The sequence below is a fragment of the Blennius ocellaris genome (assembly GCF_963422515.1).
Source record: "Blennius ocellaris genome assembly, chromosome: 12".
Lineage (NCBI taxonomy): Eukaryota > Metazoa > Chordata > Actinopteri > Blenniiformes > Blenniidae > Blennius > Blennius ocellaris.
In genome coordinates, this window is record NC_137661.1 from 16879461 (window position 1) to 17103747 (window position 224287).

Below are 224287 nucleotides of genomic sequence, written 5' to 3' on the forward strand. Positions count from 1 at the left end.
TGGCTATTTTATCGTGGATCTTCTTTAAAGTTGTTTTTTTTTTAATCTATTATATGATGAACACTTTTTTTCACCTTCAAATTTTTTTTGATAGCTTATATGAACAAAATCCCACAAGAGGTGTGTCAGTCACTGTTTACCCAGTTTGGAGAGGACAGTTCTGTGAGTGAAGTGGTAGGATTAGCTGTGTGTTATCTTTGAAACACACAGAGTCATAGACCATGATGCCAGAATAAATACAGACAGTAATCCTGTCTTTGATCTCGCCGTTAACCGTGTTGAAATTTCCGTCTTCTCGATAAATCTGCAAACATCTCCCACTTATGCAGGTTGAGCCTTGTTTGAACTTCATTATTGAAAGTAAGAAATGAAGGTACTTCGCGGTAGAAAACTACTATGCACTGTGCATTTATCATTTTAAGTACCGGTAGTAGGAACTTGCCAAGGGTTGGGAAAACTATTACATTTGAAAAGAAAAAAGGAAAGAAAATAGAAACCTGAATGATCAAGCTGAAACATGACACCATGTGCACTTCATAACATGGAATAAAAAAAAAAAAAGCCTGAAAATATATCCAATTAAATTATATCGAAATCTAATTATTTTCTAAAAGCAAATGTAATTTTGAAAACCTACGAGTAGCGTAAAGCCTCAAAACTCCCCTGTAATTGTAAATGGAATAACTTGTGCACGACATGAGTCGGACGCTCACTCTGTGCTCTGCAGCCAAGTTCGTCTCGGCCCAACACGGCTCCAGGGAAGATGCAGAGGCCGGTGCGTTTGAAGCCGATCCACAGCAACAGCACCACAGCGACGGTCAGACGCAGCTCGCCTTACAGACGCCTTGAGTCTTCCCATAAGAACGAGCAGCCATTCAACTGCACCGTGAGTCTCAGACATGCAGCAGCGTTCACACACACACACACACACACACACACACACACACACACACACACACACACACACACACACACACACACGCTCACCCACTTACACTCCCTTCAGGAAGACGTAATCAAGTTGTTTATTCTAAAATGACACTTCAGAAACTGCAATTTAAAGATGGAGATGAAGGAAAGTAAAAAAAAAAAAAAAAAAAAAAAAAAATCAAACAACAACAACTCGTCTTTATCAAACGTCAATGTGATGTAGTTTCACATTTCACGTCCCTCATTTGCAAAATCGACATTCCTCCTCGAAGCCTCTCATCTGCACTTGAAAGTAGCTGTTTCCAAAACACAGCCTTTGCTCGTTTCTCTTCCAGATGGACAAAGACTCCCGGAGACGCTTGACACCAATGGAGGCCTCGCATGGCATCTCGCCCTACTGCCTCCCCGTCATCAACAACTTCGTCACCCCGGTGCCTCCAGCCACCAAGAGGAAAGACAGGGGGGTGAAGCTCAATCGGAGCAACACCATCAGAGGCCGCAGACTGCGTCCGACCACCGCTTCCAGCGGCGCCGACGTCAGCGAGGTCTGTATCGCTCAAAGGAAAGAAAACTTTCCACAAGCATGGATGTGAACTGTTGCCCCTTTGGACTAACTAAAGACAACACATTCCCAAGGGACAACTTTGATTATGAGAAAAGAAAATACTACACTTCTAATGATACTTGATCTGTCGGAATGGATCAGTGTTCAGCACATTGTGTCAAAGCTGTGGGTGTCAAAAGGCAAAGACAGAGATCAGGTTCCAATTAACGACACATACATGATTGTTGGATTGTTGGACTAAACCTGGTGGATATCCAACACGCACAGGGACAACATGCAAACTCCACCCAGGAAGTACCACAGCTGAGACTTGAGATAATCTCACTGTCAAGGAGGACTTCCAATCTCTACACTTAGCTGGGAACGTCATGAATATATTCACAGTTGATGCACTTTTCACAAAAGCTAAAGAATCAACAAATCCTTTCCAACTCAAATGTGGAGGAAAAGCCTCTTGCTTCTTACAACATTGGATTTCACCAGATTCTTTCATACATGCTTTCACAAACTTTATCATCATAGTGTGGCTTTAATGCTAATGCAAGAAATACGGTCAAAAGGTGTCATTGTAGCATCGCTGATCTCTAACCTTTTATAACATTACAGGTACTGTATGTACATATAACATTGTTTGACACGGGTGCTTCGGTTTTTTGGGTTCTGTGCAGCTTCATGGCCTCTACTGTTTATGAAACGGTGCAAAACGCAGTTGACACATTAGGAAAAGCATTTACTTTCATTCAAAATTTCAGTTAATCTTTTCTTTATTATTTTCACACATTGCAAGGCCTCTTATGAATTGTTTTTTGGGTTCTGGGCTGTATGTTTCAAACCATATCTGATACAGATATAATCACTAAGGCAGTGACTACCTGCATGTGTTTATTGCTCAGGTCATTTATGTATATATATATTTCTTTCTTTCTTTTTTTTAAAGAATGAATAAAATGCCATTAAAGTTTTCTTTATTCTTTTCTCCAGGAACCCCCAATGCGGAGGAGCTCCGTTCACCAGAGCAAAGTGACTGTAAACATGATTTACTTTGGCAAAACGGTGCATCTCTCGCTCGACCTGACAGACATGAGGGACGATGTCAAGGTGTTTCAGCAGCACTGCGGAGGAGAAAACCTGTGTGTGTTCAAAGGAAAGCTCCGTGAGGGAGGTCAGTGTGTGGAACCCGGTCCCGTTTCATATAAATGACGGTACAATAGCACACAGGGGGGCCATTTGGAGAACTCTCACAGCATTTGACATAACTTCTTTTTTTAATTGTCTCTGCTCATTCTCAGATATGTTCCAGTTTATTTCAAGGCGACACAGGGGTTTTCCCTTCAGCCTGACTTTCTTCCTGAACGGGCTGCAGGTGGAGCGGCTGAGCTCCTGCTGCGAGTTCAAACACAGGAAAGGCCCGCGACTCGGCGGCAGGCACGGACACTTTGGTTTCTGTGGTGTGGAGGGGGCCTCACCCTGTTACAAGTAAGCTCTGAAGGTGTCTTTATCTTTGAAGGGAGGCGAGAACAGATGGAAATATCTTAAGGGATGATAATAAAAATCAAAAATACAGTAATTACTTTTGGGACAGCATTTGCAAATATAAAAATAACTACATTTTATATTCTAAAGCAGACCTGGGCAGCATACTGCCTGCAGACGTCATGATAAGTCTTTGCGGCTTTTTTGTCTAGTAGCTTCAAAACTAGTAGTGTACTTCTTTTTAATCATAGATACATTCATAGTTACCTGAATTGAGTAAAACCCGTAAATCTAACCATGTAGTTTCTCACATTGACCCATTGGAAAAAAGTAATTGCCGAGTTCATGTCTCATCACTGCTCTGGTTTTTACTCTACCTTCAATTTGACAAGTCAGTTGCATCTAAATGTTATTGCAAGTTGTTACACTAAATGACCCCTGTGTTATCAAGTGATTGTCTTTTTTTCAGGTGCATTATTGCAATGGGCCTGGACAAGAAACCAACTCCTCCACCAAAAAGAGTGAAAGAGAACGCAGGAAGAGACGAATCAGTGAGCAGCCTCAAAGATTCACCTGAGGTGGAGAGGACGGGAGGAGACGCTCTCTCCCACTCGGACTGTGAAACCAGTCATCCTCGGGACATGGAGACGGAGGTCGAAGAAAAAACAGCAGGAGGGGTGGAAAAAGTCAGAGAGGGTAAAACAATCACAAATGCCTTTTTTAACATTCGACTTTGCTTTGTTATTCTTATTTTCTTTCTCGTATAAAGTCAACTGAAGCAAATCTTTTGTGTTCCACACACACAAAAAGTGGCTTTATGGTGTGCATGCGGGCGTGTGCTAATGTCCTCTTTAGACTATGAAGAAGACTTTGAAGCCGATGACGAAGGACCTGCAGAGAATGAAGAGGCAGGAGAGAAGAAGTCTCCACCCCTACCGAGAGACACTGAGAGGCAGCTAAAAGAGAAAGACGTCACTGACACTGAGGACGATGAGAAGGAGGGTGAGTGAAGTGCCTGCCCACTGAAAAACGAAATGTTAAATAAAACCTCTTGTGTCGATTTCAATTTCATTAGACCGGCATCTTATTTTAGAAAGTCTCAATCATGTACCTGAATATGCAAGGACAGTCAATCATGTATTTTTCACCCACTAAAAAGAACGTTTCCTATATTTGATTTAATTTAAATCTTCTGGTCAAGAATCTAATATTTTCCAATTTCTTGCACAGAAGACATAAAGTCTCGTTCCGGTTCCTCAGGCAGCGATCAGGAGGAGAGCGATGATGAAGCTGCAAAAGACCCCGAAGAAGATGAGAAAGCAGAGCAACCAGAAGAGGTCAATCAAGAGGAAAGTGTTTCTGTATCGAACGAAAAAGATGGACAAAATCACGAAGAAGCTGCTGCCACTGAGGGTGAATCTGCCGTCGTCAAAGATTCAAACATGCAGACGAGTGCAGGGGACAGCACCGAGATAGAGATCTCGAACACCAGCTGCCTCTCAGGGAATGAGAAGAGACAGAGCGATGACGTCTCAGGAGGTAAAGAAGCAGAAACCACAGTAGAAGAGAGCAAACGGGAGGAGGAACAGGAAAGAGGTGAGTATGAACCAACAGATGCAGCTGTGGATGTTTCGCTCAAGTGAGAAACGTGGATGAAACCATCTTGTATTTGTGTTGTTGTTTTGTTTTGTTTTGTTTTTTCCACTATTATCAGCAACACCGCTGCACTCAAGATGTTTCATGTATTGAATCAGTCAGAAACACGCTGTGTATGTAATTTGATACCCAACAATCACACCAGTGCTGTCAGTGGAACATAATATTATAGATTCTAATATTTGAAATTAAAATACAGTTTAATAGTGGAAAAACTGCATGTGTGTAACTTTTTTCTTGTTTTTGCATGTGTGGTGATTTTCTACCTGATTCACTGTCAGTTTTTTTTTCATATCTATTCATATCATTTTGATTTTATATATATATTTAATTGTATCTAATTGAATATGTCAAACAAAGGTACTCAAAGGGTAAAACTGTAATCAGGAAAAAAGGAGGAAGCAATCACAAAGGAATAATACATATATTTGCATAGAGTACATCATTTCAAAAATCTGTAAACATGCAACAGTGAAGAGCTGCTTCATATTAATGTGAAATGTGTCCATGAGTGTACTTTCGCAGGCCAAGCAACTTTGCTCCATTTGTTAATCTTTATTAATATTTAACTTTTACCTGTCTTAAAATCTCTCATAAATATGATCCGATCAGTAGAACATTTATTAACTCAAACTTGCTTCTACAGTCATACAGGCCAGTTTCCTATTATTCTATGCCTGTTCTTATTTTGCTACAAAACTTTTAAGTAGGGTTGACATACAATGTTATTAAAGTTTCTGTTGTGTTTACATTCCGGTTGTACACTCTTCTTCCTGTGTATGTTTATTTTTGCATGTTGTGATGCTTTTCATATGTTTGCACCCTGAAATATTAAAGGATTTTTTTTGTTTGTTTGCGGTTGTTTGCATCTTCATTGGCTGTGATATCTGTCATTGCTTCAAATGTCACATTTTGGCTCCATGTAGCCTGTGGAAAAACATGCAAATATTGACCCTTTTGACGTTAAATGCAAAGTTGCATATATAACTTCATGTGCTGTGTGTCTTTTTCTTTTCTTTTTTAAGCCAAATCTGTACAGGAGAAGCTGGCAGAAGCCATACTGAAGGAGTCCCAGTGCAACTCTGAGCCTGAGCTGAGTGACACCAGTACTGAGGAGTCTGTAGATGAAGCCCCTAAACAAGACAGCAAAGGTGTCAGGTTTACATTGTATGGTAATGTGTTAATCAAACAACATGTAAAAAATGTTGCACTAAATCAAATGTTTTATTTCCACATGCTATCACAGAGAAACTCCGCGCATTAGCAGAACATCAGCAAACCATCGTAGGAGAAATACCAAGTGAGGAAAGTGTCAGTGGTGACGCCAAAGCTGCTCAGAAACAGGAGGAAGAGACTGAATCTAAAGAACAGGATGAAGGTGAGAAGAAACCCATTGAAATCATAGACATTACTAAAGGTGAGAAGGTAAACGACGTGGTGGAGGACGAAAAGACTGCAGGAGACGAGGCCACGGCAGAGAAGGATGAATCGGCGAGCGTGGCGAATACGAACGACGCCCCTCAATCTGTACATGAAGAAACTATAGCTCCAGATGAGACAACTGCAGACTCTCTTGAACAAGCAGCAACTCAATCCATGGACATTGAGGCTGTTGCAAAAGATGATGCAAAGGAGGAGGGAGTTGCAAAAGAAAACCACAATCGGCATGAGGAGAAGGGGCAAGGGCTGGAAAGTGAAGAAGAGGATGAGTCATCGGTATCAGAGGCAAATAAAAAGACTGATGAAACAGCAGCGCCAGATAATGCAGAGGCAGAGGCGATGACAGCAAGTGAGACAATGGAGATAAAAGCAGAGTCCTCTGAGGAGCGAGAGGCCCTCAGCTGTGAAGAGGCACCTGTGACTGACGCAGAGGAAGCGCAGCAGGCAGAGAGCGAGGACAGGACTGCAGCATCAGGGACACAAGTCACTGCAGAGACTTTGAGCAGCTTGGCAGAGGAGAGCAGAGGTGCCACTGTTGCAAAAACAGCTGACAGCAATGCAGAGAATATAAACGATGCAATTGAGGAAAATGCAATGGATGAGGAGGAAAGTAAAGATGAGGTTAAGGAAGAGTCAGAAGCAGCAGTTAATACTGATGACAGTCGAGGACAGAGTGAGGAGGGAGAAGAGAAGACTGCAATGCCTGGGGAAATAAATGAAAAGTTGGAGGAGCATCATAAAGACCAGGAAAAACAAAGTAATATAAATTTTGATGAAATAGCTGAAAATGAAAATACGGTGGAAGGAGAAAACGGTGGCCAGGAGAAAACTGAAGAGGGTGAGAGTAATGCAGATGAAAAGATTGGCAAGGAAGAAAACCTCACAGAGGAGATGGGAAATGTGAAGACCGACACAAAAGAGTTTGAAGAAGCAGAGGAAACCATCAATGAACATCATCCAATCCTGAAAGAAGAAGTTGAAAAAACTGAAGAAGACCTGGAGACTGAACACGTTGAGACAAAGGATGAAAACAACGAATTTGGAGTCGACGAAAACAATGAGGACAAAGACAAAAGTGCAGCTGTTGACGTAAAAGATGATGCGGAAAAATCCGTTAGAGATGACGAGGAGACGAAACTGGAGCAAGAAGTTTCAGACAATAAAAATACTGAAAGCTGTGAGGACAAAACAGATTCAACAGATAAGATTGCGGTAGAAACGCTTGAACTTACAAAAGATACAGATGAAGAAAATGTGAAAAACTCCCAGGAAAATATTCAGTCGGAAAATGTCGGCGAGAGTGACACAGCAGAGACGAATAAATCTAATGAAAAAACATTAGATACCAACAAAGAGGATGAAGATATTGGCATAAAAGATGAGAAAGTGAGTAACAGCAATGGAAATGGAGAGATCGATGTTGAAAATGGTGAAATCTCTGATGGAGCTGAGAGCAACGCTCCTTTACTGGAAGGAGAAGCTCCACTCACAGATAGACAGGATTTAAAAGCAGCAGCACAGCAAGGTGAGGAAGAACTAAAAACAGAGGAGCCTACTGAAGGTCAGATTGCTCATGTGAACAAATCACCGGCAAAGTCTGAAGAAGGTGCTGAGAAACACGCAGACAATGAAGGCGACCATGCTGCTGCAGGTGATGTGGTAGACAATGAGGAAGAGGATGCTGAAAAACATGACGAATCAAGTGAAGACGTCTCAGAGCCCGAGACAACGGATCCTGGAATTAAAAGTAAGCTGGATGACAAGAAAGGAAGTGAGGTAAACGAACAGGATGAAAATAGCAAGAGGTCCGATCGTGACAGTGAGAACGGGGAGTCGGATTTGACCGAAAAGAACAATAACATCAGTGAGGTGACGACTGTGTCTTCAGGAGCTCAGGAACAATCTGCGGCACCGGCATCTGTTCTTTTAGATAATACCTCTCGTCTGTTAGAGCACGACAAGGAGGAGTCTTGTGAGAAATGTGAATCCCCAAGAGAAGAACTCGTACATGTGGGTGAACATGTGGTCAGCGCTGATGCCTCTGCTACGGAGGGAGAGAACGGAGCAGACACGGAGGAGGCGAGCAAGGCCTCGGAGGAAGGAGCGAGTGTGCTGCTCAAACCTCACGCACAGAGCAATGAGGTCGAAGATTCAGGGCAAGGCGTCACGGTCGCTAAAGGACCTCCAGAAGCCCTGGCAGTGGCCGACAACACAGATCTGGTGACAAACTGGATAAACATGCACCAGTCCTCAAAGTATTTTGAGACTTTTGTTGAACCCTTGGAAGAGCTGAGGAAGATTTCAAATGATCAACTATCCAACTCTAATAAAGAGGGGACACCACCTGTAGTGCATTCCAAGCCAGAGAGCTCACCTGAGGTAGCAAAGATGTTGGTCTTAGAAGCAAAAGCTTCCGAACTAAAGGATGAAAACAAGTCAGGAGACCAAATGAAAGTGGAAGCTGTGGAGTCAGACCTCGACAGCATTCAGGCTGAAGATAAACCATGTGAGAGTTACACTGCCAAACATACACAGCAGGTGGAAGAGACCACTGAGGTAAACGACTCATCACCAAAATCAGAGACTGAACAAAGTAACAGAGAGTCTGCAAACAATCAGGACACAACGTCTGAAGCACGCAATGAGAGCAGGGCATCTCTTGAAGAAGACAAGGTACAAGATGGACCAACACAACTAGACAGTGAAGTAAATGCTTTTTCAAAAACTGAAGTGGAAAGCATCACAGCTCCTCTTCAGTCAGAGGCCAGTTACAAACCTGGGAGTGTTTCTGAGAACCAACCACATGAGAAAACCACCAATAATGATCTTGATTTCAATGTAGCTGAAACAGCAACCAAAGAGATGAAAGATCCTTCTTTAGAGGACTGTCTCGACCCAAAGAGCCTGGACGGACTGAGGGATGCAGATGAAACGTGGGAGAGAACTGAAGTTCAAAGTCAAGAAATGACAGAAATAAGTGATCTGACAGCATCAATTTCCAATGACAGAAGTCAAGAAGAATCCCACGGGGGAGAGATAGAAGCCAAAGTGTCAGATGAAAGCGACAGCAAGGACAGAAACGAGCTGATCAAAGACATCAAACACACCCTCAGCAAAGACCGACTCAACACTTTCTTAGTGGACGAAACCATGTTCGGTTGTAGTTCCTATTCTTTATTGACCACTACAAGGACTGAGAGTGGACATTAGAGCTGCCACACGATATAAAGTGAAACATGAATTGATTTTATATATCCAGCACTCCACTGGCATCTTTGGCCTGCAGTGCTAATAACAAAACATCTATTTAGCTCCAGTACAAAGTCTCTAAGTACTATTGTCGGGTGAAAATTTTAATTGGCAGTCCCAAAATGTGTTTTTCATGCTGCCTTCCTTCAAAAAACTTTCAAAATGTTTACCGAGAAGAATGTTTTGAGTGTGACTAAATACTCTATTCACCTCTGTTCATTCACTTTCAATTTTGTTGAGTTCGTAAATAAATACTAATATCACCAGTACTTTTTAGCATTTGCATAAATACTGTGAGGATATATATATATAAATCTGACTTGCATAGACAATCAGGTGGCAGTCACTTGTAGTTATCATAATCTATTATGAAATGTCTTTAAGTATTAATAATTAAAAACAAACTATAACTTTAGCACTTAATGGAGTCCCGGGTGGTTAGTTGGCTTTACATTACAGCTTCTACTTCAAACATCTTCACAGAAAAAGAAGCCGCCTGATGGGTTTTGACAGCTGCAAACAAAAGTTTACAATAGACCATCTCTTCTTATTGTTGGTAACAAAGAGGCAATAGTTTGAGGTATCGAATGCAGCTGCGATCACCTCTTACCTGTAAACGGATACTTGTCCACTCACGCTCACAAATGACTGAATAATTTATAGTTCTTGGACTCCTACAGCTGCAGTTTGCTGTTCGTCCTCTTTACATTCTCACTGAAGGGATACAAACACTTTGGCTTTGCGAAGAGATCTGTAATTGAACTGTGCCTGCGTTAATAAAAACTTTGATCAAATTGCGTCGGCGGAAAATGCGGCAGAACAACATGTAGGCTGAGCCCACTGTCCACCCTTGTAGAGAGTTAGTTTAGCTGCAGTTGCAGTTGTAATCTTGTTAATAACAAAAGTTGTGTGCAGATTTTCCATCACCGCTGCTCCTGCTGCTCTTCAAATATTACAAACCTTTGAATGTTTTTGCCTTTCAATCTCACTTCCATGGCTACTTTGGGTTTGTGAGGTTTTATCTTCCAATTTCCTGTGACTGAGAACTTGTGTGATGCAAACAGTCGACAAAAAGAATAAAAATGAAACCAGAGTTTAACCAGTGACTCAGATTTTTATTGTTATTTTTTGTTTTTTTTGTTTGAACAAATAACGATGATGATGCTTTTATGTTGATATAAATTCTTATATTTTAAAGCAATGCAAGCCGGGTAACACAGAAACAAAACTAGTAACAAGGGATATAAAATAATAAATGAAACACACCCCTTTTTACAAACAGTATATAATCATTTTCTAAATGTACAATATGATACATTTAATGTTGATATTGGAGCATAAAGGTGAACAATTCACAAACCGTTAATCCCTGTATGCAACACAAATGTTAATAATGAGAATATTAAATAAACTCTACTATTACTTAGTTTTACCTAACACAATTTCACAAAATGAGTCAAATATGTGGGTTAATACAGACATGGAGGCAAGAGGTGGCTCAGTTACTGTCCTCGAAGCTGCCACTGCTGCTGAGGGAAGAGCAGAATCTCATTGTGCTCATGGGATCAGAGACGTATCCTGAGAAAGAGACAAACGGCATCAATGCTCACAACCAGTAGAATGACACTTTTACTGTTGTTAACATTTAATGGATGCTATAGGTTATAGTCTACAAAAGTAGAATTTTAAAGAGAGAAAATTGCCAAAATCAAATAATGTCTGTTTATCCTAGAAAGGAAATGCAAAGGACTCAGGTCAAACCTCTGAATGTGTCCAGTGATTAACAGGGGTTCAAAATAGACACTTGGTACTACTTACAAAACTAAAACTAAACAAGCGCCACGAAATGAGACAGTTAAAAACATTGTTGAATGTTATTAATTTTGAATGTTTATTAATAAAAAAGAAAAATCAAAATATAGATTTATGCTCACATTTTGAATCGTCTTTCTCTAAGTGTTAGTAACTGCTGCATGAACAGTCAAACTCAGTTGCACGGCGTCATTGGACAGATTCTCTAAACACGAACCGTTTCGATCGATGGGCGACAACTGCATGTTTCTCCTCAGTTCCTCCAGTGAAAGGCCGCCAGACGCTCGACGCCGTTCACTGAAAATAAGAGCAGATTCGATAGGTCGGGGGCCTGTTCTCATGCAAAACAATACGAGGCTACGTGAACATACACATGCCACATTTACATGGAGCAAGACAGATGAGATGGAGCCTGATACAAGCAGGAGAAATCCAATATGTAATGCCTGATCCAGTGCCAGCCCACTTTCCCTTTCTTTGCAGGAGTACTATATACAAAATTGATGATGACAGGTTTCAAAGAGGCGGCGACACACAAACATCTGGGGTGAAAAAAATAAAACATGAGTAGGATTTCACATAGATGGACTTTCTTGCTCTGCACACCAGAACCATATATCTATGATTTATGAAGGTGAAAATGCTTTCAATTTGCATATTTTAGCAACTAAAGTCACCTTCGCCTGTGTGTCCTATTTTTTGGGGGGGCGGGGGGGGGGGGGGGGGGCAACTCCACTGCACACTGTTGCATTAAGCATCTGTTTGGATTCTGTTTGGTTTTTTTTGCAGGAGTTTATAAAAGAACAAGCATAATTTTTCTCTCAAATTGTTTTCAAAACTTTGAACTTACAGTGATGCAAAAAAAAAAAGAAAAAGACATTGATCCCAGTTAGTTATCTATAAGGAATTAGACCATTTGAACATAATATACAGTGTGTAGGAAAAAATAAAATGCAATTGATTGTGTGAAATTTTCATGTGGCCCCATGATTATATCTAAATATTGTTTTCTTGTTGTTTTAGACCCCCCCCCAAAAAAAAAAAAAAAAAAATACACACAAAAAAGTCTCCCTGATTGATTTGGAAATTGTTGCTAAGTGTTTTGTAAAACTCAAAATACATGTTTTAAAGAACAAATTGGAAAACGAGTTCATTGTTAGAGACAGATAATCTTCTGAACAAAGTTGGCCTTTACATACAATTAATAATGGCTTTAAAACTAACAATACACAGTGTCAAAGCTGCTGTTTGACCATGTGTATACAAGCGTATTGCTTCATCATTGGTTGATAAAAACAACTTCAGCTGATTAAGATCTTAACCAGTGACAACTGTGCCGGGAGTCGAGGACTAGCTGAAGACGAGTGCAGCCATTGTTCAGTAAATCATTCTCACCCTCTTGACCTTTGCCTGACTCAGAAGACACTTGAATGGCTGCTGCTCTCTTACCTCTGACTCCAGATGGCGTAGGCCCGAGTGTTGAGGGCGTACTCGAGCTCGAAACGGGAGCGTAGGGCGGCCACGTGGCTCCGGCCAGGTCCTCCACGCCCGAGGAGGCAGTCAGAGGAAGAGGAGGGCGACAGGGAGCCACTGCTGTTACTCGAGGCTGGAGACATCAGCTGCGACACCAAGCCAGCAGATAATCCATAAAGAGACTAATTAGTTCAACTTGGATGTGATGCGCTCTTGGGAACAGCTGGTGTATCCTATACCTCGACATTGCACAGGCATTCCTCCAGGTTGGACACAACTTCAGAGAATTCAGGTCTGTCCTAAACTTGGGAGGAAAAAAAAAAAAATAGGCGAACAACCGTGATCTTTGTTTCTCCATCAAACACATGCATCAAATACACAGAGGGGTATTCGCTCCAACACTGGCCTGTATACTCTGCTTATTTCTGTCCACCCACGCTTGAAGCAAAGGTGAACTCTGCTTTAGAAAAGCAGTCCTCAGATCTCTCTGCTTGCTGTGAAAGAACAAACAGTGTCCCCCCCAGAGGTCCTCAATTATACATCACATCCTCAGACAGTCGTCCCAGTCTGAATGCATTCAGCGTCCAATGGAGTGAACCAATAAGAAAAACACTTGAATATAAATGAAAACAAAACCCGAAAAGCTTTCAATACAGCCAACTGTGGAAAGACCTTTTTATTTTGGAGTTAGTATAAGTGTTTTGTCTGTTTTGGTTCTTGTCGTTCAAAAGCAAAACTACTTCAAAGCAGTTATGGCTTTGTGCCCATATTAACCCAGTATTGTGAAGGTTTGTGTTATTTCTGCTTTTTACGTGTCATAGTCACATGACTGTATGTCAATTTATACATCTATTACATCTGGTAGGTTATAACTACAGTGCTTTTTTTTTTTACCTTCAGACAGAATATAACACAGGACAATAGTGCTAAAAGATGCATATCACTGATTTTCAGTGTTGAACAACAGACTCCTGTGACAGAGATTAAACCACAACGTGCCACGTTGGCCCCCCTAACTCTCTCCAAACACATCTGTTGTCTCACACCAAGTAGTAATTTATGTTTCGATGATGTGGTCCCAATGTTTTTCACAATGAAAGATAATATTGTCAATGGCTATTGAAAGAGGCAAAAAAATAAAAAGGTGTACCCCCCTCCTGCTGTTGATAGGTTTTTCTGAATAATCTACAACTATTGTAGCTGTTACAATAAAGCTTATTTTGGCATTTCACTTTAACTAATTCACCCTGTACTAAACGTGTACCATTGAATAAAATGATTTCTAACTTTGCCATTTACTCATTTCCTTTAAAAAAAAAAATTTACAATAAAGTCTTGAATTATCCATTCAATAATTTTCAGTTTTGTGTACTTCACTGTAGCATTCATGATAGTCTCCAGTACATCTTGTGCAGCACATCCCAGTTCAAAAGCCACAGGAGAGCCACTGTGATGTACATCGGGAGCCATGAGACATGCGTGCGAGTGAGATCCTGTCGCAGCCCGTCATCGCTCGGGGCGAAGCAAAGTGCCTACACAAAATTGCACAGGGACGAGGCGACCATATGGGGAGACACGTCCATAAACAGGTGACTGTTCCGGAAAGTTTAACCGGCAAACAGGAAGCAGATGCATCACAGAGGGATAAACGTGCCAGCATGCTCGACCATGTAATAATGCATCCTAATGAGGGCGCGAAAAAAACATCCCTGGCTAATTATGAAGATCAGAGCACAGAGGGATGCATCATCCCGTGTCTGTGTGCTCCTAAATGTGAACAGCCATGCAATAATGTATCATCTGGGGATTGGCCTCTCTCGTTCATTACTGCTGCATGTGCACTGACTCAGCATCATTTACCGCACTGTGCCTATAGCTCTAATGACATGGATGAGATTATGGTACCTTACAGTTTAATACAGTGAGGCACTCTGGTTTAGTTTATGCTGACAAGTGCAGCACAGGGTGCAGAGAGGCTGAACTGTTCACCACTGGATAAAATCGAAAGTGTCCTTTTAAAGTCTTGACGAGTATTCAGCTGGCGTAACCTGGGGGGCGCCAGAGAGCTTCAGGAGGTGTGCAGCAAGCAGGAAAAAATCTCAAGGTCAGGGGGATGCCATTTCTAGATTTTTTATTTTAATTTTATTTTTTGTAGAAAAAGCCATGAAAAATGTAGAGTGCAAAACTATTTCATTTATAGCATTTTTAGAAATTATTTTATTAGGATTATTATAATGCAAAGCATGGTTGAGACAAATGACAATGTTGAATTAAGTAACATAATACTTGAAATAGTTGCAATTTCTATATAAATACTGACCAGTTGTTTCTTAAGCATCTAACAAGTACAGGAACAGTTGTGCATTTTCCCATCGTTATCGATCCAACAGTCATGAACGATACTATTCTATAATATAAAAGATATACAGCCAAACAATTCTATTTGGCATGAGACAAAGCTTGTGTGGTTGGTTATGCTCTGTGAAGGGATGCAGCCCCTTTATTTATAATATTCAAAGACACGGTGCAGCGTTATAAAAGAAGAACTCTAGTGGATTACCTCTGGGCAAGAGTTCCAGCCTCTCATCAGAAGTGCAGAGATGGGTTTGGGGATGGAGTAGCCAATAGGAGGCCGGACGTGATGATAAGCCATGTCTGCCGCTGCAGCAGCTGAGGACAGGAGGGTATTTTTAGTTCAGCTGTAAAACCTTTCCATGTTATTTGACAGCCTCTTTAATCTGTTTGTTTTCCATGTCAGATGGTGCACTGTGAACATTATACCTGCTGTATTTCAGGAAAATTGACAATGACTTGATTACAATGCTGAGACGTACAAATGAGTCACTTGTAGCAGCTGCATTATTTCAATATAAATTTTCGTGACAGTTTTTATTCAATATGTTTTGACAGATATACTCAACTTATTAGACTTCTTTGATAAAGTATTCGTTGTGGTGCACATTACCGGGTTTCAGGTGGGCAAAGGGGATTTCTCCTGTGAGCAGCTCCCACAGACAGAGGGCGTAGCTGAACATGTCTGCCTTCACAGAGTAGCGGGTGCACTGGGTGAACACCTCTGGGGCCATCCAGCGAAGGTTCTGCACAAGCACATGCGAGGACTTGTGAAGACTGCCACGGGACGGATTTCAGTACAGTTGAGTTTTAAGAGGCAAAACACACACACACACACACACACACACACACACACACACACACACACACACACACACACACACACACACACACACACACACACACACACACACACACACACACACACACACACACACACACACACACACACACACACACACACACACACACACACAGACACAGACACACACACATAAAACAAATAAAGACCAATTACTGACATAAACACTGCGTCCCAGTAAGGGCAAGTAGTTCATCACAACAGGCAGCTCCCAGGAGATGTAACACACTTAACACCAAACTGCAGGCCAAGCACTCTGTGTCGGTCTGAGTCAGCACATTCAGACAAAATCTGCATGAAAGCAGTTTTCCTTTTTTAGCAGGCGGGTAATTGATGGCAGGTGGCAGAAGAAGCACTGCCTTGAACTCTTACAGCATAACAATAATCTGTTTTTATTTTATTTTTACATGTTTTTTTTTTTTTTTACATGGTTGCTGCACAAGTTGTGAACATGCTTGTATACTGTGAGGTTTTGCTGTCAGTATATAAAAGCTTCAAAAGAGTACAGCACTGACCCCTGGCTGTTTGGTCATGTTATCTTCATCCACGGATTGTAGAAACCTGGATTCTGCAGAAGAAAAGATAGAAATTTGATGGTCATTGGATGAGTGACAGTGGAAAAATGTCACAAAATCATATTTTTGTACATATTTTTGTACATAGTGTGTATGATATTCTTTCCTCACATATTCCTATAGTTCCTACATATTTTATTTTATTTTATTTCATTTAAAATGTAATTGAATTGAATAGAATAGAATAGAACAGGCCAGGTGGGCTTGTTACTTGAGGGTAGAAGCTGTCATTTGTTGAGGCTTTTAAAATCCCGTCTCGGCCAGCAGGCAGAAAGGGCGAGAACAGGTCATGTTCAGGGTGGGTGACTTCTTTTAAAATACTGCCTGCCTTCTTTTGTAGTCGGTGAGTGTAAATGTCACTGAGGGGGAGGCAGCCGTTGGTTTATTATGCCCTCTGCCGCCCTCGCCACCCATTTCTGGAGCAGTATTTCTACGCTGTGCAGTCACAGTAGGTCAGGACACTTTATATTACTGATCGAGAGAAAGTAACCAGCAGGGGATTATGGAGGTGAGCTTGTATCGGCTTCTTGATAAAATGCAGTCTTTGCTCGGCCTTCGTCACCGAATAGAGCACGTTTGTAGCCCAAGAAAAGTCAGTTGAGATGTAGATGCAGAGAAACTTTGAAGCTGTTCATCCTCTACCTGGCCATGTATGCAAAGGGGCAAATTGTTCAGCTTGTCCAGCATCAATTCCTTCATTGTTTTAAGGTCAAGGTCAGGACAGCATTTTGTGAAATGCTGACATTCATCTATGCTGACTGTTTGTATCAATCAAATATCTACACAAATGTTACTAATGAAGCAGGAACATTTGTCTCCTCTCTTGTGACACGTGATATTAATTGCTGACGTCACAAAAGTCTGTTAAACCATTGTTTGTCCCGTGTAGAAAACAATGCGAAGAGTATCTTTGCTCACCTCCGAAATCTGCCACCACTGCGTGTCCGTCCTCATAGAGCAGAATATTGTGACTGGGAGGAAGATGTGTGTTATTTGCAAGGACAACAGTTATTTCACACCTCCAATACCAGCACACCACATGTGTTATTACTGCTGCACCTACCTGTTGAGGTCCCTGTGGATGATAGGCTGAGTGAGGTTGTGCAGGTACTCCATGCCCTTGGCCACATCGATGGCAATGATGAGCTTGGACTGCAGGTCGATGAGCCTGTCCATTGACACATCATTAAAGCAGCAACCACTTAGTGCCCCAATCAATGGCCCCTGCCAATCACACACAGCACTTTACACAGATCAATAGGACAGTTTATAAAGACAACACCTGGCCACACAGTTAGCGGAACTCTTCATCTGGATCAATGGTGATCCCTGCTGAGGGGTGAGGCGGGTGAGAGGATGAGCACCACGAGGGTAATGAGACCTGAAACAGTCAGCCTCTGCTGTGAAAACATTCCCTTTTAAGACACCAGGGATGTTGTCCAACCTCCATTTTCTCATTGTGAGACATCTATCTATCTATCTATCTATCTATCTATCTATCTATCTATCTATCTATCTATAATAATAAGAATTATTATTATTATTATCATTATTAGTAGTAGTAGTAGTAGTAGTAGTAGTAGTAGTAGTAGTAGTAGTAGTGTTGATTGATTTATTTATTTATTTATTCACAGAAATATTTGTTTTTATAAGAGGGAATTCCCAGTTTATATTTACAATTTGATTACTGTTGTGTTGCTCCCAAATACTTTATTATTTGTGTGAGAAATGTGCTTGACTGTAAAAGTGGCTATTTCTTATCAGGTGAAGTGAAATCCACAATTGCTGGTGACAATTTGGGACATTTGTGGGATTAGCAGCAGAGTTAAGAGTTAATATTTGGAATTTACCCTTGAACAGGAATGTCCAAAAATGCTGAAAATGGCTCATGTCTTGTAAAGATTCTCTGGACAGACTACATACAGGTTTTTCAGCAGGATAAAGTGCATAGATAGGAATCATTGTTACAAAAATAAATAAATTATAAGAGCAATATTCTTCTTCATTTCCCATCTCAGTCTTCTATACACCAACCATCTCTATGTGCTTGTTCACTACATCCACAAAACTCACTTCACTATATCTCCTCAGCACATGTCCAAACAATCACAGTCTGGCCTGTCAAGGTTTATCCCTGCAGTGCTCAACATGAGCTATCCTTCTGATCCATTCATTCTTAACCTTGACCTTCCTGCTCACTCCTGATGGGAACCTCAAAGTCTTCAGCTCTAATTCCCTTAATTATTGTGGATCAGGCACAGGAGAAAAAAAATCAGGGTGGGCTACAAGTTAAACCAATACAAGTGACACTGAAGGGTGGGCTAAGTGTCCAATAAGTGTGTAGAAATGTAAACAAATGAGATATCCACTTTCTCACCTCTTCTGCTCGTGCAGCAGCGAGAACAGCGAGCCTCCTGAAATGTACTGGGTGACTATAGCAAACTGACTGGGGTCATCCAGACATGCTCCCACAAACTGGATGATGCATGGGTGATTGAGTCTGCAGAGGATGGAAACCTCTCTGCAGAACATATCCACATCCGACTTTGAGCAGTACGTGTTGGCTCGATAGCTGTGAAGGACAGAGGGGATTGAATGATTGATTCTCTGCTTCTCCTCGCATGAAAAGGAAACACAATTCACATAAATTACTACCGTTTGATGGCAACAGTTTTGTTCCTGCATTTGCCTTTGTAAACTCTTCCGAAGGAGCCTGTGTGAAAAGCACAGATAACAAAATTAATATTCATGAAAAACACGTTAAAGCAGGTAGTCCAGAAAGAGCAGGAAAGGGAGTGGACTCACCTGATCCAATAATTTCATTAAACTCCAGCTCAGACAGCTGCAGATGAAACTGAGACGGGAGGCTTGCCCTGAGCACGAGGACCTCTGCTTTCTCTAAAAACAAAGTCATGCTCGATAACAACTTAATATCTGATGTTGTGATCATTTATGAGAGCAGACAAACATAACATTTGTGAGTTCCCTACTCAGTTTGATTGAGTAAAATTTGAGATCTTAACCAACATTGTGCAGGCAGAATAAGGCATCTCTTTATTTGATTCCTTTGGGTTGTTGTTATTAGCATAATCTTTTCTAATACTCATAAAAGCATTGCATTAAAAGTGGGATGTTTTAAAATCTGTGTCATCTTAAATTCTTATTCAAATCTCTTTGAAGAGAGCAGTTTGAGTGGCATGTATGTTTCAGCACTACATAAAGCTTACAAATTGAAGACATCCATTAAACTCTTGAATTCATAAGTTGTAGATATGTAAATGATTCATATTTCGGACTGGCTCACACTATACACGTAAATGAGAAACAAAAGGGTTTTCAGGTATTACACCAGAGGCTGATCTGCAGTTCACACCACCTCCAGTTTCACAAGGAAGACAGTAGCCAAGTGTTATTATCAGCACCCAGGAACCTTCCCCTGGCAACAAACCCAGTGTGCTGTCATGTCAGTTGACAGTGATGTGAGAAATCTGCTGTGCTTCTCTCCACCTCACTACCTTTCGTCATGCTTTTGATCTTTCCGAGAGGAGACGGCACCGAGACATAGGACCCATCTGTAAGAGATACACAACTGACTAGTTAATCTGAGATTACGTGGATTTGTATGCCGCATTTCTGGGGTGTTGACTCACCCCCTCCTGGCTGGGAGTATTCATTGCAAGGAGAGTCGTCTGGACGCTTGTAGTGTTTCAGTAAGGTGACAATGGCATCATGACCTGGAAAACACAATGATAGGTTGTTATAAAGTCTTTTATTTGAATATCCCGAAAAAAGAAAAAAGAAAATCTAGGCTCATGTCTATTCAAAATAAATGAATTGACCTTTTTCATACGCCCACATCAGGCACGTCTGCTCGTCTTTCTCCCCACTGGACCTGCTCGGGTCGCAGGCGACAAGGTTCATGTCAGCCCCGCTGTCCAGCAAGAACTGCACCAGGCGGATGTGACCGTGAAAGCAGGCGCTGTGCAAGGCTAAACAGTCACAGCATACAATCACATTTGGAGTCACCTTCAGAGCAGGTTGCAAACTCAGTTCTGAAAGTAGCTGCACAGATAAACTGAGCTGGAGAGCTTGATTGAAAGATGTGGACGGTCACCTGTGTGTCCGTCTCTGCCCTGATGGTTGATGTTCATGGCATTCTGGCCCAGTAAGTATTTAACCATTTCCAAGTCTTTGCCGTAGGTGCACGCACTGCGACATGAGATATGAATTCATTACCACCGCTAAGGAACATGTATTACAGAGGAAGAGCAGCATGTGTAAAGATGCCAGACTATACCTGTGAAGGACTGTTTCACTAAATATATTCTCCTTCGAAAGACTGTCTGTGCCAGAAAACTGGATTAACTGCTTCACTGCTGCAAACTTGCCATTGTAACAGGCCCTGAAGAAGCACAAGCATTAACACCAACACTTTGTGCCACTTTAAAAGATTGTTGTCACTGTGAACCACTCACAGGTGTAATGGTGTGTCCCCATAGATGTTGACAGAGTGTGGCTGTAAGTCAAAGTTTCCCTGCAGAAGGAAACGAACAATCTCTTGGTGACCGAAACGGGCGCAGAAGTGGAGAGGAACATGATCTTCATTGTCTTGAGCATTTGCTGTTAAGAGTACAAAAGTTAAACACACTCAGTCATTCCAACAATTACAGTACTCACGTATGGCATTTCACTTCCCTGTGGCTTTTCAGAGGGGAAAATCAGCAGGTTTAGACAGCTGATGGAGTGAAGTATCTTAAATTATGTTTAACAGCCACGGGTTCAGCTAAGTATGGATTAGCCTTTGCTATTAAGTTTAATTTAAGAGCAAATAAACTCAAGTGAAACTTTACTGACTGCAGAAGAGCACTCCTCCAGTCTGGGGTCTCACCATTAGCTTTGCTCCCCTCGTCCATCAGCAGCTTGATTATACTTAGAAACCCCTTGGCTGCAGCGAGGTGCAGAGGCCGGTCACCCACCTCACCACTAATATTCACATCCGCCCCAAACTTGAGCAGCAGCTTTGCCACCTGAAATGCAGAAAAGGAGAAAAAAAAAAAAAAGTATTTGGTTGAAAAACATAAGAGAGTTAATCGGCTCTCAAGGAGGATTATGAGGGGAGCACTGGAATTACCAATAATTAACTATTTAAATACATTCTCTCTGTTCACCCTGCATTTGTTCACTAATCTACGTCAATCTCTTTATGAAAAAGGTGTAAAAGGTGTAATTTTCCACTTAACATTCAGTATAGTTTGTAACAAAACAGATCTGCATCAGCTCAGGTACGGCGCAGCAAGAACTCCACTTCAATATTGTCATGAGTGTAACAGTTATTTCAGTTGTTTTAGTGAAAACACACAGAAATATGGCCGACGTGAGATCTGGGACGTGTCAGGTCCTAAAGGTCCAGTCAACAATATTTTAAATTTTGTAATTTAAATACATTTGACTGTGAAATGGCAGATGGTAAATCCACATAATAATTAACATCATATAGAAGAAAATATATTTAGGCAAAAGGTGTTGCCAATCAAACTACTGAGGTGCAGATACCCCCTCTGTGCCACCATTAAAGCTCTGCACGTGTCAGGTCAAGCCACTTACCTGCTCATGACCGTTGTAGGCAGCAATATGCAGCGGGGTGAAAAACACAGCGTCCTGAATATTGATATTAGCTCCATGCTGTAAGAGGATGTCTGCAGTCTGGAAAGAAAAATGACAAGGCGACGATGCGCAAAGTCCATCGGGTCCATACTGGAGATGTTGTGTTATCTCACCTCATGATGCCCGGCCAATGTGGCAACATGCAGGGCCGTGAGGGCCCCGTATCCCACCTGCTGTACATCCGACCCCCCATGGAGGAGTGTTGTCACCAACTCAGCATTGTCCTGTAGCATGTAAAAAAAAAAAAAAGAAGAAAAAGAACAAATTCACATTTGCACATGATAGGTTTTTAATATGAGACCATGTTAGCTTTACATATACTGCCAGTATCTCACTGCCATAACATCACAACATGCAGTTTACCATACTGGCTTTGTGTGTACTTGCACTCCACCATGTGGTAAAACTTTAGAAAGCTCTCCAACAGACGAGTAATAACTCAAGCAAATGAAAACACAGATTCCACCTGAGACATTCATGGAAGTCTGCATTTTATCGCCGTCAGGCTTGATTCACCTTGTAAGCAGCCAGGTGGAGGGCAGTGAATCCATTCCTCGTCAGTCTCGATGGCCGTAGGCCTTTTAGCATCAAAGTACTCAAATGGCCTTTGTTTCCTACAAACAAATACATAGCAATTAAAATATCATAAGGCCTGCTCAGAACAAAATAATCAAGAAGGATTATCAATCTGAAACAAGGTGAAAAGGGAACCACGAAGAACCTTCTATTTAAATTTTCATTCAACATTAAAAACATTGAACCTTATTTATTTTATAGCATCCAAATGCCTTTACTATCACAAAGGTCATCGACAGACAGCACTGTCAGTCAATTCACAGTAATCCTTCCCTGCTCTGCCACATTTTGTTGAGGAGTTAATAATAGACTCTTGGAGTCATGCATACCTCCACACACACAGCAGAGATGCAGCAGCGACAGCCCCTTTTCTGTGCGGTAGCACAAGTTCACCTTCTGAAAAGCCTCATCTGAGCTGAGCCAGAGAAAATCAACATCCAGAGCTGGTGAAAACCCACTGACACAGGAATGTAATCAAACTGAGCCCAGTACAGGCACAGGGACAAATTCTGTCAGATTACATGTAGCTTGTGTAGTGAGTCATGCAAATTGTATTTCATTGCATAAAGACTGTAAAATAAATAATTAAATAATACTGTCACCTGAAAGCCAGTTTGAGATCCACCAGCTCGCTGTCTTTAAGCTGGAAGTCATCATCCAGTTTCTCAATGATCACAGAGTACGACTCCCCCACCTTCTTCTTCCACTCATCTTCACATCATCATCGGGGCACACATAATGAGAGTTTAGTTATTTCATCTCCAGTGGTTGTTATAGTCAAACACACTGAACCATCAGTTTACCGAAAACACAAGCCGTTTTGAGCTTATACAATTCATAAGACAGACTGATGACAGCAAAAATGAAAACCCATCCACAATAGTTCCTTCCTTGAGTTCATCTCAGTTAGAAGATGTTGGATAAAAACACAATCATTGACATTACCTGTACACGTCTGAGATGGTCTTGACTTGTAATTTCCCATCGAAGGGCTCCTTCTGGTTTTATATGCACTGAAGAGTTTGTTGAAGTAGAGTGAGAAGGGAATACTATCTCTCTGTCTGCTACAATTGCACAGGTCCAGATAAAGGGGGATCATAGCAGTGGGCTAAAAATAAAAACCCCTGAGTGGAATGCCTCAACAACTACGACAACTGATCTCCTTCCCCCGAGTGTAAATACAGCATAAAACAAAGCGGGCGATCTCTGTCTTGATTTTGATGACAACAACACAATATTCAAAAAACCAAGTCCTTTTGACACTTTTAAGAGGTTTAAATTATTGTCATTAAGGCTTAAGCTCGAGGCAAATTAATAATATGGTATTAAATGGTGACTATGGGGCCCTTTAAATCAGCAATTCACATTAATATATATTATGTATTCATATCAACTAAGTAGTAAAACATTTTAGAACGATCAAAAATAAACATATTCTGTTTTATTATTTTGGGGTTAAGCCTTTTAATTTTTCCTAATTGAATCCTCACTTATATCAGCTCAGTTTGAACTTTTTGCTTTTCTCATGCTGATGCTGCTCTTTTAAGCGGTGAGGACTTGGGGATCTGTTGTGACTCCTGTTTCTTCACTGGTCTTTTTTTTTTCTCCATTTTTCCTATGCTCTACCTGTTGCAACTCTTTGTGACGCTCTTTGGTGTGTTTCACAACTTCAGCAAGCCCGCTTTGAATATTGCCCGTGCATGGTTACTTTGAAATTTGGGTCTGTGGCTTTCGAAATGTAGAGCTTCAGTTTGAACAGCAGCAGGAAAAACGTGGGGGTCAAGTAGTGGTGGGTGGATCGATCCAAATATCGATACTATAGATTCCTACCTATTGATATTGAACAAAACCAATGCAATGAGATTGATACTGACTCTCAGTTTTTCTCCCGTATGCATGCATGCAGCTCCAGCCTGAAATTCACCTGCAAAAATGTTTTGTTCCAGTTTGTCCTGGAGTGAGTCTTGTACACTTTGTTGAAGAAAAAGATCCACATATGACAATGTAAGAGAGAAAATTGTTTTGTTCTTGTCTGAACAAAAACATTTATTATAATGCATTAACCTTGAATATGAAAAAGTATTGGTATAACAAATCTTGCAGTATCGCAGACCACTCTGGTCAAGAAGATGAGTTTTATTCAAAATCGATAAAGTTCATTCTAATATTGAGAGCCCATTACATTTTAAAAGAAATCCCAAATTAAACATTTTTGAGACTGGATTCATTCAAAGAATTCAAGCCAAGGATTTCTTGAGACACTGGGGTAAAAACAAACCACATTTATTTCTGGGAATCAAACCCCCTTTTTAGTTCATGATTGGAAGGAAGTTAACATTTGCACCAAATTTCTAAACATTGTCCAGACAACCATGATAACAGCAACTCTGTCCTCCAGTATGGAGGCATAACAATTGTAGAAAACCACAGAAGACCTCTCCCACAATTAATAAAAAGTTTTTCAAAAGTAGTGTATACTTTTTAAATACCAAAAAACCTTCCAATTATACATTTTATGGAATGTATTACCACATTACAATTGGATTCCATAGAGAAAGTATATATAATGATTAAAAAAAAAAACATCCACGCAAACCTTTGATTGTCTGATGACATTATGAACTTCACCCCATAATCTAAATACCATGTAAAACATGACATTTTAATTGTTGAATCTCTTTTGTGTTATGTCATCATAAAGTCTCCTCCTGAGCTTCAGCATTTCCTCCAAGTTCTTGAGCTGTAAACACTCCTGCATTGACAGTAGCTGTGTGCCTTTGGGGAGGGGGCTGGTGGAGCCACTCAGCACAGCCTGCAGCATCTTGACAGACAGTAAAAAAGAGCTTTGCTGGTCGGAGGAAATGGGAAACAGACGAGCATTCCACAGACTGCAGCTGGATGTATCGCCGGAGAATCTCAGGGTCTCGCTCTCCATCTCCCAGTGTGACAGACACTCTGTCAGGCTGAAGCCCAAAAACTTCAGCTCCTCCAGACATGGAGGGGAAGCCACACTGTGCTTCAGATTGTCGTTAATCCCGAAGAAGACGGTGACAAACCTGGTTTGGTTTTGATGGCTCACGCACAGCGAGTGCATAAAGGATTTGTCCGGCACCGAGACCCCCGGACTGACGAGGCAGCCGCTCACGATGGAGTCCCCGCCCACCGACACGCCGTCTCCCAGCGTCGAGTACTCCACCACTGATCCAGCCCCCACAGAGCATCTGGGTTCTATGATGCTGTACATGACGCAGCAGCGCGAGGAGAGGTTTTTGTTTGTTTCGCACACACTGAAAGCAGATGACAGCAGGCCCAGCTGACTCCTCAGCGCCTCATCCTCATTGAGGTGAAAGAGGTATTCTGAAGTGGTCCCAATATGATAAAACCTTGAGGTATTCAGGAGAATGACATTCAGGGGAGTCCCTTTGAGAAGGTGGAAGATTTTTTGACGAACGCGCACCAGACTGCTCCCTTGTTTGGTGACATTAGCAGTGTTGTTGGTGTAGTCTATCGTGGCCTGAGGGCCCAGTGCTTGCAGAAAGTCCCCGTACGCATCTATTTCACAGTCCAATGGCCCCAACTCTTTCAGCAAGTTCAGAAGACTGATTGCCGTATCAAAGTCGACATAATATGTACTGTCTGTGTAGACAAATTCAGGGTCAGAAAGGGCTACATTCTCCCTTTTACAAACGGCACCAGCATCTTGCATTTCATCAACGCTTGGCTTGTGCAGGAAGCGCAGACAGGATGTGTTCTCCATTTCCAAGCATGAAGAGTTTTCATGCCGATCCAACACAAACACCCCATGGGTCGTTCCTACAGTGAGTGGTGAGGGGTGGGCTAAAGCTGTAAAGCCAGGTTTGTCAAATTGAACACTCTCTCCCTCTCCGGTACTATAGAGCTCAATGTCATCGGCACAGGTGACGAGGACGCCAGGCTTCATTTGCGACGGGAAATCCACATACATGGCCAGCTTGAGCTCAAGCATCTGGTAGATCGGGTCGCCCAGCGGAAAGGCCATGAAGATCTTTCCCAGAGCGCTGGCGCTGGGTAATCGCTGACTAAACCCTCCTAAAAACAGACAGGATAATACACATAGCACAGTGGATTAAAAGAGTACCCAAACACACAAAATTCAGTATGAAAAATATTCTTGATAGAAACATTTAGTGAAGTCTTACTTGCAATTAAGAACAAATAAAGGATCTATTGTTTGTGCTGTGGTGTGCACCTGAGGGGGAGGTTCTCCCAAACAGAATGGAATGGGTGTGTCGGTGACGTGGTGTGGTGTGTTGGTAGTGGGGAGGGGTTATAAGGGGAAGTGCGGTGACACAGGTTGGTTGGTTTTGACAGGTGAACTGTATTGCTGTTGGGAGGAAATAAAGAAAAGCGACTCGACTCCTTCGTCCGTCTCGTCTTTCTCCGCCTCCACAGTGCACACTATACTTGCCAAGCAGCACAAATACATTCAAGATATGCGTTTACTTCAAAAGCAGAAGCTTCCTCGGTGGTGATCCATGTTTGTTCAGTGTTTTGTGCAATGTCAGAGAGAGACAGCGTATCTACTCAAACTATATTCGCAAAAGCTTTACAACTGTTGACAGAACATTCAGAGAATGGATTTCAGCCGTACGGCAGAATCGCTGAAAAATATATCTTTGAGGAGTAATTATACTGGGTTCACTTTATTATTCCTGCAATCATGTGAAAGTTTTGGTTCAATGAAAGGATACGATATTATCAGTTTTATACTGTTAAGCATGCCTGTGTGTAATAGCAGACCAGAACACATGTATAAAACTAAATACTTTTTTTTCCCCCAGCCATCATAGAATAATATACCTGCATGGATCAGGATGACTCTCAGTTTACTCAGCATCTTTCCAAAGGTGTCACTCAGATGCTGCAGGGCGTAAAGAGTAGATCCCCCATTTCCTTAAAGAACATAAAGCCACAAAATTATAATAAATGTCCGTGTGCTTGTGACACTTTGTCTCTAACCGCAAAAACAGTGACTTTTCACCTATTTTGGGTCCAGGAGGGTCAGAGAGGACAGTGTAGTGCACACCGAGGGGAAGCTCCTTCCTGTGCAGCTTCTCTCTGATCTGCAGCTCGTAAGATTCTCTCTGGCAGACATCCACAGCAGTCACAACCACCACATCCCAAAACTCCCCGGTCTGCACCTCTCGACCTGCAGGAGCAGTAAACAGTTAGTCCAGGTTCATTCAGTCACACCAGTCAGTGAATCACAAGCATTAACTAATAAACTCACCACGCAGAGAGTTCAGTTTCCTCAGCCTCTCTCTTGTAGCAGTTTCTAGCTTTCTGGCACCGTCATGTTCCATGTTGACAAGACGAAAGTGAATAATAGTCTCAACATGCGCCCTGTTAAACGTCTTTACTTTACCGAAATAGCAACACTGTCACAATGTGCACTGCTTCCGGGTGTAGTCACGTGGCGTGGTTAGTCACCGCGTGAGCGGGGAATAAGGAAGTTGATGTCGCTCTCTCTCTCTCTCTCTCTCTGTGTCACACCCACACGCACAATTTCTCTTGCTGAAAAATTCTAATATATTGTGGTATTCAACTGTCGTGATTACATAATAAGAAATACCAACTTAATTACAGCGCAGTGCTGAAACTATGTTCACAAGTACAAATGTTTTTTTTCTTAAATTGCATTCAATAACAAGTAAATGTACAGTTGGTAGTCATGTAAAATAGAGTAATCTCTTGGTCGAGTCAAAGTGTATACTGAGGATTTCTTACAACAGGTCACCAGTCCATCACAAAACAAACACAGACAGGCAACCACACACGCATGTTCACATCTTGGGTCAATTCTAAGGTCGCCAATTAACCTGTTATGGTTTTTGTGGAGGACCATAAAAGTAATAGGCTGATTATAGAACCAACACAATACCTGGAAAAACCTTCTGTGTTTGTTGCAACACTAACATCACAAAATACAGTAGAGGACAACTGCAGACTGTGTTTCCCTCATCATAAAACAAAGTGGTTGGAGAATGGAAAGAATGCAGAAGGGGAGGGGGCACCTACCCAACAACTCAAATCAGCATAATCCACCAGTCTATTGTGTTTATTGTTTCAGTAAAATCAAAACGGCTCATTTGCAATTCCTGGCCGTTCATTGTCAACATACAACACATTCTGTACAGTCCTGTAAAAACTATGCCCCGACATTTAAAAAGCAGCATCATTCAACATTAAAAATATGTAATAAATGTTTCCTATGTAAAGTTGAATAACTTTTAGACTTTCTAAAAAGTTATTTTGAAAAAAAAGAAAAAACCCAACAACCTCAGTTTAATAACTTTCATTCCTGTTTTAAACTGGCTGGCAGTACCATTGAAATGTCTATCAAGACAAAAGCATTGATTAATTTAAAAGGTGAAATCTACATACCGAAATATAATGCATATATATATAAGTATTACATAAAATGTGTACTTTTAATATACTGGCCCTAACACATACACACAGACAAAATAAGAGGCTTACAATTCAAGAGCATGTCTTATACGTCTTGCTTCAATACCGTCAATCTTTCTGCAGACATGCAGGTTGAAATTTTTTTTAATTTTTAATAATTTCATTCTTTATCTTGCAGTATCTTGCACAACATCCCCAACTACAAAAGTCAAATAAGACAATAATATGATGATGCTATTTCTCCTTGTGTGACTTTTCAGGAGTGAAACCCTGGAAGTACTGTTGTGAAGAGATGGAGTATCCGTACTATCCGTACTTGTTGGCCTCCAGGAATTGGCTGCAGGCAGAGAAAGAGCTGGAGAAGGCGGAAGAGAGGCCGACGATGTCTGTGGAAATATAGGGGAGCACTCCTGGTGTGGCTTGGTTGTAGTAGGTGATCTGACACAAAACAAATGAAGTAATAGAAAATGAATCCCGGAATGCTTTGCTTAAGTTGTGCATTTTAAGTAAGATGACATCTGAGAGTAACGATGGCAAGAAGATTTTGGACAACCTTGGTGATGGTACTGGACTCTTCCCAGATTGTGAAACCAGCGCAGAGCACCTCTCCCCTGGAGTAGTCGTCGGTGGGTGGGTGGGTTGGCAAAGTGACAGACCTCAGAGCGATCAGATATGGGTCCCTGAGAGAACCAAGAGAAGATAACGTCATAATACTCCCAAGAAAAGAAGTTGGCAAAAAATACAACATGAGGCCAGTGAAGAGCTTAACCAGTACAGATATTGCTAAAATGGACACAACACACCTTGAGTCACACGGCTTCCTTCTGGATGCCAGCAAGATAAAGTCCTGTCCTTTGCCCCCTTTAGTGACCGAGGGTGTAGCTATGCGATAAAGAGTGTCATCCTCATCGGCTTGGTTGATCACCTCACACTCCCTGCAGGTATGACATGATAACACACAGGTGAAACACATACCAGCAACAAACTGCTTTTTACAAAAAGTGATAATGTCAAGTGTTCAGAAAGAGGTGTTGATTAGCTATATAGTTATTTGTAAAGTGAGGTTTGCAGCATTGTTGAGCTGGTGTATTATGTTTTCCATATTCTGGTCCCTTTTGTAGCTTTAAGAGCTATTTATAATGGAAGAATTAATGCAGAATTGCAGAAAAATTTATGTAAAAGATGTAGTTAACTTGCTAACGGCTTCTCTTCTCGGGGGGCCGTTATAAAACCCAGTAAGAATTCAAGCTTATCTTCAACGGGGCCGACTGGAAGGTGAAGTGATTCAGCGCATGCTAAATGCCAAACGTGTATTTGTTACTGACTCATAATGCCGGTCCCACTCTTTTCTCCTTCTCAGGTCTGACAGTAGGTGGAAGGTCTGCTCAGCTGGGACGCTGACGTTCATTTCCACCTTGAAAAACAGCATGTGATCTTCCTCCAGAGTGTATAATCTGACCTAAGAACACATCCACAAGAGGAGGTAAGATCTGGTTCTATAAATAGAACTTGTCCTACATCCTAAACACAGGTTAAGTCGAGTCAACATCAAAACTGTCACATAAATGTGTGAATAAATGGAAGTGGAGGATACGGCGCATCTGGAAACTACTCACAGCACTTCACTTTTTATGTTACACCCTTATTCCAAAATGGATTTGATTAAACATTTCCCTCTCCAGTTTCTACACACGATAATACCCCATAATGACTTTTTTTTTTTAAATGTTTGCGAATTAATCAAAAAAATAGAAACTAAGAAATCTCATGTACATAAGTATTCTGAGCCTTGCTCTCAGTGCTTTGTTGATGCACCTTCAGCAGCACTTACAGCCTCAAGTCTTCTTTTGAATATGATGCCACAAGCTCAGCCTGAGGGTTCACAAATGTAAAACATTGCAGATGCATGGGGGAAACCCCTGCAGGTCAAACCACTTAACAAGTCATATGCTGGATCGCCATCTGAGCAACACTGACCTTATTTTTCTCAGAGGTGAGTACCCAGTTGTTCCTCGTATCCATTAGTTTCAGGGCAGATACATTATTGTAGCTCAGGTACATCTAATAGAAACAACAACAAATAAATTAGTCAAAAGTACTAGTCAAGGGTTCAATCAGCTTCAGAAAGTTTATTTGCCTCATTTGCAAAAAAAATTAAATACCTGATTACTTGGATCCCATGGTACAGAGACGGGCACTTCAGTTTGCTTGCAGGAGGTAATGTATTTCCTGTAAACACAAGGCCCCACAGTCATGTGAAGTGCCTTCAGGCCATGAGAAAGACCACAAATCTGACAAATGTGAGCATTTCAAATCCAGTTCTGAACTTACACATGAAAGTATTTTCACAGAAGCGGCACATTTCACAGTTGAACAATGAACCTATTATGCTCGGCATATGTTGCTCTGCCAAGTCATTTGCTGTGGCTATCGAATGCAAATCAATGATTCTGTCACATGCCATGTCAACAACGTGAGGACAGCTTTTTATTATTATGACCAGTTCTTTATACAGCACCATGTTTGATAATTATCTTTTGTAAATGTTTAACATATTTTTGAGACAGGCCAGCATGACTTCAAACATAATGGTGTGTGTGGTATAACTGATTCAACACTTCACACACACTCGATGGAGTGTGTAAGTGTTTTCAATTTCAAGATGTTGACGCTGCTCTTCCTTGTGGATTTTACCAATGTGGGATCATTGGAGTGCCTTATCTTAATAGTATGATCTTTTTGAGAAGAGTGACAATGTCCATTTGTGCTATGCTTTGAGTTAAAAACATTTTTGACAGAGCAAATGTGTTCCTCGTCTTTTGTAAAACTGTCTTTTCTCAGTGGAGAGACCATTAAAGTGTGAAAAATTGAGATATGTGGGGGGAAAAAAACAACAACAACGTGAGGACCTGGAATATACCACAATATAAGCAAGGTTTGATAGCTTAACGGGACATACTGACCGATCAAGTCGAATCTTCTTCCTGGCAATAGCTTCCTGATAACGCCTTTTCCCATCCTGTGAAATATAAAGCCTGATTCGGGATACTTTTGGTAGGACTTTTGTAAATTGAATTGTTATTCAAGCACAACTCTTTACACTTGACCTCCAAGCGACAAAAATATCACACGTACCACAGGCTCGGGTCGTAACCGCGGCAGTGTGCGGGGCTTCCTGTCACTGTCCAGCACCTCAAAGGTCATAAAAGCACTATTTATATGGCGCAAAGGTTCTCCACCCTGGTAGGCCTCGGCACATACGCCCACCTCCATGCTGGAAAACACGATTCATGGAGGCTTTGTAAGCACACGCGTATCCCGAACACGAAAGTGATAACTTGCTGAGCATCACCTACTGTAATAACAGACATAATGCGAGGCTCACCTGTGCTTGAAGGCATTGTTGACGATGGCTTTCAGCACCAGCCGGTCACCAATGTGAGACGGGCCACGAAAATGGAACATTTCTATTGTCCTCAGTGTTGGGTGAGCATTACACAAGCGGCTAGATCAGATTATGGTGAGAAGAAAGGGGGATGTTGATTTGAAGCTCAATGATTTCCAACATGTGAGGGGAAACAATGCAAGTAAATGTGAATGTTAATGCATACCTTGCGGCAATTGTAGCCACATTCTCCATCCAGGCCATAATCTGGCCTCCAAAAGTGCTGACTTGATGGTTGGCATGGGGCGGCAGTACCAGCTCCACACTCTCAACTCGTGTTCGTTCAGCACGCACAGCGTCTTCGTACTCCTGACATTCTCCTGATGAGAGTCCCCCCCCCAAAAACGAACAACAACAAAAAAATAATGAGGAACGTTAACCAATCAGATTTTCAAGTGCTGTGTCTTAAACCCTTATGTCTGTACCCAGCTGAGCGGTGCTGCTGCTCAGTATGTCTGTGATAATCTCAGCATGGATGAGCCTCATCCTCCTCCGCTCTGCAGCCAGACTGTATTCCATCTGCTCCATTTGTGTATGAGGAATCACCTGCTTCAGCTGTACCTGAAGACAAATAACACGCACGAGGAGGTGATGACGCGTTTTCAGTCAAGTGTCTTCATTTCCATCGCTTCGCCCCTTGCCTCTTACCTTACCAGCTCCAGTCCGTCTGGCAACAAACGTGGCGCACGCGTGACAAACCTTCCACTGCCGAGCAGTGTAAAGGTCTTCACATGTCACCAATATGCCCACCTGAGAATGAACAAAATCTCCATAATTTTGAAGTTACATAATGCAATAATATTGTAAAGCCAGGAAAAAAAAAAGACACCCACTGACCTCCATGCTGGATGTGAAGGCTCTGTTGACCTTTGCTGTAATGTTCACAACTTTCCCTACCCTAGAGGACACACACATATACATTTCTATTTACTATCAACACGACGCACTGATTATACTCAACACAGTGTACCACTCTCTCTGCGAGGAGACAGAATGTTCAGTCATCAACAAAGCAAGTTCAGACAACAATAATTTTTTTTGTCAATTGTTGAGAAGAGATTCTGTTTTATTGGAAATTATTATTAGCAATAATTTCACAAAAGAAAATGCTTTTTAGAAAGAAGTTATTCAAACCCAAATTGTGCCTTATAGAGCAATGTCGAGGTTAGAATATTACCCTATTGTGTGTTCAAAGTGGATGTCGTCCACGGACGCAGTGACGCAGGAAACACCTGAATGTCGTTCAGCTGGGAGAAAGAAGAATATACAGAAAATACAGGTTGAAATGTGTCAAAACATATGCAGTACAAAAGAAAAACAATCAGTTGAAAAGATGCATGATCTGACTTTAATGTTTACAGAAATTATTCAATGTTGAGGATCATTTTTTCACATATATTACCACATTTGAAGCTTTGTGGATTTTTTTTTTTTGCAAATGTATATAACCAATACAAGAAAATTCCAGAGGAATTTTTTTTTTCCGGAAAGGGTTGAACTGAACTGTTAACAGCACTCGGAGAAACCTATTCCCAAGCGATCCGCATGTTTTTATGGGCTTTTTGTGTCCTTGCTCCCAACGGTGCGGGACTAGTTATGCGGCAAAAAAACAACAGAAAAAAAGTAATAACATTTAACGGCTGCCGAGGATAGTGATCGTGCCACTAAGGTAGGCATAAGAATAATTCAGACACATAATTCATGAACACTGGCTTTATATTGCAAATTTCTATCAGCAACTCAAAAATATATTACGAAAGTTAGTTTGAAACAAAATGGGAACATCTAAAGCAACTTAAAGAAGTTTGCTTTCGATGTTCAAGCTAAAATTCACTGGATGTAGATAGACTTTTTCGAACAGCACGTCCAGCCACTGGGTCAAGGATAACTCTAGGACAAATCAATACCTAAACTAATACATGTTAACAGTCTAATTATGTTGATATAACAAAATTAATGTTAAATCTCTTAATTTGTTCCCTTCAAATTTATTTAAAGGACACTTTTACCACAGGAAACGTGCATTTGAAAGCTCACCCAGCAAGACCCAGGTGGTGCTGCACTAAAATTCAAACTGCAAATAATACACTCCTCTGCATTCCAACCTGTTTGAGCCGGAAAGGGACATGATATGTAGTAATTATACTAAACATTACGTACATTCAGAAAGTGTTGTCTGAGTGATCTAGCCGCACAACACTAATGCCTAAGTACAAATGATCCATCGTCTCCACACTGGGTCAAAGATGCACAAGGTGTGTTTCCTACCAGATAAACAGGCAGTAGAATCCATCCACTTCAGCAGCTGCCCAGCACTCAGCTCCCCACAGTGGTTGGCATGGCAAGGGAGCACGATTTGACTCATTTGCACTTGAGTGGGATTTCTATAAACTTCCCCACTTTCCTGGATGATTAGAGGGTCGAGCATGGTGTCCAAGTCTTTCACGTTGGAAGTCATCGTTGAAAGCTGAAAGGGAATATGGCAAAAAAAAAAAATCAGGACAAGTTAGAGCATTTCCTGCACCAATTGTGAGTCAGATGTGAAGCAAATGCAATTTCTGAAATCAACGTGATTCACTTTTTCTTCCCCAACTTAAGCTGGAAAGTGCATTTGTGTTTGGTCCTGCACTGCAACACAAGGCTGTAAATAAGCTTAATATAATCTGCGGCTGGGCTCCCTCCCCTCCCTCAGTAAAATTACTCAACATTTTCCTCTCACTTCAACTCAAGGATCAGGATTAGAAATACCTCATAATTACAAGGTATTGTGCAACTACGCATATTCACCTTTTTTTCTTTTTTTAATTGCAAGTTGGGGCTTGTCTTTCTTTCCTAACAGTTGCAGACACACAAGTGTGTTGCTGTGCCTCCTGCAGCAGCAGCACGTGCAGCTCCTCCTGACATCAGTGACAGGAACGGCAGTGACCTTTAAAGTGATTTTACAGAGAAATCGCACAGTTTCCTTCAACTTCTGACGCCAGGCGAGTCAATAAAACAGCTCCAACTTGTACTGCTGCAGCTTTTAGGTTTGTTGTGAAATACGTGCATTCAACCGCACAGACACGCAAATGTCATGATTAAGTAACACAAAAGAGCTTACTCGGTTTCAAACGTTCTGCTGGAGCTGAAGTCGAGTCAAAGTACTGGAATAATCAAAAAACCAAAAAAACAAGTGAGCGTCCTCTACAGCACAGGAACAACAGATGGGAAAGAGCTGACAGGCACCAGATCCGGGCTTCCTCTGAATTTAGCCATTCCACCACCCAACTATGAAAACATTCACACAACTCGGCTTCAGAGAAAAGTTTCACCGCTGGAGGGAGAGAGAGGAGGAGAGACCTTCCTGCTGCGGCCACGGCTTTTAAGGTGGAGCCGCAGAGAAACTCGTTTTAAGGGCGATTAAAGACGCAAATCGAGAGTTCAGTTCTGCAATGAGAGGGAGAACTACTAGTCATTCTCCCTCATTCATTTCTACACAAATAAATAAGGCATGTCAGAGCCCGGTATGGAACAACGATCCAAATGGTTATTAAATATAATGTAATATATCCAGAAATGTAATAACTGGTCAATAATGTAAAAAAGATTTAACAACAATTTACATGTGATCTTAATATGTGTAATGCTTGTAACATTATTTTTGTTCTGATGGTTTGACAAATAGATGACAGATTATAGAGAGCAGAAGACTGTAAATGATCATACACAAATCAATACTATAAACTGTATATAGACATATGTAAAAAAAAAATTAAAAGAAAAAGAAATAGTCCAACTTCTTTCTCATTCTCTCAGTGTTATTCACATTGAAGCAGGTTAAGGTCAAGTTCAATCCATGAAAACATTGACTCACTTTATAATGTAATAAAATTATTACACTATTAGGGTAAACATATTTTTTGTCTGCCCTATAATGTAATATTAAAGATTTTTTTATATATAGTTTGGGCTAAGCATCTTGTTACATCATTAACCTGGTATTACATATGGGATTTTATTACTTCTTTTTTAATTACCTTTTGAGGTCAGCACCTTTGTTACATTATCGATCAGTTATTACATTTTGGGGTTTTATTACGTTAAAGTAAACTGAAAAACCTAATGTTTCACATGTAATAACGCATGTTTCAACAATGTTGCTGGTAGTATCTCTGTCGGAGTACTGCATGTGGAATGTTTGTTTAAAGCCTAATTTATACTATAATTCTTGTCTGTCCTTAAAACATTGTCTATGGTAAATTGTAAATTTTCAAATGTAGGATTCACCAAGAAAATCCTGGTGGGATTTGTTAAAGTAGAATGTAAAATATGAAATTCGTACATTGTGAATGAATGTCAAAACACAACTTTCTACATGCTGATGACGTTTCTAATTACATTTTAGAATAAGTAAATTATGTATGTATCCCTGGCTTGATTGGCTGGAAACATGGACCACTCTTTGTCCTATGTATCACTACTTCTTCTAGATTATTCTCACTTTAGACCAATGTCAAACGTACTGATGGACGCCTGCTGGGGTGCACTCAAGTAAACTAAGACCAAATTTGTGAGGTAACAATTGTTAGCTCTGCTAGCTAAGGTGCAAGACATAATGTGGCATTGAATAGCGCCTCAATGACCATTTGCATTAAAAAATTTTTTTTATTTAAATATAAAATGTACTGCATGCATCACTAACTTTCATTTGATTCACAATTTCCTGGTGACACACTGAGGACTGGTCAAACAAATACAAAGGGCCACCTTTGGCTTTATGAGGCCCAGGTTTGCTATAGTAGAGCCTACTGTAATTTTGTAATGCAATACTGCCACTCACACATTTTACATTATGTATGTGTGTATATATGTACGTATGTATATATGTATGTATGTATGTGCTTATCAATAACTTTGCACAAATATTCATATCTTTTTACCGTGTATGCTTCATGTAACACGTGAAAATGGATGAGCTGTGACTGTAAACTACAGCTTTTGTTATAATATCGGTTAAATATAAAACCATGACTCCAGCCTTGTTGATTTCTTAGGCACGACGCAAAACCAGTAAAACTGAAAGCGCGAGGAGGCCGAGCTTCAGTGGCCTGGCGTGTTGTGATTGGCCGAGAGGGGCGTCAGTCACATAAGACCCCGCCCTTTCCCCCAGGACCAGGCTCGGTTGAGTCGTCGGGTTGAGGAGGAGTGCGGTTGGAGAGACAGAGAGAGAGGGTCGTGGCCGCGATGATCTGACAGATGAAATAACGAAATAAAGAAAGAGACGGCGGGCGTCCTCCCACACACGACCATGTTCCCCAAAGGAAAAGGCACCCCGGTGCCGTCGGACGGCCAAGCGAGAGAAAAGTAAGCCAGGAAGCCTTCGATCTTGTGCGTTTTGTAGCTCGTAAGTTGCTCCCTCTTGCTCTCTGTTGTTCGCTGGACAGGCTAGCAGAAGGCGATTTCCTCCTGCCGAGAAAGGAATTGAATGAACCGCCTTGTCTGCTCGCCATTCCTTCCCTCGGCTCCGCGTCTCCTGCCTTTTTTTTCTTCTTCTTCTTCTTCTTCTTCTTTATACGCATTCCCGACCGATTCCGCTCGCACTTTGGCTGTGTCTCAACCGGCGACCGTCGCACGGTTTAGCGGTTATTCGCTCGACGGCACGGCGGAGGAGAAAACAATAACAGCTCGGCGCTACAGTACATTGTTTTCTCTGTTGCGCTCCGTGCTTATTTCCCTCAGCCCCATCAGTGGCACCGTACCGAGCTAATACACAACAGGCTGCTGTGTTGAACGCGTTTCCCCGTCACGACGTCCGCACACTTTGCTTCGGCACTTTTTTCTTTTTTTTATTACGTCTCTCTCAATTGCAGTGGGTCTTCTTCAGGCTTGGCTTGGTTACCAGTTCCCATTTATTTTTTATTTAATTTTATTTTTTTGTTGGTGGTTGGGGGGGTTTGCACCGGCTGTTTGGCAGCCATTGTTCAAAAGGGCCTGTACGCGACTCTCGTCACTCACTGTGTTCATGCAGGAAGATTTCAGCAGATGTTTATTGAGCGTGTTTTCCCCCCTTCTTGTCAATTCAAGCTGATTTCGTGCTTTTGTTTCACACAGGTTGGCTCTATACGTCTACGAGTATTTGTTACACATTGGAGCACAGAAGTCTGCACAGACCTTTTTGTCAGAGGTATGTGGGATTTGGAGTGAAAACTTAAACCCAAAATGAACGGGCTGTAATATTTTGTCAAATCTTCATCAATTGGATCTTTAACTGACCGCAATGTTGAAATGCCTTCGCCTTAACCCAAATCCCACTTTCCCTAGATCCGATGGGAGAAAAACATAACACTTGGAGAGCCCCCTGGATTCCTACATTCCTGGTGGTGGTGAGTCTCATCTCCTTGTCATGTACCTTTCCAGGGCTTGTTTGTGTGGTTTTGTTTGCCTCACGACTTGTCTCGTCCACAGTGTATTCTGGGACTTGTATTGTGCTGCTCCGGAGAGGAGAGAGACATGTGACCACTCCAGCGAAGCGAAAGCCTTCCATGATTATGTGAGTCGTTCTTCTGGGAATTGTTGCACACATTGGCCCCTCTTCTGCCTAAAAAAGACAATCTTGTTCTTACGGCTAAGAAGGGTTCTTAAAAAACATGACTTTGGCTCGGGTTCTGAAGGGACTGATTTTTCTTTGTTGGAAGTACCAGAGTAAACTGTTCATAATCTCAACTGGTCAACAGTAAAGACCTGACGGAATTTCCCACATTCCTTCTCAACGGCAATATAGATGCTTTAGTCGATGATGGTTCAATTAAAAATGAGTCATGATTCAGTTTCAAGTGATAGCTGTGTGAATTATGCCTTTTTGTGCCGTTTGTAAAACATATTTTGGAGATGGGACTCCTACTGTCCCTGTGTTTTCGTCAGTGAATGCATTTCTCTTTACTTTTCTTCACGAATAGCCATCATGATCCTGGTCAGTGGCTTGACTGATGTGCCCAACAATGAGCTTCATAGACTTCTGGGAAAATGAAGCTGATGTCAGCACGTCCTGAGTCAGACCTGTCCAGGGCCTCTCCCCCCTTTTACCCAAGCTCACTGCCTGCATTGAGAAAATGCCAACAAATCCACCGTGGGTTTCGTTGCACATTTGTGAATTTTTTTTACAAATTGTTCTGTTGTCATTTCGCAAAAATCCAGGTGGCCTGAAAGTGTGGTTGCTCAAATACCCACATGATCAAACACTGAATCTGCAATGATATAATCTCAATGGATTTGAAATTAAAGTAGATTTTCGTGCTGAAATGATGAGATTTATGATCCCCAGAGCACGGGCACCATGCAGTAGTACCTCTCAAGATAGCACACTCGCCTCTGTATGTTGTAGATGTTCGGTATCATGAGAATTGGTTTCACTTTAAAATGACCTTGCGTTAATCAAAGAAAATAAAGAGTGCTTTGAGTGGAATCGTCCGGTCTTTTGGCCTCACCTGAAGGTGGTATTCCTCTGTTTATGTGTCTGATGTGAATCAAACGTAAAGATGAGTTGTAGCTAATGTTGGCACTGCAAAGACATTGGAGGAAGAAAAAAAAAAAGTTGTGTACACCACAGTTGGTTGGTTGGTCGTTGGTGTATCAGGCAGGAAGAGGATAAAATGGAGATGTTGGCCCTGTTCTTGGCTGATAGGGTTGTCAGGGTAACCGGCCTCCTGATCTCGCAGGTGACCTGGGAGCCAGAGGAGGGAACTGCGTTTGGTGCTCTGCCCTTTCGCCACCCACATTTCTTATTGTTGCAACTCAACATGGGTGCATTGTGTTTGGCTGCTATTTCACAAATTCTACGTCTTGGCACTCCTGAAGATTATTACCAAGATGGGTATTTGTGTTCCTGTTTGTATGGCGATTGTGTGAAAGTATCACAGATATAAACATCATTTTTTTTGATAGAAACATGTTTAATTCTATAAAATGATTAAAAAAAAAATTGTAAACAAAAATTCCAGATGTTAATTGTTTCTGTTCTGTTGGAATGGAAAACATCGCCAGGCTCTCTTGGAAGATTAAAAGCCCGAGAAGAAGCAGTTAGGTTGTGTGTTCTCGTTTGACTGAGGCAATTCTCTTAACATGGAAAGTACTTGGCAAATGAGGGAGCAGTTGAAATGTCAGTTTGGGCAGTGTCCTGCTGAGGTGCCGAGCCTTGAGGCTTCGGGTGCCGTTGGTTGTCTCTTAACATTTTGTGGTTGCTCTTCGTTCTGATGTTGGCTCCCTTTTGTGTTTATTAGGGGGTCAGGCAAGTGTGTGCGGACAGTACTAGTCATTGGACCCCAGCCTTTGTCTGGGTGTGGGGGAGGTGAGTGCCAGCAGTGCTCGTAAAGCCCCCAGTGTATTAATGCCGGGTCTGACGAACGCTCCCCGTGGGCCCTGTCTCCATGGCGTCGGCGGCTGATTGATGGCTGTCACGGAACTGAGGGGCAGATTGGGGGAGTGGGGTGGGGGGGGAGAAAAGGGGAGTGGCACTGTGGCATATGCCCAGCATCCACCACTGCGGAAGGAGCCGAGGGAATAAAAAGAGGAGGAGGGGGTTGGGGAGGACGACAAGGAGGGTGATGTGTAGTGTAGGGAACCTGCTCGAAGTAACGAGAGAGAGAGGGAGAGAGAGAGAGAGAAGATCCAGTCAGGATCCAGACTGGGTTTTATAGTGTTGATTGATGGTTAAACATTTACAAGCTAAACATAGGGGCTGGTTTCTTTTGAGCATTGGTTCCAGTGGAAGAAGTCGGGCTGTTTTCAAAAAAAGCGCACGAGTTCTCCAGCCTGCTGTTGGGTGGTCTGTGCTGTGGCTAAAACATCTACATCTTTTCTCCATCATCCACTCGGAGTTGTTGAATGTTTTTTGTCCTTTCAGTCTGTGTCTCGTTCTCAGCGAGTGTCCTTTCCCTTCGACAGTTACCCGACTCAACCTCTTGGTCATCCTTGTCCTCTTCTCTCTCTCTCTCTTTCTCTCTCTCTCTCTCATCCTGTACTCTTCATTCCCCTCTCCCCTCCTCTTTGTTTTTCTAAAAGGAGCACAAGCACATCCACCGCCACTCTGGCCTTTTGTAACTTCCCTCGGTAATTCAAGGTTTCAAGGGAAAATTTGTTTGAGATTACTTGTGTGTGTGAGTTTTTTTTTTTGAGTGCACACGTGTACATGTGCTGAATCATTATGGGTTGGGGGGGGGGGTTGCCGTCTGTCATAAGGAAGGTCCCCTGGGAAGTTGTAAGAAAGGCCCCAGACAGGACCCTCATAGCCCGGGGCAAGTCTGAGACATCTGCCCTTTTCCTGTATCAGGCAGTCTGTGGAGAGACGTGGCTCATTTCGACCAGCGTCAGGCTGTTGGAGACAAACCTCCTAACATAGCTGTGGGCTTTACGCAGGCATGATAAAGATCTAGCATAACATGCTGGGGAGCTCACACTGGACGATAGGAAAGTTGAGCAAAACATATTGAAAACTACTGTCTCTCAAAGAAAGGAAGTGATCGTCGTTCCCAAAATATGCTCTCAAATGGGGGATTTGCATGTTCTGAGATTGACAAAATGAGATTTACAGGTCAAAACAAGCATCATTTGACACTTTAAAGGCCTCGCAGATATTATAGTATAGACTTTGGACACTGCCCACTGCTTTCATTTTAAAGGCTTCTGTTGTTATGTTTGTGAGAGTGGGTGTGTCCGTCATTGTTTGAGCGTCTATTTACCAAAACCTCACAGTGGAGCCAAAGGGAGGGTCTGTAATCTCAAATGCAGTCTTGGGGAGTTCCTTGGAAAAAAAATGATGGGAATTTTGATTCCCACAAAGCACTGAAATTGTGAATAAACAGCATTTGGTCGCAATTGACAAAAAAATAAGATGTGCAATGAAGTTGAGAGGAAACGTCTATTTAAAAAAATAAATGAATAAATTGAGCATTTATGTGCTCATATTTAAATGCAATTGGAATGAATGGTAATACCATAAATTGAATAAAAGCAACTATTTATATAATGTAACCAATGCTATCTCTGTCACAGTATCATTAATGCCTCCTGTATGACAGATTTTCTAAAACTTATTTCCTCAAAAGTCATTCCAGTTAATCAAAATGAAACTAAAGCTTTGTGTGTGTGTGTGTGTGTGTGTGTGTGTGTGTGTGTGTGTGTGTGTGTGTGTGTGTGTGTGTGTGTGTGTGTGTGTGTGTGTGTGTGTGTGTGTGTGTGTGTGTGTGTGTGTGTGTGTGTGTGTGTGTGTGTGTGTGTGTGTGTGTGTGTGTGTGTGTGTGTGTGTGTGTGTGTGTGTGTGTGTGTGTGTGTTTCAAATAAAAGTGTTTCAGGTGGCTTTTATGTATCTATAGGATGAGCTTAATTTGTTACAAGCTCTTAAATGGTCCTTGCAGCATTATTTACAAGATCAGTGATGTAACAATCATTCATGTGTCAATCTTTGGCATGATTAAACCCATACTACAGATGTTCCAAGCCATGGTTTGCTAAATGACATAGCTGGAGACCTCGCGAGATAATTAAAAAGTTGCATTTCCTGGGTTTAGAAGTATGTCTGGGAAAGTTCTACACATGCTACCATTAAGGACTGTACATTACAAATCTTGGCATGTTAACAGACCTTTGTGCCATTTCAATCTGATGAGATCCCACCCACACACACACACTTTAAGCACAAGACATGAATAAGACTCTCATTCATGAATCCTTACTTTGTTAAACAAAATGTGATTATTATGAGCCAAGTTTGCTTTTGATGAAAATGCTAAATGTCATTTCTCTTGACGATGGAACGCGGGCCATGTCAATTGGGCTGTTTTAAATATAAGAGACTTTAATGAAACCTTTGTTGTTATTTAACAGGGTGCATGGAACAGAGTTTACTGTAGGTAGTGGTGACTTGATTGAGAGTACAAGGAATATTTTAAGGCACTGAGAACTTGTCGTGGTACTTGAATCTAAATGCAGCAACCAAAAGCCTCTATAAGCCTATTTTACTGGCTCTTCACTTCATAGTATTGTCCCCTGTCTCTTGTAAGAGATGTTAGTTCCTGTCGTAAACAACAAAGCATTGGGAGCTGACATAAAACAATAAAAAAAAAAAAAAAAAAGTACCAACAACAAAGAGTACATATCTCTCAGATGACAGTGCTCTAATCTTGAAACAAGCAGACATGATGCAGATGAGGATTAATTAGTACAATTAAAAGAACCATCTGTTGTTATCAAAGGCTTGCAGTCACTGTTTGCGTCACCATGCAGATGAAATGCGCTCCCTGAAACTTTTGCATTGTTTTTTTTGTTTGTTTGTTTTTAAATCGAAGATTTCATGTGGATACTCTCCTTGAATCCCCCGTCACTTGTTACATCTTAACAGTGTGTGCAGGTTGGATGGACAAAAGCCCGGATGACTTGTTCGAACTGATTGTCAGTCAGCCTGGGTAGGAGCCTAACATTAGTCTCGTTTCGCTCGCATGTGTACGACTTGTCTGGGCGGTTCAGATCCTGCTAAACAGGTTGTGTTTTACGTATTCGGTGATTCTGTTATGTGCTCTCCATATAGCAACCCCTTTCCCCCTGTATATGTTCTTAGTATGAGGCTGACATTAGCCCCAGCTCAAGTGCTAAAAGGGCATTTAACAGCCTGGTGTATAGGCAATAATTGCATGTTTTTCATAACAGGAAGTGATTTGACTGTCAATGTGGCCGGTTGCAGAAATGTTACTATCAATATATATCTGATGTTGTGCAATATGGTTTGTATATGAAGCTTGTGGTGTAAAATTGTGTAAGCCTGTAAACTAAGAAACGTATAACCACGAGTCATTTCATTGCCAGTTTAGTGATCAGCAGGATTACTGGCTCCACATGTCAGGCATAGATAAGGAGCACAGTGAATACATTTACATCCTCCAGATTGATTTGTTTAAGGGGACCGCGATTGCTCGCCGTATGTGAGAACTTTTCAGCCAGACATGCGCCTCATTGAATTTTGTACGGCACTCGGTAAAGACGCAGGATTTATTCTGCTGGTGAGCCGGCGTTGGAGGGGCCGGATGAGACGTGACTTTTCACTGTGGCCTCGCTTCTCTCCTCGCTGAGGTATTTCACAGTGTCCCTGCAGTGGCAGGCTGAGCAGATATAATTAGGGAAGGTGCAGTCGATAAAGGGGGAGTGTGTTGGCCGTTGACCAGTGATGTCTGTAGAGCTGTGGGGGCCCCCCCCCCCCCCCGAGCTGTATATATGAGCGTGAATGCTCACACATCCACTCCTATGGTGTTCATGGCTTGTTTACCTTCATCAGTCGACGCCACAATCCCAGCAAGCTGTGCATTAACAATTGGGACTGAAGGCGCTTTTCTCAATTGGTAGCTGTTCATTGGGGGCTAAACCCCACAGCTCTGAAGACATTAGTATCATCTCGGATTGCTTCAGCTACAAGGAAGAAAAACTCGGTCAATTAGGAGCGTGTGACCGACGCAAATGGCACATTAGTGAATAAGGGCTGCGGTTTGAGCAGGAAATCGGCCCGGCGAGCCCCTGCTGTGCAGCAGCACTTTGGAGCCTCTGACTCAGTGCATCCCACTGATGCTTATCTGATCCACTGGATCCTGGATCAGCAGGGCTTAGACGCAATAAGGACCCCATTAATACCCGACTGAGGTCTGAGGGAGTGTAGGTCAGTCAGTTAAGTGATGTTTAAACAGGGAATACGTAGAATCGTATTCACAGGTCTGGACCAGGGTCATGAAACCGGATCACATACCACACACATTAGCCTATTCAAATTGATGGGCTGGACATGCATCACAATAGCTTTGCAGAGTAGAACCGGATTCTTTACATGCACTTTTCTTGTTTGTCAAGATGTCACCAAGTCTGACTGGACCGTCTTCCTGCTCTGGTGCACGAAGTCGCACGATCAGTTTGTGACGCAGCACATTGAGAGATTGTAATGCCGCTCTTTCACTTCTTCTTTCTCAGAGTGCGGCAGCAGCTCCCAGCCCTGTGATGGGAGGGATGCCCCCCGGTGAGGGCATGCCAGGAGGACCGATGCCACCTGGCCTGTTCCAGGTCAGTCCATGCAGATAATGAAATGACCTGCTCCTGTTAAGAGCACTTTGACTCCCGTCTAAGATTTTCACTTGGTAAATCATTTCGACACCAATTTGAGATAATTATAGCAAATTGTACCATCAAGTCCCGGTTAGTGGCTAAACTGGTTAATCTGAACATTTTACGACGTGCTTTGCTGGCGGCATTAGTTCTGGATGTTGGCTCACTGGGCTTTTTCGCATGTTCCACAGCTGTAAGCCTTCACACTGGTGTCTGTATTGTCTTTGCCTGCGTCGTGCTCCGCTCTGCTCAGCAAACTTGTCGTAAACACCATAGACGTTCTGTCTGCTCCGGCCCCTCCTGTGCTGTAAACGGGCAGGCGTGGCTCGGCCATTTTCCCCTAATGGAGAAATCGAAAGGTGCAGCACCTACTGTAAATCAATATTTCATGAAAATAGACTCTTCGCAGGCAACTGTGAAGAACTCCCTCGTTGTAGGTGACATAACATTGGGATTCATGGGATTATTACTCGAACGACGTCACCACTGATTCGTCATCAAGTGTCCTCTTATTAGCGAATCATTTTGTAATTAAATTAAAAAGCAAAAAAAACACAAAGCTGGAACGCATGTTCTTGTTAATATCGGAGAAGATGTATTGACATTTATACACTTGCATACACACTTGTACATTTCATGCAAGAAATCATCATCAGAGGATCAATTAGACCCCTCACTCTCTGTCAGATCAGCAACATTAGCAACACTGTGTCGGTGTTTAGTGTTGTTATAAAGCTAATTGCATAGAGCTTAATTGACGCCGTTAATTCGGGGGAAATTGGCACTGATAACATGCTGCATGCAGCAGGCTTCTTAATGTCTTGACTGACAGGCAAAAGAGCACACATCGTCTCCATCTTGCCGTCGCCTTTCTCTCACGAAATTCTGTCATTCGCTTGTTCCCCTCTGCTCCGTCTCGTCTTCTTCTGTTCCTCGCATTCGACGGAGCATCGTGTTTTTGTACGTCTCGGCATTGTTTTTCCGCCTCTGCCCTGCAATAATCCTGCTTCTTTCCCCCCCGCGTTCTCTCTTGCCACTATTTTTTTTTTCTCTCTTTTGCTCTTTGAGTCTCTCTCTTGGTCTCATCTCCCCCCTCTGTTCCTTCTCTCCTCCTCATCCTCGCCTCTTCATTTTGTGTGATGCCACAGGGTCTTCCTGGTCCCCAGGGCTCTCCTCACCCTCAGCCTCCTCCTCCTAACAGTATGATGGGACCTCACAGTCAGGTAATTCTGTCTGTCAGTCTTTTTCTCCACTTTCCCCGCCTGTGGTCATTTGGAATCACCGGTTCTCATTGCTGATGCTTCATGCTTTGGCATTTGTCTCGGCTTAATTTTTGCTGCTTGCAGTATTCGCATAGCTTGAGACCCCCCCCAATAATAAAATAATAAATAAATCTTACTGGGACAATTCAAGAGATGCGTATATGTTGCATATTTATCAAAGTTTCAAAGAACAACTTTGTTCATATTGCAGTCTTTTATGTCGCCTCGCTTCGCCGGAGGCCCAAGAGGTCCCCCCATCAGGATGAGCAACCAGGTAGCACGCGTTCCAATTCCCATTCATATATACGTACCACAAACACACACCACTCGGCACATGTTTAAAAACTAATTTCACTCATTCCAGTATCTGTTTAATCCCTGTTAGCCCCCTGGCGGAGGACCAGGTCCGCATCCTATGCTGCCCAATATGGATCCCACCCGACCACAAGGTGTGATTTTGCACGCAATCCACTTTATCCTGTCACGAATCTGCGAATCATTCAGATTTATATTTTTCTTTTCTTTTTAACTCGCCCGTCTCTATCCCTGCAGGTCATCCTAACTTGGGGCCAATGCAGAGAATGACTGGCCCTCGAGGCATGGGACCCATGGGGCCTGGCCCACAGGTACAATAGAATTATCAGTCAGCGAACCTTTGTCGGTTGGTTATAGTGAGTTAGGGTGTTTATTGGCAAATACCTGTGCCTAAATAATAATAATAGTAATGCTACTGTTCATCTGGTTGTTTTTATTGCTGTTTAAATAGTTTTGAAGTTAAATGTTTGTGGTCATCTTGCCAGAACTTTGGTGGAGGGATGAGGCCTCCACACAACGCTATGGGCCCCGCGATGCCAGGAGTGAACATGTGAGCCGTCACTTCCTTTCTAAGTATTGCTTTGGTGGTTTTCGTCCAAATAGGTCTAATTTTTGAACTCATTTTCCACATTGGTTTCACCGTCTAGGGGCCCGGGGACAGGTCGACCATGGCCCAATCCCAATAATGCCAACTCTGTGAGTACGAACTCATTCACACAAAACGCACCCAGTGAAATGCTCGTTTCTGTCAGATCTCCTCACAACCAAGAGTTCCTCTGTGTCTCGGCTATAATTGTAATATTATGCGTCATGGTTTCCATAGACAGACAGCCATAATGGTATTAGGATTATCAAATGATGAATGATGACAGGTCGAGGTATTGAAAGGGTTTTACGCTCCCATTTCTGGCCCGTAATGGTTATATCTTTGGTTTCAGATGCCTTACTCATCACCGTCTCCTGGCGCATACGGGGTGAGAATCCTTCCTAAAGTCCTAAATCAAGCATGCATTTCAGCCAAGGAAAATATTACCGAGGAGTTTTGCAGTGCACATCTATAATCTTTTTTTCTTCTTCAAAGGGGGCATCTGGAGGTGGAGGTCCACCAGGAACTCCCATCATGCCCAGCCCTGCAGGTCAGTGTCTTCCTGACCCAAACGTTCAAAAATCAGCTCTTGCATGCACAATCTAATCATATATATATATATATATATATACAACTGTTTCCAGACTCGAACAACTCTGGTGACAATTTGTACACAATGATAAACACTGGACCTGGAAACCGAAATAATGTGAGTATAGTTTTTTTTTTCCTTTGTTCTCTCATTAACCAACCAAGACTATATAAGGATTGAGGCTATTGGATCAACTGATCAGACCCGTTTCTCTGTAGAGATCTTTAGTTTAGTGGCTGGGGAGGGGGGGGGGGGGGGGGGGGGGTTCCTGCCATCAAGATTCAGCTTCTGTGTATTTCTACTTTTCTAGCGTCAGCTTCATGACAAAGTTACTTATCCTGGTGTGGACTGAAACAAAATTCAACATGGCGTACAATCAAAAATACCTGCTCCTTCTCAGTTGCAGGATATAATATATATGCACGCTGTGCCTCATCTGTGTGCACGTGAGCCTCCATGGCCCTTCCAACTGCTTCTGAGGAACGGAAAACATCTACCGACCACAGTAGATGTGAAAAAGACAATTTCATTTGGGCTCGTTTCACTTTTAATGCCTGGGATTTTCACTTCGTGGTGGCAGGTTTTGTTCTTTTAAAACATTCGATCAGGGTGATTCACTATTTCACTACTCCTGCATGGCACTCGTCACCTGTGACTTTCACATGTTCAAATTTTATAGACTGGGATGTTAAACACTCGGTGGTTGAGCTCATGTGTTTTTTGATCGTCGCAAATGACCAAAATGAGGTTTTGCAATGGAACAAGGGGTTTTGTTTCATCACAACAAAAGCTAATTCAGTGACTGAGCTTCAGAGAATCTGTGCTTAATTCACTTAATTTTGAACTTTGTAGAATATTCGTGCTGTGATGCAAGTTCTCATTAATGCCTTTTCTCTCTCTCTTTTTTTTTTTACATATTTTTTTGTACCCTCCAGTTCCCCATGGGTCCCGGCTCTGATGGGCCCCTGGGAGCCATGGCTGGGATGGAACCGCACCACATGAATGGATCACTAGGTAACGCAATACACTAAATCAACAGAGAAATGTTGACGCTGCATTATCATCCACGAAGAGCTTGACATCATAATTCAGACGAGGCCGCCGTGTCGAAATGTTTCTTTCCTATTGAGGAGTACAAGCGTTGCTTTATTGATTTTCTGATTGTTGCATCTACAGGCTCTGGTGATATGGATGGAATGAACAAGGTAAATAACACAGCGGTGCCTTTATAGCTTTATTCCATGAAGTGAAACGTTATACTTGGGGGGGGGGTAAAAAAAACAACAACAATGTGCGCTCTTTGTTTCTAGAATTCCCCAAACAATTTAAGTGGCATTAGCAATCCTCCTGGGACCCCGAGGGATGACGGGGAGCTAAGTGGAAACTTCCTCCACTCTTTTCAGAGCGAGAACGTAAGTCTTCCCTCTCCTCGGTGAACATCAGTGAATCTGGTTGTGACTGTGATGAAGATGGAGGCGGAGCGCCGTTTGACCTCACAGTGTATTAGTATCACTGAATGCAGCGTGTGTGTGTGTGTGTGTGTGTGTTTTAATCGTATTTCTCTGTGCTTCCACAGTACTCTCCAACCATGACAATGAGCGTGTGACCTCCCCGGCCCCCCCTCTCCACCCGACATTATTTGCCATCATTCCGAGGATCTGAACTCTCTATAGGACATGGCCAAAACACATCAGCACCGAATCAGGGACAGGCGCCATTTTGGTTCCACACTAATGCCAGAATGCTGATTGGAGAAAAAAAGTAAACGGCTGGCGACTATTGCTCCTTGCTCAAAAATGAAGGACAATTTATCCATTTATCACATCCCCAACCCCCTCCCAACCCAGCCACCCACCCACCCACCCCTTAAAAGTGTGACAAAAACCAGCTACTGAAATGCATACATGACACGTTTTTATGTTCTCTGCAGAACCTCCCGATCCCTCTCAGTTCTATCAACCTCTTTAGAGGCAAAAAAAAACAAAACAAAAAAAAAACATGGTTGAAGTTTACCTCTTGTACTTTTTATTGAATTGCTTTGTGGTGCAAGATGTGCAGGAAATATCCGCTTTTTGTCACTTAAAAACACTGGAGAGTGTGCATATGCATTGTGAGCTTGGAAAGTTTTTGTCTTGTCATTTTATTTATCGCCATGCATACTCTTTGTCACAATCGACGGCTGACATAGGACTCAGAATTTGCCTTTTAACTTATGGCCACCTTTCTGAACATTGTACTATTCTTCTGGACCCCGCCCTCTTGTTGAATGAGATTTTTTTTTTGGAGGAGAAAATATGTGAAAGGATATGGCTTGTGTCGTAACCGCCTTTTAGTAGCATGCAAGTGCTCAGGGGGTTCTTACGATGTCATATTGATCCAATTTGATCGGTCTCTTATTGCTGACGGCTGTGCTCCTCCGCACTCTCGGCTGTTTTCGGCCAAACAGCTGGATTGCTGCTGTGCACTGTCAAGGGAATCCAGACTTCGGCATAAGAAGTGAGTGCATGAGTGCTGAGAATCTGTGTACAACATACTACCTAGTGCTGCTCTTCTCTATGTGGACACCTGCTTTAAGATGTGGTGTATATCTCTTTACCTGCCTGTGCTTAACACTCTGTGCTCTTCATTGCCGTAGCCCTCTGTGTTATTTCCACTTTTTTTATTTTTTTTTTTTAATGAGATGGCTATGGATGACTCGTCCATTTTACCCAACATACATATTGGTTGGTCATACTTCCCTTCTGTATCATTGATCCCCCCCCCCCCTCCTTTATTGCCCACCCACATATTTTTTTATATTTTGATACAAACTTTGACTACATATATTGCCCCAGTTACTCAGTTAGTCAAAGCTTTCTAAACTGATTCTAGTAGTCATCATTATAAACTTTAGCAGCAGTCTTGTAAATGTGATGAGAATTCTTTTTTTTTTTTTTGGGGGGGTTTCAATTTTCCTGTGAACCTTACACATTATACACATCTGTCCTATGTTGCCTTTATTTGCTATTTTTTTATTTCAAATTGAGGAAAGATTGCTTGTTAATATAATTTTACAATAACTTACCATGCCGTTTGTGGTCGTCTTTTTTGTTTCGTTTTTCTACTGTTGAAATTAGAATAGCGGCCTGCCATGGCAATTATATGTGCCGATTTTTACTTGTGTGCACTGGTTCGTCCTACTGAAGTGACACGACACACAAGTACATTTCAAAAAAACTATTTTTGCTTGGAGATTTAGCCTTTCTGAAGTATTGATTGAAAATGATCGCCTTTGGATTTACGAAAAGATTCAATATTTTTTTGAATTTTGAAATAATACTCTGGCATAAATACTTATTTTATCTTAATACAGAAAGTCTGAAAAAGGGTAACCCTCACAGAATCTCAGCTCCTCCCTTAAGCTCTCTGGCACCACCTAGAGGTCATCGATCCATTTTCTATACCGCTTTATCCAATCCCTGGGGTACAAGTGTGCTCAGGTCAGTCCCAGCTCAAGTGTGGGTGAAGGCAGGGTACCAATGGTAAACATGCTCACTCACGAAAATCCATTTTTCTTCCACCTGCTAAAAGAACTGATGCAAGTCCAGAAAGAGGCCCCACTCTGGAACCAAAGGCAAGTCTTCTTTCTGTGAGGCAGTTCTCAGTGTAGGAGGATTGGCTTTGAACAAGTCCTTATATTTGCAGTTAATCTCATCAGTTTGTTCTTTGATAAAATGCTGCTGCTCTCAGGAAGCAAACGGTGAGGCCACGCCATCCAGCTCAGTGTCGATTCAAAATAAAGGCCTCTGAATCAATTCACAACTCAAAACCTTCCGTTTCATGAAAATAAGGTGCCGCTTTTCATTTGAGCAATGTTTGTTGCACATTCGGATCTGTTGCAGTATCGAGCTTTTTAATCTTAAAACAACTCAAGCAATAGAGGTACTTCCCCCAAACAGTTGGGGAAATTCTGTTTTTTTTTTTTTTTTTTTTTTAAGGCTCCAACAAATTATGGTACTGTAAAGGATTTTTTGAAAGGCATCTTATGATTGTGTTCATAGAAATCTCATCAGGAAAGTCCATTTCATGGAATGCGTAGTGCAGATTTGGTTTTATTTCAAAAGCAAGCCACAGAACTAATGGGTGTGTTAAAAGTGACTTTGTAGTCAGTCTTTAATTAAAAAGGGTATTTCCTCTCCAAAGTTCACCAAAATAAATTACTTCACACTGCCCCCTGCTGGCCTCCAGTGGACTCTGACTTGGTTGGCTCTTGGTGGCCTTCATATATATTCCCTGAAAGCGCCTAAGCATGTGATACACCGGAGTTTGGCTTTACTTTAAGACTTCGATGTGAATCTTTACTACAGTCCAGAGTTTGGAAGCCCTGAATGTGTTCTGGTTCCTGTTTAACAATAGGAAACAGCTAAGCAGCTACTGGCGCCTCTCCACGGGAAGTGGCTTGGCAGGAGCCAAATCTACAGAGCCAAACAGCTAATGTTACGAAACCTGTCGTAATACAAAAGTGCCCTGTTTGCTCCCTCAACCATGTTGTGCAAATTTAAAACCGATTATGTAATCTTATCTAAATCACTTTGTGATGTTTTTTTTAATTTTGTTTACCATCTGTCCTGTGAATGTTGTGTAGAGATAATTTACTTAATGCAGATCTTGACATGTCTGATATGAATAGAATTTATCACCAAAGGCACTGTTGTATTTCCTACTTAATGTTTAATAACAAATTGAAAGCTAAATGAGTTGCAGCTAAAAGGAGAATGTAAACTATTGAACTGACAACTGACAATTATTTGTGCGTTGAGGGAAATTAAGACTTCTTACACCAGCATATTCTATTTTCCTCATAATTCAAGGTATTGCTGATTCACCACATTTACTTCCAGCAAATAAACAACCTTGATAAAACTGCAAAAACTCACATTTGATTAAACTGTTATGCAACATTACAGATACGCCTGTTGCCAAAAAAAAAGGGTTGATATCGCCAGATAAGGCGGTTAGACATTAACTCACATCAGGGCCTGAACGAGGCTTTCCACAATTCACGTGTGTATATATATGTTCGCAAATGATGTCTGAACTTACGTAATCGCATAGCGTACAGCACATTTATCAATTCCAGACAAGACAGCAAACAACAGTCCGGGTCTCATGTGGTGGAAGACCGCCGCTTACGTCAGTACCGATGCCCTGAAACTATCCTGTAAAGAAGCACCAGGAAATAATGAAAGCCTTTGTGGCTTTGCAATAGTCTTGTACTTTAATTGGTAAGAGAAGTGACAATGCAACAACAAAATGGTATACAACGGTTGTTTATGTGCAGTTCTACTTCATCTCATTTTGAATCGTCCATATTATCGGCATCAAAGTAGTTAAACGGCTTACCTCATTCCCAACATGGAAAGCAAATGTGTAAGTCACGTCTAAACTCTGAATCCGATGCTAGTCTCTATCCAGGTCATTGAACAATGTAAACGTCTCCACTAAATGACAATTTTGTCCGATACAGACGTTATTGAATAAATTGTAATGCAGTGAGTCTGTCCAAGAATAAATACTCCAATGTCCATCAGAAGTTTCCTACTTTTAAGTCATCAAACCACAGCGATTCAAGGTTTGCACTGTGATCATCATGTAAAAAGCCATTCTGCTTTGATGTACTTTGGAGTATTCGTCAACAAATATCTCTACGATTTAAGGCAGTACAACATAGTACACTTGTGCTCAATAGCAAGTAGAAAATTAGTACTTCCAATTATTTCAACCTTAGGCAAGTTTAACAATAAAAATTAAGGCAGCTTGGAATTTCTTTTTTTTTTTTTAAATCATGGACACGTAAACAACATTCTGTACACTCTGTCCATACAACATAAACCCAGAGTGAACTTTCTCTCCCTCTCTGCGTTTCATTTCATCTGGCTGCAGAGGCCAAGGGTTTGATCTGCAGCCGTCACTAAGAAACGGCGAGAGGCGAGTTCACACTCGGAGGCCGACGTTAACGGGACAGACTGAAGGCAGCATCGGTGCAAGTTTCAACAAGCGACAATATTTTTGTCCTTTGTGGTTGATGCCAAACAGTGACTCTGTGACTACAAGCAGATGTAGCAATATTTTGTTTTGAGCTGGACAGAAGAGGCCGCATAGTATTATGTCGAACATTACGCCAGGTTTTTAATCTCGAAGCCTTGGTCCCTCAATGGAAAACAACCCTTCCTTCATATAAAAACCATGAGATGGTTTTATTTAATTAAAACAACCTTATTTCATCTTCTGCAGAAATGACTGCACCGCTTCTGGTTTGTAGCCCCAGGGCCCCTTTTCTCCCTGGAAGAAAAAGATGAAAACTTAATAAATGACAATATGCCATACCAGTTTTTGTGAAGACGCCACTTAAATTGGATTGGGGTGGGGCCTCAAAGTTTCATACACATGCTGTAGTCACGTAATCTACATTTCTGGCGCGACTCAAGTCTGGCTGCATGCCAGGAATTCTTCTGTTGTGTTTGTTTTTTCCATCCTCACGCAATAGCGTGAGCTGAGATAGTGCAGGGACCCTCACACTCGTATTGCTTCAAACCACACAGTTGCATGAGAAAAGGCAGCGACTATAAAATAAACATCCCCCCCCCCCCTCCTTTTAATGCCCTATAAAATTGCTATTAAAAAAAGAAATAGATAAGTACTTCAAGATTTTGTGTTACACGGATCTCACCTTAAAGACGACCTTTCCTGCCTGCAGTACGTAAAGCCTCTCTGGCATCGCACCGTATTTAATACCGGTGGTGTCACTCATCTCGTCCACCACCACGGGGCAGAGGGGCTCCTTCTGGACCAGAATCTGTGCTGCAGACAGCCTTTCCTCCAGGCTCCTGTGGCGCTTGATGTCAATATTGTTGGCGAAGGCCCAACCATCTAAAAAAAAAAAAAAAAAAACAGTGTAGCAAAACAAAGTTAAATAGGATCCACATCTTTAACCTCTGGTGGGTTGAACATGTAAATTGTACCAACACTGCAGACTATGACTTTTGTGGGTTTAAATCTGCAAGCCAGTATTTGCAGCATCATTGATCATTAAACTGCAGGTTTGTTTGTTTGGGTTGTTTTTTTTAATTCCCCACAGAGGAGAGCAAGTGAAACAAAGTGTACATTTTTCATGCATGGCTTGTGTGTTTGCAGAGCCGATAAAGTAAATATGTTGGGGGGAGGGGGGTAATTTCAAGTTTCCCCTGTGAGTGTTATCTGGCTTAAAAGTGCTTTCACTGTTGGGTAAAGCAAAAAAAAGTGGAATCCATCAACTCAAAGTTTGCTTGTCTTCTTGCTTGATCCCTTCTGACAACAACACCTGTTGACTTCACTCACCTGTTGAATGAGCCTCTGCGATGTAGACCACCAGGAAGTCGGCCACATCGCTGAAGTCCCTGACGAGTTGCTTGAACTCATCAAGTTTGTACATAAACGGGGGTCAGGTGCAACTCCCGAAACTCAGCACCAGCGGTCTGTTATCTGAAGATAAGACACACACGCACTCAATACAACTCAGCACGAAAACACGCAGCCAAAGAAGACATGGCAAAAGGAAAACAACCTCACCATGCAGGTATTTCCAGATGCTGGTTTTTTCTCCCTCCATGGTTACCACAGGTGTGTCCGGAGCCCTTAGTCCCTTGAAAGCCTCGTCCCCGAGAGCCTGCCACGTGGTCAACAGGGCAGTTTTGAAGAAAGTGAAGGACATGAAGGTGATACCCCAGTCCTCGTACTTAAATATTGGATTCTGGGTCATAGTGACCGATTCACCCAATTTCAAGATCTTTTTCTTGGCGAGGCTTGGAGAGAAGAAATGCAAGATCCTGAGGCCGACAGTGAGCCCCAACACAAAGAAAAACGTGGACACGGCCGATGCATAGAGCATCAGCTTTTGCAGCAGCATGTTTGCGTGTTGCCTCCCCAGGAGTCGCTCTGGTCTCTGCGTCTCACTGCGTTGAAGTCGGCTCCCTCCCACTCCACTTTGATAACTGAGGCGTTCATGGACACTCGGACTTTCCTCACTCCGTCACACTGTCGCCCTAATTGAAGACGCCCAATGTTCAATCAATCAAAAATAACCAACCAGACTGAACGTTTATTATTCCGGTAAAACAAAAACTTAAGTGATCTTTAAGAATCAGCAAAGCAACTATTTTCCTCAAGTGTCTCCTTGACTTTTTTGTGGTTGTGCAGATGTTTACTGTTTATGGGGCAGTGTTTAATTGTTGCCTAGAATAGAGAAAGGCCATATAAAACAGACTTTGCCCCTAATATATTGCAATTATTTGGAGCAAAGTGTAAATTTCACTTGCCAGAGACAAAAAATTGACAAATCACCACAGTTTTCACCAGGCGAGGAAGAGTTTAGTGGTCTGAGCACCAAGGGTGCAGAAGAATAGTAATTCCTCAGAGGGATGTGAAAAGTCTGTCACAAAGACAAGTGTTTTGAGGCCCTAAATGTACATGAAAAGTGGGGAAACTTTGCAAACTCATCAAGACTGAAAAACCAAGACTGGATAAGAAATTTGGTATACCTATGTTACACTCCAAGACGCACAAAAAAGTCTGACCGTACAAATTGGAAAACCCAAAAAGAGGTGGGCTATGTTGAAAAATATGGCGGATTTTGGCCCACATTTTGAAACTTTCAAGAGTGAACCCATCCTCGGGGGTAATCTAATTTACATCTAGTTTGTTTCTGTGGATGGAAACCGATTCATCAGCAAAAGTTCCTGAATCCTGATGATGTAGCCGCTAATTTAATTATTGTTGCTATAATTGTACAGCTATAGAGTCAAAAAACAGCTTCCTACACATGTAAACATTTAGGAGACAGAAAGATAAATAGGTCTAAGACAGCTAGACCTACAACAGATTATTATTGTTTTGGAAATTAAGAAAGCAAAATGTAATCAGCACTGGTATTGAAAATCAGAAAAAGAAGGTTGCTTTTGTCCAATCCCTCAGGTTACTCTGGTTTCCTCCCACATTCCAAAGACAGACATGTGAGGTTAATTATTGACCCTAAATTGCCCCGAGGTGTGAATGTGAGTGCATGTGGTTGTCCAGCTCTCTGTGTTTTTGCCCTGTGATAGATGTGACCGGTGTCTGGTGTTCAGGGTGTATCCTGCGCTCGTCCTTACCTTCCGCGATTCCACCTGGTCAAACTGGATTTATTAACTACAGACACTCCTTCTTAATGTGAGACAACTCCTCAACATCAGGTACAATCGATCCACCTCAATACCAGAGGCTGTAACTTCACCGGATGCAGAGAGGGCAATTGCGATTGCTATCAGATTGAATCCCAACAACATAGCAGGCGTCGGCAACTTTGGGGTCGAATAGAAAACTTGTGTCAATTCAGACGACCTGCTGTTACTGGTGTCAAACATCTCCGTCTCCAGTCCAACTACCCTTGAAATCTTCAAATCATTTGGCACAAGATCAGGTTATAAACTCAATCTGTAACTACATGCCTGCATACCTTGCCCCTTGCATTTACTTCACTGAAAAATGTGAAGACTTATCTTAATGATTTCCAGCGTGTCTCTGAAAAATTACTTTAGAAATTTTAGCTGGGAAACACAGTGATGTAGTGGTGGCCTGGTGGACGGTGGACCTCACAGTAAAAATGTTGCCAGTCAGTTCCTGTGGGGGTTTTTCTGTGTTGAGTTTTCACACACACACACACACACACACCCTACAGTATATATGTAAAGTATTCACAGCGCTTCTCTTGTTCCCACATTTTGTGGGAAAAAGCCTTATCAAAATGGACTAAATCCCCCCCCCCCCCCCCCCCCCCCCCCCAACACTTCTGCACACAATACTCACAATGACAACCTCAATCATTTTTCCTTCTTCTTTTAATGATTTCTAAGAAATTAAAACTAAGCAATAACATGTTGGACTCACAATATTCGTCCTGCAGCTCAAAATTGAATTCGGGCACTTCCTGTTTCTACTGATCATCCTTGAGATGTTTCTACAGCCTAACTGAAGTCCACCTGTGGTGAGTTCAGTTGGTTGGGCGTGATTTGGAAAGGCACACGCCGTCTATATAAGGTCCCACAGTTGACATACATGCATGTCAGGACACAAACCAGGCATGCAGTCAGGGGTGTTGTCTGTAGACCTCCGAGACAGGATTGGCTTGAGGCACAATATTTGAATATCTGTCAGAGAACCTTTTAGAGGGACAAAAAGTTCCGCAGCAGTCGACCAATCTGGCCTGTGTCATAGATTGGCCTGATTGTAGCTACTCCTTAGCGAAAGTTTACAAGTTTGGTTTGCAGATGTTTTTCAGTGGGAGGAACTGGGAGACCAGTCAGGAACGATGAATGCAGCAATGTACAGTCACATCCTAGACGAAAACCTGCCACAGCTCTACGAATGTCCTTGAGTGGCCCAGCCAGAGTCCAGATTTAAATCCGATTGAACATCTCTGGAGATCTGGAAAAGGCTGTGCACTGCCTCTTCCCATCCAGCCTGATGGGAAGCCGAACTGCATAAAGACCAGTTTGCAAGCTTCTGGCATCATATTCCAAAAGACTGCTGCTGCCAAAACTACGTCGAAAAAGTATTGTGTATAGGGTGTGAATACAATTTCTTATTTTGTTTTTAATTTTTAATACATTTGCCAACCCTTTTTGTGTCGTCATTATGGGATACTTTGTGTAGAAATTTGAGGAAAAAGATATTTTCCAGCCGTGCCAGTTTGCCTGTGTTCCCGTCTGTCCAGCGGTCTTGTTGTAGGTTTCGTGTTTCATATTTGGATTTTGGATTTCGGCCTCTGACACTTCTGCTGCATGACGATGCCTCTGCATGATTTTTTATAAACATTTCCATCGACTCAGATCTTTGTATGAACAACTGTCTCTTCTGGTTACATACTGCACCTCTGAATGTGTGTGTGAATGGTTGAATGTGATTCACGATGTGAAGCACTTTGGAACGGCTCACGCAGTTAAAAACCGCTATATAAGTGAAGCGCATCTACCATTTCTCTAGCGTCATCGACGTCAATTTGGAATTTCACAGTAAAATGGTGTGCATGGATCACTGTTACTGGAAGTGTTCCTGAATTCAGTACAGAACCATATTTGTTCTTAATCCTGTGAAGCCTGAGGTCCTGAAGATCACAAGCATGTTGACCTTCAGTTTCGTGCCCAGCATGCACATATTTCTCCAAATTGTCTGAAGCATTCGATGATAGATTGCTCTTTAACAAAACTTTTATCACAGTGTCCTTTCAAAGAACCTTTTCTGAAATTGGTTAGATGACTTTAGGGTCCTCGCAGATGCAACAAATTCTGCCTATTTATTCCTGGGACCACAGCACCCTTACCGACCCATCCTCGTAGTCAAAAGAAACTGGTCCTCTTGCTGTTTCTTAAACCAGTACTTCTTACGTTTCTGGGTTTCTACAATCATGTTCATATTACTTTACATTTTTGGATAAACTGTGTTACATTGAACGGGGGAAGTATTGTTTTCTTTTACTGTACTGGTGTGAATATAATTTGGCTGAGAACATCCGAGATTAGAACATCAGGGAGGTTCCCTTTGAGCATTGTTCTCTCTCTCTCTCTCTCTCTCTCTCTCTCTCTCTCTCTCTCTCTCTCTCTCTCTCTCTCTCTCTCTCTCTCTCTCTCTCTCTCTCTCTCTGTGTGTGTGTCCCCTCCATCGCTATCTATCTATCTATCTATCTATCTACCTATCTATCTATCTGTTTGTTTATTTATTATGAATTGGATCATATGTATGTAATCTATCATTTCCTATTTCACATGAAGTCATCACGAAATCCAGGTATTCCTGTTGCTTATTTCCTCAGTTGTAAAACCGATACCGACTTTAATTGTCCAATACTATAACTAGTCCTTACTCGTCCCCTTTTACGACTTTTACAATGCGCGACATATTTGCTCTTATTAAAATGTTTCTGCAAAACAAGAACAACGTGCGCAGCAGCTGCTGCTGTTTCGGTCACCTGGTTCTTATAAACCAAAAAAACCCTCCACCAAACAGCCACAAGATGGCGCTGCAGAATAGAATTTCAGCATGAACACTCCTGGAACGAAAGTATTATATGGTCGTAAAATGAATATGAAACTAAACAATTACTTTTGAAAGATCACCAGCTAATTTTCTTCGTGGAGTCCCGAAAACATTTCAGTTAATTCACTATCTTTGTGATTTGTGATAATCGGCATCAGTCCCTGCCCTCCCATTTATTTGAGGCACACATTATAAAGTGAATATCGAAAGCATCAAACGGGACACATTATTGTGCAATATCAAAACGGTTGCTTTCACGTTTTTATTCAGATGTTTGAGAAGGATGCGCATTAAAAGTGTCTCAATTAAAATCCAACCCTGGAAGTGAAACAACAGGTTTCATATGGAGACGAGTTTCACATGAAAGAAAGAAAATAATAAAATGCAGAAAAATATCTGTGTAGGTGTCAAGGGAGTGTTTTGTGCTCATCCTCATCTTAAACCGCACCATTTTTTTTCCTCATAAGAAATATCATTTTTCCAAGATTGTAATCATTAATTTACATTTAAACGAAATGATCGATGTGTGGTTATGTTCCTTTGAGATACTCTCCCACATTATGGATACAGTTTTCTACAATATGATCTGATGACCAGTATCATATTACATGTGTGACACCGGATGCGTTATTACTGATGGCGCAGTTGAAGACTAAGCGCGCTGCGTATCTGGATCCAGATGTTCACTTCCCACAGAAACACGGACGCAGTGTTTATTGGTGCTGCTGCATCCTGAAGACCCGTGGAGCTCCTGGGTGTCAATCTGGGGAAAGCAGGGGGCGAGACAGAGATAGAGAGATAGAGATAGAGAGAGAGAGGGGGAGAGAGAGAGCGAGAGCGAGAGAGAGAGAGAGAGAGAGAGCGAGAGCGAGAGCGAGAGAAGCGCATGTGATGCTGAAGTGTGATGCCCACTGAGAGGATGCTATCGATCAGGCTTGCAAATGTTTTCCCTCTTCTCCGGTTTGACAAACGTGCCGATGTGCACAGCTGAGCTCTCTCGGTTCCCTGTAAACCAGATGGACATGGTACGTTTGATCGCTCAAGTTCCTTTGAATGCATGTTTGCGCACGAGCTGTCTCCTAAACACGTGTAGTGGGGACGAGAAGGACCACACGTCCTTGTTTGCAGTGTTTACAGTGGGGGGTTTTTTCTTCTTCTTTTTTTTTTTTTGAAAATTTTTTTTTTCCATGCGCGCAGGTAATGTGAGCAGCGGCCGCAAAACTTGCATGGGAAAGCAGTCATCAATGCAGGACTCCTCGGCGCTATTCGGGATGGTGAGCCACTGTCAGACCCCAGCTTTCGCGGACTTCCCCGGCCTGACACTGTCCGTGTACGGGGGGAAGGCGGACGTCTGTGCGCGCCGCGTCGGGAGCGCAGGATTCGGATCTCAGACGTGCCGCAGCTCCCACGACACCCTGACTCACATGAACTGCGCCAACAGCCCCAAGCGACTCTGCGAGGAAAAAGCGCATCTGTCGGGGAAAAGTCCGCGGCTGTGCTTCTCTGTTCCTCCGGTGCAAGGTAGGCTCCCCACAGGCGTTTAACCGACGCCGGAGAGGTGATTGGACTGTCATTGTTTTTGGACACGCATGATAAAAGTAAATATTGTCATGCTTTATTCTTCTTCCTTTTTTTTTTTTTTTTTTTTTTTTGTAAACCAGTTGAGTTAATTGGCAGCTGTGTCCATTCTACCAATTAACAGTTCCAGGGTATTTAAACGTGATAAAAGCATTCAATTCTCAATTTATGCAGCTTCAATAATCCCAATGGCCAGCTGCTCTGTGTTAAAATCCCCCTTTTCCAGTTATAGATGACGCCTGCTAATGAAAATCAGAGCACACTTGGATCATTGGCCAGTTCATAAATAACCCCAGAATCAGAGTGCTGTCTCCGTTGCACACTGAAAGCATTTGCAGCAATATACAGTCTGTGAAGTATCTGCCAAACAAATGTGCATTTCCTCTGTGTTCTTGTAATTCATAGCACTAGAAGTGATTATTTCAGTGGTGGCAATGTCAAGTTTGAAAAGTTCAAAACAATATTCAAAGAACAAAAATAATTCAGAACATTTTTTGAGGATATTTGCTTCAAGAGTAGTTTTGTACATGTTTAAATAGTTCAAAATAATATTTTTTTTTATATGCCTCTAAAAGTGATGGTTAAAACAATTACACAGACGAAATAAGCACTGTCACACAGATCTATAGCATCCACAGTGGAAACTAGGTTTTTCTTGTCTGTGGCAGTCTGCTCCATCCTGTTTAGACAGTGTGTTGTTGTGAGAGGGTGGAGGTAATTACAGCCCCCCTCCTAAATTATGATTGGACTGAACAGACCTTTATATTAGCAATCATCCTTGCAGCAAGAAGAGGATCAACGGATTTGATTACTGTTTCTTCTTTCTAAACACGAACCATATGTCTGCTGAATGTGTCTCGGCATTTATGAGTTCTCTTGGAGCACAGTTGTGCCCTCAGCCCTCCATCCCCAGCATCCCCAACCAGAATGAATCGACTCATTGTCTCTGCAACGCTTTTGAACTCACTTCCCGTAAATTGTGGGAATGCAAGATGTGTTACGTGTTTGTGGAATATGCTGTATAGATTAACATTGGACGGCGCAAATGAATATACACTTTTGTTGTTGTGGGTCTGTGAAGCAAGCAAATTGTGATTTATTGATTTATTCATAGGTTTTATGAATTTAAATAGCTTTCTGCAGTGTATTTTCTTCAGTGTGTTGAGCTCCACTTCAAAACACTTTTCGGGCTACAGAGGAAATTTGTTCTCACATCATATTTCAAGGTTTCGCCCAGTAACACGACGTTGTGTTCATCCTGACGCGTACTTTTATTCTGCTGCACTTCATGAATATTTGCTGTATCTCAAAGTTGTTTTATAGTCTCCTTTGGTGAGAATGGAGTATGAAAGTGATCTCGGTACTCATCAGTCTTTTGTATCACGCCTCATTTCAGGCTGATCGTGTTACACACTCCCATTTGGGGACCGAGCCGGAGTTTAAGCCGCATTCTCAACCATTACTTTAGATTTATACTGAAAGGAATCGCTGCATAAACATCGGCTGTAATATTTATCGCGGTGGAAGTGAGAAGACATCAGGGGAAGAACACACCGCAGTCAGGAGCTTTCTGGCGTTTTCAACATGCGATTGCAAAAATGATTATTCAGTGATAAAAGTGATTCAAAGGTGGGCGGCGATGTTTCATGTGATACTCAGAGGAAAGATGTGGTGTACCGACGCTTCTGAGTCGACTGCTTCCAGCTCCGCTTTGCTACTTTTCTAAGTCACACTGCAAAGCCACACTGTAAATGTGTTTAGAAAACGTTTTTTTATTTACATTGAAGTTGATATTTCTTTGATTTTCATTTTAAAGGCTGCTGATGAATTTTCCTAGAATCCATCAAGCCACAAATCACAGCGACTTGAGTCACACCCGGTGCTTTCGTCTTGAAACACGCTTGGCGCTCTTCAGGAGGGGCCAATCATCCAAACACCGCGAGTCTCCTGTGCTATAAATATTAGTGCCCGCCAGCAATAAAAATATTTAGTTTGCAAAGAAAAACACTTGACCTCCTTTAGTTGTATCGAGTTTGAATGAAGTGTGTACTCTAGCATCATTTGATACCTGACTGAAGTTTCTCCTGGCCAGAGCGATGCTGCTGAGTCTGTGAGCTTATTAGAGGGGAAAATGTTTGAGTTAGAGGAGTGAGTGTACTCAAGTGACTCGCAGATAAACTGCAGAGGTCCGTGTGTTGATTCAGCCTGTTGGAAGATGAGTAATGGACTTTTACATTTGATCATTGTCAGAACTTTTCACAATGCTCAGACTGATTTCGGTCTTCTTTTGCCCTGGGGCCCGTTCTACTGCCTCACAGTGACATGTCCTCTATATACATGTTCTCGCTATACATGTAGTCGGTACACTATTACACCAGCACACAAACCCACAGGATCATTTTCTGACACTCTACAAACAGTTGCTGAATGAGCCACATAAACTATATATGCCACACACTGACATTACCACATGTATACATATGCCTTTTTTTTTTTTTTTTTTTTCTGCGGCACTGGCACCAACGTTAAATTCCCTGATTGTGACTTAATTTCCTGTATTTCCCCCGGCATGATTTGTAGAATGTAAGAGTGCGGGGCGATAATACGACTGTTATGAGAAACAACCAACCGTTACAGCAGCGCTGTGAGTCTCTGCAGTGTCAGAGGCTTAATGACAGCTTCCCAGTAGCTTGTGAATAGTTTTAGTTTAGTTGTGCGTGTCGCTGTAGTGCTGTAAGGAAAACATTGAAATCTTTGGTAAAATAGGCTTTTGAGATCAAATGTTACAGCTAATTTATTTATTTATTTATGACACAAGAAAAAGATATTCATCCATGCCCAGGGAGAACAATGCAAACTTAACTACGACACCACAACCACCATGAGGCCCCAGTTCAGCTATTGATACTGTTGATTCAGTCGCTTATGAATCAGGCATTAAGAGTATCTCAGGACACAACTTTAAAACCAAACTTCACTTTGGTGCCACTGTCTTTCTGGATAGTCAAATCCCAAACATATCCAAACTGATGATTCTGTAAATGAACTATCAGGGAGAAGTTATCAGCCTCCAAACTGTCATTTTCTTTTTTATGGAATCAGACATACATTGAGCAGGCATATTGTGGTGTCACTTTAATATTACACATGTCAACTTTACTATACATCCTGATATTTGATTTATCCATATTTTTGTTTTGTGTGTGTGTTTTTACATGTTATACTTGTATGTATGTTGTATTTTGTGTCTGACCTGAGCTGTAAAATCTACACCCAAACCACATTTGACTTTTCAGAAAGCATGTCATTTTTCTCCCTTTGTAAAGCCAATTATCTTATTTTATTTCTCGCACTGAAGAAAATGACTGTTGGCTGAAGGTTGTTTTGTTCCTAAAGCATTAAATTGTAACAATATAATTGGTATGTTTTCAAATCCAAAGCAAATACTATTCTGTTTCTGGTTGAATTCCTGTCACTTCTGAGAAGTAGATCACTTCTCTGTAAAAAAAAAAAAAAAAAAAGGAAAGAAAAGGAAAAAAAAGAAAGAAAATCAGCTTGAACTCTAAAATATCAATTTATTCACGGTTTACTCATCATTTATGTTCTCATCATCACTGCCAGAAGGCAGCGGTGATGATGGTGTGCAGCTTTCTCTCCCAGATGTTGGGAAGTCTAATCAGCTGTCAGGAGCGTTTGCTGCTTGAATAGATTTAACCTTTTCTTGAACTTCTGGTTCTATTTGTTTCATTGCTGAGGTTGACCAGGATTTTCTTTGAGAAAATATTTTACTAGACAGTAAAAAGATTACGCTGAACATATTTTGGGCCCAGGCTTTTCAGCCCAGCTGTGCTTTACACGGGATGTGTCACCAACACGGCCAGACATCCTCTCCGTCTGCATTTGTGCTCCTAAATCAGTGGAAGTAAGTGCACATGCGGACCTGTTTATGTGTATCTAAGTAGTACAGTGATAGTAGCATTCTTTTTATGGGTTTTCTCACCAGCCAGTACATTCCCATGAGCTCAAGGTCCCTCAGCCCACATCTTTGCATGTGAGCTCAGCAGTGAGCTATGGACAAATGTGAGGGTGCTGCCTGGGAAGGGTGTAATGTTTGCAGCATGTTCCATTGATTCATAAAGCCGAGGCCCGGTGATGATTCGTTGTCGGTATTCCCGTAAACGTCTGCCTGAAATGCTGAGGAGGGAATGCTGGGTAATGGAAGGATATCTCCTCCTGAGTCACAGTCGCTTGAGAGGGAGAGTGAGAGAACGCCGCTCGTCTGGCATCTGCTTGGCTGAATCACCTCAATCAAACTTGGCCGCTGAGGCAACATGACGCGTGTGGAAACAGAAGAGATGTGGCACAGGAAGAGCTGTTTGCTTCAGCTTCACCAAGGTTGGATTCGCACACAAGTGTGAGAAGTATCGACTGCTGCGACATCACCTGAGGTTGTCTCCCGAACATCTGCTCAAGCCTGCTTCTTCCACAAATCCTTTTCTGGTCTTCGTGAGGTCAGATGTTTTTATTCTGATCTGACCTGCGTGGTATGCCTACGGTTTCTCATTCCAACCAAAGGCATCATGACTTTAATTCTTCCAGTGAATCTGAACAGTCATGCGGCAAAAAAAGAAAGAAAAAAAAAAAGATTTCTCTGGTTTGAGTAAGTGTCGAAATTTCTCTGGAATACTCAGAAGAATTGCACTCTGGGCCTCAGCTCAATCAAGAAAAAAACTGCAGCGTTGGCTTAGATATGTCATAATGAAAATGTATTTTTATCCCTAAGCTTGCCTTCAGAAGCACTCGCAAAAGTTTCACTCACTTTTGCTGATTAAAGGAAAAAAACCTGCCAGGACTTGTGAATCACACTGGAGTGGTGGAAAAGATAAAGAGACTCCTCTCCGATCAGGTTTGCCTGGACCGACATGCCACAGCTGACCACACGTCTATAGAGTCCGTATTACTCATGCATTTTCAGACGGCAGTAACTCCGCTTGCAGACCTTTCTCTGCGTATGACTTAGCGCATGGGTGGGTTTTCGATTTACATCTCGCCGGTGCCACTTGCTGTTCTTGGCTCAACGCTGCCGTGTTTCATCAAAGAAAAAAATCTGCTCCACTCCGACTGTGGCAGCGAAGACGGCCGACAACCAGCGTGCAGCGCTCTGCCAGAGGGGAGCGGAGGGCTGACTGAGGCTGCACAGCTGTCAGAGAGAGAGAGAGAGACAGAGAGAGAGAGAGAGAGAGGGGTGATACGACGTGGATATAAGGGCCGGGGCCTTTTGCTGACCTCCACAGCCGAGTAGTAAAGACTCTGGTTATGTGTGTATCAAAGAGGGATGCTTGTCATCGGAGTCACCTCCCGTTTGATTTACTTTTTTGTACGTCATGTCCAGTGGCTTGTGATTGAAACAAGTAGAAAACACTAAATTGGCGCCACCCTGGATCTGTCTTTTAAAAAGTGCTGCAAGTAACAGTTTCGAATTCACGTAATACAAAACATGAACTTGTTGAGACAGTCTGAAAGTTTCTTTTTTTTTTTTGTTTTTGTTTCTTTTAGTTTATTTCTTTTAATTTACAACACATTTCATGTTGGAGTTTAATCAGCCAGCCAATCAAACATCGGCTTCAACCGAGTGGTCAAAAACAAACGGGCAAACATGATGCGAGCTGTGGCTGTTTTAATGCCTTCATTAGAGCGGAGGAGAAAGCAGCCAAAGAGCTTGAGTTTTATCCTCTCTCTTGTTCTCTCTGTCTCTGCCAGGAAGCTGCCATGGGGCAGTGCCCAGTCAGCTCACGGCACCATTGGCTGGCGCCGCCCCAGAGGACTATGAAAGACATTATAAAGTCTAATAGGGCAGTTTATATACTTTTATTAGTGCTTGTTAATAGTAGACGAGCGTTCTGGACCTATTAGTTATTCTCTAGTCATATGCAACACAATCCAGTCCCAGTGCTGAATAAACTTGCTCACCAGGACTAATAAGTACACAGAAGAAGGTTTCTTTGGGAACATTTGTTTTTTACTTGTGGGATTGTCTGTGAATGATGAATGCGGACATCAATCACAAGCCCCAAGTGTGACAACTACAATGCAGATTTACGCTGCATGTATGTGCACGACGTCGTGACAGATATAGATCTGTGTGCATTATTGCCCTAGATAGAGAGCCAAGTTTCATTACAGTCAGCTTCTATTGAATTATCTTTTGAAGGGTTTTAAAGCTCTGACAAATCTTTGAGTCAAAATTTATTGTAGCTTATGTATTGTTTGAAGTCAAGACCTCGGTGCGTCGAGAGCAGAGTGATATCATCCTTTCCCTGCAGTTTCAGCAATGGAGCACAGGTGGACAAGTACTTTGTCAAAAATATTTTTCTTTTAGTAGCAAATCTGGACAGCAGAGTTCTGCCGTGATGGGAGGAAGTACAGGATTTCTGGAAAGCGAGGCTGGTGTTGTGTTCAGGTTAAAGCCTGTAAGCCTGTGTTGCAGGGAGCTGGGAGCCTCGCCAGGCCGACTCTGGATGTTAATAAAGTTTAGTGACTGGATGCCAACACTATGATCTGCAATGCTTAGGGTTATTTTTACAGACTTTTTACAGACAATTATATTTGAGGGAGAAGGCAGTTTTCAGAAGGCTAATATCAGAGAAAAGAGATGATGTATTTGATAAGAAGATTATGTTTTCCCACGATGCAGTGTTGTAGTTTGTCTTTTTTTTTTTTTTTTTTTTTTAATTGTTGTGGGGGACTATCCTCTTCGTGAAAAAAACCCAAAACAAAAAACATTGAAATTCTAAAATGGCAGATTAGACAATTGCATGTTCCAATTACTTTTGTATACTTTTTCTCTCCCAGACATGCTGTTTTGGTTTACACAGCCGTACCCTGACACCTGATATTTTTCTGATTACGACCACAGACGGAGGAGTGTTTTAAAGATTCAACTTTAAAAAGACTGACTCACGCGTCTCCTCAGTTTTCTCAGCAAATCCAAGGACTCTCAGTCTGTTTGTCTGTTAGTGCCTTTGTTTAATCACCATTGACGAATCAGTTGCCAAACGGGGAGTTGAAGGAAGCTAAAAAGACTCTGGCGTGTCGCTGCTGTCTTACGTTGAGAGTTGTCGGCGTGACTTCACCCTCTGGAATCGAACAGATGAGCTGGTTGCTCTGTCCAATAATTTCCACGAGAAAACAGTACAGACATCTGTTATCTTCTGGCTACTGTAGTATCAGTCTGTTTTACATTGACCTCATTAAATTTCAGAATCCCTGTTGGCATTGTTGTCCTGCAGTCGTAAATGAGGATAGAACTTGTACTGGAGGGACCACTGAAAGGAATCAAATCTCTCTTCCCTTGATTTACAGTTGCCAAGATTAAGTGAAGGACTCCTCTTTCCTTATTCGTAACTCAGGCTCATATGTGCTGCACAGTAAGTGTGTTAAATGGGTCCACATTACGCTGAGTAATAGCCTCAGTATGCACTCTTCATTAACATGCTTAACATTCCCCCTCAGACCCAGAAGTCGGCTGCTATAATACTCTGCTTAACACAAACACGATGTGGTACACTTATGATCTATCGTAGGGCTCGTTGTAGCTGTTTCAGAGCTGATGCGTGGGCTCTCATGTGTGTTTGAATCAAAGTCAAGAAAACGGAGGAGTCGCACTGCATCCATGGCGAGTTAAATAGACGTGCACTTTTTACCACATAATCATGGAAAGATCTCCAGTGAGGAGGTTTAAGTGCTGTGTTGCAAAATGATTTTGTTATGTTTTTTTTTTTTACTTGAGGATATATTTGTTATGTCAATATATATATATTTCTGTCCACTGTCCAGTTAGCTCACAATCTCTTTGTCCTCCAAAATGATTACAGCCAAGAGTAAAATAAACTGACACAAGTGTGTCTTGATCTGTAGGTTTGTGCTGGTGGTTTTCCTGATGTTTTCTGTCCAACATGTTTATACTCTGCACAATGTGTAGCCACCCCTACTCGACTGGATTTAAATCTTACATTTGTGTTACTTTAGTTTTGTGCGTTTGAATGTGCTGTATGTGTTTAAGGATTCGCATTTAAGAAAGGTTTAAAAGCCATTGAAAAGCAGACATGGGTGGGTTAAGTTAAAAAAATGGAAGCAAAGGGATCTTGGTTTAATAGAAACCAGGTCATAGCTGTTGTAGCAGGCTTGACATTTCCACCTTTTCCCCCTGGCTCAGTGTTCAAGCTTTATGATGAAGCCAAAAGTCATCAAGAAGAGCTTCATTCACCTTGAAACCGATATAACTAAGACTTTTGGATCTCCACAGACTGGACGCTCGTGTTCACACGGCTTCAATAACTAAAAAGCCCTCCCATTGCAGGAAATGTCTCGGATATATCATCAGAGGTATTTGACAAGAATAGTTAGCATGAGTAGCTGGCTTTTCCCCCCCCTGAATGTCCTCACTAAAGCTGAGTCACAAATTTAGTGGACCAATAGTGTGAGTGAAGAAGAGAGGAAAGCATTTTCTTCTTTCACTGCTTTCTGTTTTCATAACTTTTGGCCTTAAAAAAATCAGCTCACAACACACTTTGACTAATACTGATTAAAAAAAAAAAAAAAAAGACTACTCAGGCACTTTCAGTTCATATCGACAGTGATCTAATAGCCGTGTGTTCGAAAAGCGAAATGAATTAAGCTGCGTCAGAACCATGACAGCCAGGTGCTGAGCACTTGGCTCAGAGCGCTGCAGCTTCAGCCAATTGGAAAATGCTTTGCAGAATTTATCTGCACCCTTCTCCCCTGACAAATTATTTTATTGTTCCTACACAGTTGGTTTTCATTTATTTTTTTGGCTAATGATGGGCTGAGAGCATGTGTGTGATTGTTATTCCCTTATTCAACATAGATACCCTGAGTAGAAGTGCTCATATCTGATAGCACTCAGCTATGCAACAGAAACCAGCCAAAACATGGTACACAGATGGTATAACATGTACATATGGTGTACAGAGAAGGAAATCTTACTGTTACTTAAAGGCCAATCTTGATATGCTTATTACATTGCATGAACCTCCATGACATGACTTGAATGAGTGTCTATCAACCTGGTAATGCTGCTTCCTAAAGGAACAACTTTTGTATAATCTCCCCTCAGTGAACTCCCAAGCCCCTCTCCAAAACCTTTAATCACATTATTCAGTGTGTCTCATGTACTGGGACAAGTCGATATGCTGTGTGAGAGCTGCAGATGGGAGTGATAGGGAGAGACTCTGCGAGCGTCCGAGCCCTGCACTCTGCCTGACCCGAGCTCAGTACATCAGGACTTCGCTGCTAATCTTTTACAAATGCTGGGAGTCTCCATGACCGGGCCCTCGCTGAGATGGCTTAGTCAAAACAGCCCCGCTGCTCCTGAACACAACCTCGGCCTCCAGCCTAATTCAAACGCTGATTAACTAACAAATACCTGCTGCCTGCTCCTCGGTGCCGCACGGCCTTGCTCGCTCAGCCGCTGTGCTCCATAGAGTTTGACAGTGAGCCTGCCGCTCTGCGGAGGAGCACACAGGCCTACTGTGTTACAGGCCTTTTCAGGATTTGTTGGTAAAATGATACAGGACTTGTTAAGTGAGCAAGAATAAACACAGGCATGCTTCACTGATTGAGGAGACTTTTATCATTCAGAATGGAATTGAACAGAAACACTTTATTAATCCCAGAGGGAAAATCTTTGTTTAACCTTTTATTTAATCTTTCATTGTAGCCCCGTCCTCTGAGGAAGAACGACGTAAAAAAAAAAAGAAAAAAGAAGTGAAATCTGAAATTTTACTGAAACGCTTTGCCTGATCCTCTGTTACAATAATCAAAACACACATTAAAACCATTGTACTGAAAATTGATATTTTATTCTCTTCTTGTGAGCTTGTCTCATATCCAAACCATTATTTTCATTGAAGGAAATGTGGTAAATTGGGAAACGGTTCACAATGATCGTCATGGTGTACACAGCCAACATTTTGTCTGTTTGGATTAGTATTAGTGTTGAGAGAATCGGTTGGTTGTATCATCAAAGTCTTTTCTACCCACCAATGGATAAAAGCCAAACAAATATCTGCACATCTTCTAAAATCGCTTTATTCAACGTCGGGTCACATCAGGGTTGGAGAAGGTCCCAGCGGACTATTGGCGGAGGCAAGGCACACCAGTCCACAGATTAGAGACAGACAACCACACGCACTCACATTTAACATATACGGGTGAGTTCGTCACTAATTTAACTCAAACCACTGCTTTTCGACTGTGGGATGAAGCTGGGCTGTGTGGCGAAATGCAGGAAAACTCAAAAGCCCGAATCGGTCTTGGTTCACAAAGGGCACAATGAACTTCTCACACATGTGAAAATCATGAGGTGTTTAACCTCACTAAGTATGAGAAACATGAAGTTAGTTTTCAAACTGGCATTGATGCAGAAAATATTGTGAAATCCCACTTGTGGCTTTGACAGATATCGTACTCCTGTTATCTTTATTTTCATCCGTGGTGCTTGCTGCTCCTATCTGGTTCCACAGAAAGGGCAGTGAAACACTGACCTCCTGCATCATTTGCCAGTATTTCTCTTCATATATGTTTTTTTTTTCATTTGTAATTTTTTTTTTTAAATATTTGATACACTGGGAATATTAAATCTTCCACAGGTTTTTTTTGCAATAACAGAGTCATTATTGTTCCCAAGAATTCTGCTTTTTCTTCCAACCATAAAAAAAAAAAAACACAGTAATTTCAGCGGTGACTGTAAACTAAGTCGGATAGTGTCCTTAAAAAGGAATATTTTCACGAATGAACTGTACTTTGAGGGCCAGAAAGGATGCGGTTAAAAACATATTTAATGTATATTTACCAGAACGTCACTTCAACAAAACTCAATAGGTCTGGTTAGCCATGCCCTTGATAGCTTTAGCTGTAAATGTAAATGTATAGTTCACCACGGCACCCACTTTTACAAGGCCAGACTTGTCATTTGACACGAAAATATGGCCAATCTCGGCCACTGTAAAGATGCCAGTCTTCTACAAGCCTGGAGAGCTCTGAGCCATGAAGGCGCTCAGCGAGGGAGCCGAAGCATCAGTATATGTACCCTGCCGCCTGCCAAAGTACACTCATTTAACAGCACAAAAAGACTTGCACTGAGAACCCGCATGTTTATGTTAAGGGTGATGTAAAATGGCGAGAATTCATATTTCACTTCAAATTTTCTCTTTGGACATGGCGCCTCTCAATTTTTACATGCTAGGAAACAAACATTTGCATTTCAAAGTTCTCTTGAATAAAAATAAATGAAAAGCAAGCCCTTTTATGGCCTTGGAGACTCTATTGGAAAGCAGGTCAGGGACGAAATGAATATTTTGATGGTCCATAAAAGAGCTTCACAATGAATGCCAGTTTATGTGAACGGCTTGACGCATAGTGCGGACCAGAGCTCCTTGAGATTCTGTATTCAGTCATTATACACTCTCTCACCAAAAGTCCCCAAAAAACACACATCTAACAAAGGCCAACAATCCAAATGAAGACTGATTTCTTTATTTCTGCATCTCTTAGCATGGAAAGCTATCGATCAAACAATGTTCAATCATACCTTTATCACTTATAATTGACTGGGAACCTTTAGTCGTTTGTTTGCATAGTATTTTCTCATATAAATACTAGAGTATCTAGAGGAGGGTAGAGTACCTGGAGGAAACACACACACACACACACACACACACACAAAACCTATGACATTCATCCTATGAGGCAACAGTGCTAACCACTGCTCCACCGTGTGCTCCAATGAATACAATAAATATAAAACACCTGCCATTAAGTAAACACCACTCAGGACTGTATATAAGGACAGTAACATTTTCAGTGTTTATTAACTGTTTTAAGTCAATATATTAAAATTTACTCGAAAATACCACAATATTTCTTTTATTTTTATCACTGCTGTATTTTTTTTTTAACATTAGACATCAGTTAAAAAGCATTGGGTGTCTATAATAAATATAATATGAAACACATTTTCTATTTGTTTTATTTGTCCAAACATTTAGATGTTTAGATTATCTAGAGTCTGATTAGTCCTGAACATGACAGTGACCTTAAGAAGGTTATTGACAATTATAGTTACTATTGACTTGGTTAAAAGGAGTATAGTTACCATGGCATTACTTCTTGGAAGAGGAAAGCTTCGATCACAGACTGTGATTTAAGGATAATTAGGATGCATATAAATGTCCTAACACGCCATTTATATATGATAGACGGACCGACAGACAGACAGACAGCATCACTGTCAAACGCAGTAGAGTTACAATAACCTATTACATTATAACACGTGATTCCACTGCCAAGACCAGAGAGCGCATGAATCCCACCTGCAGATGTTACAGCCCATTCAGACGCATGATCTCAGTCACCCACTGTCGTCAGTGTGGAGTTAAATGTGGGGACAGTTGACACTAAGATAGATTTCACCCCAGAAAAAAACTGTGTCTTCTTCAAACTGTCTATAGCCACCTCCTCATCCAGATTGATTTCATGACGTTGAGCTCAGCGTCCAGAGGGTCACTCTTCTGAGGGATGCTGTGTCGCTGAGAAAATCAAATGTTGAATAACAAACAAAAGTTGTAAAGTGCCCAAAACATTTACATAATGATGAATTTATTATAGGCGTTAGGGTTAGGAATGACTATTACAGTCCTTATCAGGATCAACCAAAAAAAGCGTTTTTTGTCCTTATGCTCAATACACACATAATTTAAGAATTATCTCTGTTTATGCATTATTTAGTGTGTTGTTGCTCAAAGGTGCTGGGACTGAGTCCCATTCAGAGATGATATTTGTTTTGACGCTGAAATAATTTCTCTTCTGAGACAGAACTTGTGTCTCAACTGGGCCGTAACCCGTGGGCCGGCTCACATGGTGAGGGGACGCAGCAAGAGCAGAAATCATAACAAAGGGAATCTTATTACAGCCATTAAACAAGAGAAGGGAAAACACAGGAGGCCTTTAATGCCTGGACATCTAAAATGCTTACGCAGTGAGAATATATTTGCTCATAAAGCTCTTTGATGGTGGCCCTGTCCGTTCCAGCACACACGGCTCCTGTCTGTGTAAATAGCTACGCATTGACCTCCCACCGCACAAAATTGAATGTGTTTCCATAGGTGCCATTTGGTACCATTTTGGGTTTTTACAGGCCCCGCGGTGCCTTAGTCCCCGTGACCGCAGGGGCTCAGGAGTCATGCCATCTCCTCCCGAGCGGTGGCCGCCAGTACGCTCTCCCTTAGGCTGAAGATTAGGAGGTGACTATGAACGGCGGGGTATTCCTCCTCCTCCTCCTCACACAGCAGAAGTACGAAGCTCCGTTTGATGTTAAGTGATATATAATGTCTGGTGGACTGTCCGACTCAAGTTACTCAGAGTGAATGTTCTTGTCTCTATGTGTGTTTAGTTTTTTTTGTGAGTGTGTGTGTGGCTGTGTGTGTGGGGGGGGTCCTCGATGTTAAAGCCGTTGGTGAATGAGGACTCCCCACACAATAAAAGAATGGCATTGCTGACTTCCTTAGGTATGTGTGGTTTGAAACTCAACACAGGTTTGCTCAGTGGAAAACCTGGGGCCCTCTCTTATTTATTCTGTATATTTATGAAAACCCCAATTCTGTGGTGCCCTCTGAGTCAAGCAGGACGTCCCCGGAGCGAGGTTATGGTCATTTTTTCAGCTGGGTTTATGCCCTTTGGTGGCAGACTGCTGTGCAATAGCACATTTCTTCTTGGCCGGTTTGAATCGAATGGAGAATATGACCTATTTTGACATGTGTGTGTCACAAGTGGCAACAGCCACAAAATAATGACTCTGTGTAGTTTAGGGATTGGTTGTGAGTTTTTCCTTTTTCACTTATCATTTTTTTTCTTCCACCAAATCAGATATTTAACCTTATTAAGGCATAATCCTTCCTCACATATCAAACATACAGGTAAATCGGTATCGATTTCACTGAAAGCAAATTAGGCTGGAAACTCTAGTTTTGTCTGAAACTGTGTTGGAATCATTCATGGCTAGAGTACCACCAAATATGGTTATAAACTAAACATTTGTCACCTGCAGTAAAAAGCAGCAGGTAGTTTTTTTTTTTTAATTAAAAAACCATTTAAACATATGATTTGATGAAAGCTACAGGGAGCCACTATGCAGGGCGTAAAGAGTCAGGATTTTATTCTTGAAGTGTTTTCAGCTACAAATGACATATATGTTATTAACACAAGCTTAAATGTATTTGTTTCAAGAAGTGGTGGAATCAATGTTCCGTAGAAGGTAAATCATTTCACTTTAAAAACCATTATATAACTTTTATCAGGAGTCAAGTGTAGTTTGTGTGAGACACCTTTCATCTGGAGACTCGTGGGTTAGTGTGCATGCTGAAAGTAAAGGGTCCTGGAAGCACCGACATGAAACAACAGTTATAATCCAATGAAATATAAAGCTGTATCTGTGCTCTAAAACCAAATTGTGGGCCTTTGAAACACTTATTTTCCTCAAAAGGCTGCGTTTTCGAGCCGAGTTCGACCCCAGTCATCTTGACGGGCTGATTTTCATTGCGGGTACAGTGGAGCAGCGCTGACCCCAGCTTTAACCAGAGACTTCAAAAGCCAAAGCAATTACTATGCATGCTTTGAACATATCCTTTTCACAGAGTAACATTCCATTATTCTTCCTGCACTAAAACAACACAAAGTAAGAAAGAAGTAGGAAGTGAAATCGGAGTCAGCCTAAAACATCTGGTTTGGCCCTTGTTTTAAACAACTAGCATCCCCTCTGAGAATAACAGAAGGTTATGTGCACTGTGTGTAGGTAACAAAATAATCATTTTCAAATGTTGCTCCATCCACATGTGATCTAATTACCGACACTTAAATTCAGCCTCTCAGTTGGACCACCGACATTCAAGGCAATTTTCTTCCAGACGTTTTCCAAACTATTCATTTGTTGTTGTTTTTTTTCTCCCACTGCAGCTTCTAAACCATAAAAAATATACAGTAATTGTTGCAAATTGATCACTTGTTTTACAGAAGTCGTATAAGTCTCCTTACTTCTCAAACTATAATCGATGGCAGGAGGCGGTGCTGGGCGAGAAGAAGAGAGAGTGTCTGTCAGACGGGCCTCGATGCGCCCGCTACATGGAGATACTCGCATGTAGTGCGGTTGAGTTTGGCCACTGTCATTTCCATGGAATTTCCTGCCATCTGTGTCCAATCGAATTCTCTCACAGATCTGGGTCTGCTTGTAAATATTGGGTACTGGCTGAAGAAGACTGAAGGAGTGCTGTGAGTTTTGTGCTGACAGCTTCTCGGACGTTTGTGAGCCGGTCCCAGACACGGGAATGAGAAGAGACTAACAAAGTGTCACAAATTGAGGCTACAGTGGGAAAACACAGAGTCGGACTGTTCTGGGTGAAGAGGCTTTAATGTCTGCAATTACTCACGAGGAAATTGAGAACATAATTGTTGTTGTTTTTTTCCGGCGGATTTTTCATTATGTTATTTCATTATTAGTAAAACTCCTTACTTGTTATTACAGAAAGCAGAAGGATAGTTTGTTGACCACTTTGTTCAAGTTTGGTTGGTGGAATATCTTCACATTCACCAGACAGAGTTAGGTTGCAAACAGCTGCTCATTGTTCTCAAACAATGTCAACAATCGAACTTGTAAACATCTCAGAGGCTTAACTGCAGTGTGAGAATTACACATAAATTTAAATGAAACGCCTAAAAGCTGTTTAACGAATTGCGAATGAATGAAGAATTTGATTAATAAAGGATTGGGTTCTGGAGTTCTTCAATGAGTTGTCAACAGTGTAACACGTGTCACGTACAATGTGCTTTACATATCAACAGGTGCAAACATCAGGTTCAGGGTGTTGACTGTCCCTCTCACATGTTGTGAGTCCATTCAAAAGTGACTGCATGACGAAAGCCTGTTAAGTCACCGTATCATCTTCATTATGGTGATATCCCACTGTTACTTGGTTTCTTATACTGTTTTCATGTTATTAACTCTCTCTCTCTTTCTCTCTTCTTGTTTACTTGAAATAAACCACTAATAGAAATTGGGCAGGTTTAATCATTCAATGTCAGTGTTGAACTCATCACTCACAATTTTGACAGAACAAGTTGAGTGTCCGTTGCTCCTTGTTTACAATTTATGTCACAAAGAAGACAGCGACTGCTGCACCTTTCCCTCCCATTTTTCCACCTGTTTCCTAATGCAATTAAAAGTTCATTGCCAGTTAAAATGGAAACCAGTAGGTTCCATTCATTTTCAACACCGTTTTATTCAACGTAAGTCACCTGATGAAGTGACTCTTCTCAAGCAGGAACATTCTGTAAACTTAATCAAGTTATCTCCTTTTCTCTTGCAAACTTCACACCTTGTTTAAAACTTTTGAAATTCCTAAAAAGCACTGAGATATATAATAACTGTAGCTAAGGCACTAAATTACCTCGAGATTAGATTAAATGACAAATGTTCTTTTTTAACTATACAAAAAAAAAACTAGGAATCTAAGATTAGGACTTCTATTGTTTTCTTGTCCAATCATGTAACTCATTTTACAGACTCAGTCACTGACTTCAAGCACAAACACTTTTCTTTATTTGTTTGGCCTGACTGTTGTCGTCCAGCCAAAAACAAGTTGTTAAAGCTGGAACTAAAAGGATATCTGCCAACAGATTTATTAACAAAACCACCTCAAAACTATTTCATGTGTGTGGATTAAAAAGGAGTTTTACAACGTGCTTCGGTTTGCTCGTGAAAACCATAAACCCACACCACACGAGCTAAACCATCAAAATCTCAGCATACATAACTTTATCAGAACATAAACACAACATCCATATATGGAGATGTTTTCTTTAAATAATAAAATCATTACAATATTCACAGTCAGAAACTTGTTATTTTGTAATAGTAAATATTATAATGATATTATTCAACCAATAATGCAATTAAAAAAACCTTTAAAAGCAGATCATTTGTGTCATCATATAAATCTGGATGACTTCTGTCAAATGTTATTTTATCAGTTAGATTACGAAAGCTGTATTTAGACAAACACACAAACATCAAGCATGTTTCTAAACATAGAAAAATGTTGTATCTCTCGCATGTCTTAAACACATTTCAACACGAGTTGGTCATTATAATCTCTGTTTGGCAAAACGTATTTCTCTGAACCAGCCATTATTACACCACAGTTTTATTGTGCTATTGCAAAGATTTTGACAAACAGAGTTCCAGGCAGACATTTGATGAATGGATCTGATTTCAGTATACTTTCAGGGGGACGACGGCTCTGTTTTGATACAACTCAAATGGGCATGCAGTCAAACTGAGGCCTGAATCCATGTGTTTATTTTCTACGACAGATTTATATGCACCGGTTGTTCTTGGGAGTGAACTCAAATTCACTTTCGCACACACGCACGCACACACACACACATGCCTAAACAAAAACACTAAAGCAGCATTCACACATTGGGGTCAGAATGTAAAGCCTTGCAAATAAACACTGGGTTTAACCATTTTAAAGGACTGTGCAGTAGTATTTATGTCCAGTTGTTGAGAAAAAATAACGCAATTCTATCAAGGAACGTACCAGACACTTTGTCTGAGGGTGTGGTGTTTCTCGGGTTTGTCAGTCCAAAAACTCCGGAGTGGCCACATCACGCCGCCGGGATTTATTGCAGCTTCCACAAACAGAGCAACCTCTTGTCTGGCTTTGAAGCACCTCCTGATCCCATGCCGAGTCTGGCTCCGGAGCCGTGTCGTTCACCAGCCCTATAAAGGTGTCTGTCACCAAGCCAGACGTCCCTGTTGCGCCTGCCAGCCAAGTGCATCACGATTTGTTAGTCTGCTGCTCCGTCAGGTCGCTGGTCCACGATCCCTGACTGATGTTTTGAGCACTTACACTGACGTGGCTTCTCTGTCAAATTATAGGATGTGGCTTGGCATAGCGCTCCTTGTAAAACTTTGCGATTGTCTGTGATTAATCCTGGCAGTGTGCACTTTTGTGGGTGAAATCCTGTTATGATAGTGATTGTCAGGCCCAAGCTGTGGCTGCTTGTGGCTTTAATGTGGTTTGTTGACAGTGCACATTTTTGGTACATTAAGAAACGTCTTAAAAGAGTTTGACTTGACGACAGAAGCTGTGCTTTGTCATAATCAATCAATGCCATGGTGCTTTGTGTTATTTTTTTAACTGTCCTTCCCACATATCATTGTGTATTCAATGTCTCGGAGCACGACGAGGTATATCACTGCGTTGAAGTCGATGAAACTACACTGGTATTATAAAAAAGTCCACGCTTTTCACTCATATGTCCACACCATTCTTTCTCTTTAAACGTACACGAGGGACTGTAAATACTGCAAATGAAATACCAGTGCTTTTGATCTCAAACCTCAAAATAACAGCAAAAACAAACATCATGTGTTATTACATTACTATAATTTATAACAAGTTTTATGACGGTATCATAATTATATTCAAAAGTCTAGTTTTCTCTGTCTTTTGCTGAGTTTCAAACAAGATCACACAACACAATTTGTGTTTTGTTAATAATTATGTACAAAACAAAGTGACAGAATCAATAACAACAATCGGAAAACAGCATTCAACTAAAAAATGACAACATTAGAAGTCAGTAATGAGGTAATAATTGGTTACTGTCATGAAATCAGTTATATACAGTTGAAATGTTAGGTTGAAAACTGGATCCACATTGTGACTACTTCCAGTACTTCCATTGTGACTTATTTTCCAATGTGTTTGCAATTGGAAAATGTTCAATCTTCATAATGACCGATTCACCCAAACAGACTGAAACAACTGATGAAACTTCATCTGTGAGTGGGCCAGTCCTTAGAGGACTAACGGCTCAGCAAATGTGTCACAACAATACAAGTATCTTCACACCAACATGACAGTTAATTAAGGGAGACAATAATACATGAGGAACACAAAAGTTACTCATATGAGCAAACATTCCTTTGTTGTTTTAGACACTCCTAAAGTAATTAAATATAAAACTTGAGTAACTTGCACAACATCGACGATTACCAATAAGAAGAGGAAACTCCTTAATAATCTGTGACAGCGGTTCAATGCGTTTATGGTGAAAAGAGCCACTTTTGCCCCTGATCTATCAAATAAAATATGTCTGGAACTGCAAGACATTAAATCTTGGTATTAATATACGAAACATTGAGTTTATATTGCATTTATAAAATTGAAGACTGGCATATACAGGCGTATTGGAAAAGTCATAGACATACTTTAAAAGTAAATTAAATGAAAAAAGTGTGTGAATAATAAGCAGCCCTCCATAATCAAAATGTAACAGGCTATCTGAAAGCTACAAAAAGTGTTCACAGGGAGCCTGTCCACATTAGTTTAAACAACCTATTTACCATACCCCAGACTGCGTTCCGTGTAACAAAATTATAACAACAATGTTAAATATTTATTTACATTTAATTTTGTTATAACTACAGGAAACCACTACAAAGAGGCTCGGGAGCCGGCTGCAGGTTTACTAAGATTTACGTGCGTCTTTATCCAAGGCGACCATGACAAAGGAAATACAATGATATATTCAGCCTGTGTTTCAGTTTTTTTTTTCTTGCTCTAAATGTTCACAGTTGGCTGCAATAATTTAATTTAGCTGAATTTTTATGTGTTCATAGTTGTTAGAAACCTGATTGTACCACTGCCTGAGTATGAGGTCAGCTTCTACCTCATTTGGTTACAACTAGTAGTCAGTCATAAGTGTGTGAAATCACACGTTTTTCTTGGAATCACATTGAAGTAGTTTTATGTGTATGTTGCATGATTGCTGGAAGCATGCTGCATAAATGCCTTCAGTTTGCATGCAAGCCATTCTCGCTCAACATTTGAATGACTTTAGATTTGCATGACATTCGCCAGTTAAAAATCACAAATTTCTTTTTGGACAGTTGTAGCTGTCTTGCAACAGAAGCATGAAAGTCTTTTTCTATTTATGTGACAGCCATGCAAGACAAATGATAATTCATCTGTACATAAAGTACATAGCGTCTCTCCTCAATCAAACCATCGTCTTCAAACAAACACAATTGGGCTCATGAAAGAATCTGATCGATGGCGACCCTAACCTGGATGAAAACTACGCTGACATGCTGACACAATTTATGGAATCGAGATAAAAATGTGTTTGTTACTGCCATATTATTCTGTTACATAATTTGACATCAGGTGGAACATTTATATTGCTGGTGAAAAGAAAGGTTTGCAGTGACTGCAGAAATTCAAACTGAATTCATGATATGAGCCATTCAAGCATTATTTTCGTAAAAATAAGTTGCAAAGTTTCTAATCACCTTGTTTGATCGATCACTGAATGCATATATTGTGGGTGCAGTCAGGTTGTCAGCTTGAAGAACAGAAACCACTCATAGGAATGTCTTGTAAAGGGTTAATGTTTTTTAACCTTTATACTTCATATTCATTTTTTAATTTTATTTTGTATATGAGTCTTGTATTAGCTGTTTCGATGCTTTCAAAATCTCCATTTCAACAAAGAGGCCTCATCACCTATAGTTTTCTCAGTTTTGATGACTACATGTTTGTTTTCTTTGTTCTTCAAAGAGGTGACTTGTAAAGCGCAACCAGTGACAAGGTGCGACCACCAGGTGGTGACATGCACAAGTGTAAAGTAATTATATTAATCAGTGGGGACACCAGAGGTAATTGTTGGCTGTGATGTTTGGTTGAAGGTTGATGAAATCATGCACAGACAGTGTTAGCTCTTCAGCGTATACTCCACAGTAATAGATTTCAACCCTACATTTCAGGGTGGGTTGTGTGAGTGTGAGTAAGATGTGGATAAAGAGGTGAGTATGTGTATGTGCGTGTGTGTGGAGTCAAGTTCTGCTGTGCTTGGGTTTTGACTGACATCGCCCCCCCCCCCCCCCCCGTGCTTCCTTTAGCAGTGTGGTGAAGTAGTTGGTCTTTGGCTTGGCGAGCGCCGAGCCTGGCACTGGGATGGGTAGGTTGGTGGGGTTGGTGAGGTTGGGGATAGGAGGGTTCCGAGCAGTCAACTATTTGTTTTTGTTCATAACTGCGGTTCGCACTGCTTCATTTGAAGAGCCAGGTATTACGATGAGGCCTGCTTCCCGCAGCATGTTCCCTCCGCTCAAAAAGGACAGGAGAACTAATCATTCACTGACCGCTGCGTTCATCAGTGCGACTCAAAGCTGCGTGGCACCTTAGTAGGAACAACCATACATATCCACAAAGAGGTTTGTCTCTCTGAACCTGAGCTCATCACAGCTCTCATTTGTCTCTTACTGAATGGAAATGATTTCTTTGATGGTTTTACATTCCCAGGAATAGTCTTGACTCCTCAGCTGGAGCCACATGAATCCCGGTTCCTCAATCTTTGAATTGGACTTTTTAAACAGCTAATCATGGGTTCTTATGTGACTAAAACTGACCATGAGAAAAAAGGGAGGAACAAAGATACCTGGTTGTGAGTGACTAAATTCAGCTTGAAAAAATGGATTTTATCCCCTTGAAAGTTCTCATGTCTGCTGGTACTTGTAATCCTGCTACAAAAACACTGACATTTCTCTACTCCAACAGTAATTTAATAGAGTTTTTCTTCTTCCCTCGCTGCACACCTGCTTTAAAAAGAGCTTCCTCCCTAGACGTTGTTATTTTTCATTTACTTGTGCCCCCAGGTTTTCAATCATACATCCATTACTAAGCAAACAAATAAGTTCCGGGCCTATGCGGCAGACACAAATATAGACACGAGTTATGAGATTCAGAGAAGCCGGGAAAGGCTTTGGACCTTAATGTGCAACATCTGCACCGGACAAGACGCACAACCGAGCATCCCACTACAAAGTCTCTCAGTCTGCTGTCGCACACTTGTACGTGTTGACCTGTCTCATGTTGAAAAGGAGGAAGGATGGAGGGGGAGAGAACCGTGGCCGATGGTGGTTTTGAAGCAGACGGGAATAAAATGATCATTATTAACTGTTTAAGTGCTGAATGTTATGATTTATGGAGCCAAAGTGGGGCCAGTTGAAGTGTCACACTGGATTTCCAGAGGCATCTGTCTTGCGGTTTTGGCAGCTTGTTGTACCCTGGGTTCAGATGTTTGCATCACACTCCTGACATCCCGTTTTTCTTTACCGACACCCCACCCCCCCCCCCCCCCCCATGTCACACACACACACACACACACGGACACGGCTTTCTCCTCCTCTGCTTTTAAGTACAGTACACCTCTGATCGCACTCCTTAAACCATCTATCCCTCCGCACATCTGCTTTTCATTGAGGCCTGCATGTCTCCGAAGACTTGAACGCATTAAACGCTGGCACAAGTGCAGTCTCACTCTGGCACTTAACACAGCCCTGAGGTGACTTAAAAGGGAGAGGCGAGAATTATAGAAAATGAAGTGTCACCAAAATAAAAAATCGCCCCAGATTACCACCAATTACACTTAATAATGCTGTCCAGCCCATGTGTTGGTCAGATGGTGGACTGGTGTTGTCCGTACAGAAATAATGACACTGAAGAAGGAGCAAGATGCACTGACGGAGACGGCTGCTCAGCGTTTCAGCTGTCCAATGATGCGGTTTGATCTTTTCAATGCTGTATAGATTGGTATGCTTTACAGTCATAACTACATATCTCAGGATAATAGCCATGTTGTTCCAGAGGGGTTAAGTTCTCTTAGATTGGAGACATATGTCTGCTCTGCTTTATTAGTCATTTATTAGTCATTGAGGTCACTGGAGAGATTTTTAGCCAAGGCACAACACTGCTGAACTTGAACATGACTGTGATCATCAGCCCCCGAGGCAGCGTGAATAGGTGTACTATTACAGTGCACCCAAACTGAGCCGTGATCCCTAATGCTGAATTCACCCGGTTATGTGAAGCATGTTTAACAATTAATGCAATCATGGTCACACTGACCGCAGCTTTTCCTCTACAGCATGAGTCGTGCCCTAATTATCAGAATTATCGGGCCTGTGTTCATTCACTGTGCCTGCCTATTGTCTTATTTTAAGCATCCGTGGTCACAGTGGCTGCATTAATCAGCGGGAAAGGGATTAGAGAAGCCTTTCCACTCACGATCGTGATGCATCTGAATTTTATAACTCTGTGCGCTGGGCACTTTGAAAAGAAGGGAACATGACAAATGGATGACATCAGAGCAGGTTTATTGGAAGGTGATTGGAACCTTGTTTCCCTCCACAACGTCAGCCAAAAAATAATCAAACATGTCCCAAATCAAGTTCTCAAATAACCACGCTTATCCCTTTATAATTGCAATCTCATTTGAAGCATTAGTTTATGAACTCGGTTCCAATGGAGCATATGTACTGGCATGCTGCTTCTTGGTTTTGAACGTCTCCGTAACGTTGTAGTCTCTTGTCATTTTACAGCGGCGCTCACTGGAATGAAGGTGGTGGTTTATTTATACAAGTACAAGCATTAAATACCTTGTGATGACATTTATGGAACGAAAGAGAGCAATTTAGATGTAGCACAGTTTCATTAGACATCGTGTTTTCAACACGCTTACTCATTGCTCATTTTAGACGAAGAGTTGTTTTTTTTTGTTTTTTTTTAATAGCAATAGAGGTTCTATTGTCCCGGTGTCTATATCTGGCAATGCAGAGACATCAGTGGCTCTTCATGAGCATGAGCCAGCACATCTGTACGTGGTCTCTGCACTGAACCCATGACTTGCCCCCGGTGCTTCTGGCACTGTCCTTCACCCCCCTTTTTTTCCCCTCATGTTTCTTTGTGCTCCTGCATCCCTGATCTCACACCCTTACAGCGTCACTCCTAATTGGGCCTGAATACTTGCAACTGTGTATATCCGAGGACCATCCCACCCTGCTTGAAATCCATGTCTCCTGGCTGTGGGAATGGCCACACTTGCACTGGGAGAGCATGAGTTTTAGATTTGAAATCATATATTCCCTTTTCAATCTCTTTCAGAAATCTATATGTTTTGGAGTGTTTGCGATTATTGTATTATAGAAATAAATCGGAGAACAGAATGAATTGATTTACTGAGCCCAGCACTAAAACAAGTCCTGATGATATTCATTTTCTTCAGCACCTTTTTGCTTATGTCCCACACTTCACCCATTTCATCCCCAAGGGAAATTATAGGGCCATTCAACTGGCTTGTTAAAACACATAGAATCTAATCCTGGCATTATTTCTAGCAAATAAGGGACTGTCCATTTATTTAGTGTGCGTGGCAGCTGTGTCAGTGTGGGTCCTTAAGCTTTAGCATATGCAGATCCCCATCCATATGTCTTCACAAATCTATTTAACTGAAAGAAAATATCTACTTCAAAGATAATAATACATGTGGGTTCCAAGTCCTTTTAAATGATTTTTGTTGACATTTTTCTGTGTTTGTTTCCAGAACTTAGCACCTGCCCTCATGTTGTATTTGGAGGGAATGCTAATAACAAACTATTGTCCACGCGCTTCTATTTTACGATTGAATGGGATTCATCACTCAGCACACCACAGTAAGAGCAGATTTCTGAGAAATGTTTGGTACATCTGGAGTTGAAAATGAGAAGAACACAAAAGAGAAATTTCACAATGATGCCACGTGAGGTCCAATGTTTTCTTACCAGAAAACACATTGTGTGTATCTTTGTGGTCTAGTAAATGTGTTGGGTGTATTTCCTTCAAGAGAAAATATTTGCAAAGTCAATTTCTTGTGATGTTTTGCATTTTATTCCATTTCCATTTTTGCAGCTTTCAATCGCTGGCCTGTTCTATGTGTGCTTTCATATTTAATCAATCCAAAATAATCAGTGCACGAGCTGGAAAACACAATTATATACAGTAGAATTGTATTGTCCATTCATGGTACACGTCCATAAATACAATAAAATACTATTGAACTATAGAAACCCCCTCAAGCCCTTTCTGATTTCATAAATGAATTGATTGTCGGTTTTCCTCCCGGTTCTCACCATATAAAAGTCAAACCAAGAGTCAAAGGAATTTAAAGTATGACAAATAAATTGCTGCCTTGCTCAAGAGATCACATGCAAATATACATATATCTTTTTCTTACTCCTAAAATCATCCACTTCTACACACACACACGCACGCACGCACGCACGCACGCACACACACACACACGCACACACACGCACACACACGCACACACCAAGAGCCTGTCTTTCGCCGCTCACCTGTCTCGGGTGCTGGATGTTTTATGTTTCACTTCCCTCCCTGCTGCTCTCTCTGGCTTCCACATCCTGATCAAACTCTCCTCTAACACACAATGAAATGTTCAATGCTGAATATAGCACATTCAATATAAACTGAATTTACTGTTGGGTTCCATCCAAGCCACCATATGCTGCAGAGCATGCGCCTTCTGCAACCAGAGCATGACTGATTCTGTTAATGTAGCAAAGCTCTAAATCACTGGAGCGCAAACTTTCTGCAGCGTGGGGATCAACACCTTTAACACTCTGACTTTCACTTCCTGGAGCCAGTCATCAGGTGTTTTTGTGATTGAGATATTCAAGCCCGAGTATTCGAAATTGCCCATCATGACGGCGGGACTGAAGCCTAAAGGCAAACAAGTCTTTATTTTTTCACCCTTTAAAAGTTCTCTTTCCAGTTTGCATTGAAGCAATTATATTATGGCCATGCATGATGGTCTCAGGTTATGCTTATTATTTATATGCAGTTGAAAGACACATCAAACTTGAATGCTCATAAATAAATAAAACGTATGTCACCAATGCATAATGAAAAAATGGGACTTAGCAATTACTATAGTCTATACTTTTTTCTCAAATTACCTTTAAAATAATTTGAAACTGTCAGCTCAGAAGCCACTTCCGGCCTGTTGTTCCAATTTAACGACAAGAATGTATTCTGTATACTTTGTTGATCTCTCTTGGGGAACTATTTCTCTGCATTTAGCCAATCCTACTTTCTCAGGGACCCACAGTGCTGACCTGTCAGCTGTGAGATTTGAACCTGTGAACCTCAGATCCCGAGTTCATTTCACCAACCTTATTTGCAGTTTACATCATAGAACACACCTTCAGAGCTAAATGTGGATTTTTTTGTACAATGAATAGACATTGTCAGCAGTAGCTTCCAGCTCAGATTAGCTGCATGCTAAGCGAATGACAATACAGCAAAGTGACAACTGTCCATTTGTCCATTCATCCATCCATCATCTGAAAACTGAAAAAGATTTGTTTTCCTCAATATTATAAAACACAAGTACAACTCTGGTTGGATACTAAAGTTATTGCAATTTCATGTTAATGACTTCTTTAACCTGTTCCAAAGTGACTCAAAATTAATTACAAGCCCTGCCTGACGTCGATGTCATTGTAAGTTTGTGGTTTGTGAGAGTTATGTCCAGAAATAGTCAAGTTTAGTTCGCTTGGCAAAACTATGCCGCTCCTCCCTATTTGAAAAGCATGTGATGTGAAAGTAGCTTATACAATGCCGCACTTGTTTTTGACATAAAGTGTGTGCCATTTTCTTTTTCTCCATACTTTTTTTCAAATATGAGACTCGATCTTAATTTATTATACCTTGATGAAAGCAATGAAGCTAATATAAAATATAGTAATATAATGGTTTAAGTCTCTGAATGGCTGCTACAAACACATTTCAGATATTTTTAAACTAAAAATGTCAAATTAAGCTCAGTGTGGCCCCTGTTCCCGTGATATCTGGCAATGAAAACTTATACAAGCGATCCAGGGAGATTATGCTGCAAAACAATGGTTGTATTATGAGCTTTTCTTAGTCCAACAATTTGCAGACAGGACAGGTAGCCAGTGTTCCCAGATCATCTGTCTTCTCTCAGCGTTTAACTCATTCACAAAGTGAGCTCTTTCCTGGAACTCAACCGCTCTGTATTGTAGAACAGAGCGATGATTATTGTGTTGTAATTCACATTTATTGGGCTGCCTGGTGTGGATCTGTTTTTAAAAAAGCAGATGACTGTATGTGTGTGAGAGAAAGCATGTGCATCCAGTCAAGGCCTCATTGACCAAGTGCCAATCCATTAAGAGCTTTATGATGACAGTGTTTTTATTTGCTTGTTTGTGTTTCTGCGTGCATGTGCATGGACAACCATGGCCTTATTAAAGGATCCGTGATGATATTAGTCATCTCCACCCCGATTCATGTCACTTTTGGCCATCCTGATTGAATTACTCCTGACTTGAGGCAGGGAAACATTTGGCTTCTACTCAGCACGCCTTGAAACTTTCATCCAGAAATACAGTTGTGTATACTAACTGGTGAGGATGCTGAGCCAGCAAATGGTGAAAAAATAAAAGTAAAAAAAAAAAAAAAAAACCTGGAGCAATCCAAAATTTGATAAACAGAACAATTTGTATGGCTTGAAAAGAGACCAGAGCTCAGAGACATCTTGCCTTCTGTTAGCAGCTGTGAGTGAAACCAGCGTTGTTCCTGTGGTCCCCTGGCGATGCTGGTCTGTTTGTATTGCTCGCTTTCCCTTTTCTCCACTTCTTTGTGTTTCTGCTCTGACCCGCAACAAGACAAATGCAGAGGAGGCTGTGGACACATTAGCTGGAAACGGAATATGTGAAAAGATGTTCATAAAAACGAGGCCACAGAAAACCTTTGTTTTCTCCAGCTTTAGTTGAATATCATATTTCCATTTTCTAACACAGTTTCTATCTTTCTATTCTGAGCCCAATCGACTCATGTTGTATTTTCTGTTCCTTTCTGGTTGTTTTTCTTTACATTATTCATACATCCTAATGTTTGATCTATTCCACTCTTTTAGTATTCCTTTTTAGTGTTTCTTTTAAATGCTGAATGTTTGGGTGACTAATAATAATAGCTCATGGTGTGGGATAACATTATCAATAACATTGTTTGGAGAAAATTTAATTTGAGAAATTGAGTTAAGAAAGTTGGACCAGGGGACGTGTGGGCGCTTGCACATAAGTGTGTGGGGATATCGGCTTTCCTTTAACAAACATTTCCACACGCATGCACACACAGCCCTCCTCTCCTCCATATTCATTTAGCTTATTTTCATTTCTCTTATTTACGTCATTGTTTTGGTCAAATTTCTGGTGATTGCAGTATTGGTCAGAAAATAAGATCATGGTGATTAAAAACAAAGGTAAGTTTTCTGATGCCTGTCTGTTTCAGGAAATACTCAAATACTGCAATGAAACTGACACAGATTTTTAATATTATGCATTAATGTTTGTCTCAAGAAAATGAAACGTTTGTCAACTTAAAACATAGGTTTATTATTAAAAAAAATAAAAAATGTCAAAGTCATCATAATAAAAAGTAAAAGTACACATTCCCAATGATTATATGGGCTATTGCTCGAGTGATAATACTTCACATATAGGACTCAGTGTTATTCATGTAGCCACCACTTGGCCACCACAACTCTCCATATATCACTCTTGACGCACTCGATACAGATATGGCAGCCAACAATGATTTCTCAAGAGAATTATAATGTAATAAACCTTCATCATGTCACTGATGGCTTGAATCCCATTGTGAACTAATGATTTCCCCAAGACAGTCAGAAAAGTTTTGATTGCAATCTGCTGAGCCAGCTTTTAATTTTAAAGGGACCAGCAGGTCACTGCAATGTGAGCTAGACACATGTCAGAAATCATGACATTTTACTGTGGAAAGGAATATTGTTCGTGCAAGTGTGTAATTGATGTGTTATCTGCCTACTCATCATTTGTAATTTGGCATCTTCAGTAAGTTTGTCCTCACTGGTTCTTTTTCAGAAAATGGCATCTACTGCTCGGAGAAAGAGTCAAACAGCGAGCTTTCTGATGCTGAGGGTACCCTAATGCGATGTGGGCAGAGCCTGCCGCCATCAGCAGGGGGTCACACGGAAGGGGTTTACCCCCAGAGCCTCCAGTGCAGCAGACCCACACCTGACCTCCTTCTGCAGGATGGCTCTCACCAAGACAGGAGGTAAACTGTTTCTATTTTACATGTTTCTGACTTAATGTTGGTTTTTCTTTGCAGTTTTATTTTTGTAACATTCTCACATGATGTACTGTTACTGCAATATGCAGGTACAATGTGTTTTCTATTAACTTTACCGTTGTGAATCCCACGCACACATATGTTGCTGAAAACCTTTGCCCAGTCTCGTAAAACACACTAAAAGGGGTCCATAGCGCACCATTTATGTTCCACTAATGTGATTCCTCTGTTGTTCAATCTTTGACTACTGTTGGTCAAGGCTGAAGGAATTTCCAGTGTGCACCTTCTTCCCCCTCCCCCCCGTCTCTCCTTTTATCCTCAGTCATGTAAAGGAAAGTGCTCCTGGACCGACAAGCACTTCTCTCATATTGTCTCTCAATATTTTCACTACAGCCAAACAGGAAATGGTGCTCCCGGGTGGAGAGACAGAGAGAGAGAGAGAGAGAGAGAGAGAGAGAGAGAGAGAGAGAGAGAGAGAGAGAGAGAGAGAGAGAGAGAGAGAGAGAGAGAGAGAGAGAGAGAGAGAGGTCACGTCTTTATTAACAACAACGATGACAAAGTCGGGCCGATGGCTTTTTCTTGCCCCAGCTAGCATTAGCTCTGTTTTTCCCCCTGGTGTACTCAGAGGGGAAGGGACAAAGACGATAGCTTCATGAGACAGCCCGGAAAAAAGAGAGCTCTTCTCACATCACTCAGAGGCTTTGGACAAAATCCATAATGAGCCAACTGACAGGAATGATTATGTAGGAGATCACAGCAACGCATGGAGAAATCTGACCTGGCTTCCCTATTCAGCAGGGCAAAGATTCCCACCATAATACACAGTATTGTAAATGGTGACCCTTCATAGGCTACAATTATGCCACCAAAACAGGTGACTCCTTATTTATCCCCAATGTTGGGTTGGGTTTAACCCTTTTGTGTCATCAAAGCCCGTCAGATGGACACAGTCGCCAGTGGCCTCTCGTTCTCAGTAGTCTTCCATCCCTCCCCCACTCTTTCACTCTTAAACGCCCATTCATATCCCCTCAAAACAGAAAGATCTTGTTTCTTTTTCTTCGTAAAAAAAATTTATTTTAGAAAATCAACCGTTTTTACTACCTGTTGTACAGCAACATTTATGTTACTGCATTTCTAATCTGACCTATGCTCTCCTAGAATTTTAACCATGACTCCCTTACGTACAATATAGGGCTCAGATGAAGTTTTTTAAGTCAGTAAAACGTATTTACGATGAGTTTTATGTAAACCGAGTGAAAGACGAGAAGGAACGAATTTGGCGAGCGGCAGCGCACTGACAATAATGCCAATGGGAGTAAGGACTCATACCCATATCTGTCAACAGGCACAAAGCAAAAAGCCCTCATGCGCTCTTTGTGTTGTTTGCTTACAGATCCTCTTCTGCCTTGCAGAGGACCCTGCCGGGGGCCTCACCCAGTCTGAGCTGCACTGCCAACGGGGCTCACGCCGCTATCCCTTACCCGATCAAACAAGAGAACTCAATGGGCTACAAGCTCTCCAGCATGGTGTCCGGAGCCCAGAGCTCATCTCCAGCCAGGTTTCAGGCCTGTAGGGCAAGCCAAGCTTTGGAGGTGCCAAGGAATGAGATAGCCGGTTTGCACGTTAGCATCAACAGCAATGGCGTATGTGCAGTGAGTGGCGTTGGTAGCACTCTATCAGGGGACGCAGTGCAACCGTTTAATAATGAAGATGGCTCCTCCCCTATGGCTTTGTCTCCAACCGACTCCCGTCATTCAGCGCGGTTACTCGGTGCTAGTAGTCTGAAGAGACGCTGCCTGTCCTTGGCCTCACAGTCCACCGCCGCCGCTGGCACCGGCAGCGTCGCCGCCACAGGCTCCCCATCGACTACTGGCGCTGCTTCTGAGGAAATCAATATCACCGCAATCATCTGCTCCTCCTCCCAGATGTCAATGGTTGCCTGCGTCAACGGGTTCCACGCTAACCTCTCACCCAGCCACACCAGCAGCGCCGGCTTCTCCTCCTCTTCCTCCTCCTCTTCTACGTCCCCACCCTCTAACTCTTGCTCACGGGAAGCCCTCCAGAGGCCCCCACCTCACCGCAGCCCCCATCGGGCCACCCTACAGGAGAGCTGTCAGCTGTCTTCACCTGCCACCTGCCTGCTGTCCCTTTCCTCCGCCTCTTCGTCCTCCTCTTCAGTGTCATTAGTGGATCCGGAGCAGGGCCAGGGGCAGAGCCGGGGGCTGTGTGAGGAGCCAGGCTCCATGCTGCGGGGGCGTGGGGCTGGAGGAGCAGCCACGGGAGTAGTGGGCGGAGGAGGAGGCGGCTCGGACGGGTTGGCGCTACTGATGAGCGGGGCCCTGATGTCTGGGAACCTGCATCCGGGCCCCGAATCCGGGGGCCTCCTGGACGGAGGCCAAAGATCTGTGTCTTCCCTTAAGCAGGAGCCCCTCGATGACTTCACTCCCAGTGAGGATGAACTCTTTCAGCACAGCTATCATCACCATCACATGAGCGGTCGCAGTGGGCACCTCCGTCACGCTCACCACCCACCCAGACCTGCTATGCCTCCGCCGTACCACATGCACCAGTACGTGGGGCCCAGTCCTGGGGGCCTGATTCACCACCAGCACCAGCAGACTGCTCCTGCCTCCTCACTGGGACTCAAATCAAACCCGGGAGGCCCCCCGGGGCCCCACACGGCTGCAGAGCGGGAAGACGTTGGAGGAGGAGCGCTGGCGGATAAGCAGGTGTGTCGCTGGATTGACTGCAGTGCTGCTTACGAGCAGCAGGAGGAACTTGTGAGGCATATTGAGAAAGTTCACATTGACCAGCGCAAAGGGGAAGACTTCACCTGTTTCTGGGCGGGTTGCATCCGCCGTTACAAGCCGTTCAACGCTCGCTACAAGCTGCTCATCCACATGAGGGTCCACTCTGGAGAAAAACCCAACAAGTGTATGGTGAGTCATTAAAACCCGAGAATTTATCCCCTCAATATGACCCCCCCCCCCCAAAAAAAAAAAAACCCCAACAAAAAACAAAATGATATCATCCCTCAGATTTACAAGACTGAATGTTGAAAATCTCAGTCAGCTCTCTTTCTTTCACTGAGTTTGGTTCTCCTTAAGGTAACAAATAGAAGATTTAGTTCATTGCGTTAATATGAGTCTAATTTATAGCTTAACTGCAAACATGTGTCATTTTTTTGTTTTGTTTGAATTTAACACAAGCACATATTTCACAAGGTAATAAAGTCCTTCGGGATGATTTTTCCTCAAGTAAAATGCATGTCACTTGTGTCCAAAAACAGACCTGGACTTGCTTCACTGCTGATTACATTTCAACAGAAACTTTTAGTTTGTTTTGGTTGAGAAACAGTTATCATAGTGATTCCTGTATTTTTAGTCGATTTTTTTTTTTGCCCCTCACTGAAGATGTAAGCTGCTGTAAGAAGAGCAACGTCGCTTTAGTATAAATAGATTGGTGGTTGTATTCTTACAGGTAAGGCTCCAATTCCACAAGTCAACACACTAATCAATGTCAAGCTGTCATTCTCCCACATCCCCTCACAAATGGAAAAAGCCCTCCAACCTTAAGAATGATTTAGTCAAAATACACAATTAGTCCACAATTTGTATAGGGCGAAGCCATGTTTATTTTCACAGGCACTCTGTTTTTTGAGAAAGGATTCAGATCATGAAAAGCCAACACACATGGTTAACATAACCAAACAATGCCTGCACATGATCCTTTTAAATGAGAGCTTTAAATGTTTAGCTCTCCCACAAGTATTAAGTGAATCGGCTTCATATCCAAGCCAAACATGAGCTGAAATGTAGTAGTCTGGAGAACGGAGCCACGGAGGGATGGTCCGCAGTCTTGCTCAATTCGCAGTTTCACCCAAACGCTCTGTCAGAAGTAGTGTTCATCAAATTTAGTTATCCGGCTGAGTCCGAATCCTAATTGAAAAACTGACTCAGCGATAATATTTCAGCACCTGTTGAAATACACATCATGTAATGTTTCTTCCTAGCGGTTGGTGGAGGTGAAGAGTCTTTAACTGGAATACATTTGCATTTTGTGGCTGATTCATGTTAAATTGCAGAAGACATTTAGACAGAATCCTACTGACTCGAACACTTATTAATTCACATCTCAGCTGAATACTCCACTGTTGGTGTTATTCTCACTGCTTTGCGTCACCGCGGCGTGTTCGTGCTTCTGCTTCCCTGGCACAGTATGAACAAAAAAATTTGGAAGTAATTTGCCGTGCTGTGCATGCCCAAGGTGTTAATTCAGTTTAGGCGTGTGTAGTATTACAGTGCTTAAATTTTCCTATTTGTTGTTGTTGTTGTTTTTTTTGGAGTGTTTCTTTATTACTGAGGGCTGGGTGACACAAAGCAAGTAGGTACCGTGTGCATGTTTGTACTTTCAAACAACTCGCGTATGAACGTTGCACTGACAAGCTGTGAGTGTGTTTTTGAAGATGTTTACCATATGTGAGCATGAGAACAATCTGGCTCAGTGTGGACAAGCCACTGGACTCTGTCTGCAGACATGAGGCACTCTGAAACACCATAACCTGCAAATCACCCTTATTCGGAGGGAATATGCACGCGAGCGCTCAGATTCAGAGTGATGCAGTCATTTGTAAACGGGCACATTGTATATATGGACTCACAGAAAGTATTGATTCTGTATACGGTGCATTGAGCTGTCACACTCCTGCCTTTCCCACAGAACCCAAACATAAATGTGAAATGTTTTCATGCTTGAATCAACACTTGTGATCAGCAGGGATTCAATATATGTTGATTCGCGACTTTTGCAGATAAACGTGGAGGCCCAGAGAAAATAAACCCCACTCTGTGTGTATTTGTTTCTCTGTTTGTGTTTGTAGTCTATATGGATTTAAGTAAGTAGTTTGCACTCGTAGGCTAGCTGGTCTGTTTGTGTGCATCTGAATGACTGTGCACACTCTTATGCTTTAGTTGTGTCTGACCATTATCTTTTTTTTTTCTTCTCTCTCCTCTCAGCATTTGTGCTTTTTGCCACGAGCACTGATGCCTCTTGTGTGTCCATGTTGCTCATGCAATATAAAAAGGCATTCAAATATTCAAGCAATCCATGAAGAGGAAGCAGATGAGACATTCTGTTTTAGGCCCAAATGCTCTATAAAAACGAGGACTAATCTTTTTATTATCCTTCCAGCAGCAGATTCCAGCAGGCGTTCATGAAACAAGGCTCCTCTGACGTCCAAACATAACACCCCCCCCCACTCTCTCTCTCTCTCTCTCTCTCTCTCTCTCTCTCTCTCTCCTCTCCTCTCTCTCTCTAAGTATACACTTCATCCATTTTCTTCATATGCAAGAAGAGACAGTTTCTTCATATGCAAGACTAAGTCTTGGCAGGAAAAAGTCATTATCACAACACACGTCATACTTGGACCCCCTGCACTGGCCTGTCACAGGCTGTACCTCGCAAATATTTTAAGAAATTCCCAGTTTAAAAAAAAGAAAAGAAAAAAGAAGCTGTTCATAAATTTTGCCACCTTTTAAAAAGCAGGTTTGTTTCTCACCCCAGCTCCTCCAATTAAAGCCGGCGCAGGGTTGTTGTGCAGGGCAGGCAAGCGCTGAGGGACACACAGGCGAAAAGGAAACAACATAATCTCTCTGCAATATCCTGTTGTGTTTCATGCCTAATTCACTTGTTGTTTTAGTTTATTACATTTTTTTTTCCTGTGTCTGCATAAATATTAAAAATATATCCAGCTAGAGTAGCCCTGTCATGCTTGTAGACATTGATATTGTTCTGTCTTGTCAGAGGTTGGCTTGGTGGATTTGAAGCGTCTGAAGGCTGCACTCTGAGCTATGAAGCTCACGGTATATCCCCCTCCACCGAGTGTTTACATGGCTGAGTGACTTCAGGCCAGAATACAACATTGTGCATTTTATTTGCTTTTGGTTCAGAGCAGTTTTGGTCCAAAGTTGGCAAACAACTTTCCCTGAAGATTATTAAAAAGAGAAAAAAAAAGGGGTGTGTTTGAAATGCTGTTCAAGGAGGCTATGGGAGAGTGGATTCAGTCTGTGGTTTAAGGTTTGAAGTCGTTGTTGCTGAAATGCAGCAACGCATATTTGTAGAATTATATCACAATAATCCTTATGGAAGATTTTGTAAATTATAGAAAAAAATCTAAGACATTGTGGAACGTGGTGAACTATCACATGGGGTGGGAAGGATATTACATTAAGAGAAAAATAAAATGTACATATTAACTTCTGTACACTTCTGCTTGGTTAAACTTTGATGCCTGGAGCATTGTTCAACATACATTTCTGTCAGCTGACGTAAATTTGTGAGACTTGTTCCTTTTTTTTTATCATTAATTGCTTTATGTAAGGCCGTTTCCATTGTTATTTTCTCATCATTCTTAATGATGATTTTAATAATGTAACACATTTTATTCTGATCAGAGCTACTTTCACATTCAAAATGCTGCAACTTGGCTCATCACTGAAGAAAACAATATGACCATATTAAATTCAGAATACATTCAGAAAATTTAATATCCACCTTCAAAAACCCAGAATAGCTCCAGACTTTCCTAAATCCCTGATATCTCTGACTGGGTATGTGACCTGCAAACTGCTTGGGTTGGTACATAATGTTCAGTGAAAAATGATGACTGAGTTTTCTGTGTGGAGTTTTGTGAGTATGTGTGGTTATTTTATCTGTGGTGGACTGGGAACTTGTCGAGGTGTTCTCTGCCTTTGCCCGTAGTTAGCTTGTGTCCAATATCTGGTGATATATCTCAAATTAAATGTTATCCTGTAGCCTAGAGGTTGGAACTGATCGGATGTTCGCTGCCAGGTTATCAATGTGGGCTCCTGAGCAACACCCCCCAAACCCATAAGCATAAAAAAAATAGCTAGAATAAAAAAGCTTTCTGTCAAAACAGAAAACCTTTCAGTAGATTATTCTAACTGTGTTTTCACAGATCCATACAAACAACAAGAAACTGGACCACATCACACCGGTGCTCAAAGCACGACACAGGCTCGCTGTGAGTCAAAAAGATTGAGTTTAAAATCTTACTGCAGGTGCAGGCAAGACTTATTAGCTCCCTATGAAGCAGCATTCAGTTTCTATGCTCCTCACTTGTGGAGCAAACTTCACAAAACACCTAAGGTCTGCTCAAACCGTCAGTTTATTTAAATCAGGGCTGAAAACATCATCATTCACTGCAGCATGTCATGATTTTAATATGATACTCCATGAAATTGTTCTTCTGCTTATATGCAAGCAGATAGACAATAACAAACTCCAGTGGATCAGCCAATATTCTAGTTTTATTGTCCATATTGGTAGTTTTACAGTTGAGCACCAACCCTAATAGGATCCATTTCATCAGCATATTATTGTCTGTATGCACGTGTGTGGTTTCATTCCTAAAACACCCAATAGCGCTACCTTGTGTCCTCGCTTGCTAACTGCATCGTTTTCAGTGTTTTTCTGTTGTTGCTGGGTAAAAATGAAACCTTTCTGAAAGGACTACACAAAAACAATGCATTTCTGCTTGAAACATTGTAAAAGGAGGATGGGTTTTCAAAGGGAGAGAGAGTGAAACAGACAAAAGACTCTCAAAGTTCGTCCTAAAAAAAATCAAATCTGAGACACAATTTGAGCCAATGTTGAGATGCCACAAAAAGAATACTCTCAAAGACACACAGTAATACTGATTACCTGCAGGATATGCAGTTATTAGAAGATGGCAAGGTCTTGACAGGTCGCCAGTCCCGCAAACACAATTAGAGACGATCACACACACTCACATTCATACCTACTGGCAATTTGGTGACACAAATAAAGAAAACCTGATTACCCTACAGAGAGAACATGCAAACTCTGCACAGACAGAAGCCCAGTCCCAATCTGGACTCACAGCGGGGAAATGCTCACGAACCACGCGAGAGTGCTCGCCGCTGTGAAAATTGCTTGATGAATAAATCCCCCTATTCTTTGTTCAGTACTTTGCAACCGTCTTAGGGAAAGTGCTACATAAGTAATAGGTAATTTTCGTATTAAGTCGGAGTTAACTATTTAAAATGAAAGAAAAGTCCTCCATAAAAGGATGGATTCACACATTTTCGGTTCCCAAATGTTCGAGCCAAAGTAAAGTCAGCGAGCCACCCGCCCATTTCACAATGACAAACCACAGCCAGCATTAGCTGCTTAATGGGGCTCTGTCCAAACCATATGCATGTGAGTACACACACACACACACAGGCACACACACACACACACACACACACACACACACACACACACACACACACACACACACACACACACACACACACACACACACACACACACACACACACACACACACACACACACAGTCAAACCACTTGTTGAAGGAAAGTTGGATGCAGAGGCCTGGTGGAAAAAGCGTACATCATGGAATTTCCTCTTTTTTTCACTGGTGTGAAACCAGCTAACATATATATTTAGATTTACTAGACTGATTTTTGGAAGAGAGTGGTGAAATCCCTCGGCAGTCGACGCTGAGACACAGAACGCAGGCCTCTGCCAAGATGCTGCGTGTTTTCAGGAGTAAATGGAGTCTTTTGTGAGCAATCGGCTCAGGTGCAGGAGATAAAACAGGGAGTGCCATTAGCTAATTAAAACTGAGGTTCAGCACATGAGCCGAGTTTTCCTCTGAATGCTGCCTGAAACTGGAGCTGTCTGGGTAGTTGCCGTGAGTGGTGACTGACGTTGATATTAATGTGTTTGTGCTCATATGAGCGTCTGACACGCTGGTCTGTCCAGACAATTTAGAGGCCACAGTCTCTTGCTCTTCGTTCCTAAAAGGACTGTTGCCTCTCGCTACCTGCAGTAGAAATGTATGAATCTCCTGAAGATGAGAAGATTAAGCATGTCAAGATTAGATTTGAACAGCTTTTATGTGTGCTGCATCAACAAGTAGACGAATGCAGTGAGAGAGGCAGTGGTTGGTGGTGGTCGGAGGGGCCCATGGTGCAGTTTGGCAGTATCGCTTCCGTCAATCTGCCCCAGGGCAGCTTGTGGCTACGTATGTAGTTTACCACCATCCAGTATGGAGTGAATGAATAATGCAAAGTAAAACGTCTTTGAGTTTCCTAAAAAGCACTCAATAAAACCCATGCATTGTTATTATTATTATTATTATTATTATTATTATTATTATTATTATTATTATTATTATTATTATTATTATTATTATTATTATTATTATTATTATTATTATTATTATTGTCGTCGTCGTCGTTGTTATTCAGTCTATGATTTTCTTGAGATTTGTTTTAGGACAAGTTTTTGCTGTTACTCAAACATTTGTACTTACTGCAAAGTCACCACATGTCACACGTAAGACGAAGTAATTAAAGTTACTGAACTTTTCATAGAAAGAGAGGTCTGTTGAATATTGCACATTGTGTATCATGTAAATAACAGCAAATAATTACAACAGCAAATACCCAAATTCAAAAGGAAAAAAAAACATCCTTCTGAATATTCAATCCATGAAATTGCCTCATCATACCCCAAATTAAATTAATCATGGAGAACAGGGGTCGAGTCAATGGACTGTGGACAATAAAGATATTGATTTCAGGTCTTGATCTTATCAAGGTATTTAATCCCAAATGGTTGCAGTTTACAGCTTTTTCTTGAAGGAATTACTCATGTATTGTTTGAAACTTACAATATTCTGTCCTTGTCCACTCATAATCTAGATTTTACCTTGTATCTTCATTGTAAACTCAAATATCAAATAATTATTTATGTAGATTTTTTAATTTTTTTTAAAGAAAATTCTTTATTTTGTAAGCTAAAATTGTCATACAAGTCCCATAATTATTTCTGGTACAGCTGATGATTAAACTGCTGAATCTATGCTGGACCTTACCTTGTGTGTTTACTGTGCCCGTGTTTTTACCTACATGTAACTGCACACCTTTTTTTGTTTACTGTAGAATTTAAGTACATTTCGGAACCTGTTACTTCCTTTTTATTTCAACCTAAATAAATAGGTTGACTCAGAACTTTCAAAAGGCTTACTTTTGTTCCAAATGTAGCTTATTTGTATTTCTACTTAAGTGAAGAATGTCAGCATGTTTGAAACTTTTGACTAACAAGGAGAATGTCTGAATAAAGTGAGTATTATGGTATATTGCACTGAGTTTTCAACTTCTGGCTATTATGAAGTGTTTACTGTCAGTAGGTGATAAATTCATTCATTCAGGAAATCAGGAGACGTTAAAGTCAGTGAGTTGCGCACAAATGTGAAAGCGCTGATCATACCTGGCAGGAGGCAACTTTTAACACTTGTATCCAAAGTCCTGCTTTGTCTGCCGTTACCGAGGCAAAAGGAGTAACTACAAGGGCTAATTTCTTCCTACAATGTCATAATCCCCATCTGCAGCAATCCTCTCTCCTCCTGTCAGATCGGCTGTGCCGCTTGGCAATCCAGCCGTCATGCTATGACTAACACAACGCTGTCCATATGTGATACTGGTATGATGAAACTGCTGGCGGAGTCACTCTGCCACTGATGTTTTGGCATAAATCTGAAAACCCCGGATAGATGAATTTTGCTTGTTTTTCTTGTTGAGCAGACTGAGCCAACTTCCTGTCAAGCTGAAAAGGTTTTCCAGTCAATCTTTAGTTGTAATGTTGTCCAGGATTCAGCAGCAGCAGCACCCCCCCCCCATCTCTCTCTCTCTCTCTCTCTCTCTCTCTCTCTCTCTCTCTCTCTCTCTCTCTCTCTCTCTCTCTCTCTCTCTCTCTCTCTCTCTCTCTCTCTCTATCGATCTCTATCTATCATCAGGTTTGGATTTAAGGGTACGCTGACATACTTACCACATCTACACAACTACAACACCTACCGCCATGTCCCATCTTAATCTTTCTCTTACTTTGGGGGACACACATTTTTATTTACGTGGAGATTAAATTATTACTCTTTTATAATTGTGACTGTATTCCATCTATAAAAAATAAACAGTTATATGACATGTATGTGCAATAAAATGGAAACAATTATTATTAATAATAATAATGATAATAATAACAATAACAACAAACATACTACTACTACTACTAATAATAATTATAATGATAATAAAAATACCCCCCCCCCTTTTTTTTTTTTACATGTGAATTGCATCAATCAGGATCTACAAAAGAGTCGTGCCTTTCACTTTGTTTGGCACGACTATTTAATTAAAAAATTGTATTTGTCCCCAGGGGACAATTGAAAAGGCACGTAGAGCAGGCAGTGCAACAATGACATAAGAAATTGAGTAGAAAAAAGAAGTTCAATATACAAATGTGACATCTTTGTCTTTAGCTTAACTTGTAACTGTGTTTGGTTTGGAAACAATGTAAAAATTGTAAAAAATCAAGCAAACAAAGAAATTGCATCTGATGCTAATATCCTATTTTACTGATCACAGTCATAGGATAGTGAACGACTTTTACATGAGCATTTGATTTAAAGCTGAAGCTTTTGTTTAGTTTGTAAAAAGTAAGAAATGTAAAATTTTTGACTTTTTTTTATTTTACTTGCTTTTTGATTTGTATTTAAACATCTAAAATCTATTTGTCTCTATTTGAATCTGCCGAATCTTTAGCCCTGTCCTATTGGTTGTATATGCTGCATTTTGTCATTTCAAAAATAATTTTTCTTGAAGCGGTTTTGCATTGCACAGCAGGTTTACACCGCTTCCATATGTATTTGAGGCTTTGAAGAGATTTTGAGAGAGATTGCTTGTGGTGCTCTTCAGCCACAGTTTGCTTGATCGTCTTTAATCAGCAACTTAATTGAATTAAATAACAAAGTCTGATTCTTGCATAACTCATAGCTGGACTTAAGTTGACTCATCCTGAAACTGTTTTAAATTGCCATTTCTAAAACTGCAGGTGAAGGGATGCAGGTGCAAAGACGATGCAGCTTTATGATCATTGAGTATAATTTCCAAATAAATGTTGAAACTTGTGTTAATCTTCCTTTGCACATTAACTCAGGTAATGTGTGCAATATTAAAGCCAACATGTCATTGAAGTAAATACTTAGTTGCATTTTCGATTTTTTTTATCCACATTTTAAAATATGAAAGACAGAAAAGGTCATAGGTTTTTCTCATCATAGTTACTGTGTTTGTGCAGTTTTTGATTTCAAAAAACAAAACCAACAGTCAAGACTTCATGAGCTCTGGCCCACAATGTCTTCTTTCTTTCTTTTTTACTCTGGGTTTAGGTTAAACTGCAGAAGGTCAGCTACCTTTGTTTCAACTTCCTAACCAGGTATCAAAGCATGCGGGTCTTACTACATGTGCTACACTTTAATTACATTTGTCTGGAATGCAGTATTTTGAGTTTTCCCATTTCCTTGTCATTTAATCACACTCTGGTATTGGAAACCTGAAGACCAGGGCTGCAGCTGGTCAGACATTGCACAGAGATTGTGTCATAATTGTGTCGCATCCAAAACCTTAATCAGTTTAACCTCTCCACTGAGCCAGATCAGTTTACCAATACATGGGAGATATGAGGCTGGAGGGATGCGTTTGGGGGTCTCTATCATGTTCAGGAGGCTGTTGCAGGGATGCAAACTGCAGCAGAAAGAGGGCAACTGTCTTTCGGGGGCTTTTTCAGACTCCCTGCTGGACTGTTAATTTATTTTCCCGGTTGTTACTGCTCACTGCTCGCCACATATGATCCACCAACATGGATCATGTGCAATGTAGGTGCATAATACTTTTTTTTTTTTTAACAACAGTTAAAAACGTAATTGCTCCAGTTTATTGCCTTTTATGAATGACTTCTTTAACCTCTGAGGCTGCCGATCGTCTCGCACTCTTCATGTTCACACACTGGCTTTGTTACGTTTTCAGACAGTAGTGTGTGCAGCCTGTGTGTTAAACAATAAGGCAAATGTCTCAGCCCATCCGGGTATGTTTTTTTTTCTTCTTTTTTTTGCTGGCTTGTCAGTGTTGCAGAGTTCACTACATCATACTCCAGAACAGCAGTTTTATCTACTACAAGCTACTTCTGCTCTTGAGCAACAGCATAACTCCGGCATTTCAGAGGCCTGCTTTCAACCAGTCAGACACACACCACACCACACCAGACTCGTCTCGATCTGAGACTAATATATATATATGTATATATATATACATATATATATATATATATATATACATATGAGAAAGGGAGTCGCTACCGTACAAAATAAACACCAAGAGAAGTATGGGTAAGTTATGTAGCGAAAGACATGTTTACGTTAAGGGTGTCAAGTTTAAATTATGCTCTGCGATGTGCTGTGGTTGGCGTGCCGGCTTTAATTTGAGTGTTTGAGAGACCGAAGCCTGAAAGAAATGGAGCCACACGAGCGGTCCAGCTCCACTGACGTCATCTCTAAAAAGTGACACTTCTGCCCAGAATGCATCGCAAGGCATTATGCTTGACAAGTGATTTGGTATGACCTGAAATCAATCCTGACAGCAATTTTGAGGGTCAGCATGGCCAACGCGAGAGGTTGGTAGAGTCTAGTGAACGTATTGTTAACAAAGTACCCGAATTGAATCTTGTGTTCATTACTACTATAAGTAACCTGTTAACATTGTTTAATCAATATCGGGAAATATAGTAAAATGAGACACTATCACTTCTTAAAATTTGGAAATAATAAATACACCTCAACAAAATAACACATCAAGACAACTTTAGCCATGAGAGTTTGTAATAAATGATGTTTACCTCCTGTTAAATGTGGTCTTAAAAATGAATTTTTAGAGTTTTACATTGTTTAAGTCAAAATTAACATTTTAACCATGTGTTCCGGTGACTATAAAATATAATTTTTTTCATGTTGTTTTTAAAGTATTTAACTTGACTTGGGCTCTTTGTGCAGAATACTAAAGTAATGGGTTGCTCACAGTAATGGCCTAATGAAGCTCAAACTTGAGACTCCACCATTGCTGCCATTGTCTGAAAAGCCCCAATATTTGTTTTATTAATCCAGAAAGATTCAACATTTCAACTGTTTCTGTAATCGTTCGTGGCGGAGATTAATTTAGGATTCCAAAATCATGGTGAATAACCTCTGAGAATTAGTGCTTTGAAGGGGTAATATTTTTAACTGATTATATTAAAATTAAAATGCATCTTTGAAGAAACGTCTGGTATCATATCAGCATTTAAAAACGGAGCCAAATGTCTTCTTTTTTGAAAACAAAAATATGGTCCTTTTCAGTACTGTGAATGTAAATCAGAGCACAACATAATGAACTGAATGTAAGCAGCAGACAATGTTTCCTCACTTCTAAAGAGAATCATTGTTAAAGGGGATTTTGCTTCCTTGTGCTTTAAAAACTTTGTGAGCAGTCGCGTGACTGTCTAGCTTTATTTGATTGGTTACATTTAGAGCCTCATGACCAGATCAAGTGTTTGAATATATATCATTCATAAGCAAAGGCAGCAAGCTGCATCAAGGCCAAAGTACCGGTAACAGTAAAAGTCATGTTTTTTTCTTCAGAATTGTCCTCAAGTGAAAGTAATAATGTATCTTACGTTTAAACTACTCTCACAAGTACAATTCATCCAAACAATCACTGAAGTAAATGGAACATGTGACTACACACATCAGTCTTGAACACACCCCAAACTCTAGCTTTTTTGTTTTTAAAGAGTTTGATCAAGTTTTCCGGGGTCAGCATTCGTGGGACTCAAAAAAGTGAAAGTGAGGAGAGATCCAACAGGAAATGTCAAGGGAAAATTCTGGTTGCGTAGATTGCAGTGAATGCCACATGTAGTATCTCCAAACGATTAGTGCAAATCCACATTACTGCAGTGATTGATAGTGAGAGAGGCTGGCGGAGTTGTAGAGACAGAAACAAAACCAAGAATGTGCTCAGTGGGACAAATGAGGACATGTTACTCAAATGATCCAGTTTCTTAATACCATTTTTTATGGGTGTGTGTGTCCCTGTAGTACTGGCACTACAGGGACTCTTACAATTGAGCTCTGGGATTTGCCTCTTCCCCCTGTCGACTTTTATGTCCCCGTGGGTTTCGTCTCCTGGAAGAAGCTTTCTGCGTAGCTTTTTCTGGTCCATTTTTAAAAACATCTGTTTCACGTTCAATGTGTTCAGCTTCAGCATTGGTTTAACATCAATGTGAAAAGGTTTATGTAGGATTCAAAACCAGATTGGTTTAGTTATTTGTGCAGAGTTACAGAAGAAGTAAGAAGCCTTTAAGTCAAATCATATCCTTTTGTTTTGGCCGCGTTCTCATAACAGCAGTCTTTCACACTGTCACATCTCAGCTGTCACCGAGGCCCCGCTGCCGCTGCATCCCTGTCAAGGAAAAACCAACAAAACATCACTTACTTTTCCTTCAAGACACATGGCGTAGAAATGTAGCTGAGGTCATGCATGAATTCAAGGGCAGTCAGTAAATAAATATTCTATATGGGGGGAAAAATGTTGTAATGCGCTTGCTCCCTAACTGGCAATTTGCGTGAGGCCGGCGAGTAGCAAGATCGTGTTACAGCTAACGTAAATATGTGTCCAATGAGAAATTTGAAGGAAATATTCCATAAATATGAAAATGTTTACGAAGCAATACCCAGCGAATGGCGGGTCCTCGGGCTGGCAGGTTGCTGAATGCATCATAATTGCACAGGAAAGGGGAGTTGTTTCACGCTCAAATTGATGTGTTTTGCTACAAGACAGCAGATATATAAGTGTAGACTGATTTATTGAACACGAAGTAGAGAACAGAGAACTGTATACTGAAATGTGGTCAGCTGATTCATTGAAATGGGAATGAATGGTGATGTGCTCACGAGGAAATAATTGGAGTTGACACGTTGGATGTTGAGCGCAGTCTGATCTGTTGCAACCAGCCATATCCACGCAACTGGAAACTGGACCCTGGAACCCACAGAGAGCAGAAAAGAACACAACCTTGGCACGCGGAGGAGTGAACAAATCAACGGGCACCGTGGCATCACGGTTGCACCACATTTCTTAGACAGCAGCTTTTTACCCAGAGGGCTTTGTGGTCTGGTCGCCCTCCAGGGTGTTGCATAAATGCACTCTCTTCCCCTTCACTCTGCCTGCGCCCTTGGGCTGGTGCCGATCACAAAGCCATTTTGACCTATTGTTTAATTTTGCAGGCATGTTTATTGTCTGAATGTTATCGTGATTTTTGGCATCGTATTTGGGTTTGCAACCTCGATGGGGCTCTGCAATGTCTACTTGTTGTCCTGTCAGAGTTCTAGAGTCGCCAGGGCGAGTTGCAGCGGGCGAGAGCCTTGAGACAGCTGAGTCAACTAGCATTGTGTGGACAGTGAATAGGATGCCAAAACAAGAAGAAAGCCTTGTATTTCTTCAACTATTAAGTCTGTGTGATGCAGGACAATTTCAACTCTGGTGCCAATGATGTCAAGTCACCTCATGAAAGTTTCATGTCAGAAGAAAACAATTAGTATGTTCATTATCACGGATGCAACAGCTGAAGGAATGGTCCTCTCTTGGGAGACCAACCACATCAGTGCTCACTGTGTTTTTGTAGATTTGCTTTTATTTTAATGAGTTTTAATGCATGCACTGACTTTTACTGGGGCAGTACTGAGACCCAGATCCAGAGCCATGAAACACAGCACACAGACAAGTAAAAATATAAAAATCTTGGTTTATTTGTAAAAGTTTGAAAAAAGAAAAAAGACAGGACTTTCAGAAAAAAGGAACAGGAAGCAATTCTACTCAGGTATATCAACAAAGAAATCAACACAAACTGAAACCTAACTAAAACCAAGATGAGTCAAAAAAGAAATTCCGACAAGAACTCAGAACTACCAAAACTATAAAAACACTGGAAGCCACTAAACCCAGTAATTTTGTAAAAAAAAATGAGTATTGAGTTTGCAGAATATAAAACACAAATCTAACCTGAACTAAACTAAACAAATAGACACACACCGAAATGTCGGAAACATGACTGATACTAATCTAGGAAAACAAAACTAATCTTCACTCTGGAGGAGGACAGAGAACTGAACTGCAAGAATAAAACTGGAGAAGACAGAACGCAGCCATTCCATGTCCCGACTCGCTTATATGGTGACTGAATCCAGGATGAATCTCTCCTGCTGTCGATGAAACCAATGGTTCTTCTTTGTCTTAGTTTTTTAATTTGTAGTTGTTAAAAAACATAATTTGGGTAAACCAACCCTCACTGGTCAACTCCACCATAAGGACACTGTCTATTTTGTAGGCAGCTTTCAAATCTGTCAACGTCACCAAAACAAACATAAAGGAATCACTTGTAAAATGAATAAATTAAACCATAATGGAGAAAGACTGGTGACCTGACAAGGGTCCAGACCTGTGCTTGACCTCGCCCATAGAGATTGAGATTGGCTCCAGCACCAGGCTACCCTGCACAGGAAATAAGTGGCATAGCAGATGGATAAATAAGGGAGAAGATGCAAAATCAAACCAAATTGTATGACAGGTTAATAGCAAATAACAGTTGAATCACTTTTACAGTAAAAGTAAAAGTCAAGGTTCACACTGTAGAGCTCATTTTCTGTTAAAGCAGCAGCAGTCAGGTTAAGGTGAACAAAAAACAGGAACAAATAATAAATGATGGTAGAGCTCCAGTGAAAACTTCCAACTTTAAAGCAAAGGCTAATGAGGACATTGTGTTTGAATAGTAATCCAATAAAAGAGTGGCGAAGCACATCAATTAAATGGGGTTATTTCCATTACTAGCGTTTGGTGAATTGTCATCTATCATCTCCAGACACAGCCAACGAAAATGGAAAGATGGTGCACACATCATTGTAGGGCAAGAGGAGCCTATTGGCAGGAGAGGGGGTAAGAGAGTACGGCAGCGAGAGAAAGCGAGAGTGAGAATGGAGGCAGGTGTGAGTGAAAGGTGCTGAATGGATTGAAGCCCGGGTGTCAGAGGACGCAGTGGCTCGTGGGCCCGTCAGACGGGATACTGTATTGACTGCCAGTAACATCAGTCCAGGCGCCGGCTCAGAACACAGATCATGTTTAGGATTTTCATTGCGTAACCCCCAGTCTGTCTTTTTCATGGCAGGTTCAGGTTTCGTGAATGGGTTTATAATTAATGCCATGATGGGTACTAATGGCCGTGGCCCTAAGAAGCTTTGTACTGCACTCTAATTAGCTATTATAAATGGTTGCATTTGCTGTGAGCACAAACACGCTGTCAGAAGACAAAGTGGGATGGCTCTTTCTATGAGCTTTTCTTTGGAGGTTGCCGGATCAAATCCCCGAATCCTTCTGGTATTCTGTCAGTTGGTCGATTATTTTGGAATATTGTTGTAAAGGGATCTGCATTGTACAACAAGAGGAGCTATTTCTCCAAGAGCTAAATGAATCCAGGAGTGTGACAGATTCAGTGTCAGAACATCTTTTCTGCAAACTTCTGTTTCTCGCTGTGAAGGGCTGAACTAGATGCGATCGGAAACATGACCCTGTGTTTGTTATAAATAGTCAGGTTTAAAGTTAGCTCCACATCTGGCTCATATTCTTGCAGTTGAGTGACGAATGTGTCTGTAGGAAAATTATGTCTTGACAGCCAGAGTTTTCGTCCAGAAAGAAAATCAAATATTCTCGGGCAATTTTCAATTTTGCTTGAATTAGGATTTTCTTTTCATTTTATATAATTTTTTTTGCTGGACGAACTCACAATGCACATCCTTCTCCCTGTCAGTGAACGTCAGTGTCAGAGAACATGACCCTATTTTCCTTTTTTCCCCCTCAACCTGATGAACCTGTAAACCCCACGCTTCCCAGTTGGATAGGAAATCACATCTTTGCTCTCTAATCTGATGCAGGTCTGCAGAGTCGGTAGACGTTTGAATGAAGGCCTCTGAATCGCGGCGGGTTAAGTGCTTCCATGAAAGCTTGCCGTGTTGTTGTGCGTCGAGGCTTGCAAGCATGCCAGGCCTCCACCGCAGGAACACGGGTTCAGATCCATCACTGCACTTCCTCCTCAATCTTCAGCAAACATTCAGCAAGAGTGTCTCAACAGCTGGCCTGGCTCATTATGTGAGCAGCCCCATTAAGTCATCATAGGAATGCTTCCTGTTGTGCCATACGCCCGAGTTTTTAATCTGGCCCCAAAACTGTTCGGGCATGAGTGCAAAATGGCTGTTAAGAACAATTTCTTTAGTCATTTACATGACTACTTCCTCCCACCAATTTATCGGCTGAGCTCGAGCTCTGTGTTCTCATTCATTCGCATCTGGACAACACTCCCTCCCTTTCACTCATTTGTATATGCGTATTCATATCTCACACATGATACTTGACCCAGTGCACAAATTAAGTGCTTCAAAGAGATGCGAATCCAACATGTACAAATTAATTTTCTGTTCTTTATAAAGCTTTATTTATTTTATTTTTTTGAAGAGTCCAACGCTATCTTTGATTCTAATTAAAGCCGTATACGCGCCAGATGAGGCTGGCTGCTAAAAGGGTTCCGATATGTGGTGGAAATGATATGTGTAAACTATGTAATGTGAATGTTTTAGCCAAGCTGTGTTTAATTTTGTATCCTGACGAAGTGCATGAGAAACCTGCCTCTCTTTAGCTGTCTCGTTGAATCATATGGATATAATTTCATCCATTTACGTTTTTCTACTCTTTGCTGTGGTTGCCACAGGGCATTTGGAAGCAGGCAGATTAAATGCACATGTTCCTCTCATCCGCAGCCGGGGCACTCTGCTCCACACCCTCCCCTCCGAACAGATCCTGAAGTGTTGGTGGTTTTCCTCATTGGTCCGGGCAGAGAAAGACACCTTGTGATAAACTGACCTTATCCCCTCTTTTTCATACTTAAAATATTATACACGCTGCTTTTGAGCATCTGCAGTTTATAATGTGTTTAATTTGGCGGTGTTTTCATCTGTTACTTGCATTATTTTGCCCTTCATCTTGTACGTGAGCCTCTGCAGTAAAAAAAAAAAAAAAAGTCTCGATATGTCAGGTAAAACTAATTAAAGCAGTAAAAGAGGTTGTGACTTGTATGCTCTCAGGACCATTTTCTTTTATGGGAGGCCCTCTGAATATGAGTAATAGTGAATTTCATGCTAGTTAGCAGGCAAACAGTTGGGTATAAGCTCTCGATCATTAGTCAGGGTCCTGAGCAACAATTACTGCCCAGGGCCAGAGAGATTTTAGTTGGAGATATCAAAGCTTTCCTTCTCATCAGCCCCAGAAAAGCTAGATTGTTAGCAGAGAAAATCCTGGAGCTTATTCTCAGGGAGGAAGAAATAACTCCTCTAGGTGATGACCTTGGCTGCAAGGACCAGTCAGATATTATTTTTCAAGAGGAGCCCCTCTGCATTAGTTTGGATTCTCTCTGCATTTCTCTCCTTAAACCATTCATTAAGGTTTTTAATCAGATTCCTGCTATGCATGTCAGCAGCCATACTTCCTCCTGCGCCGCTCCATAATGGCTGGTTTGTTCCCATCATCCGCGGCTCCGGCAGGTTGCTAATGAGCCGCCGCCGCGTGCGAGTGGAGTCTCACACTGGTGCCTTTTAGCTCTGACACTGTTTGGCCTTTTCACTGCCAGTCAGGAGTCATTTCCCATGAAGGCCTCAGGCGAGACGCACCTCCACCGGCACTGCACACCGGGCCTATAATCTGTCTGCTGTGATCAGCTACCTGTCCACCCTTTCAACCCGCCCTCACCCCCTTCAGCCACGTCAGGACCCCGCTGTCATCCTCAATGTTTACAGAGTCGCTGAGACCCGCCCCCTCACCGCCACTCGAGGGTGAGATGGTGTCAAACGGGGCTCAGATCCCTTCGCGCTGCCAGCGCAGTGACCCTTCTGTGGCGATCTGCAGGTTTGCAGCAAAACTAAACATGTTTAAAGCAATCAGTGTGATTAGCGCTGGCTAAAGTGTTTTTGTTTGGTAATATCAAAATTGAAGTCGATGCTGTGCTGCAAAGCTCAGCTACCACACTTCTCTATGTTTATGCCACTTTTACCGATTTGCTGAAAGAGAGGGGATTGATACCTTTTCTTCACCAAGGGAGGATTTTTATCTCCCCCACATAGTGATTAAAGTTAATTCATTAGCAGCCCAAATGAACATTAATGTCCTTTAAAATCTAAAGTATAAGGAATGTAGTCACTCCTCATACATTTCATGTGAAATTCACTTGACTGACTTCAAAAGGTACTTTCACGCTGCACAATGTGTGTTTCACGCCAGTAATACATTTTTGTTGATGTCTGGAGTTTTCTTCAATAGAACAATAGAATTTACATTATTTGATTTTACTTTTGATCACTTGTTGATTTGATGACATTTCATTTCTGCCGTGCCCTGAAGCACCTGCCATCTGCTTTTATCACAAATAGTACCACAAAATGGTAAATGGTCTAGATTTATATAGCGCCTTCTAACCACACTGAGTGCAGTCCCAAAGCGCTTTACATATCGCTAGTCGACCACTGGGAGCAATTTAGGGTTCAGTGTCTTGCCCAAGGACACTTCGACACATAGACCAGTGTAGACTGAGATCGAACCTCCGACCTCTCACTCCGAAGACGACCACTCTACCACCTGAGCCACGGTCGCCCACAAAGCTGAGCTTTCCCAACTATATACAGTATATTATAACCAACTTGTGACTGTAGGACCTCCCAAAACTTACCATATGCTTCTTAATGTGCATATATTATTTTAAAAGTGTTACATTTCACAATGTTTTTAAGTTGGACAAATTTAGGAGGAAGAAAAACACACAAAGACATATGATTTCTGTCACTTCATTTGATGGAAATGACACCATTTTTGGCCAAAAGAACACAGTTACATCCAACTAGCAAGAGTTGTATATTTTATTTGAACAGCGCTGTATGCTCAAAGTATCCAAAATGGGGTTAACAGCTACTGAACTGAAAGAAGTCATTTAAACCAGCAGATTGGCCACACTTAAACTTCTTACTTTAGCATCAAATTGTTCATGCTGGGCTTCTGGGTAATGTCCATGTCTAGAGGTGGCAGTGCCTATTGGTTTCCCAGCAGGCGGGAAAACCTCATACTCAGACCATCTACGTGCGAGTCCCCGCTCCCAGAGTAATAATATGCTCTACACGGTTAACACGCTTTCCTCCATGGAGCCCTTACTATAATTCAGCCACAAATTTGTATTGCGGAAAAGAAAGCAATGAAAGAGTGATTATTCTCTTATACATAAATACACAGGTTTGGCACATCAATAATAGCCATGTTTGTTTTCCAAACTCAAAAGCTCGGCGCCGTATTTCAGCAGTCAGCATGGACCGTGTCTGTCATGACTGGTACAGTAGTGTGGATGTTTCTCCTGATTTTTTTTATTAAACTTTCCCACCACTGCTGCTGCTGCTTCTGCTGTCCTCGTTTCCATCCAAAACATTTGACTGGCATGGCTCAGGAATAATATATTTCCGCCGCGTAGTAATACGTGAGTTCTCAAAGACATTTTCCATGGTTTGTACGCTGAACCCTTCGCAGCCTGTGTCTGTGTAATGTTGAGGACTTCTGAGCGATAGTTTTTCCTTTTCCTGAATTTTCGTCCTCTGAGCCTGAAGTTTGTGTTTCAAGCATTTCAGATGTGATCATGTTGCACATGTACGCTATAGCTTACCGTTATCTAATCGTTAATCTTAAGATGGATTGATATTATACTGACACTCTGGACAGAGGACTGTCCAACCTCAGCACTTTTCAAGTACAAACAACGATCAGTCCAAACTTTATGATCACTGACAGGCGGAATAAATGACGGTTACCTTTTTATCATGGCACCTGTTAGTGGGTGAGATTATATTAGGCTGCAAGTTAACATTTTGTCTAGAAAGTTGGTGCATTTGAAGCAGAACATATGCATAAAGTGTCAAGTGAACTTGACAAGGACCAATTTGTGGTGGTGGGTTGGATCAGACTCCATAACTGCAGCTCTTGTGTGGTGTTTCCAGTCTGTGATGGTCAGTATCTATAAAAATGGTCCACGCAAGGACAAATGGTGAACTGCAGACAGGTTCAAGTATGGCCAAAGCTCAGTGATGCAGGAGGGTAGTAAAGGCTGCCCCTTGTGGTTTCTTCAAATAGACAAGCTACTGTTGCTTAAACTGCTGCAGGAGTGAATGTTGACAGCAACAGGATGGATCTTCTGGGCCTCACAGGTCTTAATGTTGTGGCTGGTTGTGTAAAGGTGACACTTTTTTTTTTGTCAGGATATTGAGCATCACTCATTTCAAGTGCTAAAATGAGAGGATTGTTTAAAACAGAAATACCTGAATTCCCTTAATAAAATATTTAATAATTGAAATAATTACCGGTGTATATAATAACTGTGTTGCTACTTTAATCCATTTTTTGTCATTGAGGCACAAACTTGCATCCTGCTTCTGCTTTTTATATGTGTGTATTATTTCAATTGCATTTCTCATATAGCAGTTGTGTTTGTTATATTTTTTTCTGGTTAAAACTGGTAAATTCAGTATAAATTCTGCCATGGATGAATCTGCATCACAGAATCTTTATGTCCCTATGTTATGTTTGCTGGATTGTGATGTTTTTCTGTCCACATTACTGCTACGAATCACGTGTACCAGCAGCTTATGGAAATGTTGGCACTTTGTTGGTGAAGACAAGTCAGACATTGACGAAAGCTCTCTCTGCCTGATCATTACGAAAGGACACTGTTGTCTCCCAACTCATCTGCTCAAAGGTCTTACAATCTTCATGAGGAGGGGTGCGTTGTGTCACCATAATTGAGGAGATTAAAACTCTGTTAGTGAGCCACACAGACCCACAGATCAGCGTGGTCACCCAAAACGGCTCGACCATGCCGGGCTTAGGTTTCGCCTATATTAAATGGAGCCTCAGTGAATAGAAGGCCCAGCCGGTGCTGCATGAGTGAATGAAGGAGGCCATGGATGAGCATTGAGCCTAAAGGTAGCTGAGGGCCCATTAGAAGAATGGTGTCACTCTCTCCTTAGCCGTAACCTGACCTGTTGTCAGCGGGCTTCACTAAAGGTCAGAGGACAATGGACGGGTGGAGACTGCAGCGTGCCTGCAACAGGGTCAACAGGAAATTTGTGTTGTTTTTTTTCTGAAATCTGCTTCACTCTGGTTTTAAGTTACACTCAAGCGTGGAGAACCTGGAATTTTCAGACAAAATATTGCTGGAATTTTAAAGATAACATTATAGGTTTAGTCATTCTTTGACCAGGGTGTAATTTTTTTCCCCAATTATAATTAATAAAACCATCAAAGGGTGAAGAAATGGAAAATAAATGAAGCTGCACAATAGAAGAACACTAACACACTTCTATTGTACTCGGTGAAATTTAGAGCTGCTAATTAAGCTCAAAGACATGTTTTTAGTGTATAGGAAAAGTACACACCGAAAACCCACATACAGAGAGAACCTTGAACCTTGCCAAGTCCACACAGAAAGGCCCTAAAATGTCATCTACACTTGAACATGGGGAAATCTCACTGTGAGGTGAGGCTGCTATCCACAGCAAACAAAGTGAAGTCCAAATGACATTTTTAATGTATATTTTAACATTATGTCACCAGTTCTGTTGAGAAAAAATTACCTTAATTTTGGAAAAATAATAAAACAAATTCCAAAAATGTACTGTGTTTGTAGCCTGTTAATGGCCATTGTGACTCTTTACAAACAGTCTCGGGTGGGGGTCTTGATGAGGGCTGCCTCGTCTGCTCGTCGGCCATGATTGCTGCTTAAGAGCAGAGGCGGATATGCGAGAACCCTCATGAATCATTGACATGTTAACAAATCTGTGGTGCTCATTGGCTGAGTGGTTGGGATCAAATGAGCCAAGCTGGGTCAGATATGAGCTTGTTTACAGTCACTGTCACTTGTCAGTCTAATGCACTATAGACAACAGAAACACTTATCTCATGCTATGCATTACAGCTCATCCGCCGCAGCCGTACGGCACACTCCAGTTTCCCCTGCAATTTAACCGGTAGCCTTGAGGGCAGGTGTGCTCTCATGCAGGCTGTTCTTCGAGTCGGCATTTTCAATGAAGTCTCTCGAATTGGCAGTGTAATTCAAGAGTCACAGCAACAACAACAAAAAAATGTACACAACTATACCACCCATGTTCTTAAGTATTTCTTTTTCAATAGCCAACCCACATTGTACCCAAATTTGCCAGCTTTACACTGATTGATTTATTTTCTTCTGACCCTGTGTGGTCCTCGTGCATACCTGCCTCAGTGCGGTTGGTTGTCTTTGTGACTGTATTCTCATGCGTGCCGTTTTCTCCCGTCTGCAGTTCGAGGGCTGCAACAAAGCGTTTTCCCGTCTGGAAAACCTGAAGATCCACCTGAGGAGCCACACTGGAGAGAAGCCGTACCTGTGCCAGCACCCTGGCTGCCAGAAAGCTTTCAGCAACTCCAGCGACCGAGCCAAGCACCAGCGCACTCACCTGGACACGGTCAGAGTCAAAGTCTCCGATCTCGCTTTTTCACTGTGTTTCACCAGACTGGATTGCCGTCTAACTTCTCCCCAGACAGCAGTTAAAAAGAAAAAAACTGTGGGTGGTCAGTGTGTTGTAGCATAAAACGTCAAACTATATATGTGACATACGGGCTACATTTACTGCCCCATAAATTTAGTTTGAGGTTAAATTGTATGAAAATTTCAAATTACTTGTAGAGTATCTTGAAATGAAAGTGTGTGTGTGTGTGTGTGTGTGTGTGTGTGTGTGTGTGTGTGTGTGTGTGTGTGTGTGTGTGTGTGTGTGTGTGTGTGTGTGTGTGTGTGTGTGTGTGTGTGTGTGTGTGTGTGTGTGTGTGTGTGTGTGTGTGTGAGGTTGCGTCTTGGGTGTATGCTTATACTCTACCCCTCCTTTGCTTTTATAACGTTCAAAACCGTGTTGTCGTCCAAGCCTCCGCACCTATTTCCATGTCTTGACAGTGTTACACTGTAATTCACCGTCAGTCACTCGGCAATCTCCCGCTCCCGACTCTCACGGTGACACGCCACAGATCATTAAACGATCACCGCCATTAGACCAAGTCACAGCATAATGGACTTGGACCGGGGCTGCGAGCGCAGACAGAGCTTCGCCTGTTTCTGTGACCTGCAGCGACAGAAAGGAAAGGTTGAGTCAGCCATCACTGCTACTCGTCATGTCTCAGTAGCTCCACCAATTTACCACCCACTTTATCACCATCCAGATGCCAAAACAGTTACGGAGTAAATAGGTTGTTTAGCTCAAATTATATACTTGGAATATTTGCTTTTCTCTGCCTTTTAAGGGATCTTTTCACTTCTCTCCTCCACATTAAAGAATATTTCCTACTTGTTGTCAATCTCGTCAACCTCAACATATTTCAACAATGGTATTAGATACCTGAATAATCAATTTATAGTGTTTATTAACTGGATTTAACTGCTAGTCTAATAGTTTTATTTTATCACTCACTCATTTTCCATCAAATTGAGTGTCATGGGTGTTTTTGTACAAAGTTCCAATATGTTACAGCTTTACAATTATTCAAGGAATACAGCCTCATTTAAAATTCCACTGAAAGATAAAAACAAAAATAAGGAATGAGCAAACTTTGTTTCCCAGACAAGACAGACACATTCACTTTGTAACTCTCTCAACAAGAAATAACCCTCTGAAAAAAGAAAAATATCTGAAAAATGTAGTTGTTGAATGTTTAACAATGAGCAGTCGTTTATTCCCTAAAGGCTATTACATGAGACTTATAACTGAGGTTTTACTGTCTTTTCTTCATTTCTTCCATTACCTTCTGTCATCATGGTGGACTCAGACTTTCCCACACAAAAACATTAGGGGGGAAAGAACAGCTTTTTGTATTGTATAGTCCTTTGCTCACCAAGTGAACAGTTACAATTATTAGAATGCATGAAAGAAAAAACAATGGTGGTGATCATTGAGATAAACAGATAAACATAATCTCTGAGCATTAAAAAATAAACAGTCAGTCCTATTTCCAGTTGGTGCACATGATTAATACATTTATCTTCAAAATATAAAACAGTTATGCATGTGCACTGTACACAGAGATTCTACAGCAAGTTTTCTATTTTTAAATATACATCCAATAGTTATAATAACATGTATTTAGTGCACATTTTTATAACGATCGAACCCTTTTATACAGGAGTGGAAAAGCCTATATAGAGGATGTATACATATGATATTTAGTATATTCTTGTGAAATATAATGACGTTTGTGTGATTATGGTCCATTTTACCCACAAGACAAGACATTTAATAGTTAATTGACATATTATGGTATATCATCATACATAGTTCAAATATTGAAGTAATGTTAAACAACACTTAAGGGTGAAAACCCAAAACTTTTTTTTTTTTTTACACAAATATTTATTGGTATAATTTCCAAAACGTTGTACCACACACAACATTAAAGATTGTATATATCAGTTTTACTTTATTTAGAATCACTTTAGCGAATTCATAAAACATATCTTTACTATTTTTCCTCAATGGGATTTGATTAGTGAGAATATATACAATAAAAAAGTAATAACATGAAGCAGATACACTATAACAGTATTTTCAGAACATTTATGTCAGTTGATCAAATAGAAGAGAATAGAATAGAATAATTCTATATTATTGCTAATATCATAAAAGCAACTGCAGTGACAGCAATAAAAAACACCAAAGAGTAAAATACAAAACCGTGAAGATGGTATAATATTAAGGTATCATATATTAAAAAGCAAGACTAGGAGGAACAAATAAAAGTGTATTTTGTCTCATATTCCTGCATTGCCCAACCACCTGGACTTTTACAACATGTGATAGTAAATCACTCACAATTTCAGAAATGTGAATGTAAAACTGCTCTATTTGTTTTGGGATTTGCCTCCACCACCCACACTTTTCCACATTAGGCTAAATGATACAGCTAATCTGGGACCCTCAACGCTTACGGCTTCACATTAACACCCTGCTCAGGGCTGAGCTGTGCCCGCCCAGTCGGCGACTCTGCCAGAACCACTTTGAGGGAAATCGTTCTCAAGCTTTAATGATATTTATCCTACACAGAAGTTACGCTTGATTTTTTGGGGGCTGCTTGGCAAAACAAACATGGCGTGGATGAGTGGCACTGTTAGGGCCCTGGAATAACAAATGGTTGATTTAGACAGAACGCCGAGGCACAGAGGCAGCGCTAATAAAGACGTATATCCCCTTACACTTTAATGGCCTGCTTGTATGCTTAATGAAAAAAGCATCTGACAGGAACAAAATCATCAATAACTGAATAAATGAGCTGCTTGTGAAAAAATTTTTAATTGCATATATGTTTAAAAACATGTATGACTGAGAAATATCATACATGTACATTGCTTTACAATTTCTTTTCGACTAATTCTCCCTCTCCCTCTTCACAACCTGCATGTTGGCACAATTAATAATCCTGTACAACACAAACCCTTTTAATTTCCAGATCCCTTGAAAATCCCATCACACATCTATTGCACGGTTTGAAGCATTCCCCATCCAAACACATCCTATTATATTTATGTATCAGTATTTCTTCAACTTTTTGTAATCTATTAGTCATGCAGTAATGGTGTTGTCTCCTTGGAAGAAAGTTGTTTTTTTCAAATATCACAGTGACAAAGGAAAGAGTGGGGAAGCTGTAGATGCAGCTGCAAGTATCACACAAGAAAGTCCAGTGAACTTCAAATTATTAAAACTGAATCTTATTATGGCTGATATTGTTTATTATTTACAACAACTGTCTGATTGTCTTTTCTTTCCATCCTTTTTCTGCTCTTCCTTTTTCTTGACATTACGTGTCTTTCTCAGCTGACAGGTAGGACTTTAACTTTACCTTTACATTGGCGACTTTCGTATTTCAACTTTGCCCTTCACATTGCTATCCCATGTTAGTTTGGAGTTTTAGTGTTGTTTTAAAAAAAATTTTTTTTTAACCATGTCCTTATTCTTATTACATTGAAGTCAATTAGAATTCAAGTAGCCGTCAAAAGAACTGACATGAAATATTTTCTCTCTGCTCACAGAAACCATATGCATGTCAGATCTCTGGCTGCACGAAGCGTTACACGGATCCAAGCTCCTTACGTAAACATGTCAAAATCCACTCGGCCAAAGAGCAACAGGTGCGTCGAAAGGTAAGCGAGTCAAAGCTGGACTGGACGAACAAAGCAAATATGCATTCCCCAGGGATGCCATAGGGATATTTTGCCAAAAAAGGTACCATGTCTCACTTGTGTTACCACACAATTTAAACAAAAGAAAAGCCCTGAAGGTTAATTGCAGTTAATTTTTAATTTTCCAACCCAGTGCAAGAACATCCGTCACGGTTTTTCTTACATATATACGGGAAAAAAAATCTATTACTGTGTTGACAACGACCCTGCTCTGGAGCAACTACTGTTCGTCTTCTTGGATGTCGGCTCCAGGATGATGTTAATTGAGTGCATATACGATAAGACGACAAGTTTTACAAACAGATCACATTGTGTAATCAGTCCTGCTCTGATGCACATTATCCACAGATCACTCCAGTTGGTTTAATTGAGGGATTTTGATGCTGGGAGGTGGGTAGAGGAGTGTCTTTTGAAAATGGTTTCCCCAACAATAGATCAGCTTTGACCACATTTCATCATGTTCATGGTCAAAAGCCCATTCTTTCCCTGACTGGAAGCGGGTAAATAACTGAGAGAAAGGGCTCATTGTTGTGGAAAGGGCTGGATAGTGGCAGGCTGGATGATGTGTTCCTTTGCTGAGCATCGTAAAGGGAAACACATGTGTTCTTGTAGCATTGTTAATAAGCTGTAGTGTGGAATACCCCCGTGGCCAGATGTTATGGACAAATGTCAAACAAACGTTCTTACTCCACTCTTGGTTTAGGCTCAGAATAGAAAAAAGAAAAAAAACACTGTTAGTGTCACTGTGAAGAAAATAAAGTCCCGCTTACATGTGACGAGTGCTTTTCGGGGCACTCTCAAGGATCCCCTCAAGGACAAGCACATACTCGTTTACAGATATACAGAATCTCTGTGTGAAATCAAAACTTGGACAATTCTGGCTGTTAAACTGTTAAGTCAAACCATGCCGAGTTAAATCACTTAGGATTTAAATGGTCAGATAGGCAGCGGATCTTAAAAGAAGCAAGTCACAGATAAAATGATCCCTTCACTTGGCTCAGTTGTTGTTGATGAACTGTGCGGGAATAATCAGAGGGTAGAGCAGATGTCATTATGATACAGTGCAACTGAGAAAAGTTTCCACCCACAGTCCCACAACAAAATCAAAATCTGGAACAGGGTTTTATGGAATAACTAAGATTGGATTTGTAGATTGAAGGATGGGCAGAATACATAAAGTAATAAGCTTGTGGAGTGGATGACGCTGTTGCAGTGGCGTGTAAACTCAATACTGTACATGTACAGATACAGTTCAAATGACTGCCAAGTTATGTGAATGTAATATATGGACGTTTGCGGCTGTGCATGCCTGCATGCATGGGTGTACGCCACAAGAATATTAATTGGGGACGATATGCACAAATGCATGATTGTACGTACGAGGTACAGCTGAGACACATGGAGGGCAAAGCAGCATGACACTTGAGGGCAGACATCTAACACACAGCAGACAGGCAATTAATGTAGATATTGACATGGACATAGCCACAACAACAGACATTGTGCATAGGAAAATTCTAAAAATTCTTTAGATTTGATTAACTGCACTGTTTAAGTAGGACCGCAAAGGTTTAATTTGTTTTGCCAATAAACAAATGATCGTTTGAGGCTCCTGTAAGCAGAACATCCACACCTCTATTGATTTTCTATATACCTATTTTAAACAGGTTGAGGAACTAAGAATATGCTTAGTTGGATTTTAGCCCTGAGGTAATTCCTCCGAGGAGTTTCCACATGTTCTCCCTGGATGTGAGGAGGTTTGTCAGTCTCCTCCCACAGTCCATACGTGAGGTGTTATAGGTGGAACAGCAGGCCAAACTCAGGTATAACATGCAGGTAATATTGATAATATACATCATGTGGGGCAAAAATATTCAAACATTTCTAGTTAGATTACTGTAATCGAACCTTTGCTCATCATATCACAATAATTGATAACCCAGTGTTTGAGAAAAACAGCAAAAAACCAGGATAACCAGCTTCTTGAACTATTGTTTGTTGGCAGGTTTCGGACTTACTGACTTATTGGCACCATGTCTTTGCTTGCTTTAATTCTGACTTCATCAGATTTACAATAAAAACCACAGTCATCCTTTACCACAAAGTCTGTTTGTTTGATTTCCATGAATTCCACATTTACTACTAGGGCCAAGAAAATGGCATAAAGAATTTGTCTTAATTCCTGCTGACCATGATATATTACATGCAATTGGTTTAATATATTTTCTGTCTCCATCTGATAATCAGTAATAGTATGAATGCAGTTCTTGACATTTGAGGCAAAGTCTCCTCAGGAGAGGACAGATAAGATAGTTACTACAGTCCTGGTGTGCAGCTCAGCAACTATAATACTTTATTACAGAGAAATCCACTGATGTATCCAGCAGAGGTCAGCTGATCCACTGATACACAAGGCAGATGTCCCATATCAACAACTGACACAAGTTTTCCTTGGGTTTAAGTTTCTTTTTCGTGCCGTGTGATTGAAATTGCAGCTGAAATGTGTCTTCGGTTGCACACATTGTTGTTGATGGTGCTAGAAACAGAAGTTGGTCCAGTGATCCCTTATTCGTTATGTGTATAGCCAAAGCATGACTCAAAAAGGATCTTTCCTGTGGTTCTCCTTGACTGACAATTTATCCTCATTTGCAGAATTACTGTTCCACATTAACTTTACTATGTCATTAATACATCAAGAGAAAGGGAAAATAACATCCAGCACTGGGTCCACAAATAAACGGGGTTTTGTTTTCTCGCTTGCATAATCTTACAGAACCGGGAGTGCTTACTAAATGATTTAGCATGTTTTGTTGTAAATGTGCAGTTTACTATGATGTGTGTCTATTCTTCTCAGCTCCGGCCGTGCCCTCACCTGGAGCAGGACGTCCTGAGCGACTGCCTGTCCATGCAACACCTCCAGAGCTCCTCCTCGCAGCACCTTTACAACGGCAAAGATGGTCGCTCTCCCGCGCTCGGCCAAGACATCTTCACACAAGGTGCTCAGAAGATTTTACCCCAAAATCACTTTCATAATGATTTCTTCTCATCGTGAAGTTTCAATATAAACCAACAAAACAACTCTGGTATCAATTTATATTTTCACTTGGCACACTGGGTATTATACCTTTTTTCCTGGATTATAAGTCACACTTTTCTTGTTGTTTGGCTGGTCATGTGACTGACATTGAGAGGAAACTAATAAATCTAAATATTCCATACATGCCATCTGGGACAGCTACTAGTTCTATAGAACTAATAGCTACAGAACAGCTTGTTCTGTATGATGTCAACATGCTGTTACAGTACCACTGAAAACCTCTCTTACAGTTTATATTGGAAACTTGTGAGGGACTGGAGAAAACAAAGAACATTAATCATGAGCTAAAAGCCCAAAAGCCAGAGTTGGGGGAACAAATTCATGAATGCTTGAGCAAACTCCTAACAATAGGTGACAGTAGAGCACACCTTGGATATGTCCAAATATATACATTTGACTGATACACCAGTTCAACATATATTGTTTGGTTCCTCGTCATGACAGAACATCACAAATGTCACTTATTCTCAGGCGCTACTAAAAGTCCAGACAATATGGTAATTGTTTGTGTTTATGAAAGAAGATGTTTTGTGATAAAAAAGGTAGCAATTTCATTGTTAAACTGTTTAAACTATGAACGCAAGCGACTGACTACATCTGAAAACACCAATGGCCAGATAATATTTGTTCTAAAACAGATGAACAGGCCTGGCCAGGAGAAATCTCAACACCTGGCAAAGCAATCACAGAGTCATTGGTGGCAATCAGCAGTCATGTCAACATTCATACAGATGTGCTGTGGCAATTTTGTGTTCTCGGGCAATTAAAAAAAAAAAAAAAAAAATCATACTCAGACTTTGGCCAAACATAAACAACTTTTAGTGCATAATTTATCTTTAATTGCTTGTGTTTACTTTAACATCAACATTTCAGTGGTGTGAGCATGGCTAGATATTTAGATTTATAGAAGAAGTGTGGCAACCTCGTGCTCTTTGTTCGGCGTGTTTGCATTTCATAACTGTGTCATGTTAACCTGTCCTGTTGTCATGCAAAGACTGCAAAAACCATTAGCAGCTGCTGCAAACGGAAAATTTTATTCATCACATGTGGCCCTAATCTGATTGATGAATTTGACCATCGCTGAAAGTCAGCACCACCGTGGATTAGAAGCAAGATAGACATAAATAGCTTATAACAGTCTTAAAGACAAGCAAGATGCCCCACAGCCTCCCGCGTTCATGGACACATCTGTCCTTGTTTTCCGCCTGCAACTGGGCCAGGCACCCTGTTGCTCCCTGTTATTGTTGCTGGAGCTCTGCACGCCTCTGACGACTGTGAAGGCTCAACTCTTCTTTGAATGTTGAAGCGAGCCCCCAATTCTTGGCTTCTTACCTTTCGCCTCCCTCTGTTTTTTTGGGAGGATGTTGCCTGGTATCTTGTTTTAAACGATTTAGAGCCCCAGAGGAGTTCACTTGTGGGATGAAGCCAAACCATTCAAGGATGCTATGTTATTCCAGGCCGGCAGATATGTTGCAAGTTGGCATTCGGGATCTGTCTTTACGTGAGTTTCACTTTGTTCTCAAGCCAATAGGATGCATGGAAGAAGTGGGGCAAAGTGGGCAGCTATCCCATCATTAACACTTGCGAAGCAGAAAATGAGTCATGCTTCCAGTCAAAGCGCCACTTTTTTTTTTTTTCCTGTTTGGAGGGTTTAATCCTGCTCTTATTCACATGTCTGCTGCAGGACTTACGAGAAGCCCCTCTCTGTTTTATAGAGCATAATTAGAGCACTCCCTGATTAACCAGAGGAAGGGCTGATCATAGTTTTAGTGCACAGGTTAACATACTCCTGCTGTTATTCTGAGTGGCCAGTATACATCTATGTTAGATTCTCGCACATTTTCTTCACAACTCAACCAGAAGTTGTTTTGGGGTTTTTTTTTGAGAGCCAGAACATAATCCTCCTCCAGCTCTCAAAGAGATCCTCCGTCTTCCTCCGCAAGGAACTAGTGATAAAATTGAGGCAATCACAGCCATTATTTGTCGACTGTTTTGCCGGTGTGGTAGCAGATGTTGGGGCTAAAGGGGAAAACATTTAAGGTCTGTGATTGATGATTTGGGGGTAATGAATCAAGCTTGTAACCATTTCAGAGGGCTGTCAGATCGGGCCTCAGCATGCTTCCACTTGAGAACAGCTGGGCCTGGAAACTGCAAAACCAGGAGCACCAATCTTTTCTCTCGTTTTCATCTCCTCCTGTACTCTGCTATCATCACCTTTTAACTGCCCCAGACAGTCTGTGCACTGCTGTCCTCGTGGACGCTGGGAATTACATCAGGTGATAAACGGGGCAGGAGACAGAAATTGGTATTTTCTGATCTAGGAGTAAAGTGGAGAGACTGTCAAGCTTTTGACGAAGAAAGTGATTTCCATTGGGGCAAAATGTTTCTCAGTTGAGAGAAAAAAAAATGACTGAAAAGTGAAAAGTGTTCAAGAAGATTTCTGAGGGGTAAAATGTCCATATAGCTCTCAGAAGACCTGTAAATGCTCACATTCTTGAAAAAAATGCACTCACAGGAAAAAGGGTAACTCTTGCTGGTTCTGTGTTTTATTCTTTTTATCTTTTGAAACCAAAACAAGATGTAACCTCGGGCAGTGCTATCTCTGGGATGGGCATTTTTCTAAACTAAAACAAAACAAAACATAAACAATACAAACGGACAGTTATTAGTTGCAGTTTTTAGTTTGCAGGGCTTTTAGAATAAGAAGATGATTCAGTATTTAATAATAAGTTGCAGCTTGAAACAGTAGAGAAAGTTAACAAGATGCAGCCAGTATGAGTAGTATATAATGCACCCCCACCGATCAGTGCGTCAATGAAATGCGAATCAAATATCATTATAAAAAAGGGATTTTAGCAAAGATGAAAAAGCTAAAGCCATATTGAAACAGTCAGAAATTTATAGGATACTCTTATTCCTGACTGCACATTCACTTTTTATGTACTTGTGACCTTATTCTTCCTTTTAAACACCCTACTGTTCAAAGTTACTCTTCAAACACATGTAACAATTTAGTTTTTTTTTATTGTGTAACAAGAAAAAAAATAGCTAAAAGGACAAACAAGGCCAATTCCCGTGGCGGCACAAACAATGTACCCTAAATTACAAACAGCGCAAACACAGGAGATTTTCTTTTGCAAAGCTCCCTGATTGGATGAAGGTTGTCAAAACAAAATCCTGTTGCCACGAGATGGCTTTTAATTTTCTCAAAGAAAAGACCGAGTGCAGGGCTCTTGAGTTTTTTTGGCACATTTAACAAATTAGGTTTGTTTGTCTTTCAGGCCTGTACGTTGGCTCCAGTACCCCCCATCACAGCGCCACAGTGGAGCTCCTCTCCCCCGCCCCCAACCATGCCTCTGCCACTGACCTGCCCTCCCGACAGCACCGCCTGGATCGGGACCTCAGCAGCCCCCATCACCTGTCGCCACTGACGGGCATGGAGACAAGAGACGGGTGAGTCCTCTGCAGATGTGCAACTGACTGTGGATCCATTCACATTCTCAGGCTGAGATATACTGGAGAGGTTGCAAAAGCTATAAATCTGTCACCAGGGTGGGGAATGTAAACACACTGAACCAGATTAGAGGTGGAAAATCCATCAGATAGTCATTGATGTATTGTCAAAAAAAAATCCCCAACATCTAAGAAATTCAGTTTTTCTTTTGATGGAATGACCAAGAGACACATTAAAGTTCTGACCAAGCTCGGTGTCTAGATGCTTTACAAGTAAATAAAAGGAATACATTGAAGCAAGCAAATACTCTGTGACTCGCCACCTCTGCTTGTAAATGTTTTTTTTTTTTCTGCATCTTGCCCAACAACTGTCTATATCCAGAGGAATACACAATAATTGGCAGCGCTTTGTAAAGTATGACTTTTCTTCTCCTGTAAAGCCTCAATCTCCAACCCTGCAAACATGATTTCACGTTTGACCCTTCACTTCCATTCTTTTTCACCTATTTATCATCCTGCATGCAGGCCGAACCCTCTTAGATCATGCTAGGCTAAGTCCAGCGGTGCTGCTGACAAACCCATTTGGCTTTCTTACTGGAAACAAAATCCACGTTTCAACCCCTGAGAAGTCCCTGGTGGGAAGAGGGGCAGTGCTGGTCACCACACGGTCAACGTGACACATCACAAGCTCTATTTATCGTGGATGTGATTCACGCTTTAATGGGGGTAAACCATCAAAGCAGCAGGGATATTATCATCTGCTGGTGTTTATCTTGTAAGTTCTGCTGCCCTCTCTCTAAGACCAGATACGAGGGCGAACAGTTCTTATAACTATGAGTGTCATTGTATATGGCTAATGTCCAGGCGCACAAAAAATACAAACAACAAACTAAAATATGATGAATCCCTCCGATAATTGTGAAAATCAGTTCATCTGGACAAACTTGACATGAGAAACCATCAAAACCATCAAAACTTCAGCACATTTGTTATTGCATCTACATCTTTTGCACTAGCCAATCACCTCATCTATCACAAGAATTCTTGAACCAGAACAAACTATATCTTTTTCCAGGCTGGCTCTAACGTCAGCAGCAGGGGTTTAAAAGAGAACAAGCAAAATCTGCAGCACCACCTTTAAGAATTGTAACCGCTTTGCTGAAACGTCTGTCACTGTGGATGGACAGCTCTTCGTGCTTGCGTATGTGTGTGCGTGCGTGCGTGAGGCACAGCATGTTTCCTATTAGCACGGATGATTTCCCCAGAGAGCCCGCGGAGAGCAAAGTTACAGAGCCCCGGTGTCGTCAGGAGGCACAGTGTGTGCCGAGCATTGTGTCTAAAACGGGGGGGAAACAATGAAGAAAAACAGCCTTTTACAGTCTAATAACATTGAGAAAGAGAGGATGGAATCAGGCTTCATAAAGTCTGTGTTACAAAAGTGATCGTGTTACATAAACATGCTTTCTTTTCACTCTGTGGTCGGCTCTTTGGGTGTCTGTGTGTGTATACACACTTTATTGGCAGTATATACAACCTGGGCGGCGAACAGAATGAGGTTTGATGTCTTTCTTGCATTTGAACTTGCGTGTGGCTCTGTCTGCGAGGGAGTTTACATATAGTAGTCCAGGAAACACACATGATTGCGGGTTATAGGGGTGTGAGGTACAGCAGAGTGCTTGACATACAACACAAACAGTTGCAGTGGACCGGCGCGGCGACTCCGCCGGGATGTAAACGTACGAGCGCCGCTCAGAGGCGTCAGGACAGCCTGGAAGCATCTGGAGGGCCGTGTGTTGTTTCAAGCCTTGAGCACAAGAAGGAGAGCGAAAATAGGTTGCAGTTCCTGTGCCCCTTTTCTCAGCAGCACGCACAATTACCGCAGTGAGGACAGGAATGGAAAGTGAAAAGGACCTGAGAAGGGTGATACTCTGTTACACGGGCAGGGTGACATGTTAGGTTTGAGACATGGATCCCTTTCCTTTGGTTGCTTGATGAAGACCATGTGATCAGTGTGTGTGTGTGTGTGTGTGCGTGTGTGCGTGCGTGCGTGCGTGCATGCGTGCATATGTGTGTGTTTACGTTTGCACGCAGCAAGGTGAGAATCCCCTTTTTTTTTCTCTTGCACATGTGACCCAACAAGCAAAAAAATTATCTTCCATAATCACTCACTATCTGAGCCTTTGCTCCCACACACTTGCAAAGTGATGACACTAAGATTGCTCCAATTTCTAAATTTCATCAAATCAAGATGTTTGACCCCCAAAGAACTCTAGAATGTGTGCACACACACACACACACACACACTGTAGTGCTCTATCTGTTCATCGAGTTGTGGCGGCGACCTGCGACCAGTCGAGCATGAAACGTCTACTTACATTTGCCTGAAGATGGAGCATTTGATTTACATGTTTAAAGCCGTGAGTACACAGGCAGCTGCCAAGGTCAATATCAGCGCCGCACTTGTTTTTCCCAAACGGTTTAGCAAGACATTAAACATTTTGACAAAATTATCAAACTAACCTTCCTCCAGTGTGGCAGCCTCTGACCTCATAGCTAAATGTGTTTACTCTGGCTTAAATGGGCCATTTAGACTCCTTTTACTTAGTGAATACCTGTGTCATTTTTCTGAAGCTAATATCAAGATATGCCAGTTAAAATACATTTGGCAATTGGCACGGCACGAGTGTGTGTGTGTGTGTGTGTGTGTGGGGGGGGGGGGATTCATTGCTCACAGAGAGATGGGTGGTAAATGTTGTCATTCACTGCTTTGGACCAAATGTGGTTATATAATTGCAGAGGGGGGGAACCTACTGCCTTTACCTGTGTATTGATATTAGAGCCCCTCTGCAAATATTAGTCTGGGGTGGTTTGATACCTCGGCAGTGATTGACACGGGCTAATTGAATTAGAGTGGCGGCAGAGGCTGCACAGAGCTACATTAAGACTTCCCTCTGTGAAGGGAGACGTTCACGGCTCGCAACCCTACACCATCTGTCTTCCAGCCATTATCGTTTTCCAGTGGTCCCGAAAATGAGTGCCAATCTCACAACCCAAACAAAAACATTTTTGAGGTAGTCTCTCATGGCAGCATGTGGTCAGTCACTCATTTTGTGGTCCCCGCTTCATAACGTCTGGCCTTCAATTAACCCGTCTACACAAATGGTTAAGAATCGGATGATGTTCTGTTCAAATTCCTCTCAGGGTGGTGATTAAAGATGGCTCCTGTCTTTTTGGGACAGCTATCTCTCTGAGAGCTTTTTCAGACGGCTAAAATCTCTGTAGCCCCGTCTGTGCTTTCCATGCCGAGGCCTGCAGGGCTGGCTTAGCTTTAGCTTAGCTTTAGTCATGATGCTGCAGGCTGTGTCTCAAGCACTGTTTTAGTTTGCTAAGCAGAAACAGAAGCGTTCCCACCGATCTGCGCCAAAGAAGCCCCCATCATCCATCAGAAGGGCTTAATGGTCGGCTACAAACGGAGGGGGGGAGACGAGAAGGAAGGTCGAGGGTGTTTGCAGAGATTGCAGGGTCTGTGGCGGACGAGGTCTGATCCTCACTCCCTTGTGGGACACTTTGGTGCAGATGAAGGAAGATGAATGAGCAGCAGAGCAACAACCTTCATGAATCTTCAGACTTTTTTCCATCCCCTCACCTCATGCCTCCACATATCGCAAGCCAAAACTTCACGGGTTTCTGGACAGTGGTGGGCCGGCAGTGGTGACGTCTGCGTTCACATACCTGAGTACAAGTCCTTTTGTGTGGACTTTGTGTGGATTAATGTATAAATGTCCATTTTTTTTCAACGCCAGATTTCAGTCACTTAGAAAATCTAATTCCCAATATGAGATCACCTTTTTGACCTATTACTCACAGAAATAACCAAGCTGAAGTCACCAAGCTGTTGCTCAATTGAGTCAGCAAAGGGTGAGGCCTCACAAACCATTCAGGCTCGTAGGTCTTAAAATAACCTCATCTCTTTGTGACAAAAAGTTTTTTATGAAAGCCAAAGTCAACCTCACGAAGCAGCTCGTGTCAGAGAGTTCTATACATTCCTCAACAAGTGACCTTCAATGCATTCGATTTTTCCATTAATCTGATGGCTTTCACATTGCGTCTAACTCCATGGATTACCAGGTCAGCGGTCAAACCATTTTGTCATTTCAGAGGGACAGGAGTGGGTGTGTTGGCTGGAAAATACCAGGAGATGGTCAGTGAAGATGAATTTCAGGGGGCAGATTAATGCAGCATATGAAAGATTCCCCTCATACCATGAGTATCTAGCAAGTGAGAGACGAGAGAGCAGGGCTGGGGGCACCTGGCAGTGATTAGCTTATGATTCACTTTAGCTGCACATAGAGGCAGCTTGTAAAAATATGAACAGTATAACTGTTTCCTGAGTTTGTGCTGACAGCAGCTCCTGGGGGAAGGCTGCTCTCTGCAGGACCACATGGCCATGCACTGGACGGGTGCCAGCACATGGATTAGTCAAGCCAGCTCGCAGCAAGCGTCTCCAGAGCTGCTCCAACACAAGGTGCCACACAGGCATCCTCAGGATTGCCGCAATATAAATTAAAGTCAAGTGCAGCCCACGTACTGTACGGCCATAAGATCAATAGTCACATGTAGTACCAAGGGGAATATTTTTTTGTTTTTATCAATTATTTCAATTGTTTATCTTGTAGGATCAACTAGGATTAGTTGGTACAAAGCATTACATTGAAAGTCTTTCATAAAATAATACATGATGATGTTACTATACTATTCAAAGATTTTCTGAAGCTTTAGCAATTTTAAGTAACCATTAACAAGGTTCAATAATTTTACTCCTCAGACTGAAACACATTATAAGTTCATGTTGGTTTACACTTTATCTATTTAAGGAAAAATCCCCAAACATCATTTACTTCTCCTATTGTAAGTAAAAAAGCATTAGTCAGAAAAGTGTTTATTCCTTATTAGTGGAATTAGTGTTCACATCTTTTACATATCCTATGTGGTCCTATATTTGAAATGAGTCAAAGGAATAGCAGTGAAATGTAGTTTTTACTTATTTGGTGACTGAAAACCCATTCTAGTATTCATATGTTACCATGTACAGAAAATGTTGTGGTCGTTTTATGTAACCTTCTCTATAACAGCTCTTACATGAGTCAATCCTGTAATATTTCTCCCTGAAATGAAAAGGCGTTGAGTGAACTATGATAAATACTATTACTTAGTTACCAACATAGGTTGTATGTATAATGGGAATCCAACATAAGCATTGAAAATCAATCATGTGTTCACATTTTTAAGATGTGTCTGTAAACTACAACAGAAAACAGAAAAGCTATATTTTCCACTGCTTTTTAAAAAAAAAAAAATTTTAATAAGTTAATTTTCATGATTCCCCGTGATAAAGGCAAAAACTGTCTCTGATGCTAACCAAAATGTCAAATGAACTCAGCTTTGGCAAGAAGACTTTTACTACTGCTTACATTTACGTTTGACAGCATTCGCCATCTCTGGGCCACCTCCTGCCAAATGCTCATCACAGAGGCAGAGCCAGCGTCTGAGTGCTGGGAGGGAGAAGCCCCTCGTGCATAGAGCAGTAGGTCATGCAGCAGACTCCAGCCAGGCCGGCAGTAGGCAGTCATCCGAAGGCTCAGCTGCCTCAAACAACACTCTGTCATCACGTTCATATAGCGCTTAGTGCAAACCATATGCCTCTGCAGCACAGCGGCACGTAGTAACACAGCAGCAGTTTATGTGTTGGCATTCCTGACGTGCAGTCGTAAGTAGCTGATGAATATTTGGGGATTTGATTGGCCAGCTTCATTTTTTTTTTTTTTTTTTTTTTTTTTAAAGGCAGGTCTGTTGCAAATCAGTCTGGATTTGGACCAGGTTTTTCTTTCATTAAGTTAATGTCAATTGTGCAATGTGAAGTCATTAAATTGATCATTTTAAGTTTTGGGTAAACCTTCGTATTTACGACTCATGCCGCAGTCTGAATAAATACCAGATATGGTTACTACTGCTTCTGGGTATATTTATAACCATGAAGTAATGCTTTAAATATTTCTTCTGGTTTTTTTTAAAAACTTTTTTCAGGGAGGATTTGAAGACGGATCTACAGTGCTGTGTTAAACATTTTGCAGACGTCATTTAAGAATAGGTCTAAAAGCAATACAGAATGAAATCTATTCTACAGCACCACTATAACACAATGAATCAAGCAATATATCTTGTGAAACTATTTCTTCATGTTTTCAATGTTGTATATATATATGCACATTTCACAGTCGAAGCTTCCAGGATTTAATTCAAACAGTGAAACTCATATTTTATTTATTAACACATAGACTGAGATATCCACATTATTCGCTTCATGGTTGCAGGGGGTCTGAGCCTATCCCAGCTGACTGTAGTGAATCCCTACGCCCTTACCTGAAACAGGCTTTGAATCGCCCGCCACAATCCGTCTGTCTGTCCTATCCTCTTCTCTCCTTCTATGCCCTCACCCCAGCAGGAAGCCGCCACCTGTGAGCCTGGTTCTGCAGGTTTCTTCCTGTTAAAAGGAAGTTTTTCCTTTCTTACTGTCGCTACTGTTTGATCATGTGGATTTGTGTTTTGCTCTGTAAAAGTGCCTTGAAGTGACTGTTGTATTTGGCGGAATACAAAAGAAATTTAATTGAAATGAATGGAATGTAGATGAATGCATACAAGGGATATAAAAGAATAATGCAAATGGATGTTGATGTTCTTGCTGTGAAATGATGGCGCTAATCAGAAAGATCATAAATTATAATGTTTAACAAAATGATCGCAAATAAAATGTTGAAAATGCTTAAAGCTGTTTAGTATATATGTTAGAGGTGTAGAAATAACTTAACGAACAATTAACTTTTCACTAATATTCTAAACTGTTTGGATGCAAAGTAGATTCTAATGCTCTTAACATTCCATGACAAGCAAATCCATGTGATGTTAGAGAAAACAAAAACTCCCTTTAAGCAGGAAAAACTGCCAATAAACCCTCAATTGACCAAGTCTAGATATGACTCTCCTGAAAAGCTTCTTATCCACCCCACAACAAAAATATACCACAACAGCAACCGCTTTGTGTTTGGACATCTGCCAAAGTTGAACAAACTATCACATGTGAGATTGCATTTGCGACATTTCATTTAAACCTGAAACAGACACGTAAAATTACAGTCAAATGTTTGTAATAAGATGGAATTTGTCATCTAATTGCATGATGTAAATCTGCTAAGCAGTAAACCACAGCAACATGAGAATTAACCCTAAAATAGTAATTAACCTGATAACAGCTGTTAGAAATGATGACGCTCTACAGAACTTCATGTCGAACGAGGCTGAAAACTCAGTTATACTGAGGATAAATTACAGGATTACAGTCAGCTGGTTGGATTGCAATATTTTACCATTGTGCTTTGATTTCTTTGATGGGATGCAGGAGGGTTTTTATATCTTGCACTTTCGTATGCTGAGACTGAATAAATCTTACTCCTTGTAAATGTTGCAAACAGCTGGCCAAGTCAAGCTTTTAAATTCCTCGTTTAATTGTGATTTCTAGCTGCTATATTTGGATGATAAAATGTATCAACAGATGTGGATGAATGTGAATTTAAATCCCCAGCATCGTCCAAACCTGAACTCTATAAATAAAAAAACATGCTGAGGTAATATTCCTCCATTCAAAAGTCATAAACACTGCTTTTTCTCTTTTTTTCCTGCCAGTATCAAAGCCAGGGGTTTACTGCAGCAGTGCACCGTGTGTGTGCGTTGACTTAAATGCACGCTCTGCTGTTTGTTGACTTTAGATCATAATATGTGGTCGGAGGATGATTACGTGTGGGGAGCCCAAGTTTCCACACGCCTGGACTGTTTCTTCTTCTGTGTGTTTAGGATCACTAACTGCTCTGCTGGGTTTGTGGGATCATGTGGTTAGTGGGCTGGCGTTTTAGGTCTGGGACGCATGAGGCATTTGATTGAGATATTATTGAGACCGTCGAAGAAAAGGCTCAAATTCTTGTTTCACTCATCCTCTCTCCAGGGTGTCTGGTCCCCTCGTGTCTCCTGTGATGAAGGGAGCAGCATCGCCTCCTCCTCCCCTGGAGAAGCATCCTCACCACAAGTCCTACGCTCACTATCACCACCATCAGTCCTCCAGTGACGGTAATCCAAAGACTTCTGGATGAACGCGTTTTCACTTGATTCAGGAAATCTGTGCTGGCTCGTATTTGAAAACAATCGTTGGTGTTTGAATTGAATATCCTCAGATGTTTCCTGTGGCAGGTGATTCGGGGACACGCAATCTGTCTTTTGCTTTTACAATAACTTCCTATGATAGCATTGACAGTGTCAGATCGCTTCAACTTAATTCAATTGTGAACGCGCCGTGTTGCCTTTCCAAATGCTCAATCTACCACCAGACCCACATGAAAGGTCGTGGAGAGAGGAGGTTGCCTCCATGTGCAGCGATACTGCCCCGTGGCTCTGTCAGAGCATTTTTAGGACGGGGAGATTAGAGTTGTAGAGACAGAGTGGGGAAAACCACATGCCGGAAGCCTTTCCCCCTGCGCTGAATTAGCCAACAAAATGCTGGCTCATGTGTTCAGCTGTCTCTCAGCGCCCGAACACGGCAGGCTCAGCTGTCACTCTCAAGCCTTTTTCCTAATGCCTTAAACACTGTTTTCCCTGTAAAGATCTACACATGGACGTCTCTCTAACCACGCTGTGGTCGACGAGTTGCGTAAAAGCGCTGCAGGAAAGGCTGCTTTCCCATTATCATGACTCCTGTGGTTGATTTTGAGTACAAACTGAGACGATGGGGACAAATCCTACATACTATGGAGTTGGCCGAGTTCGCACAGGCACAAATATAGCACAGTCATAATTTCAGAACCACATCAGGTTTCGAGCCGGACAGAGTGGACACTTGCTGACCTTGAAAACAATCACCCGTATAAATGGTGGCGGCTCCTGATCAAGGCTGGCTTCTATTTTTTTCCCCCTCCCCGACTCCTCTACATTCTCCCTGGTTTCCTAGAATATCAAGGAAGTTTTCAGAGCTGCTTCCATTTTGGAGACTCCTACAGGATGGAGCAGGCAGTCGGCGGCGGCGTCCACGTCCCGGCAGATTCTCACGCCTACACTTCCCATCAGCACAGCGGCTTCCACATGTCCACCAGCAACACAGGCTCTGCAGGTGACTTCATTTCTACTCCGTGTGCCTTAAATGTTCACCCGATGAGTAAATTCTCGGTGTTAACCAGACCATGTTTCATCGTTGTCAGTCCCAGGATTCAGCTTGGCCCACGAGCTGCAAGGAGGAGCAGGGTGCCAGTTCTCGTCCAGCCCAGAAGAGAGCATCTTCTTCCAGGTGGGCAGCTTTGACCGCAACTTGAGCCACTTGTCGTCCGTCTACACGGAGACATGAGAGCAGGACCGGAGCTGGACACGCTTCACCACGCCGACTCTGCCTCAGGCGACCTCCTTTCACACACACACACACACATGCCTTCACACGTGTACACCAGCCCCCTTAAGTCACATTAAACATGGATCACTCAGGCATACCTGTACTACATGCAAGGTAGCATACAGAGAAAATTGAAAAAGTGAGTGGGGTATAGTTTAATTTTGCGATTAAATCAACAATTTCCAAATGCAAAATACAGTGAAACTTAAGACTAGTGACCTCTAGGGTGACCTCTTGTGACCCTGTAAATCCAAATGTTGAGCAGCTAAAAGCAAAATAAAAAAAACATTTTTTGATGAATTTATAAAGACAAAATCATTTGCTATTCACAAGAAGACTTTTTTTTTTTTTTAAGGATGCTTGCTCCTATTCTGCTTTATTAGTCTGTTAAAAGGCCAATCCACCCCCTTCAGTCATAGAAGTCAGTGGATCTGCGACTCCTTTGAAGCAATGAAGGAAACTTGAGGCCATCTTGAACTGAGGGTGAATTACTCCATTTCTGCTGGATCCATTTAGACTATTGTAATGTTTTGATCCTCCTTCCCCGAGTACAGTATTTTCTCACCAAAAGGCCCAACTCTCGTGTCACCCATCTCAATCCAGATGTGACCTTGTGTGATTGTGTATACTTCCAGGTTCTGAGCCACTGAATAAGAAAGATTTTCAGTATTTAAGGAGAAATCAAGTTGGTTTAAAGGAGCAGTGCGTAGAATTTATTGGCGCAAATCCTCCAGTATGTTGACATTGATTTTGTTTTAGTTTTTTTAATGCTCGCAAATTTGCAAGACAATGAACGTAGCCCAACATTTGTAGCTTCACAGACTTTATAACGCATTCTCTTTTCTACAATTCACGCACTTCGTTTGAAAGCTTGACTTTGCTACTTTGACTACATAGCAGACCTTACATGTATTGACTGAACAGTGTATTCATGCTGATATTACAGTCATACATAAACGTTAAGGATGCTTTTATTCTCACTGTTTTACATTTGAGCTCAAAGTTCAGTGATGTTTCTAATTATGCTCAATTTGAGTCGAGCCTCTTGTTCATTTCCACGTTGTGGCTATAAACATGAATACCATATCCTTTATTAGTAAAAACACACTTCTGAGTTTTTGGTGATTAAACACAGGCGAAAACACTCTTTACTAGTTTATGCAATGTAATTTGTGTATAAACCAAACTAAATCCTCTGCACTGCCTCTTTAATCAGACAAGAGTGTGAGTTCACAAAAATTAAAACGAAATGTAAGCGAAAACTCAAAAAGGTATTTGTCTGTCGCTTATCATCGTATCTTCTGGCCGCTCACTTATTTTCAATTTTACCCACAAACTATCAAAAAGTAATGTATGACTTTAAATCTAAAGTGACCAATGCTGGATATTATCTTCAGGCAAATCATTTTAATATCCAACAAAAGTCTGACAAACGAATGGGACCACTCTTTTTGTTACTACTCTGGTAAGTCCATGTGAGTATAATGTGTGTATTTAAAAAAAATATATATGATGGAGAAATTATGTAAACTGTGTGGGGGTAAAAAAAACAACAACTAAGAAAATGCAGAAAGTTTTTTTGTTTTTCCAATCTTGAGTTGAAGAAATTATCTGTTCAACTTTAAGAGCTGAAAACTGATCTTGTCTAAATCTTAAGTAATTATAGCTGTGCTTCTCTACAGTGGCATGTTCACTCTACAACCCAGCTCAGTTTGTATATGCAATTTCCTCAGACTTATACCCGACAAACCTTTAAGTGGTCAACAAATGAAATGCCTTCTCGCATCTGTGTGTTTTTCTCTATTATCTACATTTTTCAACCTGTTTTAGACTGAAGTGTACAAATGAATATATAAATTTGCTGTGATGTTTTAGCGGTGGATATTAAAAAACAAAAATGTTTTTCTGTATTGCGATGTTATATTTTTTTGGCGTATGGATGTATCTTCAGAGTGTGGACTCATCAATTCAGTAATATTGCAGAAGAACCAACCTTTCTTTATTATGGTTTGTATAAATTGTACAGTTTGTTTACGTCAGTCAATTGAATGTTTATTCTTTCTCAATTCAAGAAATAAATAATGGAATGTTTATGTCTTGTTTGATCAGCGTGTGTGTGTGTGTGTGTGTGTGTGTGTGTGTGTGTGTGTGTGTGTGTGTGTGTGTGTGTGTGTGTGTGTGTGTGTGTGTGTGTGTGGTTTGACAGTAGTACCTGACAGCCTGACTCAATCTAAATCGTGATGCTATGATCATGTTGTGCCCTCTAGTGGAAACTGATGAACGCTGCATCTTAAAAACACTTGACACATCTGACGCCTCATCACGCCCACACTTCCTATTGGGCTTGTTGAGCTCATGTTTCCTTCCTCTTCTTGAGGTAGCTCTGAAAGTAGAAGTTGCTGAACAGGATAATTAGGGTCACACAGTAACCGAAGACCAACAGGTTCATGGAGTCGGGGAAGTTGCAGTCGGTGAACAGGTTGTAGCCCGTGTGCAAGAGGAAGAGCATGAACTGCACCTGCAGAGGTAGTCCACAGGACGTCACATTAGTGGGGGGGGGGGGGGGGGGGGGGTATTGGGCAACATTAGTCTTACAGAGGCGAAGCCACTCACCAGCTGCAGAGACGTCAGGTATCGCTTCCACCACAGGTACTTCTGCATGTGAGGGCCAATTGCAGCCAGGCCGTAGTAAGAATACATCACAATGTGAACAAAGGAGTTGACGACACCGATGAAGAATGCTGAAAGACGGAGAGCAAACAGAAGGGTGCAAAAAAAAAAAAAAAAGATTTTGAGGAAGCAGCATTTTGATTGCTGATGTTTGTTTACCTATGAGTAAGCAAGACATAGGCAACAACGCTTGTGCTTATTTATTTGCTGAGGCCAAAGAGGACAGGCCGCTCGATAGCTATTTATTTTGAACAACTGAACAAGTGACAAGTTTGCTCGATATTGATCCTATAACTGGTCCTGAGGTGGAACTCCAGCAGTGGTCGACTTACACTGTCCTCCGGCGACATACTTGATTCCCGCCCACCAGTTGAAGATCATGGTGGCGTGATGGTAAACGTGAAGGAAAGAGAGCTGATTGTTCTTTTTCCTCAGGATGAAGAAGAGCTGAGAGAGAGGAGAGTGCAGGGTTAAATCTGGCCGGAATACCGTTTCGACTGAAACGCATACAGGGAGGAGTCATCAATTGAAAGACATTTCTGTGGCCTCTCTCTATCAACAATAAATATTTGAGCGTCGCCGTTCCCCACTTCTGATGTGCAATTTCATGTAAAGATTCCTCACCGTGTCACTGAGCTCGATGACCTTGGAGAAGAAAAACCACCAGCAAATGCTGGCCATCTGTCAGGAGGAAACGATATAAAGAAGTCAAGCATATCTTCTTTGGAACAAGCCAGTCAGCAGATTGTTGGGATTGTTTCATGTATTTAATGTGGCTTCTCTGCAGATGGTATTTAGGTTTTTTTTTTTTTTTCAGAAGATGCTTTCTTACCCTCATGGGCAATGGGTCGGTGCTGTAGTCTACAGGCTGACAGAAGAAGCTGTAGTTTGACAGCCAGGATGTAACCAGGAACTAAACAAACATGGGCAAAATCACACATAATCACTAACTATGACATGATGTGCTTTTAACCCGACATTGTTTTATTGTTTCTTTTCCCCAGTTAAAAATTAACAAAGATCTGTTTCAAACGTACCTCAGAGAACATGTACGCAGACAGGCCGACCATAGCAAAGTTGTAAACGATGAGAACGACCTGGAGGTTAACGGGCTGCCTGTGACTCATCAGACGAGGGCCAACCCAGACTATACAGAGGTAAACCAGGAAAATGATTGCCACCGGCACAGGGGAAAACACCAAGGGCCATGGATCCGTCCGCTTATCTGCAGGTACACAGTGTTTTTGAGTCAGGGGCACTTAGGCACTACAGAACAAATCACATGACTCTCTTCAATGCTATAGAAACGTATATGGAACATCTCTATAGGGGAAAACAGGTGGCAGTGTAAAAGAAAAAAAAAAACTAAATTAGCAACCAATCTGCTCTCAGGCAGATGTTCTAACTGATGATCATTACTCCAACGACTTAATTCATTCACACGGACAAACCTTACTTTAAACAGTTTAAAGGATTGTGTGTGAGAACAGGATAGGACAAATAAAGTAATCTGGCCTAATAAATTGTAAAAACAATCATATATGATTACTTTTTTTCAAATCTCTCAAAACTTGTGAGAAAGAATAGTCTGAGCCTCCAGACCATCATATCAACTTTTAATTCAACAATAATTCACCCTTTTATTGTATTCACTCCACGTCACCTTCATCCACCCAGAGACGGTTTGGATTTCCTTACTTGTGTTTGTGTCTTTAGATCATTTACTGTCTCATTATCACTGCTCTAATTGTTGCTAAAAGTTGGGTAAAAGTCTTCTTTTGTTTCTGTGCGGCCCACAGCAGGCCGTCTGCCAGTAATCCCCCGCCCTGCCTACAATGACACCAAGTCCTCCTTCACGACATCCACCAGTCTTCTCTGGGGCGTTAACCTTCACATTCATCTCCAGCAGCCTTGGTCACATGGAGCCACTGGCTCTCTACAGCACATCTCGACCTGACATTTCTAGTTTTATCTTCAAACGGCTCTCTCTGACATGTTCATATTCTATCCGGTCCAACCAAGGAACTTGTAAATAAAATCTAATAGTATCACCATCATCATAATAATTCCTATTATTATCAGTCTTGTTATTAATGTTATTGAAAGTCGCGTTATTTATTTGCACACTCGGGTTCAATATATAATAATACTCGTGTGTTCTTCACAGAAGAGGCAGGTCTCCAAGTGACAAAGCAGACATTGTGAATTCAATGGAGGACGCACATCTGCAGCTCCCTCCTCCCACTCACGTCAGTCGTACAATCTGCACTGTTATACCGCCGAACTTTTCCACAGTTGCAAGAACAAATACGTGCACAACCCATACATGAAACTTTTTTTGGGGGGGGAAGGGGAAGAACAATCTGCAATCATACCTCCGTTCTCCACTATCCACTGGTGCACAGTTTTGACACTTTGCCAGGCAGCAGCCATCTGAAAAACACGGCAATCCGAACAGTGAGTGAAAAAGAACGGAAGCCGCTCACGTGAAACTGGCATGACAGCTGTAAAAATTTACTCACCCTGAAATCGTGGTAATCTTAACTGACGCGCGTTGAGGGGAACCTTCGGACACAGAATAACGTTCGTCGGATTTCAGCTTGCAGCCGCCCTGCAGGCTCTACTGAACCGACCAGCACGCACCGTGGCCCGCAAACCCGACCGACAAGTTCTCTCTCGCCGGAGCAAGTTTGAATCGAAGCGGAGAAAACTGATGTCACTTCAGAACAGCTTCCTGACTGATGTCAAGCCAACGGCCGCGCTTGTTTCGCTGTGCGCCCATACACCATGCATTACTGTAAGAGCGCAACGCAACGGATGTCGAAATAAAAGAGACGTTACAGTGAATGAGATCTCACCTTCACTGAGTTAGTTAATATAACACTAATTATTACCACTGCTACTGATAACACTTAATGACAAACCGAATAAATGAATGCGTCACTAACATAAACTATTGTAGCGGCCCTGTGGACTGGCGGGCGAAAAGGATTGTGGGAAAGTCTAACTTTGTTTATGTGTTGTCATGGTTACGTGTTATAGTTCCGTATTTGAGTTGTTCTGTTATTGTCGGGTTCTCGTTCAGTTATCGTTTGTGCATTGCGTGTTTCCTCGTTCCTGTATGCACACTGCCGGCACGACACTATTAATAATGAAATGTGTATAAAAGGTACCGCCTGCAAAAACAAACAACAAACAAACAGTTTGAATAAGATGAAACACTAAACATGATATCGCCTCAATTAAAATTGGATCACCTCCAATATTCCGAGCTCACTTCACACAGTCCGAGATAAATCTCATGTATGATTTCAAAATAAAATTCAACTAAAAGTTTGAATAACGACCAAACACTCAACATGATATCGCTTCATTTAAAGTTAAATGAACTCCCAAATTCCTAGTGATCATTAAGTCAATCCACATCACAGTGATAATGGACCGTTTGTTTGTTTTGGGGTTTATTTCTTGTGCACAGTACGTTTAATTACTACTTTATTTCTTATGGTTGTTTAAGTATCAATATTACATTCATTTATTAAAAAGTTAATTCACTGGAATGTCGCTTTTATTTTGAAATCCGTTTGAGCGTGCCATTACGGTAATGCATGGTGTATGGGCGCACCGCTAAATAAAGCGGCGGCTGGCTTGTCAAGTAGCAAGACATCAGTACTTCCTGTAACATGGGACCCGAATACCGCCCAAATGAACTTCTTTTTTTTCTTCTTCTTTTTAACCCCTTAAAGTGCGTCCTGACGCTACAAGCAACCTGCGGTTACACAACAGGTTGACAGTGTATCAAGTTTTAGAGGGGACACGGGAATATTTCCCTTTATTGTTCAAAAGTGAAAAATAAAAATTTATGGTACACTTTGTGAGACATCTGCACATGGAATTCAAGTCAGATTTTCATTTATTAACTTCTCAGACAGATTATCTTTAGACACACACTTCAATTCAACTTTATTTATATAGCACCAAATCCAACACAGTTATGTCTAGTTGGTTTTAACAGAAAAAAACCCAACAACTCCACATGAGCAAACAGATTTTTTCCTTTCTTTTTTTTTTTTGTGACTGTGGAAAGGAGAAACCCCCTCGAACAGGAAGAAGCCAGACTGGGGGGGGGTTCCAGACTTTCGAAACAGCCCTAACTTTAGTAAATAGAAAAGTCTTGACTCTGGCCTTAAAAGTACAGACTGTCAGCCTCCCTAACTGAAACTGGGATCTGGTTCCACATAAGCCTGAATGCTGAAGGCTCTGCTCCCATTCTACTATCAGAAAACCTAGAAACCTCCAGTGAGCCAGCACTGTGATAATGAAGTGTTCTTCTGGGGAGATATGGGACTAACAATTCTTCAAGATATGGTGGGGCCCGGTTGTTAAAAGCTTTATCAGTAAGACTCTCTCCTCTGGAGGTAACACATGCATGGATTCGTTTTTTGGCACTGTGTCAGCATGTTTATAATTTTAGAAATTATTATGCAGGTGAAAGAGGGGAGTACTGCAGATTTGTTTACAGTAATGTGGGAGTTGAAGGATAAACCCCAGTCAAGAATAACTCACCGGTGCCTCACAGTGGTACTGGAGGTCAAAGTAATACTATCTTGTCTTACTATATCTTTAGATAATTTCTCTCTGGTGTTTTGGGCCAAATATAATAATTTCAGTAAGTTGCTTATATATCTAACATTGGGGCAACTATTTTCAGCCAGACTGTCTTTCTGGTTCTCGTGCCAATGTGGTGCCTGGGCCTGTTATCTTCAAGTGTCGAGACACATAATAAACAAAGTCGCTCTTCATACGACATGTCACCCAACAATTTGCTCTGTGACTCAGAAGGCTGGATGACCCATGCTCTCAGTAGTCTAGTTGAGTCGAACCAAGTTCAACCCACCAGGGTGCATTTTTATGAGCGATAAATATAATAATCTTACAAATGAAGTGTAAAATAATTGATCTGTGTATATGAAATAATGAGTCCAAATGAGTCAAAGTCCATATTTATAGCATTATCATAAACATAAGGTTATTACAAAAAACAAAATCAAACAGCACATGCAGTACTAGTACTATTAAAAACTGGCGATATGGCATGACAATACCACCAGCGAGGAGGAGAAATAGATCATGAGGTTCATACAGTAAAACACTTATGCAACGAATGGCGCCGTCATTCCAGGATCTTATCAGCTTTCCTGTTTCGCAGTTCTGAAGAAAGAGTTGAGCGAGAGCTGCCGGCTTCCACCGTTTGCCGCACTTGCTTTATGTTTGTTTGAGGTTTCTAGTTTCTTGTTACTCTTCATTCCTGCCTGCTTGAGCGTTTTCCCACCCTGATGCAACACAAGATGAACGACACAGAGGCATGTTAGGACATGATGACAGCAGGAGTTTTATCATATACTGCACGGAGGTGCTCACCTTGTCACCTTTTTCTTTTGGACCATCCACAGAGTCATAAAGCTTAAAGATCTGAAGGAGAGTCAACACATGCCGTCAATCGCACGCCGTGATCACGCACAAAGAAACACATGCATACGTGCAGTCCTGTTTCCACAGCATTGGGTTAAATATGTGACATTTAACGACGCACCAAAACCAATCACACAAGCAGGGAGTCACACAGTCTAAGAGTGCAGAACGACACAAACCTTTTTCTGTCCCGTGGACATAGCGGCTTCCCGCAGAGCCGATTTGGACAGCCACTGGGCGTTTTCAATCCGAGCTTGTGTATCGCCCTCCTTCAAATGTACGCTATAAACCACATTAGACTGAGTGATGTGGGAAAAGATGTGACGCACCTGCAAATCCAGACAAATGACTGCATTACAGCAAAAGAAACGATCTCTCTGCGCACGTACATAGGAGATTGACGAGCGCTCACTATCAGGCTCACCTCTCCCACATACTGCAAGACACCTTCAGTCAAGTGGGTTGCCATTAATTGGTTAATTCCATCACACAGTGTCGTCTTGTGTTTCCCTGAATAGTTTTCTTCTCCGAGTAGAAAACTGGGGAACTCCCACAAGCCTGCCAGCAAGCCTGCAAAGCACACAGTTACATATGTAGGCACATACATGCATAGATGCAGAAAGACATGACTTTATTAATGATAATTGGCTCGATGCAGCCAAGACGTTTCTGATACGGATGGGTATGAAGTTAAATGTACAGAATGATTGAACAATGAGCAGAATTTCGGGTAAAACAAGACTAATATATTCTTTATATCATTGGTGTTTTATATTGATTTAAATAGGAGATTCTTCTGGTATGAATTTTGCATTCAACCCCTATCCTGTACAAACAAACTCAACCACTGTGTAAAACCCTCCATGGCGCGGACCTTTGTTGGGTCTTTGTATGAGCAGGTATTTGTCTCCGTTGTCTCCGGACCGGGTCACCACGCAGGACAGCTTTCGCTCCTCTCTGCGAGGCTTCTTCGCCGGCTTCCTGGGGAAGTTCTGCACACCGAGTTCATCGTCCCAGGGTTCAGAGGGACACAGCGGACACGTGCCACTGTCCACTGATGAGAAGGGAAAAGAGAAGATTCATTATATCTGCAAAGACATCTGAGAAGGGTTATCGTGTGTGAAAAAAAAAAAAAAAAAAAAAAGGATGCAGCAGACTCACTGCAGTCCTCTATATCAGGAAGGACAGGGGTCTTCCTGTCCGACTTTCCCAAAAGCTTCTGTGAGTTTTGCTCCTGTTTGACATGAACCTGCACAGACACATGGGTCTCCCCTGAATACCTAAAAACAGTATTCATTTCCTTGTGGCCCAAGAAGACACACTGGATCCCGCCTACCTTGTGATAAGAGCGGCAGTGGGACTGCACGGGACACTGGCTGCACAACGGCGCTCGGGGAGTGCACACCTGTGCTCCCAGCTCCATCATGGCCTGGTTGAAATCTCCTGGTCGCTCTGGGTCCACCAGCATGTTGGCCAAACTCCTTGAAACAGAGAAAAATGCATTAAAAAAAGAACCGTAATTATCTAAGTTACAACAAATTACATGTTCTAAAAAATTTTTTAAGTTTAAAGTGTTGCCACCAAAGTGCTTCAGTCACTGTAGGACTTGTGCTGTCTGCTCCTATGGCCCTGACGCGACACAGCACGCGGATCACATTCCCATCCACAACTCCTGTAACCTGGAAAATGGAAATTATCCTGAGGTCTCAGTGATAAATCTTGGACTATTTCTATTCAAGATTGGCATGGGAAGTTATCCTGATCCACAACAACGTGCATAGATCTATATATTGTCACCTCTCCCAGTGCAATGGAGCCTACAGCTGCAGCGGTGTAGCGTCCTACTCCGGGCAGCTGTTTAAGCAGGCCGTCGACGGTCCGGGGCATCTGGCCCTTCAGCTCTGACACCACCTAACAGACAGCAAAGCAGTCACACAATCAACACTCAAAAGATGTGAATACAACAAAGGAGATTCCCTACTTCAATGCGTTTTTGTGGAAACAGGACAAAATGCACACTCAATTGCAATAACTGTTCCCAGTGCGTTTATTCACAAAGGTCCATCTTTGTCCGATGCTGTCATCTATTAAACGAGGTTATGAATGAGCAGAGGAGTTTTGTTTGAACACCAGCATCCTGCTGGAGGTTACAGTAGCTTGGGTTGCAGCACCGACCACATCCCGAGAGCTCACCTGTACCCGTAATTACAGCCAATGTGATGGAGCAGAATAAATCATGCTAAAGAGCCAAATGCAATGGCAAATTAAGGCGATTACATGCAGACTGACTCAATCATCAGTTTTGTGTTCGCTGCAAAACAACAGGGATTGTTTGGGGCAATGGATGACTCATTGCTAAATCATGAGTGCGTGTTGTGTTGGTGGTTTTCTGGAGAGGGATGTGGAGGCCCCCCGACGCTGAAGCGTGACGATGAGATCCTGTGTCTTAACCACAGGCTAATGTGCATGTGGTCCGGCTGAGCTTCGTGAGAGAGAAAGGTTGAGTTGATTATCGTGGCCATTTTACAACAGTGTATATAGAGCTCATTAGTAGTATTCCAACATCTATACTGGATTCCATGTTAATAATTGTATGTATTGGGTATACGAGTGCCTGAATGACCGAGCTCCTACTTTGGCCGACCCTCCCTTCACACCCATTCATGGAGCGCTTGTCCAAGTTGCACTGAAGCTGCATTATGAAACTAACAAACCTTCTGCGCTCCCTCATGTAGTCTTCTCCCACGGGAATAGTAGCCAAGGCCAGCCCACATCTGGTTCACCTCCTGCCCATCAATGAAATAAATATATTTAATAAAAAATAAAAAAACAACACAGTCTGAAAGCCTCGTGTTCATTTAGACTGCTTCAAGTAAGTACCTCCAGTGTTGCAGCTGCAAGTTTCTGTACTGTAGGCCACTTCTAAAATGCAAAATATAAAAAAAAAAAAAACTGAATTACGCACAATGCTCAAAATCCCACGGCTGTGTCACAACCACACTGAGGAAGTCTACCTTCATCCATTTGTTGTAGTAGTTTATAACTGTAACAACTTGTGTCTGCTGCAGCATGATTTCTGAAACCCACACTTAAAAAAAACAAACAAAACAAGCAAGATATTTGAAATACTCCAAACAGTAGTTATGGATTTAAATGTCTGTCAAATAATTTATTTACTGACCTGCATATATTCTGATGTTGACGTCTGATTCGGTAATAGCCTGTAGAAAGAGTGCAGGGAATAAGCCGGCATATTATTTTCATACAAAATTGTGATAAATTACAAAAAAATAAAAAATAAAAAAATAAATAAATAAGCATTTGAGTACTTTAGAATCAAAATCCAGATATATAATAAATATTTTCAAAATGCTTAAATATTAAGTGTGTTGATAACGATTTCTGCTGTGTACCTTGGTTTTGACTCTCCATGCACTGAAACCATCATTTTAATTGTAAGATTGGAAGAATATAAATTTAAAGCACTCAACGATGGTAATGTGAATAGCAATAATAAAAATCAAAGCACACAAGCGATACGTATAGGTAGGTGTATGGATCAACCATTGTTATTTGGTTGATCACCAAATTATACCATTGTTCTCCACGGCAGCTCTCTCTTCTCCCTGCCGTACCAATTCAGGAGTTGAGTTTGAAATCTCACAACATCAGCAGCGTCAGGGAAAGTGTGGTACGTAGAAGGCGATGATGCATCTGTGGTTTCTTCTGCAAGAACAAAGTCACATCTCATTTATCCTAAATGTAAACTATATGAGGCAAGTTTGCATATATTGACTGCATTGTACAATCAAACTGAATGATTAAATTTAGTAAGCCATTATAAATAGGCTGGTCTTTCTTCTTCATTCCTTTTGTGAGCCTATTTCTTGTCTTTAGTGATTCACATGTTTTTGTAATAAATAAATGAATAATGTGCAAATCTGTAATACAGTTAGAGCCTAACAATGCATCAAATAATAACATTTTCTAGCTGCAATTGCTTTATAAACAGAGGTGCATATGGCACAAGTTGGCGTCGACATTCAGTTTATATCTTGTACATGTTTTATATGTTTGTTATTATGACGTAAATGGTTAATGGCAATAGTGGAAGATGTAGTCTGGACTTCAGCCTTAACAAAGAAAAAGCCTGTTTGGAGAACGGTTGCTCTGGATGACATGTCATTAAAAAAATTAAGATGTGCGTCATCTGAATATGAGCAGCCTCTCTGATTTTTCTTTCAATAACAGTGATTTACCGTCTTTCACCGCTATCTTTGACCTCTTCCGCTTCGGTGTCGCTGCCATCGCCAGTCCGGCTCTCTTGCCGCTCTGCACTGCGGATCGTAACCTGCTCATTATAATGCAAACACATGGGGATTGTTTGATTTCTGTACACCGCTGGGTCAGCCTTGTTTACCTCGAGGATTATTTCCCGCTCCCGCCACGTCCAGGATGAGCGTGCTGCGTTCGTCCAATCGGCTGCACGAATACCAGTGACGTCGTTGTCGTCATTTCCGAGGGGAGGGCGCAAATCACTATTACGTAATAATAATTCCTTTTACTAAAACAAGTAGAATAATATCACTTACTGAGCATCATGATTGGTATCTTGGTTTGAATGTATTTTTCCTACAAGAAAAATATGTTATATTGCCCCGTTAATTATACAAAACTGTGACTTTTTTAATTAATTATTTGAATCATATATTAAAGAAAATATCTGCCATTTTGATGAAGCTTAATTTAGTGAAAACCCAGTTTAAAAGTAGATAATTGTATGTGTACTTATATATCCTTATGTTGTCTACTTATTTGTTAAATATACAAAAATAAAGTGTATTAATTGATTTGATGAATTAAATGATGGAAATTCTTGAATTTTAAGATGAAACTGAAAACGTCTTATCTCTATGCTTGTATCACTGTTTTGTGTCTCAATTGCACCCTGTAACAAAAACATTAGGAATGCCTGGACAGAAGAACTGGGTGTTGTTGAGGCATCTGATGTCATGATGATTATCTCGAAGCTAAGACTACAGAAGCTCTACAGTTTCACCACCGTGTGACAGATGTCGTGTCGGAGGCACAACTCTGCATTAAAGTCTTGGACTTTTATTCCAAGATATAAAAACGAGTTTTTCATTCACAGGCAGTGTTCAGCTGCTCCTAGTTACTTGATGGTCTCCGCAAACCAATACAAAGATGAATGGCATTGGGCACGATGACTACTCAGCGACTCATTTTGAAGGAATGGAAATCTCCCTTAGGACCAAAAGTTTATTGTAATCTGGGTACCACTCCATCGCTGGATGAAATAGAGGAGGATGGAAAAGTTACTAAGTTACAAACAAAATGTTCTCAAGAAAACGTCTGTGCTAACTGCATTGGCTTTTCTATCAAAACACTGGAAACTCTGTTTTTGCACAAGTAAAGTTCAGAATTCATAACATTGTATAAATAGTAGTAGACAGCAGAGCTTAAGAATTGATCCATTTAACTATGCACAGTTGTAGAATGATGCACTTCTCCACAGAGTGTTAATACAGTTCATCTGCATTTCTTCAAGACAATCCCTGCCTCTGGTCAACAGTCAGACTTGCTGTCCTTCAAGACTGGAACACAAACAAGAAAAAAAAAAAGAAAACAACTATTCTCACATAACCCAGGAATCTTATTGATTTAAGACGACGTCTCCACCATCATTACGATCCTCACCTTCCGACGTGTTAACCTGGTTTGCGAGGAGGACTTGTGCCTGTGTTTCATTCATATTCATGTACAAAGCGTCCGCTTTGTTCTGCGGAGACAATGATAATTTTAGAGCTGAGGCCATTAAACTTTCAAAATAAATCTTAAAATGATGTTATGGTTTCAGTATTCAGAAGATTATTGGAACTCACCATGAATGCTCTGAAGAGTGTCGTCCCCATGACTTTCTGCACATGTTCTTCAAGAACTGGGAATAAGCGGACAAAATGCTGGATAAAGATGAGAGAAGGCATTTAACTTTAATATACTGTAGGCATGGATGTGTTTTGGGATGCATTTAAGTAGTGGAAATTAAAAAAAAAAAAAAGAATGAGAAACTGATTTTAATGATCAGAGGAAAAAGCTGCACGGCACTTTTTATGTACCAAATAAACTGTGCGCAAATGATGACTTTTGAAAAACATACATGAACCCTTATGTGTATGTAGAATCATGCATGGATGAAACACTTTTTCAGTTATGCAAATGTAAACGGACATAGTGAAATGGTTGTCCTGTACATATTTGACACTGTCTGAAATGTTAATTAACAAATGGCAATATTGTTTTTTTGTGGTTAAATTTTTGATCATTTAAATTACTGAACATACCTCCAAGGCTAAGCTGGCTTGCATCTGGGCATCAACATGCTCTTGGTTACCCATCGCATACAGAAGATGTTGGATCACTCCAAGAGACACAAGCTCATGAGAAACTTCTTTATCTTTCTCAGCCAGTAACCTTTGACACACAGGATTCAAACAATGTGAATCCGGTATGCCTTCATTGTACAATTTTGAAACAACAATCATTGATAAATATTTTCAGGAAACACTTCAAAAGTTTTTACCGGATTGCTTTAGCAGCAGCAGCCTGTTGTACAAACACAGAGAGAGATCCAGTCGTCTTGATCACCTCTGCCTCTGATTGAATTGTACACATCAATCAAACAGATCATACTAATAACATTACAAGGTCTGATTGGTGCAAGAATGACACAAGTGTCTAAAAAGGAAATCTAAAAACAAACAGACTGAAAGATCTCGTCCTTTCATCAAATCTGAATAGACACCATCAAGATATTTTTCCTTCATCATGTTGATCTAAGTTTCCTAGAATTATTTATTGCATTGATTAGTCTTTAAACACTTTTACACCAAACTTGTAAAATGTTACCTTCTGTGATCTCATCAGCTTCACCCTTATTCAGCCTCAGTAGAGCCACCAGACCAGTGAGCAGCAGCCCCCTTACATCATAACGCTTCAGGTCTAAGATCAATTTAATAGCTGTCATAAAGAAACGCACACAGAGAGACTTAATAAAGGCTAAACAATCATTGTACCAGACTCATTTTTAGTACATGGTGACAATAGCAAATGGACTATTCCACAATCCACACACACACAAAGAAACATTTACCCAGAAAATATTTACACTTGGTTTACCTTCTTCCTGGACGTCCAGGTGCAGGGACCTCAGCAAATTAAGCAAAGGCTCTATTATGGAGGGATGTGCTGTTTTTAATTGCAGCTGTAACAGATTAAAAATAGGTTTAGAGTACACACAATCAATATTCTGGTTTTGTAAATACCAAACTATGAATGATCAGGTTTTAGGCACATACATGTTTTGAAAAAAAAGTGCATCTTTGCATTAACTTGGTGGCTTGTTGTTTACTTTGGTTTTACCTGAACAGTATGTAAAGCATGCAGCACCAACTGCTGGGCTTTCGGTGAGGTGCAAGCCATGAGTGTAATCAAAGTCTTGTAGATTTGGTCTTGATATTTAGGGTTACCATGGGACAGCGACTTGAAGAGGGTCCAAGCTGACTCCTGGGTTTCGTACGTGTTTGACATGGCCAGACAGTCTGCTATGATCTTCACACCTGCAACAAAACAGACGAAAAGGCAAAATATATAAAGGGCAGACAGTGTAGTTTTCCAGCAGAGTTATTATTTATTATGACAGCTGGTCTTTGCAGGTCCTTGCATATGACTAGTGAAATTCACCCTGGCAATCACAGATAAGCTCTTTGTACTTGCGACCACTGTTTGAGACGGTTGTTAGAAGACTGAGAACTTCGGCCTTGTCAAGGTCTTTGCTCCGAGAGTCGCCCAAAATATCCAACAGCGTAAGAATCCCCCCATCTTCCAGGAACTCTGTCAAATACTGATCACTGAAACATGGGAATAGCGCATGAGAAAATATGTTTACTAGTTCACATATAATTAAATTTGCGGATCAGGAGAGAGTATCTTAGCTCACTCACTGGCACAAAGCAGACAGGAAGATCCCAATAGCTTTTAGCTGGAGTCCCAAGTCTGACCCAAACATGTATCTATTTACGTAGTGAAGGTGTTTCACTGCACTTGGTTCCACTTACACACACACCTGGGTAAATTTACAGATTTATAGAGTCTGTACAGAGACTGTTGGACATTAAAAAAGTTGATTTAAGTTTGTGGCTGCAGTGAGAGAGGACATGCAGGTGATTGATGTAGGAATGGAATATACAGGAGACAGAGGGTATTGGAAGAAAATGATCCACAGTGCCAATCCTGCACGGGTCAAAAGAAAAAAGAAAAAAAGAAGCTTGTTAAAAAAAGTAACATTTTCCAGGTTTGTGTAGTTCGTGCTGCATACCATTTCATAGCTATATTCAGGAAGTTGTCAGAAATCCTTAAGATAAAGCAACATTTTCAAAGACTACTGTAGAATTGAAAATTTCTCCCTCACGTGAAGTGTCTGTATTCTTTCATCCAAACAAGTATTTTTATTTTAAAACTAACAAACATTTGCATTCTCTCTGGGTTTCTCACATTAAAATGGTTCGTGTCCGATGAGTTATTCACAATGAGACATGAAGCAAAGTCCACTGTCTCCCACTGCTTGGTGAAAGGATACGTGAGTCTCATCCATGTGGTGAGTCGAGCCAGGAAAAGACTCGCGACTTGGGCAAACTCCAGCTCCAGCTCGTAAAACGTCTTCCCGGTGTTTCGAGTCACGAAGGTGTTCAGCATGCGGCTGCGGACCGTCCTGTCCCCTCGGTCCCACTCCCGGAGGAAGCTGAGCACTTTACAGAGGTTCACCGGTTCCTCTTGTGCAGACATTGAAGTCTCTTCTGCTACTGCTTTGTTTACAGTGGTTACCAAGGTTACTGACAACACCCTGCAATGAATAGAATAGACTAGAATAGAATTTCATCTATCTCTCTCTCTCTCTATCTATCTATCTATCAATAGATATTATATTATTATTATCATTATTATTGTAATCATCATCATCATTAGTTGGTCATGATGTGGCTACATGAGACAGCCTTATGTTTGTCTAAATTGCACTAGTGTAATGTAATCACACAAAGAAGTGTATTCATATGCTTAAAGTAGAAATATTTTCCACTGTAGTTATACTTTATTGATACAATTTTTCAATGTATTGTGGTATTTTGAATCATGTTTTCTAAATCAATCCCGTATTATTTGGTAATTACATTTTACATCCTAGAAAAGTTTTCCTAGGAACTAAACACTTATTGCTGATTTAAGCCAACCAGCTATGAAAATTATAATAAGTTTCTTTCTTTCTTTCATTCTGCCCAAACCAAACTTCTTTGATCTCCGGGGTGTTATTTTGGCCATTGGATCGCAGCAGCAGAGACACACGTTAAACAGATTTTTTTAAATTCAATCTGCTTCCACATCGTCTTCAGCCAAAATAACCTGTTAGCAGGTGTCTTTAGCCACAGAGACGTCTGGGAGGTGTGTCCCGCCACAGACCCCCTCCTGCGGGTCTGGCTGGGGGTGAGCGGTCCGGCCACCAGGCGGGGTAAAGGGACTCCGGCGGAGGCTCTCCGCTGGAGTTTTGCTGCCCTCCGCAGGCAGCTTCCCGGTAACTGTTCTTCTTTTTGGCAGATAACGAAAGGCACATCCCGCCGAGGCGAGGGACAAAAAACTACAACAACCCAACAACAAAAACACAGTGAAACACCGAGTAACCGGGCGAGGACCCCCACAGACAGAGCTCCCGGTGCGCCTCCCGGTGCTCCTCACCTCCCGGGACTCAATAATCTGCGAGGGACGCACTTTAATTCTCATAAAAGCGGCTGCTTCATCACGGCCAAACACTTCCACGCCTCTGACGCAGATTTGATCGCAGCATTGGTCACCATTTCACGCGAGGCACTTGTGCGTGTCCCTTTATCGCCGCAACGTGCGGGACGCTGCGGGGACAAACGACGGTTAAACGGCAGCACGGACACCGGCGTGGCGGAGCTCCGCCGACCGGAGGAGCGCAGGGAGAGAGAGACAAGGACTGGGGGAGAGGGAGAGAGGGAGAGAGAGAGAGAGAGAGAGAGAGAGAGAGAAAGAGCGAGAGAGAGAAAGGGGAGGGGAACTGATATTAAAGCAACACAACAAGGAAACTACGCCGCGGAGCCACAGACGCCTTCATTTTATGTTTTTGAATAATAGCCGGAGCGAGAGTGCGGCGGGGTGTCTGTGAGATCCGCCCGGAGCTTCAGCCCCAGTCCGCCGCCTGGAAGAAGAAGAAGAAGCAGAAGCAGAAGAAGAAGAAGCACCCGGAAACCAGCCGCTTTGGACCGAGCTGGATTTAAAGGCGCTCTCCGTCGCTTTCCCAGCCATGGGTGAGAATAATGAAAGATGGCTTTAATTGTGATCCACGGTGAAATTAAGTGAGAGAGAGGAAGAGAGAGAGAGAAGGGGGGGAGAGCAGGCCTCTTTCCTGTGGACAGAACCGTGTAGTAATGGGAGGAGGAAACAAAGGCCAGCGTCGCTTAGCCGTAATTAATAAAATGCCAATTTAGATTATCTTTGGACCATTTTGACCCTAATTATATTCATTTCCCCATTCCAGGGTGGCCATCCTTATAGCCTGCTGCTTTTATGAACGACGCTGGCCGCTATTAGAGCAGAGTAACATATTAGGTTAATACGATTTAAAAGCAATTTTTATTTGACTTAAAAAGATCAGATATTTTATTAGTGTGCAGGTGCTCAGTTTACTTTAAAAATGAGCATTGTGATCTTTCACAGGAAGCTATTTGATAAAAAAAAAAAAAAACGAAAAAAAAAAAATTACATTCATGCATGGCAATGATTCAGGCAGGATTCTGTTTTCAACAATAACATCACACACACCCACACAACACTCCAGCAGAACCTGATGGTCCTCCATGTGTGAATCATGTGTCTCAGGCTCGGAGCCGCCCAGCTCTCCACAGGTGGTGGAGGATGGCGGTGAGGAGGATGAGGAGGAGCTGAGCGGCGGGGAGGAGGCAGATCTACGTTCCAGCTCAGGCCGGGGGTCACTGCTGACCCGCAGGGGCATCACCCTGAGGGTGCTGCTCAAGGACGGCCTGGTGGAGCCTGGAGACGGCGTGCTCGCCATCCATTATCTGGTAGTCCTGCACGTCACAGCTGAGCCAGCATACAATGAATGTAGTTACTTCAGGCAGCGGTTATTCAATAATAAGTTCTACTTTTTCTTCTTTTTTTCTGCTCCTTCAGGGGAAGAACTTCGTTGGAGACCTGTTGACTGATGGAAAAATCCGATGGGTGGAGACTGGTCAGATTTTCAACTCCCCAAGTGCCTGGGCAACACATTGTAAACGTCTGGTCAACCCGGCCAAGAAGTCTGGCTGTGGCTGGGCATCTGTGCGCTACAGGGGGCAGAAACTTGTCCAGTACAAGACCACCTGGCTGCACAAGTATCAACCCAGCGCAGACATGGTGAGAGGACGGCAGCGGAATCTGCTCAATTTGTATTTATACATTTCAAGATGGATTGGTTTGATCTAACGAAGGCACATGATGGAAATATGAACCTAGAATTTCCTCAAAAATCTATTTGTTCAATATGATGTAGATATATGCTGTTGTGTTTAGTTACCACCATTCTTTGTCTTGTGTCATGTCTTCTTATCAGAGCCTGGTGAGTGAGGAGGACGACGATGAGGATGAGGAAGAAGGGAAGACAGCTGTACAGGCTGATGAAAAAAATAAGAACACCAAACCTGGATTGAATGGTAGCGCCTTAATATCGCACATTAAACGCATCTTCAGCAAGAGCAAATGGGAGGAGTTTACCCTCGCTGTGTTTCAGATGTGATGGTTTCACGGAGAACCGACCGCGAGCGAATCCCTGTCAGATACTGCAACCTGGGCACACGAGATGCTGCCAGGTACCACTTTTCAACCAGTGTAATTTCATACGAGTGGTGTGTCGTGATGGACAGCGGTATGCCTGTGTCCTCAGGGATCCACACACGTTGGTGGAGCTGTCAGCCTTCTCGGCCATCAACAGATTCCAGCCTTTCAATGTAGCTGTGTCCAGTAACGTCCTGTTACTAATGGTGAGCTTTTACAGAAGGAAGGCTTAATGTTGAAAATAGAAACACCAAATAAAAGAGAGCGATGAAATCACTCACTTTTGTCTTTCGTAGGACTTCCATTGTCACCTGACCACGAGCGAGGTGGTGGGATACCTCGGAGGGCGATGGGATACTAATACTCAGTGTGAGTGTTTTCTTTTTTTTTTTCTTGAGAATTATTTCCAAATTGTTGACAATAGAATAATGTTCACCGTCAATATATTTCCGGGTGTGGATGCTGTATTTCAGTGCTGACAGTCTTACGGGCTTTCCCCTGTCGGACCCGGCTGGCAGACAGAGACTCTGCTTCTGCTGTGGAGGAGGAGGTAAGACATGAATCGGTGTGGTCTGCTCTGTGAGCACGCTTAAAGGATAAAAGACGCACCCTTTAAAACATTTACAAGTCCACCTGGAGCCGGCACAGTTCAGCAGTTACTGATTGCCGACATGAAGTTCCTCCAGGAACAGGCTCACAGGGGAGTAAAGCTTGTTACTGCTGATCGTGCCCGTCAGTTTCTACTCTCTTCAGTTATGTTCAGGCTCTAAATAGAAGCTCCAACAAACATCACATGTTCCAAGTTTCTCCTCGCAGTTTTTTTTTTTTTTTTTAAACAAACAATCAGACTGAGAGTGTATCTCAGTCTTTATAAGGAGATTAAAGATGCAAATATGTTTGTACTTGATGGACATGGACGATAAGGAAAAAAAACAAACAAAGATGCCTCTATGTCCAGTGAGAATAAAACTCCATGGCTCTATTTATCTTCTAAATTGATTGTATTACATGAACTCTATAATGGCCTTCACTTGGGATAAATGTGTCTGCTGAACTGATTGAGATAAGCAGCTTGTAAACATTGACTTAAGGTCAGTCAGAGGTAAAAAATGACTGAATATTAAAAGTACTGTTACATCGCATAATATGCACTCTGTTACAAGTAAATGTAGCCTTGTTAAAAGTACGTCAAGTAAAAGTTTGCGTCTGACAAAATACTCAAATTCAAAGTTCCATTTGCACTACTTTCATGGCATTCTCACATTGTCGTATTGTTTTAGACTTAACAGGCAAGTAACATCAGAACTCTTTTCTCAAACAATGCGGTATATAGAAATAATACAGTGGCATTTTGCTTTGTTAACAAATGTCGACATGTCGCAGGCATTTTCTCTTGTTAAAATATTTACCCCATTGATTTAAGATTTCTTCAACTTGTGAATATACTTTGTGGATGAAACGAAAGGAAAATACCTACTTTATTAAACCAATATCTTGTGTTGCAGATCTGTCAGAACTTATTCATGCGCGGCCTCTCGTTGGTGGGCTGGTACCACAGCCACCCCCGGGGTCCGGCTCTCCCGTCCCTGCAAGACATCGACTCCCAAATGGACCATCAGCTGAGGCTGCAGGGCTCAAACAATGGCTTCCAGCCTTGTCTGGGCATCATCTGTGGTGAGTGCATGTTGTAGACGTCGACTGTGTGGTCTCCCAATAATGTCCCATCTTCGACACCGCCCCATCCAGTGCAGAGTAGCAGGACGCTGGAGCCGATCTCAGTTTACTGTGGGCGACAGGACAAGCACAACCACTCACACTCACATTCACACCGAGGGGCAGTTTAGGGCCACAAGTTAACTTCACGCGCATGTTTATGGACTGTGGGAGGACAAACCCTCACGCATACGTGGGAGAACATGCAAAGAAAGACCCTGGCTGCTCCGCCGTGCCGCCTCCATAATGTTGTGACAGGTTAATAATCTAAACGACTCAATGTTCAACAATGTGCTGCAATATCAGATAATGTATGATGAATGATAATAGAACAGTGGATGAATAAATCATTAGCACCCGATGATACTTTAAAAGGTTAGAAACAAAACCAGAAAAGAGTTTTACAAATTAATTACCAGAGTTAAACACGTCTTAATATGAGACACAGAGCTGTGTCGCACAGGGAACTACAGACCTGCAATTTATTAACTGGCTGTCCAGATACAGGTCGAAATTGAATTGAATTTTATTGTTTTGAAAAAAAAAGCAACAAAAAAAAACACGCACGCACACAAACCTATTACACAAACAATTGCTCCATCCATTAGATCTAAATTGCACTATTTATCAGTCCTTTTTTTTATCCCATTTCTTTTCCAATTCAGGGCTGCGGGGTGCTAGAGACAATTCCAGCTGAGTATGGACACAATCACACACACATTCACAACCACGGGCAGTTGTAGAGTAACCGATTCACCTCAGCTGTATGTTTGGACGTTGAGAGGAAACCTGCTTATCCAGCGAGAACACACATGCTCAAGGAGAACATGGAAACTCCACACAGAAAGGCCCGGCTACTCCTGGACTCTAACCGACATCTATTTTGCTGTGAAGTGCTAACCACCACTGCAGATTTTTTTTCTTTTTTTTTTCTTTATTCAATTTGGCACGGTCAGCTGGAACTGCTGTATATTTCTATTCATTCTCATTCTGGAGTAATTGGAGACCCGAGGACCATCCTCTTGATGTGTAAACCTTTGATGTCGTTTTTAGACTTTAAAAAAAAGGTTTTGCTGCCGTGACGATGAAAGTGTCGAAGAACGTCACAACTCAGAAAGCTATTTAATCTGTGATGTTATTGACATCTGGATGGAATATTTAGTTTTTGGTCATTTATTTAGCAGTGAACATGGCATCCACTCACACCAGCTATTCCTCTAGTTCAAACATTAAAAAAAGGTTAAAAATGTAACTTTTGGTGGGTAACATAGTGTGAGATAAAACACATTTTCATGTATATTTTGCTGATAAAAATAAACCTGGAGAGTGAAAACTGACAAGTAAAATAAATCCTGAGGAATTTTGCTACTTTTTTGGAGACTATTTATTAACTTGTTGTTTGCCATAATTAAAAAAAATCAAACAAACAATGTATGTGATTTTAAAACAGGTTGGTTGTTTTGGCGTTGAAGTGCTTTTTCTCTTTTCGTCATTTAATCTTTTTGTGTATCAACAGTCAAAATAGTTGAAGATCAGCTGGCCAGGAATGACGCAGGTTGAAAATCTGAAATATGTAGAAGATCAGTAGAAAAAGTTGTTTTGAAAGTCAGTGGTTGCTAAAAGCGGTATTTTACTAAAGATAAAACTGTTTCCTTGTAACTTTGAACATTAATAGAATTTATTTGATCAAATTGTTAGTAGTAGTTGTAGGATTACTACTCCGACCGGAAGATTTAATAAACGTGTTCATTTGCAGTCATCTGAACGTTTTGATGTCAAAAGGCATGTTTTGAGAGGAAATGTTCCTTTTTATTGAAACCTAGGATCCTTCACTTAAATCTGCCAAACATTTTAGCCACAGAAGCTTTTCTTACTCTCACCCCTTCATTTCGCTTCCAGGTCCGTATTATCACGGAAACCAAGGCGTTGCCTCCACAATAACTCCATTTTGGGTCGTCCCGCCGCCGGAGGTGAGGCCTGGAGACGGAACAGATTCTGACCTGCTTGTAGTTCCACTTGTGCTCAGGTTTGACGTCTCTCTCTCCGCAGCAACGGCCCAACGACTACGGGATCCCCGTGGCTGTAGAGGTCACCTACGTACAGGACAATTTCCTCACCAGTGATGTTCTCAATGAAATGGTACTCCGCCTGCAGTTGAGGCTTGACGGAAACAGTCACAACTCCACTTGTGTGATGCATTTCATACCACCGCATGTATTGTTTGTTTTTTTTTAAAGGGTAGTTGATTTTCATTTGCAGATGCTGCTAGTCGACTACTACAGAGGAGCTCCTGACCTCGTCCAGTTCAACCAGTACTGGAGTCCCGACACAACCATGATGGACAAGATAAAGGTAGAAAAGAAAACTTTTTTTATTTTTTTTTTTTATAGCTTGTGTTGTACCTGTTCAGCGTTTACATTGGTGTCCCGCACTGACGCTCCACGTTGTCCCCCTCAGGGCTCTCTGAGTTGCCACGCCCCCAAAGACCAGGCCTACTCCCAGATCTTAGAGCATGTCTACAGTCAGCTGAGCAACATGCACTGAGAGCTTCCGCGCCATGTGTGTCATGGGGCTGTGCTCCGCCTCACGCCACTCCGTTTCAAACACCGCTTCCTTCTGCAGAGCCCACTGGACTGCTGTGACAGATGTACAATGTAAAACAAACAGACAAAAAGACGTACATGCCTTGAGTGCGTTCATGGTTGAGGGATGCTTCATTTTGGCAACAGCGTTATTTTCAGTGAAAACACATTTAAGTGACTTTCGGGTTGATGAATCTGTAACAGAAGCTGCTCTTGGAAGTCATTTTTACCACTAATGAAAAAAAAAAATAGTCATAAAACTCAAAACGAAAAGGCATCAGATTTACATTTCGGGAAAACACACACACACACACACATGAGCCTGACTGACTGGCCCTTTTACATGCAGACCTACGTGCCTACCTGTACCAGTGGTTTGCCAGCTATGTACAATGTAAACATGTATTGTCTTGTAAATGCCTTCTTAGACTGAAGTAATGGAACGGTGAATAGGGGAAAAGTCAAAACAACCAGTGCAAAATATACTGCAGTGCATTAGCGGCCTTTGAAAAGGTGTGTGTGTTAAACATGAACTGTAATCTGCATTTTTAAGTCTTTGTGAAAAGTTGTGCTCATGTGGAAGCTTAGAGGCAAGAGAACCCAACATGCCACACAACTTATTTTATTTTCAAATCCACTAGTGTAGGGAACAAGGTGTGTGTATGGGTGTGAATGTGCTCGTCTACTGTCTCCCTGTCAGGTTATGTGAGACACGAGTCCTGTTGGTCAGGACAGATATTTGCTTCCTCTTTACCTGTACTGTATTTATTAACGGTGGATTGTGTGATACACACGTATGAAGACAGATTAATGCCTTAAGCCTGCTGATTGATGATCCACAAAGAATTCAAATATACACACTGGAGCTATTTAAATGTGACTCGTCATTTGTTCCTTTGATTTAGAAAACATGCTTCACAAAAGGTTAGCAAAACAACCAGTGAAACGTATTTACTGTATATGACAAATTGTTAAACATAAATGAACGTATTTTAAGCCTTTTCAGTCTTTTCTTCATAAAAGTTTTTCTGAAGCTCAAATTGATTATCTTGTTTTTTTTCCACCAGAATACAATAACACAATAATTATATGAAATCAGAAAGTAATATATTAAATCAGAAAGTAATATTTACTTAGCAATGATAGTCACATTTTTAGATTCCTCTGTAAATATTTAATGAGTAATTTGGGTGTGAGCAGGGTTAGACAATACCCTCTTGGAATGCAAGATATTGTTTTGATTTCTTATACTGCACTAACTGCTGCATTTTTAATGGCCTAAATGTGCTCAAACTTAACATCTAAAACATGCAATACATTGAGCATGTTTCATCTATGTATAAGGAAGTAGGTAGACGTATGCAGCTGGCAGAGCTGCACAAAAACGTCTTTGACATCCAACAGGAAATCCGCCATTCTGCATTATGTGTGAAACACGATCCTCCTGGGGAGTCAGTCCCAGAGGCCTGAAATCCGGCCAGTACATACAACAAGGACTTCTTGATGAAAAACAAACCTATCAAAACGTAACTATCATCTCAAAGCACGTGGCCACGGTGCCCCAATGAAAATCTGATGGTTCGCCATGAAACAGGAAGTGATGTGTAACTCCTAAAAATGTACATATTTGATCAAAGACCTTCCCTGATCAAATCCATATGCCAATACCCACACATGTAGTACCCAGTTTTGTAAAACTTGACGGTATTAACCTTAAATGTGGTAAAAAATATGTCGACTCACGGTGAAAATTGTGACTTTTCATTAAAGGGCGGATTTCAAAGTATATTAGTATCGGCATTGACGTGCACAAAACCTTGGCTTGCACCACGTTCCAACGCGCACGGGCTGTGCGAGGACCAGTTCAACCCTACTTGCAGCTTTAACCTTTGCTTGTGTTTTACGAGGCAATGTAAACACAGTGAGTCTGTTTAACCGAATAGCTGTGTGCAAATCAAACATCAAGTTTAACTTCAACCATCTCATAAACAATCCTTGAAAAAGAGACCCAGCTGTTTTGAAAATGGAAGCCGAGTCATCAAGAATGGCTCCGATCAACTGTTATTTTCACGTTCCAATAAAAGACAAGTTTGAACAAATACACCAAATGTGGCAGTTTGATTTAACTACGATTACTCAACACATTTGAGCCTCATCTCATCTTAAGTGGAGGACATTCCAAAATATCTTAAAATAGGACGTTGTCATTTCCCCGTGTCACGAGACTTTGCAAAACATGTATTGAATATTTAACATTTTCTAAAACTGTACAAGAGTTCTGCATGGGAGTTTTCCGTCTTCAGGCTTCCTCCCGCTGTTAAAAAGCATTTCCATGAGATGAAATGATGACGCCCAAGCACAGGTAAGTGGTGTGAAAGAAAACTGTTCTTTCAACTTTCTTAATGTTGTTTCTGCAAATGAGAAAGTGTGAGGAAATGAGCATCCAGCAGCTTCTCTTTAAGGTTTGCTTGATGGCTCATGATAATTCTACCATTGTGTAGCCTTTTTGTGCTTCGTTTGAACAACTCAGAAATATATACAAACTATCTGACACACCTGAATCAACACTAAGCAAGCCAAGTTACACATTACAGTACATTTTACAATGTGCTGTGTAGATTAAAACAATAATCTCTTGTAGTCACAGAAAATGCAACAAAAGATTGGTTTTTTTTCCCCATTTTATTTATTTCAAGAATGGGAACAGTGGGGGAGCAACAAAACAAAAAAAAAAGCACATACAAATACTGTGATAATATGATATTGCGGTTAAATTCTGCATTCATACCAAAAGTAAAAAGGCAACTTATATCTAAGATACTTACAAAATGTAATATAGGACTACATGCAAAAGTTTAATTTAAATGTTTTAAGGCCTTGTATATAAAAAAATAATACTATTGAGAGCCACAATGATTTAATGCTGTTCACAAAAACATTTAAGACTGATTAAACAAAACATAGCTCTTTAAACAAGAAATTACTGGGAATTTTTTTCTCTCTCTCCAAATATGGATTCAAATCTACATAACAAAAAACAGTTTCCCATGGTGGTTTGCGTACAAAACTCACATTAGTCAAAACACAATGTCCAGAAAAGCGTCTGTAGTGTCATCAGTGTGCAAAGAAATATTCACACATGCATCTCATTTTTACACAGGAAAGTGCCAAAGGCTGAAAATAAAGAAACTATCTCGGTTAGGTTTTGGTTGCTGTATTAGTTGGGACATTTTACCTCCTTTAAAAAAAAAAAAAAGAAAATCAAAACGCACTAAAACAAAGCGAACAATAACAGTGTGATCCAGACAGCATCAACTAATACTCTTAACCCTGATCTTTATACGAGCATTGAAATGTAGAACAGTCCGACATGTAAACATATTAGACAAGGACCAAACTCTGGAGTCGGGGAAGTGTTTGGCAGCGTGGAGCGAGACGGACACACACAGATTAAAGGAGGGAAACAAAGCAACAAGACACTGCAAAAACATTTAAAAAGCACATACGTATCTGACATTAACAACTATACCTCTTTTTTTTATTTTCTTCCAACATTTTAAAAACCAGCTGGACACAAGTCCATTTTTCCCTTGATGGTTTCCCTTTTAATTCGTGGTCTTCCCCCTCATACTGTAAGTGCATGTGGGATTATCCAACCCGGACTATGGCTAAATCCAACACAGGAGGCCTGTCTTGTCAAAACATGACTACGAGTAAGAAATCATTGCAAATCACGGGGCCAGACTAAATCTATATGCACAGACAGATTTCACATTCTCTCAGACAGTAACAGCAGGACATGTAGTGAGGAATATAAAAGACAGAGTTGCTGCCAGCAGCATCGTCTGGTCAGGCACCACATGGACGTTAACAGGTGCCCAAAATGGGTCAAATGGGCGAAGAAACAGGGAAAGGCCTGAACAAGCTCTGAGCTTGAGAATGAAAGGAAATATGGCTGCGTGACCGAGTCATGAACATTTGTTTCTGATGGATTTCAATTAGAAATGTTTGATTCCGCTTCTGCTATTGTGAAGACTTGCTTGATAACCATTATACAGCTAACTGTGCTTGAATGCAACCAACATGACTTCTTTGTGTCGGACACTTGTAGAATCCTTTCCTCCTCCAAATTATTTTTCAGATTTTATTTAAAAATTATTTTATATTCTTTCCTTTTAAAAAGTCAATTGAAGACAGAAGCACACGACACTTAAGCTTTTATTTTACTACAACGGCTGACTCACTGTAACGGTAGTGTGTGTCCTAACTTTTTTGATGGTTTGAAGAGGCTAATGGTGTTCACATGATGGTGTTCCCCCCCAAATATCTTTACTCACTTTCTGAATGTGAAAGTACCGAGCAACATGGCATCGCTTACTTGTCCAGATTTGGTTATGATGGTTTTTCAGGTTAAAAGAAATCACTTGCAATGCCTGCTGCAAGGGTATTTAACACCATCTGGACAATTGTAAAATGTAAAAAAAAAAATAATAAGAAAATAAAATGTCAACCCGGTATCTGTAAATGATGTATGATACCACATTTATGAGTAAATACTGTTTTCACGTCTAAGATTCTCTCATTCCATCGGTTCCACATGGCAGAGATCAAAGGACCTATCTAAGTGGCAAAAAGGTGCAACCTCTGCATTTAACTTTGGGTCTATGTGTAATGATGGAAGAATTCTTTCACACACACAAATAAATCTCATTTGAGAACCAAGGTGCATTTTCATTTTGTCACAGATTCGATAACCAGTTCAACAAAACAAAAAACAAACAAACATAAAAAAAAACCCACATACAACTGTAGCATGCTGAGGCCTAAATAAATCAAATTCTAAAATAAAGTCAAACCGCCATCTGCATAAAGTTGTCAATGCTAGATTGATCAGCAAAAATTAAAAGGCCAAAATCTCAAAAACTGTCCAATTCACAAATGTGAGCCTAATTTTGGTTCATGGGTATCATATAAAATGTAAATGTTTTTGTTATTTTGCAACATAGCCGTTTTTGATATATGGATTTTAATTCTGGTTTAGATGAAAGCAGTTGTCACTCAGGCCAGCAGGTGGCGTCAAGACCAGCGAGCCAGCCTTTTAGACTCACAAAGCTTTCAGTTGGGAAAATAAAAACAAATCTTCAGTCAGGTTACACTTCAGTTTTTCAGTCCAGACTGAAAAACTGACTGAAAGTCTGGGATACACCTGAGATGTAAACAGACTGGAGTCACCCAAAAAGCCTGTTCTGAATGCGTCACTGAAATGACATAATTTAATACTGGTCATTTTCTTCTGTGGTTGAAATAATATTACATTTTGCATTTCATCTGTTTGTCCCCAATAGAGTGTTCTCACTGGGAGAAACCTGATAACATTTGCCTCCATTTAAAAAAAAATTCCTTTTGATTCAATGAAGCAGGTTTTTATTCTTGTCTGGACTTTGAAATGTGGCCACCGTCTAGAGAACTTCGGGTGACAAAAAGTGCTCGTCTGTGATGAATATGACGCTGGAGCTGAAGGTGAAAATGAAACCTCTGTGGACCGTCCCTCGTCTTCACTTCCCTCCCTCTCGACTAATTCGACGTTCTCTCTCTCCCCCCCTCCCTATTCTCAGCGCTCTTTATATTAATGTGGCAATGGAACCAAGACCTCGACGTAGTTGAGAGGGAAGAAGCCCGACTGGCTGTTCAGCATGCCCTCGTACCAGTTCTCGTCAATCTGATTGGTCAGGGTGATGATGTCGCCCTCGTGGAAGCCCAGCTCTCCCTCGTTCTCTGGCTCAAAGTCGTACAACGCCTTGCAGCTCGGCTGTTCGGGGGCTGAGGAGAAATGAGCAAAGTAAACAATAGGGAAAGAAGGAATGAGTGGGGGGGGGGTGGAAAACTAGGAGTTGTAGTTTCAGCAAACACAGATTAATATAATGCTTCAAACATTATGTTAGTAAAAACAAACTGTGGGACAGTCAGTTCAAATTCAACGCAGCAAGCAGGCAGAAAATGTTGAATCCTTGCAGATAAAACACATCCTCTGCCACTATGTTTTTTCTTTTTTTTCTTTTCTGACTGTGTTCCTCTCACCCAAATCTTTGCTTTCTCCGTCTCTTTCTCCGTGACCTCACTTAGATCAGCCGAGGAGACGGGAGCTCCACGCTCAGACAAACTAGGCTTTTTTGTCGCCAAACAATTTTCTCATTGTATCAAGTCCACCCCGCAGACCGCTGGGTAGGCCAGCGAAGAACGCTTTGGTCATTCATTCTCGGCTGGTTCACTCCCGACTGTATCGGCCTGCTGGCACCGAACAAAAACTCTTGTAAACAATTTGTGAGACAGGGACATCTTCGGAAGCTTCATCACCGTTTCTCACCATTCCTCCAAACGCAGGCAATGCAAGCAGTCTTGGTGCACGGAGGAAAATTCTATTCATTCCATGAGCAATTCCAAATATTCCATAAACGACTATCAGTCTATCCAGACGCCATCATTTGGAACGCTTAAATGCCGTGGCGTTTACATGTTCGAGGCTAAGGCAGGCACAGTAATATTGATGGTAGCAAGTCTATTATTATTTAGTTGCATAATAAAATGACAAAGGAGCCATTCTGCTCTTCTAAATGTGCCATCACAAGTATAATGTGACAATACTGGGTGTTCAAAGTAAACACTCAATTTTCCACTCTTTTGCACTCATAGACGTCACCGTTTATACAACATTAAAAATACTCAATGCCAACTAGTGATTTCAGAATATGAAAATTATTATTGAAAATCACAATAGGTTGTTGAGAAGAATAGGAACGAGTGTTTATTCAAAATAAGGCAAGTTGCGACAGAGGGAACAAAAAAAGGTCAAAACATTCATTGTCAGCAGTAGAATACAATAAGCAATGTTTTCACATTGGTGACAAATTGCAAAACGCATGAAAGGGATATTCTTCAGCATCAAACTGTGAAGCATGTGAAGACGTCAAAATCTACAACGTATAAGATCATAACAAAACAGTCTCTGTGCATGAGAGACAAAGCTAAAGGTCAAAGTTTGATGGTCCTAGTCTTCTGGGCCTCAAGCTGCATTAGAAGTTTGATTGTCGATTGATATCACAACATGGGAAGGGAAGTCAGTGTCACTGTGCAATCCACAGATATACGCAAGTTACTTTGCTTAGTTTGAACATCCAATGTGTTGTTAATGTTTCATTGGAAACAACTTACGAGCTTGTCAGACCTGCAAATAATTGTATTCTTTGTTTTCTCATGTTTCAGCAGCGTTTCAATTAGTACTTAGTAATAATAAAGTGGGTCATAAATGTTGTAAAAATACAAGTTACACCAATTGTGTAGTAGATCACATCGCACATCGTCACATGGGTAGTAACAAATAAACAAACCTGACTAATCTCTGGATTAACGTGTTAAATCTGTGAAAAGCAACAAATGTCCCTTCTACATTTCACAGCAGGTGCTATGCATGCACAGAGGACCGCTTCACAACAACAACTGTGACAATGAAACATGGCCCACACAATCAGTGACTCACACAATCCCGGTTTCCGAAAGGACAATCTAGCCAAGTGAAACGACGGCTCTGATGATGTCAGAGGAAAGAGGAACAGGGTCAGCGGGAGAGAGGCCGGCCACATCACACACACACACACACACACACACATACAACTCACACATACTCTCACTCATAACTCTCCCCCAATATCACACGCACTTTCCTCATGGTCGACAACAAACACAAGTTTGTGCTATATGTATATAAAAAAAAATCAAATATTCAGCGCGTGCAATCATTTATGAAGCCGCACAGATCAAAATGTTTGCCATATTTCTGCTCAGCGGCAACAGTTGGCTGCAGGAGTTGAGCAATCATGTTGGCAATGTGAAGAATTTTCAGTTTGTTTTCTGTCGAATGTCCAGGCGGCAGATTTAAGGTGGTCCATCTACGGTAAACCTTCACTGGTTTATTGGTGTTGGAACTCTAGTGTGGCAGTTCTTTTTCATTTATCTCACTGGCTGCCCTTTAGCCAGGCACTTCTGACGTCAATGCAATACTTTCTGTTGCTCTGGAGTTACTATAAAACTATATACACTCAAAATATAAATACAAAATATGAATATACAAAGTCAGATCAAACAAATTTGGTGCTCGTGGTATTTTGGCTTTTCATCCTGATGTTAACACTCTGACTGTTAATAAATCATTCTTTTTTATCATGATCTATCACGTTATTCGTTACCTGAGTTGCGTGAAGGTGGAGGCGCCATCGAGCTCGAGTAGCCACCGTTTGGATGGTTGTCGTCTCCAAAGTCAAATATGGGTTTGGGTTTTGGTGTGTATTCACGTCTTGGTCTTGATTGAGCCTCATTCATCCTGTTCAAATAACCAGAAATAACATCAGTGCTACTTTTCAAAACATCTGAAATCTATAATTCAGTATGAAACACAATCACACTTGAATGCTCCCGCAGGTGGAAGCACTGCACTGTCAAAGGGACGTTGTGTTGTCAAAGGCTTTCATTACTGCACCTGTCCCGCAGTTTGTCAGACAGCTCCTCCAGCACCTGTACAGCCTCTCTGTGATATTGCAGCTGCGACTCCACCAGAGACGAGAGCTGGCTCACCTGCTCGATCTGCAGAGACACACCACACATACATCAATGCCAGTGTGCTGAAGTTAAACAGGTATCATTACAATAGTTGAGTAGATCCTCGACCTAAACGCAGAGTATAACACACTTTCTAAACCTTAGAGGAACCGTTACCGGAAATCTACAGCATCCTGGAGAGGTGCCGTCATGAACGCTGGGAGAATTAAATCATTTGTATAGTCGTTTAACTCACCACTCCATGTGTCTCCTCTGGAGTGGTCAGTCACATCTTTTGCGACACCAACGTATTTATAATAGAGTTGACATTTATGCAAAACACTGTATGATATTAGGAAAGAGATTATAAAGACAGAGCCCCTTTCACTAAAGCTTTAGCTGAGGGTGTACAGCTTCTGTGTGTGTGTGTGTGTGTTCAGTGCTGCACTTCACTTGCTCGCTGATATGGCATTGCACTCTAAACAAATGACGAAAAAAAGACTTGTACCATAAATTTAAGAACCCATTTTATTTCTACCGCCCGTTCAATATCATTTCACACAAAAATGTAATGAAGCCAATGTAAATAGCAATGAGTAACGGCACGAAAGATGCTGACTGTCGACAAATAAAAGGAAATATGAAACAGGCCAACTTCCTTCCAGGAGTACTGGCCATTTTCACTCTGCTCATTTATCTGCAAAATCAAATAACTCCACAAGCTCGTTGTTGGTCTCTTTGTGTAAGAAAGTTTACAAACTAGCCTGGTAACAATCAATTGCTTTAATCAATCTAAAAAGTGACTGATAGTTAAAGCTATTTCACTGCTGCTATTTAAGGACATGAATCTCCGGTGGCAGCATTATTGCATTGAAGGGGTGTGTTTCATTACCTTTAAAAGGTCTCACTAATGGAGTGCATGTTTGTTGTGTGGGTGGGTACGTATTTAAGAGGGCCAAGACAACGGCATAAACAGTCTGAAAATGTTTCACATAAATCCACTGCAGTCGAATCAGATATTACACGAGGGCTGAAAATAACTGATCCTGTGAAATGTTTCCTAACAGATGTTGACCAGAGAAAAAGGAAATGATTCTTTTTTTTTTTTTTATCATAATAAACCCCTGATCAGATATTTCAGTCATTATATTTTAGATTTTATTTCCCACCATATTCTACAATTTAAAAAGGCCACTTTCACAATTCATTTGCACAGAAAGTGGATACTGAGAAAATCCACGACTCGTGGCAATACTGATTATTTTTAAGATTGGACAGCACGGAGGCCGGGCCAGTCTGGACATTTCCTTGAACTGGATGAAGAAAACCACTCATTTAACAGCGACGTGTCCTTACGTCAGTCTCCAGCAGGTTGTACATGCTGGTCTCAGCCACTTCCTTTGACTCATGAAACTTCTCCAGGGCCTGTCGGACCTCCTCATCTGGGATTTTACCCTGCCGCTTTTTCTTGTAGTCGTAGTCCAGACGGCGGCCTTCCAGCTTCTTCAAATGGTGCTGAAGTATTCATATCAAAGTGGAGTTTCAGACACTTTAGTGATTGAAAATGTAAAAAAATATATACATTTATACATTTCAACTTTATATATTGTAAGAGATGACAACTGGGATCATAATTTTACATAAACTGAAGTGACAGTTTGAAAAGATTGGCTAATAAAAGACCTGGTTTCATTGTGTTTTATGACTGTTCCTTTAGTGTACGTGTGGGATTATATGATAAAAGAAAGAATCTGTCAGATACCTGAATCTCCCTGAGGTCTTTGTCACAGAGCCCTTGCAGTGGATCAATAAAGTTCTGTTTGACATCGATGTCTAGAGAGTCTTTGACTTCTGCCATTCTCTTCATGGCGTCTCCTACGTCAACGAGAGCTCCCCCTAAATCCCAAAGATAACAAATGAAAAGTTCAGTCAGGTGCTGCGGTTATTAAATGAAGAGCGGGTACTCATGACACAAGTAGACATGCACAATCACTCTTGGGGTACTGTAAATCATCACACCGTCGAAAAGCCTGAGCTTGGTTTGGTTAAGCTCCAAAACCACATCCTACCCCTAGAATACATCTAGACCAGGGGTGTTACACTCATTTTAGTTAAGCCACGTGCTGCCCGATTACATCTTCGACGAAGAGTAAGATTATGAGAGTCTACAATTATGGATCTCCCGGGTCACTTGGAATTGTCAAACAAGGACTGAGACAGGTTATCACAAACATACACCAGCTCACACCTGAAATAGTACAAAGTAGGGGTACACCACTACCGATACCAGTATCAGGGCTGGTACTGCATGGATTACTCGCAGTCTGAAAAAAAAAAAATCCCTCATATAACCTGGCGAGTACAATGTGACATCATGCATCAGCAATGTCGTCCACAAGAGCTGTCATGTCCGTGGTTTGGAGACTACAAAATACCAAGAGAAGGAGTGAAAGCGAGATAATACGACATAAGAGTATTGGGGCTCACGCACCAGAAAACGCCAAACTAAGCCTGAACTGTGTGTGCGTTCGCTTATCGACACTTCCAAACCATCAATTACTTTAAAGTTGCTATCCTAGGTATTTACTACCCGACCCCAGATTACACACCAATACATTGCTTACCAAAGTTAGTGTCCTCTCCGAGGTCCCGGCCATACTTGGCCATACACTCCCCAAGCAGCCCCTCAGCCTGAGGATAACCTGGATTCTTCACTTGTCCACGGATCTTTGACATGGTGTTCAACATGGACAGTTTGGCTCGTGACGCTGTGCACGCAGATGACACAGGAATCAAACCATGAATAAGGATAAGAGGTTGAACTGCATAATCACATGCATAAGAGGAGGCTTTCTTACCGGGGTTGGGCTGCAGGTACTCTGACGTTTTGGAGATCACCTCCACGACTGCTTTGCTGGTCACATCAACTTTCTGGAACACAGAGCATGTAAAGGCAAACATTAAGAGAGCCAATGCTTGTAGTTGTATGACAACAAACAACAGATGCATGGTCATCATCTATTATCAATATGATGCCAAAATGACAAGGATTCAAAAAGGAATACAAGCCATTTGTTATATTAAATTGACATACGATGCGGCACACTGGTAAATTAATGTTATGTTATTTGTAATTTATTGCCTAGTTACTGTAGTATAATTTCAACTCATTATATCCCATCGCCATCTCTAATAAAGATGTTTGGCAGAGAGGTCTACCAATTCGAAAGTCAGTGCCAGTTGGATCAACTTGACTGGATTACCAGTAAAATACAAATAATATGCGTTTGTCTGCAGTGCCCTCCACGAATAACTTTGAGAAACACAACAACAACAACTGAATGAAAGCCTGTCTGAGTTGTGTGTAAAAATATCTGGGCACACAGATTTTAGCGTGTGCCACTTTTATAACTGCAGGGGATGCTTTTCTTACCCGTTCCAAGTCTCTGAAGTCATCATCTAGTTTAGTTCCTTCAGCACCTCCAACTTTCTCACTAACCATCTGGGGGGGGGGGGGGGGGGGGGAGAGGAGGAGAGAGACGAGTGAAGGAGGGAAGAAAAAGAACAAAAGAGAGCCAAGTAATTAACATTGCGCATAAGGTTTAGATTAGTGTGGAAAACAAGCTGACTCACATCTCCAATTTAAAATGGCCTGGCTGCACGACTGGAGGCTCTCCACAGCACATTGTTCATAAACAATGGCACAAGTGGAGGAGGACACATCATCAATATAAATCCACAGGTGATTAACGGCACAAAAGAATTCAAAATCAGCCAAAAAAAATAAATAAAAAAATCATCTAAACAAATATCTGGCCAAATATCTAAGCAAACTGATTGTGCAGAAATAACAAAAGGATGGAAATAGTACAAGTTTATGAAGACAAGGCTGAAGGAAACCAGATGGGATTTCATGTTTAGGTAGACAATTGGAAAACAAATACATTTGTGTTGACAGTCCAGGCACTGCCGTAAAAAAAAAAAAAAAAAAAAGACAGTTATGCCGAATCCCATAATTCTGAGTAATAAAGGATTAAAAAAAAATTATAATAATAATAATAAATCAAAAATGACTTTGTGACGAGTCTGTGCTGCTGCAGCTTTGAGATAGTTATAGTCTTGACCACTAAGTCTGTGGGCTACACTACTTCATATTCTTTAATATCTTTAACTGAAAAGGCTAAAAAAACAAACAAAAAAACAACCTCTGATTACTACGAGACATTAGAGATGTCAGCCATTTGTTGGCAATTAATGTGGACCAAACAAGAGTAAAATGAGGATTTTATTAATCTGTTCAACTCAAATGCATTTCATTTTTAAATAAAGTTGCTGAAATCAAGATCCAAACATTTTGTTATTTTACCCTTTACCTTATTCTACCTGTCAATACATAATACAAGAGTTTGAATCTGTATTTTGTATTCAAAGTTTAGGATTGTTGTCCAGGTCCTCGGACTACTCTGAAAAAACATGCTGGTTAAGATTTATTGATGACAATAAATTGAGTGGAGGCGTTTCCTCTCCTTCGTCTGATGTTAGCCGAGACAGACTGCAGTCTGATACCCTTTATGCACCACATGGTCTTTTCAGGTGGTGACCTACTTTGAAGTTACTTAACAAGACTGTTCCAGTAAGTGCTGAAGATTCAATGTTATTTCCCTCTAATTCGAACATCAGTTATGGAGCAACAGCTGTTTTTAATAATTTCCTACATGACTCAGAACTACTGTTAGTGACTGCAGAAACTATTAAGATTTTCAAGGTCTGCTTATCAAGTTTGATGTCAGAATATTAAATAGTAAGGATATCGCACGACGTAGTTTCGTCATTGCACACAGTTTATATGGTTTCAATGGGAGTTCAGTTAGTTATGCCAGCATTTCAGCAGCTGGAAGTCTTTTCCACAGGAGTGTGGCTGGTACCTTTTAAATATACCCTTGTATCTCTGCAGCATGCAGGAAGCACATGACAGGAGGCCTTTGGGGGATTCGGGTCACAAGTGAAGACACGGCCTTGAATCGCAGAAGTCTACTATGTGCTTGACTGTGGATCTCTGAGAAAAACCTAGGATTTGCAATGGATAGTCCTCCATCGAGTTTTAGAAACAATAATACATCACATTCATAAGTTACTTTTTTACTTTCAGAACCTCAGTACACAGTTGTGTCTCTTTTAGTTTGGAGCCAGTGTTCGATTAATTCAATTTTTCTGATGCAAGTGTAACATTACTGTTTACATGTACACAAACAAAACCCAGAAAGAGCTACACATTGCCAGCGTCGCAAAGTTTTGGTATAAACAATACAAAGAGCTACACAGAGGGATCAGTCTACTGCAGACAGTCTTCATCCTAATAATAAGTGTTTGTTTAAATGTTGGTATCTTGTTAAGAAACTTGCTTTGCCAAAGGGCGAAGTCACACAGAGACCGAGATCAACTATGAGGAAGAAGAAAGCGCAATATATTCAGACGGTTAAGGGTCTTGCATAAACTAACTTCTGTAAAGTCTAAAGCTAACAAATGCATGAAGTAAGAAATAAAAAAAGAAATTACAGTAACACCAATGGCATACAAATATGTCATCACAGTTGGATATTATTTCAACTGTAAAGAATAATAAACATAATTTGAAGCGATGATCAAAACAAGTCTGTGCTATAAAATTCAGCACCTTTTCTGTAGATGCTCACAAATCACTTCCATCATTGGATCACAGCAAGGTTTTTCTTTTTTAAATAACTCACTCCTTCCTTTACTCTTAGTTAATTTAATATACATGAAAACATCAACCACCCTATACATTTAAACTTCACAGTTTGACTTCCTCTTGGTTATATAATGATTAATCAGTCACCCATGAGTAATCATTTCACACTGCCTCTACACGCAAACGCAAACCAGCACTGCAGTGTCATGTGGACAAAATACAACGTAAAGATTCACCCAAATTTATAATTACCTTAAAACCAAATATATTTTCTTGAACTGTATACAACTACACTCACAAGTGTTTAATTTCTGAATACTCAATTATCAGACATCTGATCAATCAAAATACGGAGATGAATAACTTGCACTATGAGACATTTTAATACGAGGTGCAATAGAGACAATATTCATAATAAAAAAATACAGTACTGCAGAATCTTAATATTTGTAGCAATTCAAGAACGCAATAATGGCCAATAATGCAATACTTCAGAATAAATCATTTGAGCTATTTTAGATGTAATTAAGCAAATACTATCATACCTTGGTAATAGTGTAATGGAATATCTGAGTGAATATTGTCATAAAAATGTATGAAGAAAATCAATAAGTTATTACATTATTCAATTACAATTAATGTGAAATACTTGAAAAAATATGACAAGATCGTTGGCCATGATTACCTCTAATATATGCAGGTTAATCCACAGAACTGAGATGATCAAGAGAGTTGTGCACTTTGGTCCGACAACAGAAAATACTTCAAATAGTTTCAGATTTCAGCAAGACAAAAAGTTCAGGCAACGTTTTATAAAAACAAATACATCTATTATTATCTGCAAGTTAGTTATGCTTTATTTTGAATGCTACATTTCTGGTGTTTTCTCATATTATACTCCAGAAGCAAACAACATTGGGAAACAGTATCTTAAGTTGTTGATGACACAGTGTAATAATTTGTGATTTGCATCTTCGTGTATCCTTGTAGCTCATCCAATACACTCTTTTAAAGCACGTAATGTTGACCATCATTTCTATTCAAATCATGTTGTGTTTCTCTATAAATGCAAATTTCTACTTTGCAGGTATATGCAATTAACCAAGATCCCCTCTGTTGCACCTGGAGCTGCACAAGTAATTAGTGTCGTTTAAAAGTGTGGCATTCCAAGTTTGGAGATTTGGTTTTCGAAGGATCTTTCCTGTAAAACAAACAACAGGAGTAAAAGTGAACAACAAGGAGCACATGTAATTCCCACAGCCAAGTTCCTGCATGCCTCCAGAGTAGAAAATCTGAGTTATGTCCACTGTTGTTGAAAGGCACGGAGTCTTGGCAGGAAAAGAAGCTGCAATGCAGTCAAAGAGAGGCGAGCTCACTATTTCCACCTCCTTCTCCGCATCAGTATGACTTTTTTTTCTTCTTCTTATTCACTGATTTTTCATCAAACACATCTTTTTTTCATTAAAATTAGCACTGTCAGTAAGAGCATAGCAGTTGCTTTTTTCTCTCTCTCAAAAGTAATGTTATTTTTCCTTTGCAGGGATCTGTTCCTGACAGGAAGCTGGGGCAGAAACCAAATGTCTTTCCTGCTTAGATCAGCAGGGGTGAGAAGAAAAAAAAAGAAAAGAAAAAAGATTCAAAACATCTTTTTTTAAGTCCCCTCCCGTGACTGAGAAGAAGAGAAGCTGACCCAAATTAAAAACACTCAACACACACACCTAAATCCTTTGACTTGTACCTTTTGATTCCATCGCAGGACTCGGGGAGTTTATAGGCAGATTTTCTCCTGAATACTGAACTGAGCCAAACTTGAAACAAAACACAGCTGGAAAAGAGATGAACCCGCTTCAAACACGACGGAAATCTCAGGACGTGGAAACTACGTGGAGTCACTCAAACCTTGATTTGACATGTTTCAAACTTTACTATTATTGATGAGCTCCATACATACTCACAGTGGGTTACTCCCAAGTTTTCTAACTCTTTATGCCCCGACACAAAGAGTCTATTTGGCCAACAGTATTGTTTACCAGACAGTGAGTACTCCGTGAACCAGACTTGTTGTGTGAAGTCGGTAAACAAGGGAAAGCACTTCAAAATGCATATTATTATCATCTTGTCAACACTGGGCTCTTATTAGCAAACTTTTAGCTTATAAATGCAACCGAGAGAATTATTAATAACTTCACACTGCGAGTTTGAAAAAAAGGACACAAAGTGTAACAAAGACTTTTTCCACACAAAAACTGTTTGCTCTAGTCGTTTACCGTCGCTAAAGTAAACAAACAAAGCGTTTTTAACGTCAGAGTTCTATGTGACTACGGTTAGCCGACGAGGCTAGCGGAGGCTAACCGCTAATGTTACATGACAGTGACCAGAGTACCGAAGAAGAAGAAGAAGAAGAAAAAAAAGTTTTGCAAACCTGACTGGCTTTGTAAAACTGCTTCTTCAAGCCCGCTACAGACATCCTGAGCCCCCGACTGTCTTCACCCTCAGCTCCGGTGGTAAACAGGTCGCGATCCTCCAGGAGTTAGTGGACAGAGTTAGAAAGACGGGCCAGGGAGTTGCGGGCGGGGGGTGTTTGGGAGGACCGCACCGCACCGCCGTCACACCGAGCCCGGACACGCCAACTGACCACGTCCACGTAGAGGGAGAATCCTCCCGCTGTCAGTGCAGATAAACCGAGCCACAGAGAAAAATAAAAACAAAACACACCCAGCAGCAGGCTTCTATACTACGGACGGAAGCGGGACACACGTCGGGGCTCTGATGATAACACCAAATCTGCAGCGGCCACTTTTGTTGAAATCAGTTTGCACAGTTTACTCAGCGCGAGACGCTGTGCGGCGTCTCGGTTGGTACGCACTGCCCCCTGCTGGACGGAGCATGTAAACACTGGTCCATCCCGCTTCAGGCTGCACACCACGTTACCACAGACGTTCATATCGTCGTCGTCGTCATCATCATCATCATCATCATCATCATCATCATCATCATCATCATAATGCTATCTTGTTATGTACCTTCCTCCCAGTCAATCTTCCTGTCTCCTCTGCTGTCACACCCACTGTGTTCTCCTTCATGACATCCATTACTCTTCTGCCAGCTTCATATCCACCACCTTTCCTCAGCACTGGTCTCTCTAACTTCATACCTATACTGTTTAACCCGAGTTGTCCCTCTGATCTCTTCCTTTTTAATCCTCCCATCCTAGTTACTCATGCGAAAAATGTTTGCATCTTCATGTCTTCCGCCTCCAGTCCATACTTTTCTTTTAAAAACTGTCTCCAAGCCATGCACCTTGCAAGGTCCCACGACTGTCTTGTTAACCTTTCCTTTCATTGTTGCTACAATGTTCCACCCAATCCATCTTGCTTGTATTTTCTTCTTCACCTCCTTTTTGTACTGTTCATTTCAATTTCAGCATTCAGCCCACTTTAAAATAATATCATAGTAGTCAATTAATAGCAACTGAAAATGTTTCTATTTGACTTGTGTTAGCAAAAGTCTGTCACTTCTCAGGGAAAAATATAATATTTCAGGACCGTCTAACCTGTATGTTTAAACAAAATTAACCTCACAGCATGGCTTTGATATGGATACTTAATTTCAAGCAGTTCAGCAGCTACCTGCTGTGTCACTGATCACTGGAATAGGGTGTCAGCAATGCCTTGTGTCTGCTACTCTGATTAAAACAATGTGACTCACAATGAGTGAATCAACAACAGCAGTTATTGCGACTGAAAAAGTAAAATTTTTTGAAAAGTTCTTCACAATATTGCTTGAACCCTTATTGTTAAATATTCTAATATTATTCTCCCTTTTTCTTGTTCGAGGCCTTGAAGCAAGCTGGTCCCTTCCTGCAAAGGGTCACTGAGCACTCACTCACCCCTTTGACCAGGAGCAGCTTGTCAGACCAAACAATGCAGATAAGGTTTGTCATATGGGCTGCAAAGAGAAACAGCCTCGACTATGTTGCACATGTGCAAAGGTTAACTTGCAGATACCTCGCCGGATAAAGAGACCTTGAGCAAACAATTTCTTCAGAGCTGATGTTATTTATTAGTTTATGTCTACCATGTTACTGTAGACTTATATTACCTTCAATAAATATTTATGAATAGAAAATCCTGCTCTCCACTGTTGCCAGTTGCTCCGCTGTGACTTCAGATTAGTAATTTTCTTCACAACAATTTGCAACAGGATTTCAATGTAAACGTGACTAGTGAGTCCAATTTCTATTTATTTTGCCTCACTATGTTGCAAACATTTAAAGGTCAGTCTGTCATTTATCCCCCCCAAAAAAATCCATTGGATCATCAGTGGATCATATAACAGGTATTTTACATGTCATTGCTTGAACAAAAAAGAAGTAAACTATCTTCATTTCTTAATCTTCTTCCATGACTACTGAACAAATATACTATTGCACACTATTGTTTCTAAAAGAGGACACCTTACATTTAAACGATAGACTGAGCAAATCCTGTGTTCTCCAACTGTAATTAAATCTGTTTGGAAGAAGCAGCGGAAAATAAATACAGAATTTACCAAGTTACTTGTCAATAAAGTGTAACTTGTTCTTCACATTTACAAAATCCAGAGTAGGATGACCTCTTTTGGGATCAACTAAACACATCTTTCACCGACATCCGTAGTGATGTTGAGTTTTGTACCTGGAGGGAAATTACTTTACTTCTTGTGGTATTGAAATAATATTCTGCATCTTCTCAAATATAATCACCACTAAAAACTGCAGTAAAGGAAATTGGAGATGTTGCATGAGGCCAATTGTTCCCTTGGCTGTTGCCGTGAACGATCAATGAAAACTGTGAATCAGAGAGAACATCAATTTAAGAACTTCACTGGTGTAGAACAGAGACAGTAGGTAATTAAAAGTAGTCCACTTTTTTACACACGACACCTTCATGAAAATTAATTGCACGGTGCTGCTTCCAATGGAGTTGTTTATCGAAGTGCATTCAGTATGAAGGTTGGTTGAAGCTTGTGTGGATTTTGCTGCGCTTATGTTGATGTGAATGAGATGAAAGTTGGAAATCATTAGTCCATTCAGCAATGAAAAATGTTTTGCTTAAACAAGCTTTGTTACAACAACGTAAATCATCTATCACACACATTTCCTTTCTTTTTGTTCATCTATTGATTTTATGATCTCATTCTTGTTGCGTCAAAGACCCCGGGGGCAGGTCACAGTCCAACACAGGGAACAAACAGACAAACAGCCACAAACACTCACAGTCACACCTTTGGGAAAGTTAGAATCAACCTTTAACATCAGGTGCATGTTTTTGGACTGCTTGAGGAAACCAGAGTGCCCACGCAACGCGAAGAACGTGTAGAAAATCCTGCTTCTATTTTTACATTTGGCTGAAAAACAGATAGAAAATTAAGACTATAATATAAAGTTGGATATAACCATAAAAGAAGACTTAGCCTCAAATACTACTGCATTACAGTAATGTGAATATTCATCGTTTGTTGCATACATCTGTTTTTGTTTTGCATATGCCAATGTAAATATTACAACCAATAAAAGATGAGGACAATGTAATACAATCATTTGTATGTATATTTCCACATATTTATGGTGTTACCTTTTTGGGGGGGAATTTGAAGTTAAATCCTATACTACATGGTAACGACTTAAAGGGAAGCAATTCTCCCTTTCTTTTAACTCTGTTTCTTATAATGAGCCACTAACCTCCACACTAATGTGTTTGCCACGTACTCTCGACCACACTTTGTCTCAAGGAGGAGAACTAGACTCAGCGATGTAGATAAGATTCACAACAAGATACCAACAACTAATTGGCATCTGTGCAAAGGTTAATACTGTCTGATGCTTATCTCGGTAAATAAACCTTGAGTCAACTTGTTGCCTCAGAAACGCTGTGGCATGAAAATTTGTATTCCCCTTTACTTTTAAGAGCTTGTATTGCCTTCAATAAACCTCGTAACACAGGGATGTCAAACGTAAGGCTCGTGGGCCAAAATTGGCCTGCAGAAGGGTTCAATCTGGCCAAACCACCAAGGACATTGTGAAACTTTAAAGGAAAACATAGATTTTCAACAAACGTCTTAAGAGTAGAGGACATAGCACAGCACTCACTCTGTTAGCAAATTAACCGCTGTCAGGGTGAGTTTGTAAAAACATGCATAATGCAACAGCTCTAGGATATTTCAGTGTATTTTTTTGATCAAAAGTATCATTAAAAAACTCCATAGAACTATCTGTAAATACTTTTCAGCTCCTCGCTACCAACTGCTACTAATATCAATTGTTATACAAGTAAATACATAATGATGAGGAATACACAACAGACACTTTTATATAGTAAAAGGACTTTTATTACATTCTCAAATCCACATATAATATCACCATTGTGCAATAACACTTCACTGTGTTAAAACCGCTCGGGCTTTATATCCAAGACATATCATAAATTATTTCATATTAAAATCTAGACTGATTTAATAATAGTCTTTAGAATGAAAATATAATAAACAGAAGGATCATGAAGAAACTTTTAAGGAGACATCTTTAAAAACGCTCATAAAAAAAAAATAGAATTACATCTTTCCATGACAAAAAGGACACTAAACTGATGAGAAAAAAAAGAACAGTACATAAACGGACAAAAATTAAGAAAAAAAAAAATCACAACAAAACCAACACTAATATCTTTATATATATATATATATATATATATATATATATAAATCTATGACTCAAACTCAAAGTGTTGCAATAATGATAGACAGGGGTAAAGTCTTTGATACTTCTGTTATCAAACATTCATGAGAACATGTACTGTACACAGTGATCAAGGTTTAAAGGTCTTCTATGTTGGTGCAAGGTGTCCTGCTAGACTAACTGTAGACACTGTAGGACAGAGAGCCCAGCTATCTCCCTGAGTGACTCTGAACCAAAATGTAGGTGCAGATCATAAGCTCTGTCCCCAGGACAGAGTTTTTTTTTCTTTTCTTTTTTTTTTAACAGGCCTGTAAAGTCACTAAATATACTGAATCATTTGAAAACAGCATATCTAACATTCTCAGGATTGACACACAAAAAAGTATCACACTTTGTTACAATCTGACAGCGCTATCAGGCCATTTCAGGTGATCTGCAGGAACGTTGTTGGTTTATTTTATTTTTTTTGGTTCATTATATTTTAAATCACATTATTCGTTGTGCAATAAGCTCAACCGTGCTGGAGCGCTTACAAAAATATTTACTTTAGTACATGGCAACTAAGGCCCAACATACTAAGAACAATGGGAAAGACATTATTGCACAATCCCACAATGCCACTGTCTTAAGTACCAAGGCAAGGGTAAAACCCATTTCAAACTATGTGATATAATAGGGTAAATGGCAAACAGCACTGTCCCAGCAGTGCAAAGCAAACTGAGCTTAAATATAGACATCCAACTTATCATGTGATTGTCTTAAATGCTTAAGATTAAAAAAACAAAAAACAAAAAAGACCTGTTTTTCCAATTACAATATCTATTTCACAATGCCTTTAGTGGGAAAGTTTTTAGTTCTACAGTAATATATTATGTTCCACAACTCTGGGGGAAAAAAAAGACTTTATGGAGACACACCTGTAGGTGTCTCCAGAGACTTTCGCTTCAGTCAGAGCAGGCTCTATCCTGTGCTTCCTGCATCTAAAGGCATGTGCTGCTGATTTTCAGAACAGCAGTCAGAAAGGAATTGCTCATCTATGCCCCAGTACTTCACTTTTTAAGTTTGCATTTACTGATTACACAGTAATTAGTGGCAAATTCACCATTATTGGACATTTCTGAAGGATTTCTGCAGCATGATTGTAGAAACACTGAACTCAGGGGGGTAGCTGATGGCTCTGTCAACCCTTTGCTGTGCCTATTAGTGTTTGAAGTGGGTGAGGTAGTAAGGGATTTGGAAATCACAAATAGAAGAGTTGATGCTCCAATCAGGAACCCTCGGCTGCCCTGGACAGTATAATCTGCCCGACCCAAAAGCGGTGAGAGATGCCGCAGCCAGTAAATCCCCTAATATGGATGTTTCAGAGGCTTAAAAAAAAAAGCTGCATCATCCACCCGTCTGCTTTCCTTTTTTATTGCCACCTATTGAAACACATAGATTTCACATTCTCAAATCTTTCTTCATTTCTTTCCCCAAGTCTTTTGAACCTACTTGGGTATCGGTGGCTTGGACAATTCTCTTGAGTACATGACCCCAAAGTGGTCAGCCTCCATGCACTGATGGTCCTACAATGTTCGGTACACCCCCTTGGTGTACCTAACATTTTCAGACCATTTTAGCATGAGTTTCACAGATGGCAATTTTCATTTTGAACCCATAAAATTGTTTGCCAAGGGGTGACTTTAGAATTTAATGGGTACTCCCAAGTGCTAATCATCCAGATTATTATATTTTTGTCATTTCAGCCTTTTTTTTTATGTCTCTGTCTCCCTGTGGACTGGCAGCATGGTTTATATTCTGATATTTTCACAATACCTCTGCGACTCTCACTATCTAAGTGGCATTTGCAAAGGAAAAAGGTATGAGGACTGAGGTCATTGATTGCATAAAAAAATATAGAGCTCACTTACACCAGTGTCTGTGGGTGTGCTAGTAAAAATATCGACAACAGTTTCAGCAGAAGAGTTCTATTTTGTGCTCTGTGTGCAAGAGTTTCTAGATGCGTGGCAATGTCAGCCCACGATTCAGAGTTAAAAAAAACAACCCCCCCCCAAAAAAAACCCCAGTCTGCTTGTGAGTTTGATCATGGTCCCTTTAAACAGTTTGTTCATATGTTTACAAAACTGCAAAATATGGGTGCTACCAAAATACTGAAACAAAACAAAAAATAGAAAGAAAAACAAGAAACAGTACTACACCGACAGCTGAAACAGGCATCATTACTGCAAATCTCCACGACGTGGACGAGGACCGCGAGTATGTACATTCTATATGGAGCCAGGGGCTGCCTGCACTGAATGGTTCAGGGGTGAGGGGTACATTCAACAATAGCTTACAGGAACTGCGAGAACAATGAAAGTCACGTTTTCATTCAGAAGGAATTCAACTGAATGAAGAGTCGAAGATGTTCTGATAGAAAAATATTTCTTTGAAAATACAAATGAAGTAGGCTACACCTTAAATGTTTTTTTTTTTTTTTAATGTTTTTTTGTTTGTTTTTTTCCTTAACCCTCCCCAAAAAGCAAGTTAGATGCACTGATTGCCTGGCAGCAGATCCTGTAGTGTTAAGTTGAAAGGACTGGCTTTGCAGGGCAGTGAAAGCTACTCCACGGTACTGGGAGATCAGAGGTGAGAGGAGTGTATGCTAAAGTGTAGCGTGCAGGATTGTCATCAAGCTGCTGGTTGGTTTCGTTTCAGCTGGTTGCCACATTTCTTTTCCTCCTCTCCCTACACCTCAAAGTCACCATTTGAATTATGCAAAATAACCAAACTCGCCAGGCGCTAGCCCTCTGTGGAGTCTGGGAAGGTAATTTCGCTCCCGAACACCTCTCTATACAGTGGGGGGAACATATATGCTGTTTCAGGGTGAACCAGGCGGAAAAACTCCAGCTTGTCGATGTGAAGGTTGCAGATGGACCTCATTACGGGAAGCTTAGCCACCATCTAGGGTTGGAATGCAGAAGGAAAAGAACAATTAGAAGAAGATCTGAGAGTAAATACCATATTATTACAAAATAATCCGAATTTTTATTTTCATCAGTCGCTTTGTACCTTGGCTAGTTTCTCCTCTGATGCGTCTTTTTGTATGCAGCGCTGCAGAGCCATGTAAACTTTGTCCTGCAACTTCTGGATCTTTTGGACATCTGTCAGCCAGTTTCGGTCTGTGGAGAGGGTGGTGACATTATTGCAACAGTTTTATCATTATGCTACCAGTTAGGACCTGCATCTGGTCCCAAATGGTAACTACTCAAATACAAGAAAGTAGCAGCAGATAAGGAAACACCAAATGTTGCGGCAGTTATTAATAGTGTTGACATACCAACACAAACTGCTCATGAGCTCTAACATTTTACATTATACACAGAAGTACTGGCCAGCAAGCCAATGGTTGCTGCTCCGGTGAAAGTTATTTCTTATAAACACAACATCTGCTTGAGAGAGCAAATGGTGATATAAAGGATGATATAAAGATTCCAAATACCAAAGGTAAATTGCACTGGAACCTAATTTTATTTTCCCCCAATGTTGTGAAGAATCGTGTGCATATAAAAAATAACCCAGGAAGTTAGTTAAAAGAATGTAATGACTTGTCCATTGTGCATCCATATTGTGCAGCAACTGTGGCGTGCTGGTAAACCTTTGTGTTTACCGGTTCCAGACAAAGACCTCTTAGTTCAATAGACTTGTGGATTAACAGTTTGACCGACAGTGCGTGTGAAGAGATCCTTAAAATAGGAGCCGTGTTATCTAACCTGGTGAGAGCAACACAGCCGCACTGAAGAGCGCCATCTCTTCCTCTGACATCTGGATACGGCTCATACTTTTGGCAAAGTCAAACACTGCATTCACGAGGTCGTCGCAGCCTTTAGGGGAGGAAGAGCAGAGGGTGGAAATGATCAAATAAACAGTACCATTGAGCACATGAAACAGTTGACATGAAATTCCACGCTTCTTCCTTCACACTGCCACTGGAATCAGAAAAGAAAGCTAAAGAAATAGATGGGGAACGAGCTGACTCACCAAGAGCTTTGAAAAGTTGAGGAGTGGCAAACTTTCCATCAAAGAGAAATGTATTATTGATGGGGTTGTAGGCCCGACACATCCGGATCAGAAGAACATCCATGCAGCCTGTCGACCAAAATAAAAAGATTTTTATGAGAAAAATGTTGGAGGTTTCATACATTTAAGTGGTTGTTATGCAAGAAATGTTTGTTTCGTGTGACATTTGAAAGAACAATTAAGAGTGTGTGCAACAGCGCCAATGCAAGCAAGCGCATAACAGACATGGTTTTCCTATTTGGTTATGCAAATAAGGCTTTTATGTTACTGAGATGTTTTGTTTTGCATTTCACAGCTTAATTGCTATGGCAGTACACAGGACGTGTTTGACCTCACACGAAAGTGAATTACATTGCCAAACCCATTCACCCGGAGATACCAGCTAAAAGTTGGCAGATGTGGTAAGGGTGTGGATTAGTTAACACCTTTGTCACATTTCTAAGTCAGGACCAACCCACATTTGCTGCCGTTCAAATCCCATTTATGTAATGCTGTAATGACTGCAATCATGTGATCAGAAACAATTCCCATCACCTGAAGCTCTCATGGTAATGTGATTTGGAATGTGAAGTCATATTTCAGGAAAAAAAACAAACAAACACACAAAAAAGACCGGAATTGTGGAATGGAAGAAGCGGCACACTTAATACAAAGCCAGCCTTTCTTCACAAGAAGAACAACATGCACCTTTCAGAGTCACCCGGCAAGCATGTGATATTGGCATGCTTTGAAGTCAGTTACCATTTGCTAGTAATATACTGTTCATCTGACAACAGCTATCTTTGTCACAGCTAGATGTTTACAGTTTAACACATATAGCAGCCGCTGTCTCATGTGTGCAAAAGCTGATTTTTTTTTTGCCTGCAGGGCATGTGTGTATGTATATTGACGTTATGCACTGACCTGCTTTGAGTAGGATAATCTGGTCATTCTGACAGAGGTCCATGAAGCCAGAGATGTGCTTGGCAAACTCGACTACATACTGAATGGCGTTGGTGATGTGAATGGCACACTGTTGCCACATTGCCTCCGCCGACTGAAAGAGAATAGAAGCAAACAGAAATTCTCTATGAGGAAAGCAATACTTGAAAAAATTACTTGAGGTTCAACTTTCATATTTTTTGCTTAATTTCAATAAACCGTAACCTTACCTTCATCTGGTGTGTACGTGTCTCTTCTGAACTATATAACGTCCATGCCATTCTCTTCAGCTCGTCTGAGCTGTACTGGCTTGTTTCAACATGGGACTTCACCACACTCTGGGTTATACATTCTGAATGAAAAACAAAAAAAACAAGTCTTGTTTAGTTTTTTCATTGAAGTTTTAAATGAAAAGGTTTTCTGATGATATCTAAGGTTTGAAAATCACATCAGCAAAGCGCAGCAAGATCAATATTCACCTATCTCCAGCAGGGAGCAGCTCTCGGGCACTGGGTTGAGGATAGCATGAGAAAAGAGTCCAGAATCGTGCAACAGTTGGTACTCGTGCTTTATGCTGCTGCCATCAGCAAAGTCCAAGTTGGTCTGTTCTGGTGAACTCTGAGAAGACGAGCTGCTGCCTCCGCTTCCACCCAGTATGTCCAGGTTACAGTAATCTCCACCTGCATCCTCTGGGGTCAGCGGCAGGTCGAAAAGCAGGCCCTCCGGCAGCGTGGTAATGTCATCCAGATCACTGAGCGTGGCACCGGAGCCTCTTCTGTAAGCGCGGTCGAGGTCAGCCAAGTCACTGTTGTCCTCGTGGGCACCGACCCCTGCGCACTCCAGGGACTGCTGGTGTTTCTGAACCTCTGCGTACAGGCTGTCCCGCTGCTTTTTGGACATCCGACCAAACTTCACAGCTGTAAAAGCAGAGCGCAAGGAAAAAAAACAAACGTTAAAAGAGGGTTTGGTTGAAGTCACGGAGGGATCGAATGACACTTTTGTTGTGATAAGCAAAAAGTTGGGAGATGGAAACTCTGAGTTAATTAAATATAGATCGAGTAACTGAACTCACCATCGCGGCTCATGCCCAGAGCCAGACACTTTTGCAGCCTGCAGTGCTGACAACGATTACGGTTGGTCCGGTCAATTAGGCAGTTCCTCTGTCGCGAGCAGGAGTACATAGCATTATTCTGCTGGCTGCGTCGAAAAAACCCCTGAAAAGCAGAAGCAGGCACTGTATGAGTATTGCAACACCTGCTGGGTGCAGTAAGTCATAAAGAAAATACTTAATTTGACAAGAGTACAATCAACAATGTGATGATCACACTTTAGAGACTAGTTCTTCTGCCCGTTCTCAGCTTGCATGTAACTGATGAGGATGGTTAAAAGCTCACCTTGCAGCCTTCACAGGTGATGACACCATAGTGAATCCCAGATGATTTGTCCCCACAGATTTTACAGGGAATTACCTCTATTTGAGCTGTAGAGAGGAAAACAAAGCAGAAAAACAGAACAGTAAAAAAAATGCCAATATGTTGTGATGACTTGGAAGAAAGGTGGTATGATGAGATTATTATTTAAAAAAAACAAATGTAAAATGTAACTAGGAAAATGTTTCATTACTATTTGCCTCTATTATGTAATGATAAGATTTTTTTTTTTCATTTTCCCAGATCTGATGAGAAGAATCCAAAAACTTGTTATTCAAAGACTGTATGATAGATTGTCCAAAACAACAATGAAGAAAGAACAGTCTGCTGATGTCCTGGAATGGAAGTGTGATGCAGGTGGGGAGACTGTGTCCATTCCAGCTATTACACAACATAAACCCAGCTAAATTCGTAAATATATAGAAAATCCTGCCCAAAGCCAAGAAATAAGTAAACAGTTTAACCACAGGACATTTATAAATATGGTGGGATGGGATTTTCAGTGCACGAAACTGTATAAACTCTCAGGCTGACCGCCAATATCTGTCCATTAAAGACTTCAACCATATAAAATGAGAAGCTTTTAGAAAATTATTATGTCATTTGGAAAGCGTTTTTTTGTTTCCCAACTAATGTTATTACCTCATTTTATTACCTACTGGAAGGAACAAGGAAATGCACTTGACTCCTCCTGAAATACTTTTCATTTAATGGCATTCAAATGCTGTGCGATCTTTGAAATAGTTTCAATGATAATGAGATGCTTCTCTGTGATACTGTTACAGGACTGTGCAGAAACAAGAGAAGTGTCAAGACCACAAAGGAAACCGTGTACACTGTACATTATACACCTTGTGTCCATTGTAGAAGCCTGAGCCTTCTTACCCAGGAACAGCCTGTTCTTTTCATTATGCTGTTTATCTAAGTAGCTGGGCCTCCTCAAGCCCAGAATAGCAGGTCAATTGCATTAGCCGAGGCCGAGGGTTATAAAGTTTCACAGCTCTCTCTCGCGCTGCCACTCTTCTTCCAGGGATAAACAAAATGTTAACAGGTTAACAAAGGCACACTGCCATGCCGAAGCCTCCAAGGCCTTCAGTTTTCACGCACAAAACAACTGCCTTCGTTACCATTGAGGCTGGTGTGTGGTTATTGATTTGTCTGAGGCCAAGGGCTGTGCCAAACAATCCTTAAACCATGTTGCTGGGTCACACAGAGGATTAAGTAACCCATAAATCACTGAAAACTGGTCTTCAACTGCCCTTCGGAAAATTGCTGTTTTCTAAAGCGGCCTTTATAAACTCCCCTCAACCAACTAATGAAATAAGTCGCTGTGCGTGGGGAGGAATATGCGTCACACGCAGCAAAAGAGGTTAGTGACTAAGAATCTTGATTCAGGGAGGATAAAAAAAAAATCTTCCCCATTTTTAAATGTTGAGATCATTTATTGTCATGGAGAACTCAGACTCGAGTACCTTGGGTTGCTGTAGTGCAATGGTTCACGAAACGCAACCGAGAGATATAAATAAATAAAGGGCAATGGAAAAAAAAAATCCCTTTCTCCATTGCTCCCTTTATCGCTCCCCCTTCAGAGCCTCACCCCCTCCCTTCAGTCTGTTATATAACTGCCGTCTGGCCGCATTCCACCAACACACTCATTCAAAGGTGGTTCTCTTGGCAACAGTGTGACGATCCTCCTCCACCCTCCAACCCTCCTATTGGACTCCGAGCGAGAGGCTTTGCCTGTGACTCGCTGCCTCACCTGCCAGTCAGCTGAGTGCCACAGTCAAGCCCGGCAAACAGGAGCTGCTCCACTGACACAGTTTCCCATTCAGCGAATGAAAATGGGGTGCAGACTCACAAGGAACACAATCTGACTCCTTGCAGGTTTGAAGGTGGAACAAAATCTCACACAATCTCAGGTAAAAGGGAGGGCGGGTCCCTGCTTCAGGCTGACAAAGGCAACAGTGTGAGGTTTAATTACAGCAAGAAACCAGATGACCACATGAAACTAGGAAGGAAAGAGAAGTGGCCCCAACTGGAGGTTTCAACACTTGTGCAACATCTGGACATGGTTCAAAAATCATGTAGTACAGTAAGAAAGGAGGAGGGCTTTGCTAATAGTAGCTTATAACATGTTGCAGCATGTCAAGTATTTGAGTGAAATTTCAGCAGTGTTTGAGTTGCACCATAAGTCTATTTTTACTCTGTTGCAGCAGCAGCAGCAATCCCTCCTGTCGTCCTGGTCTATCGGCGAATACATGTTGTGCAGATGACAACCTTGGGGTGAAATGCACAGTGCCGATTCTTAAATAAGTGTATGCTGAGCACTCGTCGCGCTCTACTGAGGGAGCGAACGCAGTCAAACATGCAACCACTAATTTTGAGGCATGTTGCAAAGAAGCAGGAGTCCGGACAAGAGCCGCTTTCTTCTCGGTGTAGTTTATTGAGAACACTACTAATCCTTGTTCAAAGACAAACTGGTCTTGAGAACAAGAAGCATGCAACTTTGAAAAATTTAATTATATCGGCTAATTACATGAATTATATCAGCTTATAGCAGAGTGACTAAATAACATGCATAACTTAAATTGAATAAAAATGACATTTTTATTGAAAGTGAGTTATGTAAATGTTTTGTAAAACACTTAAACTTGTATAAGGCAGTCAATGCTAACTTTTAAACAGACACACAAGGGTGATTTAAGACAGGACACAGTCAGTGTGTCTTTGAGATGCTTGTTTCATCACCTGAGCTGCAACACTGCAGTAACTTTGGACTTTGTCCCCCCCCCAAGCCAGCTACTCAAACAGTCCAAGGGTCCTATTTACCTGGTGCTTTACATTTACCTGGCATGTATATTTAACCTAAATCGGATTGAGTTTATGACTCACGTGTGCCAGAAAAGGTCCCAGTATATCATAAATTGTGCAGAAAACCATGACAACGGTTTACCAACAGAATGCCTTGATGCGCCACTTTTGACATGTAGTTTGTTAACTAATAGAAAGTCCTGCTCCCCTCTGAAGCCTCCTGCTCTCTTCCTGCATACTTTTCAAAGCAGGGCCCCGATGGACACCTGTTTTCTATACAACCTCGGTTTTCGTGAGCAGTAATAATTGGGTTTTTTTTCCTCCTCTTCTCCTCTCACTGACCTACCTAGAGAGCACAGGTAGTATAATATGGCCTCAAACTAACCCCGAGCCCTTTAAAAATGCATTCCAAATTCAGGAGATTCCTTGAGCAGAAACCAGGGTTCGGGAATGACCAGCAGAAATAAGTTTAAATGAAAAGCTCAGCTATGATGCTTTTGTTTGAATATTTTGAGATTTTGCTGGCAAAACAACGCAGACAACCACCGTAAAATGAGCAGTAACATAAAACCTACCTATAATTGGAAGCTATGTCGGGGAAATACTGTACATTCTGTGCAGTGTGCAGGCCTGTCTGTACACACACACACACACACACACACACACACACACACACACACACACACACACACACACACACACACACACACACACACACACACACACACACACACACACACACACACACACACACACACACACACACACACACACACGTCAGATCTAGGGGACTAAAACCCTCCTTTTTTCTTCTTCTTCCTTTTTTAAAGTAATTCCTGCTTACTATTCCCATTTCTTCTCACCTCAAAGTATAGATATTTGATAGTTGGAAAAAAAAAAAAAACAACTGGCCCATGTGATTTAACTAGCAGAATGCTTCTTCCTCCCTCTACTAAGAATTTGTATTCACATAATAAACAAGAGTGTTGTGTCTGCCAAGAAACCAGGCCCCACACTGTGTGGCCCCTGTAGTGCCGCGCCATTGATCAGAAAAGATAAAGTGCATTCACTTGACCGTGCTACTGCGCGCTGCTCCCAGACCAGACCCAAGTGGGCCTCTGCAACACAACCAGATCAAGACTGAGGAATTTGCTTTGCAGCACGTAATTTAACGTACTGCTCCAAGCCGCTAGATCAAGTTCAAGCTTATGCTATAGAAATCACAATCATCTTTACTAAAAAAAATATTCATACATGTTTAAACTATCCATATCCAGATTTTTTTTTTCTTTTTTCAAATTTACAGGACATTTGGATGCAACTCAGTTATGGTAAATATTGAAGAGTAACTTCAAACATGACGTCGCTAATGACAATGCAAAGATGCATGGTGACATCTAATCAGTACGGCAATGTGCAGATTGCGTGAGGAGGTGAAGCTTTTGATATAGGGAATAGAATCTTAGGGTGGGATTGTCAAAGAAAAAGGGCACCTTGACACATACTGTAACTTGCTGTGAACCCCCCCACCCCCCCAAGGCTGCACGCTCAACAGATAGTGGCTTAGAGGCTGATCTCAGCACAGCAGTGTCCTTGGAGAGCACAGAGCAGCCTTTGGTTTGTACTGCCATACCTTTGATCCTGGAATAACTGAGCTCCAACACAGTCTTCTAAGGCTGCATCTCTGTACACCACAAAGAGCACAGAAGCTCAGAACATCCATTTAAGACTGCTTTTTTTTTTTTTTTAAGTTGATTTGATTACCCAGCATCGCTCTTTATTGATAACGTCTTCATACAAATGATTAAACATTATGACCGCCTCTAAAACTAAGAAATAATTGTAGCTTTTAACTTTATATAACAAGGAAGCAGAAAATCGGAGTCCATTCTTCCTCTCTGAGCTCCGACTTACATTTTTTTTTAATACAGCATTACTCATGTTCTTTTACTTACTTACATGTGTCAACCTCCGTGGCTATTGGACAGAATCAGATTGATGAACCATGCTTGACTGGAGTAAGTAAACTCTGGTTGATGTAAGTAACCATAGCTGGCAGAGGAAGCTGAGCTTAACCGAACCCTGCTGTGTTTCACAGTTAAATGAAGGCTTGCTGTGCCCATATCCTGCTTGTGACAGCAGTACGTAATGGTCCGACATAACAACACAAAACAAATTGGTTAAATTAGACAATTGAAAAATATACATGTTTAAGTATTACTTGACATTTGTCTGCAGATCAGATGCATTTTACATCGCAGGATATTTGAGGGTACAAACAGCAGCAACAACAAAATGTGAGCATGCTCTTCTTTTGAACTGCAGATCAAAGAGGATATTTTCCTTGCAACTGATTTAAAAAAAATCCTCATATTTTCATCACTTATGAAGACAGACTGGACACACACACACACACACACACACACACACACACACACACACACACACACACACACACACACACACACACACACACACACACACACACACACACACACACACACACACACACACTTTCAATGACATAAGTAGGTCAATGGACCACCTCTCTCTCTTCCCCCAATGTTTAACACACACACACACACACCGACCGTCACACTACTGATTAAGAAAACAAATACACATTAGCTGATGGACTTCCTGAAACTGTAGCCCAAAGCACAATTAACAAGATCGTATATTAAGTCCATTAAATCAGACTCCCTATTGGATGTAGAATACCAATATATAAACTGGTATATATTTTTTATGGTTGATAAGTGTTTTTAATAGAGGGTTGAAATACTATTGCATATAAAAACAAGTAAATGCAACTTCTTTTTCAGTGTAAACAAATCCTGCCAGCAGATTTTCATGCGGCTTGACAGCCTATGAATCACTCTGCTCTCCACCTCCCTTCCTCTCTCTCTCGTTCTCTTACATAACCACAGTTGCTCACCGGGGAAAATAAAGTCTTAGACCTTTTTAACGCACTCGTTTCTTCAAAATACTAAGAATCTGCACACAATAAGTGCACTCCATATTGACAGACGCCAGAAACGCTTTTTAAATTTATTTATTTATTTTTATTATTATAATTTGGAATTAAAATAACACATTCTAAACACTATTTCTGTCATCTAAGGAACATTAATATCTTAACGTCAACTTTGGGAGCAACCGTGAGACACATTTACACTTTATAAAGAATTAAAATTCAGTTTTACGTAACTTAGGGGTCAAACCTGGTGTCTGTTTCAAAGCGCGTCATCAGTGGACGCACTTTCAGCCTCCGCTTCAAACAAGTGCCTTCACCGCACAGACAACCCGAAAGTTGCAACAAATAATAAACAAACCAACAACAAACCTTCTCTGTTGTCGCCGAGAAATTTAACAAAATAGTAAACAAATGGAATAACACGCACACAAAAAACAAACAAAACAACCACCAACTCACCTCTCATGTTTGCGTTGAAGTCTAGTTGAGTCGTGTCATGAAAGTCCGAGTGGAAATAAAGCCCGGAAAGGCTGAACGCGAGACGCACGATTTCGCTCCGAAGAGGAGCCGCTGAAAACTGTAACGACAACAAATCCTCATATGGGGCTTTTCTAGCTTTTCTGCAAACGGACAGACTTTTATAATTAAATAGAAGCAACGGCGCGTGCTGACTATGTGCGAGCTGCTCACAATGTGATTAAAGCGCACGCCTACAAAAACAACACCGCAGCGGGTCTTCCTCTGCCTGCTCTTTCTCGCTCCGCGTCTCGCTCTAACCCAGATTCGGCGCGTGGACTACACATGATCCTCAGCCCTCGGTCCGCCCGCCTCGTGCCCCGTGAGCTCACACGCGCGCGCGTGCGCACACTCCACCCCCCTCGCGCGCGCTTTAAGGAGGTTCTCGCGTGCGTGGGAAAGTGTGGCAGTGTGTCAGTGCAGACCGACCGTCACCCAGCGTGGGAACTACTCAATTACAAGCGCTCATTTGGGGATTTGCAGACTTCTGTTTTTATTAATTTAGAATTTTTTTATTTATTTTTTTTTAATCTGCAGCAGTGTTTAATTTTTCCTTTCCCCACTGTTTACCCTCCAAAAATGTGTTATCAACGAACACATCAAGATGCGGTCTTCATAAAAAAAAAACAACAACAAGAAAAACAATAAGAACACACAAATACAAGCCAATTCAATGCTTTGGCTCACCAAAGATCCAAGATATAAAAACATGTATCTATGATAACTGAAAGAATCTTTTACGAGAACATCAAGTTTTAGTCTGGGCCTTGGTGGAGTTTTTATGTCCTCTCTGTACTTGTGATTGGCTTTGTGCCTTTGTCCAGGTATTCTGTTTTCAATGTCACAGATCGAAATGATGCATTTGAGTTTCCTTGAAGAAACCTATCAACTAATGGTTTTAACTTGATGCCACAGAGATAGGCAATAAAGTAGATAAGTACTTATTTGATGACCACAGCTTTTATTTCTCATCCCGAGGGGATTTAATATCTCAGGACAAAATAAGTAAAAAGTACAAATATTAAATAAAAGTAGATTTGGTATATATATTTTTCATATAAGCAATAAGCATTGGACTGAAGGCTTTAATATATCACCAGCCTCAAGGAATAATATTGTTTTTGAATGTGTAAGCAGTGACTCACAGAGGCAGCTCCCACCTTAAATGAACTTCATTATGCTATTATGACATCCTATGTAATAATTGACCAACTGTAGGAAAACGGATTGGGTTATTGTTTTTGAAAAATTGATAACTTCATAATCTTAAGTGCAATATTAAAGGCACTACTTGAGTATCACAATGGTTAGTGTTGCCTTCTCGCAGGAACCCAGGCAAGAATTCATTTCCACTAGTTCTGTGCTACTGTAAGTCTATGTGATCTTTATGTTCCTGTGTGGATCAGTCAGTTTATCTTTTAGGTGTGAATACATGGGTGGGTGAGCCCTGTGATGAACAACTGACCTTTCCAAGTGAACTCTGCTGTTTGCTCATTGTCAGTTGAGAGAGACACCAGCTGCTCACATGTCACTCTGGCTGGGATGTTGGACAAAATATTTAAGATAAAAATTTAAATATATTGAATTGAATACATCCATAAATGACAGATATGTTTTGAGAAGTTTAGTATTTATATTTGAAAAGATATGTATTTTGCATCCTTCCCCATTGCAGTGTGTAATTGATCTGCGCATTATTGAATTTCCAACTTTTCAGGACTGGACCTGCAAGTTAACTAGTTATCAATTTAAATTAGAGACACCTGGACTATATAATGATGCAACCTGTTGAAACACTAATAAATCAAATATTGACTCACACTTTAAAGTTCACTGTTAAAGTGGAACATTTAAACTATGTTAGCTCTGCCTTCAATTATAGACATTTCCTTTATAGAATTTTCTGTGAAAAAGTTCCTGTAGTATTCTCCGTCATTACGCAGTAAATAACAGATTAAGGCCCTGTCCACGAGAGCCAAACAATCTCTTGTCTCTACTCTGGAAACCGTTCTCAAAACAACGCCGTTTTTGGGCCCCAAAAGCGCCACGCCGTCTGGATGATGGACCAAAAATGATACGGTGACATGAATCGGCGCTGTCGTGTGGACAGGGCTTAAAAAGGAAGACTGTGTCCTCAGTGTTCATTGAGCTGGAACTCTTAATTATATCACAGGATTAACAAACACTAATCTTGGTAGAGGATTTAAGTGCGGCGCAGGTTGTTGTTGTTGTACTGTGTTTTGTTTCGTTGTGCTCTGCAGTGCGTTAAAGGCAGACATGCATTATAAATATTCTCCTTCTGAATCACTAGCACCAATCTATGTATAGTTCATTGGTCTTCACCGGGCACGTCTTCATGCCTGTCGTTTTGTTCGCGTGTGGCGGTGTGTTCAGAAACAATGGCACAGAATAGCCTGAGCCATTAATAACGGTGCTGATGAAAATGATTGATTTTCAGCTGTAGGCAAGATGGCCGGTGTATCACATAAGTTGGGCACAGTTATGAAATCAGGAGAAGGGAGAGATTATGGTAAGTAGGTTAGTGGAGCAACGCAGAGCTTTTATACCCTCCCTCTCTCGTCTTTCTACTGTGCATGCGTGGTGAGTCTCCTACTGTCTTTTTCCACTGACTACCGTGTTTGTCGGCGCTATGACGGCTCATACTGTCTCACAACACCACCTATTGTAAGCTCCGTGGTCACACATTGCTTTATTGTCTGCACACTTTTCTGTAAAAAAAAAAAAAAAAAGTAGCTGCTCCAGACAAGAAAAGTAAATACATTACCACATAGAACGATAATATATTGTTTTCCTTAAATGCACAGTTTGAAAATACAATACTGGGAAAGTGCAGTAAGTTTTTGTTTGTTATATTTTGCAGCTGTAAACTTCCCCTTCCTCCTATTTACATGGTCTTGTCAGTCTGATTGTTTCCTTCCCGGTCCTCATCTGACATCTCTTTTTAGTTATATTACGTCCCTCACTGTGTTACCATGAAGCAGCCTCACATCCATCCGGTGTTCGCCTGCAACGTCACTGACCTCCTGACCCTGAATCTTATGTAACCATGACAATATCCAAATTAGAACATGGAGCATGGAAAGAAGGCGGAGCTTAGAGCTTCGCATCCAGGCACATAACTCTCAACCAGCTTTCCAGATTAAGCCAGATGGAATGAATGTGTGCGTGTGCGTGTGCGTGTGCGTGTGCGTGTGTGTGTGTGTGTGTGTGTGCACTGTGTATGTGATGTATTACAGAAAGTGAAACGAAAGAGCAAATTCTCATCCTCACAGCAGGAACACCAGTGTAGGCTATGCTGCTTATAGTAGTAATATAGTGTTATTTACCTTGAAGCTCCAGTGCATGATTGCATCACAATTTAATAGCTTGAACTGGCTTTTGCCCTACACTGCCTACTGCCCAGTATACTGAGAGGATTATTTTAGGATCCAGGCTCTGGCTTCCGTAATCCTCTCTCCTCTCCTCTTCGCTCATCCTGCTAAACCCGCTCCCTTCTTCTCTTTCAAATGCCCACTAATCCCTCCCACTTGGACTGTGTGGCTGTAATCTGGTTTGTACCTATCTTTTACCTGCACTGGGTTCACATCAATAGGTCAGTGTGCCAAACTATTGCTTATTTTCCCTCCAGATGCATCCGCCGGTGATTTCTTATGTCACTTCCACATGAGGGACGACCCTACTGGTGTGCAAGCGACAATATAAGTGCTGACTTTCACAGCAATAAATCACCATTTTTAAAGGCAGCCAAAGAAACATTTCCCTCCAAAAGATAGCGCCCTTGGAGATTTTTGCATGACACGACCCCCACAGCTAAAGATATCCAGCTGTCACTGAGCTGCCCGTATTCCTCCTGGAGTCGTACTCTTAGATGGATGGTTGTGAATAATTGAATGTCACATAGTTGCTCTGAAAGCTTTCAACTCTATCTGAAAAAAAAAAAAAAATGAAGAAAAGTTTGAGACAAACAAGTGCCTACAGCTCTATGGAAATTGGAAAAGCGCCACAGCCAGCAAATGTGGAAACCCTTTAGGATATTAACTTTGTTGGATATTCTTTTCACTTTTCAGGAAGACGTCTGGTTTGCATACTGCTGCTCTGAGTTGCAATCTCTGAGGAACTTGCAATATTTTGGAGTTGTCATGATGTTGGCTATGTAAAGTTTAATCGGTCCCAAGGTGTTCGAGATGATATAGTACAGAAACATTAGTGAAGAGCCAGACAACCCACCACTGCTATCCACAGGAAAAAAAGGCAGACGTTAAAAAAAAAAAAAAAAAAGCTTGATTGCCTGACTTCTGCATGATTTTTTTTAAAGCCTCCTCCTCCGCCAAGCTACACTAATGGGAAGGTGAAGTAGATGTGACACAAGGAGAATGAGCTAATACGCTTAACAAAAAAAAAGAAGCTGCAAAACCGTGGCGTCCTCCAGCTCACTGTTGATTTGGTATGTGTCCTCCCTGAGCAGCTGTTTGATAGCGGACACGGCTAAATTCATTACTTGTAGGTGTTCATCAGCTTCACATCCTGTCATTGGTGAAAGTGGTGCTGTTTATTTGGTCATGACAGGCAATATGTAAACAATAGGCATCCAATTAAAGTTGACATTTACCAAGGTGTGTCTGTTCATGCCACTTCCGTGCACACTGTTTGTCCTGCTGTCTGTCAATATCGCTTCGCTTCCATCCCGATAAGACTGCATCTAACAATCATGACAGGAAAGAGAGACCACAGGCATTTTCAGAGTTGCGACAGGGATCTGATAAAAGGATAGATGAATACACAGCAATTTACGCAGCCAAATAGATAATACTGGGAGCCAGATGAGATTATAGCAGAGATTATGTTTATGAGATAAAAAAATGAGTCTTAGAGGAATATTAAATAAAGATGATGGATCTGGACCAGGGATTGGAGCCTACTGGGGCTCACATTTATCCTCTCAGCGTGGCATTACTGATTCAGGCTCATCTATTCAGTGTGAAGAACAGGTAAACAGTACAGCCAAGTCAGTGCTTCCATCTCAAGCCAACTGACAGTCGCATACTGAGATATTGTCGTCCAACTATAACATGAATTCAGGCCTGATAATGAGTAAGCTTCCTCATTTCCACAGACATTTAAGAATAGTTTGGTATCGCTGTGAAGCACCGCTACTAACTTTAGAGGACGAGACCGAAAGGGCTAACCACATCTTATCTCATTCCTGTCATCTGTTGTTTATCTCACACTATTTCCTTAGTTTATCCATCACCCGCCAACCAACTGAATTGTCATGGTTATAGACAGTTTGAGAAATGTCATCTTTCATTTCTGAGCTTCAGTTCAATAAATATAACTTCAGTCTGTCAGCATCACTGAAAGCCTACCTGCAATTTCCTCGAGATGTCTTCATTCGTCAAATATTCTAGGCTGTCAAATGATACAAAGAAAAGGCTATTGCGTGTCACAATCTGAAAATATAATCAAACATTTGTTTCTTCACATACATCAACAAATTATGCTTCATATAGACATTAAAAAAAATACAAATCATTTTTCCAAGGTCAGAAAAAGAGAAAAAGAGAGGCGCGATGCTTAACACAAATCAGTAAATAAAATCAATCATATGTGTCAACATGCATTTGGGTCATGGGGTGTCAGGGAGAGTGGGAATTAATGCAGTGTGAAAATTCATTGCATTATTCGTCACAAAGATTTGTGTGTGTATAAGCAGGGATACAAGAATGCATACTCAGAGCTCCATGTGGTTTTTCTACATGTTTTGCTTTATAGAAGCAGTGGTTGGACCAAAAAAAAAAATGCTATCAAATATCTGTGTTTAAAAGGTTTTTATTTAATATCCAAGTAATAAATCAATAGCTGATCAAGGGGACACACACTGACACACATCATTAATGAAACAGGCATAAGAAATTAAGTAAATCTCACACAGAACAGTAAGTCAATGTCCCAACAATCTGAAGATGATACTGAAAGGAGATCTGCTGTTTTCACCACTTGCTTCCATGACAACAGCCTTGCAGGGCCCCAGACCCCATGGCTTGTCTGTAATGAATCATCTGCCCTGAAGGTGAGGTAACACCCACAAAAACACATGTGTGCAAGAAACAACACACACAGCCCAGTGGCAAGGTACACATACTGTACGTGTGGACACAAGTATGAGGGTATGAATGCACGCACGCGCACACACACACACACACACACACACACACACACACACACACACACACACACACACACACACACACACACACACACACACGCTTGGTAATTCTGATTTTTGTGTTTTGCTCAGTTTTCTTGTAGTGTGTTCCCTCCTTCAGAGAATTCATGGTTACCCTGGACAGAGGGAGGAGTCAGAAGAAAAAAAAAAAACACTTGCTCACATCAAGAAGATTATTTTTCAGTTAAAATAAGCTACATGCAGAGCATTGGAGTGTGAGAGAGAGAGAGAGAGAGAGAGAGAGAGAGAGAGAGAGAGAGAGAGAGAGAGAGAGAGATTATATTATTTCAACTCAGAGTGGTTAAATCAGCTACTGCTGACAAATGGCCAATCTTTATTAACGGTTTTGTGTCACACCCTGGATCTAGCATGTTTATGTATGCATATGCATGTGTGTCTCAGCTTGTATACACCATATGTCACCATATAGCCCTTCGAAAGTCAACAACATGAGATCCATTTTCACTTGACAGCTGGACAGAGAAAAGCAGTGCTTATGAATATCTATCTATCTATCTATCTATCTATCTATCTATCTATCTATCTATCTATCTATCTATCTATCTATCTATCTATCTATCTATCTATCTATCTATCTATCTATCTATCTATCTATCTCCGTATAAACCATGAGCAAGAGATCACAGTATCACACATTGTCTTATTGCAGCTCCAGCATTTCCTGTGACTAGATACAGGTATGTTCCCTGTTTTCCATTATTCTGTTTTCCTCTTTTTTTCCTGTTCTTCTTTGCCTTTGTCTTTTTTCTTTTACTATTTGCTGCTATGTATCTATATGTCACATGAAACTGAGCACTGCATTCAGAGCTGTTCTCTGTTTGTGTCCTTACTTGTTCTTTTGACACTGCTTCACCCTGCTCCCTGTGTTTGGTTTGCCTGCTTCAATTTTTTTACTTGTCCTTCTGGAACATTGTGTTCCAGCTCCGTGTGTTTGGTTTTCATGTCTGGTGTTATCTGTAACCTTAGTTAGCCCAAAGGCTCAGGTTTTACTTAGAACTTGCACGTCTGTCTTGCACTTTAGGTCATGCCTCTGCACCCCTTAACTGCATGAACTGACTAGTATAATGTTATGGACACAGCCAACAACCACACTTCATGTGGAGGAGCTTGAAATTGTCAATTAGGCCACTGATAGAATGTAAACTTATGATAAGGACAATAAATCCTGTTTCGCAGTGATATCAGGCTTTCTGGAAAATGTGAAGGTTGTGGACCTTCAGGGATTCCTTCAAAGAACGATTGCCAGATATTTTGCCTCGGTTAGATAATCCCAGGTTCTGCTACTGACTTTTCAGAACATACATCGGAGTCGGTTACCCTGTGGCATCCTGGTTCCTGCACGGTTCAGCAGGTATGTCAGCTAAAGACTATCTTGCCACCTTCTTGTCTGAGCTTGTACCCGAGTTGACAAACTCAATGCTTCATCCTGTCATTCAAATATTCAAATATTAGGTTGTTACTTTCTAAAGGTCCCTCTCATGGAAGCCCACCGTTACAGTAAGTGAGTTAGACCAGACTGATTCCTGATTCAGTTGGTGTCAAACTGTTTTGCTCGTCAGCCGGTTGTGGCTTTATGTAATTCTTGAACCGTGTCCTACGTTGGCTGCCAAAGTGTGCTTCTCTCAATCACGTACACAGTTTCTGAGTTGGTCACTGTTGATGTTGTGGACATTAGTTTGACCTTTCCCCCAGGGCAGCTGCTCAATCTGCCTCTCATATCTATTATTACGCCACGTTGTCTGTAATGACATCTCCAGTCCATCTGCTTTCGAGCCACAATAATCCAAACCCAGAGGTTCCAGTTTATCTGCTTTTTATTAGCCTTAAAATGTTTTCCTCCTCCAGACAGGCGCCACCCATTCAGCCTCATTTACACTATGGTTTATGTCACTACCGGTTACATAAATGTTTTCATATTAAAAACAAAAAACATTTCACATTCTTGAAAATCACTCTTTACACGCTGATTAATGCAATTCTCTTCAAACCGCTGAGGTTGAACTGTCTCGAGCCCAAACTGTAAGACGTCTGACCCCAGGTGGTCTTATTAAATGTACATTTTTGTGTCTGCACACTTAATTGAACTTCACCAAAGCAGAGGAAATGGTTGATTTTCCCTTTTCTGTGGTAGACCTTGCAAGAGTTGCATTCATTGACGTGAATGATGATATTTTTTTTTTTTTAACTTTAAAAAGAATTTATTCAAAAGATGTTGACCTTGTTCGTTTTTCTCCACAGACTGGCCTTCGTGTCCTGAAGGAACGAAGACCTTGTTGCTGTGATGTGGATGATTACAACAGCTGAAAAAGATTGTCTGTTTTATACTTCAGATAATTACATTAAAACAACTTGGTGGCTCCATGTGGCTGCATTCATGACTGAAACCAAGTAACTGTAACAAAAAATAATTCGGTACTAAATACCATAAACTGATTTAATAAATTACTATAGTTTAACCATATTTTGTTTTTACACTTTGACATCCAGGGACTGAACGATGGTGCAGTTCATGTGTGAGTTTTCCGGTTTCCTCCCACTGTCCCAAACATTTACATGGTGTATTTTGCGTTTGCCCAGATTCTTAATTGGACAGATTTTCATTGAACTTAAACGGATGGATGACAACAGTAATTTTGGGAATCTCAATATCAATCATGACATCAACAGATAAGATCAAAGTCCTGGATTTTTAAAATTATAATTTTCTATAATAATCATTAATGGTTTTAGTATTTAAATAAGATTGGCTTGAGTCCTGCTGTGTACCGATGATTGTTCACCACTGAACGTCCAACAATCTTTCCTAAATTGTTTATTTCAAGAAGGCCGCAGTACTGTTGAGGATTCACTTAACAATGATGAATCAGCATGATAAGCTGTGTGTTTCTGCCCTACTTACCAAAGCATAACCCATGTAATTGTGAATCCATGGGCAGGTAGAAACTGAGCGCACACGCAGTCACACCCTGGCTGCTGCTTTGCACGTCACTCTCTAAAATGCCAGTCTTTATTGTCGCATGTAAGCCTTCTCTCCCTGTCTCCCCCTTATTCTTTCTTCCATGGCTTTTGTGTGTCTTCGCCCAGACTTCAGACACAAATGAATAGAAACAGTGTCCTCAGCCTTCTTGCTCTTTGCAGATTTCACACATTTTAAATATCTTTTCTAGTGTCATAGTCTGCTTCTCCTGACACGCCACCATTTCTATTTACTCGTCTCCTTATTTCCCCTCTATCCAATGAGCCTTCAGGCACGCAAGGGTTGTGTCAGTTCAACATTTGTTATTGTCATGCCTTCCATGTGTCTTTGTTAAAAATCCCTGTCCAATGCTGCTCATTGTTTTTCTTTTAAATCCTCTTTGTACTCTTAAAATAACCTTTGTTATTACTAACATCAAAACAAAAATCCCAACAGATATTTTAGCGACATTTAAAGTTTGTGTCAGAGTGGATTCAATATGGATGAAAGCGCAACGCAAAGTTCAAATCTCAAAATGTTGTGGCTTTTTAAAAATTTTTTTAAAGCCTCTTTATTCTCTTAGTTGTTTATGTAGAGCAGTCAGTGGACTGTTGTGTTTTAAAAACGCCTCCTGACAAAACACAGTTTTGATGTCTCACAGAGAGAAATGTCTTTGTTGATGTATGCTCCTCCCCCCCCCCCCCCCCCCCTCTTCCCGTCTTGGGTTTATTGGAGTCATGTGGAGAGGATTGTTTTGAATAATAACCCTCTGCAGAGAAACAACGTCCTCTGGTGATAAGATACATGTGAAGGCTCCTCCGGCTCCTTGCATAACGGACATGTAAGCCCTGCGACACAGCTGCACACATCAGATGTAAATGAGAGATCATTGAGTACAATAATTAGAATGAAAGCATTGTAATTCAGCTCATGTGTGTTTTGGAACTCCGGCATTAATATTCTTCCTAAGCCAGATTAATCAGAGGAACACACAATTAAAGTGGCTCACATTATGCAACTGCTGTGGCGTCGAGTGTTCAGTGCAGGGCTCTATTCATTGTTTCAATCCCAAAGGCATTTTTACTCTGCATTCATTTTTGTAATGGTACAACCATTTTAGTGATCAGTTTTTTTTTAATTTGATATGCATCCAGTAACTCATGGACAAACACCAGTGTCTTTATGTAATACCACACAAAAGTTGGAAGATTTTATGTCGTCAATAGACACAGACTTTAAACATCTTCAGTGCTGCTGGAAAAGAGCAATCTTGGTAAACACCAATTAAATTAAAAAACAAAAAAAATCACAAAAATATGGTTATTTTAAATATCACTTGCTTGACAAGCTTTAGTAATAATTAATCCCATTGAGATGGTGAAATGTTTCATTGTCAAAATGAAAAGTGCTTGGAGTGTTTTTACCTGAACACACAGCTATCAAATGCTGATATTGTAAATTCAAAGTACTCTGAAATGTTTTTTGTTGTTTTTTTTAATCTCAGAGTGATTCTTAAAGAGTATACAAACATTTCTGTCCCATATAGATATTTACGAGGCCACTGGCAATACGACCACACAACAGGGGCATTGAAAGGTGAAGCAGCAGGTCAATAAATCATCTCTGAGGAAAAGGGAAGTCAAGGAATACGGGAGGTAAAGGATGAGTGAGGAAGGGTGACAGCTCACATGGAGGCAAGGAACGAGGATGGAACGAGAACTCGATTGAGCACAGCCCCTCCACTTAGGCAACTTCACTCAACTCACTGAATCCTGTATATAATACTTCCATTTATACACAAGCCTGTGGTGTTGAACAGCACTACAGTATTCAAATGTCTCCAGTGTTATTGTCCTTTGGTTGTAAGTAGCCACAAGAATGAGGTTTGTTTATCTTATCCAGATGAGTTGTGGTATTTAGAGTTTGGTGCTGAGTGACTCAGTGACATTCAGACTCATTGTGGTTGAAAAAAAAAAGAAAAAAGACCATGTTTCTTGTAGCAAAGATGCAAATAGAAAATCAGTCTCCATTGCAACGTGTTTGTGTAGAAGCAATGAGATGAAAGTTGAGTACCTTTTCAATAGGCATTGCAAAGCGATGGTAAACAGCTTAAAACGGTTTGGCCACAGGTCTATTACTTCCTGCTCAATAAGTCCCCAGTGTTATCTCTGTAATATTCAGAGATATCACCAGGTGCGCTAATGTAATCTCTGGCCAGATTCAATAGAAAACAAACTATAAGATGAGATCAGACCAACACTTTATTGGTTTCATAATCAGTTTATGAAACTCAGTAAAAAGAAGAAAGAACAAAAAAAAAAGAAAACACACATTTATGAAATATGTAAAATGAAACATTTCATTTCAAGTAAAATTAGGATTTAATGACTTGGAGTTCTCATAAATGCATATTGTACTTGGGCAATAGGGCAAAATATATCAAGTCTCCTTCTGTGTTTTCGTAAAGTTCGAGTGTCTGACCTGTTTTATTTCAATACTCACCTGTCTTGTCTCCACTGATGCAGAGGCGACTTGTCCTTCCCTTCTGTCCCTCCTGTTTTCCCCTCTGTCTGCATGTCTGATTGTGTGAATGTGTTTCACCTGTGTCTTTCTCTACCCAGTGTGTAAACCCATTTAGTTCATGTGTCCCATTCTAGATCTTCTTCAATACTTGTAACGAGACATCCCAAAACTCTCCTCGTGTTTCTCTTGTGTTCATTTGATTTTTGGACTCTTGGTGTTTTTTTTAGACTGTTTGTGCATTTGACCACCCGTTTTCAGATTACCTTTTTTGGAACCCCTTTGCCTTCTGATTCTTCAATAAACTCTTGAAAACATCATCATTGGCGCAAGCCTGCGTTCGGCTTCACCGTGATCCTCGACAATATATATGATATGGAAAGTCCCCAGTGCTGTTCCTGACCTTGTGAGGGATGTAATGTGTCATGTTGCGATGACTTGTTAAAAAAAAAAAAGACCAACAACAATCATCAAGCTGATCAAAATAATATCTTACAGGAAGCACATTTAATACATTTTTAAAAGTTAAAAATGGATTTTGAATTTGACAACCGAGCTACATAAAACAAAAAACAAAAAAATCATATTATTTAAAATGTGATAAATGGAAATGTCTAAAACCACATACACCACAGAGACAGTGACAATTCTTTTCAACACACAGTTTCAAAGGCCTTCATCTTTTATGGTGTGGAATTGCTCGAGTGCCTATGTTATGGACAAACTACTCTAATCTGGCAACTGTACCAATTCACATTGGCAGACCAGGCTGATCTTCCAATCCTTCACCAAAGGGGCATTTACAAACACAAGCTACAAAGACAGAGAGGGCGACAGATAGGCAAACAAAGCCCTGTTCTACCTTTTTATTTTTAGATGCATTACTCACATCCAAATCCACTTAAAGAAAACAATTTTTGTGACGAGTTTAAGCCTTTGTACTGGTATATCTTACATCTTGTCTTACTTCTACTGTGAATAGTGCCTTTATGAGTGTAAATCATTGTACCTTTTTTGTAATTTACATTTACAATTAACCTTTTTGGGGTTGTCAAACTGAATTGACTTCGATTTCTGTCTGGAATACTGTATTGTAAAAGTCCAGGGGTTTGTGGTATGGTGTCACTTCAGTAGATGTACAGTATATTATCTAATGAGTTGATACACATAATCTTATGTAGGCTTGCTTACTTCAGTGTTGTATTTCTCATTGCATAACTAAGAATCAGTAAACAATCCCTAATTAGCGTGACCTGATGCAAATTGTTCCAGAAGCTGTGAATAATAGATCAAACCTTGTGCCAGGACAATTCAGCTGCTGACCCAGATCTGGATGTTCTTCATCTTATAATTTAATCTATCTTTATTTGTAGTTCTCAAAAGTGTTGAGACACACCTGAAAAACCTGGGGACATTTAATTCTGGTGTTGTGGAGGACAGATTGAATTTGTAAAAATGTGGTACAGCTACAGACCTGACAGAAATTAGGACACCAACAGGACAACAAAGAAGAAGTTGTTCTCTGTTTTGTATCACAGACATGATTGTTCCATATCTTGTGATTGCGGCTTCAGTTGTGCAATTTGTCGATGAAGGCAGAAAACGGATTATGCTCAGTCACAGATAGCAAAAAGGAAGGTTTTGAAGAGTACAATCTCATAACTGTAAACACTGCAAGTCATAATCTCTTTTTTACTTCACGTGTGCCTCTGACTCCAAAAAAGACATTTGTTTTGTGTTGTTATATTTACTAATGTTTTTATTCAACTTCTAATCTGTTAACAACCATGACAGATTAGTTGGAGGGTTACTGGTATTTACCATGAAACAAGATTTCCCTGGACGTAGATTTAGCGTTGCAGTGTGTCGGGTAGCACACAGCTCCATCTATATTATCCAGTGAAAATCATAGGTAGAAGCAGTGATGAATATTAGATAATGAGGAGTCTTATATCACTGAACAGAGAGTACAAGGAAGCAGCATACGCCCATGCACATTCACAGAAACACATAGCTGCTAATCTACTGTCATGGAGACCCATTGTTTGCATGTGTGTGGGTGTGGTTACAGGGAAATGTGAGTCTTTTTCAAGGCAGTTTAACAAAAGCTGATGAAATTAGGTGATGTTTTGATTATTTATCTGCTCTAAACCCATGTGTATGTGAACACAGACAACGGGGTTATGAACTGAGTTTTGAATTGTAATGAATATATTTGTAATTTCCCCATGAAGTAATTTAATTTGTAGAATTAGGAGAGAAACACTACCATACAATTGGTCCTTCATTGCTGATCATACTGTATGTCCTCACTCCCTTATAGCTGACAATGAAGGTGCCAGACATAAAGCTTTACATTACCTTTCATAACACCAACACAAGAGGAGAGAAGAATATCACAAACAGGCTTCATATGTCACACAAGACGTGAACAAAGAGTGGAAATCTGCACGTACCTGGTTTGTATATGTGAAGGTAAGAACATAGTTCTTTATCTGGCATACAATGTAAGGCCATTGTTTTTTTTCTCATCCTGTCATTTGTAAAGCTTGGAACAGTGATGAATGGAAGCCTGAATGAGATGAGGTGACACATGATAATGGATACACAATGATTCTGTACATATTGTGCACATTAGAACATACCCAACCAGAGACGTGCACTCTAAATGAAGGTGCAAAATGTGACTTTGGGTGCAATTGGCTATGAATACAACGAATGTGATATAGACGTGACTACAGTTGTGCGTATTATTTGGGTGATCAACTCGAAACATTAGTGGCTTATATCACAGCTCTTCAAAAGAAGGGTTGGGGTTGATATAGAGCATTGAAATAAAAAAAGATGAAATGGAGTTGGAAGAATTGGTTTAGACGTTATCAAACATGCCACAATGTCACAGCAAAAAGATCTGAACCGGGCAATAAAAATAAATGACAAGAAACAATCTGTCACAAAGACAAAGCTGTGTAGGTAAAACCACAACACCGGAAGAAAGAGCTTGTCTTGTATAGAGATACATAATAGAAAATATCTTGCAGTAAAACTTGCACAAATGAGATCTGCAGGTCAGCTGAGGAAAAGCCTCTCCGCACAATGGCAGAAGCTTGAAAATGTCATACTAATCCAATAGTTTAGTTTAGTTTTTTTTAGACTATTTTGGAGCCCTTGTGTACACGCTGTACATAAACATGAAGCTTTGCTTTGCCTGTTAATGATAAAGACATTGAAACTTCTCAGGTCTCCAGTGTAACTAGATACCTTCTACAACCCTGCAGAGAGAATGAAAACAGATGGTCTGGGCAGCTAGGTAGAAAAAAAACAAAAAAAAACCACTGCACGCTCAATCTGTTGTTTTTACATTTTTTTACAATATAATTAGTGAGGTTTTTTGGTGATGTTCTGGGGATTTTGTTACCTTTACACAGAGACTAGTGACTTCCTCCTTTTCCAGTCCTCCTTTCCTGCTGAAAAAGTGCTAAAGGCAATTTACAGAAAAGGGAGTACAACTATCAAGAAACATGTCTTGATTTACTCCAATGGAATCAAAAAGAAAGTACTCAGCATACACAGTGACTACAATCAGCCCAGACACTTTCCATTTACATTCAGGCTCTGTTAGGGCTTTATTTGATATTTTTTTCTAGGAAATTGTTTTATTAAATTACAATATATTCACTTAAAGAAATACACAAACAAAATCTAATTATATTGAGGTTGAAGACATCACAAAATGTCTTTTTACTAATGGTATATTGACAATGATATCTATATTTTTTATTTTATTTCATTCAAGTGAGTTTCCAGAATGTGAGTTTTTCCTTAAGCGAAGGCCCTCATACATATTCTTTAAAGACGCGGCTCAAGTGTTTTCTTAACAGTGACGTGTTCAACTCTCAAACTTCACACACTCGTAGGGAAACGAACATTTATGCACACATACAGTATACAGTCTCTGGTTAAGTTCGTATGCTGACTCAGACAGCTATTTCTGCTCCCAGACACTTCATTGTCTGGATGTTCAGTACTTGCTTGCTCATGTGAGCAGCAGTTGACTTATGGCTCAATGAAAGCAGCACTTTCCTTCAGGAGCAGCGCAGAATCAAGACTTTAGGTCGGTGACGTCATACCTGAGCGAAAGGAGAGCTGAATAAAATTAACAAACAAACACATCATTTTGGAAAATACAGTCTTTTGGCTGATGTTTTCACGCAAAACTATACTTTGCTGTGTTTTGGGCATTAAGAGATGAGTTCAATGGAGACTTGAATGTGCAGTGGGAATAAGTAGATCACATAAGGGACAAAGAGTGCTCTGTACAGCTCAGCCTTCCTCTCTTTCAGTTTGGGTGAGGTCGGTGCTCTGCAGTAAGACGAGGTACATGATAAGACCTATCATAGTGAATGGCTTGGAGAAGGCTCAGTTTTCAATTAATTCAGTCCTCTTTGTGTTTCAACACAACATTGCTGAAGCTAATCACGAGGACTGGGCTTTACACAGTGATATCAATTCAAGGCCAACACATGACTGCAAACACAATCCTTTTCGGTTTACACATGGGCTTTCGGCACACAGTATTGTAATGCTTATTTGATTCTTTTGACTGAAAAAGCAGGTTTCAGGGACCAAGACATGTAAAGACACACTTCAGTATTTATGCTTTAACTTGAACAGGAAGCGACACAGCATGAACACCCAGGATTCACTCAAATCCTGGTCGCAATTTTCACATCTTGGCAAAGTGCATCTGTAATAAACTGACCTGTGAACCTGGTTTCCAGGGAAACGCCTGGTTGCCTCACCAACCCGCTCAGCTGGATAAAGGCAAAGGTAATCTCAGCATCACACAAAGGTGTTTACCAGCTTTGTGTGAGAGAACAAAGAAAAAAATGAGGACAGTTTACTGGAAAATAGGAAAAAACGATTGTGGCGAAAGTGGGAGCTGCATTGAAGAAGGTACAATGGGAACTGAAATAGGACAAAAAAAAAACCTCAGAAACTTACTGATTAAATGTTCCACTGCTCCACTAGCCCAATAAACTTAGGCATTTACATGTTTACCAGTGTTTCTGCAGCATTCTCATCAGGACAGTTCCCCATCACATAAGAGAGAAAACATTGAAAACATGCATCAGCTTACCTTTATGGCCTTATATATGAAGATCGGGATGGATGCTGCTGATGAGTGAATCGTTCATAGCTGTATTCCTAATTGAACAACAGATGGAAGAACAACAAAATATTTTGCACATCTGATGGCACTTTTGCTTTCTGCGTGTTGGAACAATAGCAAGGTATGTCTCATATACCAACAACACCCTCAAGGACAATAAGCCTGTTCACTCTGAAAAAATAGTGAGATTTACTTATTTTATGTAACCAAGACACTCCCGTGTACTAATGAGAGAAAAGCATACTGTTGCATAATTGCAAAACTTTCCTCTATGCTGTGAGTGCTGTGTGTGAAATTGAAATCTCCGTGACTGAGTTACAGCCACGGACACTTTGATGTGCAAAGTCTTCTGTTCTGTCAAATGCTGCTGACTTTATTTAGTGGGATAAGTAAAGTATAAGTATTTCACAGATGGAAACTGAGGATGTGCAGACATTTTATGGCTGTAATGAGATGGAAGGTAGAGTCATTATCTTCATTATCATCATGTGTCTGACTAAAATGCCAAATGTTGTAGCTATTAAAGCTGCAATGACAAAGAAAGAAGTAAACCTCAGAGACCTGTTCTTCCTGCACTGTCAGATTTACGAGCCAGAAAAATGGTTTGGCACAGAGGACTGCAAAACTCCAGCTCCGAATGTGCATGTGGCTCCTGAGCTTGTCTGCAGTGCCATACTGAAGTGACATATACCGTGATTTGTAATTTTGCACAGTGGAAATGTGTCAATTGGATTGTAGTTCTGTAATACAAAATGACAAATGTGTGATATAACTACATGTATTAAAACGTGCTTCACAATCCAGTATGTGTCCTGCCTGACAACACACGTTGCAGTTTCCGACTCCACCACATTTACTATCATACTTAAAAAGAGTCTCTGGCGTACGGGCTCTGTGGCATGGTGGACTCTCAGTGATTATATTGCAGTGGCAGCTGGAGGCAGAAATAGGTATGAAACATAAAAACGGCCATTTCGCGATATCTATGTGAGGGTTTAGGGACATATTACTCTGTAATTTATGTTTTGTTTTTTTTGTTTTAGAAGTAATACATTGGCTGATTGCAGATGTGCTTTCACGTCTCAGTGAACTGTCATAACAACCAACTCGCAGCCTGAGAGCGGTCTCTGAGCTTTTAATGCGTTTGTAAAATCTACCGACAAAAAAGTTTATTCAAAAAGAACATTTCAAAGCTCGGTTACAAACTGCTTCACAGCACACATACTTGCTTTAATCGTGTCAGTTGAAATGATAGTAGAGTGTTTGTACATCAACACAAAGGGAACAAAGATAAAGAAAAGGAATTTTCAATAGTCTGTTTAAAATTAATTTAAAAGAGGACAAGGTGAGACCTGCAGAGCAGCAAACTTAATGTGCTTTGGTGCAATGACGAAGTGCTCGTTCTGAAGTTACATTGTTGATCGCTGGATTATCACAACTTCCTGAATCTAATAAAACGAAACACACTCCTTTCAAATTAAATCCATCTACTAATTTAGAATGAATCCAGTGTCAAATGTTTTGGTGTCTTACTTCAAACAACACTGCAGGTGTTTTATTCTCGACATTTTTCAGCTGAACACACGAAGATGAACTGATGTAAAACTCAAGCATATTTGCCCTGATGAATCATGAGCCACGAGTTTGCTCATGCTTTAATAGTATTTACTGAAAAAGAAAAGTTTGTATGGTGTATTTCATGCTGGGTTTTTACGCACTGTGTATTCTTTCACTCTGATCGCCTCAATAGACATGTTCCATAATAATGTTAACAAAAAGTCTAACACCACATCAGCTAAATAGTTGTATAATGTTACTTGTTATTTTACTACAAACCATCTAGTTTTCTCAACGATAACAATATGATAATGATGGGCACAGGATGGCTTTTACTTTATACTTCATCAGTTTGCTGTCACAGCTCGATTCTTACAGAAGTTTTTGAAGGCTTTGATTGATGATGGACTATTTAATGAGCTGCGTTGGTACTTTTACTTGTCAGAGCAGAGTGAGATATGATGGTCTGGGGAGAGAAAATTATTGGACTGAACAGAAAAAAAATTACATACAAAAAAATACACTTATTGTAGAGGGGATGAATGGCACTGTCAATTGTATTATAATCTTTTAAATTGTTAGCAAAGAACAAAAATTTGTGCCACTTATGTTTTATCAAGCAAAATAATCCTTGCAAGTGATTTCTCACTCCTTGTTGAAATCAGAAATGTCAGTCTTAGCCTGAAACCAAACTGTTTACCTCAGTGTGGCTTTGAAAAAAAACAAAACTGTACATTTACAAGTTTGATTATTTAGAACAGTTCTTCAGCTGATGGAAATTTATACAATTCTGCTGTAAAGGAAGACAAGTGCCTGTTTGGTATTCCGATGTAATCACCCTACCAGTCTCATGTAGCCGGATCTAGAAATCCAGGGAGACCTTATTAAAGGAATCACAACATAACCCTCGATGAGAGAAAAAGCCTGGATGTAGTAAAATATCATACTCGTTTGTGAGCTCTTGGACTCATTATTGCAGCAATCCTGTTATTTGTGCCATTATAAGGCTCATCTTTGGAGTGTTAAAGTCATTTCATAAAATGTGGGGGCCGTGTTTTCTTGCTGTTCACGGTACTACGTATCCTTGAATATAAAGTAGACACGATGGATGGATGGATGGATGGATGAATGGAAGGAGGTTTATTATCATTTGAATTTGAGTGTCACTTCAGCAAATGTAATTTTATTCAACAAAGTCCAAGTTTCCACTATAAAGGTGGCTTATGTGTCATGTGCCTGTATGGCATCATCATTGAGAAGTAACTCCCTATGGTCGTAATGAGATGTAATAGCTAAAATATGTTCATCTTTAGTGACTGCCAAAAGAACTGCTGCCACTGCCATAGTTATGCTTACGTGTGCGTATGATCACCAAAACATGTCTGTTCGAAAAACATATAGCTCCCACTCATTATCTCTTCTTTAAAGGGAACCGATGAGAAACAATACAGGCAAGAATGTGTGTAACTTATAAGAGAGGAAGAAAGTATACAGCAAGGTGGGTTCATTCGGCTGTCTTCTGCAGCAATCTGCCAATTAGTTAAGGCCGCTAAAGATGGTCTGATTACTGCCATAACATCAGAAATACTTCATGCTGCTCCTGCATGAGATGAAGGAACAGATGGGTTGGCGAGAGCAGCCTGAAGTGGAATTTCTTCAGGTCAACCAGTTAACCTGGAGAACAAGTCAGATCTCTTAAAAAAAAAAAGAAAAAAGAAAAAGATAAACACAATTCTTGCTTTTTGCTGTTTTCACTATTTCTCAGTCTCTTGGCAGATGACTTTCAGTGTAGCTTTGCTTTAACTTCACAAAACGTTTTTTTTTGTTTGTTTTTGAATACTTTTTCTTCTAAAACTTTGGTATACAGTGCACAGAGAGAATAGAATAACTAGCATTATTCACCATAATGCACTGAAACAATAAACTGTTTCATTTTACTGCTTGCATACTGTATCTACCCCTGCAGTGATAAAACGTACTTTCATGAGTGTCTTCGCTGTGATGTGGTGAACTTCAGAGAGTAAAAAAAAGCAAATGCTCATCAAGCCATCACTGGTGTTTATGTTGAAAACATTTGTTATGTCCTGCCTACACTGTTTGTTCGGGATGCAGCTGTGAACCCTGCTGACTTGCCAATTAGGCCTACACATTTAGTTACGCATCCCGCTGATTTTCCAATTACACCTACACAGCCACACACACACTGGTGACTGTAATTAGGCCTACGCTCTCTCTGCAACTCACAGATGTGCATTTTATGTACCAATGCTGGAAATACTGCTCTGTTGGTACAGCTGTCTGGAAAACAGACAAAATCAAGGTAGTAATCAAAGTAATCCATGTCTGGATTTAAGAAAAAAAAAAAAGTGAAGGACATAGAGGCTTCTGGCTGCTGTCATCTTTATAAACAGTCATTCTTTCTGCTCAAGAATGGCCGAGCAGTTCCAGTAAGAGGGAACTGTAATGTTTTTACATGTTACAGACTTTTTGCACTGTGGTACACAGAACACGTCTTTCAGATTGGGTGCCAAGAGTTACACTACGAGCCACCCAATAGTGATAAACATGAAGCTGCCACTGACAGCTCTATTTAGTATTTCACTGCTGGGTTCAGTCAGTTAGTTCTTGATCCTGCTTTTCATGGCCATATTATTATTGTTATTATTATTATTATTATTATTATTATTATTATTATTATTATTATTATTATTATTATTATTATTATTATTATTATTGTTATTATTATTATTATTAAATTGTTGTCAGTCTGATTCCTGTATATTTCATCTCCTGAAGGTTTAATGACACATTTGATGAATGTATTTCTTTTATTTCTTTTAAAACTTTAATGCATTCCTTTTATTGTATTGTGAAGCTGTAAAGTATTTCCTTAATTTCTTTGTAAAGAACTGTGGATTACCTTGTTTCTGAATAGTGCTCTGTTAATAAATTTGCCTTGCCTTGCAATGCCTATGACGTCTTCATATTCCACTGCCAATATTAATGCTGGATATTTTTCACTTAATTACAGTGGAATCACAAGCAGGCTACATGGTGCAAAACATGGATAACTACCCCATGACACTGTCAGTTATCACAGGCCGCAACAGTTTCTACTGTGAAAAAAATACTTACATATCTTCAACGTGATATCAAGGACATAGTGCACCTCAGGTTCAAACTACCATAAAGTTTGCGTTGTATGCCCTTTCTGTAATAAAAAGACAGGTGGCAACTTCCCACAATGACTAACATCACTTAAAACCAAGAGGCATGGGCACACCGGGTGAACAATCCTGCCCCTGGACCTGAAATGACCTGGCACGTTTGCTCAACCCCGTTTTATGCCTTCAACTGTCTCCCGATGACATCAAAAAGCAAGTTTCCATTTAAGGAAAAGGAATTTCAACTTTTGAATAATACTTCTGAATGCACAAAGTGCATCAAAATAGTTCAGATTTCACTTGAAAAGCAACTTTCTGAAGATGATGTGACGTCATGTGACTTTTCCTTATCAGGTCAACACTGCAGAGTCCTTAACACTCAGTTCTGTGCCAGCTGCCTGCCAGTTGTCCTTACGCTGACCTGCATGCGCACAGGCATGCACATAAAAAAAGAATCCACAAGTTATGTAAGTCTATGAACATACCCGTGTCCGATACACCTTGGGCATGCAAATATCTTGAATTACATCCTCAGATATAGCGCCTTTGATTTTTAATCTTTGCCGGGAAAAAAGTTTATATATCTACAAGTTCACATTAAAAAAAAAAAAAAAAAATCTTGTAAGAACTTTATAAAACTACTTTTAAAATGAAACCAGTCGTGAGCTCTGTTTGTGCATCTCTTCATATGTCCACCTGGGGGCTCTATGTTCCCACCAAAGTGAAATATGAACCTGACTATCAACTCATCTACTCCTCACTCACTACTTCTTTATTGTACATTTTATTCCCTTTTGGTTTTAATTATATTATCTTCCTGTTATCGCTGTATTTTTCATCCTTACTTCATCTCATAAATTCTAAATCTGTTATCAGATTCCAGTCATTTAGAGTAGAATATTTAAAATATCGCAGTATTGGGGAAAAAAAGTCTGAGGCTAAATATTAAAGCTAGAGGAGACAAAACACAGACGCAATAATCAGATTCTGCGTTTTCGATGAGTTCAAGGCAACAGCTTTTTTTTCACCGGCTTACAGCGACCTCTGGTGGTCATGATTATTATCTAGAAGAGGGTTATTTCTTCAACTTGAGTGAAAGAAAAACGTCTGGAACTGCTGCAAACTCTTTGCAGGCTACATGTGTTACTGATGTGGCCTTATTAAAGTCAACGACACTGTTTAGTCTCTATAAAGATTCTGTTGTTGGTCTAAAGTCACCCTCACATGTAAGGCAGCATTGCAGTGATGCCACAATTACGACTCAAGGGGTTTGAATAGTGGAGCATGACTTTATGCCACAAATATGGTCACGCTAAACTAATAACACACTCTGACTCTACCATATGAGCCTCACTCATATAAACGTACTAATCAGTGAAACACTCCCATTGTACTTCATTACTGGAGCTCTTAACTCATTCACGGTTTGGTCAAACAGGTGTGAATGTTTTCATTTGTTCACTGGTAGTCCCTGTGCAACAGTCACGAGAAAATGATAGATGCCTTGCTTCACCTCATTTACTGTTGTTTTCATGGCGCGTTATTGTGCATGGCTTGAATAGTCAACGATGCGTCCTGATTTTATGTGACATAATAACAACCCGTATCTTACAGCCAGACGTATTATATATACAAAGTTACAGCTGTAATTGTGTAGCTATGTGGGCATTTTTAATGATATCCAAGCGTTCAGAATCTAAATGATGCAATGTATGGGAGGTGGCACAGAGTGGAGCTCAGCTGTGGAGAAGGAAGTCAAATCAAGGAGAGTGACATTGGCCACTGGCACTGTTTCAACGTCTTCATTAATCAGGATCATAATGATGTGGTGTGGATAGATAGATAGATAGATAGATAGAGAGAGAGAGAGAGAGAGAGAGAGAGAGAGAGAGAGAGAGAGAGAGAGAGAGAGAGATAGAGAGAGAGAGAGAGAGAGAGAGGGTGGGGTGGCGGGTGGGGGGGTGGAGGGGTAATAAGTCATCTGGAGGCATGAAGACCCCCACACCCCCTCATGCTGCTTTACAGGCATTGCAGGACAAAGACCAGGTGCAAACAAACTGTAAATTATTGTATTGCTGACACACGGACTCAGATTTAATCTGCAGAGGAGAGTGAGACAAGGATGCCACGAATTTAGAATTGCACACACAATCCCCCCCCTCCACCCCCCCCCCCCCCCCCAAACCACTAGTTTCATTTGAGTACTGCAGCACCATAGAGCTTCAGTCTCATAAAACATCAGCGAATGAGATCCTCTGACAGGTCCTCACAGTCCTGCACCACTCAACAGATGTGAAACGACCTGATAGGATCCCCAGAGAGAGGAAGAGTTGTGTGTGGAGGAACAGGAGAGAGGAGATGAAAAATACCATAAGAAGGGAAGGAAAGAGGAGGAGGAGGGGGTCAGGGGGAAAAAAAGGGGGGGGATGATGCAAATTGTCTGTCGACACCAGGTAAAATGCACTGACAGGTAAATGACATTTTCTCCCAGTGATTCACACATTTTTTGATTGTTTTGTGGCTGTTTTACTGAAGATGCAGAAGTCTGGCCTCTGAGTTTTGGCACGTAATGCAACAATAACACTGACGATAATGGAGCAGTAGCTCCATCCCACGAAGGCTGATGACACTACAACGATCAGTCACTGCGCAGCCTTGTGCTGTTGCGCTGCTCAGCTTGTAAAACAGAAAAAAACCCACTGACTATCATTGTCACCTTTTTTTTTACCCCCCAACATGTCAGCTTCACTCAAAGTAAATGAATAACATTTTCAGGTTTGCTTTATTCTGCCTAACGCAGAGAGAACTATCAAACCATTAACTGAGCCATTCAGATTTGTTTTATTGAGTCCTGGTTTCAATTCAGTTTTTAATTTGTTTGCATCTTTTGTCTATTTCTTTTATGTTTTTACTAACTTGTACCTTGTAACATTATCCGGCTGCATATTCAAGTGAGAAAATTATTTATGGAAAAAACCTAATGCATTTCAAATCTTCAGCACATTAAACTGAACGGAATAAGGTGAAAGCTTAAAACTGTAAAACCCATGTTTCCAAACAAACTGATATGAAAAATAGAACCTTGCTAATGTTTTAACTGATGAGATTGGAAAGCCATTTACTTAATTTGATGATGGAGCTGGTAATTCATCTCTGAATAATTGTCCGGTGTACCCAGATGAGCTCTAATCACTTACTTATGAAAGCAATCATGCTTTTATAAAGAACATGATGAAGCATTTTACAAAAAGAAGGAACCTTGATATGAAAATAGTATGAATACTCGTTTCATCTGCATATTACTGCAGGTAGAAATATATTAATGTGCATTGCCTTGGGAGGTTTTGTGTTTCTGAAAAAGCTTTGGTTGGCAGTGTAGATGGTAATTTTAAGGTAAAATAAGACTAAAAGATTTAAAAAAAAAAAGTATATATTTTATTTTCGTTGCTCACGTATAAAAACACAAATTAAAGTTTGATATTTAGCAAAAGTTGGAAGCTTCTTTTGGTTGTTACTCTGTCATATCAAATTGATCAAACTTGACACGAAGTGGTTTATTGGTGAGCACCGTCACCTCACAGACAAACTATCCAGGTTTTGAGTTCCGACTTAGAGATCTGTAAGTGTGGAATTTTCACTGTGCATGCATCTCCCACAGATCCCCCCAAAAGATATGTATTTGAAGTAAACTGGTGACTCTAAATTAGTTTCAGCATTTGTAACAAGTATCTTAATCCCCTTGTTTAAAAAATAATTGAGGAATGAGCTGCAAGGCAATAGGAATTCTTTTTTTTTTAAGAAAAACAACTATAATCACACTGTGGTCAATAATCACAAGTGACAGATGTATGTCTGAGTGGTTTATTAGAATAAGAAATTTGACATAGAGCAAAATCTCCATGCGGAGTGACAGGCAGAGCTGAGGACAAAGTGGAGAATGGTGAACAACTGCTGGAGTGTGTCTAGGTACTTGGGTTTGTGTGTGTCTTTGTGCGCGAGTGTTTATGTGTCTGCATGTGTTCATTGTGTATGCGCACTGTGCAGTTGTCGAAGGGTGCATGCACGTGGTTTTTGCATGACGACAGACAGATTTCGTTGCGGACATAAGCACACACACACTTGCATGTACTGTACAAATTCACATGTCGCTACTTCTGTACACACACAGAGGCTGTGTCGTCATGCAGCTACTGCACTTAAATTACATGTAAGCATCAGGATTATGTACATGTAGAAGGGGCAGGGGTTGCCATCGGACGATGGCCTGCCCCCCCCGAGGGCCTCCAGGGCGACTGGGGGCCAGCCTCTGGTGAGAGCCACAGGATGGCGGGATCCTTCACAGTAGCAGGAAACTTCCCTCTGCAGGTGAAAAGTCTTCTTTTCAGCCTCAGTCTTGAGGCATTAATGCACTCCCGACTCCATTCAGATTCAACATCCAAACAGGACACAACACGTCAGTGCTGCTCACAGTTCTGCTTCATTATAACAATAATCATGATAGTCATCAGGTTCGTCTTCATTGTCATCATCAAAACCGGCACACCAGAGAATTGAAATTGAAATCATATACAACAATATTCCATAGAAAGTTTGAACCAAATATCTACCACAGAAACAAACGATAGAAAAAACAAACGTGACAAAAATGATCAGTGATGACTAAATACAACTACAACTTTACAAAAATGCAGTTGACTTTGTTTTCACCTTGTTTTTTTTTTTTTTTGTGCTTTTTCCTCTCATGTTGGCTTTTGTCGGAGCATTTCAAGGACACTACGTCTCAGTGCAGTGTTGGATTTAACACATATAAGTCTCCGTTTCTGATCTTTCTAGGGCATTGAACATGGACAGCACAATGACGCACTGTAGGGCAAAATGGCAGTTATTGGCTGGGGGCGGGCTTCGCATCACTAGACCACACAGCACAAACAACCCCAACACACAAAGGCATGGTCTCCTCAGCGAGTGCACAGACACAACATGATAAATAAAAACACAGGCAGCCAGACTGGGTCACAAAGGCGAGATGGGACTTGGTGCATGCGTGTGGGTTCTAGATAAAGTAGAAGAAACTGTGTCTGCATATTTCTGTCATCCTTCATGAAAACAAACTCAAAACAAATCAAACGGAAGCAAATTTACAACAAGAGGCTTTGAAACGGTCTAGAAAAACTGTCACGCATTACAGAGTGGATGTTATAAAGCGGTGGTCACTTTGATTTGTTTTTCCGAGTCATTAAACTAACCAACTAACCTTTAATAGAGGCGCATAATGAAAGCGAGATGGTAGGAGACTGAAACCTATAAAAACGCAAAGACAAGTACAGCTGTTAAAAGAAGAGAAATGGGAATGACGTGAAATATGTAAAAAAAAAAAAAAAAAGAGGGAGGATGCCGACTTTAATAAACAGTCTGACTTCCATGAGGTTACATCTGAATTCTTTAGCTGCCCTGTAATGCTGAACTAAGGAAATCAAGTCATGCAGTCAGTGAGATAACATCATGTGTAGTACCTTTCCTAGAAGCAGTCAGGAGTTGCCCTGAACAGGTCGAGGCTCTATTTCTCATCTTAATTCAATTGCATTCCAAAATTGGTTAAAGTGTGCGTGTGCGCGCTTGTAAAAATGCGTGCAAGCATGTGAAAGTGTGTGGCTGGTGGTTAGCGGAGGGGGTAAAAGGAGCTGGTTGAACATGCACCTCCCTCTCAGGGCTGATGTGTCTGTAGTAATCTTCTCCGGGGCTCATCACGCCATTAGAGGACCGCGAATGTACTTTGCCTAATCAAGCATGTTTAGTAAAACACCAGAGGAGATGCAGAGCGAGGACACGGCTGGCTGGGCACGCCGGACGAGAGATGGAGAGGCCTTATTCACACACACACACACACGCACACACACACACGCATGCATGCACGCACACACACAGCACTCTTGAGCTTGAGACAGGGGAGAGAGATGAAGAGCTGGGCGATTGGAGGGCTTCATATCTTCAATACTAATGACCTGTTTCAGGGTGGAATGTGTAAAGAATACACTGTACTAATGTGGTAATGCAGTAACATCACGTTCCTCTGCCTGACCTCCTCCTCTGTCCTTGCTTTTATAAATCTCTTTCACTGGCTTGTCTCATATATTACCTCCGGCTCCGGCTGTACATTTGTTAGGGCCGGGCATTAAAACCTCAACAGAAATGTGTTTGCAGCGCTGTATCGAAAACTGTCTTCTGGTATTGAATATGTTCTCAGATTTATAATCTTGTTTACATTCTCCTGATAAGACGGTTGATTTACATTGAACTTCAAATTTCCACAATTGTAGCTTTGCCAAAGTTCTTTGTTGATGGCGTGTCTTTAGATAGTATAAACCTGACTTTTAGAAAATGTTTATAAATATGATAAATGGCTCTGGCAGACTCAGACAAAGAAAATTGTGAGATAATGATTTATTTAATATATCTCATGCAGAGAAAATGGCTGCGTGATGCAGCAAAAGCAGTTTATAACAGCTGCACAAACAAATTGCTGTATATTTTCTGCAGAAAGATGTCACAATAGTTTCATGTTATATTTAAGAAATTGCAACTTGTGAATCACATTACATTTCGGATGATCTGTAATTGGGTGATATATTGAAAATGAAGCGCAGGAACTCATGTTCATAAAAATCCTGGTAAAGATTTGAAGTGAGAAACTGTTTTGTAGAACTGGAATTAAGGAGAAAAAGTATTTAGTACTTAGCTACTCTTGCATCTCTTTATTACTAAATGGAAGCAACATGTGCTTGCCTAATTTAAGGTGTAACGTTCTGCTTTAATTTGTATTTGAGAGGGAAATATTTTCAACTCTTCGTCTCCCTGTCTGATAATATTATCTAAATGTGAAAGAGGAAATCAAGTGATTATGGATTATGAAGTTCATATTAATAGTCACTGTTTATCCCCCTGTAATAGTTGTTTTTGCACTCATCACATACAAGTTCACACAATTTCAGTGTCACAAATGTTAACTCCAAATGAACTGTTGTACGGTATGTATTTCACACTGTGAACGGAAACACTGAAACTATGAACTGAAGCTTTTTCCTTAAATTTAATTATAATTTGCAGAATTAGCTTATAATTTGATAACAGTTTGCGACACGTGATTTAGGTGTCATATCAGAGGTAAAAAGTGTTGGTCTTCTTTGTGTTGATATTATCTATCGTGTGAAGTGGGACCCAGCCTTTCCACGTCTTTGTGTAAAATACAATGATGTAAATATATTGTGCAGCATACAATGCTCCCACCAAGGCTCTGACACTGTTAGCATGGGTTTGTGAATGTTAGGCAGCCGTTTAATGGTTCAAAAGAGAAAAGAACGGGGTTGAAAAGATGAAGGGTGAGAATGAGAGTTAAAGTGATCAAAGCTGTTTTTCTCCGTTTCACAATGAACAACACATTCATGTTTATAAGCCCTAAGAGACTCACTCAGACACACAAGCTGACCAACAGACACCACCTTGACTAAACCATGACCCAGATGAACCGAAGTTATCTGTGGATCTACATTTGAATCACTCGCGGATGACAGCAGACAAAAAACAGAAAACATCAAAAGATCAGACACCAGAGTGAAAGAGTAACTCCACACCCTCGTATGCCCATGCCATCTGTTTTCTTTATCCCGCTTTTGTTGGGAAACACACTGAGAGACCGAAAGAGAAAAAAAAAGCCACAAGGGATGACCATTGTGACAGTTAGCAGCGCCCCATCCCTGGCTTCAGCCTCAGCCTCAGCCTCAGCCTCAGCCTCAGCCTCAGCCCCAGCCCCCAGCTCCTCCTTGGTCTGGCAAACCAGTGAAATGCCAACGTGGGTGACCCACAAGAGATGCCCGGGCCTGCTTGGCGTATCTCGAATGACGGATGGAGCGGCTGTCCTCCTCATTGATATTCTGCGAGGCCGCTCTGGTGGGCTATGTCCCTGACTCTTAACGGCTATTTGTTGCCACAGTCTCCTCCTGCTTGCCGGGCACAAAGAAGCTCAGTGTCGGGCAGAAGAGGCTGAATGGAGCTCCCAAGCGGCTGGGCCTCACAGTCTCCGTCAGA

The 224287-nt window shown here is 41.0% G+C and overlaps 11 protein-coding genes across 23 annotated transcripts; 3 read left to right on the plus strand and 8 right to left on the minus strand.

Moving 5' to 3' along the window:
* Positions 1–10413: 10413 nt before the first annotated feature.
* On the minus strand, positions 10414–23703 carry tnni3k (TNNI3 interacting kinase). Of its 4 annotated transcripts, XM_080506199.1 has the most exons (25): positions 23573–23697; positions 23230–23338; positions 22957–23042; positions 22568–22665; positions 22165–22275; positions 21992–22090; positions 21276–21414; positions 20863–21007; positions 20685–20789; positions 20502–20596; positions 20227–20376; positions 20038–20121; positions 19903–19959; positions 19193–19285; positions 19043–19100; positions 18765–18959; positions 17451–17555; positions 17306–17358; positions 16328–16380; positions 15564–15696; positions 15159–15268; positions 12838–12897; positions 12575–12744; positions 11343–11422; positions 10414–10891 (listed from the first exon to the last, which is right to left on the minus strand). In XM_080506199.1, exons 1-25 carry the CDS (start codon positions 23610–23612, stop codon positions 10812–10814), a joined length of 2508 nt encoding a protein of 835 aa, XP_080362325.1. In that variant the 5' UTR covers positions 23613–23697; the 3' UTR covers positions 10414–10811. The 4 variants fall into 4 exon arrangements, with proteins under 4 accessions (XP_080362325.1, XP_080362326.1, XP_080362328.1 ...); XM_080506200.1 differs by lacking the exon at positions 22957–23042 and having other exon boundaries at positions 23573–23703; XM_080506202.1 differs by lacking the exons at positions 10414–10891; positions 11343–11422 and having other exon boundaries at positions 12607–12744; positions 12838–12902.
* Positions 23704–25289: 1586 nt separating this feature from the next.
* fpgt (fucose-1-phosphate guanylyltransferase) lies at positions 25290–27969 on the minus strand (the record flags this gene model as incomplete). The annotated part of the gene is made up of 4 exons (XM_080506271.1): positions 25290–26695; positions 27467–27559; positions 27648–27815; positions 27897–27969. The coding sequence occupies 4 exons, from the start codon at positions 27967–27969 to the stop codon at positions 25290–25292; spliced, it is 1740 nt and encodes a 579-aa protein (XP_080362397.1).
* A 762-nt stretch (positions 27970–28731) lies between these two features.
* acot11b (acyl-CoA thioesterase 11b) lies at positions 28732–35807 on the minus strand. Of its 3 annotated transcripts, none has more exons than XM_080506211.1 (16): positions 35623–35807; positions 34791–34989; positions 33700–33769; positions 33360–33420; positions 33171–33272; positions 32948–33083; positions 32689–32842; positions 32463–32582; positions 32213–32351; positions 32041–32096; positions 31240–31306; positions 31055–31138; positions 30403–30536; positions 29881–30012; positions 29631–29757; positions 28732–29515 (listed from the first exon to the last, which is right to left on the minus strand). In XM_080506211.1, the coding sequence occupies exons 2-16, from the start codon at positions 34978–34980 to the stop codon at positions 29384–29386; spliced, it is 1704 nt and encodes a 567-aa protein (XP_080362337.1). In that variant the 5' UTR covers positions 34981–34989; positions 35623–35807; the 3' UTR covers positions 28732–29383. The 3 variants fall into 3 exon arrangements, with proteins under 3 accessions (XP_080362337.1, XP_080362336.1, XP_080362335.1); XM_080506210.1 differs by adding an exon at positions 35310–35448 and having other exon boundaries at positions 29631–30012; XM_080506209.1 differs by having other exon boundaries at positions 29631–30012.
* A 1918-nt stretch (positions 35808–37725) lies between these two features.
* ssbp3b (single stranded DNA binding protein 3b) lies at positions 37726–51450 on the plus strand. Of its 4 annotated transcripts, XM_080506217.1 has the most exons (19): positions 37726–37865; positions 38613–38685; positions 38823–38884; positions 38967–39051; positions 45501–45590; positions 46781–46855; positions 47106–47168; positions 47280–47343; positions 47447–47520; positions 47695–47759; positions 47857–47905; positions 48148–48183; positions 48291–48345; positions 48440–48504; positions 48788–48898; positions 49323–49401; positions 49564–49592; positions 49698–49799; positions 49964–51450. In XM_080506217.1, exons 1-19 carry the CDS (start codon positions 37810–37812, stop codon positions 49991–49993), a joined length of 1263 nt encoding a protein of 420 aa, XP_080362343.1. In that variant the 5' UTR covers positions 37726–37809; the 3' UTR covers positions 49994–51450. The 4 variants fall into 4 exon arrangements, with proteins under 4 accessions (XP_080362343.1, XP_080362345.1, XP_080362344.1 ...); XM_080506219.1 differs by lacking the exon at positions 48788–48898; XM_080506218.1 differs by lacking the exon at positions 46781–46855.
* Positions 51451–53642: 2192 nt separating this feature from the next.
* On the minus strand, positions 53643–56329 carry dio1 (iodothyronine deiodinase 1). The gene is made up of 4 exons (XM_080506225.1): positions 55975–56329; positions 55744–55887; positions 55097–55296; positions 53643–54708 (listed from the first exon to the last, which is right to left on the minus strand). Exons 1-4 carry the CDS (start codon positions 56309–56311, stop codon positions 54643–54645), a joined length of 747 nt encoding a protein of 248 aa, XP_080362351.1. The 5' UTR covers positions 56312–56329; the 3' UTR covers positions 53643–54642.
* A 4984-nt stretch (positions 56330–61313) lies between these two features.
* Positions 61314–138830, plus strand: glis1b (GLIS family zinc finger 1b). The gene is made up of 11 exons (XM_080506198.1): positions 61314–61496; positions 61669–61992; positions 90950–91142; positions 92551–94096; positions 116539–116700; positions 120303–120413; positions 123307–123448; positions 126831–127002; positions 135056–135177; positions 136052–136210; positions 136299–138830. Exons 2-11 carry the CDS (start codon positions 61698–61700, stop codon positions 136439–136441), a joined length of 3045 nt encoding a protein of 1014 aa, XP_080362324.1. The 5' UTR covers positions 61314–61496; positions 61669–61697; the 3' UTR covers positions 136442–138830.
* Positions 138831–138836: 6 nt separating this feature from the next.
* mutyh (mutY DNA glycosylase) lies at positions 138837–148984 on the minus strand (the record flags this gene model as incomplete). The annotated part of the gene is made up of 22 exons (XM_080506272.1): positions 138837–139001; positions 139097–139224; positions 139486–139600; positions 139778–139834; positions 139986–140066; positions 140191–140378; positions 141529–141586; positions 144361–144486; positions 144575–144625; positions 144805–144954; positions 145050–145195; positions 145500–145679; positions 145787–145874; positions 145962–146106; positions 146207–146304; positions 146423–146536; positions 147340–147411; positions 147506–147547; positions 147640–147713; positions 147807–147846; positions 148221–148351; positions 148885–148984. The coding sequence occupies 22 exons, from the start codon at positions 148982–148984 to the stop codon at positions 138837–138839; spliced, it is 2349 nt and encodes a 782-aa protein (XP_080362398.1).
* Positions 148985–150211: 1227 nt separating this feature from the next.
* Positions 150212–153487, minus strand: armh1 (armadillo like helical domain containing 1; the record flags this gene model as incomplete). Its single annotated transcript, XM_080506274.1, has 11 exons — positions 150212–150240; positions 150344–150425; positions 150529–150606; positions 150988–151117; positions 151227–151299; positions 151553–151663; positions 151823–151907; positions 152066–152262; positions 152387–152553; positions 152647–152715; positions 153282–153487. The coding sequence occupies 11 exons, from the start codon at positions 153485–153487 to the stop codon at positions 150212–150214; spliced, it is 1227 nt and encodes a 408-aa protein (XP_080362400.1).
* Positions 153488–154809: 1322 nt separating this feature from the next.
* Positions 154810–161829, plus strand: mpnd (MPN domain containing). Of its 4 annotated transcripts, none has more exons than XM_080506213.1 (14): positions 154810–155022; positions 155594–155799; positions 155906–156127; positions 156324–156423; positions 156501–156579; positions 156654–156750; positions 156841–156913; positions 157018–157094; positions 158050–158218; positions 158923–158949; positions 160157–160227; positions 160307–160396; positions 160517–160609; positions 160715–161829. In XM_080506213.1, the coding sequence occupies exons 1-14, from the start codon at positions 155019–155021 to the stop codon at positions 160799–160801; spliced, it is 1395 nt and encodes a 464-aa protein (XP_080362339.1). In that variant the 5' UTR covers positions 154810–155018; the 3' UTR covers positions 160802–161829. The 4 variants fall into 4 exon arrangements, with proteins under 4 accessions (XP_080362339.1, XP_080362340.1, XP_080362341.1 ...); XM_080506214.1 differs by having other exon boundaries at positions 155594–155796; XM_080506215.1 differs by lacking the exon at positions 158923–158949.
* A 1685-nt stretch (positions 161830–163514) lies between these two features.
* On the minus strand, positions 163515–177662 carry sh3gl1b (SH3-domain GRB2-like 1b). 2 transcript variants are annotated; one of them, XM_080506221.1, is made up of 10 exons: positions 177561–177662; positions 172862–172930; positions 172287–172359; positions 172053–172196; positions 171191–171324; positions 170785–170943; positions 169370–169473; positions 169080–169213; positions 168374–168421; positions 163515–166659 (listed from the first exon to the last, which is right to left on the minus strand). In XM_080506221.1, exons 1-10 carry the CDS (start codon positions 177603–177605, stop codon positions 166466–166468), a joined length of 1104 nt encoding a protein of 367 aa, XP_080362347.1. In that variant the 5' UTR covers positions 177606–177662; the 3' UTR covers positions 163515–166465. The 2 variants fall into 2 exon arrangements, with proteins under 2 accessions (XP_080362347.1, XP_080362348.1); XM_080506222.1 differs by lacking the exon at positions 168374–168421.
* Positions 177663–181543: 3881 nt separating this feature from the next.
* rorca (RAR-related orphan receptor C a) lies at positions 181544–194806 on the minus strand. The gene is made up of 10 exons (XM_080506240.1): positions 194511–194806; positions 188228–188313; positions 187906–188047; positions 187313–187750; positions 187064–187185; positions 186816–186948; positions 185874–185981; positions 185606–185716; positions 184905–185014; positions 181544–184796 (listed from the first exon to the last, which is right to left on the minus strand). The coding sequence occupies exons 1-10, from the start codon at positions 194515–194517 to the stop codon at positions 184635–184637; spliced, it is 1419 nt and encodes a 472-aa protein (XP_080362366.1). The 5' UTR covers positions 194518–194806; the 3' UTR covers positions 181544–184634.
* Positions 194807–224287: the final 29481 nt, after the last annotated feature.

Excerpts from the sequence above, each read along its gene's own strand:
- tnni3k (XM_080506199.1), bottom strand. The coding sequence starts at position 23,612 with ATGGGAAATTACAAGTCAAGACCATCTCAGACGTGTACAG. Across the intron at positions 22,666-22,956 it reads TCTCTGCTGTGTGTGTGGAG|GAAACAAAGGCCATTTGAGT; the intron begins GTATGCATGACT and ends ATTTGTTTGTAG. Across the intron at positions 20,377-20,501 it reads GGGCAGAGACGGACACACAG|CCTTGCACAGCGCCTGCTTT; the intron begins GTGACCGTCCAC and ends GTGACTGTTTAG.
- acot11b (XM_080506209.1), bottom strand. The coding sequence starts at position 34,980 with ATGACTTCCAACGTGAAAGACTTGGACACCATGCTCGACCCTCTAATC. Across the intron at positions 33,084-33,170 it reads GACGGACTGGAGCTGGTAAG|GTACAGCTGAAGCAGGTGAT; the intron begins GTAAGAGGCAAG and ends ATTTGTCTTCAG. Across the intron at positions 32,583-32,688 it reads GTGGCTACAATTGCCGCAAG|CCGCTTGTGTAATGCTCACC; the intron begins GTATGCATTAAC and ends AATCTGATCTAG.
- ssbp3b (XM_080506217.1), top strand. The coding sequence starts at position 37,810 with ATGTTCCCCAAAGGAAAAGGCACCCCGGTGCCGTCGGACGGCCAAGCG. Across the intron at positions 47,169-47,279 it reads CCATCAGGATGAGCAACCAG|CCCCCTGGCGGAGGACCAGG; the intron begins GTAGCACGCGTT and ends AATCCCTGTTAG. Across the intron at positions 47,521-47,694 it reads CCATGGGGCCTGGCCCACAG|AACTTTGGTGGAGGGATGAG; the intron begins GTACAATAGAAT and ends TCATCTTGCCAG.
- glis1b (XM_080506198.1), top strand. The coding sequence starts at position 61,698 with ATGGGAAAGCAGTCATCAATGCAGGACTCCTCGGCGCTATTCGGGATG. Across the intron at positions 94,097-116,538 it reads AAAAACCCAACAAGTGTATG|TTCGAGGGCTGCAACAAAGC; the intron begins GTGAGTCATTAA and ends TCCCGTCTGCAG. Across the intron at positions 136,211-136,298 it reads CAGCAACACAGGCTCTGCAG|TCCCAGGATTCAGCTTGGCC; the intron begins GTGACTTCATTT and ends CATCGTTGTCAG.
- mpnd (XM_080506213.1), top strand. Across the intron at positions 156,128-156,323 it reads ATCAACCCAGCGCAGACATG|AGCCTGGTGAGTGAGGAGGA; the intron begins GTGAGAGGACGG and ends TCTTCTTATCAG. Across the intron at positions 160,610-160,714 it reads CCATGATGGACAAGATAAAG|GGCTCTCTGAGTTGCCACGC; the intron begins GTAGAAAAGAAA and ends TGTCCCCCTCAG.
- sh3gl1b (XM_080506221.1), bottom strand. The coding sequence starts at position 177,605 with ATGTCTGTAGCGGGCTTGAAGAAGCAGTTTTACAAAGCCAGTCAG. Across the intron at positions 170,944-171,190 it reads AAGACCTCAGGGAGATTCAG|CACCATTTGAAGAAGCTGGA; the intron begins GTATCTGACAGA and ends TGAATACTTCAG. Across the intron at positions 166,660-168,373 it reads CTTTCGGAAACCGGGATTGT|CCCCCGAACAGCCGAGCTGC; the intron begins GTGAGTCACTGA and ends ATTTCTCCTCAG.
- rorca (XM_080506240.1), bottom strand. Across the intron at positions 188,048-188,227 it reads TCACCTGTGAAGGCTGCAAG|GGGTTTTTTCGACGCAGCCA; the intron begins GTGAGCTTTTAA and ends TCTGCTTTTCAG. Across the intron at positions 185,015-185,605 it reads GGCTGTGTTGCTCTCACCAG|ACCGAAACTGGCTGACAGAT; the intron begins GTTAGATAACAC and ends CCCTCTCCACAG.